General features: G+C 37.6%; 2 protein-coding genes across 4 annotated transcripts; both read left to right on the top strand.

Annotated features, from left to right (window-relative positions):
- The first annotated feature begins 27,059 nt into the window (after positions 1–27,059).
- ZRANB2 (zinc finger RANBP2-type containing 2) lies at positions 27,060–46,239 on the top strand. Of its 3 annotated transcripts, none has more exons than XR_004423900.1 (11): positions 27,060–27,211; positions 30,426–30,478; positions 30,586–30,694; positions 31,748–31,830; positions 37,152–37,228; positions 37,504–37,638; positions 38,895–39,064; positions 40,534–40,620; positions 42,532–42,690; positions 43,745–43,814; positions 44,355–44,398. XR_004423900.1 is itself a non-coding variant. In XM_033115038.1 (11 exons), exons 1-10 carry the CDS (start codon positions 27,156–27,158, stop codon positions 43,772–43,774), a joined length of 963 nt encoding a protein of 320 aa, XP_032970929.1. In that variant the 5' UTR covers positions 27,061–27,155; the 3' UTR covers positions 43,775–43,814; positions 44,355–46,239. The 3 variants fall into 3 exon arrangements, 2 of the variants coding, with proteins under 2 accessions (XP_032970928.1, XP_032970929.1); XM_033115038.1 differs by having other exon boundaries at positions 27,061–27,211; positions 43,741–43,814; positions 44,355–46,239; XM_033115037.1 differs by lacking the exon at positions 43,745–43,814 and having other exon boundaries at positions 44,355–46,239.
- A 17,068-nt stretch (positions 46,240–63,307) lies between these two features.
- Positions 63,308–154,391, top strand: PTGER3 (prostaglandin E receptor 3). The gene is made up of 4 exons (XM_033115508.1): positions 63,308–64,494; positions 100,458–100,637; positions 148,352–148,443; positions 150,339–154,391. The coding sequence occupies exons 1-4, from the start codon at positions 63,601–63,603 to the stop codon at positions 150,340–150,342; spliced, it is 1,170 nt and encodes a 389-aa protein (XP_032971399.1). The 5' UTR covers positions 63,308–63,600; the 3' UTR covers positions 150,343–154,391.
- Positions 154,392–269,119: the final 114,728 nt, after the last annotated feature.

Raw genomic sequence — 269,119 nt, 5'->3', positions numbered from 1 at the left:
GCACCTCAGTTGAGGCCGTCAGATGAAATGAGGCCTGTCCATGTGGTCTGGCTTCTTCACAGCACAGCAGTTGGATTTTAAGAGTGAGCATCCCAAGTGCACTGGAGGAAGCTTTATCACCTTTCATGACCTAGCCTCAGAAATCACACAGCGTTACTTCCTCCATAGCCATAATCTCCCCAAAATCCAAAGGAGGAGGAACTAGATCCCCACTTCTCAATGGTGGGTGCGTGAATGTCACATTGTACAAAGAGCATGAGGGAAAGGGGGTCTTTTTGCAGCTATTTAGGAATATACAATCTGCCATAGGTCTCTTTGTTCCAATGTCGAAAAATCTACATTCACATAATGTTGAATAACTGGTAACTATATTCTAAAGGAGACATGCTTAGACCAGCAGATTTCAAACTGGGATATGTGCATTTTGGGAGCCTGAATAATTTTAAGAAAATACTTTCCAGATTCTCAGCTTCATATATACTCTTTCCAAAATTTGTCTGCCTGAGAATATTCACTCCAATTGGTCATTTTAAAAAAGAGAGGTGTGCCTATCATCCATTTTACCATCTTTCTATGGCACATTGACCCTGAGTATAAAAGTCTCCAGAGTTCCAAACAATAAGACAATTCAAAATATTAGTGCTGGTGTTGAGAAAGTAAATGACTAATAACTGAATCATAAAATCTGGACCTAGTTTCAATACTTTGCCTTTAACAAAATTGAAAAAAGACCTAATTAAGATGACAGCTGGTAGATAATTAAAAATAATTTTTGATGGTAGATAACTATGTGATTTTGGCATCTAACTTGGAAGGAATTCAAATATTTGAGTGACATTGCTAAAACAAAACTCATTCCATTCTCATCTACTTATTTATGGGGAAATGTTTTCTCAGATTTTACATCCATAAAAGCAAAAATAGAATAATAGACTCAGACTGAGCTTTGTCTCATTCTAGCAATAAGTAATATGCATCTATAGATACATACATTTATTGAACAAAATATAGCTCAGCCATAGGAATAATGGATACATTTCTAATAAATGCTATTTTTATGTTTATTATCTAAAGGTACAATTATTTATGTTGTTTAGATTAATTTTATATTAATCGATGTAATACAAATTCAATTCAGAAGAAATTTTAACACTTGAAATCTCACGGTCACAAACTTAATTACTTTTCAATGTACATGAATATTTTTATGGCAGAAAAAAAGTAACCACTAAAAGACTTTCAGGCATAAAGAATATATTAAACTACAATAAAATTCTATTGGAAAAATGGTATGGAAATAGGAGTTCAGAGGAAAAAAATGAAGAATTTCTGACTGTAAAAATGAGTTTGTCTGTGTATTTTAATGGGTTATGGTGCGAATCAAATGGACACATTACAAAGACTGGTGAAATTTTCATGTCAATGTTCACAATTTTCTGTAAATTATATATTTTACAATTAGAGTTACCCCTTGAACAATACACGTTTGAACTGTGCGGGTCCATGTTATACGTGGATTTTTGTTCAATAAATACTGTAAATGTATTTTCTCTTCCTTATGATTTTCTTAATAACATTCTACTTTCTCTAGCTTACTTTATTGTAAGAATACAACGTATAATACATCTAACATACAAAACACGTGTTAATGAAATATGTGTTATGTTACAAGTAAAATTTCTGGTCAACAGTGGACTATTAGTTAACTTTCCGGGGAGGCAAAAGTTACATGCAGATTTTTGACTGCAAGGGGAGTAGATGTTGTTAACCACTGAGTTGTTCAAGGGTCAACTGTATTCACGTTTATGATGAGACAATTTGGAGATCAACTTAAAATTTTGTGAGAAGGGATACAAGCTTTCAAAATTTACTTAGGATGACTGATTTAGAATCTTAAAATACTCTCCAAAACAATATGAAATCTGGGCTAATTTAATAGCAAATGTTTTACATAAGAGTTATTTTTTTTTTGTTAGCTAAAAGAAGGAGCTTCTAAACATTTTCATATCCTATTCAACTATACAGTTGTCTTTATTATACATTATGTATGTAACTGTGAGGCAATTCAGTTGCACAATAGAAGAAGAAAATCTTGTTTTATTAAACATGGCAGAAAATTGGTATGGTTGAATTTTATTATTATGTCTAACATTAATTAATTAGAGCTAGGATTTCAGATTTTACCTAGAATTTTTTTTTTTGACATACATGAAGCAATTGTACCTAGAATTAAAAATCTGCATTGTTAAATTTGTTAGGCGTATGGGGCATGTAGAAATACAAAAATAAATGCTTGTCCATTTCTTTTGAAGATTGCTAGCGATATTTACTGAGTAGAGGACCTGTGAATCCAGATACCTGTTCCTTGCTCTCTTTTCAGTGCCTCAGTGCCCAGTAATCGCAAGCTAATACACCCAGTCTCAAATAGTCTTAATGATACTATGTATCCCAAGGCGCACCAGGGTCCTGGGCACAGTATAGATGTGCGATATCTGTTTGTTGAATAATTGAATGAATGAAAAAGCTGGGGTTCATTAATTTAGTGAGTTGGTCAGTAAGCCTTTTCCACTTTCAGAAATTTTCTATTGAAGTGCAAATTTACATTCGACTTATAGCATCTGAAGAGTGGTGCCCAAAAGTCAGCTCGTTAGTCTGATTGCATCAGTGTCACCTGGAGTGAGTGTTATAAATTTAACTTCCTGTACCCCACCCCATATGACTAAATTACAAACTTGAGAGGTGCAAGGTCTGGAATTTTCATTTTTAATAGGCTCCCCTGGTGACTGTCATACACAGAATTGACAGGAAGCTGGAGAATCAATTTTGGAAACAAGAAAAACCAGGGCGGATTCATTCAGAGAATGAGAAATGAGGAAATAGAGTCTCAGGGGGGGAAAAATGTGTCTGGTCAGGGCACCATTGCTGGAAATGAAACAATGCCAAACATTTGTCACAGTGCTGAAGATTCCAATTTGAGGGAGAGAGTGACTGCCAGTCTACCTTGGTCATGTTATTATCCTGTTTAGGACGGGGCCAGGGCTGTTATTAGTAGCTCTGCTGTACCGCAACTGATAGAGAAGAGGGCTTTTCATAAGCATAAATAAAAAGGCTGCTGGAAATCAGTAAAGTTGCCTAGGCAGCCAAAAATAATTACAAACATAAGGCTGTACACAATGGAATGAAGTGCCTCATAAAGCAGCCTGACCCTGTCAACAGAGAACCAAACGCTAGACTGTCACTCGACCTGAACAGTCTAGAAAGGATTCCCATAGCAAAAGCAATAGGATAGCCTTGAAATTTTTCTCCCATTTTGAGTCTGTGACTCTATATTATGACTTGAATTCCAAAAATCAATAAAATATTGTTTAGAATCCTTTAGAAAAACTACATCATTGACTACATTTGTGAATTTTTGGTGTTAAATATTTTAAATTGTGTCTAATGACAGAATACTAGGTAATGTCTATTGTAGGGAAGAATCGATAATCATCTGCTCAGCTCTCTGCCCTTTTCCTCAGCCTACCTTCCGCTACTCAGCCTGTGCCCACTGTTCCATAAAGAAAAACTTCAGTCATCTCATGCCCTAGCATTGTGCAATGAAGAAATTGTTAAAGTACCACCTCTTCACTCCCAAATGGCTTTGGCTCTTTTCCTATCTTTTTGGCTACAAAATTTTGGCCTAATAGTTGGCTCTGCGAATCTAATGTCCTTTCTTTCTTCTGACCTCTAAGATTTGAAGTTCATGTTTGCCAATCCCTTTGGCTCAGCGGAGCCTCACAGTCTTGAGGAAGCATTGCATCCTCCTCCTTATCCTGGAATCTAACGTATAACTCCTTTTCTCCAACTTGGTTCATGTTGGCCGGATCGTTCTCCAATCCCCATCAAAGCAGGGAAGTTCAACGATGTTCATAAATCTGTGATGTGATTACATATGAAGTTACTCCCTGTTTAGCCAGGAAGTAAGCATTGACACAACATTCAAATAATTAAATAACTGCATATCCACATCATTCTTGAGAAATTTAAATGCATATGTGTTCAGCTTTTTGGACTCATGTCATTATTCTTTCAGCGATAGAGTGGACATGGTACACTGCTCTGTGAAGGATACCTCATTACCTTTCGCAGTTCTTTGAATTTCATAGTGTTGCCAAAAAATATCTTTTCACTAGAAGAGCCTAGAAGACCAGTGCTCGAGAAAGAGTTGTGTTTCTATTACATTGATTGTAGTCCGTTGCATGCAGTAATAAATCAACAAACATTACATCTGTTCTCACCTGCACTTTAGCCTTTCATCTGTGTACTGAGCGATATTTAATGTTAAGCTAATACAAGTGTTGTCTTTCCTCTCTTTGTTTTGTTTTGGAATATTTTCTTCAATATATTTACCTATTGACCAGTCTCTTCAAAAATTTACACATACTGATGATCTTTGTAACATATCCAAGAAAATAATTTTATTTCTCTCAAGAAAAATATTACATATGCATTGACTTAGTTCTTAGGACTATGAAAACCAACTTTTTGACAATATAATCAGGCTGTGATTGACAACTTTTATCAGTGCCGCAAAGAACTCAAATGTAAAAATAGGCCTGTAATAAAAGTTTGCTGGCTATTCACCTGAACCCTATTCACACAGGGAGGTGATACTGGTTAAAGCAAATAATAATTAAAAAAAAGACAAAAGGTAAATCTCATGCTATATGATTAACTTCTGAATATAGACTGCTTTCAGGTTCTAAATCAACCTGGTAATTTTGAGAATTGCTGATGTTGTCTAATGCTAAAGTACATATACACAACATACAGATAATCCTCGCCTGGCAAGAATGTATTTCCTGATTAACAGTTAAGGGAAAACAGGAAAGTCTAAAGCTAAATGCAAAAGGTAATCAGGGCAGAGGCATCGCAAAGGGTTACTGTATTAGTCACAGTTCTCTAGAGAAACTGAACCAATAGGACAATGAGATGCATTATAAGGAATAAGCTCACAGGATTATGGATGCTGAGAAGTCCTACCTGTGCAATCTGCAAACTGGAGACCCAGGAAAGCCAGTGGTATAAATTCCAGCTTGACTCTACAGGCCTGAGAACCAGAAGCACTGATGGTACAAGCCCCAATCCAAGGGCAGAAAACTTATGTCTCAGCTTTAACAGTCAGGCAGAGAGAAAATTCACCCTTCTGCCATCATTTGGTTCCACTCAGGCCCTCAACAGCTTGGAAAATGCCCACCCACACTGGAAGAAGGCAATCTGCTCTACTCAGTTCACTAATTCAAATGCTAATCTCTTCTGGAATCACCCTCACAGACACACCCAAAAATAGTGTTTCACCTGGGCATCTGGTGGCCCAGTCAAGTTGACTCAAAATTAACCAGAACAGGCACTGAGCCTAGTATTAGAAGATCTGAAGTCCTGGTTTTAACACTACCTATGTCCTTGAGACTATTTTCTTCACTTGAAAAATGAAAGTAATAACACTTCACAGGGTGATGGGGAGAGTAAAGGGATATAAAAGAGATGTAAATGTGCCTTGTAAATTTTAAAGTGGCCTAGAAATATAAGGTACTATTACTTCTGTTTCCTGATAGAGCCACACTGTATGGTGTCACGATATAGTCATAGGCCCGGAAAGTGAAAATTAGTAACAAAACTTTTATCAAAGTGATTTCATTGGAAACAAGCTTAATGAGTCGTCTGTTTTTGGATACAATGATAGATAAAATATTATCAGAGACATTAAACAAAAGCCTCTACTAAAGAGGCTGTGCTAAAATAGACATAGAGCTCATGAGAGACATTCAATAGGAACTCACATAGATAGGCGAAGCCACCAATGCCTCAACTGTTATGCAAGCCAACTGTCTCAAAAACTGAAATAACCAATTGTAGTTACTATCTCATCCTCAGTGCAGCTGAAGGTAGTGGAGCGCTGGTCCTGGAGGGTGTACATGTTTGCTATATCCCTGGGAATACCCAGTAAAACAAAACAAAAAAATATTGCAAAAATGGAAGAAGCCATTGCTTATGTCAGTATTAGGGGAAAAAAAATGTCGAGAGGAAAAGAATTAGTGATGGAAGTGAGCACACAGAATAGCTTCTACTTTAAAGGCTATGTGGGCTTATGCTTCCCAGAAGTCCTAGACCTGTCATTCTCCTAGCTACTATCACTCCTTACTCCAAAGCTGTCAGGTTTGAATAATAGAAAATCTTCTATTGCTTTCTCTGGACACTGAATTCACTGGGAGGGGTGTGGGGGGGGGGTGCAATTTATCCCACCATAGTCCTAGTGCTTTCTTGTCTGACATATCCAATTTCTACTGAGAATGATCTTCCACAGCAATGATGAGAAAGGAGACTTGGAGAAAAAATTGTCATAAATTCAAACTAAGGGTCTGGTGAAATAGTTAAATAAGGTAAGTGACATGATTTGGGTAAAAACAACTTCCCTGAAACCAGGATTTTCTCCCAAGCCTACTTAAGTTGGTTAAAACTCTACCACTATGTCAGTCACTTAAGTTCAAACATGTGCTCATTTTCACTCACACTTGCTGCCTTTATCCCCACAATTTATTAATTGCCAAATTTTATTATATATAGATACACACTGTGGAAGTAACATCTCTTACCTCTTCCTTTTTAGCTCCTCTATCAAATACTCCAGTTTGTTTCTGCATTATTTTTATGAAATCATTACAATAGTGTCCCAACTGTCCTCCATCCTCAAATCTGTCTCTCATTGTAATCTATACAACCCTACCGGATGGACCTTCCCCTGTTCACACCACTTTCCAACTCAAAACCCTTCAGTGGCTCACCATTGCATACAAAATTAAGTTCATACTTCCTAAGCTAAACATTAAGTCTAGAAATACAAAATGTTAGAGAGACTGTGGAGCAACAAGAACGCTCATGTTCTACTGGTGAAAGTGTATGGATAGGACAATTTTGGAAAGTTGATTCTCAGAATCTAGGAAAGCTGAACATGTGGACATCTTATAATCCCCAAATTCCACACAAACATTCACTTTGATAAATTGTGGCATATCATACACTGGAATGAATACTTATGAAATAATGAAAATAAATGAACTGTAGATACAAGGCTAGACAATTAACTTCACAAACTCATCCTAGAAAAAGTGCTACATACCTCATTGATGAGTATCACTATGGTCACCTGTGGGTCACCTTCCCCTTGGGAAGCTATGCACCGATGCCAGCACCTAGTCCACCCTTCAAAGCAATTTGGGAACTCTTTTTCTGGAATGGCCATCAGAGCTGTCATCGTATTATACTTGATGTCCTGCATGTCATCCCCATGTCTTCCTTTCAATATTTCCTTTGTCTTCAGGTAAAGAAAGAAGTCATTGGGGGCCAGGTCAGGTGAGGAGGGAGGGTGTTCCAATACAGTTATTTGTTTACTGGCTAAAAACTCCCTCACAGACAGTGCCATGTGAGCTGGTGCATTGTCGTGATGCCAGAGCCATGAACTGTTGGTGAAAAATACAGGGCATCTAACTTTTTCACGCAGCCTTTTCAGCACTTCCAAATAGTGAACTTGGTTAACTGTTTTTCCAGTTGGTTCAAATTCATAATGAATAAGCCCTCTGATATCAAAAAAAGGTTAGTAACAGCATTGCAACAAGTTTGCGAACTTAATTGTCAGACCTTGTATGTTCAACAGCATGTGTAAGTCTTATCAACAATATTGAGTGCAAGAAGTTAGACAAGGATAATTTATACTACCTAATGACGTTTATATAGAATTCAAAAATAGGTAGCACTGTCTATGGTGTTAAAAGTCAGTGTAGTTTCCTTCAGGAAGAAAGAAAGTTGCAATGTTTGAGAAAGGGCATGAGCAGGGCTTATGATGTGTTGGTAATGTTCTGTTTTGTAATGTTCTAGGTGATCATTTCATGGGAGTGCTGACTTTAAAATAATCTACTGAGCTGGACATTTATGTTTTGTGCACATTTCTTTATAATTTTTTTTTAATGTAAGTTCTTAGGTTGGCTCTTAAGGTTAACCACAATCTTCTCCCTACCTGTTTCTCCAATCTCACTCCCTCTCAAACTACCTCACTAAATGGTATGCTTCAACTGTCTTAGTCAGTTTAGTCCACTATACAAATTAACAGAGACTGGGTGGCTTAAACAAACATTGATTTTTCACAGTTATGGATGCTGGGAAGTCCATGATCAAAGTTCTAACAGATCCGGTATCTGCTGCAGACCCACTTCTCGATTTGCAGACAGCCATCTTCTTGCTGTGTTTTCACATGGTGGAGAGCAGAGAGAAAGGAAACAAGCTCTCTCATGTGTTTGCTTAAAAGGGCACTAATCCCATCATGAGGGCTCCATCCACATGACCTAATTACCTCCCAAAGTCTCCACCTCCAAATACCATCCCACTGGGGGTTAGGGTTTCAACATAAAAATTTTGCAGAGATACAAACCCGCAGTCCATAACAAACAATATTGGTTTATTCACTTATCTCAGAATAGATTCTATTATTTTTTAATCCTATTCTTTTGCTCATGCTGTTTCTCATTGGAAATCACTCCTGTATCTCTTCACGGCAAAATCCTATGTTTTTCAAAGATCAAATATACCATTTTTCTGAATCTTTCCTGATTTCAGTAAATGTTGTCTTCCCTCTCTGTGTAGCAACAATAACCTCTCTTATGAACCTCTATGATTTGAACCTTTTGAATTTGATACCATAAATACATGTATTTCAGATATTTTTTAAATTTCTCTTATCCTCCAACAAATGTATAAATCACCAGAGAACCACGAACTTTATCTTTCATATCTTGGAATACCTTGCATTACTTCAGGTACTGCCAGCATATATTGTTAAAAGGATAATTGGAGGGTCATGTGACTAAATGAACAAGCAAATAAACCATAGAGTCATTTCCCTATAAAACATCTATAATCATTATACATACACCTCCAAGGGGACCTAATAGATCAAGACTTGTCCCTGCCTAGGAGTACAGATAAGTCTCCTAGTGTCCTCTTGGTTCTGTCAACAAACCAATACATGAGTGATATAAAGTTATATAGTGTTTTGTATCTTACTGAGCCCCAAAGGTAAAAGACAAACAGACTAAATGCCTGGAATTGGTTAACACACTGCCAGCCCAAGACAAAATTGTGAAAAAGAAAGTTGTTTCTTTCCCAGTTTTCTTCCAATCTTCATAGAAGATTGGAATCCCCAAAACTCCCATCCTGTCTTCTTCCTCTCTTCCCTTCCTTTTCAGAGGTCAATACTGACAGAGAACCAATAGGATATGTGTACATATCCAACGGTGTGTGTGTGTGTGTGTGTGTGTGTGTGTGTGTGTGTGTGTTCTATTAAGAAAATGTATTATAAGGGATTGGCTCATGTGATTATGTAGGCTAACAAGTGCCAAGATCTGCAGTCAATAAGCTGGAGACCCAGGAGAGATGATGGTCTAGTTCCATCTTATATTTGGCAGGCTCAAGATCCCATAAAAGCCAATGTTTCCATTCAAGTGCAAAGTCAGGAAAAGACCATTTTGGGGAAGGTGAATTTCGGCCTCACCACTGGATAGCCCAGAAATTAACTGAGTTTCTCAGACTGGAGCTAGTCTACAGCTGCTGGGCAACCAGGAAGCAACTCTGTTGGAGTGCAGGTAGTGAGCAGGCAACCAGCAACCAGGAGTAGGTGGAAATCTGGGCAGCAGGCAAAGCATGCAGGGCTTTCAGAGGGAGCAGAAGCTGGCTTGATGGGAACCCTCTGTGATACATGCAGGTTGCACAAGGACCTGCAAAGGGAAATGAGGTTCTGATGCAAGCAAGAAGCCTTTGGAGTACTAATTTCCATGTCAAGTGTGCAAAAGGAAGGTTATTGCCAAGATGCTTTCCTGGCTTGAAGGACCACGTTCCAGGCACACGGCTGGGCACAGCTTCACCAGATGTCCTTACACTTACACTGCTGGCCCATCAAGCTGCAACTAGACAAGGCAGGAGGCCCCCCAGCCAGGTCCCTCCACAGCCCTCTACTGACAATGCTTAACATAGGTTTCACTTTAAAGGAGAAAACCTAAAAGAGACTGTCTGTTATCGTAGAACATATACTGAAGGATGAATATGGAACCAGGAAGCAACAAATTTATAAGTGGCACACAGACTGTGAGTATCAGTCATGAGAGCCAATAAATTCCCTACTGGATTTAGACATTTTCCGCTGGATTTTCTGAATATTGCAATTGAAAGATTGCTAACTGATATAAGAACCAGTCCTCATACCATCTGTAGCTAAGCACGGTTTTCATCAAGTACTCCATGCTTTTCTTCCAGACTTTCCGCCACCATTTCCCATCCAAAATCCTCCTGCTCACATCTCATTTTCATTTTTTAAATTTTTTTTAGTTAGAATCCTAATTATTTTCACTGATATATGAGGTCTGAAAATTAAGTTTGCAAACTTGTTGCAGCGATGTTGCTGACCTTTTTTGATATCAGAGGGATTATTCATTATGAATTTGTACCAACTAACAAACAGTTAACCAAGTTTACCATTTGGAAGTGCTGAAAAGGCTGCGTGAAAAAGTTAGATGACCTGAACTTTTCGCCAATAATTCATGGCTCTTGCATCATGACAATGCACTAGCTCACACGGCACTGTCTGTAAGGGAATTTTTAGCCAGTAAACAAAGAATTGTTTTGGAACACCCTCCCTACTCACCTGATCTGGCCCCCATTGACTTATTTCTTTACCCGAAGATAAAGGAAATATTGAAAGGAAGACATTTGGATTACATTCAGGACATCAAGGGTAATAGGACAGCTCTGATGGCCATTCCAGAAAAAGAGTCCCCAAATTGCTCTGAAGTGTGGACTAGGCGCTGGCATCAGTGCATAGCTTCCTAAGGGGAGTGCTTCTAAGGTGACCATAGTGATATTCAGCAATGAGGTATGTAGCACTCTTTCTAGGATGAGATAGCGAACTTAATTGTCTGAACTTATATATGTTAACAGCTTATCAATAACATGTTTTTATTTAAATAATAGCATTCAAGAAAATTAAGGCTTTAAAGGAGAAGTGTGGTGAGGTTTTTAGGTACTCTGACAAATTGATAGATATTTTAGGGACACTGGCACTTGGGTTTCCCTCAAATAAAAAATTACACTATGTTTATACTAATAGAATACAGTCAGCATTTTCCAGGCTCTCAAATCTGCCTGGTTATTCTAGAATTCTACATTGGTAACAAAACATGGCCCAACAAGGAACGATTTATTTTCAGTAAGAAAAAGAGAATTCCAAGTAAGCAACCGTAATAATCATAGACTAGGTAAAAAGACAATTGCTTTGTGTTTGTTTGTTTTTTAAGAAACAAAGCTATCAGGGAGTGGAATGAAGAAAGTAAAAATTTCAGTCAACACTTTTTGTGATTAAAAGAATTGCTCTACGGAGTAGACTCAAGGAATTTCTAAAAATCCTCAATTAAATAACACTACCCCTTTGAAAAGTCTGATTCTACGATTTAGACTAATATATCTTTTTTTTTAAGTGTCAGTGACTTCTCGTAAAGTCCTCAGTGGTCTTGTCTATGTAGTGTTAGCACTTTCATTTGTTTATAAGCGTTTCTTAGTCCCAAGGCTTTATAACCACAAAGTTTATTATTAAAAAGTTTTAGTTCACCTTAAATACTTTCTGTGCTGTTTGGAAAAAGTATCTAGGGGCAAATTCACATAAGAAGAGTAAACCAAACTTAACAGAAAACATGAAAAATTGTTGATGAAGTGTTTTATGTGTGCATGTATTTGGCCCAGAGGAAGCATGGGACTGGCTCCAGGAGTGGGAGGCAGAGTGAAATGATGCAGCGTGTCCTCCTCTGCCTGCTTGTGTTGGATAAATGGATCATTTTATTATCAGGCTGGTTGAGACTGAATGTCAACATAATACAGGAAGGTCCCAAAGGAATGCAGTACAGGGAATGTTATTCCGGCTTTCTTCACTTCACGCTATTAAATGAGCTCACAGTCTGCAAGATAAAAGTTAGATAAATTGAAGGCCAATAAGTACCCAGTTTTATAGCCGTAGTTTAAGTTCAAACTCATAAACACATAAGTTTATGTGTGTTTCTATGGAAAGATTGCACCTACAACAACACTCTAACAGATTAAATTTCCCAGAGAAAACAAACAAAATTTACCTGTGAATTGCTCTACTGATTGGTGGTGTTGCTGTTGTTGTTTTTCCCCTTTCAATAACAGCAGCACAATAGTCACTTAGAATGTGTGAAAAGTCTAAGTGCTAACAATGGATGTTATATTTAATTTGAAATATCAGAAATACATTCTATGTACATTTAGAAAATTTTGGCTGGGTTACTTATAAGGAACAATCATCCATTCATTCCACAAAAATTTATATGCCAGAAAAACCACGGTTTCTGCCTTTGTTAATCTGTCCAGCATATGAAAAAATTTTGTTGCTCTAAGCATCTATATCATGTTTTACCTGGGCGCCACACTTCAAGAGAGACACAATAAAAATAATCATTTTTATGTAGTGGTATAATTTCCAAAGAATGTTCGTATATAATCAATGGTAATATTCAATAGATTGACCAACTTGTACAGCGCAGGCTCCAACAAACCAACATGTGAATAGAATACGATTGATTTTGAAAGAAATATGTGGAGTACAGAATCTCAGCCATTATGTCCACTTGGTTTGCACTGAGCCAGGGCAGAACCTAAAAATGGAACCTGTCCTTTGCCACCACCGTTTTCCCCCACCATAAGTGAGATGAGGGCTAACAAGAGATCATAATACTGGCAATTAGAAATTATCATTAATACTTACTTATTACATGTCTACCATGTGTCAGAAACTGTGCTTGGCATTTGATCAAGACAAGTCAAATTGCAGGTTGCTAAGGAGTAAATATGAAATAGTGAAGAATAAACTGTGGGTACAGTTATATTGATTGTGTTAGAAACAAGGCTGAGGAAAATATTTAAAGGCTAGAGACTATTTTTGCATGTTTTAGGCTGAGGAAAAAGTTGTGCAAAGACACAGATTGGAAAACCAAGTAAGAAAGGGCATAATTATTGGAGCAAGAACTTGCAAGAGGTAGAAGATGTGGGGTCATGAGCATATGTGAAGGAAAGGAGGAAGAATGATTCTTTTTTTTCTGTGGAAGAAGATAAGGATGGATGAGAACTGTATATCAATTCAGAGGTGTAGAAGTAAAAAAAGTCCTAGGATGATAAGACGAATTTGGAAGGAAAGAAAAGGGGTGACCCAGAATTAAAAAGAATAAATGAACTTCAAGGAGGAGGTAGAAGAAAGTTTTTCATAGCTGTAACAGCTATTTCCTCTGCAAAGTAGTCAAAATAATCTGCTAAGAGAAAATATTGAAGCATTAAGTGCAAAGATTGAAAAGAGTGGTAAAAAAAATTACTACTACAGGAAATGGGCAAGGATATGTAAATATTTGCTAGATAATATTTAGAGTCCAACAGTGGTTGGAAATCATAAATGTATAAGGCAGGCAATCAACAGGGTTATGTGATTTTTCTCCAGTATTACTCAATGCCTGGTTCCAGAATCAGGACTAACAGTTGGTTAGGTAATTATAGAATTGATTAGGATAATGGAATGAAAAGAAGGTCATGAGAGTGCTGGTGAGAGAGAGATGTAACTAAATGACCATGAGTTGTCAGTTGGATTGAATAAGGAAATGAAGTCAAAGGCTTATTGATCGAAAACATATGAAGCTGGCAATACAGAAGAATCAATGAAAGTGAAGAGCAGCCACTCCCCTGCATGAAATCTCTTTAAGGGCATGCTGCAACCAGGAAGATAAAAATTAACTTACTTCTTATAACGAGGCGTTCCCTAATTTTGTCTGCCTAGCAAGGTCGTTTCTCAGTCCTTCCCCCGAATGCTCCCAGGCACCCCACACATCCTGGCACAGAGACCTGCTAAGCCACTTCCTGCATTCGTGTCACTGCTGTCCTTCCCAGAGTTCCTCTTCTTCTAAATCCCCAGTTACCTGACCAAGTTGTCAGCCTTCAAGACTCATTTCAAGTATCTCTTCCTTTTCCGAGTCTTCTGTGGTAATTTGTCTGCAAAAAAATAGCTGCCAAATTTTCATCCCATCCCTGTACACTCAAGCCATCACTCCCACAAAAGCCCTTGATTCTGGGCCGGCCAATGGAATGCTGTAGAATTGGCACTTTGCCAGTTCCAGCCTAACCCAGCTATCATGCTATAAAAAAGTTCAGGTTACACTGCCCGGAGTATAAGATATGTGGAGAGAAAGACCATAGGAGGCAAGCTGGCAGACAGCACCACAGACAGGTAAGACCTTCTTGGCTCTTCCTGCCCATGCCACCACCAGTTGAATGTAGGTGGCACCCAGTCAATCCACAGAATTGGGAAAAAGAATAAGTCATTGCTATTTTAAGCCACTAAGTTTGAAGGCTTAGTTATGCAATTATAGATAAACATATCTCCCATCTTCAACTCGAGTGCAACTGCTCAAACTTTTCACTGTATCACACTACTGTACCCATTATATACCTCTGCTGCTCTACTTATCACACTAGGATTGCGAACAGAATTTTTTACATATCTGCTCGCTTCCTATTTTGTGAAATTCTTGAGATTAGGGACAATGTCTCAGTGCTAGGAGATGTGTGTGTGTGTGTGTGTGTGTGTGTGTGTGTGTGTGTGTGTGTGTGACAACATATGATACTCAATAAATGATGTGAACTAAGTCGCATCTGAATTGAGTTAATGGAAGCGAGGAAGAGAGAAAGATGCTATGCTCAGTCATTGAAATTTCATGGTTAAATATTTCACAAGTGGAGCAGTTCCTGGAGCAACATAGAAACATCTTGGAGGTGAAGTTGACTGGATCACAGTCTAGTAGAGAATGAGCACGTCGTGGAGGATATGGACTTGCGGCCAAATGTGATGATGGCAATTTGTGTGGAGTAGAAGATGGTGATCCTGAATGGAAAGAGATTGTGCACTTCAGAAAAGGAGACACTGTGAGTGACGGTTTTTCACAGTTACAACAATGCTGTTGAAGCAATAGTGGACAATTAAGAAGATAAAGGTCTGACCTTCTGGCCAACATACGCCCAAGGGAGAAAAAGTAAATCTCCACTTCAGACTTAAAGTGGAAGTTGTATTATGCTGTTTTCGTTTAAACCGTTTGAGTGGTCCTTATCAATAGCCTTTCCTGACCCCTTTCTTTCCACTGCCACTGAAAGCTTTCTGCCTAATTCTCTTCCCAAGCTTATTCTCTGGGCCACCTGAGTCACAATTATGGTTTCAACCATCACTTATTCACTGATATCTCCTAAATCTCAACTTTCTGACTCTGTATCTTTCATGAGTTTCAGTGCTGTATTTCTAGTTTCCAGCTCTCTTCCGAATATTTCCACTCCCTGGCTTTATGGATATATCGAACTCAAAATGCCACAAGACAAACTGATAATCCTCCAATCAAAACCTGTACTTCCTCTTATATTTCCCAGTCCAGTAAATGATATCACTGCCCACTCAATCAGTATAGAAAGAAGCAGTACAGTGGTTAAGAACTTGGGTTCTGAAAATGTTCAAACAGAATGTGCTCGGACCTGGTCTCCGTGAATTACTACCTATATGGTAACCTTGGCAAATTATTTAACTTTTCAAAACTTCAGTTTTTCTCATCTGTGGTAATCCTCAAAAGTTTGTGAAAAGGATTAAATAAATGCCTATCCAAACCCTCAAAACTAAGCATGTGAACTTGACCTCTTGGAGCTATGCTTAACCTCTCCCTTTCCCTTACCACCTACCCTTCCTAAGCAATTGGCCACCAAGTTCTGTCAATTCAGTTTCTAAAATGTATTTTAATGCATCCCTTCGTCCAATGGCACTTCCACTGTCCAAAACTATTTTAACATGCCTATTACTAACTTAATCCAAACCGTCTTTCACACCATTGCCAGAGATAGCTTTTCAAAAATATAAATCAGATCACATCCCTGTCTTCACTTCCAATTGTTTTCAATTGTCTATTTCCTACAAAAAACAGTCATGTCAAGTTCTTTAGAATCTGATATTTGTAGCCTTTCCCTGAATTACCTTTCCAGTCTGACTTGACATCATTTCCCACCATTCCCTATATTTTACACTGTCATTCTCCAAACATACTCTTCTGCTTTCGTATCTATTTCCTTTCATACATCCTCAGCCCCTACTTCTCCTCTGAGAAGACGCTCCAGATCAAATGTGATTTCTTCTCCGTTGTCTTCACAGAACCCCCAAGTGACAAAGATTGCTCCCTTGTCTGTTTTCCCACAGGACTGTATACAAACTTGCCATAGCCTTTATCACACCACAGTATCATTATTAATTTATTTATCTGTCTTCCCAGCTATATTCTGAGCTCCTGTTCAGAGACAAGGATAGTGAAATATTTATTCTTGCATCACCAGTCCCTCACATAGTTCCTGGAACATACCAGTACATGTCAGATGCTTGATAAATGTCTGAGAGAATGAACAAATGAAGGAATGAAGGAACTATGTAACTTGAATTATGTTTGCCATGTATTATTTAAATATTCATTAAATCCAAATCTTTCAGTTATATAAAAAAAGAAAATCCTGGAAAGTAGGCATTAAATTTAAAAAAGACGATCTCTAAATATCTTTCCCAACTCCAAAATTCTATGATCTTATTGTGAACTGAGATAAAGCTTTTCTCCAGCTACATAGGATTAGAATCTTGTATGAGACAGACAAAGTTGTAAAACAGATCTAGTGGATTGTTTAGGATATATATCTAATTAATTCTATTATATTAACTTTAAAAAATTATATTTTGTGAAGTTTATACTTTTCAATTAAACAAAACTGAATTCTGTGCAATAGTTAGTCTTTCAAAGTGGTAACATGGTGAAGAAAGTGTTTTTTCGAAAACCTTGTCAGCTTGAGTGACATGTGAGTACCCAGCACTAAGCATCTGTTAGGAAAATCTTATTACTCTGTGTCTGTCACTAGAAAATTGGAATAAACGTTGCAAGACCTACACACTTAAAATGTTATGATGTGTTTTTAAAACTGCTTTCCACAGAAGGCCCTTTATTTTATTAGAAAATTATAAGCAAACAAGTCTTGTTTAATAGCTTTCAAAGTATAAGCACATCTCATGTCAAAATTGTATCACTCTCGACTGCCTACTTGTGTGAGAAATCTGTCAAGCCCTGGTGTCCAAGAAAATAGGGTACCACAGCAGAAGAGTTCTTGCTGAGGGATATAATATACACTCAATTGAACCAATACAGCGTGTGTAATGGTCTGATTCTATCTTAGGAAGAACTGTCAGCTTTCTGTTCTGGGATCAAAATATTCCTAATGCCTGGACCTTTTGGTGAATCCCAAGTAACAAGAGTTGCAATCTTGAGTTTATATCTCAGGGAAGGTTGGGCTCTTTTTTCTCCTCTTAACATTCAAAAATACTTGGAAATTTTACCTTCTCCTGCTGATACCCTCTTTGTTTTTGCTCCCTTTCCATACCTCTCTTAGCTTGCTAAATATTTTAGCTAACAGTGAAAAAAAACATGCATGAAATGCTAAAATTACAGAGTTTTTCAGAGGAATCAACTGTTGTTTGTGGTGTTATTTTACTTGAGAGTCATTCCCAAGTGATTTGTGTCTTCAAATATTAAAAAAAAAAAAATCTATTATTTGCTCAAAATGAATGAGATGCTAATACAATATGGTGGAAAAATCCCAGAGTATCCCAAGGCCCATTTTATGATGTGTTATTTGACAAATTTATAATAATTCTGTTTCCTAAGCCAGCAGAGATCATGCACAGAACTTTCCCCCAAAAGAGATGACAATAAATATATAACACTTAAGACACATATTTTCCTGTGTAGTATTTAAAAAGATGACTTCTGAATATGACAAAATGATATTGTGTGTTACTAAACTGCCATCTACTGTACTTATTCACCCAGTACACAATATCATCGCTTTAAAGCTTGCCTTTTTCAATAAATACATGAATTTCTACCATCCTCCCTCCCCAGCTGTTTCTTGACATTCTTTCTTTCCCTTGTTCTAGCCATGTGTACCCCTAAAGACCAGGAAAAAAATTGTTTCAACTAATTATAGTCCTATCAAAGCTTTTCACATCATTTAAGACTGAGATTGATTATTCACAGTGCCATGAAGAAGTGTCAGGTTGAGACAAGAAGAGGCTTAGAGAGGTTTACTCTGCAGAGTGCCACCTGTCTCCGAAGGGCACAGTCATTACAAAGACCCAGGTGCAACTCGTGGGAGCAAAACAGCATAATGATGTCCGTCCCCTGCGTGTGCACCATTGGATTAATAACATCCTCCTTCAGTTCTAGCCGGTTAACTGCAACAAACCTAGAATGCCAGCCTTCTTTTCTATCCTTCTCTCAACAGAGTAAATTGCCATTTATCTGGGACCCGAATCAAAGGAATATATGAAAATGGGGTATTTCTGGAGCAATGCACTTCTCCAAGAAAAGAAAAGCCCATTATTCTTGTCTATTCAACAAACAACATTTAATATGTGCCACAGATCAAACTCTACCTAATCTTCTCTGTCCTAGATCCACACACATAGAAATCCAATTGATATTTATCCTGATAACCTGAAGGCATTGTAAAATTCCAAGTTGTCTCCTGAATCATAAAAACGGGAAAGAAAGCTGGCATTTATCAAATACCTACTATTTACTAGACATTTTCACGGGCACTATCACATTTTTATCCACATAACAGCCTGGTCAGGTAGATGTTATTATCCTCATTTTCACCATTGAATGTGACTGAGTCTCAGACTAATAATAAGAACTAACATTTATTGACTGCTTGCTGCTTTCTTGGCATGGTGTTCATTACTTTAGACAGATTGCCTCAAGTAATCCTCAAAACCACATTATGGAGCAGGTATTATCATTACTCTCATTTTATTAGGAGTGACCAAGATCTGAACCTCGGCAAACTGGTTCCAATGCCTGAACCATTAACCCCAACATTATTCTACTAAGGAGTGTGTGTGCACTTTTTTGTTAAATGAGTTAAATTATTGGTTTGTTTTTGAAAATTGGGAATACATGTTTGATACACATAACTTTGGTACACATACTCTAACTCCCCTATTAATAGCTATTAATCCTTGCTCTCTGTTGTGCATTTACTGTCAAGCATTTTACATTCATCATCTTATTTTAAATTCACACACATATAATATTATCCCCATTTTATGGTAACAAAAGTGAGGTTTGGAGAATAATAAGAAGAAGAACCACAGCAAATACATGGCACTTACTATGTGTTAGATGCTCTTCTTATATAGTTTTTTACACAGTACTTATTTAAAAACAATGCGATGTATTATTATTCCTATTATACAGATGAGGAAACTGAGACGTAGCACTTTGACCAAGGTTACATGGTCAGCAGGCAGCTAGCAGGAATTCTAGTTCCAAAAGCCCATGATTTTAATCACTACTCCAAACTGTGGAACCATTTTGTCATTCCTTGTTTATTGCAGTAAATGTTAGCAATATGCCTTAACTATATAGACTTCATCACAATCAAACAAATCAAAAAACTCTATATTTCTTTGTTTCTCATCTGATTTTTATCTGTGAGAACTATCCTAGCAGGCTTGTTTGTTTCTGAGCAACTGGGTCCCCCTCCCAGTCTACCCCATGCCAAATTCCATCTATATTAGTCAGAATTCTTGACTGCAAGTGACAGAAACCCAGTGGAATAGAACTTAAAAACAGAATGTGCTGACTTGGCTTATGTAACTAGGAAGTCCAGAGGGTAGACCAAAAAGAATGAAATTTAGGGATTCAAATGCTATATTCAGAGTTCACTTTCTCTCTCAATCTCTTACCTCTCTCTCTAATTCTATCAGCTCTCACGGTCCCATTAACTACTTTTTGTGAGTGGGCTCTCTCTATGTATTGGATCTCACATTCACATTTACCAGCTTAGGAACTCCAATGGAGACAGAATTTCTCTCCCAACATTCCTAAATGAATCCTAAGGAATATTCTGATGAGTTTTTCCTAGTTTACCATATTCATTCTTCAACCAAGCACCATGACCTGGTGAGCTGACACACAGGATTGGATTATCAAATCAGACTCACACAAATCAGAGACCTCACCTAGCATCAAGCTTTACTCAACGTTCCAAGTGTACAGGAAATCAGGAGACAAAGCAGAGAAACATCTGGGACATTCTTGCTAGGACCTTCCTATCTACTGGCCCAGAATAATAGATATGGTCTCTGTGTGACGCTTTACAGATTATTACCTCACAGGGTGGGGCATGTAATTTATGAAACATCTCCATTTCTTATCACAGAGAGGTGTGTAGTTTACATGACATTCTCCTGGGAGGCCATGTCCCATAGATCGGCAGATTCCAGATTTATTTACTATAAGCAATCCTTACCAAGAGAGACGCTGCTAAGGACATTCTATAGATAAGGCCCAGTCCTCCTGCCTAAAATCGTTATTCTATTTACCTGGAAGTCCTTGGAAGTCCAGATAGCAAGGAGGTTAAACCAGATTGCCTCCTTTGTTTTCTTTGCCCTAATGGTATCCGTCAGGGTACAGAAAGTGAATGAATCTTAGGCTGGCAGCTTTACTCCTTCCTCCTTCAGGAGACTGGGCATTCTGACTGGACAGCCTGGGACAAAACTCCCAAATTGTGCTAGGGGTTAAGGAGAGCAGCATGATTGACAATCCTTTTGGAAGCACCTGGAGTTTCCTGACAATAGGAAAGCACATTCGGCAGATAAAAACTTTGACTGCTCTTGTTCATTACACTACTTCCGTCCCGACAAGAGACTCTTAAGAGTTGTGATGCTATAACTTTTCTGTTCCTAAACTTTATTTCTCTCTAGTTTCTAGCTGTGAAAAATGCTCCAGTTACATCTTGTGGTTCATGGAATACAGGCAAAAGTAGTAGTGACAGCAAAGAAGTGGAATGACTAGGCCAGATCTTGGGGATCTGCAGGAAACAAACAGCCAAAAGAACATTTTACAAGGCCACCAGGAAACTTTAAGTGGAGAATAATATCCCAGGTAGTGTTTTCCATCCAATTTTCTTTATGTCCTCGCATCTATTTGTCTACAGAAATTCTAGTACCTATAGCAACCCGAAAATAAGGGTCACAAATAGCTATCCTATTGACCTTATAATCCAGCAAGTACTTTTTGTTTGGCCAAAACAGTTATTTATTTTAGGTTGAACTTGAATGTCTTTGAACAGCTTGTCACAATCTCCCTCATTGCCTAGTGTCTTACAGTCCTGCTTCATTCATTTATGCTATATTGCCTGGTCCTTGTAAACATTTCCGTTTTTGAGCTGTAGTTTAAGGACTTTATTTCTGCCAGACTGAAAATTCCTTGAAAAGAATGTATACTTTAAATTGTTTTGGGTTGTTTACATCAGTATGAATGAGTTTCTCAGCTGTTTTTTATTGGAAAGTAAAAAAAAAAAAAAAAAAAAAAAAAATTGAAAAAGAAAAAAAAAGGAGTTTTTGACCACGGGGAAGACTTGACATTATGCAATGTCCAAACCCATAGAGAGTTTTGTAAGAGTTTATTTGAGCCAAGCTGAGGATACATGCCAGGGAGCAAGATCTCAAATGCTCTGGAGAACAACACTTTTGCAGCTTCTTTTATGCATTTGAAATTAAAAAAGATTACATGGCGATGGGAAAAAGCAAAGTGGGGATTAAGTTCTAGGATAGTTAACAAGATTATGTGTTCTCTTAGGTTTGTTTCAAAGGTATGTTAACCTAGATGCACAAAAATAAGGCTTGCTTAAGGCAAAGATAAACTTTTTACTAAAAAGTTATATGCCTGGGGCATGATTACCCACCATGACCTGCCCAGTTAGGAATTTATGATAAGATCACCCTGTGAGGTTACTTTCCATAGAACCCCTTTTTCATCCACAGACTGAAGAAATACATAGAACCAGGACTAAAATGAGCCAGACATCTAGCGTACAAAATTTAAAGAGGCATTCACTCTCCGGTGACACCTTCAGCCTCAGCACCCGAGAGTGCCTCCTTAAATTTCATGCCCCTTATGACTTGCTTGCCTCACTCTTGTCCCAGCCCTGAAGGATAAAGTTTAACCAGATTTGGTTTCTGTTACTTGTAATGAAATAACCCTGATGCATTTCTCTTTCCCACCCGTAAACTGGAAGAGTTGTTCCTCCTGAGAACGCCTATAACATCCTCTGTCTATATTCACGACACTGCTTTCCAACTATCTCTTTACACATCTGTATTCACCAGCCCTCTGTGACCTCCTTAAAGAAAGAGGATGCGATACTGACCTCTTTGTAGCTACAATATGTAGCCCTGTCCTGTTGAGCAAGCGAATGAATAAATGAATGAATGTGCTGTTAGCATCAAGCATCCCATTGCTCCTGTGGCATGGAACATCCGTGAATTCATGTGTCAGTGAAAATGTTCTCTTTGCCATAAATCAATGGCAAATTTCAAGAAATTTTTATTCTAATTATATGATTTTCCCCATAAATTTGCATGTAATCTCAATATTGTTCATTTTTTAAACATATGTGCTCAAGAAAGCACTGCATTAGATTTACAACTGACACCTTACATATACCATTTCCCTGAAAATAAGACCTAGCCAGACAATCAGCTCTACTGTATCTTTTGGAGCAAAAATTAATATAAGACCCGGTCTTATATTACAGTAAAATAAAACCGGGTCTTATATTAATTTTTGCTCCAAAAGACACATTAGAGCTGATTGTCAGGCTGTCTTATTTTTGGGGAAATACGGTATGCACTGCCTTTCAGTCTCCAGCAGGGCCAGCCTCCTTGACCTAAATAGACTTCTCCACTCCCACATGGCTAGTAAACACTATAATTAATTTATAAAGGACTCTGAAATACCAGCTGGCAATTTCCTATGAATAGTTTGCGTTAAACAAAAAGAACATTCAAGTTGTAGGAGATTTGTAAAGTATGTATGTACACCCACACCTTTTAATCCACTGAATTTCCAAGAATGCCAAATCATAAAGTGAACTTAGAAAACAATATTTAAGTTTTTGTAATTTCTTTCAGCACATTTAGTTTGAACTGTAGAAAGAAATCTGTGTGACAAAATATTCTCAGAGATGTATATCTGAGGTATATGAGACTTGGATATCTATGAATATTAACACACATCCCAAGTACTATAATAAACTATGTTGTTCTTAAAAGAATGTCAAAGAGAAAAAGGTAGACAGTTTAAGAATTTCTCGATGCTTTGAGAGTGTGACAACTGTAGTGGCCATCTCTTGAAGTATTTGCCTGTTCAACAGCCATGGTAGGTAGAATTTTAAGATAGCTTCCAAGATTCCAGTCCCCTGGAATACCTACCCTGTATTATACCCTCCCTTTGAGTGTGAGTAGGACCTGTGAATGTAAGATGTCACGTCTTCAATTGTTACAGTACACAGCAAAGGTGATAGAATCATTTTCCCCATGATCACGTGACATTATATAAGACCACATTCATGCTGCTGGTTGTGAGAGGGTTCTGTAAATAGTACCTGAGGACAGTCTTTAGAAGCTGAAAGAAAGCCTTGGCTAACATCTGGCAAGAGAATGGGGACCTCAGTTCCCTAGCTGCAAGGAACTGAATTCTATCAAAAATCTGAATGAGCTTGGAAGATGACCCTGAGCCTCATATGAAATTGCACCCCCATGTGATGCCTTGATTGCTGTCTGGTGAGACCCTAAGCAGTAAATAAGCCCTGCTTAGACTTCTGACCCACAGAGACTAAGAGACAATAAGAAGTGTGGCTTTAGGCTGCTAAATTTGAGGTAATTTGATACACAGCACTGGAAAACTAATATCAAGAACCAACTGTTTTTTTCTTTTCTCTGGGTGCTACCATTTCCCACAGGGATTCTTCCTAGCAGTCAGGGTTGTACATTACACCTGACATGGCTGATTGGATCTGACCCAAGCTAGGGTACACCCAAGATAGAGCCTTGGTCTGGAAATGAAGTTGGGGCTTAAAGGTATCTCTCTTGAATGGAAGAGAGATATAACCATGGACGCTTTTAATAACACTACCTTCTGTCCAGAGCTTCCTCTAGAGTAAACAAGGCACTGGGGAGACATTTAGGGGTGGGCAGGGCAGAAGCTATCTATAGCAACAATTGGATTATAAAAGTAATTACCAAAGTCACGGGCCCATGTGAGGTGTAGTGATTTATTGATAAAGTTTTGGGGCAAGAAAAAGAGACATATAGATGTTTATTGTCCAACAAGTGCACATGAAAAAATTTCGTAGTTTCCAGGATCTGCTTCTTTGTGATATTTATTGCCAAAGATATCGTTCCTGGCTAATTTTATATATCCCACTGCAAAGAAAACGTAGCCACACTATTATTATTCATAGTGCTATGGCTCTTTGGGACGTTTTTAAATTGAAACAGTATAGATCTTCTTGCCTCTGCAGTTCTCAAATGCCATTTATTTAATGCTGGTTACATCATTACTCGTCTCATGCCAACATCCATTGTGCTACCTGTGAACACCAGCTTCCGATGACTCTAATGTTACAAATGAGCATTGATGATGACCACAAACGCAAGACTTACCCAGAGAACGCAGAAAAATGGAAACAATTATTCTGTTTTCATGGTCACGCTAAATTTATCATTCAGAATTTTAGAGCATTTATTCATAGAATTTAAAGCATTCACATAGAGCAACACACCTTCCAACCATGGCTTCTCTTGCACTCAGCCTTAATCCTGCGTTGCTACAATGTGACCCTGTTAATGGTGATTGCAGCCCTGCCTTCCACACACCAATTCCAGTGGTGAAGACAGGCGAGGAGCTGAAGAAGCAGAGCAAGAAGAGGAGTCCCATTCAGGCAAGTCATATCCATCACTTGTCCTTTAAGACCATCCCAGGAAAGCAGGATGTCACCATAGTGATTAAAGACAAGAAAAGAGTTTGATAGGAAGCCTTGGGCGAGGACAAGCATGGACATGAGGACAACTACCTGACATGTGGCACATAGCTTGCAAAAGGGTGGTTTGACTGCCCTGAGCATCAGCAGCAGGGTGGGGGCAAGGGCCTCAGGGTGAAGGGTGCCTCTACCCGTGTTTCCCTCAGTTGCTCTCCACTAGGCAGCTCCTGGGTCAGAACAGATGGGGAGAGCCTATGCAGCAACTAGAGGTGGCTCCAGCCCAAGGAACACAGAGGGTAGCCAGAGCACGGAACTTTTGTGATAGTGAAAATCACACCCAAATCTGACCCAAGCTAGGGCACAACTAGATAGAGCCTTTGTCTGGAAATCGGAAGTTGGGGCTTAAAAGTATCTCTCTTGAATGGAAGAGAAATATAACCATGGACGCTTTCAATAACAGTATCTTCTGTCCAGGACTGCCTCTAGGGTAAACAAGAACCTCTTATTTCTGGCAAGAGGGCCAGGAAAAGGGGACCCTATAAAATAGAGTATGAGAGGAATATCAAAAAGGGGAAGGAGACCTCCTAATTCTATATATGAAACCACGTAAGTTCTGTGCTGACACCTAAACTGAAAATCTGCCAGATAGACATAAAGCTGCATAGCAGAAGATAAGTGAATTGAACTACAATTTAAACTACTGCCCAACTTCCAAAATTATCCCTGAGTGTTGTAGGTATAAGACACACTCAAAACAGCCCAACAAAGCCTTTGAAAACTGACCTGACATGGAACCAGCACCCACAAAACGTTAAGACTGACCGTGTATAATCTGAACCAAACTGGACTGACTGCCTCCTAAAACAAGCAAACAAAAAATTAGCCTTAGGCATTTTAACAGGACTCTGAGATTATGCAACATAATATTCAAATTGTCCAGGATAAAAACCACAATGACTCACCATACAAAAAACTGGAAAATATGACCAGATCTGAAAAAAAAATAAAATCAACAGCTGCCAACACCTGGATGACCAAGATGTCACCATTATCAAAGACTTTAAAGCAGTTGCTGTAACTACAAAATAGTTGTAAATGTTCTCCCTAGGTATATGCTGTGCTCTAAAAACTTCCTTGCATTTTTGCATGGTAACCCATTGATAAGAATGTTCATAGCAACATTGTTTGCAATGACAAAACCTGGGAAATAGAAGGGGTAAACTGGCACAACAAAGGGCTATTGCCAGTATATAGCAGTAAAATTAAGGAACTAGAGCTACGTGCAAAGATATCCAACAAGCTAGGATGAATTTAGAAGCATACTGTTGAGTGAAAAAGAAAATTACAATTACATAACTATCCTTGTAAAGGTCAACCGTTTATCAAATTAAACATACATGTATGTAACCTAAACTTCTAAAAAAGCAAAGGAATAAACCCAAAATACAGAAGGGTGTTACCTCTGAAAGAAAGGAGATGAAAAAGACAGGTAATTTTAACAATATTGGCAATATCCTAGTTCGAAAATTACTGGTCAGTTCCCATGTGTACACTGTTTATCTGTTACATCTATTTATGTATCAAAACAACCTTCTAAAAGGCATCCCGTGTGCAAAATGAAAGAACAGAATTTTCAATCCTTTATTAAAATAAGTTCTCCAAAAACTCGAACAGCCCACTGTACCTCTCACACCCTAAGCGCAGCCTGTGCAACCCACGTTTCCAAGCCCCAAACTGAACAGTCATTTCCGCCTCCGGGTGCTTAGCTCCTCCCATCTGAGCTACGGAAGTACTTTCTTTTCGGGTCCTCCCGCCTGTAGGGGGCGCTCCAGGGCGTCTAATGCCAAGAAGGCCTCCGGCCCGGGGTGCCCCTGCGGCGCCTGTTAGTTTAGCTCGAGAAAATCGTTGGCATTATAACTCTTTCGGCCAGAAAAAACATCGCACAGGCATCCAACTCTGGCCAATACCGTTCAAACTCAATCCCGACCGAGTTCCCTCGTTATCAAACCCTGACGTAGTGATAGGTAGGAGTCAGGCGGCGTGGGGACAGCCCCGGAGTGCGGAAAGTCCCCGGCCCGCTTCCTCCTGTGAAGACGTAGTTGCTGGTGACTGTGGTGGCGGCGTTCAAGATGTCGACCAAGAATTTTCGAGTCAGTGACGGTGACTGGATTTGCCCTGACAAAAAGTGAGTTCATGAAGGATCCCGAATTGGGTCGGGGTTTATCGATGGGAGCTTGCTCAAATCGGTGTGGCATTTTCCCTTTTTACGATCCCTGGTTCCTTAAGCCGGGTCGAGCCGGCGAATCGCCTACTCCCGGGCGGGAAGGAGGCTCCCGGTCTCCTCCTGAGTAGGTCTTTCGGGAGCCTTTGTTTTGAGTATGTCTCCAGCGTTTTCTCGACATTATGTCTCCAGGAACCTCTTTTTGGAGAGCGAGATGGCCTTGCCTTTGCCCCCACCCCCGCACCGGCCAGGTTTCAGCGATAAGGAAATCTTCCTAGTTGAGGCCAGCTTGGTATTTGATCGCCCTCACATGACTTTTCCCTCAGAACTTTATCTCGTTCGAGGAAAGCGTAGCTTTTCTGGGGACTCGTTCTTTGGCTTCTCATAGTTCACCTTGATTTTTTGGTTGTTTGTTTTTTGTTTTTTATGCAAACTTGACTTCGTACTGTTTCCTTTTTTCCCAAACCCTACTCCCTTTGGGAAATTCTGACGTTTCTTGTACTGACCTTTCCTTTCCCCCACCAGTGTTGAGCCTTTCGCCTCGCTAGAGCTGAAAGGCGTGAGGTTTGTGTGTGCACCGTCTAGCCCGCGAGAATGCGTGCGGCAGCGAAGCACGTGTTTTACTGGCTCTGCTTTTGACGTTGTTGCTGAAGCCAATGTGCTCTATAAATTGTTCGTCAGTTTATTGAAGGGTGCTCAAGTAGGTGTGGAAATACATGGACATTGCTGTGGGAAGTAGTTGTCAAAAATAGCGAATACACAACTCATGTTCAAATAAACATCTTGTGCCTGAGTTAGCCCCAGGTAGCGTATAGAGTTTATGGTAGTAAAGAGGGAAAACGGAAGCAAACAAACGTAGATTTAATTCCAGCCCTATTGATTGTTGACCGTGTAACCATACGTACATTATTTAACTTCGCCAAAAAAAAAAAATTGGGATAGAATGGCTTCCTTACAATGAATACAGTGAAATTGTATAGCCTGTGTAGAGCAGTGGTATGTAGCAAATACTCATTGACAGCTTCTTTTTAATGATTATTATTATTTTTAATTTGTGTTGGGGAATATTAGGGAACAGGGTGTTTTTCCAGGACCCATCAGCTCTGTGTCAAGTCGTTTTTGTTTTGTGTTTTTTTTCCAATTTAGTAGTTGTGGGGGTGGGGGTGCAGCTCATTGGCCCATGGGGGAATCGAACTGGTGACTTTGGTGTTACGAGCACCGCGGTTCAACCACTGAGCCAACCAGCCACCCCGTTGACAGCTATTGATAGTAGTTTTAGAAAGTTAAGTCACCTAGTGTCATTAAAGGTGATTAAATCCTTATTTCTCCAGCATTTGCCTTCTGTCCACATTTTATTTAAGCAGTATAAATGAAACATTGTTATGGTTTTTTGACATAATTGTGGTTCTCGATTGTATAAAGCTTAAGATAATCTCAAGAATTTCACATTATCCACACTATTGAACAGAACAAAAGTGATATGCTGTGAATAGCATTGTTTTGAATGGTAAGATTATTTTAAAACAGGTATTGAACAACTTCTGATTTGTGGTGGTGTTCTCTTGTAGAAGAATGTCCTTTTGACAGCCTCATTAATGACACCACACCCAGATATTTGATTGAAGGAGGCCTCTAAGAGTGCATTTCAACTCAGTTACAAATACGTGAATAGAGTTTTATTTCTACACTCTGTATAAAACCAGAAAACATCATAAGAATATATTTTCAATGCTTATTTGGGTGAAAAAGTGTATTCTTTAGGGGGAAAAAACCCTAAAAATTTTTTGGAGTGATTTAGTTTACTGGTCATCCCATACATTCATATCTCTATTTCATTCTAGCATAACACCTAAAAAAAGGAAACATTCTTTTAAAAATTTAAGCTTTACATGTCATTCAGAGCATTTAACATGCTTTTACTGATATGCACATGCACTATTCAGACCATGTTAGTGAACCTGATATTTTTTTGTTTTTATTTCAAGTTTGCTGAATATAAGCATAAAGTGATATTGTTACTCCATGTGTTGAAGTTATTGGTTATGATTACCATTTTTTTAAACTAGGTTTCAGAGGTTTGATAACCTAAAAAACTCAGTTTCCTGTTAATTATTGAACCTATTTATGTTTTTAGTCAGTACAACCTATTTTCCTTCTTTCCTTACCATCCTCCCTCCTCCTTGTAAAAAGTGTTCTATCAAGATCCATGAAATCCTCTCTTATGTATTCATTTTATCCCCATCAGTCCATCCTCAGGATTTTGTATATCTTGTAATACTTAACACATTTTTGTGTATATCTTATTTACTGGGAGTTATTTTGAGGTTTTTTTGAACTCCCTGGTGTCCCATCAGTAATTGTTGAAGTGGAGTCAGATCTCACTTAAGCTTTGCAAGGGGATTTCATTATAATTACAGTTATGCACTGCTTAACGACAGGGATACATTTTGAGAAATGTGTCATTAGATGATTTTTGTCATGCAAACATCATACAGTGAGTGCACTTCCCCAAGCCTGGATAGTATAGCCTACTACACACCTAGTCTATATGGTATAGCTTATTGCTCCCAGGCTACAAGCCTGTACAGCATAGTTACCATACAAAACAACATACACAGTAACATAGTCATTTATCATTATCGAGTATGTACTATACATAACTGTGTGTGCTATACTTTTATATGACTGACAGCACAGTAGGTTTGTTTACACCAGCATCACCACAAACAAGTGAGGAATGCATTGCATTATGAAGTCACTAGGCAATAGGAATTTTTCAGCTCCATTTTAATCTTATGGGACCACTGTCGTATACGCTGTCAGTCGTTGACCACAATATCATTATGTGGCGCATGACTACAGTGATACGTGCTAATATGAGGACATTGGGGCACAGAGATCCTAAGTGACTTCCCAAGATCACATAACTAGAAAGTGAAAGATTGGAGTTCCTCGTCCTGCACTTCTGATTTCAAGTCTTAGTGTTTTCCACCTAAATAAATCGTGAGGATTTTTTTTTATGGTTAATACTGACATTACCATGACTGAGATGGCTTTAGAAGTTCTGAATCCAGTATATAGTGAGGTAGGACACGTTAAGAAGTTGTATATATAGAATTTTAAAAGTCATATTGATTTAAAGAAATATCTCTATAAATATTTTTTACTTTATTTTCAGATGTGGAAATGTAAACTTTGCCAGAAGAACCAGCTGTAATAGATGTGGTCGGGGTAAGCATTTAAGGAAGCTTCTATTAGGAATGTATATTCCTGTACACTGTATGTAAATCATTTCACTATTTCCCCTAATTCACAATGAATTATTTTTCTATTTTCAGAGAAAACAACTGAGGCTAAGATGATGAAAGCAGGGGGCACTGAAATAGGAAAGACACTTGCAGAAAAGAGCCGAGGCCTATTTAGTGCTAATGACTGGCAGTGTAAAACGTATGTTTCAAATTATCATCCACTCTTTCTTCCGTAATAATGTATCTAGCCACCACTTAATATTACCTATTGTTATTAGTCACATTGACCAGCCAAGTTAACTTTAAATCAGAGGTCTGTTGATTGTTATTCTGTATCTGATGTATCAATTGATACGTAAGTATCAATAACTTTTAAATTCTGTTTTTTAATAGTAATATTAGTTGTAACTATGATGGAGTATGCATACCAGTAAACAAATGATTAAGGTGAGCTACCATCCCCCAAAAAGGAGGGAGATGTATTTAAAAGCACCAAAGCCTCCTTTCTACGACTGAAAAAATGTTAAAAAAAACTTTTAGCCTATATTATTAATGTGAAATGCACCACAAAATTCATTTTGCCTGTTTACAAAGTAATTTTAGAATCATGCATACCATAAATAATTATTTCTAATTAGATAGGTTTCTTAATATTTTTGATTTTCAAGTTCTGCGTTGATTTTTTTCGCCTTCCACTTTTTCTGTTATGCAGATCAATCAAATATATATGAAAAAGGACTTGATCAGAAGAGGGTCTTGCATAAATTTCTGATCCTATAGATCCTAACTTTTATATTAAAGAATTTTCCGGCAACAGATTAAGACTGGGTTTGGTATGCTGTGGAATTCAGTGCTTGAACTGATTCCTTTAAAAAAATTAACATTATTTGGAGTATATAAACTTACTCTTTGAGATGAATTCAGAGACTGAGAAATTAGAACTTTTAATTTAAAATGATGTTTTTCCCCTAAGACATCAGAATCTCTGTAATTTCTCATAAAAGGACAAAGGCACTCTTCATGCCGTATAACTTTTGCTTCTCTACTTGAATAGTTCAGTCGATTAGAACCCACATTATTATCTCCTCAGAAAATGTATACATTGGGTACATTTTCTTTGTGTGCAGTATCCTTAGCAAACATTTTTTTATGTCAGTGATTTCATCCTAGTTTTTATTTTAAAATTCTAGAATGTCTAAAAATTTACTATTTTTGTAATTATCTACTAATTTGATATTTTTAACTTCTAAAGTTGCAGTAATGTGAATTGGGCCAGAAGATCAGAGTGTAACATGTGTAATACTCCAAAGTACGCTAAGTTAGAAGAAAGAACGGGTAAGATACAAACACATTCTAACTAAATGATTTTAAAAGGACTAAAACTTGAATTGACAGTTATATCACCTTCTCATAAGAATACAGTGATTGAGGATTCTGTCTCTTCTACCTTTATGATTTTGACCTTGATTTTTCCCCCCTTATAACTCAAAAAAATCATCTTTTGTTTCATTTCATAATTTATGAAGTACATTATTAGGAAGCCCTTTCCTAATGGTGACATTAGGATACTTAAAGTTCCCCTCTATTCCCCCCCAATGATCTAGATGTTTGTTATTAGCAATGATAGAGTAATACCACTTTTTCATTTATTTCATATCGTAGTATGAAAAAAATTTTAAAAAAAACTGAAGCACCTTTTAAAGTATTCATCTAAAACTTATTCATCTAAAACTTAGGCAGTAATTCTCAAACTTGGCTATGCATTAGAGTCATTTGAGAAACTTTTTAAAAATCTAGATGATTCCAAAACAGCTATTGAACCTCTTTGGGGCTGGGTCTCCAAAATCTGCAGGTGATTCAGATAGTTTGGTAACAATTGACCTATACAATAGCTTACCATTGGTTCTGTTGTCAGGGGTGAGATGAAAATGTTTATCTAGTAGATCATGGTTTTCCCATTTTCAATAATTAGCCCAACCACATTACCAGTATACTTCAAATCTGGTTTTATCATTCAACGATTCATACATCATACAGTCAAAGGCTTTTTTCTGTATTTTGTCACCTTTCAGACCTAGACTTGGTAAACTACTTCCCTGGTTTCTTTTTCCCCCCCCCCTCCCTGACTTTAGACCACTTCTACTCTCTGTTTGGTTTCTGGGGATAAGAGACTAAAGAATCTTTTGGACCTGGCACTTTGGACAACAGAGATTCTACTTTAATCCGTCCCCCGTAACCCCCACCTACCTTTTTTGAAATTTTTTAATTTGTATTCTCACATGTGAGAACATTGTAGCCTAATGTCCTAGATATTTTTTCTTTTTCAATCCTCAAATCCTACCCCACTCTTCTCATTCTCAGGAAGTGCTCTTACCTTTGTACTTATTGGATAGATTAAAGCTTTCTAATAAGGGTCTCCATTTTTTACCTTTCCTCACCTCTTTAAGGTATACATTTTTTCCCTTTTTTAAAACTTTTTTTACCCCCACACCTCTGGTTGTTTATTGTCTCCTTTTTAGTTTCATCCTCCTCTGCCCGGTCACAGAATGTTGGAGTTCAAGATTCAATCCCTAAGCTCTCTTTCTTTGCTCTTTTTTTTCCAGGCATCTTCTGAGCCCTAACTTTAAGTAACTATCAGCATACTGTGATGCCAAATTTATGTCTTCAGCTCAGACTTCTTTGAGTTTGAGCCATATTTCCAGCTGCCTATTCATTGTCGCCATGTAAATGTCAAACTCATTATATCCAAACTGAATTCATGATTTTCCCCGGTACCTGTCCGTCTCCTGGTGACCTCTTTCTCATGATTAGTACCACTTACCACATGCTTGTTGTGTAAGCCAGAAACCTAGGTGTTCTTCATAATAACTCCTCCATCTGTTCTGGCAAGTTTTCCATCACTACCCTAGGCAGAGATACCACTTTATCTTGTCTTGGAAAAATAGCTGCCTACTTGGTTGCCTACGTGGTATCTGTATACGTTCCACTCTTCCCGAGTTACAGCCAGAGGTTTTTCGTTTTGTTTTTTTCCCAAACTATAAAAACTCCCATTTGTTTAAAACCATTATGACTGCTTTTAGGATGAAGTCCAAAATCGTTAGCAGGTCTGAAAATTATAATTCCCAAAACCATTTTATCTATTTACCTTGTCTTTGACCTGTTTTGTGAGGACTCCTTGAACTAAAGTTTCACTGTCTCACAAGATCTATAGTCTTAAGAACTGAAACGTACAAAGTTTGTTTGATACCTTCTCATTTTACTCATCATCTTTTTTCGTTCATTTGGTGTCTTGACCCTTTCCCACTTCCCAAGTAGTTGTCTTTGCTGGTTACAGTTGAAGGTGTGAACTAACTTACACTTGCGCTCTCGTTTCTCTTTACTATTTGTAATAACAAAGTCCAAAGTTCGGTGGAGAATTTCCTAAGCATGGGGCAGGCTGTGAATAAAAGAAAACTTGATGCACTACTTCTGTAAGAGTGCTCTTTTCTCCTACATAATTCCATCAAATGGTTTTACAATAATTTTCTTAGCTATTCCATTATTTTTTTTAATTTTTGGGTCATTTTTTTTCTTTTTCTATTTTTTTTTCCAATCATTCATGATAACTGGAGTAGAAACAATCTTAATATATTGTGATTTTTATTCTTTTCAACTATTTACTGAGGATAACTTCTCAGAAGTTGGATTAATTAACTGTTCAAAATACAGAATCACAGAATTTTCAAGTTAGTATCTTAGTTCTTTGAAGTACATGTTAATACTCATCCTCTTTTCTCTTAATTTCCATTGTCACAGCCCTAGTTCGGGCCTGATATAAACCTGTGTTTGATGCTTCACTGGCTGTTGCTCACATTTTTACATTTTACTTTGAGACAGATTTAAAAAGGTTATTTTTATTGTAACACAGAGGTTTTTGATTGCTTATTTCATCAAAACTGTATTTTAAAGCCTTTTTTTAAAAAAAAAGCTCAAATTTTTAAAATGGTACCAGAATTGTTTTCTGTATTCATTCATTGAAGAAATAATTTATAGGCCATTGTGCAAGATGTTGGGAATTTGGGTGAGTAAAAACAGACATGTTAGAGCTAAAGATTAATGAAATCCTTTTTGAGAAACACTGTGTTTTGAAAAAGCAATGTTTAAGCTAAGAAGAGAAGATGAGTTACCAAAGTAACAAGTTGAAAGATCCTTCCAAGCTAGGGCAAACAGCTGTGCGAAGGTCCCAGAGACTTGAAAGAATTTAGTGTATTGGAGGAACTCCTGGTTGGCACCAGAAAACACTTCAGATATAGGTAAAAGTCATGTAAATCATGGTAAGGAGTATTTCATTCTAAATTTAATGGGAAGGATCGGAAGGATTTTTAACAAGGGAGTGACACCTCTAATTTTCGTTAAATATTGCTGGTTTGTAGAAGAATTGGGGTGGTGGGTGGCAAGAGTAAAAGCAAGAAGACTGATTTTTACAATATTACCTGAAGAGCTTCAAACCAATGGAATGAAGGAAACACATACAGATCATGCCAGTGATTCCTCTTATTCTTCAATGGAAGTGATATGTTTTAGTTTTTTCATGATCGAGACCTACTATACTTTCCAAGTATAGGAGAAGAATTCTTCATGAGGTAGATTTGTTTTACGAGTTCACACAGCATGCCTTAAATCTCTTTGTTGTCAACAGGTTATTTAGGTTGTTTTTCTATGACCTGTGTGAGAACATGAAAATAGCTTTGTATTTGCTGTGATATTCATTTTAAAGTAATGTTACTTATGCAAAATTACCTACATTGAGTTACAGTTCACTTTCTATATCTTGGCTATAGTTTATTCTATAGCCCTCCCTATTTGCCATATCATTTTTCAGCTATGGATTACTAAATGTGAACAGAGATCTACTAAAATCCTACCTATTGATTTTAAATAGGATTGTTTTAAATTTTCCACCTGTTTCCATATATAAACAGTCTGGTTTATCACGAATTTTTCTGTACTGCTGGACTAAAGACAGTTGTGCTTTTTGCATCGTATTTGTTTGATTTGCTTTTTATTTTTTCCTATGTGGATTATTTTCCATCTAGATCCCATGGATTTTTTCCCACCTACTTCTAAATATTTTGAAGTTTAGATTTTTATTGTTAGTCATTTCTTGGAATATGTTGTTTATGAAACTATTCATACCTTAATCAGGATGCACTGATAAAATGTTAAATATATCTAAAGATAAGATTAACTGTGTTGTCGAATATAACTTTCCACTGTGTTTGTAATCCAGAATTAATACGGAATATGAGCTGTTTTCTTTAGGTGAACATAATCCAGTTGTACTTGTTTCTGTCTTTTTATATTTGATACTATGAAAAACTAGAGCCAAGGTTTTACTAAGAAAAAGTTGTAAATGGTATTTAATATACTTTTTACTCATGGACAGAAGCAAAAGGAAAATAAATTTCAATTGGAGTGCATATTGTCTCAAACAAAGGAGGAGGACAAAAGCAATGATAAGCAAATATTTCAAAGATAAACACTGATACATTGCAATTTTCACTGGTACAATATATAACGAAGAAAAGAAAGGTTGTTATATTGTGATTTTTCTTTTAAGGGAAACACATTACACTGTTTTGTTGGGACTGTTATAGCCTTTCTTCTATTTGTGGCTCTGTTATGAAATTATAAAAGAGTAATGATCATTTTTTTAACACTCATGCTGACCACAAATCCTAAATTACAAATATTTGTTTGTTTATATATTGATTTAACATTTCGCTGGTTCATGAAATCCTTAAATTTGGGAATCAACTGCTCTTGTGCTGGTACTGCTCTGGAATATGAGAAGTAGTTTGTGTTAACTCTTGACCGCATACCTCTCAATTGTTTTTTAATTGGAGATTTATTCAGATAGTCTTATGTCACTTTCTCTAAAATTAACTGATTTTCTTTTTCCAACTCTGTTAAGCCTATGTTAGAGACTTATCTGTTTAATTGTAGATGTTAATTGTGAAATCAAAGAATAATGGCTTGCTGATCCTAATTTTTAATAGAATACTTTCAGTTTAAAAGTTAACTTGCTACTTCAGGGACCCTTCAGTGACTTTTTACCTGTGTATTAAAAACAATTGCATTAAAATCACTTTGGATGTCCTTTATCATGTCATTGTAATTGCCTGTATAATTAGGAGTTTTCCAAACTCTAGCTGCATTTTAGCCCACAAAAATTTCAGTATATCAAAATTCCAGACTACCTGCAATTAGTAAATAGTGAGATTTGATTCTTGGTTCTTGCTGAGCCCACTTTTCCCAGAAGAATTAATGATAAACTACAGAGGAAGGTCCTTTTAAAACTTGGTTATAACAGAGATTTGAGGATATTTTTTTTTCACTATGGATCTGTATACATGGTCTACATCTTTGTCTAAGGACATTTTGAAATTGAGAAGAGCTTGAAATATAGCTACAGGACTTTTCCAGTAAAGTGTCTCACTTTGAGAGTTTCTCTGTAGTGATTTGTTATATGCTTTTTAAAAGACTAGTAATTCATTACATGCATAGGCAAATGCTATTGGTAAGATTTTCTTTATAGCTTGGAGGTGATTTTGAGATGTCTTTTGTTATTTTAATGAATTGTTACAGGATAATAATTTATTACCTCCCTTTTATAGGATATGGTGGTGGTTTTAATGAAAGAGAAAATGTTGAATACATAGAAAGAGAAGAATCTGATGGTGAATATGATGAGGTAAGCTATACTTTAGTGTTCAAGGTGAATGCAAATTAGAAAACCATATTAGAAAATACCTTAAGTGCAAAGGAAAAATATTAAATGTATTTTATTTTTATAAGTACACTTTGAGTCTTACAAAAACTTAGTATTTTGTAGGAAATCATAATTAACTATATAATTGATACAATAGACTTAAAATACATCGATTTATATGCATTAGAGTAATTTCTTAGGAAAAAAGTGTTAATACATTTTCAGTTGATAGAAATACTGTGAAACTTTTTCTCTAGTTTGGACGTAAAAAGAAAAAATACAGAGGGAAGGCAGTTGGTCCAGCATCTATTTTAAAGGAAGTTGAAGATAAAGAATCTGAGGGAGAAGAAGAGGATGAGGATGAAGATCTTTCTAAATATAAATTAGATGAGGTAAATGATTTCCTTGTCCTATTTATTTCCCCTTTGTCTTATTTGAGTTATGGCATAACTTGAATGTTTTTGACAATCTTTGACGAATGGTGAAGATATGTTCTGGTATGTGCTCATTTGTTCTCACAGAGGTTCTGAGCTTCCAGTCTGCCAAGCACACTGTTTTGGCTCTGGAGATAAAATGACTGAGACAAACATCCTTATTTTAATGGAACTTAAATAAAACAGCAAATAAAGGTTGCCTAAGTAGGAAACATGTTAGCAGCATTCAGAAAATCATACATAGGCTGGTGTGGGTAGAGCAGAAGGCAGAATGTGATGAGGGAAGCAGGGACCACATTGGGTCTGGTGATGTTTGTTCTGTGGGCCTGAGTGTGAAGTTGTATGGTTGGATGTATAGATCCAGATTAAGGGCACTTTGTAGTGTAATCATTAGAGGCCCTTGAATGCAACTAAACAAATCAATGTGGAATAATTTTTAAAGTTTTAAAGAAACAGATAAAGTGTATTTATCTGACCTGTGTTTCTGAGTGATGACAGTCAATATGCATTTGACCCTTGAATAACATGGGTTTGAGCTTCCCAGGTCCACTTGTACGTGGGTTTTGTTTTCAGTAAATATTGTTAATGTATTTTCTTTAATAATAAGATTTTCTTTTTTCTGGCTTATTGTAAGAATACAGTATATAATACATATAGCATACACAATATGTGTTAATTGACTGCTTTTGGTCAACAGTAGGCTATTGGTTAAGTTTTGGGGGAGTCAAAAGTTACGTGTGGATTTTCGACTGCATGGCATCGGCACCTCTAACTGTTGTGTTGTTCTAGAGCAAACTTGAACATTGAGTTATTGGGGAGGCAGAATGGATTTCCTGTAACAGAAAGATGACCTAAAAGGTTACTGTAATATAGTAGAGAAGAAATGAAGTACTAAGGGGGATAGATTCAAGGACTTTTATGGGAGTAAAATTGAAAATTCTTGACAGCTTATTTGGTAATACATTGTGACAAAAAGAGGAAAGAAGTATGACTTCTAGGTTTATTTTGAAATATTTGAGATAGTGGTCATGTCTGTTTATCTGAGATGCATTATGTAATAGGAAGATTTCTGGATTGAGAATTTGCTGAGATATTAGTGAAGTGACATATATCCACATGGAGATGCCCAGTATATAGAACTTCATCATTCCTAGTATTAATAGATAACATTAGTATCTAAATGTCAAATATAATTGAATCTGAATTTTTGTTAGGATGAGGATGAAGATGATGCTGATCTCTCAAAATATAATCTTGATGCCAGTGAAGAAGAAGATAGTAATAAAAAGAAATCTAACAGACGAAGTCGCTCAAAGTCTCGATCTTCACATTCACGATCTTCATCACGCTCATCCTCCCCCTCAAGTTCAAGGTCTAGGTCCAGGTAAACGGGTACAGGTCAAGGGTAACACCAGTCAAAATGTCAGTATCTAACTTCTTTATTTATAAATTTTGTTTTTCTTGACTGAATAAACTTTCCTTTTTATTTTAGAGATTTCATTCAAATCACTTTTTTAAATATAATTTTTTTCTTAGTTCCATGAAGTTATAGTTCAGTATTTTCAGAAATGCAAATCTTAATATGAAACTTTCTTAATCCATTTTGTCACCAGGCCTTTTATTAAAATACTTTAAAAACGTAATTAAATAATTTCATATAGTAATATTATCTAAATAGGTTACATTTAGAAAACTTTAAAGAAATTTATGTTTTCACTGTTAAAGGCTAGTATAAAAATTTTCTAGGCATTAGTTATTGCTTATTACACAATGCTGATTTACTTTGGTATAGGTATTCTGGATAAAGGAGAAAATTCAGCCATATAAGTTCTATTGGCTTAACTTCTCATAGTTTTGTAATGTTCAGGAATACATCAGAGGATTCAATTGGTGGTATACTTGAATATCATTTTCTTTGTAATGTAAAATTTTAATAAATATTCCCTGGTTGTATAGTCAACAATAAAAATAAAATTTTAGGTGAGAAAAAGCAGTACCTTATAAAAATAGTGTTCCTTAAGGATTCTTCATAGATAACTGAAGCAATGGGCAATGAATTTCAATGGTACTTAAGAAAAAATATTAGCTAACTGAGTGCTTAACAGTTAGTTGATTAATTGTTAATTGAGCACTGTAAAACCTGAAAACAAAAGAGTGGTTATAAAGATAGTAATTTTAAGACTAAAATGTAATAATCTTGCTAAAGGTTGATATTTTAAGGGACAAATTAAAGGTGTTAGATTAATAAATGAATTTTATTTCATTTGTGATTATTGAAATTTAAATGGGACCCATCTCCCCTTTTGTCATTTTTCAATAATTACCTAAAACAATATGATTGTTAATGTATTGTCCCTTTAATTCTCTAACCTATAAGTAGACAGAAAAATAGGAGTTAGTCAACATTTAAAGCTTCACACTAGCTAGTGACTGAGAAAGTAGAAGGGATTTTATAAGAGAAATTGATAGAGATAGTTCAGAGAAGTTCGATATAAACTGGAGCATTCATAATTCCTGGATGTGTAAGTCCTGGGTCACTTTTCAATATTATTTATGGACATAAAGTATTCAGTGTTAATAAAATGATAATACTGAGTGTTTTTATTTATACAACCCTGTTAGAGTAATTTTGTCAGTCTTGGAAAGTAACAGTTGATTGTTTTCAAAAGTTATCTATTACTTTAAGTTTTGGCATAAATATCAAAACAAGGTTTATTATGTTTTGAAAATATCTCAAGTAGTTAATCTTTTCGTATGAAAATTAATTCTAATGTGTATCTTTCTTTCAGTGCTCATATCACAAAGCTCGATTAAGGGGTGTTGGGAAAAAAAAATCCTTCCATGTTGTTCCAGGTCCCGTTCAAGAAGTTCTTCCAGTTCGCAGTCAAGATCTCGTTCCAGTTCCAGAGAACGTTCGAGATCTCGTGGGTCGAAATCAAGGTGAATGAGGTAGCATCTCTCTGTAAAGCAGAGAGAAAAAAATATTTAAAGGCTGCAGAAGGCGTTGCTGCTTTTTTTTCCCTCTTATTTTGCTTCTACTTGTCAATTTTATTTTAGCATTAGAAAACTAATGCACTTGCCTCAGCTTAATTTTCTCACCATGAGATGTTTCCATTGCCAGCAGTGTGCCAAGACATTCCCATGATTGAATTAAGGTGGTTGTTGCATTATGCGAGGTTTGTTATTTTTATGCTAAAATGTGATGAAGTAGAAAGATGGAGCCAAGTCTTATCACCAAATCTCTCATACATTACAGTAGTAGTTCAGATAAAATTAGAGATATGCAAATAAAATGTTTACTCCCATTTTTAAAAGGAAAAATAACCTTGCCTCAAAATAGATTTTGTTTGGCAAGGCAATTGTTGCAGCATTTACAGAAACAATTTTGTCATTTATATTAGATAAAGTTTCTGGAGGGTCTTAAACATACATTTCTATTTCTCTGTAATATTGCGTAGAATATTATAAACAGTATGTGTGGAAGAGACATTCCTCTTAATTCCACAGACTAAATCAAGAAGTATGGTTGGTTAGTCTAGGTGGAATGTGATCTTAAGTAACATTGTTAACTTCAGGGTGCATTTAGTCAGAAATACAGAGGGAAAAATAATTGGTAGAAAAGCACATGAGACACTAGTTTTTTCTAAACTTAGTCAAAATATGCTGCCTTTTTCTTTAAGTTAATTTATTGATCTATTAAAGGCATCTAGCATGAATAAGAAAAACGTCTACAGTTCCTCTCATCTAGAACTTTGAAGTTTAGTGGTAGCTCTTTTGGTAAAAGTAATTGCTTAAAGCTTATTAGAGCCAAATCTGTAGCATTAGAAATCAACTGCAATGTAACATTTGAGGAGAAAAGGATGATATGCACACTTGCATTAAGCCAATTCAGAGAGAAAATGAGTTTATTGTTGTTACGATGATGATGTATTATCAATGTTTTAGTCCTTTTAGTGCTTCTTAGGTGAAGATTCTTAAGTCTAGTACCCTTTTTGAAGCACTATAATTAAGGTTTCCAGAACAACCTTCATATTCTTTCCAAACATTTTTTCATTGCTTATAACTTTCCAAAGAATTCTCCTTTTGGGCTTTCTTAGTTTATCTTAAGCCCAAAGGTGAATTTTTTGGGAAGTTTGAGCTAAATTACTTCAACCAAAATATGTAAATGAAGAAAAAAATTTGTATTTAAACATTTTCACGTTTACCTCTACCTCTAAAACATGTGAATGTCAACACTTCATACTTCATGAATAGTGGTCCTTCATAAAAATAAATATTGTTAATATAAATCAAGTTTCAAAGTTACTCATTTTATTTTTCTTTGAATATTTAGCAATTTAGTAGTTACTGTTCTTTATCATTCCAGTCCCCTATCCCTGTTTTTCTTGTAGCAACTTAGTAAGTTTTGTAATTCCATAAGGAATCGTTTGTTTTTCTTGGGAAGTTGTATATAGGATACTTATTTTTTCTCCGAATGGGAGGATGTATTTTCTAGACGTAAATTTGTATAAATGTAGTTACCTGTTAGTTTGGCTATTTATGTATACTTTAAAATGAAAGCTTTAAGTTTAAAAAAAATAATTTAAAATTCTATTTTAATGTATTAAGCTGGTTTTTAAGTGATGAACACTTAGAATTTTAAAAAGAGATGAAATTAAAGTAAAAGTAAGTGTATTTAAATAGAATTGTTTTCATGGTTGAACCAGAAGTCATCTGTTGAGTAAATAGTAAGTATTTCTTCTTATAAATTTTTAAGTTATAAATCCTGTTTATTTTTGGAGCTGTTAACTAAGTGATCTGCCTCGTTTCTTCTTGTAATGAAATGTTTGATTTGTTTCTCAATCAATGAAGATCCAGCTCCAGATCCCACAGGGGCTCTTCTTCCCCACGAAAAAGATCTTATTCAAGTTCATCATCTTCTCCTGAGAGGAACAGAAAGAGAAGTCGTTCTAGATCTTCTTCATCTGGTGATCGAAAAAAAAGACGAACAAGATCACGGTCACCCGAAAGGTTTGGGTTTCTGTAGAAATAAGAATGGGTGTTCCTAAGTTTGTTTAATAGATTAAACTTCCTAGTCAAGGATTAGATTTTCGTAATCTCCTTTATTCCAATTTTAAATTATACTTTTCAACTTTGAACTTCAGAAAACAGTAATGACTTTGTTTACCCTGTGTGCTTTGATCAGGTTATTTAGAAAAGTTGTAGATCAAACCACTCTTCCACTCTCTGTTCATTTTATTATTTAAATAATTATTTTCATATATAATTATAGCCAACTCTCGGTTATTTCTGTCGTTTAAGATTTTAATTCAGAAGCTGTATGTTGAAGTAATTTAGAAGTTGATTTTTATATGTATTTATGCTGTAGATTTTACAATATTAGGAATCAGGATTCTAGGACCTCTAATAAAAATAACTATTCTAGCTTATTGGAAATCTGTCATTTAAATATGTGTAAATGCATTTTCACAGCAAATTGTTTCATTCCCTTTCTAAGGCAGTTGTTCTTATAGCTAATACATTTTTTCGTCTTGCAGTACAAATCGCTTCTTTTTTTCTTTTTGAGAAAGACCTTTAGTAGATTATGTTATCTGTATTAACATTTTTAAATTTGGAGAGCATGTCATCTGTCAGCCTTTTGTACAGCAAGCTAATTAATTACTTAGTTTCATTAACTTTCTCTTAATTCTCAGTGTCTAATTGCATAGTCAGTTTATTGGTTTCCTTTGTAATTTTGGCAGATTATCCTTTCAGCTTGTGAAAGGAAGGATTAGGTGAAGTCTGATTATTGCCACCTTCAGTGGTAGTATGATTAACTCACGATTCTTACTTGTATAGAATGATTAGTTTTGCTTCTTCACATTTTGAAGTTTAGTTATTAAGGTTACACACCACTAGTCTTGTTTCTCTGCATTTTTTTTGTAAGAAAATTACTCCATATATGAGCGAAATTCATTTTGTTGCTTTCTTACCACTTCTACAAATTTTTATCTTAGCCACATAAAATCCCCCTAGTTTGTTGTCATCTAAACTTAATGAACATGTTCTCTATTCCATAAGCCAGGTGATTGGTGAAAACACTAAACAACCCTGAGCCCAGGGCCAACCCCTCGGAACACCACTACTTTACCCAGGTTGATATATTGACTTATTCATATTAGCTGCATGAATATAACCCTAATAACTAATTGTGCAATCATCTTGTGAGACCTAGATTTCCAAATGTAATTATTTATGAATATGTATTCTCATACACAGAAGCCTTGCTGTGTCTGTTTTACATGCAGACTTACCACACTATTTACAGTGTTACCAGAGATTGTTTTAGTCACATTTTCATTACCAAGTTTATATGCCTTTGTTGTATATTACCTGTAATTTGATGCATTTTTGCAAGGCTTTTCTTCATTACCTTAAATAATTGAGAGGTGGCTATATCTTGAAATGAGAGATATTTTTTTAATTATAGTGAATTTTAAATGATATTATTACTGGGCTCACATCCAAGGTCTAAACACTAGCTAATTTTGTGTGTATAAGTTTGTGTCTTAGACTTTAATTATTTCTTTTGCCAGTATAATGTGGTTTTTTATATTCTCAAAAGTCTGATGAATGAATGCTGATACCCAGCTCCAGCTTACTAGACTATCTGCTTTCTCCATTATGTCTTACAGGCACCACAGGTCATCTTCTGGATCATCTCATTCTGGTTCCCGTTCAAGTTCAAAAAAGAAATAATGTATTAAAATTTACATCTTAAAAAAAAATCCAGTACAGTGCATGAAGCATATTTTTTAAGAAGTTGGTGTCTTACTTGGTCAAAAGTGCTAAATCTGCTAGTAGAGGTGCATGCCTTTCATTGCTTTTCTGAACAATATAGCTGTGTTTATTTGTGAAATTAAAGGTAAATAGTATTTTAAGCCATAATGTCCCAAAATTAGATGCTCTGTCATTCTTTATTTACCACCATTTGCTTCATTTAAAATCATCTGCACTATAACAAAGTCCTTTGTTTTCTAATTTGAACTCTTGTTTTTCTCATTTCCAAATATGAACTGTTTATTGACTTAAGACAGGATTACCTAGGCTTGCCTGAATTCTGGCTTGGAGACAAGACTGTTGGTAAAGTAGTTGGAAACAGTCTGTTTATGTAAATCTGAGAAAAGGAGTCAGCCTGTTTATGTTAACCTAAGTGATTCTTACCAGAAAAACTTGGAACTAGTTGTAAAACAGAAATTTCTTTATTTTGAAGTTCCCTATGCTAAGGGTGCCTTAGAATCATTGCCTTTCTTTTATTGACTTTTACTTTTTGCACCACCACATTTAATGCAGAAAAATCTTGTGAATTGTAGAAAGAGAAAGGTGTTATTCATTGCTCCCTTTCTGAGGCATAATTTTGGGTAAAAATATCTAACAGTTCATTTCTTCTCTGTTATTTCGGCTGTCTGATGAGAAAAACATCTTATTTCAAAATGTTTATTTTAATATTTTAAGAAGCTTTGTGTGATAATCCTTTAAAAATCCAGTTATCACATATGATAGGGTAGACAAAACTAAATCATAGCTAATGAAGAACAAATTGAAGAAAGCTTCTGAAGCATATTTCTCTTTGGGTGAAAGACCATGAGAAACATTGTAAATTTAAGCGAACATTTGCCATGAGATGTTTAACTTTAAACACACTGCATAAAATTCTCTTCTGAGTAACAAATGAATGCTTATTTCTCTATGACATAAGCAGAAATAATTGTTTCTATTCACTTGAATTTATTTAATGGCTTAAAATACTTTTTAAGAGTTTGTTTTATTTCTCAAAATTAAAACCTGGTCATTGAGCTTTATTATGTTGTCTTGTTTAAAAACAAAAAGGTTTCTCTTAACAGTATCTTCAGTGACAATGCAAGGTAAGTATATTAAAGGGAAATCAACAATTGTGCTTGGGGACTTTTTGTTATGGGGATCGGCACCCATTTTTTCTTGTTCTGTTTTTTTCCCTTAACATTTAATGTCTTCTGCAGTTAAAAATTGAAATGTTCTAAGGTATTTTGTAGACAGACCAAACAAAATTATATTTGTTTTTTTATTTTAAAAGGAGAGGTTTTTCTCTTCAACTGATCTAAAGATGAAAGCAAAATATCTTATGTAGAAATATTTTGATAAAATTTTACAATGATCTTGCCCCTTGTTTTTTATGTCTTAATTTTCTTTGCTACATTTACTGTAGTTTGCACAAGAATTTTTCTCTCTTGTAATTGTGCCTCAGACTTCTTGAAAGTCCACCTTCTAAATTGCCCAGATCTTCTAGATTCTCCATGTTACTGTTGGTTTATTCTTGTGCTTTCTGTATTTAAAACTTTGGCTGTACTAAGCAAAAGCAAGATTATAAATTTTAGCTAATAGTTTACAGACAGTTCAGATGATTATGATTTCATTTGGTTTAACTAAGCTGTACTAGTTCATTTCATAAGGAAATGATGCTGTAGACAAATGTAAATAAAGCTTGTGAGTCAAGCATCAAGTGGTGTTTGTTAGAAATAAATAAGAATTTTTAAGCTCTGATTTAGTGTTCATTTTTTAAGCTATTTAGTCTTTGTTACTTTTCATTGTATTTTAAAATTCTTTATGTTCGCTTACCCATTATGTGTCATCTTGTTTTTATATATTAGTGCTTGGTTTAAAAACAGTACAAAGTGTGGTCACTGTAATGTTGGGTACTGAACATTTTTGTGACTTTTTTTTTAATGTAGAGTACCCAAATTAGTTTAATACTTTCTATCGAACACTGCATACCTTATTTCATAGCACACGGTAGTGTGCTTCCTGAATTACTCTTAAAACTGTCACTTCATAGATAGTTCTCAACAACTCTCTATTCTAACTGCTAAGTTTTCTTAAGTTTCTGTTTGGAATCCTTTCATCTGAACAATATTAAATGGTATCTGTTAGCAAACGTCGAAGTTCAGAGCAAGCTCTAAATTCAAGACCATCTCTAGGCACAATTATGAAGGTAAAGCAGGTCTTAAAACAAGTTGTCTCATCTTTTCTTGCTGTCTGACATCTATAGGCAGTCTTGTAGATGTTGGTAAGAAAAGTAGGGAATTTCTCTACTCTGTCCTGTTTTTGACATAATTGTTAGATTTATATATATATAAAAATATATATAGAGAGAGATTATATATGTATATATAAATATATATATATAGAGAGAGAGAGAGAGAGAGAGAAATTGTAGCTTTCATGAACTGGAAATCGTATTCTGGAAAATAACAGTGGACAATTTTAATTTAAGATATGTAGTAAGGGGTTTACAGGTATTATCTAATTTTTCCTGTCACATTTATATACCATTATATATCCCGTTTTACAAAAAGGAGTGATACAGCTTAAAGGAATAAAAGCTTGCCCAAGAGAACCACAGGGGTGGCCAAATGGGGATTCATTCTCAAGTCTGATGGTAAATTCTAGTATCTCTAATAACAACCAAATAACCTGTTCGAGAAGATAAGCATTAAACCACAATGGTCAGATGTTTTTTAATATAGTGATTTGGAAAGAACATGTTAATTTCAGTCATTTATGAGAAGGTAGATAGACAGGCATACTATTTTGAAATAACCTTAAATTTACAGAAAATTTCTGAAGATGTTACAGAGTTTCTATGTACCCCCATAGCCAATTTCCACCATTAACATACTTTTGTCAAAATTAAGAAATCAACATTGATATTTTATTGTTACTTACAGTTCAGATTTTGTTTGAATTTCACCTTCTTTTCCATCACTCTGCTCCAGAATCCAACCCAGGCACCACATTGCGCTTAGTTGTCATATTTCTTCAGTCCCCAGTGGTCTGACATTTTGCCTTTGCTTTTGATAACTTCGACAATCTTGAGGAATAGTGGCCAGATATCCTGGAGAATGTCCCCCCATTCTGAGTTTGTGTTTTTTCTTGTGCTTAGACCAGGGTTTTGGGTTTTGGGAAAGAATACCACAAAGAAAAGTGTGCTTCTTATCACATCATTCTGAGATACATGATATCCGTATGACATACCGGGGTTGTTAACTTTCCTCACTTGGTTAAAGTAGGAATTGCCCTAATTCACCATTGTAATTAATTTCTTTCCTCTTAACCTTTCCTCCATTCTTTGTTAATAAATTTCTAAGTATAATCCATCTTCAGATGAGATGGGGGAGTTAGGGGAGGTGTTAAACTCTGCCTTCTGATGGGGAGGGCTACTTACTCATATTTAGATTCTTCTGTAAGAAATACTTGTCTCCTAATTTATATCTACATGGACGCATGCATATTTATTTTACGCCTTACGTCATAGTCCAGTGCTGTTATTTTGTTGCTCAAATTGTTCCAGCTTTGGCCATTGGGAGTTCTTTAGGTTGGCTCCTATGTCTTTGACATGCTTTCATTCTCCAGTAGAACAGAAAGTAGATGATGGAGACAGGGAGGGGAGCACTGTTAGAGAGGTTCATCAAGGAATTGAGGGAATAGGATCTAGAACTGTGGAGGTGGTGGTGGCTTCAGCCTTCAGTAGGAGCCCTGACAGTTAATAGTACCGGGAGGGAAGGATCCAAGTAGCGCTAGAGCCAAGTGTATAGTCACTGAGAGTGACCAGTACACACGTTCCACTTTTTTTCCCAGCCATATTGAAGTGCATGGGTGCTTTCACAGTGTACAAGGTGTTGTAGCATTATACACAGATATAAAAGATAAACAGGTAATAACTAGTAGTTTCTACATTTAGCACAAAAAGTATTAACGTTAAGAAAAATGCAATAACCAGGTAAATTCCTAAATACTTTAATGAATGAATAAAGTATATCTAAAAAGATTATGAGGAAAACTATGTAGCATTACTCAAGGAAATAAAAAAGATCTGGATTTGAAGCTAAAAATGTATAAGACAACCCCTTTCCCATAACTTCAGTCTAGTGGGGGAACACTGTTATAAAATACCTCATGGTAAAAATAAAGTCTCTGATAAAATGGGAAGAATCAGTCTTATTTGAATGAAAAGGCAAAACTTAAGAAAATTGACTTGAGTAGTCAGTCTTAAGGGACAAATTTATAGGTGAATAAGGTAGCTAACTTGTGAGGTTTCAAGGTTCCATCATGTCTTAGAAGACCAAAAATAACGGTGTAGGAAACCTTGGAAAAAGAAGGACCTTCATAATACTGCCTAAATTAAACTACCACATTGAACACTGATTGAAAATAGTGATGAGTGAAAGACCTTAGTGGTGTACTCAGAACAAAAAGACTTTTTTACCTATCCCTGAAAGATCTGTAGCCGGTTATTAATGGAGTCATCACAAAGGCTGACTGAGTACCTCTAACCTGAATGTAACATGAAGTAAAGTTTGCTGTAATGAGTGGGATCCAATTATAGAATTGACAATGATATTTGATTTCTACTTTTCCCCACAGTTGGAGTACCTGATTTGAATTTTTACTTCATGGTAGCTATATGATCCCGGGCATATTCTTTACACCTGGCACATAAGTATACAGCAAATAATGCCTGTTATTTTTACCCCCATTCATGTCTTCAGATATTTCATATCTACTAATATTCAGATGTTTTGTTTCCTATTTACTGCTTTCTGCAGCACCAAATCCTTATATGCTTACTGTGTCTCCCTTTAAACAAAGTCAGTTTCACCATATCTAAATTCCCCACAAACTGTCCACCAAAACCAGTATTATATTTCACATCAATAAACAGCTTTATCACTTGGGAATCCTTAGATTTCTCTTTTGCTTCCCCACTCCAAACCCAATCTGATATACCTAGAATTGATAGTTCCACCTTTTAACCCTCAAACCCACATGGCTGCATTCCTCCTGCCACTACTTTGGTTTATAGGCTAAGATGCTGCAGTTGCTTCCCAAATGGTCATCTGGTCTCTAGTCTGTCTGGCATATAGAAGGTTTTCCATAGTATTTGCTGAATTAATTTGTTTCATCAAGCAGTGATCCTTTCATCACTCTGACACCAGAATTGTCTTGTTAAAAAGCAATTCTGTTCGTGTCATTCAGAGTCTTCCCATAGCTTTCAGGATTAAACTAAAATTCCTTTTCATATCATAAAAAGGCCTTGTTTTTTTAAAGTTGTAACACCTCACCACCTCACCCGCCCACCTCAAATCTAGTATGCCTGGGTTCACAGCCTATATGTACTACCCGCTACTTGTGATGAGACTTTCAGTGTGTAAGTTTCTTGTGCCTGGAATGTACTGCACACACCCCACTATCATCCTTTTCACACTTGGCCTTCATGATTCAAGTCAGAAGACTAGGGTACCATCTTGAGTTCCTCTGAATTGCCATAGGAATTAGGTGAATTTCTTGGCAGGCCTTTTTTTTACCCAGTATTCCTAGCCCTTAGAATAGCCTGTTGTAGCAAACATCAAGCGTTTGACAAGGGAGTCAGTTAATAGCTGTAATGTTCCCTAAGAGGCTTTGATGAGTTGTGTTTTTTTCCCAGTGCTAATAAAAGAATAAATGCGTATTCTTTACTGAAAAACATTTTTTGATTGCTGGAATTTTTATTTTGATGTTGTATCTTTACAAGATAGACCAGCATGAAAACCAGTTATCAACGTAAGTCTCGGAAGAAACATTTTTCCCTTTAAAGTTTAATAAGGCCATTTCTTTACAAGCTGGAAAAGGTTTACAATTATCAGTCTAGCCATGCATCAGTGTAGTATGGGATCTAGAAACTGCATGTAATGACATTGTTCATTGTCTTCAGTGTTCTTTTTAAGGGATGCAAACTATGTTTATTGCAAACAGCTAAAATAGAATTGGAAACAAAGGTCAGCCTCACAGGCATACATTTTAAAATCTTGCTTAGATTCTTTTTATATCACCAAGAACAGAAGCACGAAAAATTATTACTCTGGAAGTAATACTTTCGGTCAACTATTTCTAACATGCTTCTGCAAAAATACTAACCAAAGCAGCTTCACTACGGGTTGATAAATTGAGTTCCTTTAGAGTATATGACCCTGGAACTAAATGTAGTGTTGAGCATGGTTTGCAAAATAAGCAATGAATTAAATAATTTATATCACTAATCTGATGTTGGACCAGATTAAATAGAGTTCAAAATGGTTCAAATGTATATTAAAATGCTGTCTAATAAAAAATAGAGTTTTAAGGCTTTAAAAGCTTTGAGTAGAAGAAAATAGCATAGAGTATATTATTGCTTAATTACACCAGTGAAATACATTTTATTGTCAAAAATGATTTGGACATTTACTTGGACTTAGATACATAACACTAGCTGTTAGGAAAATGCATAATTTGAGTTATTTGCTTAGGAGTGAAATGAAAACTTGAAAATCGAAAATATAAAATGGAAGTGTTTGGGATAAAACAAGTTTGATGAATTGCTGTCTTTATATTAATAATCTGAGTGTCGTCTCTACCTGTTGATGTCAAACCTTCTGAATGTTGCCTTTTCAATGATTAAATGCATCACAGAATTCTGAACAGGGAAAATAAATCGTCGCATTCTTGTAATTTGAAAAATGTGGCTATTAGAGCTTAAGAATTTTAATTTGATACAGTGACCATGATCAGAGAATAGGACATATTTGCACCTTTGTAAATGGTGTGATTGGAGTAACAATATTGCATTGCCCTGTATCATTCTTAAAACTGTCATTGTTGTTCATGCTTTAGAAACACCAAAAAGGGAAGGTCAAAAAGTGTAGTTCTTTCTCTACCAGAAATTAAGACCACGTTAATAGGCTGCATACCCAGTGCTGCAAAACCTGCAGTACTAAAACCCTAGGATGGGAAAGTGCTGAGAGAGGATTGGGCCATTTCACTTGTAATAGTGATAGTTTCATCTTTTCCCCTAAATTAATGATGGAAATGGGTTTAAATCCAGGTTTCTCATAAAGCATTCCATATGCAGGTCTAAGACAAGTACCTGATATGAGAAATATAACATGTTTGACGTGAGTTGGTAAACCTATTGGAAAGTAGCAAACCTATGTGTTTCCTCTACGCTTGAAAGACTTGTCATGTGTCAGAAAAATACCAATTTAAAATTAAATGTAGAAAACTCTTGTTGAAGGATTCCAAAGACTGATATATTTAACAAATTGAACATTTCAGGCACACCATTGTTTTCCATGTCATTAGTCCATGGTATTTTGATTGCTGGGGCTTTTTAAATATCGCGATTGTAAAATTCTTAATTTTTTGTCATTGAGTAAGTACAGGCCTCTGAAAGATAATTCGACAGTATCAATATTTAGAACATACTAAAGAATTATGTTTATTCAGTTACATGTTGATTTTCTACTGCATGCTAGGCAGTGAACTAGTTGATTAGATGGTGAAACAGCAAGGTATTCTCGTGAATCAAATTGAAGCAAAGGAAACAATTACAAATTTTGGTTAGTACTATGAAAGAAAGGTAGGAGTGGTTGTATATTAGATAGGGTGATGAGTAGAAGATCTAAAGGTCAGGCAAATTATCCTTGGCCGTATAATTCTTAAAGTTATCTGTGCCAGAGTTGCAAAGTATTTTAAGATAATAGTGAAACCGATGTATGGTTCAATGAGGAAAAAATGGCATAAGGTGGTACAGATAGAGGCCCCGTGATGCCAGGCTTATAGGCGATAGAAAGGAAATTGAATTGTATTCTAAGAATAGTTGGAAAATGTGGAAAGGTTTGAAGTGGTCTAGTTACTTTTAATATAAACAAATTTAGCTGCTGCTTGAAGAATAGGAAGTCATAACATCTTTCCCCGAAAATAAGACCTAGTCGGACAATCAGCTCTAATGCGTCTTTTGGAGCAAAAATTAATATAAGACCCAGTCTTTACTATAATGTAAGAGTGGGTCTTACATAATATACTATAAGATCGTGTCTTATATAAAACCCAGTCTTATATAATGTAAGACCGGGTCTTATATTAATTTTTGCTCCAAAAGACACATTAGAGCTGATTGTCCGGCTAGGTCTTATTTTCGGGGAAACAGTACTTACCAAGAGAATAGCATGAGAAGGCTTGCTTAAGCAGATTAAAGTTACATTTGTGTAGTCAAAATGATAGTATTTAATAAGTCAAGGAAACATTTTAATTTCTAAAGCAACCACTAAAATAATCGAAGATACAACAAACAATAGATGAGAAAAATGGGACAATGAAAATTTCATTATTACAAATGAGGTTTTTTTAAAAGATAAATTTTAAAAATAGGTGAAATACATCAGGCCAATTAAACTATCAAGTTACTAAATAAAAATGGATTACACACTCCAATCAAAGATTATTAGACAATTAAAATTCCTAAACTCCATTATGTCTTTTATAAGATACACATCCAGAATAAGACCACAGGTTAGAAAAAGGTACTATGCCAATATTACGTAATGTGGCAATATTAATATAAAATGCAATAGACTAATCCAGTTAAGTACTAAAGAGATGTAGGAACAGTTTATAATGATAAAAGGGCCATTTAACATTAAGATAATCGTAAATTTGTGAGTACCTAGTTAACTTCTAAACTGTAAATAGAAATGGAAGGACAAATAGACCCCTGTAGTTTAGATATCATAGTGCTAAATACTCGAAAATACAAAACAGGTAAGCATATAGAATACCTGAACAACACAACTAATTTGACTTAACTGATGATTAAAATACTATACCCAACAACTGCACATGGAACACTTACACACAGACAGGATTCATACAAGTCTCAAAGGATTCACATCACAATATGTTCTATGACGCGATGGAATTAAACTAGGAATCAATGACAGAACTAGAAAGTAAAAGTTTGGAATTAAACATCTCCATAGATCAAAGAGATGACAATGCAAATTTAAAATGTTCGAAATATCTGTGGGATTCAGCTAAAGGAATTCTAAGGGGAATGTGTACCTTCGAAATAAGGGAAAAAAACCCAATTATCTAAATTTCCATTTCAAGAATAGAAAACATTAAACATGAAGTAGAGAAATAAGGAGAATTTTTGCTTCAGGCCACCTGAACAGCATTTTTCAGTACATTGCACACGTGGCTATGGAGGATACCTCAAAGGGAAGGCAAGCAAGGCGAACCCTGTTGGATGCTGCCAGCTTACTCCCTTGAGAGTTTCTGGAATGCACCTCAGGAGATGCCTGAGTGGAGACTTGCATTCTCCCTGAGGGGGAGGGGACACGGTAGTGTCGAAAGAAAAGTCCAAGCCTAAACAGAGTTTGAGTTTAATTGAGCCAAGGCGGAGGGCCAGATCCAGAAGCAAAATCTCAAAGGACTGAGAAAATGCTTTAAGGAATAGCAGTTTTGCAGATCATTTTATACTTAAAAATCAAAGGGATAGATACAAGGAAGGTTACATGAAATCTTTTGCTGGTAGATTAGGGAGGTGGGAGAAAAGCAAAGCAGGGAATTCTCTAGAATTGGATAGAAATAAAAATGGAGAGCTGCTTATACATTGGTGGGCACAGGGTAGTTAACAATTGCAGCAAATAGAGATAGTATGTAAGCAACAAGAGAATGAGTTTTCTTAGAGCGTTGTGCTCTGTTGCCAGTGGGTCTGTTGTTGAGGGGTCTGGAAAAGAAAGTCACTGACTTTAAAAGTGTGTTACCCTAGAGCAGGGGTGTCCAAACTTTTTTCAACGTTTTTTTACCAAGGGCCATCTGCAGTAAAATACACAAACAGCCGGGCCACTCACTCGAGGTGAAGTACGTATTGCCTCACGTGGTTTATTTAAGTAAACTAAATATATTTTTGGAATTTGCTGCAGGCCAATTAAAAATGGATTGCGGGCCGCAGTTGGCCCACGGGCCGCAGTTTGGACATCCCTGCCCTAGATACACAAGAATAGGTCTGGCTTAAGGTGAAGATTAACCTTTTACTAAGGAAGCTATAGGCCTGGGATGTGATTACCCACCATTACGTATCCAGTTAAGAGTTAATGTGCAGACCATCCTGTGTGGTTACTTTGGGTCATTACACTTGTCAGCGTAGCCTAGCCCTGTGAGCTTGTCATGTCTATTAACATAGCCTGGGGATCTCCAATGGGTACTCCCAAGTCTTCAGGTGAGTCCTGAGTAGTACACACCTTTAAGGAAATGACCAGAAATGCAAGAGCTCTTAAGAATCCCAAGCATAGATAGAAACAAAATTATAGCAAAACTGTTCATAATCAAACTGCTTATTGCCTGTGATGAGGAAAAGCAGCCAGAGAAAAAGATGTTCATACAGGGACAGTGGTAAGAATGACAGTCAACCTATTGTCAGAAGCAGTGCAAATGAGAAGATGGTGCAGTATCTTTAAAAGTACTGCAAGAAACTCTCAGCCTATTAGTCTACATTCTATGTACTCTTTCAAGAATATTGGTGAAATACAAACTTTTTCAGCTCAAAATCTGAACCAACAGGTCTCTACCTAGTGTTTTCCCGAAAATAAGACCTAGGCAGACCTAATGCATATTTTAATATAAGACAGTAAAATTAATATAATACCGAGACATTAATTTTTGCTCCAAAAGATGCATTAGAACTGATGGTCTGGCTAGGTCTTATTTTCGGGGAAACACTAATACAAAAAATATTAAAACATGTTCTTTTGGCAGAAGAAAATCAATACCACATAAAAATCTGGGTGTACTAACCATGTGGGGAAATACAGTTTTTACCTACTATTTAAACATCTTTAAAGGTAATTGTTTAAAGCAAATACAGATTGTGAGACTTCATATATACAAGTAAAATATACAGTAACAGCACACAGGTTAAGGGGAGAATATAGAAGTATACTATTGTAAGGTTATACACGAGATGTACATAACCTATCTTGAAGGCAGTCTGATAATCCCAAAGCAACCACTGAATTTAAACAAGAGTCATAAAGAAGGAAGAAAATGGAATCATAAATAATCCAAGAAGGCAGGGGAAGGAAAAAAAGGAAACAAATGGGCAAATAGAAAACAGAGTTGTAGGTTTAAACCATGGCAATGATTACATTAAATGTAAATGATCAAAAGCTCCCAATTATAAAGTGTCACATTGGATAAATGAACCAAGACCTATATGCTGCTATAAGAAAGCCACTGTAAATACAAAGACAAAATAAAAGTATGGGAAAGGACACACCATGATAATATAGAATGGTTATATTAATTTCAGGAAAGTAGATTTGAAAGCAAAGAACACAAGATAAAAGTCATACTGATAAAAGTCAATTATGAAAGCATAACAATCTTAAATGTTCAGACGTGTATTAGGCTTCAAAACATGAAGCAAAAATAGAACTGCATGGCAAAAACAGGGAAATCCACAATTACAGATTTCTATGCATCTCAATATAATGTAGAAAAATCAGTAAAGATATAGAGGATACTACCAACAAACTTGACTTAATTGATGTAGAACACTACCGAGTAACAGAATACACATTCTTTTTAAGTACACATGGAAGTTTTATGGAAGACTATTCAGGGCACAAATACATACTGTGATTCCATTTATATGAAGTTCAAGAACAGATATTTAGCTATAGTGATAGAAGTCAAAATAGTGATTACCTCATGGGGCACGGTGCTGGTTATTGATTGGGTTAAGTCACAAGAAACAGGTTACTAGAATTGCATACAAGTGTATCAATCTGGATGGTTACAGTTGTGTGTATATATGTTTAAAAAAATCACTCATCTATACAATTAAGATTGTTGCACTTCACTATGAATGTTAAACCTCAAAACGAAATAGTTGTATACCTAGAAATACAAATAATCCAGTGAAATAGAATAAGAAAATAGAGAAATAGAAAATACATTCCTGTAAGTGAATTTTTAAAAACTTTATTGGGGGAATATTTTTAGATACACAGAAAAGTTGCAAAGATAATACAGAGTTCCCATACATCCCCATCCGGTTTTTCACATTGTTATTATCTTACATTACCAAAATATGTTTCTAAAACCCAAGAAACCATTATTTTAACATAGCTGAACTCCAGCTTTTATTTGATTTTCACCATTTTTTCCACTAATGTCTTCTTTCTGTTCCAGGATCCATGAACTATATTGCTTACAGTTACGCCTTCCCTTCTCTTATGGTCTGTGACTGTTTCTTATTGTTTTTCATGAGTCTTGAGGAGTATTGGCAGGTATCCTGTAGAATGTCCCTCATTTTGGGTTTATTATTTTCTAAGACTGGGGTGATGGGGTTTGGAAAGATCACTACAGGAGTGAAGTGCCCTTCTCAGCACACTGTATCAGGACTTGCATAGGTAACATCCATTTGAATTACTGGTGATGTTAACCATCACCTGGTTAAGATAGTGTTGCCAGATTTCTCCACTGTAAAGTTACTATTTTTCCCCTTTTATATTACATCCTTTGGAAGTCAGTCAGGAAGTCTAGCATACCCTCAAGGAAGGAGGAGGAGGGACTGCCCCACTTCCTGGAGGGGAGATTTATACTGTATCTATATATCTATGTCTGTCTATATCTATGTATCTATATATGGTTTGTCTCTTCTTTCACATCAGTATGAACTTGTGTATATTTATTTAGTGTTTGGGTTATAACTCAATACTACATATTATTTTGCTCAAATTATTCCCATTTTGGCCATTGGGCATTCTTTTAATTTGGGCTCCTGTATCTTTTTGACATGTATGTCTTCTTTGTCTTTTGAGCACTTCTCTAACTCTGATGGTACAGTATGCTCTGTGCTCATTTTGTATTTTCCCTGCCACAGCCGTAAATCAGCCATTTCTGCAGGGAGCCCTGCTTCTTACTGGAGAATGGTATTTAGAAACCAGGATCTGGGTGCTGGGCTATCTAGAAATTTAATATATGACAAAATGAGATTTCAGTTAAGAGACGAACTATCATTTAGTGAATAGGGCCAGCTATCCATTTGATGATCCATCAAAAAAGGTAAACTTCCATCTCATTACCATTTGCTAAAAAGTAAAAATTTTAATCTATTTGGTTCTTTTTACCCTATTCACTAATATTAAAGCAAAAATATTACAAAATGTAACAAGTATAAGAATTAAGGAGAGATCATCTTAACTTTATTAAGCAGGAATTCTCAAAATCACAAAGAAAAAGATGAGTATTTTTCATAATACATTTTTTACATGTGGTAATAGACATGACACAAAAAGTTAAGCCAAATGATGGATGAGGTAGGAAAATAAGAAACAGGAAATATCTTTAACTACACAAAGATCTCCTAGAAATTAATAACATAATGATAATCCAACAGAAAATGAACAAAGATCAATTAATGAAGAGGAAGTTAATAAATATGAAAATGGGTTTTCAATAGTAGGGAAATCCACATTAAGAATAAAACATTTCACCCATCAGATTGTAAACATTTTAAACAGCAATAATATTCAGGGCTGGCAAAGAGAAAAGCAAAAACTTGTGTATGTTGAGTGGAAATATCCTTGTATGAGCATAAAAAAAAAAAATCTGAAAGAATACACCCCAACCTGTTAATACTGGTGAATTTGGGAATGATGATAAGGACACGTGAAGAGAATGTTACTGACATTTTAAAATATCTAAATGTTTTTTAAAACTTTATTGTTTAGCTCAATATGTTACAATAAACATAATTTAAAATGATAAAATCAAGGTAATTAAAACCTATTGCAGTAGATTAAGTAAGAGATGGTAGTTATCTGAACCAGTGTGATAGTTGTGGAGATGGAGACAAGTAAATGAACATGAGACATATTTTGAAATTACAATTAATACTACTGAATGATGGATTGGAAGACAGATGATGGAAAAGGAAGACTCAAGGATGCCCATTGAATTTCTGCCTTAGGTAAGTGGGTGGTAAGATTGGGAAGACTTAGGTAGAACCAGAAATGGGGAAGAAAATTTGAAGTTCGATTTGAACATACTGAGGTGTCAATAGACTATCCAAATGGGACGATAAATAGTCAATTCGATACATGAGGCTGGAGTTTAAAGGAGAAGTGTAGGCTGCAGATATAAATCTGGGGCTCATCAGTGTACAGCAGTCCACTGCTAAGGATTTATCATGTAAAAATAAGCCCCATAAATATACACACCAGTATATACAAGAATGTTACTGCACCATTTCTTATAGCAAAACTTCTAAATACAAAAATTATAAAGATTTTTTTGGATTGTTCTTGGTATTTAAGAAGAGTGAAGAATTTCTATACATACTAGCCAAAAGAGATAATCACATGTTATTAAATTTTAAAAACAAAAGACAAAAAAACAAGTTGCAGGAATACTTCCAGTACTAACCGGAAGGTAAAGAAGGCACATTGATTTTTTTCATGTTTTATTCTAGAAGATCTATAGTTTTAAGATTAAATATAATTACATTTACTCTATGGTCTGTTTTGTGTGTGGTATGAGATTAAATGTATTTATGTTCACTTTTATTTATATACAGGTATCCAGTTTTTCCAGCACCGTTTGTTCAAAAGGCTTCTCTCTATTGAATTACATTAACCCCTTTGCTGAAAATTAATTGAATTTGCACATACAGATGAATGTGTGCATACATGTTTTTGTATCTATATCCGTGTCTGTATATCTATATAGACACCTATTTACCTGTATCTATATATCTGCAGTATTCTGTTCTATTGAACTGTATGTCTTTATATCATTACACTGCCCTTCAGATAACAATTATAAAATCTGGTTAAAATTTAAAAACAACAACTAAAATTCACTGAAAAGTATTCAAACGCATACCAAAAACCAAAGAAGAGATTAATCTCAAAACACCGCAACTGAAAGGGGTGAGAATTAAGAATGACTGGCACTTTGGAATGAGGCTGATGTCCAGCCTTCCGACTATGTTCATGGGGATCCCTGGTGGGAAAATCGCAGCTTACTTGAGAAATAAGGGCCAATGCTGAGCGTTGAAGGCTGGCAAAGCCACTGCCAATTTAAATAGGAGATCCAGGCAATGAGAACCACAAAGGGAATAAGATAGAATTTCTGCCCAAATCTATTTGACAGCTAAACTATGCATGAGTGAGAACCACCCCCACCCCCCCCGGGGCCTGGTGAAACAGCAAGCAGAGATCAGTGAGGAATCTAGTCATAAAAAGTAAAACTACTCAAGACTATATCTGTGACTTGGATACTTTCCTGCTATGAGTGCGTTCCCCACTGTGTGCACCCTAGGTGGCAGAAAGCTGGAGCTTTTCATGCTGGAAATGTCAGGACACCACCCAAAGCTGTCAGAGAAGCTGGAAATTAGAGGAGAAGCCCTATCATCAATGAAACCACGGACACCGTGGCCCCCATCACTCACTAACCAACAAATTATGAAGCTATAGGGTAGATCAATCCACAGGGAACCAGGCGAAAAGAGCAGCCATGAAAAACCATGAGAACAGAGCAGAGATAGCAGCAGCTGCATAGCTCTGGGGAGGAAATGTTGGCAGTTTGAATCCAGGCAAATTACCTAGCAGAACCCCTCCAAATCATGAATCCTCAGAATGTAAAGAAATAGGCAGAAAAGTCTGGAGAAAAGGCAGGCAATACAAAGGGACTCGATGTACCCCGGTGTTTGATTTAGCAAAGACCTTAAAACATCTTTATTTTGCTAAAACGGTAATTATATTGATTGATGTTTGAGTGTTAAATTTACCTTGGGTTCCTAAGTCTCATTTGATCAGGAAAACTACATATTTTTCCCAGTTTTTCATGAAAACTACATAGTTTTTTAAAATTGCGTTTCATATAAGATCCTACCTCCGTGGCAAAGTACAGCCACTGAGATTAGCATTCTTGCTTCAGTTATTTAGGATTTAAAAAATCAAGTTTTGCACTAAAATATAAAATACAAACTAAAATATTAGGTATAGACTTTTGTGGTTGTTTTGTATCCCTAACAACTAGTACAGCACCTTACGTAGAGTAGGTGCTCAATAAATATTTATTGAATAAATGACTTCAAAAAATGAAATTACCAGTTGACTCCATGAAGTAAGAATTGCAGATATTTCCCATTCATAATGAGGTAATCAAAGACCTGATTGTGTGAAACTAGTTATTAATCTTGTTTTTGGATCCATCTCTATGTTAAGATTTCTTAATAGAAGTTCAGTAGAAGTAAATAGAATAAATTCATCAACACCAGCTCAACATCAATATGTTGTGAATTTTTAAATAGAAGATACAGGAGGGGTACAATTAAATTAGTGGATTAAAATCATTTCTAGGGCAGAATTTTAGTTAAAATATATAATGGGAGAATATATACTTCAATTTTTTAAAAAAAACATTTGAATATGTGTTCTTTCAATTATCTGACTCTATAACTTTAATCCTCCATTGGTCTATTGGTTAGGCAGACATACCAGTTTGTGTGCTCAAAGGGAAACGAAATGACCATAGTTATGTACTGATGAGAAGACAGACCCCTACGAAAAATAACAGAGGTTCCTTAAGCAAAGCATGTATTTGTTTTTTAGAAATTCTCTTGAACATAGTGTACAGCAGGTTATTAGACTTTTGGTCACTAGAGGGTGCTGGTGACCAAATTTCAGAAATTCATACTGTTACTGCTAACAGTAAAAAGTGCCCACCAGAATCCAACTGCCAGAGTCCTATTGTGTGACTCCTAAGATTCCCAAATCACTCATTTCAAATGTGACTAGCTACAAAGCAGACAACTTAGAATCAGATGAAGCAAAACAATGAAGGAAAAAATTACACCCAAGATCTGATACGCAGCACATTTAGTGCATCTGTGTAGCAGCAAGTAAAAGAGGCTAACGTTAATTTTTAGATACTTCATGTCCTGATGCTTGTTACTATTATAAAGTTCAATTGGTTATGGCATGCACTGCAATGGAGAGAGTAAAATATTTAAAAATCAAATATAAATAAGAATAATTTTTGATATAACTGGAGAGAGCTCAGCTTTGCTTTCTTAGCTATAGGAATCATGAAAAGGTCTTAAAATTGTAAATAAAATTTATAATTACACTAGAATTTTATTGCTGAAAAATTAAATTCAATATGTACTTTCATCCAAATGCTTTGGAAAAGTGTATATCTAAGAATACCATCAAATGTTATTTTACTTTTCAAATGACATTCTAGAAAAACACTTGTCCAATTTTGGGATTGAGATTAATTCAAACAATTAGACAAAAGTTTGGGGAACATTTAAAACCACTTCACTATTCCTTCCTAGCTATTGTTTTTATTAGAAACATGACATTTAAAAACAAAAATTCAAAAGTGCAAACGATTTTTAAATGACAGCGAAACACAAAATGAAATTAGTAATGTGATCAGTGCATGTTAAAATGAAGTTTAAATTAACAGTTTTGCTTTTTCACCTTTAAAATTTATTTTCAAACTCTCATACAAAACGAAAATATCACAGAAAGAAAGAATGCAGGAGAACACATTCTGTTCTCATCTCCTACCACTCATTTACACCCAAAAAGGATACCAACTAAGCTACAAAAGGCAAAGAAAATGACGTGTTATGGTGCAAAAGTCGATCTGAAGTCTGAGTAAAGGTCTTTATAGTGCTGTATGATTAGGTCTAATTTCTTAAATATAAGGAAAAAATTAAGTTTGTAAATAATTTTAAACATCTTTTCATTTCCTGGACAACGTGAAGAGACCAAAAAAACCATGCCCTCCCTAGATTTGGCGATAACTGGTTTTGCAGTTGATTTTCACCTGCTGAGAGTCGTGACGCTGTGTATACATGTGAGGAGCACTGTGCTTCTAGTAATTAAACAGAGACCGGAGAATTGCTGAAAGGTCTTGGGCATGTCCTTTCATTTGACGGAGCCTCAGTGACCCCACCATAAAAGGGGTGTAATAGTAACGGCAACCTTGGGGGACTTTGGGGGACCTCTGATAAAATGGGGAAATGCTTGTGAAACACAAAATATTGCCGTAATAAAAGATGTTACTAGGCAATCATGCCTATTTTCACTAATTGTGGAAGCCTTCATAACATCTACCAACAGTTTTTAGGTGGGAGGTGGTAGTTGGGATATCTTCCTTCATCTTTGAATTCGACCATCAGGTATTACTTTGTTTCCCTGTACCTATTTCCTGAAGTCTGGAGGCGCTATTAGTTTTGTAGTTTCGGTGCGCCCCCTGGGAACAGAGCCCCATGGCCCGCTGGGATCATTCTAGAGTCCCGCAGTAGAAAGGGGAGAAACTTCACACTTAGCTATGCAAAAGAGGGGATCTGCCCAGATTATTTAGGGACAGGTGAGTTACATTTGCCAGGGTTAGAAAGATCTTCAGTGGGAGGCCCCAGTCCCTGTATAAAAGTCGGTGGGTGGAGATGGAGGGCGAGTTCTCGGTCCGCTTTGGCAACTTGGGATCGGGGTAGCCCCGAGAGACACCTCAGCTCCCGGCCCACGGGCGCTCCCCTGGCTGAGAGAGGAGGAAGCGCGGAGCCGGGAAGGACGGCCTGTCTGAGCATCCCGTCCCGCCAGGAGCTGGGGCATTTCGGGAGGATCCCTCTGAAGTTTTTCCCAGCCCAGGCGGCCAGGGCCGCGGTCACGCCGCAGCCGAGAGACGCGCCCAGTTGCGTCTCCCTCCTCCTCCCACCGCACTTACGCCCACACCCACGGGCGCCCCGCCCCCCTCGGCCTTATAGAAGGAGCCGGGCACCACTGCGCGCCTGGGAGCTGGAGGCTTTCCCGAGCCGACGGAGCGGCTGCCTGCGGGGTCCGGAAGCCCAGGCGCCGCCGGGACCCGTGTAACAAAGTGAGGCGGCGGTTGCGCCCGCATCATGGACCGCAGCCCCACCCGAGCCCCCGCTCAGGTCGCCACCGACCTCCACCGCCGGCTGACCCCCGTCTACCAGCTCCCGCTGCTGTTCGCCCGGCGCCGTCCTCTCCTCACCTCCAAGCCAACATGAAGGAGGCCCGGGGCTTCGGGAGCGCTCCTTTCTGCACCCGCCTCAACCACTCGTACGCGGGCATGTGGGCGCCGGAGCGCTCCTCCCAGGCGCCGGGCAACCTCACGCGTCCCCCAGAGACCGGTGAGGATTGCCGCTCCGTGTCCGTAGTCTTCCCGATCACCATGCTGATCACCGGCTTCGTGGGTAACGCGCTGGCCATACTGCTGGTGTCGCGGAGCTACCGGCGGCGGGAGAGCAAGCGCAAGAAGTCGTTTCTGCTGTGCATCGGCTGGCTGGCACTCACGGACCTGGTGGGGCAGCTGCTCACCAGCCCTGTGGTCATCGTCGTGTACCTGTCCAAGCAGCGCTGGGAGCACCTCGACCCGTCGGGAAGGCTGTGCACTTTCTTTGGTCTGACCATGACTGTCTTTGGGCTCTCCTCGCTCTTCATCGCCAGCGCCATGGCCGTCGAGCGGGCGCTGGCCATCCGAGCGCCTCACTGGTACGCGAGCCACATGAAGACGCGCGCCACCCGCTCGGTGCTCTTCGGCGTGTGGCTGGCGGTGCTCGCTTTCGCCCTGTTGCCGGTGCTGGGCGTGGGCCAGTACAGCATCCAGTGGCCCGGGACGTGGTGCTTCATTAGCACCGGGGGAGGAGGCAATGGGACGAGCTCTTCGCGCAACTGGGGCAACCTTTTCTTCGCCTCCACCTTTGCCTTCCTGGGACTCTCAGCGCTGACCATCACCTTCGCCTGCAACCTGGCCACCATTAAGGCCCTGGTATCCCGCTGCCGGGCCAAAGTCACGGCATCGCAGTCTAGCGCCCAGTGGGGCCGGATCACGACTGAGACCGCCATCCAACTTTTGGGGATCATGTGTGTGCTGTCGGTCTGCTGGTCACCATTGCTGGTAGGTAGTTCCAGGGGATGCATAGGTTTGGGTGGGGTGCCTGCAGGCATTGCTCACTTCTCAAAGGGACAGTACCAGCAGGGGTATGTTTGCAACCGCAGAACGATGGGGAGGACTTTTGCCCGCGCTGTCTTGGTTGCAGCTTCAGAGTTGAGTTCCTTCCTTGCTGAGCGCCTTCCAAGAGCCAGGCATCGCGTTAGGTTCTGGTTATGCATACATGGAGATCCTAGGGCAGCTCACATTCTAATCAGAGAGAGTAAGAGGATGCCCATGTATGAAGTGCATGTGCAGGGATACGGGTTTCTGCTCGGTGCAATTGGAAATAGAGTGCTGATGACACCTGTAGCCTGGTGCTGTGGGTTTTCTCCTTATTTCAAATACCTCTCGCACGTTGAGGTGATTTTCAGTCTGCAGAAGTACTCTCCCTGCGACTGCAGACAGGCACAGCCCTGTTGCAGCTTCTGAGCCACTTTGCGTTCTCTCTGGGTGCAGCCGGTGATAACCTTCCTGGCAGGCTCACTCTTGACTAGAGGCAGGAGAGTGAACCTGCATCTTGTAGTTGCAGCCAGCCTCAACCTTTTGGAATGGTGCCTGGAGCCTCTAGGGAGTGCTTGAACCCATCGTCAGTGGGACCCCGAGGCCTGGTAACTCCCTCTGACCAGCCTTGCTTGCCCTTGTGGCTACTATGTAGGACTGGGGCAAGGCCAATCCTGGGATAGAAGGTAGAGGTTTCTGCATTTCCCAACTCCTCATGAGGGCTCACAGTCTGGGAGCAAGTGATGTTTGCACAGGCACCTTGTTGATATCCTTCCATCATTCTTTCGAAGTTTTTCCTACGGAACTTTTAGCTAGAGATTTCTGTGGGTAGGTGTTGTGTTCTAATTCCTAGTGAATGGATGCTTACTGGCCCCCAAGCAGACTGGCTTAATAGGAGTTTTGTTGCAGAGAGAGCAATCTGGTCACTGTGGCACTTATAACCAACTATATATTGGACCTGGGAATTTCTTAGACAGTTGTGAAAAACTTCTGAAACCCATACTATAATAAACTTTCCAAACCCATAGACACTGTTTTCAGAACTCACACTCATACAGGTTTCCTTTTAAATTCTGGTAAAATATACATAGCATAAAATTGACCATTTTAACCATTTTACATGTACAGTTCAGTGATGTTAAGTACATCGACGTTGTACACCATTTATAGTTTTAAATTCCTTGCATTTAAAAATAGAACCAAAGTTTCTTTTCCCCTCCCACCTTCCCTTTCATGTAACAAAGCAGATATTCCACAACACCTCTGTTGGACTGGTGTAGTATATTTAGAACACAAGTCTTGGCTCCAAATCAGTGATGACAACGTGTGGTGACAAGGAGAGTTAGGTTGGGACCTAACTGCCCACAAGTCGCTGTCTGGTCACAGTTCTGTGTTCCAGGAACGAAGACTAAGGCTGATCTCATCATCATGGCTTACCAAAACTAGCACCAATTTTAGACATATTTACTTCTATGGTTGAGGAATGGAGTGTGTAGGTGGCCAAAAAGGAGGGGAACATAGTTCTAAATAATACACACTTTACTAAAGTGCAGTAATTAATATACTTTAAAGGCAACAAAGTAGCTGCTTTTTTCATAGCTGTCATTTGAGTTCCACACCTTTGAGTTTGCTCTATCACACTCTTTATATCCTGGGGGAGAATGCAGTTAAATCAAATCTGTAAAATGCTTATCCATTGTCCATACAGTTAGCAGACTTGTAGTTGCTGCTCTTTTTTAAGTAGAAGAGAAACTATGTACATAGTGTGTCTTTTATTTCAAAAGTTGGATGCTAATACCATGCTTACCATGCTAGTGGCCTTAGAAGGAATTTAGATCAGTGCTGAACATTGTAACGTGGGAGGGCCAAACTCACTCTCTTAAGAACAACTGTATTTGGAAATAGTCTTATTTAATTTCATTTGATATCTGCATTCAAATAATATCTATTGTTTTGCAGCATTTTATCAGACACTTGGTTAATTCAGTTCTCATGAAAATATTAAACTTAAACTAAATTTAACATGTGATTGATTGTATTGAAGAGGAGACATTCAAGATTTCCAAAATAAGTATATTTTAAACTAAAGCAAATGGTTCTGTCTTCTGTTTTGTGCACCATTAAAATGAAATCTCCAAATATCTTCAGAAAGATCTCTAGTAGAAAGTTGGATCTATTTCGAAGGATAGAAATTGGCAAACCGGCTTTCTTAATAGATTAGGGAATTGTGAGCATGAAAACACTAGAACTTAGTGAATTAAATTTTCAGTGTAGTAATGTTAAAGTGAGAGATTGTTTTATACACTTGTTTTTCTAACTATGGGTAAAATATAGATTCCCTGTTAGCTTTTGCTGAGTTGGACATAGGATACTCATCTAATTATCCAAACTCCCTACTGAAAAGGACCCTGACTATATCTTATCTTGGAGGACTATCATGACTATAATAATATTCAGTTGTTACCGCTGGAAAAGTTAGCAGAGGAGAAGTACTATAATAAGAACACATCCCAACTGCTGCAAGGTCCCACTGCATAAATACTTAAATAGAGGTTTATCTATGGTGCAAACAAAAGATGTTTTACTTTTTCTTTTTCCCAGAAACTTTGCAAAGTACAATACGAGATGTGCAATTAAGTAAGACGACAGTGGAAAATTATGTCACTGTGACAGATCTATGGTTCTTAGCCACTGTTTACGTGGGGCATCAAATTGCCATTCTGTTGGAATCGGCCAGTTGACTCAGCAATGCAATTTGTTGGACTTTTTTTTTTATTCTTATTTTATTTTTTATGAACTACAGTCACCAAAATATTTCAGTTATTTGACATGATAGCCAAGTTTTCAGAAGCAGGAATAACCTTAGGGTGTTGTTCAGAGAAGGATGAGTAAGTACATTTTGTGCTTTTGTAAACCGGGCACTCCCCAAACAGGTAGAATGTGGCTAATACTGGAACTATCTTAAAAACAGTAAATATAAAACGAACCATCAACATTGTGAAAAATGAGGTATAAGGAATGGAGGTTCTCATCTACAACTTTGGAACTGGATAAAAACAGCCTTAGAAACTTTCACCTTGAACCTTGAACCAGCACATTTCCTGCTCGGTAGCCACAAATGCAGTCATGGTTGCTTTGAGTCAAAAAGATATTTCACAATGTAGATGTAATTTTTTTTTTTTAATTTAAGGCATTGCTGATATATTTTGACAATGGAAATTTGCCTTAAATATACTACATGGGATAAATATGTGATAGATTATTTTATAGAAGTAATGCTGTTTTATAGTATAAAAGAGTGTTGTTCAATTGCTAATTTTCTCTGCTTATAAATTTCTGCCATATTCAGAATGTCATTTCAAGGAAAATATTTAAGCATGGGAATTGGCATTGTAGGAAAATCTTCTATAATTTGTTTTAATAAGAATTGAGACTATTCGGAATTTGTACATTTTTTTCAAGTTTACTACATTCAGGCACTCTGTAGAAGGTATATTTAGTAAATATTAAAAATTGATCAAAGAATGATAATCTGTTCAGAGAAGCAGAATGACCACATTGATGAGTGAAACAATTAGAGAACAGTACGAGATGCGATGTAATGAATGCCATTGGCTCTGGGAAGAAAGTCCATCTGAATTTGCTAGGTTTCTGGGAAGATGTGGGACGGCATCGCTTGACCTCACAGCTGACAGCGAGTGTGCCCAGGAGCCACAGAGTGTGCACACTGCAACCACGGGAAGAATGCCTTGAAAAGGCTCCAGGGGCCAGATGGAGGTAGTTAGGGTGAACATAAAGTGAGGATTGTGTTCTTTGGCCAGTAGGCAGTAGAAACTCTACTTTGGTTTTTTTTAACAGGGGAGGGAATTTTAAAAAGATTGGCAGGGCTGTAGAGTGTGTGGATAGATTGCGGCTGGAAATGGGAAAGTGAGATCAGTTATGACTTGCTTTTGCAGGTTGGTTAGGGCCTTAGGGGAGAGACAGTGGGAAGAGGTGAGTCAGAGAAGGAACGGTAAGGGAGAACTAATGCTATTCAAAATGGTCTATTTAAGGAGTGATTTATTCAACAAACATTTCTTTCACATCTACTATGTCCTGTTCACTGTGGTAAATAACCTCATTAACTGCATTCTGAAAGGTTGCCACTATTTTCTCCATCCTTCAGATGAAGAACTCAAGTATAAAGAATATTAGAATTAGAATAATTCAGGATATCTGCCTCTGAGTTTATTTTCAGTGTTTGTCGTAGTTGTTGGGTATTTGTCTGCTTTGCTTAAATAGAGGCCATGAATTCGATTCCTAATAGTGGCGCTGGGCAAGTTACGTATCTTCCTATCTGGAATGTGCAGAGATAGGACTAATAGATACCTAAAGTTTTTTTCCATTGATGTTATTCTCAGGTTTTCTTATTTGGGGAAATCATGGCTCAATGAAAGAGATTGGTCAATTGTTTTTCTTTAAGAATGAGTGACTAGAGCTTTTGGACACGGTTTATAAGACGGAGGATTATCTAAATGATATATCCAGAAGCCAATATAACTTGAAGATTGAGATAAATCAGAGTTAAAAAATGCAGATTTTTTAAAGCTTATCAGAGAAGGCGCCAAGAGTTAAACAGTTCTTAAGCCATCAGATTTGAAGAAATTCAGATGTTCTAGAGTGGTAGCATAATTGTGACTCATGGGCCTTTCTCTTTTACAAAAGCTGTAAAGGTCAGTCACTCAATTATGAAAGTTTCCACAGGTTCACTTTTCTGGGAACGGCACTCAGGAATATGCACTACAAGCATTTGTAACAGATGATGATTGCTTTGGGGGTTCTGAGGGGGTGGTAGTCATGTTTCACTTTTCAATTTTGGCCTTGCATTACAGGGAAGCAGTAGGGGGAAATGCTCCCCACGTCCCCCTGCCCCCCACGCACACACACAACTCCTTACAGTTCTGTCGCATTTTTTTTAAAGGATATGTATTTTTTAACATTTTATTTATTTATTTAAGTGTGCTTTTCCAGGACCCATCAGCTCCGAGTTAAATGGTTGTTTCAATCTAGTTGTGGAGGGAGCAGCTCACAGTGGCCCATGTGGGGGTCGAACCGGCAACCTTGTTGTTAAGAGCACTGCACACTAACCAACTGAGCTAATCAGCCACCTCTCTGTAGCATTTTTATAATCCGCCAGAGTTTCCACATTTATCTCATTTATGCCTCACAACTCTAAGGTCTTCAACTGTAATCTGTCAGATTCTGGCACCACCATTTTCCTCAATTCCTTACCATAGAGGTAACAACTTTGTATTTCAACTCCTGCCATGCTTCTTGAGGATTATTAGATGGCCTCTCAAGTCCCCCTTTTCTCTAGAAAAAATTCCAGTTTTCATAGATTAAAGAGGGTAACCAAAGAAGGAGACTCATTTTTCTTGGGGTTCCTCGTATATCTTGTGTTCTAAGTGGATGTCAACATTTTACAGTAAACCTAGTGATTCATTCTTTTACCGAAATGATCACTGGACGGCATGTGACATTTTTAACAAGAGGGATACATATATATACACACAGGGAAGTAGCACTATGGATTGGAAATTCTCCGTGACACTGCTGTCTTTCCTCAGAACACTTGTCTCTTCATTTTTCCACTTGCCACTTGACCCCTTAGTCCTTCAACAAGAGCTTCCAAGCAGTCATCCCTCTTGAGCTGGCTAAGGTCTCAAGTTACCAGTCACTTGGTTAGAGAAACCCTCCTTCATCCTCTCTAGGCTTGGTTGGGTGCTTCGGCCCTTTAGTCCCACGGCACCTGCCTGTCATAATCTGAGTCACACTTCATTGGATGCATTGGGTAATTGACCTCCTGAGGGGAGGTAAAGTATCTGTCTTGTGTATTGATTGTTTTTTTCCTTAGGAAGTATCATCACTGCCTGCTGTACTAAAGGTATGCCCAATACATGCTTGTTGACTGAATATCTAAGCACCCAAATTAGAAGACAGGGTATGGTCCCAGTTACATAAACAATTAATTGTGTGCCCTTAGATAATTCACATTGATACCTTTGTGAACTATTTTCTTCTATAAAATAGTAAGAAAAACACCTACCCAGTTCATTTCACAGGATTGTAATGAAAACCAAGATAAATGTATGTGAGAATAATTGGGAATACCCCTTCCATATTAGGAATACTACTACGATATATTACTGGATGATAATGACTTGTATTCAGATAGACTTCCCCAGGAACCTGGAGAAATGAGACAAGTGATGTTTCACCGCTTGATTACTTATAGTTCACTAGGGGGAATATGTTGCAGAGAATATAACTTTTCAGGAAAAAAATAAAATAAGAAAAGTGGTAAAGCACATGTGCATAAACTTTGACGAGATACTGTAGTTCATCCCTCTTGCCCATCCGTGCCGCCATCAATCTCCTGCATTCTCTCAGCTCGGAATCCTTTCCCCCTCACAGCTGCCAGTTAACTATCTAAATCCAAAACATGCTGGATGCCATCTCCCCTTTTTCTTAAACCTGGGAGTAACCACTACCTTGTGCTCTGAAGACCTCTGCTGCAGGTCTTAGAATGCGTCTGCTGTCTTTGTAGGGAGGCACTTTTTCCGTCTTTCTTTGTGTGCACAGACCTGTCCTCATGCAAATGCGTGAGTTGAATTAGTTCTGCATCTAGTTATTGTCCTAGGTCGGATGGCCCTGCAAACCTCTTTAAGGGTAGATCCTGTGCCATCTCTTCACAGGTGATCACAAACGCTGGGGCTGAACAGAACTCTCACCCCTGATTCACTGCCCAGAATTGAGTTTACACAAGCCTTAAATCAGACCAAACCGTGAGAATCATAGAGTTGTAAAATGCCTCAGAGTTTAACCAGGTCCTGACAAAGCATTCATATTATTTGCAGCCTACAAATAACACAGAGTATAATTTTCCCATCAAGTGGCCCACCCAGACATTCTCTCGGGCAGCATTCATAAGGAGGACATTTCAATGGCTGACAGTGGTGCTTAGTCAAAATCTACATGTTATTTTATGACAGGCATTTAAGGATCATAAATTTACAAATGAAAAATGGTGGCAGAGATGGAAGAGGAGGCTTGATTTTTTTCACATTTTAATTCTGTTAAAAAGAAGGCAATGAGCTATTAATTTAGATGAGAGTCATGTGACGTAAGGACAGGATAAATCATGTATCAAACAGCATTGCTATTTTTATATTTATTTATTTATTTACTTTAAGATTTTATTGGGAAAGGGGGCCAGGACTTTATTGGGGAACAGTGTGTTTCCTCCCCTCCCCCCAGGACCCATCAGCTCCAAGGCAAGTTGTTGTCCTACCAGTCTTAGTTGTGGAGGGTGCAGCTCAGCTCCAAGTCCAGTCGCCATTGTTAGTTGCAGGGGGAGCAGCCCACCATCCCATGCGGGAATCGAACCGGCAGCCTTGTGGTTGAGAGCACTCGCTCCAATTATCTGGGCCACCAGGCTGCCCCAGAGCTCAGAGGCAGCTCAGCTGCAGCTTGTTGTCTTCATTCTAATCAAGGAAGGAGCAGATCGCTGGCCCATGTGTGAGTTGAATCAGCAGCCCTGTTGCCCAGAGCTCACGCTTTAACCAACTGAGCCACCCATTCGCCCCAAAACAGCATTACTATTTTTAAAAATCTTGGTAAGACAAAAAAAAAAGGTCAAGTTGGAGCGAGAAGCCTATTTATTTTAAGTAATTATTGATCCCCAAAGTGTAATTTTAAAAATATTCTTTTCACCAATCCTTTGATATTTCCTGAAAGTAGATTTGATCTTTTCGTTCCTCTTTCTGAATATTGTCATTTTCTGTGGTTGAGAATATGCTGCAGTTGATGTGATTCATCAACAAATTTGCAAAAAAAAAGTATGTTAATGTTGAAAACAAAGAGAGAGATTGTGAAAGATAAGATGAATTTGGGGGAATTCACCAGACAGTAAAGTGGAACTTTATATTAGTCTTGAGGTGTGAAATTTCCCTGAGAACATCCTTGTTTGGGTCAGGTAGAAGCACCACATCCTCATTACCCCAAACAGAAGAGGATCTGAACTGTCCTGAGGCACGAGTGACAGTGAGTGAGTAAGTGACCACTGACTTGTGAGCACTCATCTCTGTTTTATGAGAGGAACCAAATAAAGGGACTGAAGAAGCAGGTGAGGGCCACAGAGAGAATAAGGCATGGGAAGGCAAGAGACCTGGGTTCTGGTATTGGCTTCTCCACCACATGACAGAAGTTATCTTTCTGGTTTTCCCTTTCCTCTTCAGTAAGATAAAACAATTATCAGCTCTAACCTTCTCTTCGGTTCTGACTTCCTGGGGCTCTCAATAGATAAAATCGTCCTTGTCAGGCATACTACCTTAGATGCATGGGGGAAACATCCAGAAACTTCTTAGGAAGAAGCATAGAAATGTATCCAAATGGACAAAGTAGACCATGCATTCTTTTATACAGTCATTCTATAAATATTTATAGAGTGCTTGCTATATGCTTACCACTGTTGACCCTGGTCATGCAATGGTGACCAGGGCTGAATCATTTGGTTGTATGCGTTGAGCAGTTACATAGCTCTAGGAGGCCCTATTCGCACTCTATTCTATGTGAATGTCACTCCTGTTTGAGCAGTGTGCAACCTGTGCTATTCTTGGTAGGCCTGATGGTAAGCCAAGCAGACATGCTATCTTCTTTCATGAAACTCTCAATATATAAAGGTAGACAGTACATAAACAATCATTCCAATAAGCAAATGTAACCCGTCTGCTGAGTCATTACTGTGGCTGCTCTCACTGCCACACGTTGCTGCTACTGCACATTGGCCTTGTCTGGGCAGAGGGACAGTCAGTGCTGGTCCACAGCTGCTGGAGCATGTCCTTATACAGCCTGTGCTTCGATGCCATCATTAGACAGAACATGAGTTCACACCCATGACTCCAGCTATAAATCTCAGCAATAATTTCCCAAAGCACAGCCACTAAGCTAGAGAACGTGGCCCCAGAGGGCAGCTGGCCTCAGGCTGTGTGCTGTCGGCAGCCAGCCCTCTCTCTTGGGTCCTGAGGCTCTGGGTTGTACTCAGAACACCCCCTGACACATTTGCTTTTCCCTTCCAATGAATTTTCTTTTAAGACTTTTCATGGCTTTTTCCTCTAGTGAATATAGCCAGAACCACTCTGCTTTAAGTTTCCAGGCTTCAAATCTTGGAAGAAGAGATTAGGTTTCTTCGCCTCATTGTTTCAGAAGATGCTAGGTCCTCGAAGCATGATGGCTTACCTCTTCCCAAATAAACAGTAGTATATACCATAAGTATTGTGAGGATTTTACTTTGTTGTATCACACACATTTCTACTATGTAAATCTACTTGCTCTCCATTAACAAAGCAAAATAATTGTCACTTCTGTAACATCTGCTCCAATGTGACTGGCTCTGCCCACCTGAACAGAGAAGCAGGGAGCAGCTTCCAGCAGCTTCTACATCACTAAAACAATGGACGTGTTAGGAAGGCAAGAAAAAGTTGCTCTGGGAGACTGTCAAAGAAGACTCCCTCTTGACGTGTTAGTAAGGAGTGAGGTGGTTACGGAGGGCCTCACTGAGAAAATGCCATTTATGACGCGTCCTGAAAGATGATACTTCGAGGAGGAAACAGCAGCATGTGAATAGAAAGAGCTGGAAGCACTGGAGGAACTAAACGAAAGCAAGATGGATGGATTAGCGCGAATAACTGAGAGTGTCTGCAAGGTGAGGCTAGGGAGGAGGGCAGGGCCAAACCTCGCAGAACTTTGTCATTTTTGTGTGGGAGTTTAGATATGCATCTGAAGTATGATGAAAAGCAAATAAAAGGTTTGAGGGAATGATTTGATCTGCTTTATGTATTAAACAGATCACTCAGGTTGCCTTAGGAACTAAGAGAAGTGGAGCATTAGAGCCCTTGAGTACTGAGGTCGGATGGAGGTGTAGAGACGTTAATAAGGAAAAACATTTTTTTCCATACGTGTTGCTTTAAAAAAAAAAAAAGGAGGGACATAACATAGCTTAGAATTGGTGGAAGGAGGGAGTCCGTGTAGAAGCACAGAGGAAAAAATTGAGCCAGGTGCACTGGGAATAGTAAACACATCGGTTTTTGTTGAAGTATGATTGAGAATGTCAGGAATATTAGAAGTCAAAGAGGGATTGAAGGAGGAGCGAGGGAGGAGTGCGTTGGTAGATTGCCTTGAAGATTGATCGGAATTTGTATTTCATCGTGGGCAAGTTGTATAGTTTTTCCATACAGTGGTAACTCGGTTTTCAAATGGAATCCGTTCCGGAAGACCATTCGAGTTCTGAAACGTTCGAAAACAGCCAATAGCTAGGCCTCAGGATCTTGCACTCAGTGGAAGCTGCATGACATGTTCAACATCTGAGGCGTGTTCGAAAACCCCAAAGCATTTACTTCCGGGTTTATGGCGGTTTGTAAACCGAAATGTTCGTCAACAGAGACGTTCGGAAACTGAGGTACTACTGTACTTCTTTTCCATATTTGTACAATAAGAGGGTTCACATTATAAAATCTCTTGGTTCATGAAAGTTATTTAGTGGAACATCCCATCTAATGTTTGATCTCTTTCTAGAATATTCTTGGTGAAATTGTCTAAGCTTTGAACTTCTTTACTTATAGGAAATTTGTTGCTTTTTAAGGAATTCCTTTTTTTAAGGAATTTTTAAAGAATTTTATTAGAGCCACACATTGTGCCAGGCTCTTTGTCACAAATAATTTTCTTCATTTCTAACAACAGCCCTACTGTGCTAGACATTATTAGCTCCAATTTACAGATAATAAAGAAACTACAGCTGAAAGAGGCTGAACAATTTGTTCAAGGTAACAGAGCTATTAAGTGGTCACAGTGGGATTCAAAGGCCAAGTTCTTTCCTCCAAGTAATGATGCCTCAGTGTAGCCCAATACATATTGAGTTGTTCTTTCTATTAGAAAAATTTTATTTCCCTTATACTGATTGAATTGGAGTGGTACTAATTCTAGTCCTTGGTTTATACTAAATTTAGTTAGAGACATCTTTTGTTTTTAAAATTATATGATACTATATCTCTATATCAGCTATCAAAGAAAATAACATGAAATAATCTTGACAATGTCAGGGGCAGGCCATGGTGTATTAATGCATTTATTGACTTTATTGACTATCTCTTGTTTGTGACTATCACTGTGCTATAACCTGACACAACGGCCTGGCCTTTGTCCTCAAGGAATGTCTTCTCTACCAAATGATTCCCTGGAGAAAGCTGAGGTTGTGACTCAAAAAAGCAATGTTATTTTCCATTGTCAATTCTGACAAAGCTGAGGACCATTTAAAATTCATTTATCCACTCCTGTATTCGGTGATTGTTTATTGAGTACCTACTCTGTGTGCAACACAGTTCTAGGTGCTGGAACTATAGGGGTGAAGTAGACTAGTTTTCTGCTCTTGGGGAACATGCATTCTAGTCGAAGGAGAAAATCAATCAACAAACAAATAAACTAGAAGTGAGATTGTGATAAATACTCTTAAGAAAATAAAGCAGCATAATATGATAGAGGGAGCCTGGAAAACTTATATATTGGGTTGTCAGGGGACAGTGCCTCTCAGAGGATTGAATGAAAGGAAAGAATCAGGTATGAACAATCTCTAGGAAAAGCATTCCAAGCAAAGGGAACCGCAAGGCCCTCACCTGGTGTGTGCAAGGGATAGAAGGAAAGCCAGTATGGCTCAAGTGAAATGAGAAGGGAGGAAGTGGAGTGCTGTAAATTGAAGTAAAAAACTGTGTTAGGGCATGTAAGTCCATACTAAGGAGTTTCCATATTATTTTAAGAGAACACTGGAAGGTTTGAAGCAGGGGAATGACATTAATATGACATTAATGGATTTATGTTTTGAAAAGATCCTTCTGGAAGCTGTGTGAAGACTAGATTGCAGAAAGGCAAGAGTGGGAGTGGGGAGACCAGGTAGAAGGTTATTGAAGTTGTCCAGAGTCTTGAGATGATGACAGCTGGGATGGCGGTGGAGACGTGAACATATTTACAGAAGTGTTTTGGAGACAGAGTTTACGAGACATTCTGGAAGTTCTCTAATGCCTGTCCTGTGACTCCGACAAGAAATAGGGAGCTCTTCTCTTTTCTGGGCTTCCAGCAGTGAGGTGTCTATCTGTCCACAAATGCTTTTGCACTTGGCTCCTTAAGAAAGAAGTTATTGCTCCAAAGCTTGCACCGCTAGTAATGGCAGAGTCGGGATTAAGTTCTATCTAATGGAAGCTATTTTGTTTTTTTTCTGAGACATGAATCCGAATAGTCGCACAGAGAAAGAAAAGCAAGCAAAGTTTGCTCACAAAATAGTAGGATGTCATAAGAATCATGACCCCCAGGAAAAGATCTGGACTAAGCTAAAAAAAAGAGAGGGATATCGGATTGCTTGATTCACACAGATAGCTGAGGTTGCTAAGGGTGGAGGTGGCCCTATGGAAGACGGAAGCCAGGACGCTCTGTATCTCTCTCCCTTTGACTTCTTGCCATGTGTCAGAATCCCCAATTCAGGATTTGTTTCTAAGGAACCAACCTAAAACATAGCTTTGTAGCTTGTTGGCAAGGTCCTGTGTTCTTTTTTCAAAGCCTTTGGTTAATAGGTTTATATTTACAGTCTGCATGTGGGGTTTTAATTTTGCTTTTACAGCAATACAATATTTCAGTGAATATGTCATCTGGAAGCTCTGTTTCAGCATAAATCTCTCTTCCTTTTCTCCTTCTTTCTATCTTTCTTTCTTTCTTTCTTTCTTTCTTTCTTTCCTTCTTTCCTTCCTTTCTTCCATTATTATTATTTTTTTTTTTTTATTTGTTTTCTTTTGTGAATACAAGAAACAAACATAAAGTCTCAGGACCTTGCTTCATCTTCAAAGACTAATGTGAGTTTTGTTAAGCTACCAGTAAAGATTTAGGCTCAGAGAATTGTCCAGATGTGAGTTAAGAGCATAATGTAAGGTTTACACTGGAACAGAGGTGTTTGCATAAGGCTCTGAAAGATCACACTATGTTAGAACCATAGGAGGAGACAAGGAAAGAAAAAAGTTCTTTCTTGATTTTTTTTTTCCATCAAGGGTGAGTTATAGTCTGGGTTGATATTAATCTGGCATCTTTCTCAGTAAATGTGCTAACAGCCAACTTGCTGGGTGGCAGATTTTTACATTTATTTAATGGCAGCAATTTCCTCCAAGAATAGACTAAGGATTTGCCTAGATTCAGAAGTAAATTTTTTCATATTAACTTTTGTTCTATGAAAGATGTTCAGAAACATTTTGAATTCTTTTTTTCTCTTTTTAAATCTATTTCTCATTAAATTATGCTGTAAATCAATTTTAGGAAACATGGGAATGTCTTCTGACTTCCTCTCCAGCTCTAGTCTCCTCCCTAAACTTGGCTCTTGGTTGCAAACACCAGAATCAGACTCCAAGCACAAAGGGCATATGTGAAAAGGATACTGGGGGCTCATGGGCCATAGAAAGCTGGTAGGCCAAGTTTGGAAGTCAGGCAGGACTTTTGTCTTTCAAGATTCAAAATCCTGAGTGTAAGAACTTTAGCTTGGGCTTTGTCACCCCCTGGCTGTATCAAAGGGGTCACGAGTGGAAGGATCAAGCACCTGTAGAATCTTGTTTTTAAAATGAGAGGTGATAGGGGAAAGTGCTGGGATTTCTCTCCTCCTTGGTATATGTAGAGAATGTTTTTCAAAATTGGGGTATTAGTAATAAAAGGTAGGGATTCATTGTTACTATATAATTAATTTTTAGAAATGTTACGACAGTCATGTATCTTACAAGCTGTGTGTGTGTGTGTGTGTGTGTGTGTGTGTGATCATGTCAGTTATGCGGGAGTTGGAGTGGAAGCGAGACTGGTGGAGAGGAAACTGAAGAGACCCACAAAAGGACATATTTACAGAAGCCCTACTATGTGCAGTACTTGAGAATTACCATGTTAAACCCTTTACATATATTATTTAATCTTCACAACAGTTGATTAGCATGGTATTTTTTGTCTCCATCTTTCAGTTGCGCCTACTAAGATTCAAATGATTATACATTTTTCCCGAATCATAGCCTAGAAATTGGTAGACACTAGACTTTTTTTTATGCTGCAATGCTCTGTTTCCTATTGGTTGTCTCTTTTATATTAGTTTATTAAAATATTTTCAAATTACTTCTTTGAAAATGTTGTACACGAAACAGCAGACTGAGAATAGTCAATCATCACAGAAGCTGACTGGGTCAGACAATCACAGTGATTCAAGATTTCCTGCAAAATCTTCGTTGATTCATGAATTGATTAGCCTTCTTAGGAGCTTGAGTTTCTCCAGAACATATTATGAAAATCCCTGTAGAAGGTAACAAGAATTTTTCCTTGTCCTACAATAATCTGTCAAACAATTCTGTTCCCTGTGCTACCTATAATGTAGTGTTTTCTGTAAAGGGGTGGCATCCGTTTCATCCAGTTCTGTCTGTCTGTTCAGGCCTGGAACACTCACATACAGTGGCAAAGTTTTACTAGGCAAACATTTTTCAGCTAATACGATTCACAAATATTATTCTCTTTACGAAACTATTTATAAAACAGAACTGTTTATTGAGTTCCCTTTGCTTAGTGGGAAAGTGTTTGACTACCGTCAAAATTAGAAAATTTGTTTTGACACTTTTAAAACTTTTAGCATGTTACAATGCATTCTTGGAAACATGCTTTCATCTTTTTTCCTAAAATTATAGAGAAAAGAAAAAGCCTTAGGAAGCCTCAGTGTGTTACAGTGACTTTCTCACATGGAATGTAGGCTACTGTCTAGCACCCTCTCACTCAGATTAAAAGGCTTCAGATTCCTAAATTTAATCCTTAAAATCTTGGATTTGTCAACACTTACCACTCATTTTCCATTCCTCGCCCAGCATCCTTACTTTCAGTCTTAAAGATCTATTTGCAGTTCCTAAAATGATTCACACAGTTTCACAGTTAGAAGTATGAACTCTTTGTCTTTCCAAACTCTCCAGAAGCATCTGCTGTTTTAGGGAGCGGTGCTTCCCTGACCCTGGAGACTGATTTGAATGCCCTCCCTCTGCTTCATAACGCCTGTGCATACCTTTTCCACATAGTTATGTACAGTTATATTTGCAGTTGTCATATTAATTATGACAATGAGGATTATTGCCCACAGTAGACAAATGCTTACTTTACAACAGGCACTGAGCTAATCATTTCACAATCTCATTTTGTTCTGTCAACAACACTCTGAGGGGATATACTGTTATCACCTTTTTCAGATGAAGAAATTGGTTTTGAGATTTTAAGTAACTTTCCCAAGGTCACAAAGTTAACAAAAAGCAGAATTGACTTTTAAATCTGTATTTTTCTAATTTTATAGCCTATGCCACGAATCACGAAAATAAACAGGACCCCTCTTGTTAATAATATCCATTCATTTGTCTGATTCGCTGTAAACTGTACACTACTTAAGGGCAGAGACTTTGCTATTTTTATCTATAAAGCTTCCTGGGTCATAGTAGCCACTCAGTAAATGGTTGTGGGATGAATGAAGAAAAGTAGTTGTAATAAAGTGAAAAGGACTCTAGATTTGGAATCAGAAAAATCGAGGTATAAATTCTGTGGCTAAGAGTTTTACATATATTAATGGTTTTGAATCTTCACATAAATCCTTCAAGGTAGATGATATTTATTTCTTTTTTAAAGTTTTATTTTATTGTATTGTATTTTGCTATATAAGCCACTTTTGCTTTAAGGCCTGCTGTTGGTAAATGATTTTGAGAAAATCAACCCCAAGTGTTTTTGATTCCAAAACCACCAATCCACCTTGTAACTAATGACTAGTTCGTACTATTTATACAAACTTGTGAGCACTTTTAAAAACATTGTATCTTTTGCTTTGTTTGTTACTTTTATTGTTTCTACATTGCTGATAGGAATAAAAATTCTTAGAAAGATTAAAAAATGCCTTTCAGATTTTTGCCTTTCAGATTCTTGCCTTTCAGACAAGAATGGGAGACACGGCATTATTTTTGTAGTGGAAGAGAGAAGTTAATTAGAAACAGTAGATGAAAGCACTAGAAAACAGATACTCTAATGCTTGGTCTCCAAAGAAGAAAATAACAAAAAGGGTATTTGGTAAAGTGCCCTGGGGATAGCAATTAAACAATGAGGAATTTTAGCAACAATGGGAAACAGTAAAAATAATAGAGAAAGGGAAAAATAATGCTTCAGAGATGCTCAGAAGTTTCCGTCTATTTATATTGCCCACCCTGGTTATTAGAGGTGGTTTTGGAATAAAAACCATTAACAGCAAATCCAGAGTTAGAACAACCTTCACAGTTGGTTAATCCAGCTCAGCATTGTCATCAAGGCTCAAGGCCTGTCCCATCTTTGGCTGTCTATGGCGTTGATGTCATCCTACCTCTGGCTTGTTCCCCTCAGGTAGTAGAATGGTGGCTAGGTAGTACATGCTTCCTCGTTCTCCTCTAGCAGGAGAGAGAAGCTGTGTTTTTCATTGGCTCTCTCCTAAAAATGAAGAAAGTTTTGCTAAGATGTCCTTAGGGAACAACTTCTTGGATCTCATTGCCTAGTTTGGGGTCACATCGTCTTCCCTAATCTAGGCACATTCCGGTAGCTGGGGATAGATCAGTCCTGAAGCACTTAGGCTCCAGTGAAAATAATTGTGTTGATGAGAAGATGATGACATGGAAGAATGGATGCTGGATAGGCAATCAATAGTGGGCACTACAGTGATAATACCGAAGCAATTTAATTGAAAGGATATATGTGGAAGGACGTATAGAGGGTATAAAGCACTAGACCTGCGCTGTCCAAAATGGTAACTACTTAGCTACGTGTGGCTATTGGACACTCAGAAACGTGATTACTCCAAATTGTAGATATAGTATAAGCATCAAATACACATCAGATGAACATTAAGTACAAAAATAATGTAAAATATCTCATTAATAATTTTATATTACTTGTGGAAATACCATTTCAGATACATTTGATAAATTAAAATATATTATTAAAATCAATTTGACATTTTCATGTTTCCTTTTGTTTAATAATGTGTTTACCATAAAGCTTAAAAGTATGTGTGTGGCTTACACTGATGGTTTGAATTACATTTCTTTTGGATAGAGCTGCATTAGACCAGTGATTTTCCAATTGTTTTATCTGGGGAAATGATTTCAATAAATCTTTTTAGAGAAACAGTTGAAAACAGAGTTGTTCTGATTCAATGGGGTAGGGTGCTGGATATTTTCAAGTCTCAATACATCTATCCACCACTTCTTGCAAAACCATTCTTGAAAATACATCAAAAATAGGTTTTAAAATGAAATCACCAAAATCATTGTCCCATAGATAGTAATAGAGACTTGATAGTACTTTTTATAATTACTTGATTGAAACCTTCCCTAGGATGCTAAGCAGTGCAGTAAAAACTGCCTTCATGGAACTCCCGTGTTAAGGACAGTGGAAGCTAAAGGATTCAGGTGTTGGGATCTGTTTACCTTCTCATAGGAGCCTATAATCCTCATAGGAGTAAGGTATTTGAATCATGGGACAGTGAGGTTTCTTCATGTTTGCTTCTTTCTGGTTCCTATTAAACACTTTGCTGTTGGATCCAATGGTAAGACTCGAAGTCAACAGATGAGGCCAAAGAAGTTAAGTGGGGAAAACAAAGATGACAGGTTATACAGTTCCATTTTCCTGCATCACATATAATGTGAATTTAATCTTTTTCAAATTTCCCTCAAACCTGGTATAAATTGGTAGTGCTAATCACATTTTAAGTGTTTTTGTAAAGTCTAATTTCCTGAAAAAGAAAAGCAGGTTCTTTTCAAACGAGCATTTTGAAAAACAAAGTTTATCACTTGTCACATAAGTGTCACCTGACACTTGATTTTCACCTGTTGTCTATGTAGCACAGAAACGAAAGAGTGACTGTGAAGAAGTATTCCGAGGCTGCTACATAAACCTCAATGGATGACGGGTTTAAAAAGGAACCTGCGCCCTTACTAATATAGCAAATTACCGTTGTGTGGTATGTCACAGCCACATGCGAGTTAGAATTCGTACACCTAGGAGGCCACAGCTAGGGGACCTTATGGTTCCTTCCATTATACTTAATATCTGGAGAAGAATAACAAAAACAAAAGCAACTAATAGTTACATAGTACTTACTAAAAGTCAGGGACTCATGATTATTTTACAGATTACTTACAGGTTACGATATACCCTCACACCTGTTACCACAGCAAACCAGTGGGTTGCAGGAATCAGTCTTCAGTACTGCTACACGCAAAAAGAGAGAGGGCCACCAGAAATGTTTGGTTGCAGGTTTCTCCCTCCACACAAGCAGTAAAAATGCAGGTGAAAGCCAAGTTAACACAGTCCTTTTTAGAAAGGTTGAGGCATTGGAAGCTGAACTTCCTGTCATAATCCAGAAATCAGAGAATGTTCTTAATGTCAAAGAAAAGATACCTTAAGCCCTTCATGTTGTGGACCTGGCGTTGTGCATTACTTAGTGCCTATTTACAGTCAACAGAACAAGAGTTCACTATAAATAAAGCTGATAACTTTTACGAGGGTGTGTTTTGTGTTGGAAAAAAGAAAATGAATTACTATAATGTTAAGAAGTTCTTATGCTAATCCTGAGTAGAAGCCTAACATTGGCAGGGAATTTTGCAAGTAAATTAAATGGTTATTGATCTGTTATCTGTTAGACTCTGAGGGGTAGTTTAAATATTTATTATAATATAGGTATAAGATATAGTCTCATATTTGGGCAAGAATTCTATTATATAAGTAAGGAGCGCTAGAATCAAATATAACGTTTTTATAGCAATAAAAGGACTTTTGACTCAATATGTATTGTAAATTTACTAGTAATATCCTTATTAACGACTGTGCTGATATGCATGGGTTCTTTTGCTGTTGTCTTGAGCTATACTTTTGCAAAAAGGTATTAAATAGATATGCAACAAGAGTTCTTCCTTTCTTATGGATTCAATATACTGTTCAAGATTCAATTTGCTTCTCCCATAACAATGGTAGTACTGTAAAAACTCCCATTATTGTGCTATATTCAGTATGATTCTACAGTCCAACTTACCAGCTTTAGGGTTACTACTATAACTGTGAACATTCTATTTAAAATTCTGAGTGATAAGAAGATGTGTTTACAGTTCGTGAGTAACTAACTTAAAGCTGTCATCCGGGCTAATTATAATAACAGGAAAAAAAATTAAAGACAGAAGTCTTAAATAGGGATAAATATAGAGTCTGTTACCCCCCAGTAGGTAGGACACATTGTATCCTTCCTATCATTCGTTCATTAATTCAAAACTACTTATTAATCTACAATGTAGCATATCCTGGGGGAGGGCCTTCCTGTGCTATATCTAAAAGGGTAGAAATGATCACTACTCTTGTAACAATTTTCATCTACTGGGAGAAACTGCAATTGAAAATGAGCGACCATATAAAATATTTAGGGGTGATGAAGTAGAGAATTTTGTAAGTCCATATTAAGACTTACCTTCTAGGCTTTTGGCAAGGGAAGCACCAGATAATTTGATATTTCAGGTCTACACACAAAAAAAATAAGTTAAATCAATCACTAAAGAAGAGGGGAATGCGAGTTATAAGACACAGGGATCCACATTTGTAAAAGTCCAGAAGCAAAAAGAGCTGGCACTTTTAAAGAATTCAAAGTTCAAGGTGATTGGAATATAGATGTGAGGGTAAGGAATAGTGAGAATTTAGGCTAGAGAGCTCAACAAGTGCCAAGTGACGATAAGCCTTGAATGTTCACTGAAAGGAGTTAGACTTTATATTCAGAACAATGAGAAGTTATTGAAGAACTTTCCAAGTCGAATAACACAATTTTCATTTCAGGAGCATCCTTTGTAAGCAGCAAAGAGGGGCCTAGAACAAAGGCTAACAAATCATGTAATAGACTATTGTGGTAGTTCAGACAAGGCATGATGGTGGTCTGGATTTAGGGTCAAATGAGAGTGAAAAAGAGAAAAGTGATAGAGTAACAAAATAGTAGGAAGCTAATTGGAAACTTCATGATTAAATGTGAGAGATATGCCTAATGAGGTGAAAAGGGGACAAAAACAGAGAGACAGAAACACACAGAGAGAAACGAATCAAGATGAATTAAGGATAAATCTTAGGACTGTTTTAGGGACTCGGTTCACTGAGATAGGGAAGATTAGTGGAGAAGCGTCTTTGAGGAAGAAGATAATGATTTATTTCCGTTTGGGACCTGATGAGTTTGATGTGAGACATCTAGGCAGAACTGTGCTATCGACAGCTAAATTGATTAGTCTGGAGCTCAAAGAGGAGGCTATTAATTCACAACAGTCTGCAAGAGCATTAATGATTGGTTCTTTAGGTGCAAATGGATACCTTAATGAAGAAATTGTAGTGAAAAAGTGTGTTGCCAAAGGGGGACAGGAATCAACAAGCAAAAAAAAAAAAAAAAAAAAAATGTATAGTACTATGAAGGAAACACTTTTAAGACAATGTACTTTTCATTTTTCTCAATAGTCTTTTGAATTTTATTAGTTTTTCATGTTTCATTATGTCCTTTTTCATGTCCTTCTTTTATGTTTTGTTATTTTATCTTTTAGAGTGACGTGGTCTTTCAGCAGTAAAAATGCATGCAACAAAGATGTTTATGGTAAAAATGCTATGGCAAAAACACCTAGAACTGTATGAAATAGCTGCTGTGATGAATGAGCAGGAGAGAGAGAGATCTTACTAGGGAAGGAGACAGGTTGGGGAACATGAATTCAAAGAGATCCCAATCTGCCCATATTCAGCCAGTGTCCATGCCAAGTACAAGATGTGTCTGTTTGGATCCTGGTATGAGGTGACGTCTTCGTACAGCATAGATCCAAAAGAGAGTGTCATTTTGACATGAGATGAAATTAAGTAATAGGTTAGAGGCACAATCGATACATTGTTAATTGGCTGTGGTGCAGGAAGGGGTTCTTCTGCATGTCGTGGCTGCACTGTCCTCAAGTCACTGAGGCCAGTCCTTTACAGCTGACCGTCACATTCCCTGGAATAAGCCATCATTAATTTGCTGGTAAGGCAAATGTTTTGGTCAATTACAGAGTGTTAGACTATGAGTTGTTACATTTTGCACACATCAACTACCTAAGAATTCAAGCTAATATGACCACATGATGGTTCTAGGATAGATTGTGACAACATTTTTATCAATGAGTTATTTCATAGGTTACTGTTTCTATCTAAACTTCCTACTACTCGAAATTTTATGCTTCTTTTCTAAGTGTGAAAATAACATGTTTATTATGGAAAACTTGGAAACCAAGGAAAACTAGAGAGAATAAAATAGAAATCTCCCTAATTCCCACCAGGAGATAACCGCTTCCAGTATTTTACTATATATACACACAGTTGTTTTCAGTTAAGAGTATACTTTGTAATAAATATTTGTTTTCCACTTTTCACATCCTGAACATTTCTTCGTGTTATTAAATATTTTTAAGAAACATGATTTTAAATGGCAGCATTGGAATGAATATATATATATATATATATATGTATGTATGTGTGTATATATATATATGTATGTATTGCATATATGATACACAAATCAACAATGTTCCATAATTTTAATATTAATTATAATTATTAATTAATATTTAATTAATTATTTAAATTAATTAATTTAATTAATTAATTAATATTTAATTAATTGATTTAATATTAATTATAATATTGTTGACCATTTGAGTTTTCTAATTTTCTTTTATACTAACGTGAACATTCTTTCACACCTTAGTTCACACTTCAGATTCCTTATTAAACATTTCGCTGATCCTAATTGTCGCTAATAGTGTGGTTCTCTGAGTTGGATGATAGTATGATTGAGCATTTTGGGTTTAAATGAAACTATATTTTGACAGAAAAAAAATTCTATCGTAACTATAAACATTTTCAAAGATTAATGTTGTTTAAACCTTGACAAGAATTCCTAAAAATGGCGGTGTGAGGTGAGCCTCTGTAAACCTCCCCTGGAATTTACAACTAATCGAACAACAATAACTCCACAAAGGACTACCTGCAGGCAAGACGAAGAGGCCCACTACTGAATTCACCTAAAGGTGGGCGAATCACGCGAGCTGGGGGGAGGAGGGAAGGGAGAAGTGCGGAGATGGAGGCGGGCGGGCGGGCGGGCGCCGGACGCAGACCTAGCGCAGTGCTCCGAGGTCACTGCATCCCGGAACTACCGCAGCTGTGGGAGAGGTAAGAACTCAGACTGCTAGGGCTCCGCTTATGGCCCACAGGGCTGAGGGGGCAGCATATAACACGGCTGAACCCAACACTCACGGCAGAGACCTTGGAGAAAAGACTGAGGGAAGAAGGCTGAAAAAGGTGGTTTAAGACCTCACTGCCGAGCAGAAAACGGAAGCCTTAGGCACTGAGACTAGCCGGCCCCTCTCTACCCTCCCAGAGCTCTCCCCACCCCCACCTAGCCGGTGCTAGGAGCGGAACAGTAGCAGTGTCAGATCAAAAGAACAGAATATTTGCTGTTCTGAGAACTGTGGACTGCAGACACAGATTCGCAGTCCAACTAGTTCCGGCAAAGGGGAGGGAGCTGTGGAAGCAGGACCGGCTGTGGTGGTGGTCGCCACCATTGCTCTGGGCCACCTCTCACAACTCACCCCGCCACTGGCCCCACCTACCTGGGCAGATCCCTCAAGTGTAAACAGAACTGCTGAAACATATGGGCTCTGAATCCAGTGCAGAAAGAGCTTTGGAACTTCAAAAGCTCTCCGCATACCCACACGGACACTGCGCCCTGGGACCCAGGTGAACTATTAACAGAGGAGAAGCCCATCTCCCAGGGAATCCCCCCATTGTGTGAGAAGCTGGAATAGTGCAGAGAAAACATAGCACTACCGTGTGAGAGAGAAAAAAAGGCTGCAGTCGGAGAGAAAATAAAACATTCTACCAACAAGTACTGGAAAACAAAAGAAAGACCTCTTCCTATCAATCTGTTGCAGAAGCCACTTCTGTAGTTGTCTAGGAAGAGAAATAATAAATCAGTAATTACCATGAATAACGAAGGCAACAAGACAGCTCATTTGTTGCTCATTTGCAAGTGAAAAGTCTCCAGAAAAGGAACTTAAAGACATGGAAATATGTAACTTAAATGACAGAGAGTTCAAGATTGCAGTTCTGAAAAAACTCAACGAGATGCAAGAAAACACAGAAAGGCAGTTTAATGAACTCAGAAACACAATCAAAGAACAACATGAGCATTTTACGAAAGAGATTGAAATTTTAAAAAAGAACCAAATAGAATTTCTGGAGATTAAGAACTCAATAGAAGAAATTAAGAATGAAATAACCAGCTTAGGTAGTAGAGTTGACCAGATGGAGGAAAGAATCAGTGACATCGAAGATAGAAACCTGGAAATGACACAGATGGCAGAAGAAAGAGACTTGAGACTTAAAAGAACTGAAACAACTCCATAAGAACTTTCTGATTCCATCAGAAAGAGCGATATAAGAATAATGGGCATACCAGAAGGAGAAGAAAGAGAGAAGGGAACAGAGAATATATTCAAACAAATTGTTGATGAGAACTTCCCAAACTTTTGGACAGAACTGGATCCTCGAATCTAAGAAGCAAATAGAACACCTAATTACCTCAATCCCAACAGGCCTTCTCCAAGGCACATTGTATTGAAGCTGTCTAAAATCAACAACAAAGACAGAATCGTCAAGGCAGCCAGGGAAAAGAAGACGTAACCTACAAAGGAAAGCCCATTAGATTATCAGCAGATTTTTCAGCAGAAACTCCAAGCCAGGAGGGAGTGGAACAAAATATTCAAACTATTGAAAGAGAGAAATTATGAGCCAAGTATAATATATCCAGCAAAGATATCCTTTAGATATGAAGGAGGAATAAAGACCTTTCCAGACATACAGAAGCTGAGGGAATTTTCTAATACATGACCTGCACTACAAGAAATACTAAAGGAGGCTATTCGACCACCATCAACAGGGACAATTTGTGGCAACCGAAACATAAAAAGGGGGAGAGTAAAGGCTTGAACCGGAATATGGGAATGGAGAAAGTATGAGTGCTGAAGAAAATGGAATACTTTAAATACCAAACTTTCTTTTACATAAACTTAAGGGTAACCACTCAAAAAAAAATCCAGAACTGAAATATATACTGTAATAAAAGAAGAAACAGAGGGAAACATCATAGAATACCACCACACAGAAATAATAGACAACAACAAAAAGGCAAAGAAACAATGGAGACACAGCCTTACCAGAAAACTAAAGAGAGAATGACAGGAAATCCTCACATATCAATAATCACCCTAACTGTAAATGGACTGAACTCACCAATAAAAAGGCACAGAGTAGCAGATTGGATCAAAAAACTAAACCCAACCATATGCTGTCTCCAAGAGACACATCTCAGCTACAAGGACAAGCATAGACTCAAAGTGAAAGGGTGGAAATTGACACTCCAAGCAAATAGTACCCAGAGAAAATCAGGTGTAGCCATAATGATATCACATGAAACAGTCTTCAGGGTGAAAAAGGTAACAAGAGACAAAGATGGACATTTCATAATGGTAAAGGGGACTATACAACAAGAAGACATAACAGTCATCAATATTTATGCCCCCAATCAGAGAGCACCGAAATATACCAAGCAACTACTAACAGAACTAAAGGGAGAAATTGACCAAAACACAATTATACTAGGGGACTGAAATTGACAGCTATGGATAGATCATGCAAACAGAAAATAAATAATGAAATAGCAGCCCTAAATGACACATTAGATGAAATGGACATAATTGACATATATAGAGCACTTCATCCTAAAACATCAGACTATACATTCTTTTCTAGTGTACATGGAACATTCTCAAGGATAGACCATATATTGGGACATAAAATCAGCCTCAACAAATTTAAGAAGACTGAAATCATACCAACCATATTCTCTGATCACAAGGCTTTGAAATTGGATATCAACTGCAAAAAGAAAACAGGAAAAAACACAAATACATGGAGATTAAACAACATACTTTTAAAGAACGACGGAGTCAAGGAAGAAATAAGAGGAGAGATCAAAAGATACATAGAAACAAATGAGAATGAAAATACATCCTACCAAAATTTTGGGGATGCAGAGAAAGCAGTTTTAAGAGGGAAATTTATATCATTACAGGCCTATCTCAAGAAACAAGAAAAATCCCAAATAAATAACCTCATGATACACCTTAAAGAACTAGAAAAAGAAGAACTAATGAAACCCAAGGTCAGCAGAAGAAAGGAAATAACAAAAATCAGAGCAGAACTAAATGAAATAGAGAACAAAACAACAATAGAAAAAATTAATGTGACAAAGAGCTGGTTCTTTGAAAAGATTAACAAAATTGACAAACTCTTGGCTAGACTCACTAAGATAAAAAGAGAGAAGACACTAATTAACAAAATCAGAAATGAAAAAGGGGAAGTTATCACGGACACCACAGAAATACAAGGGATCATCCAAGAATACTACGAAGGACTACATGCCACCAAATTCAATAACCTAGAAGAAATGGACAAGTTCTTAGAAACATATAGCCTTCCTAGGCTAAACCATGAAGAACTGGAAAATCTAAACAGACCGATCACCAGTAACGAAATTGAATCAGTCATCCAAAACCTTCCCAAAAGCAAAAGCCCGGGACCAGATGGCTTCACTAGTGAATTCTACCAAACCTTCAAAGAAGATCTAATACCAATCCTGCTCAAACTCTTCCAAAAAATTGAAGAAGAGACAGTACTCCCTAACTCATTTTATGAGGCCAACATTACCCTGATACCAAAACCTGGTAAGGACAACACAAAAAAAGAAAACTACAGACCAATATCTCTGATGAATACAGATGCAAAAATCCTAAACAAAATTCTAGCAAATCTAATACAACAATGCATTAAAAAGATTATTCATCACGACCAAGTGGGGTTCATCCCCGGGGCACAAGGATGGTTCAACATCTGCAAATCCATCAATGTGATACATCACATAAACAAAATAAAGGACAAAAATTATATGATTATATCAATTGATGCAGAAAAAGCATTTGACAAGATACAACATCCATTTATGATTAAAACACTTAATAAAATAGGTATAGAAGGAAAATACCTTAACCTAATAAAGGCCACATATGACAAGCCCTCAGCTAATCTCATAATTAATGGTGAAAAACTGAAGCCCTTTGCTCTACGTTCAGGAACATGACAGGGCTGTCCCCTATCACCTCTGCTTTTCAACATAGTGTTGGAAGTCCTCGCCAGAGCAATCAGGCAAGAGAAAGAATTAAAAGGCATCCAAATTGGGAATGAAGAAGTTAAACTGTCACTCTTTGCAGATGACATGATGCTATGTATAGAAAACCCTAAAGACTCCACCAAAAAGCTATTGGGACAATCAACAAATACAGTAAAGTTGCTGGCTACAAAATCAACGTACAAAAGTCCATTGCATTCCTATATACTAACAGTGAAATCTCAGAAAAAGAAATACAAAAAACAATTCCTTTTGCAATTGCAGCAAAAAGAGTAAAATACCTAGGAATAAACTTAACCAAGGATGTGAAGGACCTATATGCTGTAAACTATAAGACATTTTTGAAAGAAATTGAAGACACAAAGAAATGGAAAGACATTCCGTGCTCATGGATTGGAAGAATCAACATAGTTAAAATGGCCATATTACCCAAAGCAATATACAGATTTAATGCAATCCCTATCAAAATCCCAATGGCATTTTTTAAAGAAATAGAACAAAAAATCATTAGGTTTGTTTGGAACCACAAAAGACCCCGTATAGCCAAAGCAATCTTAAGAAAAAAAAACAATACTGGAGGTATCACACTCCCTGACTTTAGCTTGTACTACAGGGCTACAATAATCAAAACAACATGATATTGGCAGAAAAATAGACACGTAGACCAATGGAATAGAATTGAGAACCCAGAAATAAAACCACATAAATATGGACAGATAATTTTTGACAAAGAAGCTAAAAACATACAATGGAGGAAAGACAGCGTCTTCAATAAATGGTGCTGGGAGAATTGGATAGCCACGTGCAAAAGAATGAAACTGGACTGCTATCTGTCACCATGTACCAAAATTAATTCAAAATGGACCAAAGACTTAAGCATAAGACCTGACACAATAAACTGCATAGAAGAAAACATAGGTACTAAACTTATGGACCTTGCTTTCAAAGAGCATTTTATGAATTTGACTCCACAGGCAATGGAAGTAAAAGCTAAAATAAACGAATGGGACTATATGAAACTTAAAAGCTTCTGCACAGCAAAAGAAACCATCGACATAATAAAGTGGCAACCAACTGAATGGGAGAAGATTTTTGCAAACAGTGCCTCCGATAAGGGGCTAATATTCAAAATATACAAGGAACTCATGAAACTCAACAACAAAAAAACAAACAACCCAATTGAAAAATGGGCAGAGGACCTGAAGAGACATTTCTCCAAATAGGACATATAAATGGCAAATAGACATATGAAAAAATGCTCAACATCACTAATCATCAGAGAAATGCAAATAAAAACCACAATGAAATATCACCTCACCCCAGTCAAAATGGCTATCATCAACAAGACAAATAGTAACAAGTGTTGGAGAGGCTGTGGAGAAAAAGGAACCCTCATACACTGTTGGTGAGAATGCAGACTGGTGCAGCCGTTATGGAAGGCAGTGTGGAGGTTCCTCAAAAAATTACAAATAGAATTACCATATGACTCAGCAATCCCTCTCCTGGGTATCTACCCAAAAAATCTGAAAACGTTTATACATAAAGACACGTGTGCTCCAATGTTCATTGCAGCTTTGTTACGGTGGCCAAGACATGGAAACAACCAAAATGTCCTTCGATAGATGAATGGATAAAGAAGTTGTGGTATATATACACAATGGAATACTATTCGGTGGTAAGAAAAGATGATATAGGAACATTTGTGACAACATGGATGGATCTTGAGAGTATAATGCTAAGTAAAATAAGTCAGACAGAAAAAGGAGAGAACCATATGACTTCACTGATATGTGGTATATAAACCAAAAAGAACAAGACAAACAAATGAGAAACAAAAACTCATAGACACAGACAATAGTTAAGTGGTTACCAGAGGGTAAGGGGGTTGGGGGGTGGGAGATGATGGTAAGGGGGATCAAATATATGGTGATGGAAGGAGAACTGACTCTGGTGGTGAACACACAATGTAATTTATAGATGATGTGATACAGAATTGCACACCTGAAATCTATGTAATTTCACTAACAACTGTCACCCCAATAAATTAAAAAAAAAAATCTTGACAAAGACACATTCTCTAGACTTTCTCTTGACATCTGTGGTATAAAGATTTGAAATACAGTAAAGACACCTCTTTGACATGTGTATCTCAAAGCTAACCCATCATCTATAATCCAAGAAATGAATATTTTTATAGAATAGATTTTGTCTTACCCGTTTGAGCCAGGATTTGAAATACTTACTTAGCTACTGGTATTTTTTTTTTTTTTTTTACCATTCTAACAGAAAGATAAATACTTATCTAGACATAACATATGCACCAAGTTATACTGAGCAAAATCACACACAATTTATAATTCATACTAATTGAAAGGAGAGAGTAATTCTTACATACTAAACAATGAGATGGCAGGCTGCAGGCTTATGTTCAATTTTGAGTTTCCCGATGTAGTTACTGGATAATGGTTCTGCATTACAAAATATTTTTAAAGTGCGAATTTGAGGGTTTCTTTTTCTTTTTTTTGAAACCACTTTATTACGTAGAAATTTAAGGAAAGCAGACATATAAAGAAGACATTCATTTCCTGACAGTATTCCCCTAAGCATCCACTATTCTGTCTCTGAACATCATAGCATTCTGTCCTGGGAGCATATGCAATAGTGAGGGCTATAAATGTCTAACTATTTTACATTGTTTCGTATACCTGAAACTAATAAAAAAAATAGTGCAATAACCTGGGGTTTGGGAAGAGGTATGCTGTGTAAATTGAAGGCGTTAATTATTCTTATCTCATTTTAATTTTTGCAACTGTACCACTAGATAGAAAAAATACATATTCGGTAAGCATTATTGACCATTTATAGAGAAAAGAGAAATTAAGATCCAAAGTTAGGTAACTGGTGCCCAAACTAGAAGCTGAGCTGTGTGAGTTTATGGCAGGCCTTTAACTCTTGGTCCGTGTTGTTGCCTAAGTCTGCTACTTCCAAAAAAAAAAATAAAGAAATCTCCCCTTAAAGCTTCATGAATCCAGTATCTTGTCCTCTTCACTGTCCACTTTCTAACTTTGTAATTTTCCTCTCTCTGTTTACCAAAAGATGCACGTGGCGTTTTCCTGAAGAGGAATTCTGTCTTTTGTTCCACACCTTTTACCTTTCAGTTTCTTTCCTTTTTCAAATTGAATCCTTATATGTTAGAGGCCATCCAGTCCAACAGCTGTTTACTTAATAAAACACAGAGTAAATGATTTGCCTAAAGTCGTAAATGATGACAGAGCCTGCAGTAGAATTTACTTCTTCCGATTCTGAGTAGTGCAAATGTTGTTTTGAAAAGAAGTTCTATAAAATTACATAATAGTAAAGATGAGATTACACAACTTCTAGTAATTTTTAAATATTTATGAGTTGTTTATTTCCAAAGTTTTCAGATTAGATCATGCAGGAGAAGCATCTGAAACAGTAGTCTAGAATGCTGAGATGATTTGGCAACTCTTTGAAAACAGAGTTGTAACCAGACTGGAAAGACTACAGTTATTTCTTAAATCTACTGTGAAACTTCTTCCTGTGACAGTCCTTCACATTATGTAATTAAATAGTTTAAAGGGCCCAGACTGGTTTCAGTGTGTTATAATATAGTACGTTTGTCAAACGATAGAGGGAACTTCTAGTAAAGCAGGTTATTCTCCTAGGCCTACCAACAGAGGATTATAGAAAACAAAACAGATAAAAATTGTCTATGGTGGAAAGTTTTCTTACACACTTACATTAGATATAAACTGGAAATACATAAGATGGATCCTAGAAATAAAGTTCATTTCCACTTTGTTTCTAAATAAACTGGATCCCAGAAATCCAGTTTATTTAGAAACAAAGTGGAAATGCTAAAGTGGATTACATAATGGATCCTAGGGACAAGTAACCAATTTTTTTCCCTCTCCTACAAATTAATTTTCTGGGTTCACTCATTTACCATCTTCAATAGATATTTATGGCCTGTAACCCAAGTCACTTCTGAACCAAGAAGTGAAGTACTGAAGATTTTTAAATATGTAGTTATAAATCCTGCTGCAATAAAGTAAAATCCAAATGCAGAATACTGAAAATACTCTCCCTGGTCTATGCTTTACCCATTTAGAAGATCATTGTCACTGGGGAAGGGACAAATCATTTTTTTTTCCCTTTAGGATGGAACAAGGTAATTGCACTTGACACTAGCCAGGGATAGAGAATTTAGAACTCACTGATATAGTTGTCTTCCTGGTTATTATGGGTACAAAAAGAGCTCTCCATTCCTGCTAATAACCAGGGAAGAGGTGAGAGGCCTGGGAGAGTCACGTGGACCCGGGGGAAGATGCTGGCAGAATACTGTAGCTCTGTTAAGCCAGACTGGTCTCAATGCTGCTGTAACCAGCTAGCTCATTATCTGAGGCTGATTGGAAGGAGCAATCATGCAGAGTATACACGCGTGTGCTAAAAAAATAGCCTCTGTGCCGTCTAAGCTTCCTGTTTTGTTTGTCCCTTCTCCCTTGTATATGGAATAGAATTGGACTTATAGGGATAATTAATTCTACCAAAAATCTACATATTCACGCCAAAGTTTTTCAATACCGAAGACTCTCTAAAAAATATTTGCAAAAATCATGATCACTGTTTAGCTCCTTAAATATAGGGAAGTTGACAGATGGATGCTAACTTGCATTTATGTTCAAAATTAGACAAGGTATTTGGAGTCTTACCTCCGTCCCTGCTGCCATTTGGAAATGGCAATATCATGCTCACTGCCTCCAATTCAAATTATCTTCATATTGCACATCTCATGATTTCTGGGAAAAGCTCGAGTGTCTCTCCCAGTGCCAGCTATTGCTTACAGGGCTTGATTTCATAATATCATAATCACTGCACTGTCAATAGTAAATTACAGGAAATCGTAGTCCACTAACCAATGTAAGGCATCTGAAACCTATATTAGCGGGTAAAAATACTTGAGTATTATTAGACTCATAAAAATGAATTTTAAAATAATCAGAGAGAGCACTGTGTAAAATGACTTAAATCCCATTTTAATAAGTAATTTTGTAAATTTTCCTGATTATAAAAAGTTGGAGAAATTCAGTATTTTATTTTATAAGGGAAAATGCAAGTGTAATTCAAGTGAGTTTTTAGATCATTTCAGACAAGGCCCAGAACACTTTCTGGAAGATGGTAAGTGGTCGAATATATTTAATTATTGGATGAGGTGGGAGGCTGAAAGAGCTAGATGAAACCTTTCCAATTGTTTGTAAAAAGAAGAGAAAAAGAATTAGCCACATGTTTTTCTTAAAGACAACTGAATTGAAAATATAGTTTTATACCTTTCAGTCAAACACACTGAAATCTAACCGATGTCGCTAGAATAACAAGAATTCATTTTTACATGTTGCAAATTTAGAAATTGAAATAATTTAGACAGGAATTAGGATAAAGTTTACTTTATGTTAAAAAAAAAGTTTCCTAAGAAAGCAAACGAAGTAAACAAGCTTGCTAGGATGTTTTATCTATGAGATAAAACATGAGCTTTATCTATGTGCTTAAATCATTTTCCAGCTCATTCTTCCTCATCCCCTCTCAGCATTTGTTGAGAGCTCACTCTGTGGGTGTATTAGTTTTGTATGGTAGCTCTCTATCAAATTACTACAAACTTGGTGGCTTAAAACAACACAGATTTCTCTTACAGTTTTGTTGGTAAAAAGCCTGACAAGAGTCTCATTGAGCTAATATCACAATGTCCACAGGGCTGAATTGTTTTCTGGAAGCCCTGAAGGAGAATTGGAGACTGGCTTCCTTGCCATTTCAGTTTCTAGAGGCCATCCATCTACATTCCCTAACTCATGGTTCCCTTCCTCCATCTTCAAAACCAGCAACACTATACCGTGTTTCCTCAAAAATAAGACCTACCCCGAAAATAAGCCCCTGTTAAGCTCTCAGCCAGACGGACGCATTTAGTACATTAAGACAATGTTCCAGAAGAAGATGACATGACTGTACTTGAATAAATGTAGATTGTTGTGCATGAAAATAATAAGACATCCCCTGAAAATAAGCCATAGTAGAGCAAAAATTAAGATAAGGCCCGGTCTTATTTTCGGGGAAACACGGTATCTCTGACCATTCTTATGCAGTCACCTCCCTCTGACTACAGCTGGAAAAGATTCTAAGACAGTATCAAGGACGCATGTGATACAATACATCGAACCCACCCAGATAATCCAGCACAATCTCCTGTCTCAAGGTCTTTAACATTCATCACATCTGCAAAGTCCCTTCTGCCTTGGGTGATAACATGTTCACAGGTTTTAGGGACTGGACCTGCATATAGTTTTTTGGGGTGGTGGTGAAGGGAGCACCTGCCTACCACAATTGGAAGCAGTGTTCAGTTCACAGGACTGTGCGCCAGCATCAAAAGATATTAATGTTGATATATTTATTTTAAATAATTTTGGTGTATAATAAGTGAGTATAATAAATTCATATTTGTCAATGAAGGGAATGATCAACTTCATTTAAAGGCTTTCCTAAATCATTTGAAATGTTTTTTATATACATAAAATTTTTAAAATAATTTAATGATTTTTTAATAGTAAATTGTTGTTTAATAGTAATAATCCCATTGCCTTCCATAAGTCTATGTATTGTACATAATTTAATTATAACAATATAACTTTATATATAATACTATCTTATATTCTGTTATTTTCACTTAATTATTATAATCTACCATATTTCCCTGAAAATAAGACCTAGCTGCACAATCAGCTCTAATGCATCTTTTGGAGCAAAAATTAATATAAGATCCAGTATTATATTATATTATATTATACTACATTACATTACATGATATATTATATAAGACCCGGTCTTATATTATAGTAAAATAAGACCAGGTATGATATTAATTTTTGCTCCAAAAGACGCATCAGAGCTGATTATCTGGCTAAGTCTTATTTTCGGGGAAACACAGTACTATTATGTGAGCAGGATATATTATTCTATTCTTTATACACTTAATTCTTATATATATTATCATGTAAACTAAATATACTATCCTAGTCCTTATACAAGGGAGAAGAACAAACAGAAAACACAGGGAAGCTTGGACAGTGCAATGCACTTGTTTTAGCAAGTGCACGTATCCTCTGCAAGGTTGCTCTTTCTGATCAGCCCCACAATGAGCTGGTCAAGGGAGCGTTGAGACAAACACAGAATAAAATATTTGTGTTTTATTAAGCTTTATTCCTGATGTTAGAGATTTTTGTGTTTACAGTTTCTTACTAGTGTAGATAATGCTTCACTAAACATTCAATTGTTTGTACAGCTGTTTTTTGCTGTTATTGAATAAATCCCTTAGGAAAAAAAATCCTTAGAAAGAAACTATGGACTCAGAATAAATGGCTATCTGCTGGTGTACCTATTCCCCTCTTCTTATTTATTTATAGAACCATAATTTTGTTTGGGTGTTAGGTGGTAATTTGGTCAAGGACCTTGTGTTAAGACCCAGGGGATGAATTTGTCCTATAAGCCAGACCTGCACATTTCCGTCTCCTTGGCAAGTGATTGGTTTAAGAATTACCTGTGACTCAACTCTGTCCAATAAGATCAAGTCGAAGTTTTTAATAGATTGTGAGGGTTTGATCAGAGCTGGGATTTAAGCTGCTGAATCTGTGACGTGTTGACATTTATAGGCACCGTCTGGATGTCTGCTATTACTGTAATTCAGATGAACTAGGATGAGATTGGAATATAGCAAAAGGCATTGCAGAGGACCAAGCAAAAGGAGGATTCAAAGATGACTGACATAATGGGCCAGGGTGACTGTGTGAGAATGAGTGTCGTTGTTGGGATTGCAAGTTTGTGGCCCGGGTGTTTGGATGCTCAGGGATGTTGACTTTAATTTGGGATATGTGACCAGAGAACAGAACATTCAAATGCGTATGGGCCTCAAAAGAGACAGTGGTTGCAGTAGAAATGTACGTGAGCAACAATGCAAGCCCCATATATAATTTTTAATTTTCTAGTAGCGACATTTTAGAAAAAGTAAAAAGAAACAAGTGATATTCATTTTAATAACATGTTTTATTTAACACAACATATCAAAAATATCTTTTCATGATATAATCATGACCTATCCCAATATCTCAATTTGATCCGGCCACATTTCAAGTGCTTAGTAGCCATGCACCCAGAAAGATGAATTTCAGAACCAGTTATAAAAGTCAACACCATTCTTTGCTTGAGAAGGTGAACCCATGTTTGGATTGTTCCTGCCTTTATTTTATTTTTATTTTTTTGCTACTGTGAACGACACCATGATGAGCAGTCATGTAGACAACTTCTGGTGCAGGAATTTGGGACAGTATGTTCTGAGGAGTAGGATAGCTGGGATAGAGCAGATGAACTAGTGCCCAGTCAAGGTGGCTATGCCAGTTCACACTCTTGCTCGTGGTGTGTAAAAGAGGCCTCATCATTCCACATCCTTACTAACATTTAGAAAAGTCACATTTCATTTTTCATCAAACTAGTGGGTATAAAATGGCTTCTTAGTTTTTCACAATTTGCATTCTTCTGATGATGAATGCACTTGAATATTTTTTCAGATGCATATAAACCTTCATTTACTCTCTTCTGTGGAAATCACAAATATTTATTCATTCAAACATAAATATATATGTCTCAGACTCTTATATTCTTATATATGTCGTACAATGTATTTATTCACGAACATTTATGGAGCACTGTCTTCCAAATACTGGTCTAGATACGTACTGTGAATATAATTGTGGGTGAGGGAAATAGTTGCAAATCCTGCCCTCATGGAGTTTACAGTCTAGTGTGTGTATGTGGCGAGGAGGGAGAGACAAAAAAGTAAAATACCACATGTCATATCGTGTCAGTGAATCTGGGTTTAAGTCTGGCTCAGATATTTTACATCATTAAACCTTGGTTCCTGCAACTGTGAAAAGGAGACGGTAATGATATCTATCTTATATCGTTTATTAAATGCATATCAAGAACTTGACACAGTGCTTGAAAAATTGTAATGATTCAGAAAATATTATTTTCTTGCTTGTACTTTTTCTCAGTTAGAACTATTGAAGATTGAGATTAAATATGTTTTGGTTTTGCTGAAGTGTTGACTTTCATTTTATCAACCTAATAGTGTTTTCTGCAAAAAGCCAGAAGACTTTGGCTAATTTTGAGATGTATTACTTTCATACTTCTTAAATCCCAAGCAACAAGAGCCTGAGAACATGCACCTTCTGAAAAAGCTGCATCATGTCAAATAGCCAAAAATGTGGGAACATCCGTAGGAATGTGTTATGTAATTCAGAGCTGTGTTCATGAGTACAGATGTTGCTTGATTTCATCATTTCAGTATCACCACCAATTTATTGTGAACTACGTGCAAAGTGATGTGTAGAGGAGATGCATATGACCGTACTAATATTTGGAACAATTATTTGTCCTTCTTTCTTAGATAATGATGTTGAAAATGATCTTCAATCAGACATCAGTTGAGCACTGTAAGACGCACCCAGAAAAGCAGAAAGAATGCAACTTGTTCTTAATAGCTGTCCGCCTGGCTTCACTGAACCAGATCTTGGATCCCTGGGTTTATCTGCTGCTAAGAAAGATCCTTCTTCGAAAGTTTTGCCAGGTAGCAAATGCTGTCTCCAGCTGCTCTAGTGATGGACAGAAAGGGCAGCCTATCTCATTATCCAATGAAATAATGCAGACAGGAGCATGAAAGAGAACACTTAATCTACTTGCATGTTCACAGCTTTTGGCAACAAATAGCCCTAAACCTTACTGTGAATTTTAGGCATCTCTGGCATGCCACTGTTGATGCATTGAAGCAGAATTTTTGCTAGAAGGCTAAATGATCTCAGCATAGGTAATCCCCAATGTGCCAAAAGTATTGAAACACAAACAAAAGAAAATATATTAATACCAGTCTAGTATTTTAGGGTCTCTGCCATTTGTAGCTCAGTATGTGATTACTTATGAGATGAAAACATACTTTATAAATGGTCTTGGTCTGTGGTAGGGGTGGGATAGGGATAAATATTCTCGTATACTGAGTACATGGGGGATTTAATGCATAGATCATCAAAGACAAGGCAACGGTTTGTTTTTGTTCAGTCCTTAGTCTTCTGTGTTCTCTTTTACTCTTTCTCTCTGTGTCACTCTTTTCTCACCTTACTTTTTTCAAATAGTTGAATTAGGATAAAAAAATATATAATGTATACACAATATTCATTGGTACTGATATTTAAATATTGTTCAATATGTAAATTAGCTGCTAACTTACAAAGTTTAAGTTTTGATTGGGTTCGTAATTAGGTTTATTTATTATCTGAATGAGAGCCAATTCCATTTATTTTAAATATGACAGGACATGTGACTATTTAAATTGCTAAGTATTCTTCCTTTTGAGTATATTTTTAATTCCTACAAGCATGGAAAAGATTCATGAAACTGATCTTGAGAGTCAGTGAAGTGATTTTTCAGAATAATATTTAAGGACTGATTTAAGCACTAAATGTAGGTACTCTGGTTAATTTTGTTCCCTGATTTTTCCACCGAAACTATTCTCCAGTCATTTGGATATTTACATACTAATTTTGATTCTCAGACCAATAAAATTTTAAAGGTTCGATAAAGACTTTCCATAGTTTGGCTTATTTATTTGATAAGAAAATTAATAATATTGAACCCTTCATAGCACTTTCTTTGCCCTCTTCTCAAAGTAGCTCTATCTAAATATTTATTATTAGATGTTTTTCTTATATAGTTTGCACGTATACAAACCTTGGTAGCTAAACTTTATGTCTTTTAGACATTAATAGAGAACTACATTAAGTTTGAGAATTGCACTTTAAAAAAAAATCTCCCCAAAGAACACAACCATCTCTTAAGTTAGACCTACACAAAATAGTCTTTGATTTCTAGGGAGCATTCATTTTGCAAACTCCTTCACATTTTTCTCATGAAGATTTTAATTTTCAGTTTCCTGCTTTCCCAGTTTAAAATAAAAATGAGATTTATTTATATTTCTTTATAGTAACTACATTTTTCTTTGAGTTTATTAGCCATTTGAGGGAGAATTAATTTTAACAGGAACAATAAATCTATTAGGTTAATTTGTACACCAGCCTAGGTCAATCAGTAGTAATGAATTTAAATGACCGTGTCAAACTGAGTGAGAGGACAAGATCTGCTGGGAGTGCTTATGTAATTCATAATGGTTCTACTAGTCTAGGTTTTGGAGAAAAGATGATAAATAACCTATACTAAAAACCCCATGATAAAATCTCTTTATGCCATAAAGTTAGATTATCCCACAGGTCACCTCACAGGGGATGAGGCAAAGCTATCTACTTCAGGAAAGAAAGGGCACTTAAATGACCTTGTAATAGAAAGGCTTTGCCACTTGAGTGGTCCTATGACCCTAGGTTATAATCAGATAGACACACACACAGTGTGGATTCAAGTAGTGTGTGATTGGGTTATTTCTTGCAGCACATAGTACAGCACTTGGAATATAGAAAGTGTTCAATATTGGTTTAGTGAATGAATGAATGAATAAACCAAATGCACATCGGTGAGGCACTCGCCATATTGTTGAAGTGCTTTTTGTCACTACAGTGCGTCAAGCTGATAAAGTGAATGATCTCTGCTTATTTAATTACAGAAATGTGAATTTATCTTCAAATGTGTAGTGTCATATTGCTGTACAACAGAGTGCTTTATTTGTATTAATAATTTAAGAGACTGATACATCCAAATGATAATGGAGATTACTGTCAAAGAAATATCCAACCACAGAAATACATACAGACAGAAAGAGTCTGAAACTTATTCTTAACCACAAAATAAATTCCTGTCCTGGGATACCTGGTAGAAATGGATGGATGGCAAGTTTTGGACAAGCTTGAAGAGGAGGTAGAAAAGGAAGAAATTATGTAAATGGAATGTGATTTTTGTTATCTAGACAGCCCTTTGTTAGTCCAGGTAAAACCAGATAAGAAATACAAGTCCCGAATGATTTTAGCCTTTGTGTAATAGTTGAGGTTAGATTTCAGAGACTTGTGCAGATGCCCTAGATGTGGTTAGGAAGTAGGCATCTAAAGTCACTGTAGAAGAGTATGTTTATTTCCAAGTTTAAGTTCATTGGCCTTTAAATTCTGTCTCATATTATATATGTATATATACATATATACACACACATATATACACATATATACACACATATATATGTGTGTATATATACACACACGTATATATACACACGTGTATATATATACACACTACACACGTATATGTGTGTGTGTATATATATACACACATATATATGTGTATATATATATGCATATATGTGTGTGTGTGTGTGTGTGTGTGTGTGTGTGTGTGTGTGTATGTATATGCAGGAGAAAATGCACACATAAAGTATGACAATTCCTAAACTTCACAATATTGGTTTAAAAAAATAGTGACCCTAGGAAACCACATGGAAAGAAGTGAATGAGTTCATTGTAGAAATATATGTAAAATAAGCTATCGTAGATTTGACAAACCTGTCCTGATTTTCTAAATAATGAAATTATACAGCTATGCTGTGTCATAGAAGAGAATGATGCTATCTGATAAGAACGGTTAACTTTTCAATTAAATTAGGTATGGTGCATATCTTTAAAATATTTTAAATTGAAGAAAAATATGTATTATATCAAGATTTACCAAATTTGCCTATTGCTGTATACCAAGATATTTTAAGTAAATGTGTTTAATCATGCCAGATTTAAATGACTATAAATTAAAAAGTACACATATATTTCTACTTAATTCTTTCTTATTTTATAAAAGATTCTTTTGACTATGTTATAGAAAAAATTGCAAACTGAAAATTCTAAAGTTGTGTTTTTAAAAGGTGGTCAATCTGCCACAGTATTCTAATATTAAATTTTCAAGTGATTTAGGCTTTTTATTTATTTAATAGTTTTTATATTTTTGTTGGTTTTGACCCCAAATTAGTAACTGACTTTCAATATTCCCCACAATAATAATTATTTAATAGTTCTTTTGTATTAGGATTAAGTTGGAGACAGAAAATAGAAACATTTCGTGCTTTGCAATTTTAGGCACATATATTGCCTATTTATTTTCATACTTTAACCCCCAAAAAGTCTCTTGAAATATACAAGATACTGGAAGATGAGTGACACAGAGAGACAGCAGAGTATTTATTACTACAAACATAATAAAAGCTTAATATGGAATAATGAAAATTTCTATGATTTACCTATCTAAAAGTTTAGACCATCAACCATGTCAAATCTTCACAGCTGCTTGTTTATTGCTGTTATTGTGCTCATATATGTCTCAAAATCTCTAAAACTGAGGTCTAAATAAATGTACAGAATTGTTCAATGAATGAGATTACATCATTTTAAAAATAAAGAATATTTAATATTGTGGCTCAGTCTATAGGATTGTTTTCTGAGTTACAATAAAATGCTAAGAGGTGACATATATCTGTGATACTTCATCACATAGCTTTTGATAGAGCCAATGTAAAAGTTTAAAAATCAATCTAAAACTCACATGTGCATTTATTAAGAAGCTAATATCAGTTCAATATTCTAAGTCCACTAACAGTTGGTGATTACATGTGAAGCATGAAGCAGAGAAGTAGGGAACATTTTAAAATACAATTTCATTATATTGGTATCATTTATATAGATACTAATTTCATACAAAAGTTCATAGTCACCTGAATTACTCCAACTGAAATGGTTTTAATTTTATGATGAATTCATATCTATGTATTTTGCAAGTAAAATTTTGCACAGGTCTTCTCTGAATGCCGTTTTTGATTGAACTCACATGGAATAAAACTGAACAAATCTAAAAAAGGGTAGGGTAGGGTGACTGTTCTCAAAGTGACAAAGGGAAAACTGAGACTGTACATATCTATGAAAGACTTTAACAAGTCTAGAATTATCGTTTTTTGTTTTAAAAAAGAGATCAACAATTAGTTTCAAGTCATATGGAAAGATATATTCAAAACATGCTACTTAACATATCTGTTCTCACTCACCCCTGTTCTCTTTTAAGGAATGAAAGAGCACGCAATTTTTATTTTATATATCCTCTATTTCATAATTTCCTAAAATGAGGGTTATATTTAAAGGCTTATAATTTATACAAGTTGAGTTGTAAATCATTACATTACCATACCATAAGCCAAGTACATTTTGATTCTCTAGAAATATAATTCAATCAGACATATACCATATTCATTTATATATCACACATTTTCTTTATTGAGACTGAAAATTATTTTATTTTTAGGAGTATTGCATCAGTTTCATATCATAAGCAACCCAAATACATCCTGGATTACACATTTCTCTTTAGGAACAAGACTTTACCACCCAGGCCCCTTGCCTCCAACCTATTTATTCATTTTCTCATGGAGAAAAAGTAACAGAAATATTTACTATTGATGAAGCTGGGATTGTTTTTTAAGAGGAAAGAGAATGGCCTCATATTTCTAATATGCTAATACCCTAATACCCTAAACAGATCTGAGTCTGTTTTTTGATAAATCTGCTTTGATGAAACAATTTTATTATGGCAATGAAAATAAGAAAAGATAATCACCATCAGGAATAAATCAGCATTTTCAGGCTTTTTGATCATTTTGAAGATGATTCCACCTGTGAAGTTATTTTCAAATGTGCAGCTCTTAATTTCTTTTGTCAGTTGCTTTAGAATTAGAATATTTTGGCCTTTTAATTAAAGTGAATCAGATAGCTAGCCAAAAGCTAGCTAATCACCAAACTTGAATAGTTACTCGAAAAGAGTTACTTTATATAGCTTTTAGTTCCTGCAATGTTAAGCAGGGAAAATGCATATGACTTACTGATACAATTCAGTGTTTTTCCACCTTTTGAAAGGATACTTATGTGGAGTAGGCATGGAGGTGGGATAGAGAACATAGGAAAATATAGAGGAAAACCTGTACATTTCCAACCCTGTTAGAAATCTTCATTCTTTTAGGCCATTTCACAGAAGCAAAGAGGGAGGGACCACATGTATCTTTATACACTTAAGCGTCCTAGGACAAAGTGAGGAGTAGCCGGTGTTCTTTTTTTGTAAGAGCAGGTGTTAAGCTCACTCAAATCATCACTGACTGCTAAACACTCTTCTCCCTCTTCTTTCACCAAATGGTTTTGTACAAGTAGCATAAAGTTGAACATCTCTTTAAACAAACAAATTAAAAATAAGCAATGATTACCTTGATCTGTTTACAACAAATGAAAATAAGTACTATTGATATAGGGCATCTAAGTAAGAACTGAAATCATTGGCACTTCAATCAGTAATGTCAACTCAGTAAAGAAAGCATATTTCTGCCCACCTCGCCTACTCAGCCTCCCATCTCTACACACTTGGTTAAGTGGAAAAGTATACTTTTGTCACTTCTATGTAAAGTTTTGTGGGAAGTTATCATAAGTATATTTAACTACATCATCCAGTATGTTTTAAAGGCTGGTCTTCAATGTTGTGGAGACAAAAAATCAAAGAGACTATGAAAAGCACATCAGAATTTTGATGGCATTCAGGTCATAGCTAGTCTGTGTATTTAATAAATGTATGTTAATTATGTTGTGTGTGTCAATGGAAAATAAAGTTGAATGTTCTGAAATGTCCCTGTCTTTTCTTCCTGATGCCAACTAACGTCAGGAACTTTATACTTATAGTTATATTAAATATTTTGCTGAAATCCTATTTGAAGAGCTTTGTCAAAATAAGAGCATGATTAAATCATTTTGTTTTGTATTCCATAATCACATACAGTTCAAATTATTATTGATGTGCTATAAATCTGAGAGGTGCTTTTTTCCCCGTTTTCAACATGGTACTTATCCATGTTATAATACCAGAATTTTTGTTTTTAATACAAAAGCACATTTATAAATTATTCTAAACTTAGTTCTTCCTCTTTCTTGTGGATCCTAGTGTAATCTACAGGCAGTCCACATAAGAATTGCCCTTGCATGTAGTCAGAGCCTTTAACAGTCTTGTACCTGGGTATTGGTATGAACTGATTACTAGTAGAGACAAATGTTGGGTTGCCCCACTACCCTGTTTCATATGCTCATTCAGGTCTCCCTACCTCTTCCTTCTTCAGTTAAAGGAGTTTTTAGAATATAGATTGGGAAACCAAGCTCATTAAAAGTAGCACGTTGAGTTTGCCTTCCTTTCCCCTAAGAAAGGGCATTTAGGGAGAGCTCTGTCCTAAGCCTTCAACCAGATATTATCATCTCTACATTTTTTGCTCCATAGCATTTCAGGTAAACACAATTATGATTACCTTCCAGTCTACCACACTGCTGGTGAACCTACATGCCATGAAATGAGACATTGCCTAGTTTTATGTCCTTGGAGGGTACGGGGTCAGATATCTTTGGGGGCCATTGTGCTCCCCTACAACAGTCTTGAGTAAATCCAGTTTGGAGGGTGGCTACTTAGAATCCAAGCCTGTCTACTAGGCTTATTCTTTCCCTCAACATATATTTGTTGTGTACCTATATGTGCCAAGCATTCTGGTAGGTGTTAAGACATAAAGATTACAAGTCAAGACAAAACAAAACAAAACAAAACACACCCAACTTTCAACAGATTTATAATCTAGTAGGGGAGTAAGATATAATTTGATCAGAGCTGTGATTCGAGTAAGCATATGGTACTATGAGAGCATATGGAGAGGTGATGCTAAAATAGGAAACGGTGTCCTGTAGGAAGTGACATTTAATCTGCATTTTGAAGAAAGGGGTAGGTGTTAACCAGAATGGGGAGGGCATTTCAGGATACTTTTTCACTTCATGCGCTGCCCAAAGCATTACAGTTTCCACTTCTAGTGGTCCTGTGGGAAGTATGGTTCTCAATAGAGCCTATCTCTGTAACCTTACAGCGTGGGCAAAAGTGGCATGGCCTTAGAGCAGGATTTCTTAACCTCAGCATTATTGACACATCGGGCTGGATAATTCTTTGTTGTTGGGGGCTGTCCTGCGCATTGTAGGCTGTTAGCAGCACGTATGACGTCTATCCACTGCCAATAATACCTCTAGTTGTGACCATCAAAAATGTCACCAGACATTGCCAAATGTACACTGGGGACATAATTACTCCCCCTGGAGAACCTCTGTCTTAGGGCAAGGGCTCTGGCCACCAAGAGGTTGCTCTATGTCAGGACAAGGCCATCTGTGGGATGTGGGTCCTGACAGGCACCCTCCTGGCGTTTCCCGAGGCAGCAGCCTGCACAAAAATGTGGCAGTACCACTCCAACAATGCCTGGGTCACCACAGGCCCTGATCCACTTCCATAATCACATAAACCTATTCATAGAGGAAGGGGTACAATTTCTTAGAAAGTATCATCTTTCTATTGTTTCATCCAATCCCTATTTTGTTCGTGACAAGAGACCCTAGGGTTATGTATCTCTCAAAGGTATTTCGAAAGAGAATGAGTGCATTTCTCCCAGGACCTTTAAAAATCTGTTATAATTCCTCTTAATTAAGTTCGCATTTCTGGACAGGTGCCTTAGTACGAGAAAAGTAGTTTACCAAACTCTGTCTTTAACAGGATTTTCGCACATTTGATATGTGTAACAGAGCTGTAGCAGCTGTATTTAATCTGAAGGATTTTTATCAAAGTGTGGTCAAATTTGGGGTAAAGGTCTCTATTAGTCTGTGCCTTTCTCAGTTCATGCCAGTCTGTAGTATGTCCAGTATAGGGCTATTACATACCATACACGCTGATGACAGAATTCAACTCATGAGCTCTATAACTGACACTTAAACTCTGCTTTGTATGGAATGGGAAGTAGAAAACTTAAACCCTAAATATGACCTAAAAATAAAATTAGAACAAGCGTATTCATTAGTCTGTAAATTTCTGAGGCCAAGTAAGAAAGTACTATAGATAATCAGTGTTTATGCCTAAATCCTTATGCAATTAAACAAAAAGGCTTTGAATATAATATACAAGGTTATCTGGATATAATTCTGAAAAGAACATGGGAAGAAAATAATTCTGAAACCACTACCACCAGGTGAGGTCTTTTATACCAGGTAGAACACTGGTTCTCAATCATTTTGGGATCAGAGAGCCCTCTGATGAGCTGATGAAAGGTATGAATTGCCTCTTCCCAAAAAGCGCAGAGAATTTTTATACAGTGTTAGAGATGGTATAGCCCTCCTGAAGTCTGACTTTGGAAGTCTTGGAAATTTATGGACACAGGTTAAGAAGTCTTACTTGTAAGAGAGTCATTGTGATTCCAGGAATTTCGCAAGTTTCCATGTTTGGTTAGAAAGCTAAAATCTAAAACTGGAGCTAAGTCAACATAATTGCTTCCCTGTGAATGCCAAAATTCCTTGACATTTCACTATATGCCCATAATAATAAATCAACATAATCGGGTATAATTATTAAACAGACCTACAATCATTTTTAAAAATTGCTATCATGTGCGGAAAAGAACACAATCCCAACCAGAAGAGGAGCAATATTCACCGAAAATAGGTCTAAAGTGAAAGGACCGATTTGTAAGAAAAATTTACAAGTTATCCAATGACATATCTGTCTTATAACAAAGACCATGTTTCAGTTTTTGACTTGTGCTGACCCAGCAAGAAAGATTTAAAATGAAGCTATTCAAAGGTCAATTAAAAAAATCACTCTACCTGGAACAAATACAATTCACTATACACAAACCCAACTAAACAGTTGGAATGTAACTTTCTGTTACATGGATATATGGAAACATATATTTACACTGTTGCATGCACTACACCTTTACATTGCTGTTTAGAATGAAAGCAGCAAGGATGAGCTTATTGATTTTTCTTTCAGTGAGAATGCAAGGCATACACTTACAGACCTTACAAATGTAAAATTAATGATGCTTTAAGCCAACACTTAACAGCTCTTAGTAGAATGCTGTATTGATGTTTATAGTTTTTATTTCTCTAGAGGGAAAAGTCTGGAGCAATTAATGACATTTGTCTTTGCATTTCTCTTGCCTTATTGAGGAAGATGGAAATGAGATCTTTGAGTACTAAAGGTTTTGTCTATTGGAAACAACTCTTTGATACTAAAGCATCCAACATTCTAAATGTGTGTACATAAACTGGACAGCTGTCCAAGGTGTGCATGAAATTGCAGTTTGATTTTCATGAATGAGTGGTTTGGACTCTTCTCAGAAGATCTATGAAAAGCCATTTTTATGGATCAAAGACTTAAACATAAGACCTGAAACAATAAACTGCACAGAAGAAAACATAGGTACTAAACTTATGGACCTTGGGTTCAAGGAGCAGTTTATGAATTTGACTGCAAAGGAAGTAAAAGCTAAAATAAATGAATGGGACTATATCAAACTTAAAAGCTTCTGCACAACAAAAGAAACCATCGACAAAATAAAGAGGCAACCAACTGAATGGGAGATTTTTGCAAACAGTGCCTCCAATAAAGGGCTAATATCCAAAATATACAAGGAACTCATACAACTCAACAACAAAAAGCAAACAACCCAATTGAAAAATGGGCAGAGGATCTGAAGAGACATTTCTCCAAAGAGGACATACAAATGGCAAATAGACACATGAAAAAATGCTCAACATCACTAATCATCAGAGAAATGCAAATGAAAACCACAATGAGATATCACCTCACCCCAGTTAGAATGGCTATCATCAACAAGAAAAATAGGAGTATGTCCAATTAATCTGATTTGCTATTCATTGGTTATTTGCTCTTGACAAGTCAGTAAACCTCACTGGACTTGAATTTTCTCATCAGCGCAGGATTATTAATGAAGACAAGGACATTTTTGAAATCATTATACAAGTAGTTAATGGTTAACAGAATTTTATTCTCATTTCATTAATGGAACAGCACTAAACATTAATTTTGATTTTCTCTAATAATTATGGTACAGTCTTGCTAATAATTGAGTACTAGGCATTCATCAGGACACGCAAGTGATATTAGAAGATTGGTTCTGGTTCCACATAGGGAAAGATACATAGCTTCTTTTAGGTTTCGTTGCCTCATCTGTACAATCAAGCGTTGGTCTGTGTAGTATCTTTCTAACAGAAAAAAACAGAAAAACACGACTCCTTTTTCTCTGGAATGTCATGCAGCTCATCTTGTCAGCTAAACACAGACAAGTTTTTTCTTCTGAATCTTGACAAATAGCTCAGAGCAAGGCCCGTAAAATGTTTCTGTTCTTTTTTTCTTTAAAAACAATTTTTAGGTCCCCATTCTCCCTCTACTATGCGATTGTTCTCTTTTCTCAACCAAATTGCAAGATCCTTGAATCCAGGGGCTATGCCTTCCATTTGTTAAATTTTTCTACTTCATTTGTCTTTGCTTCTCATCCAAACTACAAAATCCTATAGTTTTTGTTGTTAGCTGATGGATCTTATTTACTTCTTTATTTTTGGCTCAGGAAATATCATAAAAAAGATTAGATTATGTAGATTTTCATACATTTGGGCTTATCAATGTGTGTGTGTGTGTGTCTGTTATATCTCAAATGTGTATTTCTTTTCTTAATAAGTTTTATTTTTTAATCATAACATTATGTACATACCTTCAAAAAGTCAAATAGTGCTAAAGGCTTATCATGAAACCCACACTCTTCATTCTAACTCTACCCCCACTACATTTCTTCTAGCATATGCCATCATGCTTCTAAATAACATACTTAGGTTGCTGTCTGTTGCTTCATCAATTTCAGACATTACTATATGTTGATTTTCTGTTTTGCTGGATTTAGCTCTCTCCTCACTCATTCTCTCCTTATATGTAGTTATAATACAGTTTTTGTTAAGACCAGTGTTCAATAATTGCATTTTTATGACAAAGTAAATACCCTTCACTGCAGTATCAGTAAAAGTGGGATCACGTTTCCTGCCTTGGACACATTTTTCTTTTTTTCTAGAGTTAACTTTAGTTGAATCTCTTATGCTTTCTTCGTGCCAATGCTAAATCTTCACAGTTTTCCAAGTGCCAAAACCTATCTGATAATTTTTACCCTCTTTAGAGTCCAACATTTCCCCTGGCTTTCTCTGCTATTTATCCTATTGCCTCTCTTTTATTAGAGTCCCTCTTTCCTACATCCCGTGTCTTGAATTATCTCTTGAATTATTCATTTATTTTGACCACATCTGCTTTAAAACTGGCTTTTTAATAGGAAAAAAAAATGGAAGGAACCAAATTCCTAGAAAGAGAATGGTTTTAAATAAAAACTAACGATAATAACAATAGTGGCAGATATCATTTTATGAGCACCAGAACTTTACATATGTTATCAAATTCTCTTGCCAATGTCACAAGGTAGATGTAAGTATTATCACCACTTTCCAGATGAGAAGACTGAGGCTCAGGGAGGATAAGTAACTTGGCTGAGTCCACAGAGTTAGCGAGAAAAGAAGCTGGGGTTCACACCTGATTTCAGGTTAGAATATATATGTTGCGTAACCTCTGAGCAAAGAATTACTACTCTGATTATTTTCTGAAGCTGCAAATTTATCTTTGAGGGCTCCTGTAAGGCTCCATGACAGAAAGGCTTTGATATATTATGATACCTGAACATTTTCCAACAGCTAGAAATAATCATGGGTGGCAGTGGGGAGGCAGCTTTTCCAACTGTACCGATTAGATTCAGCCAACAAGTTTCTCAGCAAAAATTCGGAAGTCCCTATGTCCAATCTGAGTGCGTGCACAGTACTGCAAACATTCAGACCCTTCCTTGTCCCTTGCAGGGCCGCTTCTGCAGTGGAGAGTATTAGCTACCTTGCAAGCAAAGGGCTGCACAGAAAGGCTGCACTCCCACTTCCTGCCAGGCCTCTGGGTTTTCCTGAAAGCTAAGAGTTTAATCAAAATTTGAGTTACTAAGTTTACATCTTTCTTAGCCCTTTGTTTTTTGTTTCTGTATTGTATTTTCTTTTACACTTCCTCTCCTGCTTGTAAGGTAACTCCAGAGCAGGTTTACTGAGAAGCTGAAAAGCAAAAGTACTCTTGCTTCCTAATTACGGAGAAACTCCTAGAAGAATCTGTAAGCTACTGGACAGAAGAGAGGAAGAGCAGGCCCTTTGTCAGCAGTGAAACCATTCTGTTTATCGATTCTTCCTGATTAATTTTGAAATTTGTTCTTCTTCCTGCAAAATACAATGCAATTTCAGAGTGGAGCATATTTTGTTTGTAAGAAAGAGAAAAATTCCTGTGTCCTGTTTTGGAGTCTTTCTTTTGTTGCTAGCAAGAAAAATCTGTTTGAGGGATGGCTCAGTTTGTTAGAGCACGAGCTCTTAACAAGGTTGCCAGTTCGATTCCTACATGGGCCAGTGAACTGCACCCTCCACAAGTAGATGGAAAACAATGGCTTGAGCTTGGAGCTGAGCCGCGAGTCGACAGCTGGTTGGCTCAGTGATTGGAGCACTAATGCTTATAACACCAAGGTCGCCAGTTCAAGTCCCACATGGGCCAGTGAACTGCGCCCTCCACAACTAGATTGAAAACAACAACTTGACTTCCTGGGAAAAACACACTGTTCCCCAATATTCCCCAATAATTAAAAAAAAAATTCCTAATGTTTTATATCATCATTATTATTTTTTTTAAAAAGTCTGTTTGGGGTATTGGACATTTTTTTTATTCATTCACTAGTTTTCTCTTCACCTGGCTGCTCTTATTTGCTCAGAATTAGTCTGATTAGAACAGCACAGAACATTCTGCTCAAGGGAGTAAAATCTCAGCATCTCCAATGCTTGAATTCTATTGTTATCATTAAATAAATTTGAAAGACAATCTACTCATAGCTATATAACTTAAAAAAAAATAGTACACCTTGTAGTTTATCTTTGGTCTCATTTTGCACATTATCTTTTGGCATTTCAATATATTTGCAATAATAGTCAACAATTCTCAGGTATCTCAGGGGCCAGTTTATTCAGAATGGGTGCAACATAATTATACATAAATATCTATTTATTTATTTATTTATTTATTTATTTATTTATTTATTTATTTTTATTTATTTATTTTTTTACTAACCTGGAATTATTTAAACCAAATCAAATGAGTCACTGCTTAGGGAAAATGTTTGAAAGATAAAGTCCCTCCTGCCTACCAACTTTGATATAATTCGCATTAGAAATGGAACCCGGAGATCTTTATAATGGTTTATTAATAATAACATAATTTTTAAAATAAGGTAATTTATGGACATCATTGCATTAGAGTAAGTTTTAATAAAAGAATGGGTTCAGAAAAAAATTTAAAATAACAATGATCACATTGCTTGAAATTTCTTAATGGGAGACACCATTCTCCATTTCATCAGATGGAGGATGGTCCACTCAAACTTAGGAACTATCTTTCTCTATTGCTCAACACAACCATTTGAAAAGGAAAGAGGGACATCCTTGGAGAAAGGCAAGAGGCAACTAGGATGCCAACTAGATTAGTTAGGCTCTTCTTTCAGATGAGAAGTGTCATGGTCGTTTTACCTTCAGCGGTATGGAAATATGTGTTTTGGAGTCAGATATGGGATCAAACTTGAAGACAATAGCTGTGGAACTTGAAAGTAATTCCTTAAATTCTCTAAGATTTTTATATCCTTATCTGAAGACTTGGAGTTTTTGCACTTACTTTATAAGGTACTCTGAGGACTAATTATATAAATATACCAGAAGAGTGGTGGATACAATAAATATGCAAGAGGCATTATTAATGACGTTGTATTAGTACTGGTATCGTAGCCACAATAGCACTATTGATTGCTTGAGATATCCATAAACCATATTGGCAACGTGGAAAAGACATCCCAATCTCTGTACTAATTCCTTACTGTTACGTTGGGAGACCCAAACATATATCATTGTGTTTGAGAGGACGGGAACTAAAATTAGACTAAATTTGGTGGGACATCTTAGTTCTGTTTATTTATTAGTAGGCTGATCTTAATCAAGCTAACAATCTTTCTAAACCTCATTTTCTTTAGCTATAAATGAAGATAATTTTATCTAAAGTTAAATTTATTACAAACATTCAATGAAATAATGCATACAAATGCTCATCTAGTGCCTGGCACATAACAAATACTCAATAAATGGCTGTTATTATGTCATTATAAATTATCATTAATATTAAAATCGAGCTTGGAAGACATAAGTTGGCTCAGTTTCCAACTGAGGTTGAATGTCTTCACAAGCATACAGATTTTATCCAAACTTCTCAAGACTTATGGTAAAAAGTAAGGATATGAAACAACTCATAAGAAGAACAACTAATAACAAACAGCAAAATAAAGACATTTAATTAAGTTAGGTTTCTGGCTTAAGTGTATTTTTTTATAAAATTAAGAAATGATTCCAGTAGCACAAAAGAGGCATTTTGTTTTATTCATTCATTCATTCGTTTTCCAGTTTTATTGAGATTAATTGACATAGAGCGCTGTATTAAAGTTGTACAACTGAACGATTTGATATATGTATATATTGCAAAATGATTACCACTATAAGTCTAGTTAGCATCCATTACTTCACATAGTTACAATTTTTTTTTTCATGCGATGAGAACTTTTTAAGATTTGCTCTCTTGGCAACTCTCAAATATAGTCACGTGCCATACAACTATGTTTCGGGAAAAGATGGACCACATAAACAGCGGTCCCATAAGATTGTAATGGAGCTGAAAAATTCCTGTTGCCTAGTGATGTGGTAGCGGTTTAACATTGTAGCATAATGTATTACTCACATATTTATGGTGCTGCTGGTATAAACAAGCCTACTGCATTGCCCTTTCTATAAAAATATAGCACATACAATTATGTATATAGTACGTAATACTTCGTAATGATAATAAATGGCTATGTTATTGGTTTATGTATTTACTATACTATACTTTTAATCAGTATTTTATAATAGAGTGTTCTCTTTCTAATTATTGCTATAAAACAGTATTGCTGTAAAGCAGCAGCCTCATATTTTGTGTCCCTTGATTGCATCATTTTCTCTTGTGCTTGATTTAATCTCATGCTGTTTTATAAATTTAGTGTAGCCTAAGTGTGCAATGTTTATAAAGTCTGCAGTAGTGTACATCATGTCCTAGGCCTTCACATTCACTCCCCACTCACTCACGGACTCACCCAGAGCAACTTATATTCCTGCAAGATCCTTTCAGATAGGTGTCCTATACATGTGTATCATGTTTTATTCTTTATACTGTGTTTTACTGTACCTCTCATGTTTAGATACCCAAGGACTTACTGTTGTGTTACAACTGCCTACAATACAGTAAGAAACATGCTACGTACAGGTTTGTAGCCTAGGAGCAATAGGCTGTACCATTTGGCCTGGGGGTGTAGTAGGCTGTACTACCTAACTTTGTGTAAGTGCACTCTGTGATGTTCACACAATGACTAAATTGCTTAACGATACGTTTTTCAAAATGTATCCCTGTCATTAATTGGCACATGTCTGTATAAAGACAGTATTGTTAACTATAGTTACCGTGCTGTATGTGACATTCCCCAGAACTTACCTTATATCTGCAAGTTTGTACCTTTTGACCACCACCATCACCTATGTCCCTCACCCTCCACCTCTGGCAACCACCCGTTTGTTTTCTGTTTTATGAGTTTGCTTTCTTTAGATTCACATAAATGTGAGATCATGCAGTATTTTCTCTGTCTTATTTCATTTAGCACAATGCTCTCAAGATGCATTCATGTTGTTGCAAATGGCAGGATTTTTTTTTTATGGCTGAATAGTATTTTATTATATATATCTCACATTTTCTTTTTAATTTCTTTTTTTTTTTTTTTTTTAAGGAGGGCGCAGCTCACAGTGGCCCATGTGGGGCTCAAACCGCAACCTTGGTGTTATTAACACCAGGCTCTAACCAACTGAGCTAACCGGCCACCCCTATCTCACATTTTCTTATCGACTCATCTGTCGATGGACACTTAGGTTGTTTCTATTATAAAGAATGCTGTCATGAACATGGGGTGCACTTAGCTCTTCAAGATAGTGATTTTGTTTCTTTCAGATATATAACCAGATGTAGGATATTGGATCATATGGTAATTCTATTTTTAATTTTTTGAGGAACCCAGTAGAAGTATTTTGAAGTCCCTGTAACAACTTCCTCAAGTGGAACCCAGGAAAATAAATAATAAGATATGTACGCAGGGAGGTGAATCTCAGGATGGCAGTTCTTGTCTGAGAAACAACAAATAGGATCTGGTCAAATTCGTTAATGTTTTCTCACCCCTATCTATTATAAACTGGGATAACATATGCCCACCACCTGAAATTGCTCATGTGCAAAGGATTGTGGGGATTATGATTTTTTAGTTTATAGGATGACTATAAATAGTAGAAGAGATAATGTATGCAAACTCCTTGGTATACATGCCAAGTTTCACCATCATCACCATCACCATCATCATCATTTCTTGTGCAAAATTCTCAAAGATTTACTAAGGTCCAAGCAGAACAATAATTTATTTCTGGGGAACCTAAGATGATTTACTTTTCTCTAACTGTGAAGTCATTAATAAATAGAACGACCAGAGAATTTTTGCACTGTGACGCATTGGGGAAAACCAATAAAAAGAGGCATTAAATCAGTTTAAATTACAAGAGAAGTGATATTTTTCTTTTCAGTATTTGGAATGATAACAATAACAATTTAGTCCTTAGTTATATCTCTGGTGATAACTATATCTCCAAGAAATAAATGAGAACCAGACTATTTGTGTTGGATTTTGATAGATTTTTGGTCATTGATTAAATGAGTGACTGCTTGATTTATTTAGTCATTCACACATCTTTAATGAGACCCTACCATGTGGGTCTAGGTCCTGGGGGACTGAAGTTGATCATTCATAGATTCCAGATTTAAGATTCTCTTATTCTTCAGGGGAAGTATCAATTTCCATTCATTACATTTACAACGTAAATATTTTCCCCAAAGGGTAAATAGTGTTACTTTTTGTTTTCATTCTAATTAGAATATATATTGATGTATAAAATTCAAGCAATGCAGAAGAACACAAAGACCAAAGAAAAATTCCATATACTCCATCACTCAAAGTTAACCATTGTAAATGTCTTAATATCCTTTCAAACACTTGTCTTTGCAAGTTTCTCCTCAAACCTGGCTGCATCTAAGAATCATGGGATTTCCTCAAAAGTTTGAAGGAGTGTGACATGAAATAGAGATTTACACTATTTGCCCTGATTTATAGGGAAAAAACTACAAAGAGAAAGATTTTGACCTAATCTAAAGAGAAGCCAAATCCACATAGTCTAAGGTGGAAAGGCCCACCTTAGGAAGTAATGAGTTTCGTATCACTGCAAATCTTCAAGCAAAATACTAGGAAATCACTAGGAAGTTTGCTTTAGAAGGAGGAATACAAACCTTTTCTTCAAGGCTTCTTCCAACTCATGATTCTAGGATTTTATGTGTCAAACTAGTCATGAAATGGTAACAATATTTGAAATGCTGTGAAAGAAAGGAATTTAGCTGTTGATCTTAGTGCTCTGCTTCACACCCCTTCACGTGTGGTTTATATTCCCCTTTCTGTGACATTAACTGAATTAACTGAGTTGCTGTTGGATATAATCTCAAAGATTGCCTTTCAAAGTGTCTATGTTCATCTTAACAGTTTACAACATTTTTTGAAAACTCTATTTAGAGAAAAACAACAAAAATGTTACAAAAAAGAACAGCAACAATTATTTTCCAATTAAATCAGAATATCTTGTTGGCATTATTGCCAGTGACTTTAGTAGCTGGAGTAGCAGATTGTCTTCACTGAATAGGAAAGACTGCCAAGAATATAAATTTGGTCAAACTCAGCTTATGATCACTTTTACTATGTATAAAACATATATTTTAGAAGAATAAAATAGCATGAATAATATTCATCAATTTTTGTACATTACCAACCCTATTTAGTTTTTGTGTTTTTATTTTTAATTTTTATGACCAGGAAAAAAGAGAAGTATAATTTAAAATATAGAAACAAATGATTCAATAGATATTTAGGGAAGCTTTAACAATTTGAAGTAACTATGAGGAACCAATGCCATTACATAAGTAGGAAGTGTGGGGTTTTTCATTTTGTTTTGTTTTTAATCAGCAGAGGAATTATTCTGAAGGAAAGACATTATTTCATTTCAGAGGGTGGAACAGAATATTGGTCAGGTTTTCCAGTGAAATCAACCCTAAAGAAAACATACTACTTATTTATCCAACGTGATCCTTAACAGGGTTAGAAATAGTCACCTCTTTGAAATACAGAATCAGACAATGACATCCTTGTTGCAAGTGTTGAAATTACTACCATCATTAACTGCTTCCTGAAGACATCATTTCAATGTGCCACTGCAACCTGAAAGGTTTATAACATCATTGATAAGAAGGCAGTGAGTCTCCTTATGTAAAGTTTGGAGTCTTAAAGACATAGATTTGAAGGTTGGTTCTTGACTTGCGAGCTGTGTGACTGGGCAGTTTGCTAATCTCTTTCCGCCTCTGTTTACTCACCTACAAATTAAAGATAATTATATCTGTCTTACAGGGTGGTGAAAGGAAATAAGATAATACATGTACCAGGCACTGTAGGAACTCAATAATTTACAGCCAATATTAACATGAAAGAACACTACTTTCCTTTACAAAACTATATTTATGTTACCTTCAGGAATAATATTAGTTATAATTGTGATAATAAAACAATAAAATACTGATAATCAACACTTGAATCATTTTTATAATTTCTAAAGCCTTTTAACATCTGTAGTTTTATTTGATCAAACCTTTTAGATAGGTTAGGGAAGTATTGTTATTATTCTCGCATTATAGATTAAAAAATTAAGACTGAGATTAGGTGTGTAGAAACTTCCAGTTATAAAATAAATAAGTCATAAAGATGTAAGGTACAGCACGGTGACTTATTGTTAATAATACTGTATTATATATTTGAAAGTTGCTAAGAGTAGATCTTAAAAGTTCTTATCACAAGAAAAAAAAATTTAACTGTGGTGATGGATATGTTAAAAAACAAGTCAACTGAGAAATTTTTAAAGATCTCACAGGCTTTATTTAATGATTCATGAATCAGTGTGGGGACAGAGCCAGGAGTGCAGTTTCCAGGCTCTTGCCATCACATGGAAAGGTGATGGCCACAGTAAATGGCCATCAACTGTGATTGGATGGCCATCAGCTGTGGCTAGTTGGCCGTCAGCTGTAACCAGTAAGCCATTGACCACTAATATAACTGCTGTGGCTACACTAGCAGAAAAATGGGGGCTAGCAAGAAGATGGTGGCTGAGCTAGCAAGCGTGGATTGCAGTTAGGACGGCGGCTTGCAGGCAGTGTGGCTCCTGCCTTCTGTTTCTCCAACCCAGCCACCAGCGAGAATATAGTGGTATAACTGCCCTATCTATGGCTCCGTGGGTGTTCCTTTTTTGCCTCACTGTATCCTGCCTTCTTAGGTGGGGAGCAGGACCAGAGACCCCACATGCCTCCCCGCCTGACAATCAGGCACCATCCCCTTTGGCAGATAGAAAAGAGCTCTGAGGAGCTGGAATGAAAGGACTTTATAGGCCGAAAGGGGGCTAGAAACGGAAGTTATTATCAAAGGGTGAATGGTTTCAGACAAGGTCATCTTTTAGCAGGAGGCACAGGATCTAGCTGGTGGATTAGCTCACTAGTGCTGACCAGATAATTCCAGATAGACTGGTTAAAGGTTACATTCCTGGGAGAGGCTGAAACTGCAATTAGGTTGACTATGATGTCTTGGTTTGTTGACTTGCAGCTTAACACAAGTGACTCCATTGGGGACTGTTGTCTCTTTTTTTGAACAGATGTTAACTACGCTTATTATGTTGTACACCTGAAGCAATATTATATGTCAATTATATCTAAAAAAAAAAAAAAAAAAAAACCTAGGTGTAGTGTTTGGACTTTGGAGGAAAACTTGAGCTCAGCTGCCATCTCCACACTTGCGTGAGAGTGAGTTTCCGACCACTTCTAAACCTCAGTTTTCTCCCTTGGAGAGTGGAGGTAATAGCAGTATCCTCAAAACTCTTGGATGTGTCCCCAGTGCCCACTGTACAAAGCCTGAATGTGTCCACTTATTCAAAGCTCTCAATCCTAGCTGGTCCCAACCCACTTTTCCAGGTTTATCTGCCAACACTGATCCCAGCCTTTTGGGTATGCTTTCCCCAAACACATTATGCACTTTCATGATTCTGTTCCTACTATTTTCTTTGCTTGAATGTTCTTCTTAATTGAAAAAAATTCTACTCATTCATTAAGGCCCAGCTCAAATGACAGCTGCTTAAGAATTCTTTCATGATGCCTGTTTAGAATTAACAACTCCCTCTCTAGTGCGTCCATAATACCTTATCCGTGCTTCCGTGATTACTTCTCATTGCTTGACTTGTGTTATAGTCAGCTGTGCATGCTTCTAGCTCCTCTACTGAACTGCTAGCTCCTTGAACGAGAGACCACATCCTTTTAATCTTCGTGTCCCAGACCCTCCCATTTCCTGTTCCCCAGACTCTCAACCTCCAAGCCAGTAGAGACTCTAAAGTGTAGACAAAGAGTGGACACAGGGATATCTTTTAAATGGATTTTACTGACCACAGTACAAAGAGGAATAAAAAATGCAAGGATGTCCAAGAAGAGGTTTTAGTTGAAAAAAATTAAGGCTTATAGACTTTACCACAGCGCATGTTTCAACAATTAGTTGTTAACTATAATAAGGGATGGAAATTGGAGGTGACGGTGTCCACATTTTGGGCATGCATATTATTCAGAATGCCTCTCATCCCTTTCCAGTAAACTGTTGGCACCAGCACTAGCAGAATATTAAACTGGACAGACTATAGTCACAGTGAATGCAACACTCCTTACTCTCATGTTAAGTTTATAAAGTAATGTGAAGGGAAATCCTTGTCTGTGTTGATTTATATGTTTGTGGAATAGCTTTAAGTAGGGAATGGTAGGCTAAGCAGTGATGGTCCAGGCGAGCAGAGAGAAGGGGCAGCTGCGGTTAGCAGGGTGGTGTGAGGAACAGAGCAGCCTTTGGTATATGGTCTAAGTAGTCTGAGCTCTGGATCCCACACGCTTACTCCTAAGCCCTTTCGGTCACATAGTCAAGGAGTCAGAGGCTGATAAACAGTGAAAAACACTTCCTTTCCAAGAACTGAGAGCCTTTCAAGAGAAACAAATTCAGACCACCTCCTTTTCACGTTGGAAAGGAAACTGAGTTGAGAAATATCAGCACGGCTCCAAGGCTTTGGTGGGCTAACACTTGGATACACTTTTCTGCTTCCTGTCAGGTGCTCATATCACTAGACCGCAGTTTCCCCATCAATTCTAATTATTACTCAGCTCACTCAGTCTTCCATTCACTCACTCAGCCAGCGTGTATCAGCTTCCCCAGTCTGCCCATTCCTGCGCTGGGCCACACAGGGGTACGAGTTGCCTCTAAGGAGCAAAGCATGCTCAGACTGAAACACATCTCAGACTGAAAAACTCAAGAGCATACCTCAGCAGCCCCCAGATGTCATTCCTGAGAAACTCTTCTGTAGGCCTTTCAGATGGAGACTTCAGATCTTATTTCCACTAATCCTCCTAAACTGCACCCCAGGTTTATTAACGCACTGCAGCACAAGGAGAGTCTAACGTGTGTTGATGTTTTAGCCTAACTGTACAAAATGTAGATTTCTGTGTAAGACCCGTTCACTTTTCAGTACATAGTGAATTTCTAAGAAAGTGAGTCTAGTGCTAGGAGTGCTCTCACTCCGGGATTGTTAAGTCCCATTGGAGAGATGTGTCCACCAGGGTCCCATGCAGGCAGGCACATTACAAAGCCACCCAAAGAAAGAAGGATCTTTCTTGGTCCCTCTAGGATCTTACCCTTTAACAGGGACACCATCTGTTACACCTCCTGCTTTTTTTTGGGGGGGGGGAATACAAAACAAAGGTAGGACATCGATACTGAAAAGTCAATGAATTAAAGATGAATGAGTTGCACTGTGCAGAATAGAAAGGACAGCGTTCTTAAGAGACTATCTGGAGGCCAGAAAGTAGTAGGTACATTCAGCTCCAACCCACATTCAGGGTGAGAAGAGGGTGGAATTTAACACTGAGGGAACCCATACATACTTTGAGATATAAAAATATGTATTCTGAAACAAAACAAGAACGACAAAAATTCCAAAAGTCAACCCTCTTTCTGTTTCTTAGTAATTCTGTTGGTTCCATGATTAATGTTGCTTATGTTTCACCCAAAGTTGTTTCCTCTTTGGATTGCCATTCTTCTCCTCCTCCTTTTCTTCCTCCTCCTCTTCTCCCTCTTCTTTCTCGTCTCCCTTTTCTCTCTTCTCTCTCTTCTCCCTCTTCTCTTTCTTTTCCCTCTTCTTTCTCTTCTCCTCTTCTCCCTTTTCTCTCTCTTCTTCTGTTCTCTCTCTTCTCCCTCTCCTTCTTCTTTTTTATAATATTATTGACTATATTCCCTACGCTACACCCTACATCCCCATGACTAGTTTGTAACTACCAATTTGTACTTCTTAATCCCTTCCCCTTTTTCACACACCTCCCCTCCTCCAATCCCCACCCCATCTGGCAACCATCAGTTTGTTCTCTGTATATATGTATCTGTTTCTGTTTTGTTTGTTTGTTTTGTTCTTTAGATTCCATATATAAGTGAAATCATATGGTATTTTTATTGAAGTAAGAGGAAAAATAAATAAGTAAGGTGAATGGAATTTATTCTCAAGTATCTAATAGAATTAATCTCACAGAATTCTGCCCTGAGTCGTGTACTTATTTAAGTTGTGGATTTGGGACATTTTCTTATAGTAATCACTGTATCATCAATGACCATTCATCAAATGTTTCCAAGATATTGATCACTATGTTAAGAGCTAAGTACTTAGAAACTGCATTTCTCATTCTTGTTTTTCTGAGGGAGATTCATAGCATAGGATGAAGTTTTAAATTAATATTTCCTTATTTGCTGGAGCCCCAAAGGAAATCAAATGAAATCATGAAATGTTTCCTTGCTCGCTCCAGTGTTGTCTCTTTTCTGACTCTCACCTGGGCTGTTTCCACTTGAGAGCACTGCAGGCAGGAGAGCACATTTTGAGATTTTATTGCTGGGTGTGTCTACACATTGGTTATATAGAATCCCGGAGCTGAAGGAGACAATAGAGATTACTGAGTCAAGAAGCACTCAATTATGTCAACAGAGCCCTATCTGAAGGAACTACTCTGTGTGTGTGTGTGTGTGTGTGTGTGTGTGTGAGTGTGTGTGTGGTGGAACTAGAGTAAGGCGTGATAGCTTGGATCTTTAAAAGTACATGGTCAGCTGTTATTAGCCTGGGCTAAAGGTCTCTCTTTTATCTGTCGTATACATCTGGTTCCTAACTAGAATTTCACTTAAAGAAATGGTTCTGCCTCTAAAAATAAAACAGTGTTGCACATACACTCTACTCTCAACACTTCTGCCAACAAATGTGTGGGTATTTTCCCACACCACCTAATTCTCCGACACCAGCAGGGTGTCCTACAATTTAATTATGACACTAAATGTTGCGTCCAGCTCGACACGAGCTGTGGGAAGCAAGAAGGGCAGCACAGGGCTAAGAAAAGACAGTAGTCAAGAATAGGGTGCAAGAGGGACCAAGGGTCTCAAGCCTCAAGTATTGAGCCCCAAATTGGGCCAATACGTAGCTTTTATTGGTTAACTTCTAAGGAGGTAAAAGATTGTTAATCTCAAGATCTGTGTGTTACGTAGCCTGTTGGCTGTCTTTCCAAAACTTCCCATTGTGTTCCAGCCTGGACTTTGCCTTCACACATGCACATCTCCAAGGAATCCATTGAAGGGGAGGGACCGATATAATTCTATCGAGTCTCAGTTTGCTGAGACTTCCCCTCAAAGGAGCTTTTCCGATATCTCTCCATCAGGCCTCAGTTTGCTGAGACACTCCTTTGTGTCTCAGCACAATAACACAATAAAGCACTGTCACTCTTTAATATCTCAGAAATCCTGGGAAGAGCATGGGGAACAAACGGTTTGGCAGCTGTAAGGCAACAACTAAGTATTCGTACTTAGTGCCGACCCCACATGTTAAGGGCTCAGTCCACAAGACTGCACCCCCATTTCAGATGCCAAACATTAAGTCCAGGCATCCTGGACTTTTGACCAACCTGCTATAAGTTGGAGGTTCCCACGACCCCTCATCTCAAGTTTGACAATTTGCCAGAATGGCTCACAGAACTAGGGAAACAGCGTACTTCCTAGATAACAAGTTTATTACAAAAGAATAAAACTCAAGAATGGACAGATGGAAGAGATGCATAGCACACAGGGTGGGGGAAGAGCTTGGAGCACCCATGTTCCCTGTGGGCACACCACCCTCCCAGCATGTCTGTACTCATGTGCACCAGTGTGGAAGCTCTCCGAACCTCTTAGGTTAAGGGTTTTTATGGAGGCTTCATTATGTAGGCACAGTTGATTAATTAAGAAACTATTAGTGATGAACTCAACCGTTAGTCCCTCTCCCCCACCCAGGGGTCAGAGGACCCGCTGAAGATTTCAACCATTTAATCATATGTTTGGTTCTCCTGCTGACCATCCTCCAGCCGTAGGTACATCCCAAAAATCACCTCATTAACATAAACTCAGGGGAGGTTGAAAGCAGTTTGTTATGAATAATGAAAGATGCTCCTTTCATCTTTATCCCTTGGAAGCTCTTTCTAAAATGGGACAAAAAACAAATATTATAACAAAAGACTCTCCTTTCTCCTTTATCACTCTGAACCATTTTAGGAGCTGAGGAGGAAGACGGGAATATATTATTTCCTGTTATATCACAGCTTCCAAAACACAAAACAAAGCAACAGCAACAACAAAAAGGGTATGCACCACAAATTTAGTTTAACTGAGACCCAGAGAGTTTAAGTGACTTATTCAAGGTCACACAATTCCATGGAGACAGTCAGCACTATCGCTCGTGCCTTCTTCCCAGGCTTATTTCAATTTTGGTGGTGTTTTTGACAGCCATCTAGGTAGTTAGGAGCCAGGATTCTGGAACCAGACTACATGAGTTCAAACCCGTGTATCTGTTTACTGTTTGTGGGTAAATACTTACCCTCTCTGTGCCTCCATATCTTCATCTGTAAAGTCAAGATATTAGTCGTACCTTCCTCTGTGATTTTTATGAGCACCAAATGAGCTGATATGTATAAAGCACTTAGAAAAGTGCTTGACCTTTAGTAGAAACTATAGGAGTGTTTTTGTTATTCAAAGCTTTATTTTAAAAAAAGCTCCCCTGGCCCTGTGGTACCCAGCACAGGGCCTAAGACCCTAGAATTGTCGTTCCTTTAAACAAGGACATGGAAGGCCCCTCGTAGAAAGTAAACACGTTATCTGGGTAAAAATAACACAATAAAGCACTGTCACTCTCTAATATCTCAGAAACAATTACTTCCATTAGTTCTAACCACTTAGTTGTATTTTACAAGAATGAGACATAGAATAGTGAAGCTTTCATGATGAGTTGGGGCTATGACTTTCTTAGGAAAGGCATGGTAGTGGAGATGGGGACAAGTCTGGAGAGAAGGCACAGGAAAACGAATGCCTGAAACAAACGTGGCCCCTTTCACAGTTCTCTTCTGGGCCCACATCAGAGCTCCATACAGTTCCCAGACGGATTGGTGCCAGGGTCTCCATGTGCTCACTCCCTGTATATGTTCTCGTCTCCCGTCTCACGCCACATACACTCTATTCTCTCCCAGCTCAGATAATATATTCAAAGTAGCAGTGAAAAAGAAAAGAAATGAAGTCAGTTTATGAGGAAAGACTGAGAGTTTAGAGAGAGGAACATGAGAGGGGATGTGCCATCGGTCAGCCTTCCTGATGGTGACTGGCAGTTGGGTTGGATTTTCAAAAAGGGAGCAGTGAGATGAAAACGTAATGTTCATAGATCAGCTTTTCTTCCCCCATGTTTCCCTGTGTTGTCTGTCAGCTGAAGGGTGAGACCAGGACCAACCCCCAAGCTCATGTCTTTGTACAGTGTCTCTTTTCTTAAAACATTTTTATTAAAAATATAGTTAGCATATAATATTATATTAGTTTCAGGTTTACACAATAGTTATTCAACATTTATATACCTAAAGAATTGATCAGTCCGTAAGTCCAGATAAGACCGTAAGTCCAGCAATCATCTGGCATCATACCATGCTATCACAATATTATTGACTATATTCCCTATGCTGTACATTACATCCCCATGACTTATTTGTTTTATACGTGGAAATTTGGACTATTTATTGCCCTTTACCTCTCTCCTTTTTAATTTTTCAGTTACAGTTGACATTCAATCTTATTTTATATTAATTTCAGGGGTACAGCATATGGTTAGATGTTTATATAGTTTAAGAAGTGATCCCTCTGACTAGTCTAGTACCCACCTGGCACTATACATAGTTATTACCATATTATTGACGACATTCCCTATGCTTTACAACCCATGACTATTTTGTAACTACCAGTTTGTACTTCTTAATCCCTTCACCATTTTCACCCTGTCTCCCAACCCCTCTCCTATCTATCACCCTGATGAATCTAGTACCCATCTGACACCATACATAGTTATTACAATATTATTGACTATATTCCTGTGCTATAGGCTACGTCCCCATAACTACTTTGTAAAAACCAATTTGTATTTCTTAATCCTTTCCAGTTTTTCACACAATCCTTCAACTCCCCTCCTATTGGGCAATCATCAAAATGTTCTCTGTATCTATGAATGTGTTTCTGTTTTGTTTGTTTACTTTGTCCTTTAGATTCCACCTATAAGTGAAATCACATTGCATCTGTCTTTCTCTGTCTGTCATACTGCACTCAGCACAATACCCTCCAGGTCCATCCACGCTGCCACAGATGACGAGAACCCATTCCCTTCCATGGCCAAGCAATATTCTATTGTATGTATGTATCACCTCCTCTTTATCCATTCTTGTATCAACAGACACCCTGGATGTCTTCACATCTTGGTCATTGTAAACCATGCTGCAATGAACATATAGATGCACATGTTCCCTTGAAGTAGTATTTTGGGTTTCTTCGGATAAATACCAGGAAGTGGAATTACTGTGTCCTTCATTGTCTCTTCTTGTAGCCTTTGTTTTAAAGTCTAATTTATCTAGTATAAGTATTGCTACCCCAGATTTCTTTGTTTTTATCATTTACATTTTCAGGAAATATTTTTTTTCCATTCATTTTCATATGTTTGTGTCTTTCAATCTAAAGTGAGTCTCTTGTAGATAGCATATGTAAGGGTTTTGTTTTCTTACCCATTCAGCTACCATATGTTTTCGATTGAAGCATTTAATTCACTTACATTGAAAGCAAATGTTAATAGATATGTAGTTATTACCATTTTATTATTCATATTTTTGATATTTTTTTCCCATCTTGAGGAAGTCCCACTAACATTCCTTATAATACTGGCTTGGTGATGATGAACTCCGTTAGCTTTTTCTTGTCTGGGAAACTCTTTATCTGTTCCTCAATTTTAAATGATATCCTCCCGTTATAGTTGAGCTTTGATTGCTGTTGGCATGTCAGTGGGTAGGATTGGCCCTCGGGCTATTTGGCTGTGGGATTTGGCCACGCCCACAGCTTATGGGCTGCTGTGTAGCTGGCTCACCCCACTGAGTGGGATTTGCCCTAGTGGGCTCTGGTGACTATTGAGACTGCCCTTTGCATGCTGCTTGTGGGGCTAATTGGGTGGTGCTCTGCTGTGGTCTGAAGTTAGCCTCCAAGAATGTTGGTTCTGGGGCCTCTTGGGAGGGGCTCTGGTGCAGGCCCAGGTTAGCCACTTCCTGTGACTGGCTGGCGAGTACCTGGTATGAGCTACAAAGTGATCAGTGGTTAGTAAAGCCTGTGCTTTACCTGGAGATGCATGGGAGAGGCCTCACTGTAAACCGAGGATGGCTGTTACCAGTACCAGGTCTGGGGTAGCTCTGCAAAAAGCCAGGACACTTCAAGGCCTGCTGCACCTGGCGGCTCCCATAAGGTTCAGCTGCTGATAAAGCCTCCTGCGGTATGCAAGTTGGGTAAGGCAGGGTCTCAGTGAGTCGGCAGGGTGGGGCAGTGGAGCTCACCAGGCCAATCAGATTCAGATTTGGCGGTGTGGGGGCGGGCTCAACACAGGAAACATGGCGCCCCCTGTGGGCTGCATGTGAGGAGGGCCCCACATAGGGAAATGGGGACTGTCTCACCAGTCCTTGCCCTGAAGTTATACAACTCAGTCTCTCCTCATATGTCTCCAATGCCCTCAGAGCCACTGTCCCTGCACCGGAGCCCAGGGTGAGTGCCTGTATGGGCCCTTTAAGTGTATGTCTGGGTTTCCCCGCAGCCTTCCACCCCACCCAGACGTTTGGAATCCCCACTGTTTTTCAACGGCAGATGTTGTGGGGGCTCCTCTTCCTGGCAACAGTACTCTGGGCTGGGAAGGCTGGTGTGGGGTGCTGGAGTCCCTCACGCCTTCATGGAGAACCTCGGTGGCCAAGAATCTCTCCCAGCTGCCACAGGGAGGGTGGGACCAACCTGTTTCATGTCTCCGCCCCTCCTACCAGTCTCAACGTGGCTTCTTTTTTATATCCTTAGTTATAAAACTTCTGCTCAGCTAGACTTCCGATGGTTCTCCAGGTTGATTGTTCTATAATTTAGTTGTAATTTTAATGTGTTCACAGGATGAGGCAGGCACAGTGTTTATTTACTCTGCCATCTTGGATCTCCTCTAGAGTGTCTCCTTTTTTAAAGTTATTTTGAAGAAGGCAAGTTCTAATGGTGTGTGTGTGCGTATGAGAGAGAGAGAGAGAGAGAGAGAGAAATGGAGGTGTCTGGAGTTGAGGTGAGTGACTCTCACTACTAACCAAACAGCAGCCCCAGCTCACCTAGATGCAAACTGGGAGGAAGCCTGTGAAACGAATCACAATCCAGAAGGCAGTTCTGGACAATGAAATTCAAATAATCTGCTCCCTTTTCAGCAAGAAGTTCAATGTCACCTTTGCTATCTGTGAAACGGAATTATAGCTTTTGCTTTGTTCTGCTCCAGGGAGACACTTCTCAGATAATCTAGTGTTTTTTTTATTGCTATTAACCTCCCTGTCATTAATAAGGTTGTGGTATGGTACACTTCAGTTAATTAAAACTATGTTTTCATTGACTGGTATTTCTTGGATAGTTCAGAATGTACTTCAATATTTTGTAGGTCCCAAGTCATTTTTATGACTTTTGTAATTGTTTGATGTTGTGAACATAATTTCTGCTATGTGAAATGTCTGAATGTTTAATTCCAGGTTAAAGGAAATTTGCTGCACATGGTTTGGATTTCAGTCAGTAGCGGCCTAGTCTAACCACAAAGTCTTCTATAATTAGTGAATTTATTTTTATTTCCAGTGTCTTTCCAAGTGCTTCTTGTTTGCTATTTTCAAAACAGGCAGTTGTAATTTTGCCAAATACGCATGCCCAATAATATTATTTTAGTTTAAATACTTACATACATGAATGTCATATGAACTCAGACATCATGAAAAAAAATTCTTCTATAGACTCATTAAAATGAGATGGTAAGAGAAAGGACGTTAATGTAGGCAAAAAAGAGTCACTTCTTAAGTGTAATTGTCCCAGAAAGTTGAAATCAAAATGCCTCTCCAAATGAATACCAAAATGATTTTTTAATAACAATGATAACACTTTGACATATATTTACTTATTTGATTATTTCAATTTCCCTCTGAGGTAAATGGGGCCAATGTCATTAATGTCTCTATATCATAGATGAAGAAATTGAGATTTATAAAACTTACGCAAGCTTGTCCAGGTTTAGAGTGAATTGGGATTCAAGCTCAGCTTTTATGATGTCAATTTCTGAGCTCATTCTAATGCCACAATCTGGGTTTGGAACCCAGGGTAGGGTGGCAACAGATTTCTGTTATGCAGTGGTACGAATCTGTACCACTTCTCCTCTTTGAAAATGCAGAAATATTATACAAATTTTGGGAAAAGCCCCCAAAACAGCTTCTTTACGTCAACTTCTGAAGCCTTGGGGAGAGCACATTTTAGGTAATTGATTTGTTTTAAGCTAGACATAATGAAAACACTACTACTTTCCTTTCATTTGTATGGGCTTCTCTCAGCATTACTTTAGATTTTCTCTTAACAACTGCCCAGAATTTACTATGGCTGATGGGATGGTTTTATCAGTGTGTTAGGTTTTAGTGGACTGCAGTAAAATCCAAAATTAGAAATGCTAAATGAACACGAAGCATATTTCTCTCCTACTTATATAAATTCTGTATGTTGGCAGTAGTTAGTACACGCAGACCCAGGGAAAAGCCCTGAGACTGAAAATCTACCTCTGCAAATGCAATTTGCAGTCTCTCCTCCACGCTCCACCCCTCATGAACTGCTCTTGCAATCTCCCGTGGCCCCCTCTTCTGAGAGGTGCTCTGAGTGGTCAGTGAGGAGCTTCAGTAGCACGGCAGTAGTTTACTTAGTTGCCAGTTGACCGCATTACACAGTCTGCAGCAATGGGTACAGACACATGCAAGACAAGACACAAATTAAACCAAGGAGTCTAAGTATTAGTAACAATTGTTTCCATCATGCCGGGCCAGGATCCAAACCAGTGGGTTAGTAGGTCACCTAGGCTTGGGGCAGGATCATTTAAGGCATTTGCTTGAGTTTTCATATGTGCTAACAAAGAAGAAATATTAGCAGATTCATCTGATATAAAAAAACACAACGTTTACTTTGGATAATGGCACAGTCTTCTCACCCTCCACCCCCCAATAACTGGATGCCACAGGAACAGCAGAAGTCTAAGGACAGAAAGACAAATATTTACTAGGGACTTGAATTGGGAGATCTCTGTCTATGAGAATTATACTTGTAGCCTGATCTTCAGATGTTAATGCGGCCACAGTCTTTGGAACCTGGCCAGGCCGTGTAAACCATGTATGTTGGCCCGGGGTCAGTGGTGTGTAAGGAGGTGAATAGGAGGGGGGATATGCCAGACTAGGACCCCTACCATCTCCCCTCTTTCAATGGTGTATGTGCGGGTCCACGTACAGCATGTCTCCATGAGTCCCGACTGCATTAAGATGACAGGGTCCCACTGGAGACTGAGCAGCGCCTCCCCACCCAGGGAAGTGAAGAAACTGACCCATCCTAACGGAATGTCCAGTTGCAGCTTTCAGTAAGTGGTCCCCATTCCAGGGACAATAGGTCACGGGGCCCTCAGTATCATAGCCTGTGGGTCCCTGATGTTGGCAAACATCAGGACTATTGCTGTGCCTTTTGTTTCCCACACCTTTGTCTTACTGGGTGCGTCAGCCTGAGTTCCCAGCCTAGCATATGGAGCAATGGGCCCCACGGTTGGTCGTTTAAATGTATTAACACTTGGGGAAGCATCTTTGTCCACCCTGCAAAAGTAGGTTTCTCAGTTAATAACTTTACCTGTTGTTTAAGGCACCATTTTTTTGTTTCACCAACCCAGCTGTCCGGGGGTTATACGGGAGATGGCACCTCCCGATAATTACAGTGACCACGTCACTGTATTAGAAAGGCCGCCCTGCCTCCTCAGCTGCGCACCATCCTACTTGGGCCTTACAGTGCCCACTCTCCCAGTGTACCTAAACTGCAGTGTCTACTGACGCGTCAGTTGCTAAATCACGCACATTTTTGCCAAGGCATCTGCTTCCTGGTTTCCTGGAGGGTAGCTACTTCATGGGCAGGGACCTGAAAGACAAGATCGGCCTCACATTCTTGTAAACAAGCCCAAATATCTTTCCCCATCTCTTGTCCCCTTTGGGGCCAGAGTCCCAGAGAGCAGTTTCCAGGCTCTCGGCCTCAGGTGGAAAGGTGCTGGCTCGGTTATTAGATGGCCGTCAGCTGTAATCAGACGGCCATCAGCTGTTACTGGTTAGCCATTAGTCACTAACATAACTTCCGTGGCTACGCTAGGGGGTTGGTTAGTTGGTTAGTTGGTGGATGGCGGATTGCGGATCGTGTGGATCCTGCTTCCTGTGTCTCCAACCCAGCCGCCAGCGAGAATATAGTGGTATGAACCTCCTATCCATGGCTCCGTTGGTGTTGCTTTTTGGCCTCACCATATCCTGAGTTCTTATGTGGGGAGCGGGACCAGAGACCCCACGTAACATGCCCATAAAGTTCATAATCATCCATTTCCCATTGTGTCCAAACCGTACTGTCCAGTCCCTTTAAAATAGCCTGTTTAGTACACAGGATCAGGAGGCAAGGTTCCCATGTGACTACCAGCCAGACAGCTCTTAATTCAGCCCACTGGTTACTACTGTGCTTTGTTCCTGTTTCCACCCAGATAGTGTCAGTGGATGATTGGATGGCCACTGCCATCCAGTTTCCCTACTAGGGCCGTCAATATACCAAGCTTCAGGTGGAACGTGCCCTGTTCCTTCTTTGCAGGTTGCAGAGGAATAGGAGCAGAAGCATTTGGACGGTCTATGTATGCGACAGGGCCTACTAATTGTTGCATCTCTGAAAAGAGAGCACTGTTTGATAGAGCACTCCTCTGCTGCAGGGAGGCCATTGAGCCAGCGTAGGAGTCTGAGCCCTGGCACAGGCAAGTGGGAGTATGTTGTCATCTGCCCCTCGACGGGAAAGGAACTTCTTACTGTAACTGGCTGCTCTTTGGTAAGAGGCTCCACCTGCAGGAGCACTGCACACACTGCCAGTAATTGCCCTTCTGTTGGGGTTTATATGATTTCTACCTCCTCCCACAATTGGGACGAAAATCTAAGTGGCATGCTCTCCTTTTGCTGTTTGTTTCCCTCATGCCCAACCCATGCCTCCCGGGGTTACTGAAATATCTAATTCGAATAGTAACCCCACCTGGGAGATTCCACAGGCTTTAATCGGTTTGAGCAGTACTTTTTGCTTTCTCAAAGGCAGCCTGTTGTTTGACTCCCGGGTCCACTGTATGTCCTTTTAACTTGGTGATATCATGGGCAAAGGCATTGTGCTAAACGGGTATAAACATTCACCAGTCCTCCCAATTCCCACAGAGGTCTGTACCCTTTTCATATGGCTTGGCATGGGATCGGTTTGTACTTTGTCTAAAATGTCCTCAGGGACAACATGGGTCTTACTCGACTATACTTACTTACAAAACGTGACTGCGGTGCCTGGACCTTGACTTTGCTGTGATTTCACTGTCTGTCCTCTCTGTTGTGTGTGATTCAGCAAGGCCTGCAGGGTTGTCTGCAGCAGAGGCACATCTTCATAGGTTAGCATTATGTCATCAGTATAATGAGTTTCACAGAGGTTGGGAAGGACAACCGTGACAGGTCCTCAGCCACCGTCCCATAGCATGTCATGAGGCTATGGAAAGCCTTGAGGGAGGTAGCACTTGGAGGGCATATCCCAAGTGGGAAACACGTTTTCTAACAGTTTCTTTGCCACCGTGAGGGCATCAGCTTTGCAGCAGGGAGAGACTTCACCCCATCCTGAAAACATACACACAAGGATATAGTGAGAACCTGTCCTAAGTGGCAGTGCAATAAAGTCCAGCTTAAATGCATTAGGATGCATGAAGGAATGCAAACACTGAAAACTGGTGTGTGCTGGGGAGCAGAGAAGAATCAGGCGGCCATCGTGGGTTTCCCACAGCACCAACTAGTCGTTTCGTTTACAACCATTGTTTACTCATCTACATTTCCCTGATTTCGGAGCAGACTGTTGCCATGTTACAAGGACATCAGAACAGCAAAAGTCTGGCAATGAGGGGTCATTTTTGCAGAAGCAGGACAGACCTCATCCGTATGTGCCACACTCTGTAAATTTTATTGCTGCTGCCTTTTAATGAAAGTTAGCTAGCTAGGGCATTTCACATACAGGAGGTTAGCTGTTATTATTGAGAAGATTCAGTTTTCTTAAGTAATCCAAGACCTGATCAAGACAACATAAAACACAGAAAATTATTCTGATAAGACATAGAATCTTTGCTTTCTAAGCGGAAATCTTGTTACATGATCATACCAGGAGCAGACCCATAGTCCAAGAAAACTTTGCCCTTTTAACAGAGAAAAATAAAACCAAACCCTAATTTTGCAAGAGTTTACTTTTGATAATTAAATCCACTTAATAAATCCATTCTAATCTTAGCCAGCTGGACCACACATTAAAATTTTTCCCCAAAGATTTCTTTTTCTCAATACTTCTACAATTATTTCTAAAGATTTCACCTAAAACCTTTTATTCTACTAAATCTATTTAATTTATTTGTTCTTAACAATTATCTTTAGGTTACCCACAAAACATTCATGAGACTTTAGATAAAATTCAGCCATCATTGTAAGTTATTATTTCTGCTGATAAATTTTTAAGCCTAGGTAAAATATGGATATTATATTTAATTCTGATAACTCTAAAGACATGTCTGTTTTAATTAATCCAACAAACTTCAACTAACTTTAATAGGAAATATTTCCCCAGATCACATGATCCTGAAAAACATTTGGGTTAGTTTCTATATTTCTGAGAATTTTAGAATACCCAATCATTAATTTAAGCCAATTAAGCATAGCTCTTTTACAAGTTAGCAATACCATCTGGAGGTAGAAAATATCACACAAATACAGCAGCTATATAGACACACATGAACATACAAACAGATGCAAACAGAGACCTCATGGCTTCCATAAAAGCAGTAGGATCTGTTCAAAGGAACTTTCGTTGTCACACCCCCACCTTTATCGGCCAGTCCTGATCCTAACAGAGTTGTAGACATTCTGATATCTTCTTCTAGTTTCACTTCTAATTTTCTAATCGTGGCTTCTGCCTCTAGCTGAGCATCAGTGGCCAGCCAAACTGCTCATAAAAGCGGCCAGCCCACAGCGGTAGCCATAAACTTTTCTTCCTTGCCATAGTGCCTCAGGCATAGTTCCACAAACAATGCATTAAATCAGCCTGCATCTGCAGGACACCCCTGTGTCTAGCATAAGGACCACCCCTCCCCACGTGGCACATGGAGTTTGATGACTAACGTTGGATTTCCCCCATGGATGTCTCTTCCCCAAACCCCATTTTTTGTTTTGGTCTCTTGGCTGGTTTGCCAATCGTTAGTTAGTACACATGGACCAGGGAGAAATGTTAGTACACATTTAACCACAGTTAAAGAATGGTTCCTTATTTTGTGTATTGCATGACTTTTTAAAGGTCTTTTCTGCATATAGATTATTTTTTATCAGAGATTCTATCAAGTTTCTGCCTGAGGATCATGGTTATTATAGTATTACTAAGAATAAGAATAATTTGCTATAACATTTTGCATTTAAAGTTAAGCAACTGGCATTTAAATTACTTTAATATAATATTCAGATTCCAAATAGTGACTCATGGGACTTTAGTCATTTTTTCTTTGCTCTCATCATTTATGAAAATGAGAATGCATTGAGAATTTAGGCTTATCATAACCATTAAATATGTACAATTTACACTATATAATGACTACTATTTAATTATATACAGTTTATAACATTTTTATTGGTGGTGAGCCAAGGTTTCCTTTTCATGCCTAGCACCCTGTCTTATACATAATAGATATGTAATCCATGAGCACTAAATTGAATTGACCTTCACTTCTCTGTTGAATTTATTTGACTGATATTTAGACCCCTGATAGCTTCTGCTAATATTCAGTCATAAGTCTCATGACAGTGTTCCACTGGCTGTGATTTAATTTGATTGTATTGAATGGTTGTAGGTTATTGCTATGCATAGAAAGGACCCCAGGGGATCACATTACTTCCTACACATGTAAATGTTTTGCCTCTGACAGTGACCACACCTGTAGCTTCAGGGACTAGGAAATCCTACAGAATACTGAAGTGCACAGAGGTCAATCAAATCAGCTCTAACCTGAAGACTAAGGATTATCACGAAATTCATTATTAAGTGCAATTACCATATTTATGACAGTCTTTAATCCTATTTAATCCTTCTCAAATATTGACTTGGTAATATACATAAGAGTGCATTTGATTATTTTCTTTGTATCTGAGCTACAAAGAAAACGTTCTGTGGTTTACCTTTTAAAAACAACATAACATTGCAATGAAAGAGATGCTCTAGTGACTGTGTCTGATTACAAGTTATACAACAAAACAAAACTTTTATTAGATTTAATTTAACTTTTATTAGATTTAAACTATTATTAGATTTAATTTGTCTTTAGATATATACTGCTAACTTTGGAATTAGGCTGACTTTCTTTTATTAGTCATCCTGGGCACTGTTTCAGTTTTTTTCTGGGTCACCTTCATAATGCATTCAACTGGAAAACAAATGGCTCATATTCACAGATTTATTAAGGGGTTACCATATTTATTTAGCACCATTGGCATCTGTTTGGCTCTTAGAGACTCTACGTTTGCTAATGGATAGGGTGAAAATTATACAGTCTACAACTTAGGTATTTAAAAAAAAAATCTTTAAAAATTTTTTCTATGCAGAACAAAACTTTCTCACAAATCCATTTTCTCTGCTGGCTGGGTCAGGGGCTCGAAGGTGGGACAGTAGTGGAATATGTTCTTAGATTTACAGTTCAAAGTATTTTGACCATCTGTTTTTCGCAGTTTGCATTAACTCAGTCTTTTTGAGGGAAATGTTCTTCATGGGTTTTCTCAGCTCCCCTTTCTCCTAGCCAAGAGGGCATCTGTGAGGGAGAATGCTTAGATTCTCCTCATGATAATGAGGGCAGATAAGGAGAGGCAGCTTGTCCACAAGTAGGTCCTGGTCTTGCCATTGGGTCCCCCCCACCCTCCCTAGAGTTAACTTTGGGCTTCTCGTTTGCTGGGTTGCTGCTTGCATCCGCGTTGATTCAGGGCTTGTAAAACCTGTGAACTGTTTCTTCAGCATGTTTTGACGCCTATGTGTCACTTTGCGGACTTGGCCCACTGTGTCCTCACTGACACTACAGACCCTCAAGGCTATGCCACTTCCTTCGCTCTGGACACTGCCTTGATCTGTCCACCCATGGGAACTGTTTTCTGCCAGGGTGTCACACTGGCCCTAAACATAGCAGCTCTATGTCAGTCTGTCTGGCGTTCAGCTTTTCTCACTCTTCCATGAACCCCAGAGAGAACTTGGTGGGGGGGACTTCTCTACCATGTGGAAGCTGAGGGTCACTCAGGGAATCATCATGGCCATCTCGACCATTCCCTTTCCCCGAAAGTGTCCATGTATTTGAGCCAGGACACCCTGTGATTCTGTATCCTCAATGATTTGCAGCCATCTTTCTTTCTACTTAGGGTTTCTATTCTTTCTTCACCCTTCCACTTGTGGGGTTTGATGCTGAGGTAATTGTGGTAGAGAAGTAAGGACATGGTCCCCTGCTCCTTTTCCTATACTGTCCCCTCCTAGCACTAGAAAGGCTTTTGTCTGCCAGGCCTCTCCCTGCTGTTTCCTCCTCCTTCTCAAGTGGGCTTTTGCTCTCCCATTTCCCTGGGGCTATAATGATGGAAACGTTGCCCTCGGTACGGGGAGTGGCCTGGACACAATGCTGTTAACACTCCAAGAAAATCATTAAGAAGTATTTAATATTAATATTAATTAATAATTAATAAATATTAATATTTAAAGACTTTAAAAATATTGTTATTGTTTCACCAAAATACCTTCCCTATTTTTCTGAACTGTATTACTTCATTCTTTCCCATCTTTGAAAAAATACATTTAAAAAATATTTTTTCCTTTAAAATGATAAATAGGATGTAAGTTCCTAGGCTACCCTTATTGTTTTATTAGTAGAACAATTAGTAGAGCAATTTTGAATAGTTAAAATAATTTTGTTATTTTAATCAATTTAAATAATGTTATTATTTCAATCAATTACCAACATAACAGATAGCTACCTCAGCTAAGGCATACAGCACAGTGTGTCTAGTAACAACAAGTTTTCAGTACTCAAGCCAAGCATTATGGGCACTAATAGCTAACTCAAGTTCCCCATGACAATAAATCCCACAGACCGGGGATCTTTTACGAACCAGGCTCAGGTTAAATTCTATTTCTGGGGATAGGGCTGTATCCTCTTGGTTGTGAGAGCCAGGAAACTCCAGATGTGGAAAAAAAAACAACCACATTTAGTAAGTCAAAGAATGGCAAGGATGGTATGGGAAAGGTTAGTCTCTAATGTACTGTCTTGCTGATACAAATTAATTGTTCTTCCTCCTGCATGGTTTACCTATGCAGAGATAGGGAGCACATAAAAGATAAGGCAGGATGTGAATTTGACCAGGTGTGCATGTTTATCACCAAGCTTAAAGAAAAAAAATCTCCCTTCTCCATATACAGTGCTTCGTAAATCAGCCAGCAAATACTAATGAGTGCCACTCTGTGCCAGACATCATGCTGGGCTCTTTAGAGAATATTTACAACACAGTCCCTGATTTTAAAGAGCTAGTGTCTTATTGAAAAGATCATCCATTCATTCATTCATTCATTCAACAAATATTTACTGACTTCATCCTTTGTGCCAGGCACTGTAATATTTGGGCGTAGACCAGAAATAAAACAGATATGAACCTTGCTTCCATGGAGCTTATAATCAGGTGATATTGCCTCGGACTGTATCCAAATATCCCCATTTCTAGCTACATGCAGTTCTTTTCCTTTACTATCAAAGAATTCAAGCAAAAGTGGTATGGTACCCAAATACTCATGGAGAAAGTGGGATTTGACTTAGCCCTTGAAAGAAAATTAGGCTGTGCATGTAGTAAAAGGAGTGGGAGCCTGTTCTGGATGAGGAGAACTCTGGGGACAGTGTATAGGGTGCATTGGAGGGCAGAGAGTTGATTGATCGATGGGCAGTGCGGGTCACAAAATTTGGGATTGGATCCCCTAACTCATTATCCAAGGTGTCTGCAGGGCCATTGTTGAGTTATTTAGGTCCTTTGGGATGTCAGATGTAGTCCCACTCAGGTTAGCTCTAGCAACGGGGGGTTGTTGTAATGGATTATTATGGCCCGGAGTATGTAGGCTGGAGTTAGAGGGCAGATCAGGAGGCAGAGAATCAACAATTGGAATAAATGGAATTCCATGTTAGTCTTCCACCATCATTGGACCTAGCTATTTTCTACCTGTTGAATTGGGTTTACATTACCAATTGCCAATTTTTTATCTCTACTGTCAAATAATTTCTTAGCTTCAGAATTTTTATTTGCTCAGTATCTGTTTCCTCATGGCTCTGGCCTGCTGCTAACTTTCTCATTTTCTTAACATTTCCAACTTTGGATTCTCACGAGAGGAAATCTTTGCCTGGTCAGTTCATTGTTCCTCGCTGGTCATACATATATCAGTGGCTGGCCTATGGCTTAGGTTTGCCTACATTATCCGGTTGGGTATACCTGGGATGTACAGAACCCTGTTCAAATATGGCAGCCTACGAATGCCCCTTCAGCAGGTGTTGTGTGTAGAGAAATTTCCCTTACAAGGGTCTATCAGTGAATCTGACATGATGAATGATATGTCCAATGTAGCTGAAATAGTCATAGCTAATACTTTTTGAAAGCTTACTCTATGTCACTGTGTCAGGTTCTAGTCTAATCACTTCCTATGTATTAACCCTTTTAATCCTACCAACAATGTTATGGGCTAATTACTACCATTGTCCCCATTTAACTGAGGAGGAAACTGAGCGCCAGCAAGTTCCATTAACTTGCTCATGGTCACACAGATAATAGATAGTGGAACCAGGATTCTACCAGGTAATATGTTTTTTAGTCTACTGTCTTCTATATCTTCTATGCCATGTGGCTAAATGTAGGATTTTATGAGGGATGTACTCTCTGTCCCTCCCTGACTCTTAATCATTCAGGCCTCCGTCTGCTCATCGTTCTACCACCGCCCTACCAGTTCTTTCAAGCCCTGGACCTCAACCCACCCACCACTTTATTTTCCCTTTCTCTGAATTCTTAGGGTAGCTACAATCTGTACTATTGTGAGGAAACCAGTGTTAACTGTATTTAAGGTCTCTTCTCGTTAGACTATCTTCTAATGTTTTCAGAAGAGGTTCAAAGACAGAACTTAAGAAGACCTTGGTTCAAACAGAAGTATTGGCGGTCACATGCCTAGTAAGTGTAATCTTGTTGGACAGTGAGGCTGTAAAAACCCAAAAGATGAAGTTCTACTGAGAAGGTTGTAAGACATTAGCGCCTTTATTGGCGTTGTAGCTGCTCCGAGAGCCGTGAGGCCCGTTAGAAGAGGCACTGGGCTACCTCTTTTGTTTCTCCGAGAGGAGAGCGGGAAGGGCAGGCATGCCGTATCCATAGGAAGGGCTTGTTGACCGTGTGAAATAGCAGGACCTGGAATGGAAACAACTCCAAGACCAACAAGTGAATAATGACAGTAGATTCCTTAGAATTGGCTGGATAAAGGTAGATATCTATTTTTATCCCTTATATAGAATAATTAACTGAGTGATTTTTTTTTTATCAGAAAGCAATATGTTTACAGTTAGATAATGAATTAGGAGGCAAAGGCCTAGTTTCTGGTCCTGGTTCTAGGTCTAGACTTGAGCAAATCACTTAACTTCACTGAGTCTTAATGTTTTTCACCTATGAAATGAAAATAATATCCATGTACTTACAGACACTCTCGGTAAAAACACATACAAATTATACATTTAAACGTCCAATAGTAATTAAGCCACATTGTGGCAGGTCTGGCCCAGTCAACAGGAATAAAAACAGATAAACATCTCTGTCCCTGTGGGGCTCATTAACTAGTGCAATCGACCAGGTCACACTGATACATTTTTAGTTTTTCACTCTGCTCAGTTATCCACAATTTTTTTTTTTTAATGAAACAAGTATTTGCCGAATAACTGTTGTACTTTAGTGGTGTTTATAATTGGATGAAATCTACAGATTGATTATTGGGCCGTATGATGGGTCGAACAGAAATAAGAAAGCTGAATTCCAGACAGGATTTTGCTGCAAGCTAGCTTTGTGACTATAAAAAAATAACTTTGCCTTATATATCCCTGTGTAAATGAGAGTTGGATTGTGTGATCTCCAACACTCCTTTTAGCTTTAACATATGCAGTTTTGTTTCCTCTCACAGGGATCAGCACCCTTTTGGTGACAGCTGGCCTGGTGCCTGAGAATTCGCCAGCTCTCAGGATATGCCTTGCAAATTCTACCAAATTAGGTGTTGGCAAAAGTCACCACGTCATACTCTAGAAGTGTGTAGTCTCTTTATGCTCCACATCATACCATGAGAATATCCATGGTTACATCTCAGCTAACCACAGTAGTGATTGTGTGCCACTTTCTGCCACTCTCTTGTTATTTCAATTGTTTCCCTAGAGTACACATTTCTTCAAGGCAGGAATCAAGACACGCATAATATATGTTATTTTCTGGATCAGGTAAAATTCATTGGATATCAGAAACCTGGATTGGCATTTGAACATTCCAAAATGATCCATATTTCCCCCCCCCCCGGAGTAGGTCAAATTCTGCCTGTACAGATTTATATTATTACTTTGACCAATTAACCCCTTTTATATATCATGAAAATATAAAATGTCAGCCCTCATCAGAATGATTTGTTCATCCAGATTAACAAAGTCTTGTTATACTTGTATAAAAAGAGAGTGACAATGCTGTAAATATTAGATCTTAATATGCAGTACAGGTGTCTCTAGCCCAAGTATTATAATGCCAGAGAGATGACAGTAAATCCCCAAAGTTTCCAAGAGCCTAGTTTTACAGTCAAAGGGATGAAATCCAATTATAGGGGGTTGGAGACAGTGAAGCAGTGTAGAGGATAGTTAGCATGTATCCTGGAACTAGACTGCCTGCATTTGAAGTCATGCTCTGCTACTTACCGTGGGTGACCCTGGACAAATTACTTGATCTCTCTGAGTCTTTGTTTCCTCATCTGTCAAGAGGAAATGATGATAGTGCCAACTTCAAAGAATAAAATAAACTAATATTTGTAAAATGATTAGAACAGTGCCTGACAAAGAGAAAGTACTTTATAATTTGGGGTTATTATTTAGGAGGGGGTTGAAGGGAGAGGACATAGGAGTAACTGATACATCACAGAGAGAAGCTGATGGTAAAGGGAGGTAAGAAATAGGACCACACTTACAAGAAAGGGGGAAAAAAACTCAAGCAGTTAAGCATAGGTGTTTCTGTGTATTTTATTTCCCAAGATAGGGAAGTGTAAAATATTTGAAGGTGGATGGAATGGATCCAGTGAACAGAAAGACGGAAGAGGAATGGTGTAGCTATGGAGTCAGGATGATGTATATCCAGGACACAAGTAACTAGAGATGCTGGGAGGTTAAGTAACTATCAAGTAGTTTTCTCTGTATTCCTCAGGAATCCAGCTAGCCTTTATAATATGCTATGAAGGTATCACTGAAATTCTGAAGACAGCAATGCAGACCACCATACCCCTCAGCTGTTCAGGATCAGGCAGTGGCTGGGGAGAAATTTGTGAGCTGATGTGAGGCGAGCAGAAGGAACTCTAATGACATGCTAAAGAGTAGCTACAGCCCTGTAGTGCAGCTGGATCATTCTGGAAGAAACCTCACAGACAGCCTAACAGTGTTCACTAGACAGAGGCAGAGTGGCTCCAGGAACACAGGCGTCAGGCATCCTCAGGCAGCCCAGGGGCCACCAACAAGCCATAGCAGTAGACCAAGCAACTGGGCTGCACTCAGGTGTCTGTAGAGTAACCCCTCATGTCAATCTTTTTACCACAATTGCCACAGGAAAATCATTTGATCCAAGAGTCAAATTCAAATTGGAGATCATACACACACACACACACACACACACACACACACACACACACACAGTCTTTTCTATCTTAACTGGAATCTTTAATATCCTGTAATAATATGGCTTAGTAAATACAGCTGCATAAACTGAAATCTTTGGGCTCTCAGATCCAGAGACTGGATCAGTTTTGCTAGCAGATTGGGTATCATAAATATTTGGCAATTTGGGAAAAAGACTATTAACTTAGCTGAAACAGAAGAAAGGGATTGATTTTGAGCAGGACGATCTTGGGCACCGTAAAGGACACTGTCTTCATGGTGGTGAGAGCTAAGGTGTCTAAGAAAGGCCCGCTAGTACCTCTGCATCCTACACTCTCAGGAAAGACCCATGTGGGTGAAAGTCCATGTATTAAAGGGATAAAGCAGTAAATGGAATTAAGTGTGAAAGAGTTTGGCATCTCCTGACATATGGTGGGTTCTTCACACGTGTTTCTACCTTTTCTCCCTTCCACCTAAGGTAATACCATTTTTAAATACTGCTTCTCAATACAGATGAAACAGTTTTGTGCTTAGCTACAGGGATTCCAGGCATCAGTACCAGGAGTGGAGAAGATTATTTTCTGTAGGACACTGTCCCCACAGTTCCTCAATCTATGCACGTAGGCAGCTTCCTCCTCTACCAGATAAACTTAACTTGCCAAATATTTGCTTGGAAGTGTACGCCATATAATTAGAGTCCCTTTCTGTAAGTGTGGTCCAATTTCTTACCGCCCTTTACCATCAGTTTCTCTCTGTGATGTACCACATACCTGTTCTGTGCACCCATCCCCAGCTTCTGCTTGCTTCGCTGCTAACTGCTCACACTGAGACCTCCAGAGGCTCGCTCATGGGCAGGACCAGAATGAAGCCTAAGAGTTGCATTCACTCCCAAGGCAGCAATGACTGATGGAAGTTGGTGTAGAAATCCCTGACCCCTTGTCTGGAGGTGGGACACATTTCGAAGGATAACTTATACTCCCAGATTTCTCTAAGATTCAAACCGAGGCTGATTCACCTAAATTTTCACCCTTGTTTGGCTTCTTCTCCTAATCTATTCGACTTTCCCACTCCCTTACTGTTTTCTCCTGGGAGCACATTTTTAAAAAATCACTGGCATGCAAAGCCTTGGCTCAGGATCTACTTCTAGGAATACTCAGTCTAAGATAGACTTCAGTCATTCATTCATTCATTCATACACTCATTCAGAAAAGTACACTCAGTCTAGTGAAGAAGAGTGACATATGGTTAGGTGAGATGTAACCATGGATATTCTCATGGTATGATGTGGAGCATAAAGAGACTACACACTTCTAACGCCAAGGGAAACTTAAAATAGGAGCATATCATCAGACCTGGTAAAGTGCTTTACACCAGGTAAGTCCTTATGTGTGCTAGAAAGTTTGGTCAATCTTTGGTCTCATAATACTGACCATTGAGGAGAGCCAACCATTTGCTTAGAATTCTATTTTAGTCACAAATATTTATTGGGCTCCTGCTATGAATCAGAGCATGAAAAACTGACAGACCAATAAGTACAATCTGATAAGTACATATTGAATAATGCATACAATGCTATGAAATATGATAGAAGGGATGATACTTTTCTAAGAAAATGAAAGGCTCGGTCGCCAAGGATAAGTCTAATTAATTCTGGACAGAAGTAGAGAGAGGCATTTTAGAAAGGGAATAGCAAACGCCACAGTAATTAGGCATGAAACAGCATTGGCACGTCTCTCTCTCTTTTTTTTTTTTTTAACATTTTTTTAAATTAGTTTTAGGTGCACAAAACAATGTAATAGTTAGACATTTATCATTTACATCCCTCTCACAGTGACAACCCCTTCCCCCACCCACTACCCCTCTGACATCGCACAGAGCCATTACATTTCCACTGTCTCTATTCCTAATGCTGTGCTCCGCTTATTGTAAATATATATATATATATATATATATATATATATACACACATACATACATACATATATAAAATTGTAGTTGACATTCATTATTGTTCAGCTTCTTGAAGAGTGAGTAGCTTAGAGGATCAAAGCAAAGTCCACACAAGGAGGAGAGGCAGGAGGTAAACCTGGGGGTATAGGGAGGAGCAGCTCAGTGGTGGGCCTTAGGTCCTTCAGAGCTTTATTCAGTGGTAACGGGGCACCTTCAAAGATATTTAGAACTTGCCAAGATTTGCCTTAGAAACAATAGGAAGGATGTGTTTGAGAGAAGAAAGACTCAAATCAGAAACACAGGTTAGTTAGAAGGCTGATCCTAGATTAAATTGTATATAATTTCCAATATCCAACCATTTTGACCCGACAAAAATGAGACTTTCATAAAGTTCAAACTGACACATTAGCCAAGAAGAATGAGGCACAAAGACTGGTGACAAGGGATGAAATAAAACAGACACATAGGAAAGAAAATGGACATGAAATGAATGATCCACTGGCTTCGGGCAGAGTAAGCTGCAGAAATGAGGTGTGACAGTGCAGCAGAGTTTTCTGATGTGAACGATGGAGTGAATCATGGAAAGTATCCGTAAGAGAGACAGCGCCCACCAGAGAAGTAATAGGGAATCATTCCACATTTCAGAACCCCTGCTTCTTCACTTATCACCTTGCAGTCCTCATTTCTTTAGTTCCGTCTTTTTTGGCTACTTGATATTGTGAAGGCCCATGATATCCCTGCAGTTGTATCTGCTCCTAAAGTTGAGCCAGCAAATAATGCAACCCCCAGGGCACTCACTTAGTTAAAGCAAGTCTCTAAATAAGAGCTTTAGCAGCATAATATCAGGAGGAGAAAACTTGTGGTCTTCTAGCTCAGGAACCCAGCCAGATTGTTCTTTAACATACAAAGGGTCTTCTCAGACAGGGGATTCTGAAAGTCTCAGAGAATAAATAGGAAAACCTGTTTTTTGTTTTTTTTCTACTCTGACCTCAACTCTCTTCCAGAGCCACAGTTTTTCTATAAAAAGTGCCACTAAACTTTTTATGTTTGCTCTGAAATAGGTATTGGCCAACGTGTCATTTTTGTTGCAAAGACATGCCGTTTTATTTTCCTTCAAATAGCATTGCCTTCTTAAAAGAGAAATAATCAATTTGCTTAACACTGTCAAGAATTGCAGCATTACATGTCTGTCTAGACATCTTGTGTAATGTCATGCCACTTGGGATGGGCATGTTGTTTAAGATGATCTTAACTCAACTTCTGAGAAAAAAAGGATTCTAGGAATCCAATATAAAAGGTAGACTAAGGAAACATTGTATTCCATTTTTTTCTTGTAACAATTTGTTAGAAGAATTTGTTACCAGAATTACTTCATTTTGCTATTTCTTGTAAGAGAATTACCGAGAAATGCATAAAAAGGAAATATTTTTCAGTATTAAAAAAAAAATTTTTTTTTGCATCCGGTGAATTTAAGCTCTTATTTGGAGAATGCTGTTGAGAGGTTGCTTCAGGGTCAATTGCACAGCGTTGGTCATTTATGCCAGAAATAGTTATGGACCATGATCTGTGTGCCAGGCACTGTGAGAGCTGCTAGAGACATAGTGGTAAGGAGAACCAGGCACGGAACATGAAACTTGTAGCTGAGCGATAATGACAAATATTAAACAGTTACACAAATAACTATTCATTCCAAACTACAATGAATTCCTGAAAGGAAAATAGTGGATAGCACAGAGTGGGGGACCAGTCCTAGTCCACAGCATATTCTCTGAGGAAGTGATTTTCCAAGCTGAGATCTGAAGAATGAGTAAAAGTCAGCTCAGGTGATTAGACATGGACCAGCACTCTCGGAAGAAGAAACTTCCAATGCAAAGCCCTAAGGAAGGAAGGAGGATGACACTGTTCATGGAGTTCATAGAAAGCTAGTGGGCCTGAACACACAAGAGCAAAAGGGCAAAAGAACTAAAACAGAGTTGGAGTTGCCACCAGAGACTAGACCAAACAGGACCTTGACGGTCATGTTAAGAATTCTAGTCTTTATCTGAACAGAAACAGGAAGTCACCAAAAGCTGGAGAGTGGTAGAATTAGAGTTACCTACACCCATCATTTGAAGCCAGTGAGTTTCCATTCAGCATTTAACAAGTGTTGTGATAACTGCTTTAGGGATTTAGAAATCATATAAGACATGGTCTCTGCTCTCAATATCCGGTGGGAGGAAATAGAGTGTGAGTCAAAGCATGGAAGCAGGAACGAGATAGTCTTGGGAAGATAATAGCTAAAGCATCTTTACTTACTTCATGATAGCCAATGTGAGCTGATGCACAGAGTTTGTGTTTGCTTTTCTTTGAAAATGTTTAAGGAAGTGTCATTGACAAAAGAAGTTGTAATCAATAATTCTGTCCACTGAAACCTTCTGTCTGTTCACAGATCAGGCACCACACAAGCAACTATGCATCCAGCTCCACTTCCTTACCCCACCGGTGTTCCTCAACCTTGATGGGGAGTGATCATTTGGAAAGGTGAGATTTAGGAGCTGCCTGGGTTTCCCGCATAGCCTTCCGCTATCTCTCTGTTCTGATCGGAGCTTGTGCTACAAAGGCAGAATATCTCTAAGAATTAAAATGGAAATTAAGCATGCATGTCTGATTAAGGAGGACTAGATTTCTTAGAGGAGCTGTTGTTGTTTTTATAATTTCACTTAAATTTCCTCCAACTAAGAACTTTCTGAAACTGGCTCCAGGCTGATCTTGTGACTGATCAACTCTCGACATGAAAGAGCATGCTTGTCACTGATTTTTTTATAGTAAGCACTGTCTTCAGGAGTATTTTAAGGCAAAGCTACCTCTGTTTTAAGTAGACATCAGATCTCAGTATGTTCACAATATGGTTAGCATACTCTTGCTTGCCCTTTTGATTAGACCTATTTTGTATAAAACATGTATTTCAATGAAAGAACACTCTAGAAAGCAGAGCAAAATATCAAATGTGATGCACAGTTGGCCATATTAAATTTTGAACATTAGTTTTCTCCCTCAAACACCTCATTTCAATATTTCTGTTATTGACTGTGCGTCTGATTGGATGAATAACCTCTGAGTATTATTGCTTGTGTGATCTTTTTTCTTAAATAAGAGAATGTGACAAGTTCCATGCTTTGCTTTTCAAATAAGTTGAACTCAATTTAATGGAAAGTCAGTGTGTTCATTTTATTCATTCCTTGGGTAAAGCCAGGTATAATAACTCCACTACTCAGCAAAAGTTGTTATGAGGGATGTGGACATTCAAGTAGCTCAATTTCTTTGGCCATTTGTTCTCCCATGGTTGAGGTAACTGAAAGATAATCACATCTGTTCTTCAGAAGAAGATCTAACTGCGTTTTTCAATAGAGATATAGTGTGCATCATTTTAGTATATTTCTTTCTCTTCTTTTGCCCATGTACTTTAACTTGATTTTGTTTTACGTATTTATGATAACATTATATATGCATTATTGTATCTTGTTTTTATTTCATTAAGTAAAATAAGCATTCCTCAGACTATTAACAAATTATTATTATTTTTAACAAATTATTTTAAAGTGATTTTAATATTTATATAATAGTCTAGTAGTTTACTTAATCATAATCTGTGCTCAAGTTTGGCACCATGATAAATTACTGAAAGACTGAAATGCAGAGGGTTTTTTAAAAAAGATATTTGTGATTGCTTTACCATAAGTCTATTTATTTATTTATTTATTTGTTACCATAAGTTTAAGGAATAAATAATATGTATATTTTTATTATTTATTTTTTTAAACAGACATTTCATTTATTTCAACATCATCACTAGGATTATATGTAAAATTTTAATATTCTTCAAAGATACATAGAGTCTGACTGCTTTCCAAAAGAATTACAGAGATTTAGAATTTTCACCAGCAATGTGTGAGAGTTTCTGCTTTGTTTCATTTTTACCAGCACTCTAAGTTATCTTATAAAACATACATACACAATCCTTTGTTGGTTTGATAGGAGAAAAAAATGTGTTTCATAGCTATTTAAATCTGCATTCCTCCTTATATTTTTATAGGGTATAGCTATATACTGATTGGGGCTTGTTTTAATGGCAACATTATTTGACCATTCGATGTGTCTACAATTGATATAGCTTCATGATTTGATTATTCTGAATGGCAAACTTGGAAACCAGAAAAATTACTCAGAAAAAGAGCATATACTTAGCATAATTAAATGACCCAGAAACTTAAGTGATTCAAAATCCAGTTATTTAAGTGTTTTTAGTTTATGTCTAACACATTTATATTTCTTACTCCTCACACCATACCAAAAAAAAAAAAAAAAAAGAAGAAGAAGAAGAAGAAGAAGAAGGAACCCTATTCATGCATATTACATCTTTTTCTCTATTTTAACAGATAATGAAAGAACGGAGATGGACTTTTTATTGTAATTCCTGCTTTCCTGAGTTGTGCATTTCTTCCCACCTGAGAAAAATTTTATATTTTGATTTAGATTGTTTCTTTATTTTTATCTTTTCTTATTTTGATGTTTTTTTCCTCATCAGTAATACTCACTGAGACCAGGGTTATTATTATAACCCATGCATCTAAATGCTAAATTGGCTTCTTGGACTGGATTTTAAGTACCCATTTAAGAAGTTGGGCAGAGTTTCACAGAAGATGATTGGTGAAAAAGTGAGAAAAAGGAAAAAAGCCATCTTCCAGGAGTGTGTTGCCAACTTCAAATCATTACCTGAGTCTCAACCAATGTGGACATCTTTACATTTCTGTGGTTGTTTTGATTTTACAACGAGTTTGAAAAATCAGTATAAGTTTTTGATAATGTAAAGTCACATATTGAAAGCAAGAATGCAATTAATAGGACATAAACTTGAGACAGAAAAGGATCTAATCAAAGGCAAGACTATATACCATGACAACAGACATTTATGCAAAATGTGTGACTAATGTTCTGGAGATGTTGTGTCCCGCGCTAAGCTTGAAATCAAGGTCCTTATGTCTATATTCTGGTTATGTGTCATTCAGTCACTCAGGAATCAGCTTAATGGTTATTTCTCTGTCTTTGAAGCCTGAAAGGAGTGATGCAGCTAGGGTTCTCGGGAGGAGTCATAGAAGGCAATGATGCGGCTACATGATTAGCCGTGGAGTTAAAGCAATAAAAAATCCAGGCACAGCCTTCTGATAACTCCTCTATCAATTCAGGATTTCTTCAAATTTATTCTCCGGTGGCATACAAAAAGGCAAAATTAAGAAGTGACATAGTTATCAAATACTAAATTTTGTTACTATCTTATGAAAGAAAGAAATCTAGTTTATCTTAACCTGCATAAAAAATCCTGTGGACTTTTAAAAAGTACTTCAAGTCATCTAATATCTTTCAGCTAATATGATCTTATTTGCTTATAAGTTCAATCAGCCTTTCTTTCTGTGGCCTTTTCTTCCCTTCCTTTCTCTCTCCTTCCCCTTCCTCTCTTCACTCAACACATACTTATCGAGTGTCCCTTCTTTAGGAGCTGTACTAAGGAAGGGACGTGCTGTCACCTACAAGGACATCTTGGGAAGAAATTATAATATGGTATCAGTTGTTTTGCCATTAAGAGCCTATAATATGACTCCATTGTCATTTCTACCAACTAAATTAAGCCAAAATAGTTGATTCACTTCTGTTAAATAGTTGAACCAGTTGTGAATTAGCTGTAAACTATAATTCCTTTCATTCAAACCTGTATTTGAAAATACCTTGTGGGAAAACACAAAGCAGATGCTGTACACAATCCCTTGATTCAGGTTTAAATTCACCAAATTTTATTGAGCAAGTAGAATTTGCCAACCATCATAGGAGTGTGCATGCCAGCACATCTGTCTGTCCATCCATCTTTGTGGTTGTCTAGCTGTCATCAATTATTTTAGTTTTACAAAAGAGGGTAAAGTTTACAGAGAGCTTGTCCAATGTCACATGGCTAATATAACTAAGAAATCAGATCCAAGTTCAAATATTTTGATTCCGGGTTGACTGTTCTCCCTATAGCACAGTAGGATGTGAGATTTGCTACAATGCTATTCTATTTATAAAACAATGTGATGTAGTAATAAAAGCATGGGTTCTGGAATCAAACTTGGATTTAAATCTGGCTGTGCCACTCACTAGCTCTATGACCTTGACAAAGTTAATTAATCTCATATAATCTCATTGAATTAATACAATGCTAATAATAGTTATACATGGAGTTATTGTGATAATGTATGTAAAGTGAATGTAACATAATAGGTACTCAGTAAGTATTAAGTGTGATTATTTCTTTATCCAGACTTATCTCCAACTATATAATATGATCTCAATTTCAACTATAGAGTGGCTTCCTGACTGTGTGGGTTGGAATGTCGTGGACAGAATCAACTTCAGATCTCTGGATGCTATTCCTCTTGTTTATAATACTTCACGATTGTTTTTTAACCGTGCGAAACCTGCCCATCTTCCACATGTTCAAATCTCTCCTTGTCTTTAGGCCTTGAACAATTTAAGTATCTGTGTTCTCTTCTCATCTCTATCCCTAACTCTGAAGTCATCATAGTGCTCATTTTGATGATTAGTGTATTATTCCTTAAATATTTTCATTATTTTCTTTTTCCCTTGACAAAATTCTATTTCATGGTGGTCAGGACCCTTTTCTTATATTTTCCTCATAGGTCTCTTAGCACTAGTTCTGTATCTGACACCAAGAAAGATGCTATTTATTAGGTAAATTCTCAATGAAGGAACAATTTATGTACAAGATTAACAGTTGCAAATTTCAATGAATGTGATAGGAAGCCCTTTGTTTCCATGTTGTTGTTCAACTTGGGAAACTTCATGTTAAACTTTCCTGATTTAAAAATGTTATATCCAGGGAAAATAGTCAGATGCAGTTTAATATAATAATTTTTATTGAAGTTCTACTTGTGAAAGTAATAAAGTAATAAAATGATTGGTAAAGTTTGAAAAAGAATGACTAGTTGGTGATGATATTTCTCAGACAATTAGGAATGATCTTTGTCCAATTAGTTTGAAATCTGATATACAGACAGTATATTTCAGCATGAAATACTTTCAGTACTTCTGTCTTTAATCCACAGAAATGTATCCATTGCATACTAAATTCACCCAAAAATAATACGCTCTATGACATCAAATATTTTGGATTATGATTCAGTAATACACTGAATAAATACTGATTTTTAACAGGTGCCTTCATTTTCTTTTCTTTAGTATTGTCCATGAACATAGATTCCCATAATTATATAATGAGGTTATATTGAGGATAGGACTAAACTCCAAAATAAAATAAATTTCTTAGCAACTCTGACAAAAAATGCTACATGCGGAGAAATGGTGCTTAATCTACATTTTATTGTAATTATAGTAATTGCTATAAAGCTCTATGGGATACATATGCAAAACAAATTTGTGGTATTAATATGCTGCTTTATGAGTGGGCTGTATAGACCTGGTTCCTGATAACATATATTCTGTGTAATTTTAGACCTATGGTTTTTGCATTGGAAGAAATGAACTGCCTAACCCACCTCCCTCCTGTTGCAGAACCAGTGCTTTCATTCAGTACACTGAATGTGAAACAAAAACAAACAAACAAATAGCCCAGCTATACTGCTTCCAAGAGAGGATGGACCAGGGTGTTTGGAAGAGGCATGCCAAGCCATGCCAAGATCTTAGAGCCAGGGAGAGGTAAGAAAACAGGGAATGTTAGGGTCAGAAGACTGAGCTTCCATCAGAAGCTATATTTATCCAAATTATCCCAAGGAGGGAGGAGAAAATTAGTCATTATCTTTTTATATGTAAATGTGTATGTGTATCTTACAGTTATAAGTGAACTTTGGTCCATGAAATATATAAAAATTCAGGCATAGTTGAATTGAGCCACTTTACTGTCTACAAGAATGACTTAAAAATTAATAATGACATCCAGGTTATAATGAAACTACATAAACTACTTAGAACAAAAATTTATCAACATCCTCAGTAGTTGGAAGTACATTCAAAAGGAACCTGTTGTTAAGATAATTGTAATTATTTAGGTACCTTAAGGAGCTGTATAAAATATACTTGCTTGATATACTTTTAATTATTATGAAAAATGTTTACTTGCTGTCTTAAAAATATGTGTGCTCATTTTTCATTAATCCAGGCTTTTACTGAATTTTTATTAATTCAAAACATTTCTAGGCTCATCCCATGGATAAAAGTGTTTCTTTGTTTCATTTATGTTCTAAGGTTTTGTTTTGGTTTAATTATCTGAAATATTTTTTATAAAAATAATTTGTACAATATGTATTTTTAAGAACTTTTGTAGTATTTCTTTTCTTTTTTTTTTTTAAATATTCAACCATATTGTAAGCTCCTTGTGGGCAGGCCCCATATTTTATCTATCTCTTGTACCTACAGAATCCAACACAGTGATCAACACATATAAATTGCTCAATAAAAATTTAATGGAGAGTCTAAGTGACCAGACTGCAATCTATGTGAGTAGGTATGCACACTGTGGACAAGGGTGGTGTTTAGTTGACAGTTGATTCTTATTTTCTATTCCTCTTTAATGTGGTGCCATTTGGGTCAGTCTTTAAATGAACATACAAGGGAGTCTTCTTTAGACTTTTTGAATTAAACAACTAAATATTTGTTAGATATGGGATGGTTGCAGTTAGAAAAAGGATAAATGAGATAAATAAAAGCCTGCATATAACATTACTTACCTTTTAGTCAGCTATGTTGTTTAACTTAGAATAGGAGCTGAATTTCAACTCCACACCTACAGGTGGACGTAGCAGAAAAAACTGAGAAAGAGCATCGCAACTTTGTGAGAGTGACCACGAAAACTGTTTTTTTAATTTTCTTTACCCTCATTTTCCTTATTTTTAAAAGAGAGTAAGTAACACCTACCTGATAGAGTTGTTGCAAAGTTTAGAGACGATATGTGTAAAACCATTATTCTTAAAACCACTATAAATTCCCCAAGGTAAAAGATGGTCCAAAGAAAATGATTTATAGGATGACTCGATTTTGAGTAAGTGGCTGGAATTTGGATCTGCAAGGTAGGAATTATGTGTGTGCCAAAGCAGCACATGGGCATAATAAGGCCCCAAGCAATTTTACTGTAAGATCTTTGCAAATCTCCAACCGTCCTTTATAGAGTTAATTTGAATTACCATCATCTAGTTGCTGAACCAATGGGATTTCCTCTGCAAGTACCAGCAAGAATATTCCTGCCAAAAATGGGGAAGTGATTTTTAAATAAAACTTCCTAGAGCATAACTCACATGCAAATGCTTGTGAAGTTAAAGAGGAAACAGCCTGTGGCTAGAGCCCCTATTAATATTCAGAGCCAGATGGGGCGATGGAATAAGAAGGAGCTAAAAGAGAAGTGGGAGAGTTGCCAGTAAAGACTACATCATCCAAGCCTGTTTCAGGATGGTCTCTGGACTGAGTCATGGTACCAGGGCCAGTGATACTAATTTTCTCCCAGGGAACCTATTTATGAAAAGGAGTGGGTTTCTATGGTTGGCCTATAGGACCAGCATATTAGGGTTACAGAACCCAGTGGTTGTGCTACTCATAACTCATCACACAACTACTGTCTATTGCAAAACCCACCCATTTGGTACCACATGGGAAAATGACAGATGCTAAAATGAAATTCATGGAGATTTGGTGCAGCATTTCTCAAACGTGCCTGATCATACTAATCACCCAAAATTTGTTAAAATAGAAAAACCTAGTCTCTTCCCTGGAGGTTATGAGTTCGAAAATCTGGCATGAGACTTGGTGTTTTATATTTTTAAAACTAAGTTCCTTCCAGGTGATTCTTTTCATCTGGCAGGCTTGACGATGTTGATATAGTCTAGCGGTGCTCAAAGTATCATCCCCAGGCTAGCAGCATCAGCATAGCTTGGGGGTAATTTCTAATAAGTAGAAATACAAAGTCTTTGGTCCCACTAGAGACCTACTGAATCAGACACTCTGGGACTGGAGCCCAGCAATCTGTTGCAGAAGTCCTCCAGGTGATTCTCATGCACACTAAAGCCTGAGACCTACACTTGTCAAATGTGGTCCAGAGAATGGGAATTTGGGAGCGTAGCTGCAATTTAGGAAACTCATCTAGTCCAAATTCTCCTAGGACGAGGAAAGTCATAACTTCAACCCAGGGGCTAATTGCTGCTCTTCCCTTGACATCACTGTCTCCTTTCCTATTTTCTAAGGCGTAGCTTGACTTTGTGGCTCCCTAACGGATTTTTGAGGTTGTTGTTGATTTCCCAGCTGATCAGGGCCCCGTCCCCTCTCTCCTTCCTGAGAGCAAAGATACTTTGCTATTTATTTTCCTACTTGAAATCATCCTGTTGCTTAGCTCCCACCTTAAAGGTATTGGTTGACTCCTCAGCTGGCTCTAACTGATTGAGGTTCACATTTCTGTCAAAATGTTTTTTTCAATATTGGCAAGTACCAAGTGAACTGCTTTAAGGAACATCTAAGAAAGGTGTAAGCAGGTGACAAACTGTTCTCCTTATCTAGTCTCGTCTTTCTTTATCCTTTCAAAGGCCAAAGCCAATGCTTAAAGATATTGTTCATTTTTTAAGTAGCCCTTTTCGAAGGCTAACTCATGAGATCACTGCTAATATGCAAATATTCCCATTTAGTGAACAGGAACAGATAAAAGAGGAATCACTAATCAGCCAATGAAACTATTTGCTGGTGCAACAGTAAATAAGGGGCACTGGTTTGGTTTGCTAGGGCTGCCATAACAAAATACCACATAGTGAGTGGCTTAAACAATAGAAATTTATTTTCTCACAGTTCTAGAGGCTGGAAGTCTAAGATCTAGCTGTTGGCAGGGTTGGTTCCTTCCAGTTGTTCTCATGGATTGTGAGGGAGAATGCCTAGCTTCTGGTGGTTTGCTAGCAATCTTCGTTGGCTTGTAGACACATTACATCATCCCATATAGTGTTCTCCCCATGTTTGTGTGTCTGCTGTCCAGATTTCCCCTTTTTATAAGAATACCAGCCATACTGGATTAGAGGCTCACTCTACTCCAATGTGATTTCATCTTAATAAATTGCATTTGCAATGATCCTGTTTTCAAATAAGATCACAGTATGAGGTACTGGGAGTTAGGACTTCAACATCTGAATTTGGTTGGGGTGGTGGAAAACAATTCAACCTGTTAGAGAACGTTGGTTAATCAAGGTAAGAAGCCAAATCTCAACTCCAAAATCATACGACCTAATGATTTAGGTCTGGGTCAAAATCATACGACCCAGAAGCAACGATGTTGCTTCTGGGATTTAACCGGTTTAGGGACTGAATAAAAATCTCAGTGATGCATACCAGTCCTGGCTCCAATTAAGAAAGACAATTTAAAAATAGTCATATTTCTGACACTGAAATATCTGGAAGTTTTTCCTGTAAATAAATAAACAGTGAAAATCTCATAAGGCAAGTAGTGGGAAAGATATTTATGTCATTAGTGTCAGATTTTATGTGATCAAATTAGACTAAAGTCAAATTGCTCTATTCATGTTGGGGAGAGTGGGAGCTGTTGGGAATTCCTGCACTTATATTACCAACTCAGGTTGACTTTGCTGCTTTGACTCGTCAGATCTCTTCCCTGGTAGCTTCCAAATCAGAGCAATAAACTCATGTAGAGTTTGAATTTTAAGGGAAACTAGATGCTCCCCATTAAAAAGAGGATAATTAAGGATTTACAAAGTTATTTAAACAAGGGGGCATTCAAAAATGTATACGATGCTATTACTGAGCACAGATGGTAATGGTGGTCCAGCTATTGCCTTCTTGAGTCAGACTTGCTTATTTGGGAATTTTATTTACAAATTTGTGCCTGTGTGCAGACAGATCTTCAGAAGAGCATAACAAACAGTTGTACCTCTGCTTTATCTGCTAATAAAAGTCCCATCTTGGGTTGTGTGTCAACTGTCTCTCCGAGTCTCTTTGATGTTAAGTCCAACTGTTAACACCAATTCATATTCTTGCTTTGGCAGCTTCTAAAGGCTATTCCTGATCACCCAGAACACTATTCAGTGTTTGCTTCTAATGCATGTATTGTTGATCTGATACTGACTTCTAGATTGTGGAAATAAAATTCTATTGACCATACTTTTTCATTTCATCACTGTATTTATGTACTCCCCGCCTCCATACTTTTTAAAAAGAAAAACAATGGTTGGAAAGACATGTACTTATGTTTCTAGGAAGTGATGCAACTGTTTTTGGAAAAATGGTGAAACTTTCAACATATTTCTAAAGTTATTTTTGTATCAACGCTTTTTGCTGTATTTTCATGGTCACAGTGGGAGATTTTGCCAGCACCGAGCTATTACTCATCTAGTACACAGCTAAACAAATCATTTTCTTAAAATGTCTTCCCAATAAACCTAATTTTAAACACCTATAATTACTTAGGGTACCTCTCTATATACAAATGATTGTGGGAAATACAGGGACTGCATTGATATGATCTATTTGATAACACTCACCAAGTACTTAATAATTTTACTTTCAAGACTGAGAATATATAAGAAACTAGCCTTTCCTCATTGATGGAGATAGCTGTCCAAATCTATAGAGGTTCTCCTCTCAGGTGAGGATGGAAATAGCTACTTGAGATGTCATAAATGACAAAGTTCAGCTAAGACCAATCCTATAATGAGTATTGGGAAATTCCTTTGTCTCTTTGGTTTACATTAAATATCTGGTTTAGCTGTCTGAGAAATAAATGTATAATTAATTATATATAGTGGTGAGACTAGTGGCCCTAAAATATATTTCTGAATGAATAAATGATAAAATCAAACAGGGCTAAACATCTTTCAAGCAGGAGGTTCTGCTTTGGGAATAAATGACCAATTTCTAGTGATGTTATCAGAAGTGTCATAAAAAGTTTTTATATCTCTTATATCTCTACTGGGGGAAAAGGTCAAGGGCAGACTAACTCTAAGTCTTTCCAGTTTCTGCAAATAGAATAATATCAGATCATTCACAGAAGGAAAAGTAGCTCCACCTGAATTTAGAATTATTTTCTTAGTAGGGACTTTTCTTTCCTTCTCTTTCTTCCTTTCTTCCTTCCCTCCCTTCCTTGCCTCCCTCACTCCTTTCTTTTTTCTTCTCCTTTTTTTTTCTTTCTTTCTTTTTCTTTTTTTTCTTTCTTTTTTTCTTCCTTTCTGAAGTATATGAAGTAAACTTCATATGCTTTTTTCTCTTCTTTTTTCTTCATATCCTTTTTTTCTTTCTTCATATACTTCATATACTTTCTTCATATACTTTTTTCTTTCTTCATATACTTTCTTCATATACTTCATATACAAAGTATATACTTTGTATATGAAAGTATATACTTCATTTACTTTCTTCAGATACTTATTAAGGGAGTGAAATTCTCTTGATTGTATATTACTTGGGAATAAGAATCGGAAAACTATGTGAAACTATAGGATACAAAGGGAAATGAGAAATAACATTTTCAAAACTTTACAATATGTAATATGTTTACCATATCTAAACATATGCATTGATATGTTGGAGCTTTAATCCTTTAACTTAATTCCATTAAAATGCAACTATTTTAATGAGTGATTTCATGAGTGATACATACTTTCCTGGGAATGATTTGTGACAGAAGAGTGGGAAGAAGGCAGAGAAAGCATCAGGGCACGCTAAGGGAGAGAAAACCATGCTCATGACTAGGAAGAAGCTTCAGGGAGAGAAGAAAGAGGAAGTGAGAGGGGATAAGTGACAGATTTTCCCCATTTCTGCAGTCTCTTCAGATTCAGTTCTGCCTCATGGATATATCCTTCTAGGCTGTACTGTTCATCTATCATTATCTACCACAAATATAGTTATTTTCATTGAATATCCTATATAGTTTGCCATCCTGCTAGGCACTTGACATTAAATTGTTACAGCAAACCCTGCTATTGTCTCTCTTTTACAGCTGAGAAAAAAAAGGCTCAGAGAGCGAGTAAGGTGCAAAGGATGATTAAAACCAGGTCCATTTGAATTCAAACCTCCTTATTTTCTGCCAACATACTGTCTGTCTATTGCAGTTCTCTACTTTGGAAATTTGTATTTTCCTTCACATCAAAAATGTGAAGGAACCTGTACCAGGCAAGATGAGTTATACAGTAGGGGGCGGGGTGAATTGTATAGGAGCTCCTAAATGCTTCTAGAACAAGTAGTATGCCATGCCAGTGGCTGAGAGTGAGGAAGTATGATCCTGCCATATGCTGAGAAAAGGAGAAATGGAAGCTCTGGGGAGCAGCAGTAATATATATCTCAGAATCTCAACAGTAAAGGCAGAACTAAAATGAAGAAAAGAATTGCTGAAGTTCTGAATTTAAAAAGAGAAAGTTTTTTTCCAGCTCAGGTTTTGACTCTAAGCCTGCTTATGCTAAGCCCTTTCCACGTGTTAATTTACTTGGTGAGGTGGGAGATTATCAGCAACCAGGGCCATTTTAAATATGGGCAGATACGGACATACTTTTAGCAAAGCTGATAAAACAGGTTGGTCATTCAAATAAACTAATTTAGACTTATGGTAAGAACAGCATTTGGTTCCAATTGCTACAGGTTGCTGCTTTAGTCAGTGGAAACTTTTCCGTATGTTGGTGATAATGTAGCACTTCTCTGGAAGAAATGCAAGAGTATTTTGACATTTTGTGCAGAAGAAATCTACCTGGAGTGCTTGTAGAATTTTGTACCCCTTTCAGATGAAATGAAGTTATGGAATTATGAACTGAAAATCTATAAGCTGCCCTGGTTAATAAAGCATATTCTAATTCAAAAGCATTAGACTGGCAAAGCTTTCACTTTTAGGACTCTTTAAAGCTTACATTGACTTTGAATTAATAATGCTAGGGAGTGTGACGCAGTGGAAAGGATTTAAGGAAGGCGGGGTTCATAACCCCACTCTGAAGTTACTATACGAGTTTTAGTTAATTTCCTAGTTTTTTAGGCTATTTCTCATCTGTGATGTGGGGGAGATTAACAAGTAAATGTGGCAAGTATGACCAGGAAATATATCTTTATTCCCAAATATGCTAAGTGATACAGTTCACTTCTCTTCACCTCTAGTACTCCTAATTCAGACGAATCCTGTCTGTCAGCTGCACCACCACCACCAACAGCCTAATGATTTTTCCACTTCTATTCTAGCCCCCAGCCCATTCATTACTCAGTAGACACAGCAGTCCTCATCATCCCAGAGTCATGGCTCATGCCATCCTGCTCTTTTTTTCTATTTCCTACATGGGCAGCTCTAGTTCTTCCTTTGATCTGCTTTCTTTGGTTAAATACTTTCTCAAAACTGTCTCTTTTGATCTTCCTGTATGCAATAGTTTTCTCTGACGTAGCTGAGTTTGCTACCTCAGCTCATTTGTTTTTTTCATGGTGCCTATCCTAATGTGTAATTTATTTTTGTTTGTTTACTTCTTTGTGTGTTGTCTATACCAGAATATGAGTTTCACAAGGGCAGAGACTGGCTTGGTCTTGTCCAAGCTGTGTCTGACATGTTGAAGATACTAAAGATATATTTATGTGATGAATGAAGGGGTCGCTGTGAAAAATAAGTGAAATAATTAGGTACATCTTGTATTTAGGTGGTGTTCAGTAAACATTTTTCTTTACCTTTTCTTTACCAGTGCTGCCCAATCAATCTCCACCTCTTTTAAGCCATACATTTCCCCACTGAAGCTACACTGGTACATCTCCCTATCACATAATGTCTTAGAAATCTAAACAAAAAGTCAAAATATAGTAAATTACAGGAAACAGAAGAGGTTGCTCTTGACTTTGAAACATTGTCTTTTAACACATCTCTGTTTTTGTGAATTATGACACCATAATATGACCTTTTCTATACCAAAGTTAGAGATTTGCAATCAGCCAACAAACAGTTGTTTCTTACTCTCTTGAAATTTGTCTTGAGCAGTGGTGTTGCAAAATTATTTGAATATTTTATTGCCATTTTCTTATTTAACAATGAGTGAAAATTAAAATATAAAAAATGCACAAACTAGTGATTAAAAGTCAGGGTAAGAAAAAATATAATTAGGACAAAAGTGAAAATAATTAAGCATGCAACAGAGAGTTAACATTTAGTTTTACTGGACACATTGAAATTAAATTGATTAGTAGTATCTTCATTTACAAAGGAAAAGAATGTATTTAAAGAATAGCATGAAATGCTGGAATTTATCTTCAGGTATTATGTCTAAAAGAAGAGGTATAAATTAGAAATTTGTATCAGTTTTAGCTTTGTGTGGGACAGAATCTCACTCTAAAATATATCTCTTGCTAGTTTGTGCTGGAATCTTCCTCTGGACTTTGACACATTCACTCTTTAGATTTGGTGTACCCTACGGCCACGTAACTTGGCCATAATCATAATATTATTCTGGGTTTGCAGAATGAATTTTGGAGTTCTGCCCATTTTTCTTCCCTAACATCTAAGCCTCAACAAGCCTATCTCTATTTTTCCTTCACTATCTGCGGCTCTAAAGGCAATTACCATCCTCACTTCAGGAGCCTAATCTCACGTTCTCAGTAGCCACATGTGATTAGTCCTGAATGGACGGTACAGAAAGTTGTGTTGAACAGCGCTGCTCTCGAGAACCCCGATCTTCACTGTCTGTGCCACCAGTCTCTCTCTCAACAGGTGACCACCTGACCAAAATAGGAGCAGCCCAGATTGGAACGCATCAGTGACCACACAACTCTCTAGCAAGCTAAGTCTCAGTACAAATGTCCTTGACGTTTTTCTCTTTTCAGTTAATGATGCGTGTCATGGCTTTCCAAACTCTTTCACAAGGCTTACAAAATCCATCATGACCTTTGCCATTTGTCTGACTCCATCACTCCTCTTTCCCTTGATCTACTTTACATTTCTTTGTTACAATTTTAAACTTGCAATTCTTTCTGTCTGGAATAGTTTTCCCTTTGCACTCAGTGTCTTAAGTATTCTCTGGGGTTCTGGACACATTAAGAGGAGATGCTCGAGTCCTTTGGACAATTTAGAGATGTGGGGCGAGCTGAATGTTGCTTGACTATTCATATCATTTAACATCAGAAAGTAATTTAGGACATAGGGAGAATGTCGATCTGTATTTTGTACACAGAAAATTACGACATACCAAACCCCTTAAGGGAAGAGATTTTAACCCTAGGGACTTAGACTGTTCCAAGTGTTTTGTAAGAAATAAAACTTTTAGATCTTTATCTGTAGGCATGTGCATATGCTCGTGTGTGTGTGTGTGTGTGTGTGTGTGTGTGTGTGTGTGTGTGTAAGACCGAGAGTTGAGAGAGAGAGACTCCCTCCCCATCACTAACAACTTTCTCTCAATGGCTTTACTCCACACATGAAGAGACAATGAAGGAGCTCTGTAGATAAGGTACAACCTACATTTAAAACTACTATATACTATTTAACTCTAAGAAAGTATTTTAATAGTAGGAGAGCCTTTGAGAGGCAAGCTCTGATCCTTTCGTTTATGAGATATCTATCTAGAGGAAACTTCGGATTAGAGAACCATCTACAGCAAGAGTAGGATTGTCAGGGCAGCCCACCTCCATCCAGGTAGGCTCTGGTCCTTTAATTTACAACTGGACCCTCTCTGGTTAGGAGCATTTAAAGGTGAGGCTGAATTGTAGCAAAGAATGCCAGAGAGTTGGAGTAACCCCACTGCAGAAACTTCTTAGTATTGAAATATATTAGTTCTAATATATTTCAATGAATATCACACATGACTTGGCATTTCACCCACATTGCTTCTTCACTGTCTTTCCCTGGTCTCCCTGTCTCCATGTTTGGGGTGTCGAGACTGAGGACAAAATTCCTGCAGGAAATGCCTTTACTTTTTAACAAAAATACAAGGAGCCCTTCTGATATTTTCACTCAAGACTTAAGATTTGAACCTGATGCACATGTTTCAAATAGATAAGAAAATGGAGAGAAAACTTTGCTTTTGTAGTATACCTGAAAATACGATAAGTATAACAAATATCTCACAAATCCCATTCAAAAGATCCTAATTTGACCAAGACAGATTTTTCACCTTAATTTTTAGGCACTTGAACCAAGAAATCATAATCTTAATTATGCCAAGAATGTAGACCAACTTGAGAAATTATTCACAATTCAGATTAAATGCCACTGATCATTGTTCCTTCTCAGTTCACAGAAGGCCTGCTTTAGTCAAACATACTTATCTGTTTCTGTATAACTAAGAAATTTCTTGTACTAGGAATGAAGTACATAAAAGAATAATCGGACACACTTGCTAAACAAATTGCATATGGAGTTCTGCCAGTCTCTAATCTCAGTGATTAGATTATGTCTTTCTACTTTCTTTAAATATCACAAAGATGACAGTAAATTAGTAAGTAGCTATTTTCAGATTAATAGCAACATGTAAAACTCAAAGGTTCGTGTTCAGTTTTGCAGGGAGTGTTGGTTTTGTATGGCAGGAGTTACTGTATCCCCCCCAAGAAGTCAAGAGTGGCTCTAGGCTCTTTCTCAGGCATTACAGGAAAACACTGCTTTTCCGTTACACTTACTATGTCCACAGCCCCGATGAAATCCATGATTGTGTTCTCTGGCATTTATGTTGTATTGTGATTACTTGAACATTTTTTTTTTTTTGACAATTTGTTTCTTAGGATTCGCAAGACCAATCGGGCTTCCTATCAAAACAAAGCAAACCGTAGCATGTATAAGTATAAACTTTTAGATCATGTATACATAGATAAATAAACGTGTATGGTGTAACTGTTTCTAAACGGTATCATGCTGCTCATTTGAGTTGCAAGTACTCAACAGTGATGTAAGCAACACATGACCTCATCAGCTTTGATGAGTCCCAGCAATGCTACCTGAAGCTGAGTAATCCCCGTCTATAGCCGCGTGAGAACCTGAGTCTGTGTCTTGTCTGATGCAAAGGTTAACTTGAGTTATTTTTCTGGACATGTGAAGCTCACCTTTACTTTTAGAAGGTGAGAGAAAGGAAATTTGTTGAGTATCTACCTTAAACACAGTGTCAGATATATCCACATGTGATATCATGCTTAATTCTAACAATGACACTGAGAATAAAAATTCCTATCCCCATATTTTACTGATGAGCAAACTAAGTCACAAAGCAGATAATTGACTTTCCCAAGAACACACCGTTGAGGGTAAGCCTCAAATCCAGTTCTGGGACCTTTGAGTTTATTCTAATGAACTATGCTACTTCAGGTTACTGTAAAACTTTTTGTGTAGTTATACTTGTCATGATATAAACCTGCTCAAGGACGTGCAGGGGCAAATCAACAAATGAAAGTAAAGTGCAGCAAGACCTGGTACGTAAGACCTGTGACCATGCACACCTGATTCCTGGAGCAAAAACAGTCAGGACCCCAGCCAAAGGAGCTGAAGGTCAGGTCTGGGCCACAGTCCCATTGGAAACAGGAATGTCAAACAGGAAAACTAAAGCAGAAGTCCACGTATGCAAAGTACACCAGTTGGGTGGACTGTTGGGGAAAGCGCCATGGCACCCAGGGCCTACAACAGACTAATTCCAGACCCCAGACTCACTATGAGTATATGCCTATTATTATAGGAGGTTTTGTGTAGATTATTTCAGTGTAGCCTCACCACAGTCGTGAGGAAAAGGGACCATTTGCCATAGCTTAGCATGGCCAGTTAAGTGGTGGTAAAAGCCATGGACTCTGGAACCTAACTGCTTGGAGCGGACTGCTGGCTCCTATTAGCTCTGTTATCCTCTAGCTGGGGGAAATTTACTCTCTCTGTGACTGATTTCTTCATTTGTACAAACTGGGAGTGATAACAATCTTTTGGGGTTGTTAAGAGTATAAAGAGGCTCAAATAGAGCCTGGATCCAGGTAATTCCTAGGCAAGTGTTTGGTAAATAAAGGAAGACACTGAGTAATTCACATAAGTTCTTTAAGGTAATACATGGTGGAGCTGGGACTCAAGTCCACAAGGCATGAGCCAGAGCCCATGCTCGTAGCCCCAGTTATAAAGAGTATATATGGATTGGTACTACCAGACAGCAGCATCTGATTCTGCAAATGAGGGATCTCAGCACCTTCACCTGTGACGGAACTGGGGCAAGCAGATACCAACATACTCCTGAGATTCCTTTTTATTTCTCTCTCATCCCGTGTTGGCTAATTTCAAATTATGACATATCTGAAAATCATTTCACAATCTCCTTTACCTAAGACTCTTTCCAGTGTCAGCTTTACCCTTGAAATCTTTACTGAATTCATTACTATCTAAATTTGATTAGAGGGGGTGGCGGGTTAGCTCAGTTGGTTAGAGCGTGGTACTGGTAGTACCAAGGTTGCCAGTTCGATCCCTACATGGGCCACTGTGAGCTGCGCCCTTCCTAAAATAAATAAATAAATTCAATAATATTTAGCACTCTACCTTCTGAGGAATCAACAATTATGGACTCTGGACAGAGTGTTTAGATCAGAATGTAAAGAATCCTATTGAGTTTGTCTACACCAGTAATCCCTTCTCCATCATAAGAAACGTGCCTTACACTTATATCATGAAGTGAGATTTTCCAAGGGCCATTACATGTTTTTTTCCTGCACTTCCATAAATCAGGTACTTTAAAAGATAAATATAGCATTTTCTATGAAGAAGGAGTTGGTGCTTTGTGAGTTTTTTTCCTTTTAATTTGACATGAGGCAAATAACAGCAATAGGTCTGCTCAGTCTCACCAACATATGATTTTCAAAGGGCCATTACATATTTTCTTCCTGCACTTCTATACATGTAAACATTTTTGTAAAAAACAGACAAACAAACAAATTTTTACTAATGTCAGATCAAATCAAATTACATTGTCCTATGACTCGGAGTCCTTGGAAAGCATCCCGATTGAGTCTATTAGAATAACTTTCTCTAGATTTTATATGCATAGACACACACCGGAAGGGCAGAGACACAGTGTGAATTTGAGAGCAGGCATTTTGTAATAAAGGCCACACACATCTCACAGTTCTAAGAGCAAAATCTTTCACGTGCTACTTTTCACAAAACTGCAAACCTGTAAGGGCAACAGTAAGGGAAGGATCTGCAGCAGAGTGTTGCGGCATTTTCTTGAATCAGCTTTTTGTCTCACTGTTACCAATTTCTCCAAGTTAGAAAGGGTCGTATTTAGTTTGTTTTTCAGCTCAGGAAATAGAATAATTACATTGTAGAGAGACGCAATAAGTAATAGCAAGGAAATTAAGCAAAGACTTTGAAGTCAGGCAGCCTGGGTTTGAATATAATCTCAGTCACTAGCTAATTATGTGACTTTTGTCGAGTTATGTAAACTCTCTGAGCTTTGGGTTCTTCATATTTAAAGGTATCTAAAATGATTAATAAAAAGATTAAATTTGATAAAATAAAGCACCAAGTACATAATTAGTACTTAAGAAAAATACAAGTACCTATTAATATGACTGCTATCTTCATAGTTGTGGAGATTTTGATTCTAATTGACATGCTATACACAGTGTTAGTTCTCTTATATACATTTTCTGTAATTTGTATAATGATCACAGCCAGAAGCCATGATTAGATAGATGTTTCTCATTACATCATGGTAAATGGATTGGAGAAGAGAGTCTGGAGACATGGAGATCCATCAAGAGGCTATTCACACTGATTCAGATGGGGAGTTCTCATTAAGATGGTGGTAGTGATGGGAAAAGAAAAGCTACTTAGGATTTGGCATTTGGAGGACAAATGTAACCGAAAGGCTCTGGTGGCAAGAAATAGCAAGGACTTAAATACTAATCCTTTTCATCTAACCTCTCTGACTAAAATCCACTGATGACAGAGCACTGATTTGGCCGAATATTCTGCCAAAGAGGTAAGGGCTTTAAAAAGACATATCCCAAAATGACATGGTAGGTAGCGTTTGTCTTCTTCATTCAGAAGACATTCCTTGAGCATCTACTGTATTTTATGCAGTGCTAGGCATTTGTTATTATGTGTACATAATAAAACTTCACCAACTCAAAGATGAACAGAGAAATGATATCCGTGCCTATCTAAACTTTTTGGTTATAAATAACAAAAAAAAAGTCCACTTCAAACTGGCTTTAAAAAAGGACATTTATGGATGAAATAATTGACGAGTCTAGGGCCTTAGAAACAGATGGATCTTGGGGCTCAAATTATATATGAAGAATGTATGGATTTTTTTTCTGTCTTTTGCTGCGCCTTCTGTATTGGTTTCATTCTCAGGGTGGTGTTCTTTTCATGGTAGCAAGATGACCAGCAGCAGCGCCTGGCTGGCATCCTTACTAGTTAAGCAATCTCAGTGGGGGGAAAAATTCTCCTACTTCTCACAACCTCTCAATAGTTCTGGCAAATATTATGATGGAGATGTTAGCCCAGTTTGGCTCATATTTCCCAACTGGAACTAATTACTATGGCCTGGGGTGGGCCCTAATAAGTCTTGTGGATCAGAATATAGGAAAGTGGCTCCAAAAAGGATGATTGAAGTATTATTTCTAGAATTAAGGGAGAATGAATTGGGTGATCAAAAATTATAGACAACAACTCTACTATCCAAATGATTCAAGCAAGGACCCCTTTGCTGAAAATAACAGAAATCCCTTCCTAAGCCAAACTAGAATTTGTTACAAGAATCTCACAGAACCCAAGAGGAGGGTGTGCAATGGGACCTCAGAAATGGGGAAATGAAAACTGCCATTACGGCATTACATCTGCCTCTCTGTTTCTCTTTCTTCCACTCCTCTCTCTCTCTCTCTCTCTCTCCTTCCCTCCCTCCTCCCCCCCTCCGCCATTAGTCTTTGTTATTCTCTGCACATCTTCTGTATTTTGGCTATATTTTGCTCTTCAGTCCAATATCTCTGTTTCTCAAAGCATGTAACTGTCCCACAATTCTGGAGTTTATATTTCCTCAGTTTCAACAACTCAAAGGAGACTGAGATTCACTTTGGATACTGGATTTCATTATTGGAGGCTCTGCCTTGACATTTTTTAAAATTGTTATGTGGATATCACTTAAAGATGAAGTTTCTGCACCTTTGCATATGTACTAAGGTCCAGAATATGAAGATGGGCTTTATAGCGAGAATTCAAAATTTACAAACGAAATCTTATTAATATTATTAATTATTAATATTATTAATCTTATTAATAAAACTTGGGTCTAGTGACCACTCCAGTCCAATCAAGGCTGGCATACAGACTAGGTGAAACCCACCTCTGGGTAAGGACCCCAGCTCCTCCATCTTTAGGGTAAGCTCACATTTCTGCAAATAGCTTTTGTAGAACAGAGTGGTGAGTGGAGTGCTGGGGGCACTTTCTGGGGTCCCCCTTTATGAAGATTCTACCCAGAGTGGCTTTGGGTGCTTTTATCCTGGAGCTCGTGAAGGTGATGAAAGAGGGTTCTCCTGCAGTGAACTTTCTGGGCAGGAGAACCAGGGTGGTGCCAGCTGAAAACCACGCAGTCTTGGGCCAGTGTTGGAGCCACTCTGGCTGTCCGAGTCCCTGGCACTGGTTCTCACAAATATTACTTATACAGAGGGGCACCTGGATCAGTTTTAGTCTATTTATCAGAAGTGTAAATACTCCATGAATAGTTTTTCTCTTTTTAGATTATTTAATACTTATGTTTCTTTTTAAAGGTTTGTCAAAATATAAAATATAAAGAAATGATTGAAAGTTGTTGACAGATTTCTAAAAAAATTATAATTATTATTCCAAATGTTTTTCATTTGTTTGTTTGTTTTGCACTGTAAACTAGTGCCAAGGAACTGCAGCAAATAAATTCCAAATCCTGCCAAAACCAAAAATAAATAATAATAATAATAATCATAGTAAATTAAAAACACACGCTTACACAAGGGGGTAGTTCTTGGGAAAAGGAGGCTACTGTAATGCAGATAAAATATCAAAAGCAGTCCACTATAACAACCCAGCCACCTTTACTGAAAGATTTTGTTCTCGCTATAAAGCCCATCTTCATATTCTGGACCTTAGTACATATGCAAAGGTGCAGAAACTTCATCTTTAAGTGATATCCACGTAACAATTTTAAAAAATGTCAAGGCAGAGCCTCCAGTAATGAAATCCAGTATCCAAATCAGTGCTGCATGTTTGGCACCCAGATGTCTCAGGAGGCTAGACGACAAGGGAAATCTGAAACAACTACTTACATACACCTACTGGTAAGTGGCTGGTAAGAAGAAATCAATTCATTCTAACATTTATTTATTCATTTCTTATAAATTTCCAGCCATATATCAGGAGTTAATGAAGCAGATGAATAAGACACACGCTTACACAAGGGGGTAGTTCTTGGAGTCACTTTCCGTGAAGATTTACAGACTAGTTAAGGAGACAGATAAGTAAACCAATGATTGAAAAATAACTATGATAAGCACTTATAGGGGAAATGCTCAGATTGATACTGAATTTCAGAGGAGCAAACATCCTGCCTCAAGGAATGTAGTAGTTTGCTAGGGCTGCCATAACAAAATGCCACAGACTGGGTGGATTAAACAACAGAAATTTATTTTCTCACAGTCCTGGAGGCTGGAAGTCCAAGATCCAGGAGTTGGCAGGTGTGGTTTCACCTGTGGCCTCTCTCCTTTGCTTGCAGATGCCCACCTTCTTACTGTGTCCTCACATGGTCTTTTCACTGTGTGAGTGAACCCCTGGTATTTCTCTGCATGCCCAAATTTCCTCTTCTTATAAGGACAGTCAGATTGGATTAAGGTCTACCCTAAAGATCTCATTTAACCTTAATTAATTCTTTAAAGTCCCTGTCACGTTCTGATGTACTGGGGGTTAGGGCTTCAATATATGAATTTAGGCAGAGGAGGGCACACAGTTCAGCCCATAACAAGAAGAAAGAGAAATTTTCCAGAAGAGTGATGCCTGACATTGTCTTAAATGATAAGGTAGGAGTGGGTATAACCCTGTAGATGGAACAGCAGGAATAAAAGCATAAAAGCAAGAGTGAGCATGACTTATCTATGGGATTTTTAATAGTGTCACATTGGTTGGAAATGGCAAAGGATGAAGTTGGAGAGATAATTAGGGATTGAATTATAAAAGATTTTGTATTGGCATGGGCTAAACTGTGTTAACAAATATGCCTCAAAATGTAATAGCTCAAACACGACAAAAGTGTATTTTTCTGTCAAGTAACAGTTTAGGGTAGACGTTGCGGATCCCCTAGGAGCTCTCTTCCATAGAGTGATTCAGGGACCATTCCTTTCATCTTAAGGCTCTCATCTGTGCAGTCAAGGCTGGGTTGCTATATCCCGAACTTTCTCCTTGAAGTCGGAACCAGCAAGTATATGGTTTTCTTATCCATTCAGCCCTCCTATGTCTTTTGATTGGAGCATTTAATTCTTTTACATTGAAAAAAATTGTTGACAGATATGTAGCTATTGCCATTTTATTATTCATAATTTTGATCTCCCCTCTCCCCGCAACACCCCATCTCACCATCTTAAAGAAGTTTCTCTAACATTCCTTGTAATAGTGCTTTCGTGGTGATGAATTCCTTTAGCTTTTCCTTGTCTGGGAAGCTCTTTATCTGTCCTTCAATTTTAAGTGATGTCAGTGCTGGGTAGAATACCCTTGGTTGTAGGTCCTTGTTTTTCATCATGTTGAATATTTTGTGCCAATTACTTCTGGTCTGCAAAGTTTCTATTCAGAAATCAACTGAAATTCTTATGGGAGCTCCCTTGTAGGTAACTAACTGCTTTTCTCTTGCTGCTCTTAGGATTCTCTCTCTGTCTTTAAGCTTTGGCATTTTAATTATAATGTGTTTTGGTGTAGGCCTGTTTGGGTTCATCTTGTTTGGGACTCTTTGCGCATCCTGGACTTGTATGTCTATTTCCTTTGCCAGGTTAGAAGAGGTTTTAGTCATTTTTTCTTCAAATAGTTTCTCAATCCCTTGCTTTCTCTCTTCTCTTTCTGGTATCCCTATGATGTGAACATTGTCACACTTGATGTTGTCCCAGAGGTCTCTGAAATTATTCTCAATTTTTTGGATTCTTCTTTTTTTTTTTTCTGTTCTGATTGAGTGTTTTCTGCTACCTTTTTTCCCAAATTGCTTATTTGATTCTCTGATTCATCGAGTCTGCTGTTGATTCCTTCTAGTGCATTCTTCATTTCAGTTATTGTATTCTTCACTTCTGACTTTTTTTTTTAATGGTTTCTATTTCCTATTTTATGCTTGCTATATCTCTGTTGAAGTTCTCACTAAGTTCCTTGAGCATCCTTATCTGGTAGTGTGCTTACCTCCATTTCATTTAGTTCTTTTCCTGGAGCTTTTTCTTGTTCTTTCATTTGGGACATATTTCTTTGTTTCCTCATTCTGCTGCCTCTCTGTGTTTGTTTCTATGTATTAGGTACATCTGCTATGTTTCCCAGTCTCAGCTGCATGGCCTTACGTAGTAGGTGCCCTGTGGGGCCCTTGCACATTCTCCCTGGTCACCTGCTCTGGACACTCCAGGAGTGTCCCTTGTATTAGTTGTTTGTGCTCTACTGTTATAGTGAGCCTTGATTGCTATTGGCATGTCAGTGAGTAAGTTTAACCCTCAGGCTGATTGGTTGTGGGATTTGGCCACGTCCACAGCTTACAGGCTGCTGTGCAAGGGGTTTACCCCACTGAGTGGGATTTTCCCTAGCAGGCTCTGGTGCCTGTTGAGACCGCCTTTTTGTGTGTGCTGCTTGTGGGGCTAACTGGGCAGTGTTCTGCTGTGGTCTAAAGTCAACTTCCGGTATGTTTATTCTGAAGCCTCCTGAAAGGGGCTCTGGTGCAGGCCCAAGTCAACCACTGCCTGTGACTGGCCAGGAACTACCTGGTAGGAGCTACAAAGTGATCTGCAGTTGTTCGCTGCCTGTGCTAAAGTTGGAGGCACGTGGGAGAGGCCATGCTATAAACCAAGGATGGCTGCCACCACTACCTGGCTCTGCAAAAAGCCAGGACACCCTGAGGCCTGCTGCCAACTCCCTTAAGGTTCAGCCACTGATAAATCCTCTTGTGGTATGCAAATTGGGTGAGGCAGGATCTCAGCAACTCACTAGAGTGGGAAGGGTTGTGGTCACCAGTTTAATGTAGATCCTGGTTTGGTGTCAGTGCTTAGCCTTGAGCTTCTCAGCAAAAGTCTCAGAGCACACTGAGGCACAGTTGTTGGTAGGCTCACCTGGGGCTGCAAATTTGGATAGGTTTCCAAGAAAGAATGCAATGCGGGAGTGGCTGGCTTCTCAGGAGAAAGTGCCTCAGGTGTTAGTGGAGTAGAGTGGGGCGGGGTCCCAGCACAGTCAGCAGAGGGAGCAGCAGAGCTCACCCAGCCAATGGATTCAGATTTCGCCATGGTGGGGGCGGGCTCAATGCAGGAAAGATGGCGCCCACCTGCCTGACGCAAAAGAGGAAGGCCTCACACAGGAAAAATGCTGACTGTCCTCTAGTCTCCCCTCTAAAGCCACACATCTCAGTCTGCCCTCCATATGCCTCAGATGCCTCCTGAATCACTGTCCCTCCGCTGAAGTCCAAGGTGAGTGCCTGGGAGTGAGAGAGTCTATTCATGGGCCTTTTAAGAGGACATCTTCCGTCTCACCTGGATGGTTGGAATCCCCACTGTTTTTCACAGCCAGGTGTTGTTGGGGCTCCTCTTCCTGGCACCAGTACTTTGGGCTGAGGAGTTTGGTTTGGGGCTGGGGTCCCTTGCTCCTCTGGGGGAAACTTCCATGGCCGAGAAATCCCTCCTGATTCTCAATGACCTCACAGAGGTGTGGGACCAGCCTATTGTGCGTCTCCGCTACTTTTAACCAGTCTCGACATGACTTCTTATATCCTTAGTTATAAAACTTCTTTTCAGCCAGACTTCGGATAGTTCTCCATGTTAATTGTTCTATCGTAGTTGCAATTTTAATGTGTTCATGGAAGGAAGCAGGCATGGTGTTTATATTCCGCCATTTTGGATGCTACCTCAAGGAATTTGGGTTTTATACTAAGGATGAGAGCATGACTTTGAGGGTGTTTAAGCAGGAAGGATATGATTATATTTTAATTTTAAAATGTAATGCTGGTAGCACCATAAAGAAAGGATTTGTGAGGCGATATTGGAAGCAAAGATATAACATTAAGGAGGCTGTTTTGGTAATTTTGGCAAGTGGTTCTGAATTAAGGCAGTGCTGGTAGAAGTGGAGAAGATGGAACAGATTCTAGTAATATTTCAGAGATAGACTCATCATGACTCCTGACTGACTTTTGGTGAGTAGAGAGGAAGAGGAAAATTCTGGCTTGGGTGAACGAATAGAGTTCGGTAAGATTAAATGAGGAGGAACAGATTGGGGGAAAGACTCATTTTGAAACATAGTGAGCTTGGCATTTCTGTGGGATATCCAAATGGCAGCATCTAATGATTTGTTGTACACTTGAATTACATTTTTAGGAGAGACTATGAGTCTTAAAAGTAGATTTTATAGTTATTACAATAATGGTAAGAGGTAGTTGAAATCACATGTGGATGAGCCCATTATTAGTAATCATACATTTATGTAATGACATAAGAATGTTGATTTCCAATTTTTATTTTAAGCTCCAAAAAGGTTGTAAGTGTAAAGGAAGAGTTTAAATAATGCCAAATAATGAAAGCAGTGGGTTAGCTGTTTCATAAGATACTTACAAGGCAGCCTCAGGTACATCTACATTTTCAGGATTCTCTTCACCTAACTATGCATTTTGATGTTCCCCAGAGATTTTACAGAACCCCGAGACATAGTTTACTCTTTATGGATTATGTGGCTTAAATTCACATCCACTTGCTAATGACTCCCAAGTCTCACTCCTGTTCAGATCTCCCACCTGTATGTCCAATGGCTAGCTAGACATCCCATTCAACTTAATGCCACTCTTAAATTAACCTACTTCCCAAAGCCTGCTCTTTCTACAGGGTTCTCGTGCCCTGTCGACCAATCCCAGAATCAACCTGCATGAGTTCCAGTCTTTCCTGTCATTATATCCACATATGTGTCAATTCTGCCTCTTTAATATTCTCGAATATGTCTATTTGTCTCTTTCCCCCTTGCAGCTAAATTAGTTCAAGCTGTCCTTATCTTACGGCTTACTCTGCTTTCTTGTTGCCTCCAGCTTTACCCACTAATGTGCAGTGGGTGAAGCCCATTGTATAGCCAAAGTGACCTCTTCTCCACACCAGTTCTCCATGTTGCAGAGAGATAAGCTTAAAGCATAAATATAACTGTGGCACATTGTTGATTAGAAGTTTTAAGAGTTTCTCATTTGTTCCAGAATAAATTCCAAACTTATTAGTGTTTCACATATGGTTCTTAATAATTGTGACGCTTTATACCTCTATTTTATTCTTTGTTTAGTTCCTTAAATGTACCAGGCTCCTCTACAACATGTTGGATTTTGATGAGGGTTGTCCCTATATTAAACTCGAACTATCACCCCACGCCTTTACCCCTTTGCTTCATCTCATACTTTCTTTCAGGACTTAGCTTTGATTTGAATTCCCTGGTGAAATGAATCTTTTCCTGACCAGCTGATGAACTAAAGCAGGATTTTACATTCTTCCTGTGTGTTTCTTCAGCACCTGTTCTTACTCCAGCATTCTACTCATCACATCAAATTTCAATAACCAATTGATTTATCTCTCTTTCTTCATGGGTTGCAAGCTCCTTGAAGTCTTCCTTGAGGGCAGGGACTATTCTTTTTTTAACCTGTGTCTCCCCAGTGTCTAGCACAGGCCCTGAAATAAAGTAGGCACTTAGTTACTATTGGTTGATTGAATGAATGGATACTAATTAGCTCCTCCTTCCATAGAGGTGACAGGTGTTTAAATTTGATTATTGGCCACAAACATCATCTTATCTCAGAAAGGATTACTTTATCAGTTTGTACTGATACCTAAAATTTTGCCATTAAAAAGGTATTTATTTTGGTAAAAATAGATAAATACATAAACATACACATTTTTAATGAGGAAACACATACATGCACCTGGAAGGAGGTAAGGAAAATGGTTTGTTCTTAAAACCATTTGTTTAACATTGATATAAATAAATATCTGGTTTCCTTAAAAACCCAATTTCTTCTAACCCCATTTTTTTTCTAATCCAAGTTATTCCCTTTAAGTGAATTAGGAATCAATTTGACTTTAGATTTCAGAGCCATTACATTAGACTTCAGTGAAAGGAGACACAAGCCTCAATGTATTAGATTTTATTGCTGTATAGCAAATTACTCCAAATTTAGGAGCTTCAAGCACACCCCTTTGGTATCTCACATTTCTGTAGGTTGAAAGTCTAGGACGACCTAGATTCTTTGTTCAGGGTCTCACAGGCTGAAATCAAGATATCAATTGACTGTATTCTCATTTTGTGTTCAAGGACCTTTCCTAAGTTCATTTCTGTTATTGGCAACATTCAGTTCCTTGTTATTGTAGGACTGAGGTCCTGTTTCTTTGCTGGCTTTCAGCTGGGGTCTCTTTCCTTCTCAGATAACACCCCTCCATCTTCAGACCATCTACAGCAAGTTGAATCCTTCTCATACTTCAAATCTCTCTGACTTCTTCTGCCACCAGTTAGAGAATGTTCTCTGCTTTAAAGACTTAGTGTTATTAGGAGATACACCTGGATAATCTCCCTGTTTTATGATCCACTATGTCATAGAGCAACATACTCATGGGATCTCCGTGATTATGGGCAGGACATCTTTGGAGGGGGAACATTTTAGAAATCCTGCCTCGTACATTCAGTCTTAGAATAGGTATTCAAGAGATGATTTATGTGAACTAAATTTAGTAGGCACACAAAAGAGCACCAGAGACTGCAAATTTATAGCCATCCCCTTTTCGGTAAAAGCATGGTAGTCTTTTAATAGTTTGAGATACAGGTCATTTTTTTTTCTGTTTCATAGAAGAATGCCAACTCCTAACTGATTGTCTGACATCTAAATGCTTTGATAAATCTCTTTGTAACGTCCTTGAAGGTACATATTTCAGGAAGTTTCCAGAGAGCTCCATGTTGATATGACTGTTACTTCCCAACTGCAAAAGGATGATGAGTAACAAGCAAAAGAGACAGGTGAAATGTTATGCTATGGTTAATAACATTTCCAAAACTCATGTTTCCTAGGCCACATCTCCATGTTAAACGTCTTTTCATCTATCCAGGAAGGGTGGCCAGGAAGCCTTGATCAGGTACTTGAGCTGATCAATGAATGATCTTAGTGGTTGGTGTCTATGAGCTTATGGGAAAGACATACTGTTCTGAAAACTGTTGGTAATCTGCAAGCCAATGTTTACTAGTGTGGGAGAGGGGCAGAGGGTAGAAGAGAAGAGAGGCTGATAAAGTTCTTATTGGTGTTCAAGGTGCTTTCCTGAGTTCATTTCTGTTATTGGCAACATTCAGTTCCTTGCTATTATAGGACTGAGGTCCTGTTTCTTTGCTGGCAACAATGTGCAGAAGGCCAGGGAAATAGTCTTCATAGAAGTTAGTGCCAGAAGTTCTCCCTTCTGAAAAATAGGTTTGCATTTCATTATCAAATATAGAGAGCTATGTAATCATGTTTCTGCTTTGCCTTGGCTGCCAAAATCTTAGAATTAGTAGATATACATCTCCTCCCTAGTTCCTGGGAGATTTTCCTCCTCTTTTCTCTACCTGGTAGTTAATAACTTTTATTCTTTATTTTGCCTATCTGTCTATATGGCATACAAGTTTTCATGTAAACCCTTTAAAAGTCTTTACAGAAGTAAGTGAGCATGTTTTGTAAATATAGAGAATATAGCATGTTACAATATGTCACAAAACTGCAAAATGAGTTTAGTATCTTCACTGCAAACGACAAGCAGATATATGTGAAAATAGATAGAGCCAGAAAAAGATAGTGAAAACACTTAGAAAAGCCATGAATGGGATAGGGTTGGACGAAAAGAAATCTATTTTCAGAGAAGAAGGAAACACTGCTTAATTTAGTAACAAAATGGAGCCATTGAACTTGGGAGACTATGTTCACTTTAATATTACTCTAGGCTCATAGCTCTTCACGTCTTTCAGTGGGTGGGACAGGTATGCATAGACGTCTTGGAGATTATTAATGAAATTTATGGACCCTCTTAAAAAAATCAAACACAAACATACACACCAAATAATTTCAAAGGATTCTCAAATTTCCTAATGTTAATACATGGATCCTTGGTAAGGAACCTTAATAAAGAATCAAGCCCTTCTATATGAATATATACTGATTTATAAAAACAAAGTTTAACAACTGGTAAAATAAATTTAAAAAATACGTACTTAAAATACAGTATTCAGAGAGAATATTCTTTGAAAATTTTATTTCTATGCCTTCTCTATCTGTCGTGCGGGGCGGCCTGCGGGGTCTCAGCTCCCACTCCCCACATAAGAACGCAGGATGTGGTGAGGCCAAAAAGGAACACCCACGGAGCCATAGATAAGGGAGTCACACCACTATATTCTCGCTGGCGACTGGGTTGGAGACACAGAAAGCAAACATCCGCCAGCACCCCAACAAGGGGTCTTCCTGTACCAGCCTCGCTTGGAAGCTGCAATCCGCTCTTGCTAGCTCAACCACCTTCTTCTTGCTAGCTCCCATTTTTTGTTAGCATAGCCACAGCAGTTATATTAGTGGCCAATGACTCACTGGTTACAGCTCACGGCCAACAAGCCACAGCTGATGGCCATCTAATCACAGTTGATGGCCATTTACTACCTGAGCCAGCACCTTTCCACGTGATGGTGAGAGCCTGGACACTGCTCTCCTGGCTCTGTCCCCACACTATCTTATTTATCTTAAGTCTTATGTTAGTTGATACCACAGATGCAAGGATCAGGAGGAACTACCAAATTTTCCCTTGAATTAGCTTTTCTTTCTTTCTTTTTTTTTTACATTACTACATTAGGTTGCACAGCTATTAGCAGCTTACTAGCTCTCTTATTATCTTCTAGTTGAGACAAACTTCATACGTATTAAGGTACTGTGTGCGCACTTTACTAACGAAGAGAATGGTTATAGGTTAAAGTTCAGTCAGGGCAATGGCTAAGGTAGGCACGGACACCAAAATAACATCAAACGTGAGCAGAGGGGCACAGGAAACAAAAAGCAATGATAAGGAAACCAAAGGCTTTTTGGTGAGAGTTTCTGAACAAAATGGTGGATGGGCATCAAAGGCAAACTACCTTCAAATCTGGGACCTAGGTTGGCTCTAGTTCCTCATACTTAACCTTGATTTCTTGATGCTGAATGGAAAAGGCTTTGAAGATAAAAGATGGTTAGTGAAATCTTAGGGTCAGTGGAAAACTTTAATTTTCCCTAGCTCTAAACCAGCTCCTAGGAAATAACTGCTCCACACATTTCCCCCAATCCTTCTTGTACTAAGTAGCAAATAATTCTGGGCAAGTTGCTAAATCTCATTTTTTGAAATGAAAAAAATACAGATAATTAACACCTGTCTAATTATTGCCAGAAATAAATCATATAACATAAGGAAATTGCCTGAAATAGTATGTGGAACATATTAGAGTGGTGATTAATAAAGTTAGATTTTTACCTGCATCATATAGTGTGACTTTAGAAAACTGCTGGAAGGAGCAAGCAATTGGAGAATTTTACCTAGGAAGTTTGAGAAAATGGAAGTTTGAAAAAAAAAAGAAAAGAAAAAGTCTTCCTCTGCTGCTTTTTTTTGTGCTAATATCTAGGGAAACAACAGTAATGCCCACCTAAGTACCAAGCACAGAAAAATGTGTAATGCTACACAGAAGCTAACTCTCACGTAAGAAAAAGTTCTTATTTTCTCTTCAGGCTTCCCGTGTGCATTTGGAAGTGTCTGGAAGTAAAGCATGGCCTGTGCTTTTTGTTCCCTAATGAGAGATTGTCTAGTCTGAGATTGTCTAAGATATAATGGCACAAATCACACTGTCCTGCACCCACAGCCATAAAGGACTCGGGATGCATTATACACAGCACCCTCATTAACTGTGCTCCATTGCTTGGCAAATTTCTCATGCTGAGAGAAGATGAATGTTGCATTATAGTACTAATTTAAGTTCTTAGAGTTAAATTATATTTTACACCAAATAAATGATGTTCATTAAACAGTTTATTGAGAAACGTTACGTGGTCTATCAAAACACTGAATTATATACTTCTTTGGTGACACTGATACAAATTACATCAGGTTCTACCAATTCTAGTCCTGAATTTCCAACCGCCACAGATGATTTTCACTTGCTATCCCTCCTCACGCAAAACTCACCACATTTATAATCATACTATTCCTCTCTATCCTACGTTGGAACCAACTGCAGTCTCTAATCATAATTCCTTTATGTTTTTAAATGGCACTCACTGTTTGGGGCCAAAGAAGCCCTATTAAATGTGTAAGATGGGGAGAAAAAGTCAATCTTGGGCAGGAAATTCTTCCCCTTTGGGGTGCTTTTTTTCCTGTTGCCTCTCCCCCTCCTACTGAGAAATTGCTTTCAACCAGCTGACAATTTCTTTTTTCCCTATATTTTAACTGATACAGTATTTATTTTCCTAGAGGATTGATGAGAGAAAGATCAAAAGAACAACTCTGCAAGTAGTAGAACTTTAAGGACTATGCTAAGAATAAAGTATATATATTTCCGAGGTGGGGTCTTTCCTGATACCTTTCAAATAATGTAGGTCTCACTACAAACAAGCATGCCTTTACAGTGAAGAACATCTGAAAACAATCTAGGCAACTTCTGTTCTCTTTTGTTACATTGTTTTCATCTCCCACTTCCCCAAAACCTGTTTTATTTATGTCACTACCCAACTGAAGAACCTCCAAAGGCTCTTTCACTTTGCAGGCAATTGAAATTTAAAATTTCTCTGTCAGATAGATATTCAATCTGATCTTCCCTTCACAGTCAGTTTTTCTTCTACTACATGCAGTATCCGGATTTTAGATGTCTTGAATTCTGGTATTATATATACTACTGAATCAAATTCTTAGTGTAGGAATATCATCTCGGGTTGGTACTCTTTATTTGTTAAAGTTTTTGATTAATGAATTAATAAATGAAATCATTAATGAATGAAAAATTGCTGTGCCTGTTTTCCAGACTCCACTGGTCTCACTCCAACCTCTGTGCTTTTGCCTATGCTACTTTTTGCACTCAGATTGCATACTTCCTTACTCTACACCAGTGATTATGGTGTGCACTAAAATCACCTGGAGGACTTGTCAAAACACAGATTGCTTGGTTTCACCCCAGAGTTCCTGAGGAGGGTCCCAGGAATTTGCATTTCTAACTAGTTCCCAAGAGATGTAAGTGATGCTGGTCCTGGGACCACACTTAAAGAGCACTTACCTAGAGCTCAGGTATCTTCTGAGACCTACCTTTTATCACTCTTTTTTTTTTTCTGGTGATGTACTCTCATATGATTTGAATTCATATTGAGCTCTACTATTTATAAGTCCTTTAGTTTAGTGTTTTATATGTCTACAAACTCATTACACATTGGTCTGTTCTCCAAAGCCTTGATGCTTTCACATCTTAACCCCAACCATACTGAACTTCACTTCTTGAAAAGACCATGCATCTTTGTGAGCTCATGTTACTCCCTTTTCCTAGTTTACCGTACATCCTTTTTATCCTGGTAAACTCTAAGACTCCTTTTCTGTAGAATCTTTTTTTAATTTCTTGGTAGTTACCACTCTCCACTCTTTATTTTTTGCTCCCATGGATCACTGAACTTATCAATACCATTGATTGAAAGTATCTGAGTACATGTAATCTGAACTCCTTCAAGGCTAGAAGTAGGTCATATTTATATTGGTATCCTTAGTACAAGAACAATGCCTCACTAAAAGTATTTTTGAAAGAGTCTCAATTCTTTGTAAAATATTGTACTATGCAAAATCAAACTCAATAAAAACAAACCAAAACACGTAAAATATTGTGCTATATAAAATGAAACTCAATAAAAACAAACCAAAACAATAACAAAAAATAAATGTGCTATAAATAGAACTGCCATACTGAATTGTCATACACAACATTGAAAAATCAATTAGATCAATACAGATGGACCCTCCTAGTAAGGCAAAACTCCATTAAACAGAATATATTTATTGTTATTTCTGTTTGTAATAAGAACTGAGCGTAAAGAATCGACAAAAAGAAATGAGAAATATCTCCACTTAGTCTAAATTAGATTACTTGGATAAACATTAGAGAAGGAAATAGAAAAATATTTAGATTTGCTTGTGTACGACAAAAGTATGCCAGAAAGGATCTCTGATGTCACCTACAGTGAGAATTTTTGAAATTACTCTCATGACCTTTTTTGAATACTTTCTGCCCTTAATGTGCTTCCTCCCAAAGATTTGACTCTTTTCTTCAAATCCATTAGATGTTTTCTTACACTTGACTTCAGGACCAAGGCAACTTGGTGGGCTCACTCTGGACATAACAGTCTTCTTCCTTTATCTCTGGCTTAACATATAAACCGCATGTAACCTCAGTGATACTTTGTACAAGATGATACTTTGTACAACATTTATATCTGGTGATCAAAATGTATCTTAAAGAGCCAAGAAGAGAAGGTTTAGAGCTGCTAGGTTAGAAGGGGTCAATTTGAGGAAGTAATCATTTTGACAGCTGACATTATGGCATGTAATAAACTTGACCAAATGTTTCTTGTGAGGTTTTATTGCTGCTGTTGTTATGGCTGCTTCTATCAAGAAAGGCAATCTGGAGAGTGTTTTAGAAAGCATGCTTTTCATAATTCAAATAACAGATCACCTTACGTAACATATCTTCACATTGATGTAGGCACATTCTCTGGAAACTAACTAATATTGTATATATTACCTATATTCACATATCTATAGAGACATCAAATTTTCCTTACGGTTGATCCATAGCCATTTATATATTATAGTTCAATACTTTTAGAGCTATGCTTGTGATGGGTTGGCCACTTTTGCTAATATGGGAACCCCAAACACAAATAGAGCTAATTTGAACTATGAAGTTAGAGGGTCTGGACGGTTAAAAGAAGCTAAGCTTTGTCAACCTAAGTTTCCTCAGTAACAGCTGAATTCCTGAAGTGGAGCCAATTACTGGAGATATGTGTTTTATTTATGGTGCAGCATCTTCACAATGATGTATATTACTCATGTGTATGCGCAGAGACCCACGACCATGAAATGAAAAAAGGAATAGAACTCAATAGTCCAATTTTGTTCGTTAACTTAGATAAAATCTTGGCTGAAGCTGTTGGTTGAGATCATTTTGCTTGTGGATAGTTTCGCGTGTGGTCTAATATGCCCCCTCCCTTGGGAACTTCTGGGAATTTGGTAAAATATTATCTTTCCACCAGTTTCCCAGTTCAGCACTTGGATACAAACACTGCTCAGAGAAACCTGGTTTAGGGTGAAAGCAATGTCATTTCCTACAGAGTGATGTGTGTCACAAAGTATTTGATTAACCAGGGTAGCCAAAGACAAAGTTAATTATTTGGTCAATATTTTACTAGGTTTTTCAGTTATTACCCATTTTATTGTTAATTCCTTTCCTTTCCTATTCTCCCCCATCTACACATCTGATGTTTTACATAAATGTACTTACATTTTAAGATAAACTTGCTTAAGCTAGCCCAAAGATTAAATCATATTTTATCAGAAACCTCTACCTGGCTTCATTCAGTTAAGTCATGTTGATTGCAACAAAAAGTTGATTCCTTCAGAAAAAGAACCACTAATTAGATACTTTTTAACCTCGCCAAGTTTCTTTCAAATTGTTTTTTTATAAACTCACATTAAGATGTGACAGCAAGATGATAGGCAAGAACTACACAGCTTTTGTCATTTGAAGGCAAAGGGTGAAAGTGTCTCCAAGAGTGGATTTCATATGAACAGCACAGAATCAAAGCACATCTGTGTCTGTCTTTATTGCTACTTTATTTCATAACTTTGGATTAGTCATTAAAAATGCCACAGGAGTCATATGTTTTCTGCAACAGAGCAGAGCATTATATAAAAAACAAATTTACAAAGCTCTAGTGTGCCGCGCTTCTGAGAAATATAAAATCTGTGGTCTGGGGACTTTTTCAGTTCACTTTTTAGCAGGAATTTGCTTAAATCCAGTCTTAGACTTGGGCTGCCTAGTTCCTAGGTTGTCATTATATGTGTTAAAAAAAAAAAATGCAGAACCTGTAAATTCTTAGAATGAAATAACAGGCCAATGGAGCCATGTGAATTTCTATAATTTTCTGATAAATATTTGCTTGTTAATTACAATATTAATGAATTCTAATTGTAGTAAGCTTAACAATATAGAAGGATATGAAGAAAAATATTACAATTTTTCCTAGTTCCAATTCCTTTCTCCTTGAGAGCAGCAAGTATCTTTTTATTTTTTTTAAAGATTTTATTATTGGGGAAGAGGAACAGGACTTTATTGGAGAACACTGTGTACTTCCAGGACTGCTTTTTCCAAGTCAAGTTATTGTCCTTTCAATCTTAGTTGTGGAAGGTGCCATTCAGCTTCAAAAGTTGTTGTCCTTTCAGTCTTAGTTGTGGAGGGCGCAGCTCAGCTCCAGGTCCAATTGCCTTTGCTAGTTGCAGGGGGCGCAGCCCACCATCCCTTGCGGGAGTTGAACTGGCAACCTTGTGGTTGAGAGCCCACTGGCCCATGTGGGAATCAAACCGGCAGCCTTTGGAGTTGGGAGCACAGAGCTCCAACTACCTGAGCCACCGGGCCGGCCCTCAAGAGCAGCGAGTATCTTATATACATCCCTCTGTATCTTTTAAAATACAACCTACTACATTAGAAAGCAAATTTAGATGTTTCTAACATGGCCAACATGATCTGTAATTTTGAGTTTATATGATATAGTGGTTTTTAATCATTTTTACAGCAGAACACTTCTTTTTTTTTTTCAAATTAAATTTCTCATGAAAATTATGGTAATTCCATGCTTAAAGGCTGGTCTTAATTTATGTTACTTCCCCTGGGAAGTCATTTTTATCCCATAAACTAGATTTATATTAATTCCCGGGTGATTTTTGGGGGGGTCACATGCTCTGTAAGTTCCTTTTCACAGAGAGAGTTACTATCACTCTATTATCAATAGTCTCTGGCCAATGCAATATATATATCTCCATCTCATATTCCTATTATGTCATATATATATATATATATATATATATATATATATATATAATGATAATGAATGGGTTCCTTCATTACTGACAGAAAATATTTTATAACTAATTTTTGAAACTATAAACCAGCCCCTAAGCACTGTAAGAGCAGAACCTTACATATTGCCTGGTAGATCAAAGTTGCTCTATATTTGTGGAGTGAAGAACCATATCCGTCTAACTATTCCAGGTAGCACTAGCCTTCCTGGCATACAATTAGAAAACCATTAGATTAGGGGATAGGGTACCCACAGAGGAGCTAAGACATCTGCTATACAGGTTTGAGTTTTGCAAAGCCTCCCTGTTTCAGTTACAATCTCTATTTCACTTGATTTATCTGGGGCCCCTGGGCATCACTTGGCTTTCTCATTCTTTTCTTTTTCTCTTCTAAACCTCTGAGAGTTTCTCTTCAGTCTCCTTCATGAGGGGATGACCTGTAAGAATCTGGTATAGCTCTCTTCACTTGTTTATTTGACATGCTCTTTTTTTTAAACGATCTTATCTTGTTTTGTGGTGTTGGTTACTGGTGTGTGGGTGACATCTGTGTCCTTATTTCTGGAGCCCACCATTCTCCTGAGCTCCAGAAAGTATTTCTAAGTGTTGCTGGACAACCTCACTTTTATGTTATTTCGATGCTTGAAACTCTCAGATATATAATAGAATGCTGTCCCCTTCTGTCGTTATGCTCCCTATTGTACTTCTTTTGCTGTGCTCGCTATCTTGGTTAATGGCATTGGTTGTTCCATCTACAAAACATCTTAAATGGTTGTCATCTCTTTTACATGTCACCAATTCCTGTCATTTCTACTTCTGAAATAGCTCTCAAGACCACTCCATATAATTTGTTCCCAAAGCCACTGTTGAGTGAGAACCTCGGATTTCTCACATGGAATGTCTATGTTCTACAATGTTGATACAAAAAAAAAAAAAATCTTCTTTTCAAAACAGGCATATGAGCATTTCATTCCCCTACTAGAAAAATATCAGCAACTCTATTGTCTAATGTAGTAGCTCTCAGGGGCTGCATTAAGGTTCAGGAAGAAAATATTGGCACTTCTAAATATATTCACTCCTTTCTATTATGCAACATTTGATATTTACTAAATAATGTGACATATAGACAAGCTATAGAGTATAATGATAAAATAAATGCCTGTGAGCTGACTTATGTTCTAGAATGTTGCCAGAACTGTCTCAGGAAACTTTACTTTCACCTCTCCCCTCCTGCTTCCACTGACCCACCCCAACCCAATTTGAATTTTGTGTTTTATAATTTTCTTACTTCTTCATAGGTTTATGACATCTGTATTTATTTAGAAATTGTATATTGTTTAGTCTGTTCTTGAGCTTTTAAAAAGTGGTAGCACACAGTATTTGGTCTTTATAACTTTCTTTTTCACTCAGTATTACATTTTAAACATTCATTCATAGGGTTGAATAAAGCTGTGGTTCATTATTTTTTACTGACGAGAAAAAAATTCCATTATGCAAATACATCCAAAGTTATGTATCCACTCTTTTACTGATGGATATTTGGATTCTTTCCAAGTTTAACTAATATGGACAATTCTAGTATTGTATATTCTCTCAATGCACATTCAAAACTTGCAGGGACATACCTGGCAGTGGAATTGTTGTATTGTAGAATAGACACATGTTCAAAACATAATATATTAGCAGTTATACAGGCATGTACTTTATTTTTAAATGTATTAAAGATATATTGAGGATGACTACCCCTAACATTTTCTTTTTTTTTTTTTCTGAATAGGAGTGTGTGATCAAAAATGTTTGGCTACCACTGGTTTATATAATAAAATATCACTCCCAGACATAGTTCCAAATTTTCTCTTTCATTTCCATTATTCCTGAGCAAGTCTCTTATGCTCCTGCTGCTCCCATTATCCATTGTATTGATCACTATGACAGTACTTATCAGGTCGGGTAGTAGTTGTTATTTCATGCCAGTCTCCTCACCTAGACTTAATAGTCAAAAGCAGAGTTGCAGTCTCATTCGTCTTTGTATCTCTAGTACCTGGCCTAGTGATAACATATGCGTATAGTAAGCAAAAAATTAAATATTTTTATATTTAATGAATGAGCAAATGTAAAATGGTAGTAATATCATTTTATACAGTTGGGAAGATAAATGGAGTATCACAAGAAAATTCTGCATACTCTTGGGGAGATGCATTATATAAATTCAAGTTATTAGTGTCTTATAATAGTATTTAATCAGTGGTGTTCTACAGCCTGAATATCAAAATAGATGTTTTAGTTTAGAATTAATCGAGAAAGCAAACACTCTGTTTCCTCCTTATCTTTACCTTGGATGCACTAGCACCATAGCAAAGCAATGGAAAATTCTCTTCAATCTCTACCTTATATTCTCTCTATTAATATTCCTAAGAGGAGGAGAAAGTTATTTTAGAACATAAAAATAACTAAGAGTCAGACATACCAAGATTTGTCTCAGTTCTATCTTTGACTAGTCATGTGATTTTACACAAATCATTCAATTTCTTTGATAGTCTGTGTAATAATTTAAAAGAGCTATTTCTTATTAGTATGTGTCAGGCACGGTACTATGCACTTTACGTGGTTCATCTCATTTACTAATATCCATAAATGTTACCCCCATTTTACAGAAGTAGAAAATGAGGATCAGAGAGATTATACAACTTGCTCAAGGTCCTACAGACACAAATCGCTTATCATCCTTCTCTAGAGCCTCTTGTTTTAAATCATTATACTGTTCTACTTTGCCCTGGCTACTTCCAAAGAGTTTTGAAAGGATCAAATGAGATCATCTATATCAGAACATTCTACACTTTTTAATACTTTGCCTATTCAACAAATATGTATTTAGCACTTAGCACATACCCTATTCTGTATTAGCTACTAAAAAATACCAAAGCCAACCAACCAAACAGATGAATTATATGGTCAGCAGCTGGAAGATCTTGAAGTCTTAGAGAGGAAACATAGGTATTTAAAAATGACAGTAACAAATTAGTCACTACTTTTTTCTTTTCCTCTAGAGTGGGGGTCAGGGGAAAACCTCACAAAGATGTCCTGGAACTCCAATATGTTAGAAATGGACTAGGACTTTTCTAAGTAGATACTGTGTTAAAGGACATACCAGAAGTGGGAATGGCAAGACCAAAGACAGAGGAGGTAAAATACATGACATCTGGAAAATGGTAAGTCAGCCATTATGGCAGAAGTACAGGACGTGAGGCAGACAGCATGAAGCAGGAGATAAAGCCAGAGGAAGGGAAAACTGGAGCCAGATTATAAAGGATTTTGGAGTTGGGATTATTTTATTGAGCTGATGAATATCATAGAAATGTTTTAACTAGGAAAGAGTATGATGTTGACAATGAGAATTGTAATAATGGTAATTATTTTTTAAACAATAATAATGGATAATATTTACTAATACTTAATATGTGCCAGTAACTACATTATACATGACTAATTTCTTTAATATTCAAAGTTACCATATGCTCTGGGCACTGTTTTTACGCCACACACCGTGCTCTTACCTATAGTCCCACATTGTCACAACAGTGGTGACTCTAGAATGTCAGCACAGTACTAGCTGAGGTGAGACAATGCTAATACTCGTGGGGGTGAGGCGCTAGGAGATCAGCTGAATTTTTGTTTTGTTTTCTCAGTTTGCATTTACATAGCAACCACACTTCTCAATTTACTTGGGATGGTTCGTGAGGAGTCTGGTAGAGATAGGGAGATTAAAGCTTCCCTTGTAAAGCTTTCTCTGGGTGTCATCACTACAAAGTGATGTGGAAGAAGAGGGTAGGTTTACAGGGCATTGTTACCCACTGTTAGTACTTGGAGCACCTCAGCAAAGCTATTGGAGGACACTGAAGGTATGGAAGTGGTAGGAGTAACATGGGGCCCAGATATACAGCTGGCTTTCAAGCATGGACAAGCTACTTATACATGTGCCCGGGTGTTTTGAAATCACCACTGACTACAGCTTTGCATGACTGCAGATACAGGATGCAACTCGTCATGTATGTTTCAACACAATAAGTCAGGAGATAGTTTTCACTCCAGACATTTCACTGTTACCTCAAAGCAAACTAAACCTTATGGACAAAAGCAGCCATTGCTCCAGGTACAAAAATACTTTGCCAGTGAGAAGCTATTCATTGCAAATGCACTACAGGATGCTGGGCGTGAGTTTGTCATGTTGGAAATTCTAGCCTCACAACTCCACTTCTTTCTCCACACTTGGAAATAAGGTATACTGGCTCCTATATTTAATGAACATTCTTTTTGGTAGGCTTAGGAGTATTCATCAGAGACCCAAAAACTTCCTCTGGGGAGATCTTTTTCTCCAAATACTTAAATGCTTGGTTGGGGAAGAACTCAGAAGTTTGGACAATAATTGGCACTTAAAGACGAGGCAGATACTTTTCCTTAAGCCTGCATAGGTATTTGCTGTTAGCAAGAAACCAGAGGAAACAAATCATGACACAAATTTCGTAGCAAAAAAAAAAAAAAAGATGCTCTGGGAGTAACCAACATATGGAATACATGTGTAGACACATACTCAAGACACTTTTCGTCCTTTGTACATTCTAAGATGCACAAAACTGTTTTCTGGTTATATCCCTATCTCTGTTACTAATCGTAAGCTCCTTGAGGGCAAGCCTTTTCTATTTTTTGTTAATTGATGGTACTTAGAATAGCATTTACAATGTAATAGGTTCTTAGTAAAATCTCTTTCACTCATTCTTCAAATGATATATCAAGCACCTATTATGTTTATTTATAATTGATATGAATAAGTGAATGAATGAGTGTAAGAATAAAAAGCAAATGAAGGACTTTTAACAATAATAGCAATGTATGGAACTAAACTTTACCAACTTCCTAAATAGTCTTATGTTAACAGTTTATTTGTAAGTTTTAGTCTTGTTAGATTATGTGTAAAGTCAACAACATGCAAAAGTTTTCAGGAGTCTTTATTTCTCCTTCAGTGCATCTTGTCCCTCTACAGCTAACCGTACTTAATGGTCAGTAATAAAATATAAACTACAGTTGCCAAATTCAGGATTCCTGTTTTAGAAGAGAGAACAGAAACTAACATTTACTTTGTTTTTAGGATGTGCTATGTTCTTTCACAAGTTCTCTCATTTAATTCCTAAAATAACTATCTCAAGTGGTGGTATTATTCCTATTTTATACCTGTGGAGAAACTAAATTCATGCTTCTATTAAGAAACAGAGGCAGCATTATTTTTCCTGTTCCTGCATAACTGTTTCTTTATATGTGTGTCTTCTTCTCTTGACCAGGGTTGTTGAAAAAGGCTTTCGTAACCAAAAACAATCTCAATCCCTGGCTTTGTATCTATATCTAAAATTCTCATATTACTTATGCTTTGGGCCATATACTATATGTCAACATGCAACGCCATCTGAGGGAGAAACAGAGAAAACCATAATTAATCATTACCACCGTGGTTCAAATTGGTTTTTTGAGCAAGCAGAACCCTGAGAAAGTGAAACCCTGCTCAAAATTATTTTGAAGCGCTGCCCAGTCACAGAGAGACCTTGAAGAGGAGTCCTGAACAACTAAGTTACAGGAGGATCCCAGGCCTCCAATTTCTCCAGCCCATTGAGAAGGCTGTCATTAAAAACACTAAACTGACCAAAAGGCAGGAAAGGCATGGATTCTAAGCTTAGTAGAAAATAAATGAATGCCCGGCCTCCAAAGTTTCTCCAGACTCTTTGTTCCCTGGACATTCACTTTGTGTTGCTACTCGTATTCTTTGGAAAAATGTGTGGTAGTTTCTATACGTGACAGAGAACTTGAACCAATTGTTGGGGTTAATCCACCAAGCTCTGAATGCCAGGAATTGCCACTATCAACAGAGCCTTGGGAGAGGACGACGAAGTGGCGGTGAGCCAGCCCTGTCCCAGCGAGGCCCAAGGCACCTTCATTGTTGATGATGAACACATCTTATCATCTTAGGCTGGTGGAACTCAAAACTTCTGATGAGATGTTTAATGATTACTTTGTGGCCATAGTAACGAGGGGCTCACCCTACTTCTCTAGAATTCTTTTTCTCAAAAAAGCCTTAAACATTATAAATTGAATGTTCCCTGCAACTTTTCTGGCTTCTAATTATTTTCCTCTGTACTACATAGAGTATAAAATAGTATTTCCATTAAATGCAGATTTAGCCGGCAGTAGCCATATCTTGCATTCATCTTCTTTTATCCTCCCGCTACAACGAAACTCTAAATAAATAAATAAATAAATAAATAAATAAATAAATAAATAAATAAATAAGTTTTCTTCAGTAGAAACAGAGATTACAAATGCCTACCTCACTGCCTGGATTTTAGTCACTGTGAATGGTATGGTGGGTGAATGATTTGCTGCCTGAATTGAAATAATATTTAGCTATTTAAGTACATACAAGTAGACCTACCAGACAGGTGCTTAAAATCTAAATGGCATTTTACCTAGGTAAATATGCTCTGTAAGATATGTCTTCCACTCTCTGTGTTTACTGGTCAGCCAGCTGTGATTCCTGGATTTTTCAGCTCCTCTCAGTTTACTGGAAGGGAAAGTTATTTTATGATGGATTCTGAGAATTAGGAAAAAGCAAGGAACAGATTTTTTTATAACATGACCCGAAAGACTATCATCTGAAGGTAATTTCCTTTAAAAAAAAAAAAAAAAGAAAAGAAGAAGAAGAAGAAGAAGAACTGGCAAAAATTATTTTTTTGTCATTATTTCAGAACTCGGGATCTCTTTGTGTTGGTTTAGATCCCTGCAGACTATAATACAGGGGAGAGTTGAGGCTGCAGTTGAAATTATTAGAGAAATAAATTGCTAAAGTCCTGGCAGGGGTGGGAGAATGAAAAGAGGGATGTGGAACCCATGCTTCACAGGCAGCCTACTTGAACAGAATGTAGTGTCATTCTAAATGAGCCAGGGAGCAGTCCTAGGCTCTGTGTTATTTATGATTCTACTTCTTCCTGAAAACCACACCCTGTTTGTACCTCTGGGTAAGTGTCCTAGAAACTATAACTATTTCATCGATATGGATATTTTAGACTTAAATATAATAGCAAATTGCCCTAATTCTCTGCTTCATTTTGCTTGAGCATTTGTATCCCATGTATCTAAACCCAGCTGTAGACTGAGCGTGCTAGTGGTTTGAGAAACTGCAGTGTCAACTATTCTAATGTTTTCCTGTTCTGTTGAAGGGGCAGAGGCCCGGAGTTTTGAAGGGACTTGCCCAAAACTGTACAACAAGTTTAAGTACAGTCAGGTCAGGTTCAGACTTCTGATCCTTAGCTCCTATGACTGAAGCCCAGCATGGTCAGTACATAATGAAAGGAATCACACAATCGAGAGAAAAGGTAAATTCTTGTTTGGGAAGAAAGTGAGCCTCTTTCAAATTAGGTTGGCTTTGAATTTTGGCAGAAATTGATCAAATAAACAATTATATTTGAGGCTCTTAATTATTGCTAATGCATTTGGGGACTTGATAACTGTTAAGTTTATTCTTACTTTTAGAGATTGTTACCAAGTTGTCAGAAGATAATCAGACTCTTCAATCTATCTAAACTCATACAATCTGACTCCAAATTCAGTGTTCTTAACCAGCACACCACAGTGGTATCTTCGTCTCTTCCTTCAGTTATTTTATAATAACACTCATCTGTTTCAAGATCTTTGCAATTCTTAACCAATATACTTCCTTTCCAAACTCTTCATTCATTCATTTATGCATTAACTCATTTATTCAGCAGGCACTCAGAAGTTTATTGTGTACCAGGACACAAAGGTGTGTAAGACAATTTCTCTTCTCAGAGTTCATAGGCTAGTGAGGGGAACACAGCCTAGAGCAGAAAATGACAATTCAAAAGTCTGAGATTGAAATTCATATACTTTTGAGAATCATCTGCTGGTTTTCTCTAGGAAGGCAGATTACAATGGGCTTTTATGCAAATGCTTGTTACACTAAGTTTGTGAGGTACATAGAATAAACAGAGTTCCCAAAAATGTTAAAATGGTAACAATACTTTGCAGGGGCCATCTCGTCCTGTTCACCACTGTGACTTGTGCATAGGTCGTTGCATACACTGGGATCTCAGTCAATTCTTTTTGACTTAAAGGCTAAACTTAGCTAGTATACATCAAAACTGGGCCTGAAACTCAGGCATCCTAATTCTGAGTTTGGTGTTTATTCGACTGCATCCATTTTCCTTGTTACCTGTGGCCATTTCCTCTCGTTGCTCCTCAGAGCCATGGCTCATATCTACCTACAGTCCTATCTGTTTGAGATAAAACCTTCCAGTTAATTAATGCTTATGTAGCTGTCACATCAGATCATATCAAAGAGGTGACCACACTGCTCCCTTACAGAATGTCAGTCTTGGAAGTCCTGTGGCAAATTTATGAGAATAGTGAGGCACCTGAGATGTGACATTTTCTAATGGCAAACAGCTATAAATTTGTTTCTGAAATGCCCAGTATTTTCATCTTTAAATGATGGTCATTATAAAAGTTGTAGTTATGATATAAATGATGACAATAATGAGGTTCAGAATAGTAGCAAGAAAAAAATGGCTACCATTTGCTGAGATCCAACTGTGTTCCAGCAATGTGCCAAATGATTTGCACGTGTTATCTCAACCAAACCTGAACAATTCCATGCCATAGAAATGACAATATTATCACCTCCAGTTCGCAGATAACGGAGGCACAGCGGCTTCCATTATCTCCAAATATTCAGTAAATACAATTCATCTTTAAAAGGATGTAATGTTCTCTCTGTCTTTTACTCATAGTCACATCCATCTATCCCCTGCGCCCCTCACATAATATTAGATAGAATACAGGTGTGTCAGCTGTAACAAGGCCAAACTAGCAGTTGATTAAACAAAATATTGAAGGCTATGGAATACTTCCCAACTCACTCTATAAAGCAGGCATTACTCTGATTCAAAACCAGAAAAAGACATAACAGAATACAAACTACAGACCAATATCTCTCATGAACATTGAAACAAAAATTGTTGTAAAAGTCTCAGTCAATCAAATCCAAAAAGCATAATACATCGTGAGGAAGTGGAGTTGTCCTAAAAAACTGTGGGTGAACATTCAAAAAACTAATCAATGTAATTCATCATCCTAACATACTAAAGAAGAAAAAACATGATTCTCTCAAAAAGCACTTGCAAAGATCCAACATTCCTTCCCTGATAAAATCTTTCAGCAACCTAGATGTTAAAGGGAACTTCCTTAATCTCATAAATGACATCAATGAAGTTCTGTAGCTTAATATCATACTTACTGGTTAAAACTGAGAGCTTCTGCACAGCAAAAAAAAAAACCATTAACAAAACAGAGACAACGAACCGAATGGGAGAAGATATTTGCAAACAATGCTTCCGATAAGGGGTTAATATCCAAAATAAATAAAAAACTCATACAATTCAACAACAAAAAGAAAAACAATAAAATTAAAAAATGGGCAGAGGACATGAACAAAAACTTCTCCCAAGAAGACATTCGAATACAAATGACCAACAGATAATATGAAAAAATGCTCAACTTCACTAGCTATTAGGGAAATGCAAATCAAAACCACAATGAAATATCACCTCACACCAGTTAGAATGGCTACTATCATCAAGACAAGTAATAACAAATGTTGGAGAGGATGTGGAGAAAAAGGAACCCTCATACACTGTTGGTGGGAATGCAGATTAGTGCAGCCACTATGGAAGGCAGTGTGGAGGTTCCTGAAAAAAATTAATAAAGGGGATCAAATATATGGTGATGGAAGGAGAACTGACTCTGGGTGGTGAACACACAATGTGATTTATAGATGATGTAATACAGAATTGTACACCTGAAATCTATGTAACTCTTCAGGTGTACAATTCTAGTCATTTACTAACAATTGTCACCCCAGTAAACTTTAAAGAAAAAAAAATTAAGAATAAAATTACTATATGACCCAGCAGTCCCTATCCTGGGTATCTATCCAAAAAGTCTGAAAATATTTATCCGTAAAGATATATGTGCTCTGATGTTTATTGCAGCTTTATTTATGGTGGCCAAGACATGGAAACAACCAAAGTGTCCTTCGATAGATGAATGGATAAAGAAGTTGTGGTATATATACACAATGGAACACTACTCTGTCATAAGAAAAGATGAAATACTGCCATTTGCGACAACAGGGATGGATCTTGAGATTATTATGCTAAGCGAAATAAGTCAGACAGAAAAAGTTGAGAACCATATGACGTCACTCATATGTGGGATATAAAACTGAAAGCAACAAAGGAACAAGACAAACAAATAAATATAAAAACAAAAACTCATAGACACAGACAATAGTGGTTACCAAAGGGTGAGGGGGGATAGTAGAAGAGGGTAAAAGGAGTCAAATATATGGTGATGAAAGAACTGACTCTGGGTGGTGAGCACATGATGTGATATATAGATGATGTACTACAGAAATGTACAGTCGATACCTATGTAATTTTACTAACCATTGTCACCCCAATAAATTTAATTTAAAAAAAAATGAGAGTTCTCCCAAGTCGAGAATCAGTCAAAAAACTTCTTACAACTCAGTAATAAGAAGACTAACCTTCTAATAACCAACAGACAAAAGATTTAGATAACCACTTCTCCTAAGAAGTTATATGAATGGAAAATAAGTTCCTGTAAAGATGCCAAACCTCATTAGTCATTAGGGAAATGAAAATTTACTAAACACCCACTAGAATGGCTAAAAACAAAGACTGATCATACCACATGTTGCTGAGGATGTGGATGGAACAACTGGAACCGTCCTTCACTACTGATGGAAATGTAAAATAGAACAGCCACTTTGGAAAACAGTTTGGCAGTTTCTTAAAAAGTTAAACATACACTTACCACCAGCTATTCTACTTCTAGTTATTTACCCAAGAGAAATAAATGCACATCTTGACCCAAAGACTTGTATACAAATATCCTTAGCAGCTTTGTTTGTAATAGCCAAAAACTGGAAACAGCTCAAAAGCCCATGATATATACGCAAATTGTGGCATATCCATACAATGGAATACTACTGAATAATAAAAAGGAACAAAATATTTATATACACAAAAGCTAGGTCTTACATTGAGGAAGAAAGGAATTGTCTCCTGGATCTTGTAATCAAAGTTCAAAGCTGTGTAGATGTTGAAAAGATGTGAAAATGGCCTATGATTTTGTAGCATCGTGTAATTATGTTATCTCCTGAAAACCACCCAAAGTCACTAAAACTTTGAGATCTTTGACCTATGGCCAGCCAGGTCCACTGGTATTTCTTTGAATCTGCACAATGTGTTTAGTGAAACATTAGAAAACATAAGAAAAATTGTTTAGTGAAACAATTTTTGATGTCACTGCCATCTATTTTCCTGAGGAATGATTCTTTTCTCTGATCATGATTGTGAATATTTAGGACCATAAAAGTACGAAGATGTTTTATAGGCTCTGCTACAAAAAATAGGAAGTCTCTTTTTCTCCCTGAAGTTTCCTTTATAAAAGATGAGTGAAGGCAATCTGTTGAAACATGTGCTCTATGGAGGGAGAAATTTCATGGTTGAGCATGACTGAGTATAAAAGAAAAATCCAAAGATAGGTATTAAAAAAGGAGTACAGTGAGTCATAAAGTCTCAAATATTAGACACAAGTGCCTCTAATCTAGCCTTTTTGATTGTCTCTGTATAGTTCTACCAGTCTGACATTTTGTTCAGTTTAAGCACATTTGGGTTGCAATCTAGAATGATTAATTTGACATCCTTGTTTTGGTGGCTTTTCTGATAGCTAATTAGGATCCTGCTGCCAATACGTTGTCTAATGACTCTTTGACACCAGTGCTTATTTGATTTGTTTCTTCTATTTTGTAAATGTCACCTCTTTACGAGCAGAAAGGATGGTTGAAATATTTTTTTACAAGATATAATTTAGTCTAATGGTTTTAAATCCTTGTATTTACCTAGGCAAAATTTATGTTCTAAATTTTTAAAGGATTCATTCAATGTCATAGTCAAATATTTCCAGCCACGGTTCAGCCTTCTGGATGTAACTGGTCAGACCATAGTGTATGGCATATGTGTTGGGGTGAGCTGACAGATCCCACAGCTGTGACACCGTCAGTCAGCCATGTGGCTTTAGGCAGCACACAGAGTTTGGCAGCAGAAAAGACAAATGAGATGATTTTGAGTGTGGGAGATATTCTTTTGGATTAAATCTTCAGACCTTCATTTTCCTAGAGAAGTGTTTCCTTTTGACTGTTTTTAGTTCCTTACAATATCAATCAGATTGTGATCATATTGAAATTGTTATTTATTAGCACTTATTGACAATAATAATGGGTAGTAAGATTATTGAGTATCTGCTAAAATACCAGGCAAAATACTAATTTCTTTACACAAATGATCTCAAGTGATCCTCACATTAATTCTGTGAAGCTGAACTCTTATAATGTGTGTTTACAGATGAAGACATTGAGCTCACAGTTGGTAGGTGGTGAAGTGGGCACTTCACCACAGTCTTCTCATTCTTCATGGATATGTTTCCTCCCCAAACTTTCTGCAATGAGAGAGAAGAAAGAAAACTAATACTCCTTATGGCTGTCTTCTTTAACTTGAGATATTTTTCTTCTCCTTCCTTGTAATAAGCTATGTGGACACATGGCATTCAAAGCTATTTTTAAAAGCCCACAATAAACACGTCTTTGTCATGTAATTATTGAAAGGTCTGAATATTTTATTTCACTTGGGAATTAATATATCTAAAGACCATCTGATATCAACCTCTTCCTAGCTTAATTTCCTACTAACTATACACATTAAACTGTGTACAATTACCTGACATCTGGTGAGCTCTCCCACTACTGAACATTTAATACGCTCTGTTAGGAGCGACCTTCTGTATTTACCCATACATTAGGACCTTTTATGGGGCTTTCTGAGACTCTTTCAGGCAGAAGGAATTGCTCTTTCCTCTGTGATCCCGTGTCAGTTTATGTATCTTACACAATTTTTTTACTATTGTACAATCAAAGCTAAAGAATAGTATATACTTATGTTAAAGAAGTAAAACAGCAAAAAAAAATAGTTTACAATGTAAAGTATGTCTCCTTCTCTGTTTGACACACAGGCCTTTCCTAAGGCAACAACTATTTACATGATAGTTAGCACAGAAAGAGACATATATGTATACATAGCTCTTTGCAAGATCGAAAGCCCGTCTAACACTGTTCTGCACCTTGCTTTGCTCACCTGACAATATCGTCAACTTCTTTCTATATTAATATGTACATCTTATTACTTTTTTTTTTTAATTTATTTTTAATTTATTGGGGTGACAGTTGTTAGTATAATTACATAGATTTCAGGTGTGCAATTCTGTATCACATCATCCATAAGTCACACTGTGTGTTCACCACCCAGAGTCAGCTCCCCTTCCATCACCATACATTTGATCCCCCTCACCCTCATCCCCCCCCCAACCCCCTTACGCTCTGGTAACCACCAAATTACGTTCCCCAGATTATCTTATTACTTTTAATAGCTATAAATATCTAGTAGTTCATACCATAATTTACCTGACCATCCTCCTTTGATAGATATCGGAACTATTTCTAGCTGTTATAAACAATGCCGCAGTGAGTATCCTTGTTTGTGTGTTTACATAGAGTAATTAAGAGGATGGGCCTTGAAGTTGAATTTCCTGGGTTTGAACCCTAGCTCTGTACTACTAGTTCTTATAGTTTTAATCAAGTTATTTAATCTCTGTATACCCCTGTTTCCTCTTATGTAAAATGGAGATTTAATAATAATTTCATAGGGTTTTTCTGAGGATTGAATGAGTTACTACATGGAAAAGAGCTTTAATGCCTACTGTGCAATAGGCATTACAACAGTGTTTACAATTAGATTGGTGCAAAAGTAATTGCGGTTTTTGCAATTATTTTTAACCTTTTAAACCACAATTACTTTTGCACCAACCTAATATTATTATTATTATTATTATTATTATTATTATTAAGATCATATGTCTTTGGGTACATGTTTGAGTAGATAAATTACTGGAAGTGGAATTCTTGGGGAAAAGGATATGTGTGCATTTATAATTTTTATAGATACCCATCTTAACTGGGTTCCTTTAGAAGCAGATTCTGAGACAAAGATCCCATACAAGTAGTTTATTTAGGTGGTTGTAGGGACAGAGTCCCAGAGAGCAGTTTCCAGGCTCTCGGCCTCACGTGGAAAGGCGCTGGCTCAGGTAGTAGATGGCTGTCAGCTGTAATCAGATGGCCATCTGCTGAGGCTGGGTGGCCATCGGCTGTTACTGGTTAGCCATTAGCCACTAAGATAACTGCTGTGGCTACACTGGGGGCGTTGGTTGGTTGGCTGGTTGGCTGGTTGGCTGGTTGGCTGGCAGAGATGTGGTCAGCGGATTGCGCATCGTGTGGAGCCTGCTTCCTGTGTCTCCAACCCAGCCGCCAGCGAGACTATAGTGGTATGAAGCCCCTATCCATGGCTCCGTTTGGTGTTCCTTTTTGGCCTCACCATATCCTGCGTTCTTGTGCTGGGAGTGGGACCAGAGTCCCTGCATGACAGTGGTGACGGAAAACGTGGTGGGAGATGGGTGGGAAAGTGAGACAGGCAAGGAAAGGTAGCCAGTAACGGGTGTACTATCAAGTCCTTCACCACATTGGGTACCTCTAGCTCAGTCCTGCTGAAACCCTAGGAAAGCCTGGGAGCCAGTATTGACATAAGCCTCAGAGTGATCGTGCTCAGGGGGTGAGGGAGCTGGGCTATTGGAACACTGCCACCTGCCATGTCGGGTCCATCATTGTCTGAGGGCCATCGTATGATGCTGGGCGCAGCGGTATCTAAGAGAAAGGCAATGGGAAGCCTCCGCCTTGGGTTCTGGCAAAAACGACACTGTCTGTAGAGAATTTTAAACGAGTAACAAAATTAACTAAAAGTCATTCTGATTTTGTCATCACGATGTTCTGGGAATTCCTTTATAATTAAAACCTTAATTATAAACTACTCTTCTCAGAGGTCCCCCCCACCCTGCTTCACTGTATTTCCACTGCCTAGGATTAATTCCCCCAACATCTGTGGCCTGTTGCACAGGCGGAAAAATGGGTTTTATTGGCTGGAGAAGGAAAGAAATGCAGATGCTGACCGCTGGAAGCCTGGCCAGCATGAACTGAAGGGCAAAGGCGAGAGAATTACGGTCAGAACACCCACAGCTTCTGCTACAGATGAACCCTGCCCCACTCAAATCATCCACACGTATTTCATGGCCATTTGTATTGCTTGAAGTTCTGCCATAGCAGGCAGAATTTCACTACTCTCTTTCATGAGCACCACTGAGTGGAGCTGTGTTACATAAGCAGCCTGTTTGCAGCGCATGTGATGTATCCAGCCGACCGGTTTGAATCAGACCTGAGTGTTATTGTTTTCTGACAACTAGTTATAGGCGCTCTGTGAAGTCATAGGTATGGCCTGAGGGAGAGACATTGGTTTATTAAGTTAGGTGATATGGGCTGCCAGTTCATGTAATTTAGTTAGTTGTTCCCCCCGGACATACTAATGCCTGATTACAAATGTACTGTTCGTGGTGTGATGGGTTACAGCCGTGCACATCCCACTTAATGACTTGGAGGATCTGCCGATAACCAGCTCATGATAAGCGGCTCTGGTGACGCAGCCACTTGATGTCCCATGATCAGGTTCAGTTCCTCGTAGGTCCAATAGCAACCTCAGAGCTGCCTTTTGAATGATAAACAGTTCTCTGAGACTTTCTGGCTTTTTTTTTCCCCTCAGTATACTATGACACTAACAGCAACTAGCCAACCCCACTCTCCTTATAAATTCCATTATCCCTTTCTTTATCTGTCATATTCTGGAGATATTGCATAAGCTGATGCATGCCCTTCATCCCATATCCCAACCCATTTTAGTGGGTGTTGATGACATTTGGAAATCAGACCAGCGTGCTCTGAAATGTAGTGGCACAGGGATATAGGAAGGGTGCCAACAGTTTCTGCTACAATATCACTAAATTGTCTTCCGAGGAAGGCATTTCACTTTACATTCCCATAAACAGTATGTAAGATGGCTGTTTCATATGCAACTTGACCATCTCAATATATTATCTAATGTTTGGTCTTTGCTAATCTGATAGGCTTTTAAAAGTGGTAACTCATTGTTGTTTTGTGTGCATTTATTGTAAAGTTACATATATTTTCACACATAGGAACACCATTGATATCTTTCACTATGCAAAAATCCATTGGCAATCCCTTTTTACATGCTTCTCCCTTTTTTTCTGTCTGGTTGTTGATTTTTTTTCCCTAATGATTTATCAAAATTCTCTCTAAACCAGAGATATTAAAATTAGCCTTTTGTCAAATGACTTGTAAATTCTTTCCCATTTTCATATTTGTCCTTCTTTTATTTATGGTATTTTTTTGTTTTCCTGAAAAAAAATTATTTTATATGGCTATGTGTTTTAACCTTTTTTAAATGCTTCTGTGTTTAATTTTTTGCTTGTAAAAAATCTCCCTGTTACTAAAATTATTTTTAAAAATTATCTGTTTTTCTCTACTTATTTTAATTGTTGTATTTTAATTATTTATTTATGTTATTACCTCTCTTTCCAGACATTAACATCCTCAAAGCGAATTTCTAGGACATAGATAATATTAATGACAGTTTCCTCCCTCACCTTCTTCTTTCCTTTCTATCTTGTACACAGAGGGTGCCAAATATATATATATATATATATATATATATATATATATACACACACACACATTTTAAGAAAGGAAAAAAATGATTAAAATTGTACTACTCAATATACACTGATAACAAAAGATGAATACAAGTCACATTTGACTTCTGCAATTACAAGAGGTGCTCAAAGTGGTTACCATCAGCGTCCAGACACTTATGATTATGGCAAACCACTGCTTGAGCGACGTTGACCAAAGTGTCCACTTGTATACATTTTTTTGGCGCCGTGTGTGTGTGTGTGTGTGTGTGTGTGCGTGCGTGTGTGTGTGTGTGTGTTTGATATTCAATGTTATTCAACTTCAGCTTCAGGTGTATAGTGCAGTGGTAAGGCATCCATACAGTCTATTAAGTGTTCTCCCTGATGAATCCAGTGCCCCCCTGGCACCCTACATAATCTTTATGACATTATTGATTATATTCCCCATACTGTATTTCATATCCTTGTGGCTACATTGTGACTATTAATTTGTACTTTCTAATCCCTTTACCTTCTCCCCCATCCCCACTCCCCTTCCCTCTAGTGAATTTATTCTTTATGATGGTTAATTTTATGCATCAACTTGACTGAGTTAAAGATTGCTCAGATAGCTGGTAAAACATTATTTCTGGGTGTGTCTGTGAGGCTGATTCCAGAAGAGATTAGCATCTGAATCATTAGACTAAGTAAAGAAGATCTGCCCTTGCCAATGTGGGTGGGCATCTGCCAATCAGTTGAGAGCCCAAACAGAAGACAAAGGCAGAGGAAGGGTGACTTCTCTCTCTTTTGAGCTGGGACATCTATCGTCTCCTGCCCTTGGACATCAGAGCTCCCTATTCTTGGGACTTTGCACTGTGGGAGTACACCAACAGGCCCCCAGTTCTCATGCCTTTGGCCTCAGACTGGGAGTTACACCATTGGCTCCCCCAGTTCTCAGGCTTCCAGCCTTGGACTGAATTACATCATCAGCTTTCCTGGTTCTCCAGCTTGCAGATAGCAGATCGTGGGACGTCTCAGCTTCTGTAACTAAGTGAGCCAATTCCTAGGATAAATCTCTTATATATCTATATCTGTATATTTATCTATCTATCTATCTATCTATCTATCTATCTATCTATCTATCTATCTTATCTATCTATCCATCTATCCTATTGGTTCTGTTTCTCTGGAGAACCCTGACTAATACTCTTTTTCCTCCTTTCCATACTGCACTCTTTGAGAGGAAGTCACTGTACATACAACCTACACTTAAGGAGTAAGGAGTTATGCTCCACCTCCTTGAGAATGGAGGATCTACGTATTTGGAATTCTGCATGGGAGATTTGTCTGTTCTCCCTTATTTATTTATTCTATTATTTATTTATATCAGTATAGACTCATGGATATTTGTTTTATACTTTGAGTTATGATCTATATGACTTTATTTATTTTGTTCAGAATGCTCTTTCTTTGGCCATTGGGAGCTCTTTCAGTTGGCTGCTATGTCCCTTTGACATATACCAGGAGTATGTGTTTTGTTTTGTTTTTTACACTTCCTTACTTTCTGCCACTCTAAGATGTTCTATGCTCATCTTCTATATATTCTGTCCCAGTCCTAGAATCAGCTTTTTCTCTGAGGAGCCCTGGTTCCTTTTATTGGAGAACAGTATTAGAAAGCAAGATCTGGGCTCTCGATATAACTCTTCCTATTGGGGTTGTGCTTACTTTTTAAGCAGATATCCAAAACCAATACAATACTGTTTATTTAATAAACAAGTTGCTATTGTAATTCGTAATATGCTGACCTGTGCTTGAATTATGAGTTTAGTCTGACAGAACTAACCTCTGGCAATCAATAACCCTTGAATGGCTTTATACATAAATTGAAGTATGCTCCTCTTAGGTACAATTAATTACAAATTAAAAGCATACATCAAGGTTGCTATACTATTTGCAATTATGTATGTGGTGTAGAGCCTTTTAGAGCTTTACAAATGTGTGCCGAAACTTATACATTTCTAAGAGAAAGAAACACCTTTTTGAGAGTCAGCTTCTCTGATTCTTTCAGACTTAGAGAATAAAGATAAAAATGCTGATTTGGTTCCTGAAATGCATTGCAATGTGGAGAAGATTTTCCATAACTAAAATAAAAATACCAACAAAGCTGTGACTATCACCTCATCTTGTTCCCAATTTTTGAGCATCTCCACTATTGGTGAGCAGTGACACTTGGTCAATACTGGTCACCAAATATTCAATGACCACAAATGTCCTTGACAATAAAAATGCAATCTTGTGACTCTAATCTAATCTGACTTGCTAAACACGGGAAACATTTGACACTTTCCTAGGGCATTGATTAATGAAGAAACACTTAGTTTCACAGTTAATGTGAGTTATTATAATCCCCAGGAACATTTTTGTTTTATAAGATACTGGTTCTGTATTATGATTACATTTATTGGTATCTGCATTCATAGCACAAGACCAACATCTCCAAATGACTTCACTTCAATTTGAGAAAAATGCAATTTAGACCTCATTCTTGGAAAGGCATGTCATGTGCTAAGTGCAGCTCCCTTTTCCTCTTCTCTTTTGGCTTTCTATTGGCTTTATTGATGTGAAAGGGATAGGGGAAATCAAACTAACCTGAACTAACTATTCCATTTGTGCATACATTTAATTCAATTCTTATAACAGCATTAAGAGGTAAGTATTACTATACGTGTTTTAAAACTGAGGAAACAAATTTGAAGAGGTTACATAACATGAACAAGATCACACAATTTATAAAGTGGCACCTTATAAAGTTATTATATAGAATTTATGCCCAGGTCAATTTAATCCCAGAGCTCACCTTTTCCCACTCCGGTGAGGATTCTCAAAACTGGCAGCAAGTATAAGAATAATTTAAGATGATTTTTAAAAATAATGATGTCCAAGGCCCATTCCAAGAGATTCTGATTTAATAATTCTGGGGAAGGATTTGAGCATCAGCAAGTTTTCAGAGTTCCCCTGCTGATACTCATGGGCTGTTAGGTCTGCATCAGAGCACTACTCATTTCTGATTTCATTCTCATACCTGACATCGATGCAGCGTCCTTGCAATTTTCAAAGTTGTTGTTTTTTAAATACATAGTCCGTTTAATCCTTAAACAAATCTTTCAGTTAAGGATTATTATGCCCATTTTATAGAGCAGGAAACAGATACGCAAGGAATTTAAAAATCTTAGTCTATTACAGAGTCAGTAGCTGAAACCCCCCCAAAATTGAAGAGGGCCACCATATCATTTTTATCCTTATTTAGAATCTCCTAATCTTGGTCCCTTTTGGCTCCCCCTCCTCCTCTGTCCTATTCCCCAGCCAAGGACTGAAAGAGCTTCTTGAATGCCATATGAAGCTGTCAACTATATGTGGAGGGACAGAAGTGGTGGCTGTGAGAACTGTGACTTATTATTAAAGCAACATAGGTTTGCAGTAAGAGCAGAGTTGAGGGTAGAATACTTTAAGAAAGTGATTTTGTTTTTGAAGTTCAGGTTCAACAGTAAAATGGGGAAACAATAGTACTACCTCACTGTTTTATCATGAAAATAAGAAAAGATAATGTGTCTAAAAGGATTTTGCAGATTGGAAGGCATTATACTTTGTGCTAGTCATTGCTATTTTATTTGTAACGATTAGTTCTGAAGTGTTGCATTAGTATTGCAGAGCTTCTATAACAAATCATCACAACCTCGGTGATTAAAACTACAGAAAATTGTTCACTCCCCGTTCCGGCGACCAGGAGTCTGAAATTAGGGTGTCAGCAAGGCCAACCCCCTTCTGAAGGTTTTAAGAGAGAATCCTGTTCCAGTTCTGATGGCCATGGGCATTCCTTGGTGTTCCTTGGCTTGCAGTCACATCACTCCAATCTCTGCCACTCTCTTCCCATCACCTTCTCTTCTGTGTCTACCTTTCTCTTACAAGGATCTTTCCATTGGATTCAGGACCTACCTGGAAAATCTAGCATAATCTTTTCATCTCAAAATCCTTAACTTAATGATATCTGCAAAGACCTTTTTCCAAATAAGGTAACATTCATGGGTTTCAGGAATTAGGACAGGGACATAACTTTTGGGGGGGGGGCCACTGTTCAACCCACTGCAGGTATTACAAGTATTTCTCTTTCCTTAAACTCAACATGCCACTCTCTGATTCATTACTTGCCAAATCCTTTATATGGTGAATAAGGTCTCCAGTCCCCGAGTCAGCTCGGCCGCGTCCCTCAAACAATCACACAGTCCTTGCTGTCATTTCCCAAATTTTCCCCACACTTTCCTGCCCCTGTTTCTTTATGTATGCCATTCCTATTGCCTACCTTCCCTCTCTTTCTGGACCTCATCACTGTGTTTCGTCCTCTCCTGGGAAGTATTTATTGAACATCAAAAGAAGACTGCTTCTTATTTTCTTTCTAAACCTGTTAGATTTCTTGGCGTCTTACTTTTGATTCTAAGACTTACCACCGGCTGAACATTACTGTTGTAGCTAAGTGTTTGTTTGCTTTCCCAGCAGACTGAGCTTTGTTTTTGTTATGTCCTCAGGACACAGATGGTGACTCACACATCTTTGCACTGCCCACTGCATGAGGCTCAATGCCTGGCACATGGTAGGTTCTCACCAAAGCGTGGTGAACCACAAGAAATGATGAAGTTCCCTCAGTTTCCTCCAGTCTACTGCCAGGTGGGGCAACTAAATATGGGCCCTGAAGTGTATTGTACTTTCAGTGGTACAAATTCTACCAGTACATTTGTCGTATTCTCTTTATTTGGGCAATTATTATTAGGTTGGTGCAAAAGTAATTGCAGTTCAAAAGGTTAAAAAATATTGCAAAAACCACAATTGTGCACGAGCCTATTATTATTATTAATTATTGATGTTATTATTTAGAAAATTGACTTGTAGGCCCTTTTCTTCCTTTTCTCACTTGGTAGTTTATTTTCTGGTGATGAATTTAGGTATGTCCTAGAATTTTCTTCTATGAAATTACTTTCTCTTTGATGGAGCGTATTTTATTTGATGATGAGTCTATAGCTTTACTACCCGTGATAACTGGTATTTCTTACATAATCTTACTTTAGTTAACACTTTGTGTGAGGAAGGGCAAGGCATAGAGAGGCTGTGTAAGTCTCCATTTTCTCCTCTGATCTCAGCTCTGTGCTTTGATTTAGGTTTCACCTTTTTGAAGTTCCATATATTTGTTTTTCTCTTTACTTCCCCCTATCCCTTTTTGACTAAATCCCCTTTCAATCTTGGTTTCAAAATCCAAAATTAGGTTTGGGAAAAAGTAAACAATAAATTGAATGTTGTCCCATTTTCTGAATACTACCAGTGCTACGTAGTGGGTACGCACTTGCTTTCAGGATTTTGAAAAAGATTTTCCTTTTTTTTTAAAGGTTTTATTGGGGAAGGGGAACAGGACTTTATTGGGGAACAGTGTGTACTTCCAGGACTTTTTTCCAAGTCAAGTTGTTGTCCTTTCAGTCTTAGTTGTGGAGGGCGCAGCTCAGCTCCAGGTCCAGTTGCCGTTGCCTTTGCTGGTTGCAGGGGGCATAGCCCACCATCCCTTGCGGGAGTCAACCGGCAACCTTGTGGTTGAGAGGACGCGCTCCAACCAACTGAGCCATCTGGGAGCTCAGTGGCAGCTCAGCTCAAGGTGCTGTGTTCAATCTTAGTTGCAGGGGGCGCTGCCCACCTTCCCTTATGGGACTCGAGGAATCGGACTGGCAACCTTGTGGTTGAGAGCCCACTGACCCATGTGGGAATCGAACTGGCAGCCTTCGGAGGTAGGAGCACGGAGCTCCAACTGCCTGAACCACTGGGCCGGCCCCAAGATTTTCCTTTTGAAGTGAACACTCTTCTCAGGTTCTCCTAAATTGAGTAGCCATATACACATACTTTGAAGGTAGAAACTATCTGTTGCCCATTTCTGTAATCCCGGTGCCAGCACAGTTTCTGGCACATGATACATAGTCAAAAAAAAAAAAAAGTTGATAAATCAATGCAGGCAAATATCCATTTTGGGATCTGGCAAAACATCAGTAGACAATGGATATCTCTGATTTCTCTTTCCAACTATTACACCTCAATTTTGTGATGATCTTTTATTGAAATAATCTTTTTTTTTTTTTCAAAAAAATATCTAGAGAAGCTCAAAGAAACTCTTGGTTGAAATGAACCCATTTCACAATTCCTGTTCTGCATACAAAGGCAATGATGATGACTACGAGTTTTCTTATAGTTCCACCATTCCTACTTTGGGAATTTAAAGCCCATTCAGGTCTATAAGGATCTGAGTAACAAGACAGAAAGCTACCACACTCCAACAGCAATCTTCTCCAAAAATCTACATCTGCCAGTGTCCCAAGTTGCAGTTCTCGCATATAAGCCTCTAAACTCAATGTGAGATCTCCGGGAATTGCCCACAAGTATATAGGTCCTTGTCTCTCAGTTTTGTTTGTAAATTTTTTCCCAGGGGGTTGGGTATCAGTCTCATCACATATGTCCCTGTTTCTCCCATTCAATCTTCACTAAACTATAGTTCCTGGTGGATACAGTGTGTCTATGCTACTCCTACCTGTCTCCTCCCATATATACTTGCAATAAATAGTCAAATATCAAAACAATCAAGTCAAAATCGTCACCATTTTGTCACTTGGGCTTAGAGAGGTATAGTCAAAATAAATGTGGTCATGTATGACGATCACTTCCCAGTATGAGCTAGACATTCTTCATGAAGGACACAAAGTTCCTTAAAGCAGCGGTCCTCTACAGAGGGCTGTGAGTGCATCTCTCACTCCTCTATTGCCTTAAAATTGAAATACAGAGCTGAAAGGCAGTTCGCATATTAATGTATGCACCAAACCTCACACATTATATTTTGTGTTTCACCTCAGACAGGAAACAAACAGGATCTTAAAAGAAATGCTTAACACATGGTGTTCACCATCTCTTTTCTCTCTCAATTCATCACTTATACACAATTACAATGTAAAATTGTCAATAAAAGGGATAGAAAAGCATTTTCAAGTAGTCTTTGGTGGTTTAATCTACATTTCCCATTCTCAGTTAAAACCATGGACACTCAGTCATTGGTTCCTACGCAGTAAAAGAGGCTGACACTCAGAACAATACAAAGCAGCCATCCTTCGTGGTCCAGCCATGTTGTATACACAGCAGAGAACATCCGCTTCCCCCCTCAACTCCAGTAGTCTTCTGTCCGCAGAGAAGGAAATCCTTACTATCCACGACAGGAGCTTGGGGTTTGGCAGTGATCCAGCCAAGAAATAGGAACAGAGGTCTGTGAGATAGGAAATAAAATTAAAGTTAATCTGAAACAGGCTTTGTATCTAAAGAAACATAAAATTTAAAAAAATTAGGGAGAAAATTGGTAGCGTTAGGTTATTTTTGCAGCAAAGGCTGCACCTCCATGGGAGATGTGGCTGCCACAGAGATGTGGGTGAGGTGTCCTCCAAGAGTAGTGATCTTACTACTCGAAGGTCACTTCAGATGTACTCAAAATCCCTATCGTTATAGTCACTGCAGCTAGAAAGTCTGCTGAAATGTTGAAGAGTGTAACATCGCGTCACTGAAAGATGTCGCACAATTACACACACACACCCCCCAAAACAATTGGTGTGAACTTTATGTATTTTTGTCTCCTAGATTATTTTTTTAACTTTGTCTTCTCTTTTCCAGTCTTTTCAGCTGCATCCATTAGTTCATGTCCTTAGCAATTTTTCACAGGGATTACTGCAATAACCTTGCAAACTGCTTCCTGTTTCTACTGCCATCCCCTGCAATTTATCCTTCACAGTACTGCTAGGATAAGCCCAGATTTGTCCTTGTTATTTCCCTGCCTAAAACTCTTGAAGCGCTCCCTGTTGCCTGCAGGGTAAAATCCAGGCAGAAGCATAAAAACCCTGTGTAATCTGATCCATGTTTATCTCTTCCCACCCCTCAATCTCGCAGAACTTTTTGCAGTAGCTCCAAAGTACAGTAGTGCTCTGGGACTCTGTCTTCTCCCATGTGATTATCCTTTAGCGTGGCAGGCTCTTCTCTTCTAAGGCTGATCAACTCCCATTCATCCTTTGAGATTCAGCTTGGGTGTCATTTCCTTCACGAAGTCTTCTCCTACTCTTGGAGTGAATTGTTTGCACTGTGGGTACCATCGCATCTGGTTTCATCCCATCATCACAACAAATCACATTGCATCCCAGTTGTGGGTATAATTGTCTGTATCCCCACTAAACAGTAAACAATGTGAAGGCAAGGACTGTATCCCCGGCATCCAGAGACACATAGAACGTCCAGAGCGGGGGTTCAGTGTAGAAGGAATCCACATGCTCTTACTGGGCCATATTCTTCCTGGGGCATTTTCATACACGTTACGTCTTTCAGCCTTTCCAGCAACAAATCCAACCCTATCCTTTCATACAGGAATGGTCCAATTCTTGGAACATTCTTCAAGTTTTAGGCTGAGATAGAGGTGAACATTATTACATTAGACAATTCAAGGGGATAGAGGATGCTGAGATGGGAAATAGATAATGAAAGGGGAGATAGTGAAGAGAGAGAAAGAAAGGGAGATCTTAAGACTTTACAACTCTGATGTTATAACAAAACACTTCTCTCCTTATTTGAAATCCTAGAGGAGAAAAGGAACATGAGATGGTATCATTGTATAGTGTTAACTCTGTAATCTGTTCACTATTCTTTGTGCTTTGGGGCATTAACTCATTCAATCCTCAAAAACACTCTAGGAGATAAGTACTAGTAGTATTCTCATTTGACAGACAAGGAAACTGAGGCACAGAGAAATAATTTATCCAAGGCATATAGCAAATAAGTGGCACAGTGATATTATAAGCCTAAGCAGTCTGAAACCAAGCCACTACGCTCACAACTACAACACTATATTCTTTCTGCATGATGCAATTAAAATGCAGACTGGTAAATATTTGAATAAGTTATAGCAGTTGCACAGACTTTGATGGCAGATTGATGGTCAGGGAAGGCTTCATTGAGAAGGTGAGGAATGCCCAAGTGATAGAGGAGTAGAAATTGACCAAGGGGGCAGGAAGTGTAAAAGTGTTTTAGGAAGAGGGAACGGTGTCTGAGAAGATGAGGAGAATGTAGAGAAGACTCAACCATCTAGTGTTGGCCTCGGTTTCCCAGCAGGGATATTGAGGGAGTCTGTTTTGGTAAGACCTGAGTACTCCTCATGTGAGTAAGTCTGGTCACAAGTCTCACCTCAGGATTTCCTAGAGCAGGCAAAGTGCTAGGATGCTTGCGAGACACCAGCCAAACACTCTCAGGGTAAGAAATGTCGGTAGCCATGACTTCCCACTACTTCTTTTTGATATCAATGAGGACATGCAGATTCAAATAGATTAAGTGATATAACCAAGATTGTACATCTCCTTAGGAGCAGGGTTAGGACTGGACTAGGAGATGCAGTATTTTCCTTTGAAGAGCTGATGACCTCTCAATGAGAGAAAAATCAAATACAGAAACACACTAATATCACAAATAGTACAGCATTTCAATAGATGCAAAACAAACAGACAAACAGAAGTTGCACAATGTAAAATCTAAGTGCTGAAGGGTTGACTGAGTAAAGATGGAAACCAGGAAGTCTGAAAGTCTTCCTGGAGCAGATTAGTTTTTAACCAGATTTTTGTGAAGTGAGAGACTTTGGCTGGCGGCAAGGAGGGACAGGGGAAATGAGCTCCTGAATGGGAGGGCATGTCTTATGATATTACAGTATGTATATAACAGTTTGGTGTGTTTTATGGGCGGGCAGCTTGATATCATAGAGAAAGCAGAGACGTGGGAGTCATACAGAGTTGAGGTCAAGTTGCTGCATTCGTCAGCTGTGGGACCATGAACAAGTTCAATCATTTGCGTACATCTCTAAAACGACATAGAGGTTCTTGAAACATAGTAGTAATTATAATTGTAAAGTCATTTTGTGACAATTTTATGTGAAGCAGGGATTGAGGTCCCTTTGCCTTCTCTTTCTTTACTTTTTATTAAATAAATGTATGAATGAATAAATGAGTGCGTGAATTCCCAGTTAGATTTTTTTCACATCCATCTGAGCAATGAAACGTGGCACTCACCAGTAGATTCAAGCATGATCTGATAAAACACACCTCACTGTCCCTAAGTCCCTCTTGTGTGGCTTGCCTAGGAGGAGAAAGGAAAGGACAAAGAATTCCGAAGGCCAGTGAGGGGTGAGTGCTATTTGATGAACCAAATGGGGGTAGAAGGGAAGCAATGTTCCACAGACTTTAGGCATCTATTTCTCACCTTCTGAGAAACATGTCCCCTCACCAGACCTGTGGGTAGAGGGGCATATGATTCTTATTTTCTATACCAAGAATATCCAGCATCCGTGTTTAGGGTTTCCAGCCATGCAGTAAAATATTTTCTCAATTTGGCTCTGGAACTCCTAAATGTTGCTCCTGTTTATACTCTGCCATCTTAAGGAGACTCTGGAAGGCTCCAATCCTGTAGGTATCCTGATGACTAATCAGAAAACTTGAAAAAGAGGTTCCACAGTGTAAAATATCATAAAAATCGCAGAGTTGGATAGAACCTTAAGGTCACCCAATTTAAGGGTTTCCAGGGTTTGGGATTTCAGGAACTAGTGAAATTTTAGGAAACAAAACAAAATAAGAACAAAAATAGGAGATTGACTTGGGGTGGCTGTGTTGTTTCCTAGGGCTTCCATTAAAAATTACCACAGACTAGGAAGCTTAAACAACAGAAGTTTATTGTCTCATAATTCTGGAGGCTAGGAGTCTGAGATTAAGGTGTTGGAACATTTGAATTTTTTTATGAGGCCTACAGGAGAGAATGTGTTTCATGCCTCTCTCTTCTCTTCTTAGCTTCTGGTGGTTTGCTATCATTTCTTGGCATTCCTTGGCTTGTAGGTGGCATCCTCCTAATGTCTTTGCCTCATCTTCTCCTTGTATGCATCCTTCCCTGTGTCCAAATTTTCCCCTTTAATAAATAAATAGTCATATTGGATTAAGACCCATCCCAGTGCCCACATCTTACCTTGATCATCTGGAAAAACCCTATTTCCAAATAAAGTTAGGGGGTTAGGACTTCAACATCCTTTGAGGGGACTAAATTCAACCCATAATAATGGACAACTCATAATTTAGATAATTAAAGACATTGAGAAAAAAACACCCTGCCACCTACTGTCTTCATTATTTCAAAAAGAAGACATTTTAGCATGAAGAATGTTAGGAATGTTATCTTGCTGCAAAGGGCCGTTTTTCCTAAAAAGAGCAGCTGCAGCGTAAGACCAAACAACATGAGAATCTAACATAGACTGCATTGCTCTTGCTTCTTAATCTTATTCTGGGTTGGCCAGGACTTTGTCACTGACCAGGGGAGACCCGTGGAAAATGTTTCCTTTGGGGTGTTTGATCTAGTAAAACTGCTTGACCACTGCTGAAACCCCCTCTAAATGCAAAAAAAAACCCTAGACTTACCAAGCGGTTACACTGTTCATGTGACGTCATACTTTTGTACCTGAAATTGCATGAGACCTGGTTCCTTTCCTGTTTTCTGTATTGTCTTGCTCAAGTATGCTATGGGCTGTTTCTGTGAAACTTGTTTTTGTGAAATCTCACTGCAGGGATCCAGCAGAGCTTTCTAAAACATCTTCACAGCATCTGAAATCCAAATTTCAGCTGTATGTCTCCCAGCCTGCTTTATAAAATGCTGATTTAATCAGCCATTAAATTGGATTTTGAAATTGTATAGAATGAGGAGTAAGCAGTACTCAAACACAACGATTGGTCATAAACAACCACTTGAATTCTGGGACCACTCTTATTTGGGTGCAGAGACAAGCGTGCTTGAGCCTTAAGGATACAAACCATATTAACCTTGGATTCTTAAAGTTGGTATTCATGTCCAGCAACTGACCTACCCAGAAAGTCCTATATGCACAGAAGATGGATTATCACCTAAAAAGTAGTTTTGGGAAAATAAAAATGGATGAATAAGATTGTAGCTTACATATTATTTGGTCATTTTCTCCTATATGTCATTTCTTTTTCAGAATTCTATCCTCTCATTACTGATGCTCTGAAAGTAGTAAGCATAGAAATGTCAAGAGAAAACCTTTAAGGAGAGAAAAATAAGAGAATATTTAAAAAGTCATGCTGTAGGGGAAAAGATTGTACAAGGTGATTTGACCTCCGCCTCTGCCACTTTATAGTTGCATGACCTAGGGCACAATACTTACACTTCTCAAGTCTTAGTTTCATCATTTATGAAATGGAATTAGTAACATCTACTCCATAGGCAGCTGTAAAGATTAACATATCTCTGGTGGGGATGGGAGTGGTGTTCAGGGAAGACTTTCAAGAAACAACAAGTAAACTCAATGTACTTTTGCCTAATGATGAGTCTTGATCCACAGGCCACAGGAAGTGTGACTCATACTGGCACTTAATTTTGTTTTTAATCTAATTTTCTTCTTTGAGTTGAGCAATCGTGTGACACATTTTCTGAAAGAAATGATGAGTTTACCTTCAACAAAAGTAGAATATAACCAAATATGCTTCATATCAAACGACCAGAAGGATACTGAAGCAAGTCAAGCTCTTCAAGGTCACGTAAGCAACGGGGAATTGAATGCACTTCTCTGGAAAACTCACAGGCTCAAGATGCCTTTGGGTATTTAACAGAGTTAAACTGATGATTATCACAAAACTACATAAGAAATCAAATTTATCAGGCTCTTCAAAATGTTACTTTCCATTCTGACCAGAAGCAAAATGTGCTTCATGGCATTTGTAATTTTATTTTAGGATTAGGCAAAAGATGTGCATCTGTTTTACTGTTACATGTGAATTAAAATTTTTTATTTGACAAAATGAAATTGTTGGATTGAAGAAGATGTTAAATAGGATTTGAAGGATGTAGAAGTTATGACCAAAATATCAAGGAAGCTACCAACAAATTGAATGTTCTCTGTTGCTTTTTTTCCTAACAGCAAAAGTAATTTTGACTGAACCATGTGGAGAATTTCATTTTGGCAGCCGTTTTCAAAGGAATATTTCCTGATTTATTTGAACGTCTTGCAGGGAAAAAAACAAAACAAAACAAAACAAAACCTATCCATTCACAGTCCTGACTATTCAGGGAAGAGTTTTTAGTCATGTAAAAGGCATTTCACATTCCTGCATGAACGCTGACTTATGAACTCAGGGAGCTAGATTCTAATTAAAATAATAGTTTCTCTCTATGATTTTGTCACCTGACTAGATAAGGCAGAGGTTGTGGAGAGTCCTGCTGAGGTAGGGATTTCATCAGGAAATTACAATGTCACAAGGAAAGGTGTATGCTCGGCAGAGCAACCAACACCCTACATTGCAGTTCCTAGCAGACTGCCCTAGTTCCGACACCTTTGTTCATGCCACTGTCCCGCAGCTGAAACAAGAGACTCTGTGCTGTGGGAGAAGGCATCAGGCTTTTCTCGATTTAAACCTCAGTGTGGCCACCTACTTAGCTCCATAACTAGACAAGAGTCTTGCTTCTCTGACCTCAGCTTCCTGTGTAACAGGAGGAAACCAGTATCTACCTCTTGTTTATTATAGTGAAAACTAAGTTTGGTAATATAAGGTGCACGACACGTAATGGATACCTGCTCTCAAGCTACATGAGGAGGACGATGCTGGGTTTGGAGCTAATAAACTTGGTCCAATTTGAGCTGTTTTGTTTCTGTTCTTAGTTTAGCTTAGTTTGTACTCAGTAGTAATTGAGCATTGGAAAAAAGTAATACCGTGGATCTTGTTTCTGCTTTCCAGGAGCTAATCACCTAACCAGAGAAAGCACATAGATGATAAATATTATTTAATATATATGTCAAGGTCGTCTGTGGGTATGGTATTATGTTATTTGCTAGAGAGATGCAAAGATAAACTAAAAAATGTTCCTGCTCTCAGGGAGGTTACAATTGGTAGAGGAGAAAGACAGAGGACAGGGCTATATTCATCCTCGGAGGGCCTGGTACAATTTATGTGAGTACGTGAACACACTATAGATGTACTTCCACTCAGAACAGTTTTTCTCTGTAAACTTCTCATCTGCTGTTGGCGGTACTAGGTGACAGCCGTGTTAAATAGATGTCAGCAGGTGGCAGCCACCACGTACTCAGCCCTGCTGTGTTTCAGGTTTTGAGTTGAGCACTTCGAACACACTATCATTTTCAAACCTCAGAACAAACCTGTGAGGTAGAGTTATTGTCAACCTTTTACAGATGAGGAAGACACAGTCGTTGAGAGATTCATGAATATGCCTCAAAGCAACAGCTAATGTTACAGGATTGCGACTGAAAGGCAGGTCTGTCTACCTCTACTTGTTTTTCCCCTGAAACTCCATGCTTTGCTACCTCACCTCTGTGTATTTCATACTAGAGGTCCTACAGTAGGTGCTCAGATATATGTTTTCATAGATTGATTGTAAAGAAATTGCTGGCCTAGAGGAAGCCCTTTCAGAGTGGACTCAGACCGGTTTGAATTTGCCCTTCCTAGTTGAGTGAGATTTTATAGCCAAGAGTGTGTTGATTTGTTGCATTCCTGCTTTTCAAGTGCAACCTCATGGGTCTTTTTCTAAGACTCATAGCACATGTCCCTTGTACTTGTTTCTCCATAATTCATTACATAAAGCATTTGCTCAGCATTGTTAGGACCTTTTGGGATCTCAGTGGATGATCTCACATTGACATGATTTTGTAATCTTCTTTTTCTTGGGCTATGAGAAAGGTTGCAAAAAAGACCATGCTATTTTTGTGATTGTTGTTGGAGGAAAAGAATGCTATGCAACTCTGTAAACTCTAAAACAAGCAGAACGGCTCAAGAACATAATTCCAGCCCGGGGAGGCATCTTATCTAAAACCACAAGTGGATATGTTATGGCACTAACTTTCTTTCCATACCCTCAAGCAGTTGCAGACATCATTAGCTGTCCTCATATTTTAAAAGTGGAGGAGCCTTTTGCTTGTCTGTTGTTATCTTAAGATTTACTTTTATCAGTTACAAGAAGAGAGAGAAAGAGACAGAGACACAGAGACACAGAGAGAGAGAGAGAGAGAGAACCTCTTTAAGGATAGCAAGGAGTAAGGGAGTGAGCACTGCTAGAAGTGTTAAGCCTTAAAAATTCGTTGAAATGTTCCTGGCTGCTTTATCAGTCAGTATTTAACAGTACGTCTGAGAATGACATCTCCGGTTGTGAGTGAGTGTGTTTATATCAAAGTAGAATTATAGGAAATGTATTCCAAAATCAGATACAAGTAATTTTGGGATTATAGTTCCTTCATTCTTTCACTAAACAATCATTAATTGAATGCCTGTGTGATGAATGATTGTCCTACCGGCTAGATGCCCATTGTATAGGATCAGAAATAGGTAAAGATGGACAGGGTATGTTTTATGATAGCGGAATTGCTGGTTGCACATGATATCTAAAGGAGATTGACTTAATCCAAGTGTGTCAGGGAAGCCCAGCCTGCAGAAGGTAAAGGTAAGTTTTACAAGATGAGTAGAAGTCACTGTGTCAAAGAAGCAGGTTCCAGAGAGGATGGCATGCAAATAAGTATGAAGAAAGTGAGAGGGCTTATAATAAGGTAGGAACAAATCGAAACAAAACTAAAACTCCTTTGGATGTACCGTTGGGTGACCCTGTAGATATCTCCAAAGGTAAAACAACAGCCAGATATTGAAGGGCTATTTTTGCCAGACTAAGGAGTTTGGACTTTCTCCTAAGAAGAGTGTTGAAAGACTAGGAACACGGTAATAACCAATTTTCTCTCCGAACAACAAGAGAAGGACAGCAGGCTGTTGCAATAAGAAAAGATAGTGTCTGTGAGGACATGTTACGTGATAAAACTGGTAAGATGGAGTAATTGGCTAGGAAAAGATTAGGTGGACCCTGGCAGCAAGGTGGAGGTGGAGGACAAGGCCAAGATGATGTATGCAAGAGAGACTTTGGAAGTGGTGGTACTCAAAGTGGATTGTAGCATGAGTTAATGGACCACTCTTTTGTATTCCAGTTTTTATGTTTCTTTCTCTTATCCTCTACTATTTGGTAAAGGTTAAAAGATTGATTTAGGGGAACACTTTAAATCTCAAATCTACTTACTGGATTTCTGATCTTAAGAAGACCACTTACCCTCTACAAGTCTCCTGTGTTCTTATTGGTAAAATGATGGTAAGAGTACTTATGTCACAGGGTTGTCGTCTGTAAGGGTTAAAAGAGAAAAATACACAGAGTGACCGGCACAAAGTGAGCGTTGAGTAAATGCCTGTTATTATTATTGCTGTTGATATTGTTTGTTGAATGCTCACTTAGTGCAGGGTCTGCATTTTCTTCAACTGTGCTCCCCCCAAGGGCCTTGTCTGGTGGTCTAAACAGAGACTGTCAAGAGATAACTGTTGAATGGAGCTGAACTGAAATGGTAGCACAAACCAGATGAAGTTTCTGAAAGAGATGAAGAAGGATTCATGTGTGTTTAGTGTACACTTTCAGGCAAATAAGTCACACAGTACAGGTCAAGAGTGACGTTTGGGCGTGAAGGACAGGAAAAGAGCAACGGTATTGATTACGTAAAATGGAAAGTCACTCTACAACATTACAGAAAGCAAACTGACCCAAAAGCAGGAGCCTAAGAAGTTGTCCTCACAGACACATGGGAATTTCAAGTTAGTGGTCTGACAGTTTTCCTTCTTGGCTCAAGGTTTTACCAAGATATCACATCAGAAATTGTATAACGTATTATCACCGCAAGAAGAAAACTATAGGGCATAAACCTTAAAGAATGATATGGAGCATAGAACAGAAACCTAATCTGAACACTGATATATTGTTCAGTTGGCATCATGATTCTTGTTTTATTTTTCTTAAGTCATTTAATTATTTGAATGTGAGCCATGTTAATCTTTATATATAAATAGAAAATTAAAAGAATTGTTTTTGCATCTTCAAACTAAACTTGTCCAACAGAGAAATAAAGTAAGAATATTTATTATTAACAGAACATAAAGCATAAACCGAGGAGATGGAGCATAACCTTAAGAGGAAATTATTTTGGTGCACTGGATGTAGATGTTTTGGGGTTAACTTGCAAGTTGCTAAGGGGTGATTTAGCATATATCTAGCTATCATAGGTCAGCAGCATGTAAATCTAAGCCAAGATGACATGAAAAGGGGGAAAACACTCCTTTACCACTAGATAAATTCAGCAGCTCTCAAGCATTTTAGTTTCTAACAAGCCTCCCAAATCTTGCAATGCACTATGGCCCACTCTGTCCCAGGGCGGTGGCCAATTGTAAGCCTGTGCTCACAGCACAAGGGTGCCAGGCGGAGGAGAGGGAAGGGATCCCTAAGGAAGAAGGATCTGTTTCTCATTTGCATAAATGTATGGGTAAACAACAGCACTGCTGTATCCTATGTCCTGCATTGTCTTTCCATAGGGAAAAAAAATCCCCAAAGACACAAACCAAGGTCTTGTTTCTTCCTATAGAAAAGCATGTCTCTTTCCCAGAATTTCAGGTGGACTTACAAGTCTGGGAGATTGACTGGAGAATGAGGATCAGCATAGATCCACGTTAGTGTTCCTGACGTTCCCGACTTGACCTTTCTCTGTGGTTTTCCCTAGGCGTCTATTATTTATCTTTTAATTGGTGGTTTTCCAGAGGCTTTGGATTTGCCTGAAATCATGAGAAATGATCTCCTTGGTGCAATTCATGACTGTAAGACATCTCCTGCAAAACAACCCTGCCTTCTAGGTTTTCTGCTCAGCCAGGGGGCTTGTGGGGTCCCGGAAACACAGCTTGGAGAATGGCCAGGGTACTGCTTGCCCGAGTACACCGTACAGTTCTGCTGATTTTCAAGAGTCAACACTCACAGCTTTGCATGCTTTGATGACCAAAACGAAAGAGAGAGAAACAGTGTTGTTGCTTCATTGCTCTCCAGCCAGATTAAACCAATTTGAAACCGCCTTTTCCCATCCTTATTTTGAGTTACTCGGAGAGTTCTAAATAGAATCTTATATCCAAACATAATGGAAGAAAGAAAATATTTCTCTGCTCTTGTTTACATATGGTTGATAGTTTGTGTTTCAGTGTGGCATTTTGGCATAACCACCCAGCTAGAACATGATATCTGATATAAATCAGGCAGCGCACATGTAAAACAGATTTTTTAAATCTGCTTTATATTCTCCAATGCAACCACAGGGGAGAGACCAAGAATTTGGACATTTCCAAACAGAGAGAGATGATTTAGAGACTTCATTGGAAAATAAGTATCAAAAGCAATAAACAAAATCTATCATATAGAGAACCTGGAACTGAACTGAAAGGAAACCAACTTCAGTTATTTCCCCGGCCATAAGAAAGTATGGATTTAGAAACCTGAGACTCACCTCCTGCCTCGCCTACCCCACCACCAGAAAAACGAAAGAAAAAGAAAAAAAAAGATGTTGTTCAACAGGGATAACATGTAAATATTTGAGTAAAACAAACAAAGAATTATAATAAATATGATCAACTACATGCACCATGGTTAGCCAAAGAGCTTGGCGAGCAAAGCCAACCATAACCTGAAGCTTTAGCATTTCAAAGTTGATGCCAAGCCATGTGTGAAAAGTGCTGGGAAGGAAGGAATGTATTTACTAAACTCTGCATTTAGTTCTTTTTAGATTGCAGTGCTCTGTAGGATTCTAATGGAAATGCACAAAGATCCAGAGTGTTATTAGAGTCTATATAAATGCCCTTTCCCCATGTCAGATGGTCTCAAGCACTCCCTCACCATCAGCGTTTAGAAGAACTCTTAACACCAGCTCTCAAGCCTTCTCTTCATCCCCACAGTAAAACTTGTAAACTACTTTCCTGAGACTTGCAGATTCTTTGTTATCGGTCCCAAACTATCTTCCTAGTTGCATCTTCCTGACCATCATTCTCACATCCCCTATGCACCAGCTTTCCCCAATGTTAACTTATTCTTCTTCTTACCTCCACAGTAGTAGGGAGAAGTATTTAAAAACTCGGACTCTAGAGTTAGACAGATTTGGATCCAAGGGCCAGCTCTGCCACATACCCAGAGTGTGAGCATGACAAGTAATTTCATTCATTAGTGAACTTTGAATTGAACAATATTTATTGAGACTCTAGTATGTGCCAGGCTCTGTGCTGTGCATTGGGTTTAGAGAAAAACGGTGCAAAGTTCCCATCCTCACGAGGCCTTTATTCTAGTTAGGGGAGACAGAAAATGTCTGATAAGTGTCATGATGAAAAATAAAGCAGGATAAGGATGCAGAGAGCAATGTGGGAGTTGAGAGAAGAGAGGGTTGTGCTTTCCACAAGCTGGACAAGGGTAAAATGACATTCGAACAGAGACTTGGATAAATGAGGAGCCGAGGCCTGTCAGTACCTGGGAGACAGTGTTCCAGGCATGGGGAGCAACAAGGGAGCGTTGATGGTGTGTCTGAGGAGCAACAAAGAGGGGGAAAGGTGGCTGTAGAGTGATGGATTCAGAACAGAGTGCTAGTAAATGATATCACGCAGGAGTTGAAAGCAAAATCACGTAGCTTGAAAGCTATGTTAAGAACCCTGTGAATTGGGAAACTGTCGGAAAGTTTGTTCAGAGTACTGACATTGTCTGATTTGTGTTTTAAAGAATCGCAAAGAGACTAGATGTAATGCAATGGGAGAAGAACAGAGACCAGTTAAAAGTTTTCTGCAAAAGAGTGAGAAAGAGATGAGAACAGCTTTGACTGGAGTAGTGCAGAAGCGGGTGATGAGACGTGGTGGGAAGACTTCCTTGTCCTCTTTGGAAATTACTTCCCACTGTCATTATATTCCTGATCATATGAAGTTGCTGTGAAGATTACACGAGGTTCATAAAGTGCTTAGGGCAATTCTTGGCACATAGAAAATAGTTAACAAAACACAGTGTTATTTTCACTATCAAGCTCAGCAAATATGTCATCTCTTTGGAGGTTCCCTCACCGTTTCTTCTTCCCATCTGTATCACCAGCACAGTCCCTCTGTCCACATGGTTTGCACTGCATGTTGTACACACCGTTATAGCAGCATTTATCGTAGTGCATATCCTCACACTTTTCTTAATGCTTTTGTTTCCTCAGCTGGAATGTGAACTTGATGGAGGGGTGATGATGCCTTATTCTTGGGCCCTCAGAGCCTACCACAATGCCTGACACATCAAAGTTTCTAAATGCATTTTTATTGCATGCATGAATGAATGAGCTTAAATCCTACTTGCTTCATGAAGCTTTTTAACTTACCCTCATCTGTACTCCCACTTATTATTTGTACCAGTCATATCACTTAACCTATATTATTTTGTATGCAAATTATTAAGTTTTTGCATCACTATCTTTTTTTCAACTAGGTCATAAAGTCTTATGCAAAGGGAATTGTATCTTTTATTTTTTGTATGTCTCAGGGTATTGTGTATATACATGGGTTAACTATCATTGTTCTGTTAAATGCTTAATGAATAAATGCATAAGTGGACTTAGGAATCATTAATAGAAAGCATATTACGCATGTTTGATGAACTGAGTGAGTAATGATGTCAGAATATAATTACTAGTGCTTTAGAAAAACCAGAGGGAACCCCCAAAGCACAAAACAGAGAAATTTTAGAATGCTCTCAATGATGAGGGACAATACGATCCCAATATCATTTCAGCACTCATGATTTTTCATAAAAACTTATCCCTGATTGCTAAAGGGAGGAATAGAAAGAGTCTGAATGTAGAATCAGACAGATTTGGGCTCTAGTGTGTTCAGGAAAATGTCATTGGAATAGTTAGGCAAAATGATGAAAGATATACAGAATTCAATGCGATAGCTTTGTAATATCTAGAAGAGTTGTGGTCCAAATATGGGAAGAATACAACAAGTAGAGAGAAGCTCCCTCAGGTTCCTGTCTATAGAAACTTGGAAACTTGCAGAAATCCTGTAGGTAAGAAGACATTTAAATATCTTAGCCAGCAAATGACGCAAAACTCTATTGAGAGTTATAGCCGCTTAGCGAAGTTTCAGATCTTGTGAGTGGACAGAAGAATTAGGTGTATATGTAACTTGAATTTGAAGGATACAGAGTATCAACCTGATATCCTGGGTATCAACCACCCAAGTTGGAGAGTGTGTTAGTATTTTATTGCTTTCCAACGAATCCCAACAAACTTTGCAGTTTAAAGCAATATAAATGTATCACCTCACAGTTCCTGTGGGAGTATCTAAGTCTGGGTTAGCTGGGTCCTCTGCTCAAGATTTCATCAGGCTGAAATCAATGTGTCACCCAGGGCTGTGATCTCATTTGAGGTTTGAGGGTTGTCTTCCAAGGCCAGCAGGAGATTGCTGTCACTGTTTCTTGTCTCTTTTAAGGCTCGATTGATTAGGTCAGGCCCACCCAAGACAAAATTTCCCATTTGATTAATTCAGATTTATTACATCTGGGAAATTCATTACGTCTGGGAAATTCATTTTGCCATGTATCATAACAATCGTAGGAGTGAAAAGCCATCATGTTCACAAGTTTTACCCACACTCAAGGAGAGATGATTACACTGGTGGTTTACACCAGGAGGCAAGAAGTCTTGGAGGCAATCTTAGAATGCTGTTTACCACAGAGAGCAATGACTTAGATAAATAGGACTTAGGATGTTCCAACAGCATTGCTGATAAGAGTGCAGTCATGTCTGGCTGGTAATTTTGTTTTTGTTTTTATTTTTGCAAGGGAATATCACCAAAGTTAGTACATACATAGGAATACCCCCTCCCCCCACATACATGGGAGAGTAATTCTGGTTTTCAGGAAAATTGAGCAAAGTGAGAAGACAACCCCTAAAATTACTTAGAAAAATAACATAAAAATTATTTGGGATGATATATTGGGTCTTTATGTTTTAAAGACGGCAAAATTTAGTATTATGTATTTAAAATATATATATATATATACATATATGTCATTAAAGTACAAAAGTGCAAAAATATTTGTATTCAGGAATCTGCTTCTTTTAAATTTTAACAATTTGTATTTAACTGTTTAAGAAAATTAGGCCTATTAGAATAGCAGGTCAACCTTGTAATTCCAAGTTAAAATGAGTAACTGAGTCATTGTTTTAGACTTGTAATTTCAGATTGAAATCTTACTTGGAACACTTAAAAGAATCTAAAGTTCACCATATCTATAAATTTACTTTATTAGATTTAAATAATTACTTAAGTTCCAAGGAAGTTTGTTAAGTCGCACGACTGATGTACTTAAAAAGGAAACAAAAAATATATTACATTAATAAATGTGGCTAAACACTGTAGAAATTTGATTAAGTTATAAAATCTTCTTCCAAAGTAACTATAAAATATGCTAGATTTATGATCATATTTGTGAAATTTATCAGCTAACGTACAAGCTCAAGAAAAACAAGGGTTTCAAAAGAATTGGATGCAATTTTGCACCCAAATAACCTTGAATAGCTCCTTTCTAGGCATAAAAATTGCCCTCAAGAACATAAAAATACACATAACAAGTTTCAACTCTGCTATTTTGTATGACCTTTGTCAAGTCACTTAACTTCTTTTAGCCTCATTTTCTCATCTGCAAAATGGGGTTCATCATATTAACCTGCAGGGTTCTTCCAAGGAGTAAATGAGATATTTTGCATGAAGTGCTTGGCATATGTTAGGCTGTCAATGAGAGCTTAAAGGAAAAAAAAATCTGATTCTTCTCCTATACATTAGAAGAGGCTTTGTTTATAGCCAATCCATGCAAGAGACATTTACTCCTCCATATACCCTCTTACAAAACAATTAGTTTGACACCTTTCCAAGCACAAATGATTTTAGAGAATTAATGTTAATACTCAAGGCAGTACAGTAACCTGGGTCAAACCCCAGAAGAGGTTGACCACACCCTTTAGATATTTACCAGAAAGTAGCTGTAGGAAAGCAGCAGAAAACCTCATTTCAGTCCTTAAAATTTAAGGAATAGAAGACAGAAAATGTCAGGCTCCAAGAACTTTGTGCAACCAGTGTTTCTGTGCCAGTGTCTGGGGCCAAATTACTGGACTGGGATTCAAAACACTAGGGGAAGGGATAAGTTAGTATTCCCTACAGGCTAACGGTCGCCTGGTGAAATGTCACTATATTTGTGTCAGAAGGAGCAGAGGAATGCAATCCTGTCTGGGCAGAGTGTAAACAGAAAACCCAGAGGAGGGTGGATCCATTCACTCTACATAACTTACAATATATTGTGGTTAAAATAGACAAATCTACTTTTCTCAGGTTCCTATATTTGGGGACCGAAAATGTTGCTTCAAGAAAAAAAAGTGTAAAATAATTATTCTGAGCAACTACAAAAACTTCAAATGTGTTTAATTTCTTTAAATAAGCAATTTTTTAAATGATAACTCTGGAGGGGAACAAACACAAATATAGATAGGTGTGTGAGAGAGAGACAAAGACAAAGAGACAAAGACAGAGAAATGAAAAGGAGAAATGATGGAACAGAGAGTCTAAGAGAAAGAAAACAGAGGGACAGATTCAAAGAGAAGCTGTGAGCTTAGACCCAGGCACAGAGAAAACAAGCATGAAGAGGTGCTATTAAAACTCAGAGAGGCCTAACACTGAAAACTGATGAGACAAAAAAGTAAAGGAAGAATCTGGAAAATACACATATAATTTTCAAGGATGCAAGGAACCAGCCAGAGGACCAGGGGACAAAAAAGAGAGAAAGGAAGATAACACAGGGCAACATTCAATTTAGTCAATATTTATTGAGTACCCTCAGGGAACATAGCAACCTACTGGAACTTAAGTGGAAATAAATTCAATTCTCTCCAGTTCTGAAGGGTGGGGGTGTTCAAGTCTGTGTAACTGCCTCGAGGCTCAGGAGTTGTGGGTACATGCAGATGCACGCTATGCTTTGCTTCCAGTAGGTTGGCTTTACTCTTCTCTGCCTCCTTGGGCTGACCTGCAACCTTCTCTTCTTCCCCCAAACTCCATGGAAGGCATATATATATATAGAGAGGCATATATATATAGAGAGAGGCATATATATAGAGAGAGAGGCATATATATATAGAGAGAGGCATATATATATATGCCAGTTCTGATACAAGTATTACTTAGTGGTAACACCATATTTCTTAGTTAAACATAAAAATCTGGAGTCTTGATATTTAAAAAAAGAGAAATGTTAAAAAAATCTTCAAAAGAGATTTCCAGTCAAGATGGTGGAGTAGGTGCTCACCTCTTCTCATGACCACATGAAAATTACAACTAAACTACAAAACGACCATCATTGAGAATCACCTGAAGTCTAGCTGAACAGAAGTCCTATAACTAAGAATATACAGAAGAAGCCATGAGACTGGTAGGAGGGACAGAAATGAGGAATGGGCTGGTCCCATACCCATGTGTGGCGGTTAAAAATTGGAATGGATATCTCAGCTGCAGAGGTTCCCCTGAGGAGTGAGGGGTTCCAGCCCCACATCAGGCTCCGCAGCTCAGGGCTCTAGTGTCAGGAAAAGAAGTTCTCATAACTTCTGTCTGTGAAAAACAGCAGAGATTGTGGCTGAGTGAAACAAAGGGTGGCTGCAGTCCTAGACCACCCTCTTAAAGGGCTCGTGCACAGACTTACTCACTGACGACTCACTCACTCTGAGCTCCAGCATTGGGGCAGCAGCTCAAAAGGCACCTGGGACATATGGGGAGGAGCTGAGTTGTCTTGCTTTAGGGCAAGGGCTAGAGGGGCAGCTTTCTCCCAGACAAAGGAGCTGGCAGATGACATTGTTTCTTTATTCAGCCATCCCACCTCCCTGCATGCAAGCACAGGTGGCTGCCATATCTGAGTCTCCATCAACCTGGCTAACCCTGTTCACCCCACCCTGATGATTCCCTCAGTCTCCACCCCACTCAACTTTTAGGCCCATCCAAGCAACTTCCAGCGGCTTTTCTATACAAACAGCCTGTCTTGGCTCATGCTTCAGACTTTCCCAAAATCTCTCAAAGGTTCACAAGCCACAAAAAAAGCCAGCATCTGGCCTCAGTGTGCTCCACACCACTTGGTGAGCAGCCCTGAGCCCACCGCTAACAACAGCTGGCCTCGGTTCATGGCTGAGCCTCTCCAGGCATTTCCAAGCCCAGCACAAGTGGTAACCATCTCAAGATCACTTTGTAGCTCATATCAAGTGGTCCTGGGCAGAACACAGGCAGTGGCTGATTGTGGCCAACAACAGAGCCACTCCCAAGGGACCCCAGAACCAACACATATGAATGGCGAGCTTCAGACCACACCAGAGCATGAACCAAACACCTCCACAAAATACACACCAAAAGGGCAGTCACAGAGCTCCACTAAAGCAAATGCTGCTCTGTAGGGTCAGCCCCTGTGCAAAAGCTCCTCCGCTCCTGTCATAGCCAGTCTTCACAACAAATTAGCCTGAGAAACAATCCCTCCCGTTGAAATGCAAACAGCAACTAAGGTTCAACTACAACAGGAGGGCACACACAAACCACACGAAAGACACACCTGGAGCACCAATTCAAGTGACCAGGGAGACTGTGCCACTGGGTCCCCAGGATATCTACTACATAAGACCACTCTACTAAGACCAGGAGACATAGCAGCTCTACTTAATACATAGAAACAAACACAGGGAGGCAGCTGAAATGAAGAGACAAACATGTCCCAAATGAAAGAACAGAACAGAGCTCCAGGGAAAAAGAAACTAAACACAATGGAGAAAAGCAATCTACCAGATGCAGTGTTCAAACCTGGTTATCAGGATGCTCAATGATCTCAGGGAGAACTTCACCAAAGAAGTAGGAAACATAAAAATAGAGATAAAAAACAAAATAACCAATCAGAAATTAAGAATACAATACTGAAATAAATAATATATTAGAGGGAATCAATAGTAGATTAGATGTAGCAGAGGGCTGAATTAGCGATTTGGAAGATAAGGTAGCAGAAAACACCCAAACAGAAGAGCAAAAAGAATCTTAAAAAAAAAAAAAAAAAAGAGGATAGTGTAAGGGGCTACTGAGACAACATCAACTGTACCAACATTTGCATCAGAGGGATACCAGAAGGAAAAGAGAGAGAGCAAGGAATTGAAAATCTTTTTGAAGAAATGATGATAGAAAACTTCCCTAACTTGGAGAAGATAATAGACATACAAGCTCCGGAAGCACAGAGAGGCTAAAACAAGATAAATCCAAAGAGGCCCACACCAAGACACATTATGATTAAATGCCAAAGGTTAAAGACAAAGAGAGACTCTTAAAAGCAGCAAGAGAAAAGCAATTAGTTACCTATAAGGGAGCTCCCGTAAGGCTTTCAGCTGATTTCTCAACAGAAACTTTGCAAGCCAGAAGGGATTGGAATGAAATATTCTTAGTGATGAAAAGTAAGGACCTACAACCAAGATTACTCTACCCAGCAAAGTTACCATTTAGAATCGAAGGACAGATTAAGAGTTTCCCAGACAAGACAAAGCTAACGGAGTTCATCGCTACGATACTAGTATTACAAGAAATCTTAGAGGGACTACTTTAAGAAGAAGAAGAAAAAAAACTCTTAAAAACATGAATAATAAAATGGCAATAATTACATATCTATCAATAATTACTTTAAATGTAAATAAATTAAAAGCTCCAATTCAAAGACATAGGATGACTGAATGGATAAGCAAATAAAACCCTTACATATGCTGCCTACAAGAGACTCACTCAGATTGAATGACACACAGACTGACACTAAAGGGATGGAAAAAGTTATTTCATGAAAATGGAAGCAAACAAACAAACAAAAAAGCTGGCATAGCAATACTTATAGCAGACAAAATGGACTTTAAAACAAGAGACAAAAAGGACCCAGTGATCTCACGTCTGTGTATTTATCCAAAGAAACCCAAAACACCACTTCAAAGGGATGTGTGCATCCATATGTTCATTGCAGTATTTTTTCCAATAGTCAAGATATGGAAGCAGCCTGGTTGTCCATCAGTGGATAAATGGATAAAGAAGAGGTGGTACATATATACCGGGGGTGTCAAAAAGTTTTATACACATGACTTGTATTCATCTTTTGTTATCAGTATATATTGCATATTACAATTTTAATAGTTTTTTTTTCCTTCATTAAAATGTGATACATTTTTTTGACACCCTCTGTACATGGAATATAACTCAGTCATAAAAGAGAATTAAATTTTTCCATCTGCAACAACATGGATGGACCTATAGAATACTGTGTTGAGTGGAGTAAGTCAGACAGAGAAAGGCAAATGTCATATGATTTCACCATATATGTGGAATCTAGAGAACAGGATAAATGAACAAACAAAACAGAAACAAGCTCATAGATACAGAGAGCATTTTGATGGTTGTCAGGTTGCAGGGATGGGTTAGGAGGATGAGTGAAGGGGTGAAGGGATTAAGAAGGACAAATTGGTAGTTACAAAATAGTCATGGGGATATAGAGTATAGCATGGGGAATATAGTCAGTAGTATTGTAATAACTAAGTATGGTGTCAGATGGGTACTGGATTTATTGGGGTGATCACTTCACAAGTTATATAACTGTCTAATCACTGTGTTGTACATCTGAAACTAATATAATATTGTATGTCAACTATAATTGAAAAATAAAAAATATTTAAAAAAGAATGTTTAAATCTGGCACCAAAACTTTGTTCTGTAAGATAAAATAATAATAAACTAAACCTCATTTAAAAAATTATTTAAAAGACTGAATTATTTAAAAGTGGGGGAAGCACTTTTATTAGGCTTCCCCCACCACATTCTGACGTATATGAAAATGTGCTGTATTTTTAATACAAATCGCTTTATTTCAAAACTTTCAGCCTAGAAAATATTTCTTAGGGAATATCAGAGGACACAGACAAACATCTGATTAAAAAGTCTCTGAAAGACCTGCAGAAAGGGAAATGTAGTTATATGACTCACGGTGTCCATAAGATAAAAATAAACCAGAGGTTTAGGAAAAAAAAAATATAACTATTCCTGCAATAGGTTCTAGGAAACAGACTTGCAAAGGAAAGACACAATCATCAAAACTCATTACATCTCAGCGGTGAACCCACACCCATTTAGATCAACACATCTGATGAAACTAAAAGAAGACACATGGCAGAATAATTTACGGGAATATTAGCTTACCTTTATCCTTCCTGTATTTTCCTGTCTCACACCCAGAATTTTAGTATTTAGTGGTTTTTGCAGAGTGGAAAATAGAAGAGGCTTAAAGGACAGGGTTCTCTGCATCCTGTTAAAGTGAGAAATTGCTGAAGAAACTATGCTACTAGGATCCTGAGGATGGGGGTAAAGAGAATAACTTTGAGAAACTTGGGAAGAGGGAGTTATGTCTCCCAGACCAAAAAGAGGATCAAAGTTAATGTCCATGCATTGCTTAGTAGAGAAGAAAAGCACTGTCATGTGCCAGTGGGAGTGTCTCTTTGATGTGCCATGAGAGTGGCATCGTAGGCACCAGAGTTCCAAACTTACCAAAGATCACATGCCTTCATTGTGAGATGAAGCAAGAGAGCAGCCAGGTTGGCAGGATCAGATCACACACTCTGGAACAATGAGAATCACAACTGGACCAGTGACCAGTGACTGCCTCTCAGATGGGTGGCACCACCTACAACTAACTCTAGGACCTCAACACAACTCCATGGTGTGGTGAGTCCCAGTAATGACTGTGATTGAATTTTCTACCACCCTGGCAAAGAAACTTCTAGAACAATTCTATAAAAATAAATAAATGAGATTTTTTGTAATTCAAAGATTGTGTGGCAGGTATGACAGTCAGAGCATTGTGCTCTGACTGTCATACCTGCCACACAATCTTTGACAGCACATAAAACTAGGGCTGAGTAACCCTTGGATACCTTACTTAATTTTTCCAAGTCTCAGTTCTCTCATTTGTAAATTTGTAAAAAGGAGATACAAATGGAACTTAATTTGTAAGTGTCTATAAGTAGTGATGATTAAGTGGATGCTTAGGTTCAGTGCCTGAAACATAGCAAGTGTTCACGAATGGTTGTTATTTTTATTTAAAATAAAATGGTTGTTTTATTTTATTTGAAAATGAGTCTACTAGAAGTGAGATAAAATTTTGACACAAAGCTTTCAGCTATTACACAAATACAGCCATTGCAAAGAGGGAAACATCATCAGTTCTGCACACTCTTTACAAGATAAAAATAAATTATTAGTAGTTCTCCAAAATAAATACCACTATCCCTTGCAGGAAGAACAATATGAGTATGTGGCCAAGAAAAACACCGACCATCTCCCACAACTTTACCAACACTGGGTCATGCCCATTCAGATCAGCAAGTCTAACAAACCTCAAACCCATGGGAAGAACAACAGAGGCAATTGAAAGTACTTAATATGGTAATGGCTTTTAAAAAGTCGACTGCCACCCTTCTCTTCCTTTTTCCCTCCCTTCCTCCAAAATGACCACATCTGAGCCTAAAGATATTTATAATTCTCTGGGTGACTAACTAACAAACTTGACAAACAGGCTGGTAAACTTGATAACAGTATCTTAACATGACAGATATACTTCTCAAATGGAATGTAGGAGGGGAGAACATATACTTTATTTTTTGATAAGCTAAAATAGCACCTTTAAAATGGAATGACCCTGCAGAAGGATTTAACAGTAGAGTCCATTTCAGATCAGATAAGTCCCCAGAAATGAGGTAGGTAGTCAGGTTTTCATTCACATTAGAAACTTTAGTGGAATCTCAGGGTCTCCTCATTTCTTGCCTTCCTCTATCTGCCCAAAACATTTGGAACTAATCATTGGTCTCAGGTCTGTCGCCCAATGGCCCGTGGTATAAAAATCATGATTTAACAATTCAGCAAACATTCCTTGAGCCTTTGCTATGAATCTGGTACCAAGGACACAGAGATGGACATAGTCCATTTCAGGCCCATCTCAAAACCCTGGCACAGCTTTCTTCAGCTTCTAACAGCTGCTCCCATTCAGTCCTGCCCACAACCTGAGCTACTTCCTGTGACACTTACCACCCTCAAGTATGGCTTGGTATTTTTGCCCTTCTGTATGTCTACAGGACAGCTATGACTCAAGATGTCTGGACTCTTAAGGGTTAGCCTCTCTCCTGATAATGGGAACTCAAGCATGAGTTTCATCCAATGATTCTATTTTGTAAGATAAGCCTTCTACATTGGCTTCCTTACATTTGAGTTCTTGTTCTAGAAGTCTTCACGGTTCTCTAGACTCATCCTAGAAGAAGTGTACCTTGATTTCGGCTGTCCTGCCTCCCTGCAGATGAAAGTTATTATCCAGAGCACCATGTTGGTGGCTGTGATCCTGTCACCTGTAGACAGGCTTCCCTACTGACACCCCTTGGAATTTCTAAATTCCACTTGTTCATTACCCTGTGCCCACTTCCAAGGAATCCTGCTACAAAAGGTTAAACCACCAAAACCCCAGGGATGGATAATGTAGTGATTGTTGAATAAGGGGATAAAACCATTCACTCATTCACTCTTTCATTCAGCATTCATTAAGTGAATACTTTTGTCAGACACTGTGTCAAATGCTGGAACTACGGAGATAGGAAGACATAGACTCTATCATTAAGGAATACATAGTCTCAGAGGGAAAACAAAGAGAAACAAACAATTGTAAGTAATTTAATGGAAACATTAGGAAAAAAACAACAGAAACATATAAAGGAAGAGCCAAAATTTGATTGTGAAAGTTAGGGTGGGTGTCACAGAGGAAGTGAGGTCGGAGTGGAGTTGTAAAGGTGAACTAAGAGTATGCTAGAGAGAAAAATGGCTAATAGGTGAAATGGGAGTGAGTAGAAGTACATAGATTCCAGGCAGAGGAAACACGTGCAAAAGGCCTGGCATATAAAAGAAAGTCTATCTAAGATATGATATATGTTTTGCTTAGGAGTTTGACTTTTATCTTATAGACCCAAAATGGCAAATGCAATTTAGTCTTGAGGGCCTACCGGCTCCCGCATGTCATGGTATTTAGTAAAGTCTATTACAGACAAGAAAGAGAGGACCACGACCCAAATGCTGTCTATTTGCAACCTGAGCATAGCAATCTTGAGCCACTGAAGAATTTGATTAATCTGGCGAATAAGGTACCAAGAAGTTTCTATATTGCTACCCGAGGTGGGAGAGCTTCTTCAGGGTCTAGCCTGGCCTCATGGGCATATCTGTGACAATGAACCCTCCTCATTCTTTCCAGCCATTTTTTATTACAAGTAAACCCTTTATATGTTCCTGTTGTTTTTTCCTAATGTTTCCATTAAATTACTCATAATTGTTTGTTTCTCTTTGTTTTCCCTCTGAGACTATGTATTCCTTGATGATAGAGTCTATGTCTTCCTATCTCCGTAGTTCCAGCATTTGACACAGTGTCTGACAAAAGAATTTAATTAATGAATGCTGAATGAAAGAGTGAATGAATGAATGGTTTTATCCCCTCATTCAACAATCGCTAAATTATCCATCCCTGGGGTTTTGGTGGTTTAACCTTTTGTAGCAGGATTCCTTGGAAGTGGGCACAGGGTAATGAACAAGTGGAATTTAGAAATTCCAAGGGGTGTCAGTAGGGAAGCCTGTCTACAGGAAGCCTGTAAACAGGGCATAGATTCTGAATTGTGATACCTGTCCTTGAGGAGAAGGTACTGAATTGGAGGATAGGAATAAGCAAATAAAGAACTATTAATAGTATAACAAATGTCATTAAAGGTACACTCTTACCATGTACAGAAGAGAGAAGGGCAAAATCTGCCTGGAAATCTGGTTGGAAAACTCTTCATTGAGTAGATCACAAAAGATTCTTGCATGACAGGTGGGAGTGTGAGAAGGGTATTCTCAGATGAGGAAACAGCATGAGCTAAAAATGGGATGTTTGAGAGTAAACCGTCTTTTTAGCAACCAATAAAAGAGTTTGCTACTGCCAGGGTGGTGGAGGACCAGGGCCAGTGGCACAAATACAATTTCAAAGACAGGTTGGGCAACAGCACAGGGCCTTGACCAACATGCTAAGAAGAGGTGACTTGAGTGGAGCTGTTTCTCAGATACACCTGATGAGGTAAGGACACTATGTTATAAATTAGAGAGCATGGGGGCAGAGAAAGGAGTTAGAAATCCAATAAGGCATTCAGAGCAGAGAAACTGAGCCAGAAATTAGAGCATCCGGCCTTTGTCCTGCTGCCTGGGTGAAATACAGAAGTCTGGGTTTGAGTTCTGGTGCTTTTGCAAACAGCCCCGAGTCTGTCTGCGTCAAGCTGAGGGAACACCTAATAGAGCTGCCAGTGCCCTCTAGCGGTAGCCCACTTGATGGCTAGAAGACCCACCAGCCAATTCCTCACTCATTTCCCAAGTACCCTCCACGATGTGCTGGCTTCTATGATAGCTGCTGGAGCCACAGATCTTCAAGATATTGGTTTCTCACACAAGTAGCTCACAGTTTAGGACAGAGAAGAACACATCAGAATAATAGTGTATGGTCAGTGCAAGAAAAAAAACAAACACAAACACATGCAATCAGATACATGCATAAGATAGAATTTGAATAGAGACAGATGATTAACTTTTGGGTCTGGGGGCTTTGATAGTAGTTTGATGTCTGGGCTGGCAGTGTAAAAGGCTTCCTGGAAGATGAGATTGGGCCCTAAAAGAAGATGAGGACACGGCAATTAATAGGAGATGAGCTTTCTAGGAACAGAGATCAACATGGGTTATTTGGAGAACTGCCAATAACTGAGTATTCTTAGAGCATCAAGTGGGAATCGAATTAGGTAGATTTTGTAGTGGCCCTTTCTGAGGGAATCTAAATGGTTCCCAGTGTTTCCCAAAGTGTTCCATTCAGCACGTGTTTATTAAGCAGCTTCTATAAGCAATGTGATACGGAATTAAAGAGCCTTTGCAAAGTAGGGAGCACTTGACTTGAACACTGAAGAAAAAATGAGTAGGAATTTGTCTGAGGCAGTTACAGGATTGGGAGTGGCATTGGGTGGGGGTGGTCTGTCTTCGGTGGCAGCACTAGGCTGATGTCTTCCTGCCTCTCTGGTCACGTTTTTATTTTCCTTTCTGATTCCTCTCCTTACCACCTTGGCTGTGACCAATCCATCCTGCTTTACGACTGCTGAAGTGGTATTTCTAATAAGTAAGTCTGATGTTGTATCATATAGCACCCCACCGCTCCTGCTGAAAATGCGGCCCTATCACCTACAACCTTCAGAATTAGGTCTCAGCTCCTTCTAAGTGGTAGACAGACCTCGCCTGCAAACCTCTCTAGCCTCATTTGTTGTCCTCTGCTTCCAGGAATTCTCCAGAAATTCTAAACTGACTGTAGCTCTCCCTAAACATCACATTGTTTTATACTTTCCTGCCTTGAAATGCTGTCACCTAGAAACTCTTCCCATCACTCTTCCCATACAGCAAACTCCAATTTACCCCTCAAAACTCAGTTTTCTGTCACTTCCCCCCAGGGAGCCTTCCTTGACACTCCCTTTTGGATGGATAACCACTTCCTTCTCTGGGCTACTTCTGGACCACATGTGTGTATCATAATTATGTCATTTGTGATGGTCTGCTTACCTGTTGGTGTCCCTTGCTCCAGGATGAAGCAGCAGTATAGCAGAGTAATTGAGAAAATAGAACCAAATCCCAGCTCTGCCACTTATCAGAGTGAACTTGAGCGAGTCATTTATGTCTCGCATCCTAGTTTTCTCTTCCCTAAAATGGGGCTGATAATAGTACCTGCCTCATGAAGTTGTCAGGTTAATGTATATCAAGTGCTTTGATCAGTGCCCAGTATATAGTAAGTGTTATATAAGAATTTGCTCTGATCTTCAACTGTGAGCTTCTTGATGTTAGGACATTATGTCTTATTCACTTTCATTTTCCCAGGGTCTAGTACAGTCCCTCACACAGAGAGTATGAGAAATAAATGTTTGTTGAAAGAAGGAGTAACTGAATTTTTGGCTCCTTTTTTCCTTTTGTTCCAATATCTAGTAAATCCTTGAGTTCTGTTGGTTTCTCCTTTTCATTGTCCCCTGCACTTAGTTTTATTTCTGTTGTAACTGTCACCACTCCTTCATTTGTTCAACAAAAAGTTATTAATGATCAACAGTGATTAAGACACCACTCTAATTGCTGGGAATACTGCTCTGAACAAGACACATTTCATCTGCGATGGACCTTACCTTCTAGCAGGTGACACAGACACTGAATAATAGCACATTAGCTGTTTGATCATAAGTGTGACATATATAACAGGAGAAATTTAACCTAGTCTTAAAGGTCAGGAAGTTTCCTTTAGACAGGAATTTTCTCTGATACGTGGAAGACTAGAAGTAATAACTGAAATAAGATGGGAGAAGCTGTGTTAGGTAGCACAGGCAGAGGCAACAGCACGTGCAAAGCCCAGAGGCAGGAAGAAATTTGGCACACGTAGATTCTGAGTTCCTTGTGTCTGGAGAATTGCTACATATGCTACCTGATAATTTGTACAGCATGACCCTCCACACAGCTATAGGCTTAAACTTTCTATAATGTTCACTCCCTTCTCAGAAACCTTCCATGATTCCCTATTGCCTAGTCAATGACATATTCATTCCTTATTTGTTTTTCACAACCCGATATAATATGGGCTCAAGTAATGGTCCAGTTTTATCTCCCGTAAGTCATCTGCATCTATGCTCAACAATACCCATTATGAACTACTTGCCATTCTCCACACATTCCTTATTATTTGTTACTTCCCCACATTCAGTCAGGTTGTTCTTGCCACCAAAATGCCTTTCTTCTCTATCCCCATCTATTCTTGTGTTCCACAAAATAATAATTGCTTGTTCTATATACGATGTGGTTTCTTATATTCTTTTCTAGTCTATTCTATTCTACTTTATTCTATTTCAGTTTTTAAAACAAGTAAGTTATAATGTACTAAAGTGACTTCACAACCCCCTAATGGATTTTGTCCCACAGTTGAAGACATTGCCCCAAAAGACCTTAAAGATTTTTCCAGGATATATGATTCTTGAATGAGGTTGGCTTTGGTAGATTCTAAGCTTGCTTGCAGCAGTAGAATCCTCTAACTCAGTTACATCTTGATTATTGGGCATCTGTATCCTCTGAAGACAGGATGGTAAAATTCTGCATGAACACATGTTCAGCGGGGGAGCTAATCATACAGAGCTAAGGCATCTTGAGGATACTTGGCAATGTATCTTCATTTGTAGGAGATGTCACATTTTGCTCTTTCAATCCTAGTGATGTTCTGAACTAAAGTTCTTAATTGTATTAAGTTGTTCCAGATCACATATTTGGCAAAGGTGAACATGGGAGAGTGTTCATTCCAGCATAACTGAGAAAACAAAAACCTCCATTCGCAAATAAATCCGTGGCAATCAGATGCAACTGTAGCTCATATTATGTAATAAGGGTACTTTTGCAAATAGATTTTCCTGAGGAGAATACTTGAACCTTTTGTAATAATAACTCCTCAAAGGATGTATTTTTCAAAATTGCTTTATATCTTGGGTTAACTTTCAATGGAGAATTTCAGTATCTCAGTATTTCTTCCATTTTTGATTTTGCAATGTCAACACATGATCAATTTACCATTTTGTTAATATTCTTCAAATCTTCATCTCAGCCTAGATATCCTACTGCCAGCTGGACATGGCTGTAACAATGATTCTCCAATACCCCAAACTCATCAATCTAAAAGTGAATTCATTATCATCACTCTAAATTAGTCATTATCATCACTCCCCTTACCCCACCCTTTCTTACTTTGGTTATAGAATGGCACACCATCTTTCCGCTTAAGCCAGAGAACACTGGCGTCAGGCTTGACTCTTCTTTCAACTAACCTGACAGTAATCCCTCTTGATATTACATCCTGTATACTTCTCAGCTCTCTACTTCTCTCCAACCTCCTTGCCTCTACTGATGTTCAAGCTTCCCAGATAGTCATCCTACCATCTTTCTAAGTACATTTCACAAAGTTACTATCATGTCATTCTCAGCTGGAAACCATTCAGTTGCCTACTATTCCCTTTAGGAGAAAGTCCAATAGAAAGTAACTAAAATTGCTTACAAATTCCTTCTGATCTATTCTCTAATAACCTTTCCTGCCTCATTTTTTCCTTTGTTCTTCCTTCCCTCCACATTTCCCTCCATTCATATTCTATCCTTCAGTCATTGAAAAATGTTCTTTGTGCCTCAAACATTCCGCTTTTTTTTTTTTTTTTTTTTTTTGGTCTGGCAAACTCTCCTTTCTTTCTGGAGAGCTCTTCCTCTTCCTTTAATGCACATCTTCAGTATCTTATGGGAAAGATTCCTGGAGCCTTCTAAGTCCTGGGTTTGGTTCCTCCCTCGCCCTCCCTTACTGCCCTGTAGCTCACCATTACCTGACAATGAAATCACCTATTGATTTCAGTCCAATAGTGTGAGCACAGGAATTAGTCAACATATTTTTATTGGCTAGCTCATAAGAGGTATATAATTAATATTTCTAGAATAAATAAATAACATCTGGTTTGCTTTCTGCTAAGTGGTAAGGGGGGGGGTCCCCTATGGCAGGGCCCTATAGTGTCCAGCTATGCTGATGATTTGAGAGAGAAGTCTATCCAACAGTAGGATGAAATATTGGGAAACTATTTTGACTGTAGATTTCAGTCATGGTCACCAAACAGCTTATTAGTAATATAACTTGCTTTAAAAAATAATCTCCATCTGTTTTATGTGTCTTACTTCACAAACTCAGGGGGAGGTAAAAGGAGTGGAGAGGTGCCTGTTAAGCGCAAATACCATCTCTTCTATGAATCCCCTCAACAGGATCAATGGAAATCTTTCACGCTGAAGGAATTCCTCTGCACTCTGAGTGCCCCCAGCATTTTTGTGATTTGCCTTTCCAATTGCACTTATTACATTATATTATCCTTGTTGGTGGACGTATCTCTGTTCCTTACTAGACTGTGAGCTATTCATTAATTTTACACCTACAAGACCCAGCAGAGCCTGATTCACATGAAAGCCTCCGTATAGATGGGTTTAATGGTTGAATCATTCCGTGTTTTTCTCCACCTCTTTTGTGTCATTGTAGTACCAAGTTCGTGTTGACCAGTTATGGCTAACTTCATGATGTATGTTATTAAAAAGTTCTGATCTCATAATTATCATATAAATTATTTTTAATTAGTCACAAATTCATCTTGGAAAAAGCAAGGGGTTGTAGTTTTAAGACGCACCTTTGTCACTAAGAGACTGTGGTTTGGGGCAATCAATTTACCTGCCTTGGCTTCAGTTTCTTCACCTATAATAAGAAGACATTACTAAATAATTTCTGTGTTCTCCATCCTGTCTAATTCTGTGAACCAATAGTCTTCCCTGAATTTATGCAAAATTAATGGTCTAGATCACTGGACAATTTAATGAACAGTTTTCATCAATTTTTACTTGTTTCCTATTCCTTTGCTTTGCTTTTCCTTAAAGACACATAATCAAATTGAAATTCTCTATGGTTTACTATGATATTTTTAGAGCCCTCAAAGTCACAGGTATAGGTTCAATCCCTGACTCTGTCACTTACAAAAGTAATTTTATAATTGTGGTAAATTGCGGCTAAGCCTGTTTCCTCGTATGTAAAATGAGAATAATAATAGTGCTTGTTTCATAGGGTTATAATCTGTTGCAGGCTACATAGGGATGCAAAGACCTTAACAACACAGACATATTCATTGCTGAATTAATGTCTATTAGCCTCTATTTTCTCCCATTATGTAAAGTGTTTTATATGTTTTTTTGCTGATTCCCAGATATTCCAAGCATCATAATATAATGCCAAGTAAATACAGTGTGAAGTATAATTGCAAAATCTTGCAATTATAACAGATGCAAAGCTTCATTAAAATGATGAAAATAAGTCAAGTAATTGTATAAACACACAGGAAAAGTCTCTGACAAATACATTGAAGAAGAGAAAAACTCATAAAAACATAGCAGACTAGGCATCTTAAAGATAACGAATGGAATATGGGAATAAATAGATAAATCCTTCTAATATTTATCACAAAATGTAACCATATTTATGACCATGCTGCAAAAAGCACTAAAGGATTTTATTTTGTATTGTGATGCATTAAAAAAAAATGCTCCAAATCACTTTTTTTCTTTGCTTTTCCTAAGAAGTAATTTATGGTATTACCTAGTAAGAGGATGTAATTCCACATGAGGATAGGAGCGTCTCAGCCAGTGGGCATTGTGGGTAAGGCCAGAGATAGGGAAGGCGACAAAGACAACATTAACCTAAGCTTCAGTTCTGCCTCCAGCCAGCTCTGGTGGGTATCCTCATCAACAATGTAGAAAAGCAAAGCAATACAACTGAAGCTGAAGCTCAATAATACTGAATGTCAACTATAATTTATGTGTGTGTGTGTGTGTGTGTGTGTGTGTGTATGTGGAGTACAGCATAGAGAATAGAGTCAATGGAACTGTGACAGCTACATACGATGTCAGAGTGGTAGTAGGTTGGAGGAGGGGGATTATAACTTTGTGAAGGGTGTAAATGTCTAACTATAATATTGCATTGTTTTGTACACCTGAAACAAAAAAAAAGTACAAAAAACACACAGAAAAAACACAAAGACTTATCATCAGACCATGTATGTTTGACATCTAGCAATTTATTAAAGTTTCAACCTAAGCCACTCTATTCAACCATGGAAAACAAATACAACTAATAATTTCTAAACTTTAGTAGAACTTTAATAAACATTAATTTTTCTTATTTCCATAGCATCTGGTGATAAATAAAGGTAATTCCATTACATTTTTTATGTTCTATTAATAACTCTGTGAAATAGCTGAAACAGGTATTTCTCTTTTACTGTTGAAAAAACAAAAATTGGCCAGGTCTACTCAGATAGTCAGAGATAGGACAGAGGCTCCCTGACTCCAAAACATAATGATAATGGTGTTTTATATCCCTTTTCTATCACCACTAATACTAAATAATTTATGTGTTAGTTCTAATGTTCATTACAATCTTTTCAGAATAGATTTTGTTGTCCCCAAATTGCAGATATGAAATCTGAGGATCAAAGAAATTAAATAAACTTCTGCAAAGTCATTGTATTCCTGACTTCCCAGCCCTTGGGTTTTTTAGGACCCTCTCCCCTTTCCCTATGTCTCACCTTTATGTTTGCTGAAGTTCAATGTTGTATGTATTTATTAATAATAGAAGAACTACACCCACAGAGAAGAGGCTTTAGAGTATAATGGAATTTTAGAAAGTGTGTCTTAGGAAAAAAGTGATTATTTTAAACCTTTTCATTTACATCTATCTTAATCATAATTATTGGTAAACTTACGAATTAAAGTTTAAAAGTGATGCATTTATTTCACCTCTGTTCCTTTTTTTCTATATACTTTCTGGGGGTAATCCTAAAGAGTAATGACATAAGCAAAAACCAGGATGCACCAAAAGAAAAGAAAAAAGAAAAAGAAGCTGTAATTTGTATAAATCCCTAAACTCTGTAGGTCACTGCCTGTCACTCCATTTTACCTTTTCAGATGTGAACTATAAAGAGATTCAGGGAATTTTCTAGGCTCAGTGAGAAAATATACCAACTATTCATTCACCATGCATTATTTTGATGACTGTCTTTAATCCAAGCGTATTGTAGTAAAAGTATAAAATTGTGTTTAATACAGCAATAAGCGGAATACATCAGCTGAAATTATTGCCAATAAACTCTGGATTGAATTTATGTATTGAGATGGTATAAGTATCATACCATTTACTTCTACTCACAGCAGCTCTCGTTATGGCTTATTTGTGAAGTGTTTTTCAGATGGGTGATATAAATTGCATAAATAAAACAAAGACTGAATATATACATATTTTACATTACATTAAATTTGCAGCAAAACAAATATGTTGCAGTTGAGTGTCAGGACCAAAAGTCTCCCATTAGAAGGTGATGCATTTGTTCATAAACTGTAAAGATGACAGGCATCTTTCTAGAATTGCTGATGCATCATCTAAACTAAATAATAACAGCAATAAAATAAATTTTGTGTTCTCTCTTTTATTTCACACATTTATATTAATATTAGCAGATGTAAGAGGCAATTTATTAATGCATGAACCAATCTATAAATGACCTCAAGAAACAAAGCAGTTCCTAGGAAAAAGAAACCTTTCGGATTATTCCAAATCAAATAAACTCTCACTATATTTTCATATTTTAAAAATAAACAGCTATTGTGTCAGTCGGTTGCTGTTATGCTGTTATGGAGATATGACAGTGCATTATAAAATGTCCAACACTAGCCTTCAAGCCTGCACGAATCTCAAATCCACTGATTCTGTCTTCTTTTCACTGTCCCTTCCCTGCCCGACTCATGTCCTTCCTCCGTTCGTTACCTCACTAAAATTCTCTGGTCAATCATTATAACTATCTCCTTGCATATTTGGTTGTTTTTTTTTTTTTTCATGCTTAGCAGAACTAAAGGGGCTGCACGTTACACGGGTATTTGTCAAAAGCATAAAATTGTACATTTAAGAGTTATGCATTTAATTGCATGTAATTTTACCTTTAAAAAACATTTAAAAAATTGAATTCTAGTTAATAGGTTTGCTTTTTGCAATAGTATGGTTAGCAATTTTAAAACTTGCTTAAACAAATGAGTAAATATATTGAAGTTAATAGGAGTAGTATTTTAAGGGGGAGTTACAAACATATAAAGAAGGAACATTGGTATTGGATTGAAATGGAAAGTAGCAATATAAACCCATATTTTTAATACTTATCTATCTAGCTAGATAAATATATAGAAGCATATATGTGTATATGTGTACATATGCATGTACATATACCAGATCTGTTTTTTGAGACTATCTAAAAGTTATGACACAGCATTAGCAATGAACACATCTGATACCTAGATCTTGATTTTTATTTACCATTTCACATTGAAGATAATCTAGGCTTCTTAAAGAAAAATAATTCCAGGACTGTATCAGAGGTGGTGAAAATATAGCTATAAAGGTTTCCATGGGGAATATTGACAAAATTTGAATATGGGCTATGAATTTGCTAACATTGCTTATCAATATTAATTTTCCTGGTTTCATTAATTGTTACGTAAGTGAACGTAGTTATGTAAGAGAATGCCCTTATTTTTAGAAAATATTCACTGAACTATTTAGTTATGGTAAAGGGTCACACATGTCTCCAATCTACTTTCAAATAGTTCGGAAAAAATCATGTGAACACACTAATCAAAACTCATGAGACAAAACTCAGTGAGAAAGCCAATTTAAAGAATTACCGTGAAAAATCGAATTGCCACAGGTGTCAGGAAATTGATCTTCTGCTCAGCTTATTCTCTATAAGAAGTTGACATGGAGTACAGTGGATAAGTGCAAAGTTACCTCTTTTTGTGGATTCAGAGCAAAATGAATGAGTTAGTCAAATTATGCTAGCCCCATGCATACGTTTTTTTGTCTAAGGATAGAGTATTGAAAAATCCACTCCTCTCTTCTGGGCATTTTCTCACTTCATGGTGTTAAAATGAAAACTATTAAATTTGGGTTTGGAGAACTCCACCTTTTAAGGTTTCCATATTAATCAGTTTGCACATTTCTTCCTTGAGTTATGTTAATACATATCCAGGCCTTGGTCAAGTCCTGTTGCTATTAGTTTCCAAAGGAACTCACATTGCTCTTTGAAAATGATTTTGCAGACGACTGATCTTAGCCACTAGATACTGAATTTATAACTTTAGCTGTTATAGTTGAGGTGAGGTGGTTCCTCCACTGTAACTCCTGTCTCTGTTGTCTACAATTAAATTATAAAGAAATTTTTAATAAAAGGTGTTTAATAGATCATGACTATAACTGACAATATTGGGTCTTGTTTTTTTCATTTGTTTTTTTTTTCAGCATTTCCTAAAGAGGGAAAAAATAGATTCATTAACTTTAGCTATCAGGACATGGCATCAGATACCTTGGAAGTCTGCAAGCATTTTTTCTCTTTCAGGAAAGTGAAAAAGAACGAGCACAGGAGTCTCAGGATCGATCAGTGGCATAGCTAGATAGTGACATCAAACTCTGATAGCCAAATACATCCAGGCCTTATTACCCATCTGTGTCTGATTTTCTTATCTATAGTAAAAACGTCCTAACGGCCCTTTCGACCTATAGTAGATATTTTCAGGGTTCCTCCCAAGCTCAGATCACTCCTATGGGAAACGATCCCATCTTCTCCATGTAGCCCTGTTTGAACTATGTGATCTTCTCTACTGGTCACAGTTGATTGGACAAGTATAGGATTCCCTTTCCTGTACTAATTTGGAATTTGGATCCATAGCCTCAAATTGGGTCACCTTAAGGTTCAATGTTGCTAATTTTCTAATAGTCATTGCTTTTTCTCAATTAGGAAATATTCCAAACATACGAAAACACCCAATTACTCCCCAGCCTGAATGAACAAATGTTACTGCTCTGTCATATTTACTTCACATTTATTTTTTCTAAAATACTATGAAATTTTTGATATAGATATAAAATTAGAAAGAATAATATAGATATACCAATCACCAAGATAAAACAATTACCAAAATTTTGTCACATTCACTTAATCTATTTTTAATTTATTTTTAAATTGTGGTAAAAAAAAAACACATAGGATAAAATTTACCATCTTAATCATTTTTAAGTGTACAATTCAGTAGTGTTAACTATATTCATAAACTCTGTGTGCTTTGAACAGCTCATTTTCCCCTCCCCCAGTCCTTGGAAACCACAACTCAACTTTCTGTTTCTATGAATTTGACTATTAGAGATATATCATATAAGTGGAACTGTACAGTATTTGTTGTTTTATGACTGGGTATTTCACTTAACATACTGTCCTCATGATTCATCCATGTTGTAGCATGTGACGTGTAATGATGAGTGGGGAAAAGAGAGAAGAGGACACACTGGAATGGGGATTAGTCAATTTATTTATTTAGCAATATCTAATCAATTTAGTTAGCAATATCCAACAGCAAAAGGCAAAGGCAATTAATAGACTGTTAATGACAGAAAGTAAAGGTGGTTAAGACTGAACTATATACATTGATAACAATGTCATATCAAAGGAGTACACATACATATAAGTTTAAGAGAACCCAAAACATGTTTACTATTGATCAAAAATCACTTGGCTAAATACACAAGTAACATCAGTAAGGAGTATCCAAAAGCAGTAATAAACTTTATAGGATTGTAATATTACAGTAGATGCCAAAATCTCACCAAACTGGGGGAGAACAGCACTGGACAAGTCATAAATCAAAACCTTGCCAGGTCTGTAGCTGAGAGAAACTCAGGCATCTCCCACACCGCTGCTTGTTAGTTCCCGAGAATGCTGCTGCTGTTGGCGTTGTTGTTGTTGTTTTGTTGTTGTTGTTGTTGTTGTTGTTGTTGTTGTTGGAAGTTAGGAAGTCTTCTGATACTGCAAGATGCAAGCTGCATACAAGTTCTCAAAGATGCCAGAATGATGACAATTCACCAACAAAAGAAGTCTCTACTGTCCATTGAGGCAAGTTCCGAACTCTTACTCTGAAACAGTCTAATCCTGAAAAGCTGTCCTGAAACAGCAAGTCTTCTGAATAGCAATCTTTTGAAACAGCAATCAATTAATATCCATATGCCACCTGAGGTCTGTCTTATATGTCTCTTTAGATGCACCCAGAGCCAAATTTGTGTTCCTGCCTCCCCTCTCAAGGAATAGCCAGTTCCGAGAGGGTTGGGCAGTTAATGATAAGAACGTTGCACATCCGGCTGATGAAAATAATACCTACTGTTCTCGCCTGGGACCATCAGCCCGAGGCCTTCCAAAACTTGGCAACGTGCCTGTCACATCATCCTTATATAACTTAGCTACTTCTTCACTTCATCTGTTGATAAGGGCAAAACAGACAGAAAGCAACATGGGCCTCATATCTCCCCTACTTGGGAGGATGAGACCAAAAGGGAGAATTTACTCAACCCCTGATCACAGAATTCTTTTAACCCTAAGCTAACCATCACCTCACAGCACAGAAAGAACAGCCAGTCTCATCTCACATCTCCCCTACTCAGGAGAATGAGACCAAAGGGGGACAGAAAAGCAACCCCATCACATGTCTCCCCTGCTCCGGAGAATGAGACCCAGAAAGCAACATCATCTCATATCTCCCCATGAGACCAAAAGGGGGAATTTACTCAACTCCTGATCACAGCACAGAAAATCACCTCATAGGCAGGAACAGATAAAAGCTAATAGGCAAAAGCTCACATCAACCAATGAAGGCAAATTTTCCTCAACATCTACCCTACATGACAGGATTGCTTTCTTTTTTAACACTGAATAATATCCCAGTGTATATATCTGCTACATTTTCTTTATGCATTCATTGGCTGATGGACATTTGGATTACTTCTACTTCTTGGCTATTATGAATACTACTTCAATGAACATGGGTGTGCAAATATTTCTTTGAGATTCTGCTTTCAATTTTTTTTGGATATATACACAGAAGTAGGATTTTTGGATCATATGCTAATTGTATTTTTAATTTTTTGAGGAACTGTTATACTGTTTTCACAGTAGGTACACCATTTTACCTTCCAGTCAACATTGTGCAATGCTTCCAATATTTCCACATTCTTATCAACACTTGTTATTTTCTGTTTTTGTGAATAGTGACCATCTTAATTGGGTAAGGGAATATTTTATTGCAGTTTTGACTTTCATTTCTCTAATGATTAGTGATGCTGAGCATTTTTTCGTATGGTTGTTGGGCATTTGAATATCTTTTTTAGAGACATGTCCATTGAAGTCCACCAATTTTTTAATTGGGTTATTTTTTGTTGTTGTTGTTGAGTTGTAGGAGTTCTTTATGTATTTTGGGTATAATCTCTTGTCAGATATAATATGCAAATATTTTCTCCTGTATGAAGGTTGCCTTTCACTCTGTTGATTATCTTCTTTGATGCACAGAAGTTTTTTAATTTCATATAGTCTAATTTGTCTATTTTTGCTCCTCTGCTTTTGGTGTCACTCCAAGAAATCACTATCAAATCCAATATCACAAAGCTTTTCTCATATGTTCTCTTCTAGTAGCTTATGGTTTCAGGTCTTATGTTTAGGTCTTTAATCCATTTTGAGTTAATTTTTGGTATATGGCATGCAGTAGTGGTCTAAGTTCATTCTTTTGCATGTGGACATCCAGTTTTCCCAATACCATTTGTCAAAGATACTATTCTTTCCCCCATTGCATGATTATTGGAACTTTTGTTGAAGAATTGGATCATATGCATAATGATTTATTTCTGGACTCTATCGTATCCTATCCCATTGGTCTACATGTCTGTTTTTATGCCAGAACCACATTGTTTTGATTACTGTATCTTTGCGTAACTTAACCTATTTTAAGACACCTTTTCCCTTCTTGATATATTTCACAGCAAATATCATTCAGCATAATTTTACCCCTACATGATTGAGTATGAAGCTCTAAAAATTATGAGCGTTTTCTTACAAAACCATAGTATCATTATCATTTATATCATTATAATAAAATTGGCAATATTTCTTTGCTATCATCTCATATCTAGTTCAAAATCAAATGTGTGAATTGCCTTGAAAAAGTGTTTATTGGTTTGTTTGAATCAGGCTCCACACAAGTTCCCCACTTTAATTTAATTATGTCTCCTCTTAAGTCCCTTTTGATTCAGAGAAGTCCTTCCTCACCCCTTTATCCCCCAGACATTGACTTGTAGAAATTGAATTAGTTGTCCTACAGAATGTGTCACATTATGAATTTCTCTGTTGACTTCCTTGTTCTGGCTTTTAAATTGTAAGTGGCAGTTAACTGGTGACTTAATTTTATGGCCATTTAACTATAAATTGAAATTAGCTCAGAATTTTAATTTTTTTGTGGCTTCATTCAGTGTTTTTAATTTGTTTGCAAAATGAAGACTGGGGACATTTCAATGGTCATTCTCAAATATGTCTTCCCATGTTTCCACCAAGGGAACGTAGAGTCTTTTTCCTTTAGACATGGATATACATTAGCAAATTTTTGAACCCTATGTTTGTACAGTATGAAGGTTGTCCCCATTCGTTTCTCACTATACCTGCCATCCAACTTTGATCATGTTTCTTGTTCTATCACTAGAGGTGATTTACCATTTGTGTTCATAGTCTGAAGTTTATGGAAATGTCTTGCCTTCTAGTCTTATTTAGATGTTGTCAATCGATTTCTCATTTGCTATCCTAAATTGGTTTGATCATTTTTCAGGAAGAATTTTGGGGAGATTCAAAACCTATTTTCCTACAAGATCACATCATGGAAGTTCCTCAACTTTCTTTTTTTTAAAGAAAAAAAAAATATCACAGAAACACCCCACCTACCAATCCCCTTCATTTCATTCTCTCTTATGCCCATCCCCAAAGGTAAACCCTATCCCAAGGTTGGTATACCCTGCTCCCATGTATGTTTTTGTACTTTTATTACATGTATATATGTGCATAAATTTATATCCTATTGTTTTGTGAGTTTAGAGTATTCACAAATATGTTTTTATATTATATGCATGATTTTGCTACTTGGTTTACTTCACTAAAAATTATATTTCTTGAGATTTATCCATATTGAAACATGAGTTCTAGATCATTAATTTCATCTGCTGTAGAATATTCCATGGTTTGAAAAAAGCATAATTTGTTTGTTAGCCCCTGCTGAGGGAAAATTATTTCATTTCACCATGATAAGCAGCATTGCAAAAAACAAAATCACCTGTGTACATGTTTGTGAACATGTACACAGAAACTCTGCATGAGTTTCTCTAAGGTAATATCTAGGAATGAAGGAGCTGGGTCAAAAGACATGTACATCTTCTTATGTACACACATAGGACAGTTTCTCCCTTTTGTATCTAGAGCAACATTTTTGTTGTGGCAGAGTTTTAGCAAAGATTCTTTTGACTTAGTCTTTCTGATAATTTTAGACATCAACTCTTGATCACAGTTATGTACAAGGTCCTCATAGCTCAGGTATTTCTCTAGAGTAACACTGGATGGATTTTCTTTTTCTCCCTGCAGGATGGATCCTCCTATTAAACCAAATCATGACTCATTAGGAAGCAGAGGTTTTAAAAGTGTGCTTCTCATATGCCCAGGAGTTTCAAAGGGGAACTTGATCTGTGGTAATCTTGAGGTACAAAAATGGAAATGCCTTCTTCTCAAGGTGACTTATGTCTTCTACCTAGAGAAAGGGTTGTCAATGACCTGTAACCACTTTAGCCTACTTTGAGGATCTTGACTTAATATGAAAGTTTCAGATTCTATTTTTGTACTATGTAACAGACTCAAGACTGGGTCTCTGTATCCAATTACCATATAGTATTAGCTGCCAGGTAATCCCAGGAAACCCATTTGCCTACCATTCATTCATTGTTCATTATTCCACTTTCAGTTTATTCTTATTTCTTCCTTTTTCTTCTTTCTCCTTTTTCTCCCTTCTTCCTTTTCTTTTGCCATTGGAGATTTTTTGTTTTACTGTCATCTCAGCTATGAATACATTTAAACGTTATGTTTGCAATACTTCAGTCACAATCTAGTTGTACTGCCCTGGGAGTGCCACACACTCAGTGTTTCTAGTCATTTACATAGTAATTTTTTTTGAAGGCCTAATCAGAGTTGGATTTGTATTTCTTTTGTTTTTAACACTGTGCTAAAACTGACCACAAGGAGACCTAGTTTTTTACAGGTCATAGGCTTTTCCACCTCCTTCCCACAGCAGCACAAACTCAACGTAGGAAGTTAACTGTGTAGGCCCAGGATCCTGTCTAAACCATGCCCTCCAAAAACTGGTTCGAATTCTCTCTATTCTTTCCATGAATATGCTTGCCATTACTTTCTTCTCTATACCTCAAAAATTTGGTCAGTAGATTCAACTTTAGTCTTGTTGCATTACATTTTACACAGACATTTTACATATTTTATGTAAAGCAAGATAGAGCATGACTCTGTGTGTGTGTGTGTGTATGCAGCAAACTGTAATCTTAAATTTTTTATTCTTTAGTGTAATAAGAGAGAGGGTCAAGTACAGGTGATAAAAGAATTTATCAAAAAACAGACAATGTCTGTCTTCAGGTAAGGAAGAATTACAAATCTCAGACTGGTCAGAAATAAAAGTTTATAGCATAAGAATCCACATTTTTATGCTACGAGATGTCTGTGGGGTTAAAGTACAGTGTTATAGGTAGACTCCAACCTTTGGAATCAGAGGGGACTGCTGGTGGGAGTTTTGTGATTGGGTGTCCCAGCTGACTACTGCTAGGATACTCCAGTAGTTACATGCTGAAAAGAGGCAGCAGTTGTTATCAGGTGACTGCTCAGGAATGTGACCTAAAAGGGACACTAATTGAGACACAGAGACTGGTCATATGGCTCTCTTTGGTGAGTTGTTTTAAACAGTTGTCTGCAATTCTTGATGTCTATGATCCGTACCTAGGTCACCTTCAACAACTTCTCTTCCTGTAAACAGGAGAGAGAGTGCTGGGAAATAGGCCAGTAAGAGTAAACAAGTAGGACACACAGTCACTTCTGACCCTATCGGCAAATAGGACACTACTTGCTGGTCCTGGAGTTGAGTTTAGTAACCCTTAGATATTTTTGGCTGCCTTGTTCAGAAATTGAACCTCAAAGCAAATACTAGTGAGGTTGGATGGTGTAGCTGAAAGAGTTCCGGATTTGAAGGGATCAAGTCTTAGCTCCATTACTTAATAGCTGTGTAGTCCTGGTCTTATAACCTATCCAGGTATTATTACTTCAATTTGTAAAATGGTGATTATAATAACAACCTCAATAGATTAATGTAAAGATGAAATAAGAAAACATAAGGAGGTGGTCAAATGTTAGGTGCTCAGTATTTATTGGTACCTTTTTCATTTTGTTGTAGGCTACTCGTACCCAATCCTTTCACCTGGAGTTTGGGTTAGGTATTAGAAGACATTCATATGTTCATATTAGGGATCAATTTACTCTATCCACACTAACCATCCTCATTATTGTCCTAACATAGCAGACATTCTCCTGCCTTAGGGAAAAAAGCCCGCCTGTTCCTTCTCCCTGAATGTTCTCCCAATTATGCTCATGGGCTGACTCTTTTACCTCCTTCAACTCTTTGCTCATTTAAAATTGCAAGTAGGAGACACAGACACAGTCCATTCCTCTTACCACGCTCTCCGATTCCTCTTACCATGCTCTTCTTTTTTAAATACAATTTCACCTTCTAGCACTCTATACAATTTATTTTTTTATTAGGTCTAGTGTTTATTCTCAAGAGTTGCCTTCCTTCACTAGAATGTATACTCCATAAAGGCTAAAATCTTTAATTAATTCACTGATATATCCTGAACACCTGTTTCCTGGTGTCATTGGGGCATAAAAAATATTTTTGAATGAAAGCACACATGCATTTCAGACTAAATCAGACTATAGAATTTACCACCTGAACTACGGTGTTATTTTGTGTTGTTGTTGTTGTTGTTTTAACTTTGACATCCCAGAGCACGGACTGTAGGAAGTGTAAAATGCATAATGGAGTAGATGAAAACAATTGGTTCAAATACAATGCAACTTCCCAAAAGGGCTGGGAATTACGCAGGCTCAGGCAAAAATCCATTGTCATTATTCTCTTCTTTCTGAATCTAATAACCAAACATACTGGCTGAGGATTTTTTCTATATTTGACTGATGTTATGCATCCAGAAGGTCAAGAAAATGTGGAAAATATGAACTACTGCCTAAGAACTTTGATGGAATCCTGGTGCATATGTTCACTGGGTCATTTAAAGTTTGAATGTTGATACTTAAATGAACACTGAAATAATTGTTCATCATTTTTGTACTAAAAGAGCAATATAATGAAATTCAGTTGCACCTCGTCACTAGGTAGTCCTACACTGCTCCTCCTGTCATTTTGAGTTTAGCTGAGCATGATGCTAGTTGACATCTGCTCTCATGGAATGAGTATATTTACCTCTCCCAAGTGAAGAGTCACAACTGATTAAGCCTCTTCGGAGAATCTAGTCTTTGTTCTTAGAATTTCCTGCTCTATGTACTATCAAGAAGGCATCATCTACTACAATCTTAAGAGATTACAACACCTGTTACCATTCAAGAGGTGACATCATGCTCAGAAAATTTCTATACAGTTAAATCCAAAATGAAGAATAATTTTATATTGGAGTTATTTGGAGGAACACAAACCATGAGACATAAAACAAAGAGGAATGTATGTTACAAATACAAGGAAAGAAAGTTTACAGAAATCATAGTGAATTTTCATCAAGAGAGCGAGAATTCAAGTATGCTTTATTATCACCCGACCTCTCTTCCTCGACTTCAAGCAGTTAAAAATAATAGTCTTTCCCCTAAGATCTCTCTATAATTAAAACTAAGGACAAGTTAATCTGATTTTACACAACTATTGTGCTCAGTCAGCTATACTTGAAGTGTCATATGTGCTTGAATAACCAGGCATCGTGTAAAAGCTTTATGTGATGCAAGTATCTGATCTTGCCTTACAACAATGTATTGATCAATTAAGCATGCCTTTGTCTTGTCTTCTGGTATTAATGCCATGAACGATTTCACAGGTTGCAATGAAGAAATACGTTCTAGGAGAGCACTGCACCTATTTATATTCTACCTCATTACTAACACAGTCATTCACTTATTTGAACAAATAAAGGGTAAAAGAAATATGCAATAATTTTCTGAAACAACGTGAGGACTTCAATCAAGCATTCTGGTAAATAGATTATGCCCCCAAAAATATGCTTTAATGTATGCAACAGTCTTAAGTGCTCAAAACCCAAATATTTCACTTTAGAGTTAGAGCTCCCAGGTGGCATACAAAACTACCAACTTATTCATGATTCATTCTAACCTCTTTACAAAAGACTGCAGCTGGGAACACAAAGAAAGAACAAGCAAGCTGAGCCAGAATCTATGATTGGAGATTATTCAACTGAAATAATGACATAAAAGCACTTGGAGGTTGAGAAGGAGAAATTAAAATACGTATAAGATCATGAACCCAGGAGTATGCTGTTGAATTATGGATGAGCGAAGATGGGTAGCCCTACGTAGAGATTCTAAATCAATTGGAAGTGAGGCAAAGCAGGTTGCTCCCAAGACTCTGATGACATAAGAATCACAGAAAGAGAAATGGATCAAATGGTTAGTAATAAAAGTAACTAACCCCCAGGAATTTTACAAATGATGTAAATGGGCTCTTAATAGAAGTCAGACAATGAATTCTTAATCCACAATCAGTTGATACAAGAGAATATATCAGAAAAAAAATATATATATATCATCTTTGCTATTAAGTTGTCTCTGTCTTACTAGGTTCATCTAACATATTAGGGCATCAGGTCGTATGATACCAAATAATTGAATTGGCCATGTGTTTCACTTGATGCTCAAATTTATGGATGAATTTTTATTCCATTTTGTCATTGCCTTTGTTTGGTATTAGTTATAATGCCCTTTTTACTTTAATTAGAGGATTATTGTTTCCAAGCATCTTTTCTTCTGCCTAGACATATGTCATTTGTATAAACAGGCTATAAAATGGAGTTCCCCAAGGTCTGTTCCTGTTTAGCTATCCCAGTTTCTACCCTGCAGTTAACCACTGGGACATGAATATACAGCACTGAGAAGGGAGCCAACCAAGGACCCGACATCAGGTGATTTTAGACATTGAACATTGGCACAGCAATTAAATTCAACCAACTGAAGAGGCAATTAAAAATATGGAACCAGATTACTGGTCAACTATTTCAGATGCATGGCTCTGGTTACACAATAAAAATCCACATGACATAAGGCCACAGTAGAGGTTGCTATAGCCAATCTATTTAACAACTCCGAGACTCTTATAGCTGAGACTCATCTAGTAGTCCACTGTTGCCCAAGGTCACAGAAGTCATTGATGGCTGATGCAGAACAAAAACTCAGGATTCCTCACATAAGTCCAGGACTCTCTACAACTAGTCTTTAACTGTGAGAATAATTTGTGCAACTTGTATCTCTTAAGAGCAATTTGTATAATTTTTTTCTGAGTCTATTGGCATATTTAAATGACCCCACATAATTTCAAATGTATCCTGGTTTGAAGTTTCAAGGATCTTGGTTCATTTTGAAACTGCAAGTTATTTATAAATCTTAAAAGGACTAAGCTAAATTCATTTTCTTTCGTTTGTTTGTTTAAGAAAAGGGAGGACAAATTGCCCCAAACATCAAGCTGTTGATGCTGAGGGATTGGACCATAGAAATCAAGGGTATAGGAAGTACGAAACGCCCACAAACGCAGTCAGTGGAAAATTGTATGTGCTGGAGTGGCTGAAAGTTTTCAAAGTAGGGATGTGGCAAGAAAGATAGAAGGTAAGGAAGAAGGAAAGCTGAGGAGATACATTTTTCCTCATAAAACTCCTCTAAATTACCCTTTTCCATGATAGGTCTTGTCCTAGTTAGTAAGCCAGGATGACTAAGTCATTTTTTCAAAAAGCTATTTATGTATCCAGATGCTATTTTCTGCCCTTTATATTCTTTATAAAAGGGAATTTATAACACTTCAGAGCACTAAGGGGAGTACCAGCTGAGCGATCCCCTTCAGAGTGCTGTTCACTTCACTTGCTAAGGGATCAAACCTTGTGGTACAAAGCAGTGGAATTGACCATGAATCTAGATGTGAAATAAAACTCTCTCTTGGCTGTTATCATGTTTCAGTGTTTATTATATATCACAAAATGTTAGACCTTAAAGTCCCCTACCTAGAGCAGGGACCTCCTGCCAACCGCATTATGCTGTCAAATGAGCAAAATTGTAAACTTTTATTATGTTAGCTAACTGGAATTTGGAGTTCTTTGTTATAGCTCCTAACGTTACTTACCCTGACTGATGTACAGAGGAACACATCTTTTTTTCAAATAGGTCATTTTTTTTTCCATGTGATAGACATTATATATAATTTTTCACTAATATCTTATTCTCCCCCACTTCTGCACACCTAGAGGATGTGATTACTGACTTCCTTGAAGTTGAGTCAAGCATTGTGACTAGTTCTGGCCAATAAATTGGGAGTGAATGTTATGTGTGGCGGAGGCTGTGAAAATCTCATGTTTAGTTATCCAGGCTCTCTTTCCCATGCTACGTCATTGAGACAGCTTGTGTGCTAGGTGGTGCAGCCACAACATAGGAAGTCCCTGCAGCCTGCGTTCCTGAGTGACTGTGGAGTTGAGCTCCATGTCAACAAGCAATGCACGTGTAATTTGAGCAGGAAATAAGTTTTTATTAGGTTAAATCACTGAGATTTTGAGGTTGTTTGTGCAAAACTACCCTATTCTAATATATGGCATACAGGCTAGAATATGTATTTGCATGTGATGTATATGTATATATATACATATATGTACATAACTATGTATGTATATACACACATATGTGTATATCTATGTATATATACACATATGTGTGTATAAATTTATTTATACACTGTGTTTCTCCGAAAATAAGACTTTGCCGGACCATCAGCTCTAATGCGTCTTTTGGAGCAAAAATTAATATAAGACCCGGTCTTATTTTAATTTTTGCTCCAAAAGACGCATTAGAGCTGATGGTCCGGCTAGGTCCTATTTTCGGAGAAACACAGTATATATATATATATATATATATATATATATATACACATATATATATATATATACACACACGCATAAACACATGTATGTGTATTAGCCAAAATATGTATGTATATATGTACACGTATACACATATATATCCATATGATTACTAAATTTTTGCATGAGGAATTTTGATTATATTGTGGTGCTTTATTTTATAGAAAGCAGTCTTAATTATGCCTTTAAAAAAAAAAATTTTTAGCAATTTCGGTCATTTTTAATAGCACCATGCCCAAAACAAATCATACTCTAGATGAGTGTTGCTTCTATAAGGTACTAATCATGCCCCTTGTCCTCTCCATTCTAAACAGTATGAAAAACAAGCACAGGAAATAGACGAAATTGTGGATCTCAAAATATTAGCCTTTTTACCCTAAAAATGGTCAAAATGGATTTTTCTACTTTATACCACCTAATGTGAACTAAATCATCCATGTACTTTGCAGGGGGGAGGCTGAAGGACTACGGGTTTGCCCTTGCAGAGGTGAAATTCCTGCTCCAGAGAGCTTAGTGTATGAAGCAATTAGCAAAGAGCAGAGCAGGTACTGCTCGAAGACATGATGGAGAAGGAACAAGACACTGTCACCTTGTACGACAATGTCGTCCACTTCAATCTTACCCTTTAGAGAAATAAAAAATGGGGCAATTGGGAAGAGAGACTTACGTGGCCTTATGACATTGTTTCTTCATGGAGACACGCAAAGATTCCTTTTGTCTCTGGAATTTTGAGGAGTTGATTAATAACTTTTCTCTTCCACCTATAACAACCTTTCCTGAGTCTTCTGCATCCTTGTAGTTATTACTATTCAACATTAGAAACCAACTCTTCCTACTAAGGAGACATGACTACTAACTACAATGTGATATACTGGATTGGATCCTAGAACAGAAAAAGACATTTGTGGAGAAACTGGTGGAATCTTAACAAAGTCTGGAAGTTAGTTGTTAGTAATGCACCAATGTTATTTTCTTAGTTTTAATAAATATACCACAGTTGTATAAAATGCTAACATTAAAGGATACTGGATGAAAGATATATGAGAATTCTCTATACTACCCTTGCAACATGTCTGTAAATCTAAAATTATTTCAAAAAAGTTAAAGAAAAATATCTGTCTTCTACAAGCTATGGGACAAAATCATTAGAAATCTAATTCTGTGAGTAAGTTTATGACAAAGCCTGTTTGAAGGGTAAATGGATTAGGTATGGGGAGCATGAGGAGATATTTTGGGGTTCCTGTTAATACTCTAACTTAAACATAATAGTAATACTCTTCTTATAATACTCTGTAGCAAAGCTTAGAGCAGATTGGTATATTTAAGTAAATCTGCACTGAAGGCTAGTGATTAACAAGAGAAACAAACACTTTAAAAAGCTGGTCTACAATATGTAGCTAAATTCTCATAATTTTGTGAATCCTGAAAGGTGTTCTCCTTTACTTTGCTTTCAGTTTCCTTCCACCTGGGGAAGTTCTTTTTAAATACACTATCCAAGAATGATACCAACGCTTCTCAACTTCTAAATCAAAGAGGGGACGTTAAAATTTTATCCTCACAATTCATTGAGGGGTTTCATAGACATCCTTGCTGGATGCAACATCTACTTCTCTACATTATAAATAGCCTCAATGTTTTTGAAATTGATAATAGAAGGGCCAATTGATGTCAACAAACAAACAACCTCCTGAAAGTCAACACAGTAGAAAAGAAATGGTTAATAGCTTTGGAACCAGAAAGAACAAGTTTTAAATACCAGACATGCCACTTTCTACCAGCATCTCTTAAGCAAAATATCTCAGTTTGCTTAATCTATAAAACTGTGACAATAGAGCCTACTTACAAGGTCTTTGTGAGATGTAAATGACATATCATACACAAAATAGTCTTGGGACGCAGTTGAGAATCTCTACGTATAGGTCCTACATTCTCTTACAAAGGTAGGATTTAATTTTTTAAAAAGAGAAAAGAAAAAAAGAAAAAGTAGAGTAAGTTGAAACTATGACCATCAAGATGGAGGGAGAAACCAGTTTCAGTGTGAGAAGTAAAGGTATAAGGTCGTTAGTCTCTTCACTGCTGTATCACCAGCGTCTAGAATGAATATTTAAAACATGTTGGCATAAAATAAATATTTGTTCTCTGAATAAATTAAGTTTTTTTGTAGAAATTCTTTATCTTTTTATGAAAGTTTATATATTCTTTACATATTGATATAATCATTTGAATTTTTGCCCCATAATTACTATTGTTTTGACCTGGTGATTTCCCTAATACTATCTGCCTTCATCCTTGATGATGAGGCATTACTTTTTTGGATACTGCAGGATTCGAGTTGCTGATATTTTAATATATTTGCCTCTCGGTTAAAAAGTGAGATTGGCCTATACTTTTTCTGAGTCTGATTACATGTCTCTTTTAGACAGCATATAGTTAGATCATTTTTTTTAATCCACTTTGCCAATTTCTCCATTTAATTGGACTGCTTAATTCCTTTACATTTAATGTAATTAGTGATAAGGTAAGATTTATTTTCCTATTTTGCTATTTGTTTTGTATATATTTTATATCTGTCTTGTTTCTCTAATCCTTCATGACTACCTTCTTTTGTGTTAAACTATGGTGTTTACTATACCATTTTAATTCCCCTATTTCTTTATATTTCTTTGAATTATTTTCTTAGTGGTTTGCCTGAGTACTGAAATTAACATCTTAACTTAAAATAGTATAGTTTGGATTAACTTAATTCTAATAGTATGAAAAATTTTGGCCCTATATCTCCATTCCCTCCCCCTCTGTGCTGTTACTGCCATGCACATTATATCACTGTAAGCCAATCAACACAGTTCTATAATAATTGTTTTGTGCATCTGTCTTTCAGCTACCATATCAAATTGTTGTTACCAATGCTTTTAATTTCTTCATGCGGATTCAGATTATTGTTTATACTTCTTTTATTTCAGCTAGAAGGACTCCCTTTGGTATTTCTTTTAAAACAGACCTGCTAACAATGATTTCTTATAGTTTTTGTTTCTCTGGGAGTATCTTAATTTCTTCTTCATTTTTGAAGGATAGTTGATATAGAATTCTTGGTTGAAAAATGTTTTTCTTTTAATAGTTTGAATATGTTATCCCACTATGTTCTGACCTCCATGGTTTCTAATGGAAATCACCTGTTACTGTTATTAAGATTTCCTTATATATAATGAGACATTTCTGATGCTCTCAAGATTCTCTCTCTATCTTTCAACAGTTTATGTGTCTGGGTGTGGATCTCATTGACTTTATGCTTCTTGGAATTCCTTTAGCTTCTTGGATATGAAAAGAAAAATTTTTTCATCAAATTTGGGGAATTTTCAGCCATTGTTTCTTCAAATATTCTCTCTTGTCTTTTCTTTCCTTTTATTCTGGGACTCCCATTATATGTGTGTGAGTAATGTTGATGGTGTCCCACAGGTCTCTGTTAATTTTTCTTCATTTATTTTTCTCTTCCTTAGACTGGATAATATCAATTTACTTATCTTCAAGTTCACTGTTTTGCTTTGTTTCTCTGCCACCTTGAGTCTGTTGTTGAGACTCTAGTGAATTTTTCCTTTCAGTCATTATAGTTTTCAACTTTTGAACTTTTGTTTTCATTTTATAACTTCTCGCCCTTTTGATATTGTCTATTTGGTGAAATGTGGTTCTCACACATTCCTTTAGTTCTTTAAACATAGTTTCTTTTAGTTCTATAAGCATATTTACAATAGGTAATTTAAAGTCTTTTTCCAGTAAGTCCAACATCTGGGTGTCCTCGGGGACAGTTTCTTTTGGTAGCTATTTTCCTGTATATGGGCCATACTCTGTTTTTTTATATGTCTCATAAACTTTTTGTTGACAACTCAACATTTTAAATATATAATATGGCAACTTTTGAAATCAATTACCATCCTTTCTAGGACTTGACATTGTTGTTGTTCGTTGTTGTTTTGTTACTACCACATTTTTTGTTTGTTTGCTTGTTTACTGACTTTTCTAAGTCTGTAAAGTCTGTATTCTTTGAATTGTGTGGCCACTCTAGTCTCTGCTTAATTTGCTTAGTGGGAAGCTAACAATTACACCTGTTTTCTTTGACCTGTTGAACAAGTAAGTTTTCAAATCTTTCCTGAGGAGCTCTGTTGGAGTTAGGGTCTTCTTCAACATTTTGGTTTCCTATATATTTTCACTATATATATTCACTATATATATATATATATATATATATATATATATATATATATATATATATGTATATATATATATTCACTATACATATTCACTGTATATATATATATATATATATATATATATATATATATATTCACTATATATAAATATTCACAAGAAGTGGAATACAGCATAAGGAATAGACATAGTGGAAATGTAATGGCTGTATGCGATGTCAGAGGGGTAGTAGATTGGGGGAGGGGGTTTATCACTTTGTGAGGGGTATAAATGATAAATGTCTAACTATTACATTGTTTTGTACACCTGAAACTAATAAAAAAAAAATTTCATATAACTTGAAAAAAAAACTTTACCTTAGCCTTGACTTTCAACTTATGCAGAGTCTTGAGATCAGACAGAGTTGAGAATTAGAAACTTCTCTGGTCTCTCTTGGGCATGCATGTGTGTTTGCCTTTCTAGTGACCCTGATATGTCAGAGCTTTTCAAAGCCCCCTACAGACTTCTCATTCCCTAGATTTTCCTTTTAAATATTTTGGTCAACTTTTTGTTCGCTCCTACTTGTATTACTGCCTATGCAGCTGTTACAATTGCTGCTGATTGTTTTAGACTGGGGATAGGGATCTCCTTACTGGGAGACAATCGAGTCAGGTCAAACAAGGATAAGCTCTGCAAATGGAGCTTTTCCAGGAAGCTATCATTCAGATCATCTAATGATAAATTCTCTGGAAATGGGGCTTTTGGGGGAGTTCCACACTCTTTGTACTCCCTCCAGTGTCTGCTAGGCTTCTGATGTATACAGGTAACGTTTCTGAGGCTGCTGGTTTTCAAGGTTACTGAGATGCTGAGGTAAGAGGAATGGGGATAGAGAAAGTTGAAACACAAGAGCTCACTGTTTTCATCAAAAGTCAGATGTTTTTCTCGAATAAATTCTCACATTGTTGTAAGTCAATGGTTAATTTACAGAGTTTTTACAAAGTTTATTTTGATAATTTTTACCAGTGTTCTTGTTTTTCTGGAAGAATCAATTTTCAGTAGTCTTTATGTGAATGTTTGTGTGCTCCCCAAACTCATATGATGAAGCCCTAGGTCCCCATTGTACTGGTATTAGGCGCTCAAGCCTTTGCAAGGCAATTAAGTTTATATGAGATAAAAAGTATGAAACCGCATTATGAGATTAGTACCCTTATAAGAAGGGACATCACTTAGCTTGCTTCTTCCTCCTCTTTTTACCATATGAGAATGCAGAAAGAAGGTAGCCATCTACAAGCAAGGAAGAGGATTCTCACCAGAACCTGACCATGCTAGGCTCTTGATCTTGGACTTCCCAGCCTCAAAAAATGTGATAAAGAAATGTCTGTTGTTTAAGCCACTCAGTTGATGGTATTTTGTTATAGTAGCCCAAGCTGATAAGACACTCTGCCTTTCTAGAATTTCTTTCAGAAGTTTCTGGACTATCTCTTCTGAACACTAATCAAATTCCTACTCTTTTAAATTAAAAAAAGTCATTTATAGTTGATATACAATATTATATTAGTTTCAGATGTACAATAGAGTAATTCAACATTTATATAACGTACAAGGTGATTGCCCCAATAAATTTAGTACCCATCTGACCATACATAGTTATTACAGTATTACTGACTATATTCCCTATGCTGTACTTTACATCCTTGTGACTATTTTTATAACTGGCAATTTGTATATATTAGTCCCTTCCCCTATTTCACCCATCTCACCAATACCCCTCCCATCTGGCAGCCATCAGTTTGTTCTTTGTACGGTATCTAAGAGTTCGTTTCTGTTTTTTTTGTTTTTGTTTTTTCGTTGTTTTAGATTAAACATATGTGAAATCACAGGTGTCTGTCTTTCTCTGTCTGACTTATTTCACTTAGCATAATACCCTCTAGGTCCATCCTTGTTATCACAAATAACAAGATTTTACTCTTTGTGTGGGTAATAGTCGATTGTATATATGTACCACTTATTCTTTATCCATTCATCTATTGATGGACATTTAGGTTGCTTCCATATCTTGACTATTGTAAGTAATGCTGCAATGAACATAAAGGTGCATACATCTTTTAGAAATAATGGTTTGGATTTCTTCCCATAAGTACCCAGAAGTGGTCAAGTTCATTCTCTTGATCCAACACTACATTATCTTGCTATACTGCTGCTTTATAGTCTATTTCAACTCTGAATTAATATGCACTGTAAAGATCAAACACTAGATGAACAGTAGGCCTTGAAGTATGACCTTTCTGTTTTTGCTCCTTAATTAAAGAGCATAAGGATCGAATAATTAAATCCTTATTCAAATTTCAACAGAGACATTGTCTCCTCTAAAGACTTTCTTAAGTCTTTCTTATCCTCCTCCTGGGTTGTGTTAGGAGCCTTTCTTCTTTGTTGCTTCTTTATATTTTTATAATGTCCCATGCATATGTTTGTTATGGCATATATTTCACTGCATTGCATGGGTTGAGATTTTGACTATTTATACCACTGGACTGTGGTAAACTGTTTGAATGTAGAGACTATGTTCTATATCCATGATACCTAGAATGATTTCTGGCCATATGAGTGGCACAATAATTTTTCCTTGAACAAATGAATAAAATGGTATCAATTGAACTTTCTTCTGATGTGGATAATGGGGAGGGAAAAAATCTGGTTTACAATTCAGGCATTGTTGTCTTTAATCTAGGACTTATTACAAATAGATACACTATAGTAATTTTAAATGCAAACACCTAAATATGATTCAGTAATGTCTTGATTTTTAAATTTCTCCTTTTGTTTTAAGAAAATTTTGACTATCGTCATTGGATATTTAAAAGCTGTGGTTTACATGCAGTTCCCAGTCATTAGCAGTTAAAATGCTCCTTGTAGTTTATCTCTATAACCAACTCTATTTGATTTTTAAATAAAACTAATTTAAATCACAATCTACAGAATTTCTGCTGATCCCAGGAGGGCCTGAAAGTCTCAACACATGTTACATACACTTGGAGAAATAACTTTCTGCTGCATGCATCTGGTCTCAGCTGCCACAACAGAAGTCAAGGATTTTGTGATAAGAAAATTATCTTGGGTTATCCAGGTGTGACTAATAACGTAATCACAAGTGTCCTTATAAGATGGTGATAGAGGGAGATACCACTGCAGAAGCAGAGACAGCAATCTGATGATAGAAGCAGAGATTGGAATGATGTGGCCACAAACCAAGAAATGCAAGCAGCCACCAGAAACTGGAATAGGCAAGGAATAAATTCTTCCCTGGAGCCTCCAGAAAGAACCAGTTCTGGGAACACCTTGGTTTTAGCCACATACAACTCATTTCATACCTCTGGCTTTGAGAACTGTAAAAGAATACATTGCTGTTGTTTTAACCCACCAAGTTTGTGGCAGTCTGTTAAAGCAGCAATAAGAACCTAACAGAAACACCCTCTTCTTTCAGCTCCCCGTATCTTTAATTTCTCCAAGAGGTCTCTTGATTCTTTAATTTTCCCCTGATAGTGTCCTCTTTTTTCTTCTCTGTTTGCACGGTTACCTGAACACTGCTCCCATCAACATCTTCATTTCCCAAACACCATTTTTCTTCCATCACACCCACTCAGCAAAACACCAACTCTGGATTAGTCCCTTTACCTGCCTTCTCCATCCCTATGCCTAGAATGTCAAGAACTTCTGAGGAAAAAAATATCATAATCTCAGGAAACTTAACCACTGAAAATGTATGTCCTCTAACATTTTAAGACAGAATTTTCCTAAGAATCTATTTCAGTTCTTTACTATCCGTTAATCCCTTCCCCTAATCTCCCTCTGTTCTAGCTCAGCAGATAACCTCACTTTCTTCATGTAGAAAACTGAAACCATCAGTCATAAAAAAATGGTATTTTCTTTTTAAAAATCTGTTTACATCCTTATCATCTTTATCTTCTTTTGTTCAAGCTCATATGTCTCCTTTCTACATGCTTGGAAGTAATAAGATTAAAGGTATATAGTTGGCCCTCTATATCCGTGGGTTCAGGATCTATGGATTCAACCAATGGTGGATCAAAAATATTTTTTGAAGTGTGACATTGTTGCTGACATGTACAGTAGTTAGGTCTACGATGGTTGCCTCTGTACTGAACAAGGACAGACTATTTTTTCTTCTCATTATTCTCTAAAAAATATAATATAACAACTATTTACATAGCATTTACATTGTATTAGGTATTAGAAGTAATCTAGATATGAATTGAAGTATGACATAAGGGAGAATATGCATAGGTTATATGCAAATATGAAGCCATTTTATATAAGGGATTTGAGCTTCCTCAGATTTAGGTATCCGCAGGGGGTCCTGGAATCAATCCCCTGGGGATACCAAGGGACCTCTATCTATACATATAAATAAATGCAGAAACAAAGATAAATAAAAGCAAAACAACAGCAGCAGACTTAGTGAGTCTGCCAACAGCAGTACTAAGGCAAAAAGCCTGACACAGTTCTTAAAAACTGTGTTTACTGTAGTAGGCTCCTCAGAGTCCAAGATTCTCATGCCCCACACAACTCACAACCTACTAAGAAAAACAAATATTTAAATGAATACATTGCAGTACACCATGCAAGTCTAACATTTGAAGCGGGTACACTAGACGGAAAGAACACAGGAGCAGGGAGCAACTTTTCCAGAAGAGCAGGAAAAGGAGTCCAGCATTGGCAAGAGGCTTCATGGAGACTGCTCTGCTGAAGCAGGTACTTAGCATGCAGGAGAGAGGGGTCATTCACCAAACAGAGAAGAGCATGGGCAAAGTCTGGAGACATGGAATGCATAGCATTTCCAGGAAACAGTCAAAGGACTGGTATTCTGGAACATTCCATTGGAGTTGGGGTCAGGAAAGAGAGGTTCTAGAAAAGTAAGCAGAGACCAGGTTATGAGGGGGGAGGTTAAGGAGTTTTAGTATTATTCTGTAGGCTAATGTTTCCCAAATTTATCTGATCAAAAGAATCATAGAATGATTGTTAAAAATTATACACATCCTGAATCCTTGTCTGGAGACACCGATTCTTAAGTATAGGATAATCCCAGGAATCTCTATTTTAACTAAATGTAGGAGAGTAGAAAAAGGAAAACTTTAGAAAGTTTTTCAAATTTTAATTCAGCGTTACTACTTACTAGATATAAGATCCTCAGAAAAATACATAACCGTCTTGAGTCTCATCTTTAAAATGTGGAAAATGACCTCTATCTTGCAGGGCTGCTGTGGGACGGTGATAGGATCCAGGGCAGTTCTAACATACAGTAGACAGCCAATGGTAGTAGCTATTAATGTTCATTTTGCTGTTACTTTTCCCACTATCGTTCCTGTTCTCTCTCTTCCTAGACTAGTATAATAACTTTCCAACATATCTTCTTGCCTCCAGCATTATATTGAACACAGCAGCAAGAAGTTATGCAAGCATCAGAAATGACAGAGCGGGAGTGAAGGGTGTGGTTGGGAGTCAATAAAATTACGAACCAAGAGCGCCCACGTCAGGGAACAGAATTCTGAAGGATTCACACCTGCTTCTAAGAACAGGGTCAGAGAACGAGTGACAATCAAATGAGGATGGTTCGTGTATCCAGTGAGGCAAAGGGACTTCAGAGAGAGAGCCAAAGAAGCTCTTATACAATCTGATAAAGGAAGAGGGGGAGTGAAAGCACAGACCACACCCTTCTGCCCTTCTGCCCTCAAGTTGAAGACCTATAAGCACTGGGGTGAAGGGAAATAGGAGATTCACACAGGGGTCTCAGATTGGAGTTTTGAATTGAATGAGACTATGTTTTGCAAACAACCAAAGGGTATAGACTCTTTCTAAGATGGTCTTAGGTGGGAAAGGGAGATTTAATTTAGTACCATCAAAGGCAGATTTTCTGAAAAAAATGTTGTCTGAAAATAAATTTAGATTCAGGCACCTTCAAGTTTGAACTGTTCAAGAATCTGGTAAGAAGAATGACGCCATCAAAGATGACATTCAGGTCTCTGGCATTGGAAAGAAAGTGGTGCTGTTACCAGAGAAGGAAATACAGCAGCCCAGTTTTGGATGTAGAGGTTTTGTTGTCCACTTCCTGAAAATGTTAGCTGAAGCATTGTCAGAGGATGTGATGGCTTAGGGAGAGTAGACTGAAGGATAGCCAAAAACAGTCAAGGAAGAAACATCAATGTGGGCAACAGAAGAGAGCAAGCAAGGGATCTGTTCCAGTCAGGCTGTGGCTCCTGATTCCAGTTTCACTTCCATTACAATGGTGTCAACAGCCCAGACCAGTTGAGCAGGTTGTGCTTTCTCATTCCCTGCAGAGAGAACAGAGGATGCTTTTGCTTTTCAAAGAAGTTCTGCAATGGATACTATAGGGACGCAAAGTATGCTTATCATTGTTGGGGGTGGGGGGGCTTAGAACTCCAGAAATGTCCATTGGTCAATAAAACGGACTTCCAGGAAAGAAAATACATAATGCATTGCTCCCTCAGTGATTCCTTGGAAGTTCCATGGTATTCGGATACATTAAGGAGCACCAATTACACTCTACTACCTTAATAAACTGCACAGACCCTAGAATCATAATTTCACAAGCCAGGAAAAATGATAGCTAGTGAAAATAAAATACACTTGTAAAGAGTGCTCAAACTTTTTTCTCAACTTGAGAACTCTAGAGTGTGAGCTGGTAAATGCAGCTCACACTCCCCTCTATCCAGCTCATAGAGATACTTAAATAAAATATATTCAAATATATTGATTGTGAATGCAGGGTCAGTTAGGGTTGCGGAGGAGGATAGCATCGAGTGGCATGAAGATGGGTACTCAGATGCTGTGGGGGCCCCTAGCAGGTGCCCCGCAATAGAGGTATGTGGTGGTGACTGCACTTGCTGGACCATTCTTTTTTTTTTTTTTTTTAAGATGAATAATTTTTTTTAATTAAAGTTTACTGGGGTGACAATTGTTAGTAAAGTTATATAGATTTCAGGTGTGCAATTCTGTAATACATTATCTATATCTCACATTGTGTATTCACCACCCAGAGTCAGTTCTCTTTCCATCACCATATATTAGACCCCGTTTATCCTCTTCTAGAGCCCTCCTCCCCCTTTGCCCTCTGGAAACCACTAAACTATTGTCTATGTCTATGAGTTTTTGTTTCTTCATTTGTTTGTCTTGTTCTTTTGTTGTTTTTGGTTATATATACCACATATCAGTGAAATCATATGGTTCTCTACTTTTTCTGTCTGTCTTATTTCACTTAGCATTATAATCTCAAGATCCATCCATGTTGTCACAAATGGTCCTATTTGATCTTTCCTTACCACCAAATAGTATTCCATTGTGTATATATCCCACAACTTCTTTATACATTCATCTATAGAAGGACATTTTGGTTGTTTCCATGTCTTAGCCACCGTAAATAAAGCTGCAATTAACATTGGAACACACATGTCTTTATGGATAAATGTTTTCAAATTTTGGGGGTAGATACCCAGGAGAGGGATTGCTGGGTCATACTGCTGGACCATTCTTGTGTCAAGAAATTGGCTGTGATGTTCTCCCTTAATTCCTGCTAATCCAAACTAGGAGAAATATTCAGGCCTTTTATGTTTCTAAGAGCTATGAATTCTTTTTGGACTAAATTAGCCAGATCCAGTTATAGATTTTTATAGCCAAGAACCCGGACTAGTACAATAGTGCTTTGGAGTTAACTTCCCTGGCCATTGCCTTTAGGAAGCTAGAGCGACAGTGCTTTAGGACAAAATATGAGATGCCCAAGAGACTATAGATGGGAAAAGTAATAAACCTCCATGTCATTTGTTTACCCAGTATCCCTTTCCCTCTGTTTCTACTAACGTACACTCATTCTGGCTTGCAGAGAGACATATGTCCTAAAATGGACCAAACAACATTTCACCATCACCTAATATCACAGTGATGGAAAGAAAGGATGGATGGATGGCTGCAATCAGACATGAGTCTGAGTATATTTTTTTAAACAGAAATTGTTGGGAGGCGGGGGCAGGGAAGAGCCTGGGAATTTACATTTCCCTTGGAGCAGCTCTTAACTAATGACTAGTAGGTACCTGATTATTAGGACAATGCTGAGGATAGATCTACTTCATCTTTAGAGTCCCTCTGAGGGACTGAGGCAACTGTACCTACTCTGTGGGGTTTTGCTTCATTTCGCACCTTTACCTTTGCTTAGCTTCTTTCCCTTTCCTGAACCAAGTTTCCACTCCGTTGTCAGATTTTCCCAGGAATACTTCCTAATAAATCACTTTCAGGATCTACTTCTGGAGACTCTAATTCAAGAAACCAGAAAAGCCAGCACTTCTCTCTCACTCCTCATAAATAACAGTGCTTGAGATAGAAAGTCGACAAGCAGGAAGATGGATCGAATCTCTGTTTCCCAACACTCCAGTCTCTCCAACAGATGAACTGATAAATTCCCAGGCCTGCTTAAGCTGGGTTGATTTTGATTTCTGTCACTTACAACTAAGAAAAACAATTCATCAGGGTGAGATAGACTGACTTCTTTCCTTGCTCCATTTAACAACGGATCAAGTGAGGGATGTCCATGAGGGGAGTAAACCAGTAGTATTTTCTGAAAAATGTTATCAAAAGATCACTGTCACATTCACTGCATTTTGGGTACCATGTACCTGATTTATGATTTATATGTATCTTCCATTAGAGTTTGCAGAACAATTTCCAGACTTTTCTACAGTATAAACACCTGAAAAAGTTCAATCTACCTTGATAGATTCCGTAATACATATATACATAGTAAGAAAGATAGAAGAGAGCAAAAGCTTTCTAAAATGTAAATCTGATGATGTCAGACCAAGTTGAAAGCCCTTCAATATCTCCTTCTTGTTCCCAAGATAAGGTTGATACTCCTTAAAATGAT

Source organism: Rhinolophus ferrumequinum, chromosome 9 (genome assembly GCF_004115265.2).
Source record: "Rhinolophus ferrumequinum isolate MPI-CBG mRhiFer1 chromosome 9, mRhiFer1_v1.p, whole genome shotgun sequence".
Classification (NCBI taxonomy): Eukaryota; Metazoa; Chordata; class Mammalia; order Chiroptera; family Rhinolophidae; genus Rhinolophus; species Rhinolophus ferrumequinum.
The sequence above is the reverse complement of the archived record's forward strand: the minus strand, read 5'-3'. Positions and strand labels throughout refer to the sequence as shown.

Excerpts from the sequence above, each read along its gene's own strand:
- ZRANB2 (XM_033115037.1), top strand. The coding sequence starts at position 27,156 with ATGTCGACCAAGAATTTTCGAGTCAGTGACGGTGACTGGATTTGCCCT. Across the intron at positions 31,831-37,151 it reads TAAGTTAGAAGAAAGAACGG|GATATGGTGGTGGTTTTAAT; the intron begins GTAAGATACAAA and ends TCCCTTTTATAG. Across the intron at positions 42,691-44,354 it reads AGATCACGGTCACCCGAAAG|GCACCACAGGTCATCTTCTG; the intron begins GTTTGGGTTTCT and ends TATGTCTTACAG.
- PTGER3 (XM_033115508.1), top strand. The coding sequence starts at position 63,601 with ATGAAGGAGGCCCGGGGCTTCGGGAGCGCTCCTTTCTGCACCCGCCTC. Across the intron at positions 64,495-100,457 it reads TCTGCTGGTCACCATTGCTG|ATAATGATGTTGAAAATGAT; the intron begins GTAGGTAGTTCC and ends CTTCTTTCTTAG. Across the intron at positions 100,638-148,351 it reads TTCTTCGAAAGTTTTGCCAG|ATCAGGCACCACACAAGCAA; the intron begins GTAGCAAATGCT and ends GTCTGTTCACAG.